At 39.6% G+C, this 274143-nt stretch overlaps 2 protein-coding genes and 1 long non-coding RNA gene across 3 annotated transcripts; 1 reads left to right on the top strand and 2 right to left on the bottom strand.

Moving 5' to 3' along the window:
* Positions 1-11278: 11278 nt before the first annotated feature.
* On the top strand, positions 11279-24225 carry LOC127529406 (uncharacterized). The gene is made up of 3 exons (XR_007936088.1): positions 11279-11373; positions 21738-22702; positions 22879-24225. It is a non-coding gene; the product is annotated as an uncharacterized LOC127529406 (long non-coding RNA).
* Positions 24226-39435: 15210 nt separating this feature from the next.
* mmp24 (matrix metallopeptidase 24) lies at positions 39436-189375 on the bottom strand. The gene is made up of 9 exons (XM_028810610.2): positions 188951-189375; positions 100302-100450; positions 89768-89884; positions 86908-87212; positions 84238-84399; positions 75167-75381; positions 64751-64889; positions 47152-47418; positions 39436-40075 (listed from the first exon to the last, which is right to left on the bottom strand). Exons 1-9 carry the CDS (start codon positions 189074-189076, stop codon positions 39738-39740), a joined length of 1818 nt encoding a protein of 605 aa, XP_028666443.1. The 5' UTR covers positions 189077-189375; the 3' UTR covers positions 39436-39737.
* Positions 189376-262489: 73114 nt separating this feature from the next.
* LOC127529329 (tigger transposable element-derived protein 4-like) lies at positions 262490-268895 on the bottom strand. Its single transcript, XM_051932460.1, has 2 exons — positions 267665-268895; positions 262490-262611 (listed from the first exon to the last, which is right to left on the bottom strand). The coding sequence occupies exons 1-2, from the start codon at positions 268893-268895 to the stop codon at positions 262490-262492; spliced, it is 1353 nt and encodes a 450-aa protein (XP_051788420.1).
* Between the last annotated feature and the right edge of the window lie 5248 nt (positions 268896-274143).

Raw genomic sequence — 274143 nt, 5'->3', positions numbered from 1 at the left:
CAAGGGTTTTTTGGGAATTTTTCCTCGTCTTCTTAGAGAGTCAAGGCTGGGTGGCTATCAAAAGGCAGGGCCTGTTAAAGCCGATTGTGGCACCTCTTGTGTGATTTTGGGCTATGTAAAAATAAATTGTGTCGTATTGTATGATGCTTAGGTTTTCTTTTTTTTTTGTTCCCACAATTTTTTTTTGTGTTTACATAGTATGTACTATATTTGTTTTGTGTAGAATTTATTATGTTTTCATTTGCAGTGCAGAATGCACATTATGGATGTTTTGACTGATGCCTGATTTTGGAGAGAAACAAACATTCCTCAGTATGCACTATGGCCTTGCTTGCTGTCATCAATATATTCATATATTTAGCCCTAACAATGTACCTAAAAAAAATCAAGTCCAAACTATATCATTAGAAAAGTAGAAGTGTTAAAAATGTTTTATATTGCTAATTGCAGTGTGTTACTGGTTCAAACAAATTGAGTTTTAATGAACAGTGTATGTGCCATACAATGACAAAACAGAGTTTTTATGAATTAGTGTATGGTTTTGAATGTTTTCAAAATTGTGCTTAAACAATTGTAAAAAACTATTTATAATGTTCATGTTCTGTTATCTAAGTGAAAAAATTAGCTGTAAATGCTTTTGCACTTGAGAATTAGGTGTAGGCCTATGAGTGTGCAATTTTGAATGGAAGTGTTTTCCAAATTTAAACAAAACAGATTTCATTTTTCATAATTGTGTCTAATGTGGAAGTCCTTTTTGCCAATTGAGCATTTTGAAATTGCAAAATGATTGTTAAGCTGAAAATGTGCTTGCAATTCTACAGAATTGATTGAAAGAATATTGTGCATAAGTACATGGTTTCCCTGATTGTGCCTCGGGTACCAGTTTTTGTGCGTTCAGAATCAGAAACAAGTTAAACAATGTACGTGTGGTATAACACTGAGTTGTGTTCAATGACTGAATTAACTGGTACAAAAGGTGGAGCATTTGACATTTTTTTTACTTAATCCAAGAGTCAGTTATTACATTTTGTTCATTAAATAGTTTTATAACAATAAATCATATTAAAAAGTAATTGTGATAATAGAATACAATTCCATTTGTTAGTAGACTACATTAAATATGTGCTTTTAACAGCACTTCACAATGGAGTTAAAAATGGAGCACAAATAGGCTTGTTGTAGCTCAGTGGCTTTCATACACGGCAGACAGCAATTCAAGTGATGTGAAAATGGCATTCACTGATATCTGTTAGTGGTAGAGGGTCTGTGACTACCTGTTGTTCAGTTTTCTTAAACATGACATTATTAAAGTTACATCCAATAGAGTACTGCAGTAATTAGCAATTGAAAAATACGTATTAATAAAAATTACCAATACTGGGGTAAAATCAGTACATGTATAAATATTTTATCATGTTCTTGATGAACTCTTTTTAAAATAACAGTCTTGATCCACTGTACTAATTCTTTTCATAATTTTAAACACTTCAATCATGTCACCTCTTACTTTTCTTTTGCTTAAATTGTATAGGTTCAGCTTTTTTAATCTTTCCTCATAATTCAACCCCTGTAGCCCTAGAATCAGCCTAGTCGCTCTTCTTTGGACCTTTTCTAGTGCTGCTATGTCCTTTGTATAGCCTGGAGATGAAAACTGCACACAGTACTCCAGATGAGGCCTCACCAGTACATTACAAAGCTTGAGCATAACCTCCTTGGACTTGTACTCCACACATCACTATATAACCTAAAATTGTTTGCCTTCTTAATGGCTTCTGAACACTGTTGGGAAGTCGATAGCTTAGAGTCCACTAGGACTCCTAAATCCTTCTCATAAGGCATACTCTCGATTTTCCGACCGCCCATTGTGTATTCAAACCTAACATTTTTACTTCCTATTTGTAATACTTTACATTTACTGAGATTAAATTTCATCTGCCACAAATCTGCACAAGCCTGTATGCTATCCAAGTCCTTCTGTAATGATATAACGGATTCCAAATTGTCTGCTAATCCACCTATCTTGGTATCATCTGCAAATTTAACCAGCTTGTTACTTATATTCCTATCATTTATATATATTAAAAATAGCAGCGGCCCTAGCACTGACCCCTGTAGAACACCACTCTTAACATCAGCCAATTCTGATGAGGTTCCTCACACCATCACCCTCTGCTTCTTGTGTCTGAGCCAATTCTGCACCCATCTAAAAACACCACCCTGAACTCCCACTTCTTTTAGTTTGATGCCCAACCTCTCATACTTTACAATATAACCTGCAGAAAATATTGTTCAATCAATGCAGTCTTATTTATACTTACATAATTGGTTTCCTTCTATTTTTTTTTTCCAAAGAAGTGACTTTTTTGTACTTTACTAGTTAACTTAGCTTGGCAAAAGCAGCAGGAGACAGGCGCTGCTGTGTGAGCTATTTGTGCATCCGCTCTGCCCGATGCTTGACTCACTTACATTGGGCATCCACCGGCTGTCAGACGAGTAAAAGAGGACAATATACAAAGTATGCAAGTTCAAGCAACCAATCTTAAGGTAAAACTGAAACAGTAAACTCATTCCTAGTTGAAGTCCCACAGAACGTTTAACCATTTCAAGAAGGCCAAGTTTGCAAATTTTCCAATGCTTTTCAATAGGAGTTTTTGAAATTTTAAAACTTCGTACAACATGATCCGTTTGACATATCTGAATGGAAATTAAACTGTCTTGACAAATGTCTTTGAAGAATTAGTGTGTCACATCTCAAGAAATTTGGTCCATGGGGGTCTGAGTTGTTTCATGCGGACATACAGACACGGACTTTTGCAGCAGGTGCTTCACACATTACATGCGAATGCACCTAAAAGAGTAACTGCTACTGAAAGAAATATATTGAATAACTTACCAAGTAATGACGAGAGGTACTTGATGTATACAAAAAAATACTCGTTAGACACTGTTTCGGCCCCAAAACGTTCATCCTTTCTTTTTCTTCTTCTTTTTTTTACACAACCCGCAGTTCGCCCCCAGTTAACCACACCCCTTTATTCCAATCCTGCCACCTTGTTTTTACACCATCAACTATGTACCCAACTCTTAAAAAAAAACCACAGGATTTAATTCTGGACATACCAGTACTATCTATAGAAATCTCAATTCAGTGTTAAAATAAAATATTATAATCAATGGATGTCCACCAGGAGGATGAACTGATTTAGGGGCCCTTAGGCTGAGATCTGCAGCTATTTTGTTCTACTGCATCTCATCAGCTGTGGTCTGCTGCTCTGCAGATGTTGCTGAGATGACCGCTTACTATGTGCTGAGTCAGCTGCATATTGCCTGCTTATAAATTTGCAAATCGCAAGTTCTCTTGTATATTTTTGCCCCAAGTTGGAGAGGTTTACAATTTTTCACTTATTTTTTCAGTTCATCCATGCACATTTCAGATTTGTTTGAAAATTGTTGTCCTTTCATCTAGGTTTCACACCTCCCTCTTCTTCTCTTTGGTTAGAGGCGTGTGGAATGGAACAGGCATTAGTACGATTGTGTACTCTGATACACTGAGGATGCGCTATGGACTTCTCAAGTCACTCCTCTCACACTTTCTAGCTCATTTTCTCACTTGCTCACAGCTTGTGGTCCAACAGCACTGGCCAAGACACAATGACACACCAGGATTTGTCCAGTGAGCAATAACCAGTCCATTCGGACAATTAATATAAAGGTATATCCGTAAACGTATATCCACAATACAAAAATACAATTTTTCTTATAAGCTCATGAACTGCCTTAACACAAATTTTGTCCTTTTTATTTTTTTTTTTGTATATATAGAAACCACAAATTATTGACACTGAGATCCAAACCTCAGACACAATGTCACACAACACAACTCAGGGTCAAATAAAACAATTTTTATCGTCTCTGACAGCTCCTTAAGTGAAACACAGCCAACAATAATACACATGGTAAATGCTCTTTCTCTCCTTCCCCTCCTCCAGAATAGGAGTGGTGGACTCTGACTCCCTGAGGTGAATCTATGAGTTTCTTTTAAATCGGACCTGGGCCTGCTTCCATTGTTACAGCATTGGTCGTCCGGAGCACTTCCGGGTCATGTGGTAACCAGGGCAGTTCCCACCCAGCAGCGCCCTCTGGCAGCACCCAAGGACTTCTGGGTGTCCTAACTGGGTTCAGCCCAGAGGAACACTGCCACCTGCCATGCAAAAAAATGAAATGCTCCATGCATCACGTTTGCCCTGGTAATCCATTATTCTTCTGTACCAACCAGAATGGAGATTGTAAGGTGTTCTGGACAGGTTAAGTATCCACTCCTCCTGTCCTTCCACTATGGCCTCCTGATCGGGCAAAATATCATACTCCATTCTGGCAAGGATGCCTGTCCTTCCTCCATGGCACTTACAATATACATATATGGGAATAGTCTGCAAACACATGAGAGGGATTAATGTGGAAACAGGACAAGTTAAACACAAAATATGAAAAAATAACTCATGTGTGGGCAGACCCTATCGGAGCAGACCCAGGAGCTACTGAGGATGTGCTGAATGGGTCAAATAGTGTAATTAGAGATATTAGACAACTAGCAGAAAGCCATCTGGATTCCTCCAGGCTGACAGATGGTAGGCATTGCACACATGAAGTTACCAAAGGCAGGTAGCCCAAAAGTATTGCAGATTTCTCAGCTTCTGCATTAAAGATGAGTGATATGGTCTGATTTCACAAGGATATCCCAGACTGTGTAAAGGTCCCAAGAATGGCTCTAGAAATAGGGTTATTTAGTCATTATTGTCACATTCACATGAGACAGTGAAATGTTTACTTGCAAAGTAAACCGTGAAAGTAAAGGGGTTAAATGGCTTCTCTCTGCTTGATGCTAAAGGTGCTGCTGGAACAAGTCATAAGTGCTTTATTGACAGGAAAGTAGTTAACCAGAGAAGTTGTACACACCTGAAAGATGAATGCACAAGAAGTAAAGCCATCTTACCAGACTGTAAGGGAACAGCCATAGTGTTTAGTCATGGTTAGTGTGGTGTCAATATTTCTGTTTTAACACTTGCCTTGTTTGTTTACTGTCTTTGGTCATGTCCTCCTTTCGGTCTGTTAAAAAATATTGAACCTCTGGTTATTTCTGTACCCAGGATAGGGTCATGAATAACATGAAATAAGACTCCACAAATACATTAAAATGCTGGTGTTAATTCAAGGAAGTAAAGTGAATAAGGATAACAAAAACTGGTGTCTCATCTAGATGGGCATCTGCATTGTAGCTAATCCTGAGACTGCATCCTGAATTGGAAAATGTTGGCACAGAAAATGCATAAAGGACTAATGATATTAGGAAAAAATACAAGTAGAAAAAATATTAAAAAATACAGCTTGTCTACCCAACTCTTTCTGGATTTACAACTTGCCTGAAGTGGTAACCTCTCTACTTGCCCAACTTTAAAAATTCACCCTTTGCTTATATGCCATATGCTCCCTCCGACCTGTTGCTTCTCTCTAAATCTCTTGTCTCCCTACTTCTAAACTTTGCTCAAACTCCCCTCCTAATTTCAGACTCATGAATAGTCAGTGGGTTTTTAACCAGCACCATACTTACCTGTTGTAACGTCTATGGCTGTGCATGAAATCAATTCCAGGTCAAGAAAATATGTAAAAAATCCCGTGGCCATCAGTATATGTTAAATGGCAAATCATGGAATGCCTTCAACTCTGAGCCAATATTTTATCTTAGAAGGACAAAAGCCCTTAATTTATCTGGGCCACCTATCCCTGTAATGCACATTAAGACTTCTCCAGTGCCACCTGGCTGGACAGATATTTTGCCAGTCTCTTGTGGTCTATCTGGTGCCCAGGCCCAATGAGAGCTCAGATGAGTCCTAGGCCATATTACATTATAAGGCACATATTTTAATTAAAAAATAACATGCAGAATGATTCAGTTGTAGAATGCATGAGTGTATCATTTTATTCAGCTTTAGGCTAAAGCAATTTGTGTAATGTATATAAATAATGCAACACACAATTAAAAATTCATTATACAAAAGTAATTACACAATTATATGTGTATGACACTATTTCAAAGAGGCCTTTCATGGTTGTTTTTTTCCTTCCACAAAGCTTTCAATTAAGACATATGAACCCAACTTTCATTCTATGTTGCAATTAATATTGAGCATGGCTAGACCATTAAGATGTTCTCCTGATGCTGTGGAAGCGGCATCACTTTTGGAAACACCTGCACTAATCCAAACTTTAAAATTTCTTCCATGATTTTCTTAGGACTAGAGGCACAATTTCTGAAACTCGTGTCACAGATTAATTTAAGAAATGTTATCTCATCCATGACCTCCTCAGATGTTCTGAATGCTTTTTTGGACATTCCTAATTGATTATTTTATGTCATTAGGTCTTAGGAGTATTGGAAATGGAACATACTGTACTGTAGATTCTTCAAAGATTCAAAATGGTCTATTCAGACCACTTTAAATAGCAATCATGAGCACAACATATGCTACTGGAAATGCACTAATGTGTATTTTCAATATATATCATGAAAAATGTTGCAGAAATGCCAACCTTTTCTGTAACATGTTTGTACCTGAGCAGGACTGCATATAGCTAGTCTTGAAAATGCAGAAAATCTCTGTGTGTGAACTATTTTTAAGTTTCATATCCATTCAAGTTAAGAAACTCATTCAAAAGGTTAAAGTGTGGAACCATGCACTCTTGGCTGGGGTGAGGCCCTCCTGTGAGGTGAGATCCAGGCCCTGCTATTCCCCTTCTCATAAGGCCTGCTGGTGGCTCCAGGCACACCTTCTTCAAGTAGGTGGCATATAAAGAACCCTTGTGACCCTCCCATCTATTTCCACTAGAATTCGGCAGGGTTCATCAGGTGCCAGTGTGGTTTCTTTAGGTGCACCTCTGTCTTTATTCTGTCTGTCTTTTTCATACAGGCCATTTGTCACAATATACAAATAACTCAAAGGCATATACAGGAATTAGCCAAACTTTGCATAATATACAGTAGGTTGTTTACCAAATGGCCCTTCCCTATCTCTCAGTAAAACACACAATGTCAGTGTCATTTAGAAGATTTTCAGTGTTTGAAAGTGAATTGTGGCAGCCAATATGAGAAATACAGTTGGCATCAATGTTGATCATGGATCACACACTGGGCACAGCAGATAACATTATATTTTATGTACAACTTGATTAAACATTTTACTGAGACCTGTAATAGGCTTCAAGAAGCATAACTAGAAACTGGCAAGCAAGTCTGACTGGATGCCTGTTGTCTAGGAAAACATGAAGTATGGCCACAGTAACTTTAATCTTGTCTAGTTTTTTGTTTTACTATAAAGAAAAACAGACATTTAGGATAATTATTTTTCTTTAATTAATCATTAGTGACAGTAACTTCTTTCAATTCTAGTGGCATGGTGTACTATGAATTAAATTATTTCATCAACTTCCAGTTTTATTTGCCAGACTGCATTTCCAGAGATGAAACACAATCAAATGCTTTCCCAACTTAGTGGGGGAATGGAGGGATGAGATAGAGAGCTAGCCATATATAGCAAAATGGAGTATTGAGGTTCTACTGGTCTAAGATCAAATACTGAACACTTCATCTTCTATTTGAGGTTCTACTGGTCTAAGATCAAATACTGAACACTTCATCTTCTGTCTTTCTCTTGTGAATCTTTTTTCCTTTGTATAACTACATAGAGCCCTTTGTACATTTTACAGTGGATGTGCTTTATGCCTTACTGACAGGTGAGAAGATCTCAGCAAGGTGAATGAGGCACTTGCTCGGGACTGAAATTGACTGTGATCTAGAGACACTGAGTGTATGTGTTATTGAAGGCAAAAATCACATTTTTTTTCATTTGCCTCATTAATGCATGATTTTTATGTAAAACTGCCAGTGCATTCACTGCTTTTCTCATCTATCTCCCTGTCGTTGTCCTTTGTGTTTGGTAACAAACCAAACTCTTCACAGAACAAACAATAAGAAAGGCAATTTAAATAAAGTAAGTAAAACAAGAAACTAGAAATTTTCACAGAAAAATCTGTCCACTAAAGGCAGAAATGTACTTGAGCAGTAATTTGAAATAGACACCCCCAAAGACAAAAAGCACACCGTGTTGAGGTTCTCTTCTGCCTGTGCTTGAAATTCAAAACTCTGCAGGCTGCTTTAATTTTCTGGCAAGTTTCAAGGCAGCAGCATCTAGTGACTTGACACAATTATTGTATGTTTTAGGCATAGCAGAAAAGGGTAAAAACAGTAAAGTGTCTGAAGTGCACGGTTGTATGTATGGAACCAAGTGTACATGTGGCCTGAGCTCTTTAAAATAGATAAACATGCAGCTATATGAAAGGAAAACAAGCTCAGTCCACCATATGAAGACAGCCAGCAAGATATTAGGCAAATATTTTATCATGCTTAATGCAAAATATAATGTTTATCCACTGCTTGCAATGAGTGATTTTCATCATGCCCATTACCATTATTCAGTCTTTCTTATCTAATATCTGTTTTTCCAAGACCTGTCCATCTTCTTCTAGATTATGTTTTTCATATTATTCAAACAGGCCACCTAACTGCAATTAGGTAAATCCCTTTCTCTCAATCTGTTGTGCCATATTTGCTATGAAAATGTAACAATTTAGTTGTACCTAATATACTGATAATGCAGTATCTTACCATCCATCCTTCTTCTTAACCACTTACCCATGGCACAGTTGCAGGGTAATTGGAGCCCCTCTTACCAGCCCAGCACACCACAGCTTAAAAAAATCAAGTTGTCCATCACAAACGTTATAGAATTTGTGAAGGATGTCACTTCATACATTAAAGGAATGCAGTCTACTAAAGTAAAAGAACCTGCTCTGCCCTTTCTTATATACTGGATCTCCTCTGTGTTCCGTGACCCAGACCAACCTGTCATTGATGTGGACCCCCAAGTACTTGTAGGAGTGCACCACCTCTACATCCACTCCCTGAATAATGACCAGACACAGGGCTTTTTAGTGCAGTGAAATTCAATAACCAGTTTCTTGGTTTTGCTGATGTTATGTTGCAGACAATTCTTTCAGCACCAAGAAATAAAGACTAGACTTTTTTTAATGCTAGAGTTACAGAAGTAACTTTCAAAATAGCTGGCATAAAGCCAATGTCAAGGGATGCATTTATTATTGCTGTAATAGTTGGGATCATTACATGAAGACAGGATTTGATAAATTTGGTGAGGATGGAATGCTGTGCACAAGTACTAGGGCTCATTTTACAGAGTATTAATAAATGGAGATGAAACTGGTGAAAATTTTGAAAAGGACCTGGATTGAGAGGGAAGATGGGGAAAAATACAAATAGAAGATTAGCTTTTTAATTTTATCATGGAAAAAGTGAAGGGATTTTTTACAGTCTTTTGTGGAAAAAGTGCCCAGGCCAGATGTAAGCCAAAGTAGGCCACAGAGAACTAACTACATAGATAGATAGATACTTTATTAATCCCCAAGTGGAAATTCACATACTCCAGCAGCAGCATACTGATAAAAACAATATTAATTAAAGAGTGACAAAAATGCAGTGCAAGTTAAAAAATGCAAGGTGGAGAGTGAGAGGCAGGTATAACAGTCAATAACATTGTATAATGTTAACGTTTACCCCCCGTGGAATTGAAGAGTCGCATAGTGTGGGGTTATCATGGCCACTCTCTATTATTCTGCTACAGTGTGCATTCTTGGCTGTAGTTATTTCATCTGTATAATCTCTGTAAGCCTTTTGATGGTCAGAGAAAGCCTAGGCATGCACAGTGAGACCAGTCTTGCATGACATTTTCTCAAGGGGTCAGGCAGGTGCTTTCATAGACCATAATGTTAAATTATATCATGGAGCTGAAGGCTTAAAGAAGAGCTCCTTGTGTTTTAAAGGAGCTATTTTATCTAGCACTGACTAGGGGATGAGTTATAGTGTTCATAAAGACTATCTCATGTGGATGGAAAAGGGCAACACAGAAAAATAAGAAATAGATCCAGAGAGGAAAGAAGCACATATATTTTTAAGGTTTCTTAAAGAAATGTAATGTTTACAGTTAACAACAGGAAGAGGATACAGTGAAAAACACTGCTTTAAGGTCAGAGAGTCCCAGATCAGTGCTGTAAGTGTTCTCAACAGATAAGTCAAATTGTGCCAACCAGGTCTAATATGTGGCCACCTGAGTAAGAAAATGAACAAGCTGCACCAAGTCAAGCCAGTTCAATAGGAATAGAAATTCACTTGTCAGCTTTAATCAGTCAGCCTAACCTGCATGTCGTTTGTACTGTGGGAGTAAACCGGAGTACCAGCAGGACACTCTTGTGGAGAACATGCAAACTCCATGCAGGGAGTACCAGGGACACAAACCCTGGTCTTTTTGCCATTGTCCAAAATTCAATCGCAATAAGACCAACCGACTAGATTGTGTGATGCATCTTTTCGGATGCGGAGGTCTTTGTGTGAAAAAAGACTTTTACATTTTAACTAAGGCAAAACTTTTAAAGAAAAACAGCTAAAATACTTCAACACATGATTTTCACACTGTTCATGCAATGCTGTAAAAGGTTTAAAATATTTAACCCTACAACAGCACTTCCACCGAGTGGAAAATAAGTGACTTACCTGGGCAATGGTTATTACACAACTGCTATTCTATTTTTGTCACTTACCTATGTTAAATTATTCAGTTATATTATCACTGATTTAATTTCATTTATTAATTGTTATTTTTTTAGGGGGTCAACTATAAACTCATCTCTTAGTCCTGTTAATCTCCCACCTGGAGTAAGTTCTTCAGTTTCTTGCTGGGCCTTCTTCCACAGACGTGGTGATAATTCTTCTGGTCTACTCAACTAAACTTGTGTGTGTAGTTTAGTTGTGTGGATGAACGAGGGCGGAGCCCAGTTCAAGTCTGATCAGTCACAGGTGCCTTACATTAAATCACTAACTGTTCAAACCAGTGTTTGAAAATGCGACACTAATAATGGAAGAATTGATGGTTTTGTGGTATTTTTACTTATTTTATTGGGCTAACAATAGAATAATTGTCCATTAAAAAAGCCTCGACGACATTAAATTAAGTTAGGTTTTTCTATATGAACACCGCCTTCTACACAAACTGTTCCCCCGCCTAGCAGCCACCTTCCCTGTATCAGAAACAGCCTAGCAACTCAGCTATTAAAGAGGTATTCATCGGGTGCACACAATATCCAATCAAAACGTGAGGTTATTTTACGACATAGTGACGTCATCAGACGGGCAGGGTTGATGCTGCTGAGAGCGAGGCTGCACGAGTGGGATTCTGCCCAGAAACAGAGGAGGTAAACGAGAGGTCATTCGTCGACAGATAAGCGTGTTACCAGTGAGAGGCACTTTCTTGCACTTTTCGGTCTTTTTTTTTCTGCTTATGTGAAGTTTACAGATGCGGATATACAGAAAGGGTAATTTTATTGCATAACTTAGTCGTTGCAAGTACCTTCCTCTCTGCCAGAACTTTGCTTCCAATGTTTATACTACTGCTAGATACAGAGGCACGTGTTGGGGCGTGGACGCGACGCCCAAAGTGACTGACAAATGGTGTTGTTTGGTTTAAGTATTGTTTAAAAATAGATACATTCATAAAGGGATTGCCAATCAGTAAACTGCTTATTCTTCCCCTAACAACACATACTACTTTTTCGGATTTCTTTTGAACAGTAAATAGTGGCGGTGTTGCGAATGCATGCTTCCTAGAAATTAGTAAATCGAGCCTTCGTCGTTATGTTTTCTCTAAAATTTTAGTTGCCGCAATCCGTAAAGGACTTTGTGCTTCATGAGAAGACGCCCCACATCCATAATGCTACGTAGATTTTTTTCCCGACGTTCATGATGGATGTCTAGGGAGGTAAATAAAATCGCTTTGTCTCCTCTAAACGGAAATGCTTTCCATCAAAATGTCATCGGTAGTTTCATATAAAATACACAACATAAATAAGATTCTTCCATTTCGCACATTACATATTGTAAACAAATACGTTGTTTATTGCCATTCCTGCTCTTACACGTATGTCGGCACTGGAAATAATCCAGAGAGAAGGTCCCAGTCGAGCTGTATTGGTGCTCTTTATTGTTATTTATGTCTAGTTGTATTTCGGGCAGTTTGTTTATAGATCGTGCATTCCCACAGCAATAAAAGGAAGAATACAGAGAAATGATATAATAAAGTGCATCCCTATTTTTCATTGTACATTTTGGCGTCTAAGCAAAACCAGACTATTGCCTATTCATCTCTCTTCGGTCTTTGTTTCTCCCCCTTTGGTGCTGTGTATGCACTTCTGTTAAAACGCAAGGGTGCAGACAGGATACGGTTTATGATAAATGCCCTCAGCAGAAGATGCAGTCACTATCATTCATTTCCTATCCCAGCTTTCCCAATATTTTGTAAATCTTTTAATTTTATTACAGAGTTGAAGTGAGCAGGAGGTTATCTCCGTAGCATCAGAAACAAAGCAGGAATCCTCTCCATACTCGCATACTCCTACATCAAGCTCCTTTTGAGGTGTCAATTAATCTAACACACATCTTTGCAATATGGCATAATATTGGAACACACATATCGAGGAACATACATAAAAGTTAAGTTAGTTTATAATTGGGTTAGCTGCTGCCTCAGAGCACCACAGTTAAGACTAAGGAGCTAGCAGTGTGGAGTCATCCTGCAATTAGGATGTTTAATGATAACACATAATACCACAAAATGACTGTTAAGGATTAACCAGATCCCAACGAATGAAATGCTTTTTTTCTGGTGACTTACCAGTAATATCTTTTCTTTCTGTGTAATATATTTGTGGCAATGGATGAAATGATTTCTTGTGAGATAATAAAGTTTACTTTGGCCTTGCTTTCTATGTGTGCTGCGTTTCCTTTCACATCACATAGATGTGCAGGTTAGGTTAAGTTGTCAGGCAACTCTGCCAATTGCACTTTTGTGGCTGTTTCCTGCATTGTATCCAATCCATGATCTTCACAATCCACTATCAGCATCAAAAGTGGAGACTGGCTAAGAATTTGGTGTCATTTGTTCTTTACATTTGATTTAAATGAATAGGCAACTGGAATTCTTGTATATGATGCATTCTGCTGCCCCATTCTTCTGCCCAGTGACTGTTTAATTAGACCTTGTGATAATTAACTTTTTTTTTCCCTTTGAAGATTTATTTGGACCCTTTTTTGTTCATGTAGATAATGCCAGCCATTCTAGTTAATTATACACTATTATGATTCCTATTAATTTTATCTGTAACCTGAATTTAGTTTCTTTAGACTGACTAGTGTTTGCCTTTCTAATAATTGTTTATCATTTCTGTACTATACTTTTTTCTTATGGCTTTAGCATTTTACTTTGTATAATATTACACGGTGGCGCAGTGGGTAGCGCTGCTGCCTCGCAGTTGGGTGATCTGGGGACCTGGATTCACTTCCCGGGTCCTCCCTGCGTGGAGTTTGCATGTTCTCCCCGTGTCTGCGTGGGTTTCCTCCGGGCACTCCGGTTTCCTCCCACAGTCCAAAGACATGCAGGTTAGGTGGATTGGTGATTCTAAATTGGCCTTAGTGTGTGCTTGGTGTGTGGGTGTGTTTGTGTGTGCCCTGCGGTGGGTTGGCACCCTGCCCGGGATTGTTTCCTGCCTTGTGCCCTGTGTTGGCTGGGATTGGCTCCAGCAGACCCCCGTGACCCTGTGTTCGGATTCAGCGGGTTGGAAAATGGATGGATGGATGGATAATATTACTTCTGATTCTAGCTGTGGTCTACCTGCCAGTCAGCATTGCTAATTTGCCTGTCAGTTTACAAAGCTGTTAGCTGTCCAGTTATATATTTTTAGCATTTTTTGGTAAAAAATAGCCTGTATCTTTCCATCTTTCAATCTGTGGTATTTTTTGAACAAATAAACCAGTTGTGGAATAACTTGTGGAGAAGTTGTGGAGAAAGCCACTGCCTCGCAGTTCTGTTGGAATTTTCACGTTCTACCTGTGTCTGCATGTTGGTTTTTCTTAGAGCATTGTGGGCTTTCTTCCACATCCCCAAAGTTGTGCATGTTTAATGTTTAATTGGTTATTCTTGTCTGACTCAATGCAAACTGGATTAAGCATAGAAAACAGATTCATGAATTTTTGCTTAGAAGGAAGAATCTTAAGTGTTTTTTTTTTTTTGGGGGGGGGGGGAATTCAGAAGAAACGGTGTGTAGTCTGTCTCTGACAAAAAACTCCAACTCTAGCTGGGTTGTTATACATAACAGAAGCTGATAATGAGACTTATTTTGAACCTGCCTTATTAAATAGGCAACAGAAAATATTGTGATTCGGGTCAAATTAATACAATTGTTTGGCACGCATTGTTCCTAATTAACCTACCACCCTGCTTCATATGCAATACTCGTTTAATAGTAGTTTTATCATGTATATAGAGGAGCATGGCAAAAGTCTTACATGAAAGTTTAACCAACATGCATCACATCTGTAAACTCCAGTGCAATGATTAACAGCATGTTAAAACATAGAACCTCATTTTATATACAGTAAAAGAAAACAAGCAGGCTTAGCTGATTATTCCTTTTTCTATGCTTTTATGATATCCACTAAATATGTATTGAAACAGTGTAGTCCTGATGACACAACAGCATGAATAGGTACATCTCATTACCAGGCACAAAATTGTGGTGTTTCCCTCTTGTAGGATTTCATGCTTTAATCTCTAAACAGGCGCTCCCATCACCTCCTTGTCCAATACTGATGGGTTGATTTGACTTTAGATGTGCCAGCTCCACAAGAAACGTAATAATAAAGATTAAACAGTTCTTCATAAACCCTTTGTGTAAAGAAGTGCTTTCTGGCTTCAGTGTTAAACGCACATCACATTCATTTCCACTGATTTCCTCAAGTATGTGATTCACCCCAAAAGAATATGCATTTACTTTATTAATGGCTTTGAGGCTTTTGAAGACCTGGATTAGGTCCCCATGTAGTCTCCTCTGCTTAAGACTAAACAGGTTCAATAGTCTGTCACAGTATGATGTGTCATTAAGTCCTGGGATGCACTTGGTTGCTTTCCTCTGCACAGCTTTAAACTTACCAAGTCTTTCTCGTACTGTGTTGACCAGGACTGCACACAATGCTCTAGATGTGGTTTTACTATATGTGTAGTTTGAGCATAATGTCCCTTGACTTAAATTCAATTTTTATCATAGAACCTAACCTTTTTCTTTGATTTTTTTAATTGCTTTTGTGCACTGCTTAGTTGATGAAAATATTGCATCAACATAAACCCCTAAATTCTTTTTAGTGGTTGCTTCCAGTTTGACAATGTCTCCCAACTTGTATTTATAACTGGTGTTCCTTTTGCCCACATGTAGCACTTTGTGCTTTTCTACATTAACCTGTATTTTCCAGGTGTTTGCCCAGTTCTGAAGGTTGTTCAAGTCATTTTGAATTATTTTTGACATCTGAAAATTTCACAAGTTTACTATCAATGTCATTTATGTAAATCAGCAAAAGCTTATAGTTTGAGAATTACTCATAATCTTTGGTGTTAGACTGTATCAAAGGCTTTTTGAAAGTCTAGGTAATTTTTGTGTTATGCTTTGTTTTTGTCAACTATTCTGGTTGCTTCTTCAAAAATGTGTAAAAGATTGTTTTGGCAGGACCTTCCTCTGATAAAGCCATGCTGGCTGTTACTTAGAATATTATTTTCATTTAGGTGATTTTCTAATTTATTTTCTTATTATAGTTTCTGTAATTTTGCATGGCATTGAAGTAAGACTAATTGGTCTGTAATTTCTAGGATCGATTTTTGCCTCCCTTCTTGAAGATTGGAGTCACATTTGCAGCTTTTCAGTCTGAAGTAACTTCAGAAATATGCCTATTAAGGGTTTAGAGATGATATATTTAATTTCTTCCAGTACAATTGGTAAGATCCCAACAGGTCCAGAGGATTGAAGCACATCTGACATTTCTATTTTAAAATCTATGTACTCTGTTTGTTTTTACTTCTGCCTGAGGTATCCCACTTGTTTCTTCCTTTATAAATACTTGGGTGAAATATTTGTTCAGTTCATTTGCTGTTTTGTTCTCCTTTTCAATGATTTCTTCATTTGTGTCCTGAAGGTTTCTTAAATTTTGTTTTGCCATCTTTTTACTGGAGTAATACTGGAAAAATGGTTTGCTGTTCATTTTGGCCTCACTAGCAATTTTTATTTCAGGTTCTCCTTTTTCTCTTCATTCTAGATTAATGTATAGCTGCCTGTTTAGTTGTGCTCATGTGTGTTTTTATTGTATAAATAATACACTAATTAGTGTTTGGTCTGAAAACACTAGTTTATTTGCAGATATGCATGATGCATCTTACAATAATATTAGAACGTTTACTTTAAAATGTAATATTTTTGAGGGCAGTCCCTACTGATAAAGATCAATATACCAGAGTGTTTGTGTTGAAACTGAATCTTTGAGAGGCCCCTCTAGGTTAGCAGCCAGTCAGTCGTCAGATTACCAGTGATGTAATCCCAAGAAAAGAAAATGCATCCTTTCCAGTAAGTAGCATATTCTGTTTCTGATAATGCAGCTTACTATGGGGAATTCTGTGCTCCAGACAAGAGGGGTGGCAATGATAAAGTCAGTTCAAATGAGCTTTATTTTGTGTCCTCCATCAATATGGCCGACAACACCAGGCAGCCGAGGAAAGAACCCTTTTATCATGTTGAGGAAAAAGTACACTTTTATTATCTTTTGTTCTCAGTTTGTTGTGGTTGCTCTTTACTGTGAAGCCATCTAGTTCCTTATGTCTTACTGCCCAATGGTTTGGGTATTATTATTATTATTATAATAGCTTTGCCAGCTAATATTTAGAGTTTTTATTCAGTGCCGCAATTAAAGGTAGACGGGTAATTTAACATATTGATTAGTGCTATAGTGGACCATGGTCTTTAAGTTTTACAAACTTGCAGAATCCATTCAGTCCATTAGGCCTGTCAAAGACAGCAAATATTTCAAATTATTCTATTACCTATCTCTTGCCACATTTGTATTTTCAGGGCCTTTCCTCTGTATTTCTGTGTATCTAAATCTCTCCTGACTGCTGCTTCCTCTCTCGGGCATGTTCTTGTAAAGACTGCTTCTCTGACTTGGCCATTATTTTCAAGGCACCTTTCTCACCTCTTGTCTGGTTTTATGCTTTCTGTTTTTGAAGGCGACTCTTTCAGCATGTGCCCTTACTCTTCCTCGTGCATTTCACACTCATACTTCCTCTTTCATTCTCTTCACCAAAGCCAAGCTGACCAGTCAGATTTCTCTGAGGGGCTGAACACACCAACCTTAGTGTTTTTTTATACAGTAGATACTTTTATGTTCATAAGATAATGCTTTGAAATTACTTTGGTTGTTTTTTTCCAGCACCTCCAGACTCGCTGGTATGAAAAAAACCCCATTTGACATGTCTTAATGTGTAGTTGTGCAAAATGTAAAGCTTTCTGGGGTTTCCTCCTATTTTTGACCACTTCATTCTTAGGATCATATTTTGTGCAGTAAACTGTACTCTTGTGGTAAAGAGTAAACTAATAGCAAAAATGATCAGAAGCACTTGAAGCTGTGCATGCCATCAACTCCAAAGCGTTCACCCCCTAATCAATATGAGGAGGCAAAACTACTCCTTTTCACAAAGTGTTAAAAAAATCTGGATCAATAATATAGTTATTTGGAGTGGCATTTTATGCTATTTTGAGGTTGATAACATATTTTTGATATTTGATTCTTTACATGTGGTTCTATCCCTCTAAGAGGCACTTCTAGAAGGTTAAAAATGATGGATGTCAAACATAAGCATGTAGGGTATCATTTTAGACTATTTCAAGGTCCGTGATTGTGAATATGGTGTTATGTTTGATCCTTTACTAGGGATGAAGCCCTCTATGGACCTCTAGCAGAAGGTAAAGATGAAAAACCTCTATTACAATCAGGAATGTATAAACTTTAAACATATAAATGGAAGCTCAAGTCAAGTTGGGGAGCATGCACTGGTACAGTGCATTGCCGCACCCACTACACAACGAAACAACTCTGGATCCCGGTTTGCAACCGCCCCGGCAGACACGCAGTCCAGTCCCACCCTCCAGAAATAACCCTCTATCAGCCGCAGCCAGGTGTTACGTGGGCGACCCCTTGGTCTGGTCCAGCCACTTGGGTCCCTAACAATGAGGATCTTACGAGCTTGGTCACCCTCAGGGAAATGCGCCACATGGCCGTAGTGCCGTAACTGACGCTCCCTCACAATGTAGGTAATGTGCCTCATTCGGGACTCCATGAGCAATTGCTCATTCGACACAAAGTCAAACCAATGGTACCCAACGATTTTCCGGAGAGACACAGTACCAAAGGAGTCCAGTCTTCGTCTCATGTCACTGGATAGCGTCCATGTCTCGTAACCATATAGCAAGACAGGAAGCACCAGGACTCTAAAGACTTGGACCTTCGTCGTTTTGCATAGCTATCGGGAGTGCCACACAGCCCTTTCCAGCGACCTCATGACCCCCCCAATCCCCCATGCTCTCCCCCCCCCATGCTCTCCCAATTCGTCTACTGACTTCATAGGAAGAGTCACCAGAGACATGAATGTCACTGCCAAGGTAAGTAAACCTCTCAGCAAGGTCAACACTCTCTCCGCAAACAGACACACTGCTGATGGCTGTGCCCAAGAGGTCATTAAAGGCCTGGATCTTGGTTTTTATCCAGGACACTCGTAAGCTCAGACTCCTCACTCATTCTCTCGAGCGCCGCGATCAGAGCCTCCATTGACTCCATGAAGATCACAGCATTGTCAGCAAAGTCAAGATCTGTGAACCTTTCTTCACCAACAGATGCCCCACAGCCGCTGGACCCCACGACCTTGCCCAACACCCAGTCCAAACAAGTATTGAACAGAGTAGGAGCAAGAACACACCCCTGACGAACCTCAGATTCAACTGGGAAAAATGCAGAGGTCCTGCCTCCACTCTGCACAGCACTCACAGTACCAGTGTACAGGTCGGCCATGATATCCAGCAACTTTGAGGGGATCCCGCGAATCCTCAGGATGTCCCACAGGGCAGCTTGATCAACCGAGTTGAATGCTTTGCGAAAATCGACAAAGGCTGCAAAGAAACTCTGCTGATATTCGTGTTTGCACTACATGAGAACCCTCAGTGCCAGGATATGGTCGATGGTAGACTTCTTGGGCGTAAAACCAGACTGTTCCGGTCGCTGGTAGGTGAGCAAGCAATCATGAATCCTATTGAGGACGACCCTAGCAAGGACCTTACCCGGCACCGAGAGCAGTGGTACCCCCCTGTAGTTGCTGCAATCCAGGCGATCACCCTTCCCTTTCCAGATAGGGACGACAAGTCCCATTTTCCTGTCAGTTGGGATGATGCCAGTCTCGCAAATGACAGCAAAGATTGCTTGCAATGCCAGGAGGACAGCCTTACCACCAGCTTAGAGAAGTTATCCCCGGATAAAACAGATCCCCGCAGCCTTTCCCACCCTCAGCTGGTTCTCCACCTGTGCAATCTCAGTGAGATTGGGTGGTTCACAGCTAATTGGAGGATCAGCCTTAAGAACCGTGGACCCAGAGATCTCCAACATCCTAGCCGAAGGATCATCTTTGAACAACTGCTCAAAATAGCCAGACCAGTGGGTCACAACTGCAGTGTCATCCGTAAGGACTGTTCCATCAGCTGCCCTGACAGTGGCTCTCCAAGGAACAGATTCAGATGTGCGTAATGCTTCGATTCCTCTGTAAGCAGGACGTGGGTCGCTAGACCACAGATGGTGTGTCACTTGCTCACAGATTCCTCTAACAAACGCCTCTTTATCTGCCCTCAGAGCCCTCACAGCCGTCCCTCTCAGTTCCCGGTACAGACCAGAGTTGCCATTGAGCCGTGTGCTGCGACTCCTGTCGATGATATCCAGGGTGCCCTGTGAGATGAAACACCTCCTTCTGGGAACATCGGTAACACCAACACAGCCCTCAGCAACCTTCAGGGTTTTGTCACAGAAAGTCTGGCCAAGTCCAGGCTCATTTCCTAGTAGGTGGTAACCTACTGGACCTAAGCTGGATCCTAAGAGTAGCAACAAGAAGTCTGTGGTTAGAATTCACAAACTGGGCACTTCTGTAGATCCTGCAGTTTTGCAAGAGCCTCCAGCGTCTGCCCACGAGGATGTGATCGATCTCCTTCACCCACCACCAGTATTGGAATACCAAGTCCAACGATGCGGTACAGGGTGCTGGAACCATGGATCCAGCGGTTTGCAGCCCCTGACCTTTTGCAAAGTCAAGAAAAATGGAGCCACTTTCCCCACTGTCACCAGACCCATGGGGACCGAGACAATCCTTATAGCCAGCCCTGTCAGTGCCAGTGGCTGCATTGAAGTCACCTATGACCAGAGGAGTGTCATCACGTGGGCACCCATCAACCACCGAGTAAAGCTGCGAATAAAATGTCTCCCTCACCGAGACATCACTCACCGCGGTCGGAACATACACTGAGACAACAGACAAGGCACCCAGAGAGTGCTGTAATCTGAGTCTCATAATACGCTCATTGAAAGGAGTGACATTGGACACCATCGGAAGAAGCCAATCCGCTACAGCAACAGCTGCTCCCCGAGTATGACAGCCATCAGACCGACCAGACCAATAAAAGGTGTATCCACCTACAGAGATCTGGCCAGTCCCTGGTCTGCGCACCTCAGAGTGTGCCGCCACTGAAATGCGGAGTTTACGCAGCTCCTCCGACAGCAGAGGAAGATGATCATCTTCTTTTTGTTCTTTATTTTGCCTTGTACAATTTCTTGTTTTAGGAATTTGTTAGTTTTCGCATATCCCTTGGGGTCAGAGCGCAGGGTCAGCCATTGTACAGCGCCCCTGGAGCAATTGAAGGTTAAGGGCCTTGCAGAGTAGGATGTCTTTTGGCAGTGACGGGTATTCGAACCGGCAACCTTCGGGATACCAGCGCAGATCCTTAGCCTCAGAGCCACCACTCTGCCCTTAATTTTGCCGGAGAGACGAGACGTTTCATGTGCCCACCCGTATGGGCCGCCTTAAATTGGGACCCGAGTGCTGCCGTCCAGCGGATGACGCCTCTGCACCACACCAGTTCCGATCCCCAACAGACCTGGAAGCACATATTTTATTATTTTAAATTTCTAATGTAACTCTTGTTTATTATGCACTTCCACCTTTGTGTTGATTACATTCCTAGCTTGCAGTAATTCAGATTTTGTTTACTTTTAAAAAGCTCTCTGTTTTTGTTTTAGATTATCACTCAGAAGTTTCATTCAGACTCTCATGGCCCATTATGTGAAGAAGTGTTGGCTCTTTTCCTCCTTGTTTTTGCTTCACCTTATTTTTTTCAAATGTTGTCAAGTGATAAGATTGTGCTGTGTTGACTTTATGAATGCCTTTGAGAAGTCTTAAGACTTGCATTAAGTCCTCTTTTATCCTTCCCTAATTGAGACTACAGAAGTTTAATTTCTATGTCTTTACTAGACATTGTAAGGGCATACATTATCATGAAATTTTGTTTAAAGGTCACCCTTTCCTTATAAATTAGTAACATACAATAATTGTTTTTAAATAAAAACTAAATTACAAAGATAACTTTTTCTCCATTCTTTACAGAACATGGGAAGTGGTCAGAGCCAGCACCGCCCAGATAAAACATCTCTGCCTGGAGTTGTTCCAACAGAAGAGGCTGCTGTAGTGGTGCACACCACTAATCCCTCCACACAAAATGAAGGTGGAGGCCAGTTGGATGATCTCCCCCAGCGCAAAATGGGAAAAAAGGAAGTGGATGATATGTGCTTCATGATTGTCTGTACAAACTGGTATTAAAGTCATGAAGATACTTGCATTAAGTACTTCGGAGTACTTAATATTGCTAATTTATTATTAGTCTTGTATCTGGCTGTCAGAAGATCACATTAGACAGCAGGATGGCCTCATTACAGAGTGCAGATTTAATGTATCTGCTCCAAGAGTTATATATTGATGTCTGTCTGTAATTTTACTGTTAAAGTGGAGAGGGCTAGAAGAGAGATTTTAGAGTAGGAGCGAACAGGAGCTATCAAATGTTCTTTTACTTATGCATTAGTTCTGACTTTTGAACTCATTGTGTATAATTATGGCAACCCACTGAGATCTATGAGTTGGAGGAAACCTGAAGATCTTAATTTGGTGTAATAATTGGGAGATGTAGGTAGGTGGACTGGCCTCTGTGACAATTTGTCTTCATGTAGACACTTGAGCCTGGTGGGTATGAAGCATTTTGAGGTGGCAGGAGTTGGGCAGGCAGAGTTTAATATATGACCACATAAGCAGTATTGTTCATTCCTTGCAGCACTATAAAATAAATGAATTGCTACTCAGTGCATTTTGATGTGTTCTGACTGATGATTCTAATTTCTAGTGACTAAGATGTCCAGGATTGCAGGCGTGTACTGCTGATCAGCAGTTTCTCTCAGTCAGGGTCTGTGCCTGTCTAAACAAATCAATTTTGTTTTTCAGTACATAAAAAAAAAAATGAAAATTAAAAATAGTACTCTTCAATGTAAAATGAAAGTATTACAGAATTATGTTGTACTAGGGTGTTGTACCGTGTTAGCCATTTTGAATGTAGAGAAAAGCCAAGCAAAATATCATGATTACATCTTGCCTAAGAAGGGGCCTGTTGCCTCGAAAGCTTGCATATTGTAATCTTTTTAGTTGGCCAATAAAAGGTGTCATTTTGCTTGGCATTTCTCTAGAATCATGTTGTAAACAGTTGTTCCCTAAACTGTGAACAGCAAAGGAATATGCTTTTGCTTATAGAAAAACAAGTTGGGAGCAGAAAAGAAATTAATAAGCAGGGTCACCAGAGTATTTAATAATTTTTTTAACATCACAAACCCCAGTTATATAGAACATTTGCATTTCATGACACTATTAACTGTGTTGCTTTAAGTTTTGTGCCTCTTTGGCTCTCACTTTTTCAAGAATACATTGCCATAGTGTTATGCAGCAATGGATTTCATTTTGTTTTCTTGATACTAATCAATAGAAAAAGACTCTTAATGCCAAAGTGAAAATCTGTGTCTGCATCTAAATTAATTATAAATATAAAACACAAAATTAGCTGATTGCGTAAGTATTCACTCCCTTTAATATGACACCGCTAAATCATCACTGGAGCAGTCAGTTGGTTTTAATAATCTCAGAATTAGTCTGGGTGGCAGTAGATTGCAGTCTAAATGCTCTTTATCTGGAAGGTCCAGTCAGTGTGGTGGCCTAACCTACACAATGAAGACAAAAGAGTCAAAGCAACTCCATAAAAAGGTAATCGAAAAGCATAAGTCAGGGGACAGAGAAGACAAGAAAATATCCACATCAGTTATTATCCCTTGTAGCCCAGTTAAATCAATCATTAAGAAATGGAAAGAATATGACACAGCTGAAAATCTGCCTACAGCAGACTGTCTACAAAAACTAATTTTAAAGAAGAAGAAGAAGACTAGTGTGGGAAGCTACCACGAGACTTATGAGAGCCCTGAGTGAGTAACGCTCTGCCGTGGCTTAGACTGGAGAGACTGTGCAGATGACAATTGTTGATGGTTGCTTCACTAGTCTCAGCTTTATGGGAGAAAGGCAAAGAAATTTTTTTTTTTTTTTTTTTTTAAAAGGCTAATGGAAGACTCTGAAGTCAGCTGGAAGAAGGTTTTGGGCATCAGACTAAACTCCTTGTTTTATTACTGTGCATTATCATAAACACATCATTCTTACCATGAGGCATGGTGGTTGTAGCATCATTCTGTGGAGGTGCTTCTCTGCTGCAGGGCATGAAAGGCTTGTGAGGATAGAGGGTCAAATGAATGCAGCAAAAATAAGTCGACATTTTGGAGGAGAACCTGATGCAGTTTGCAAGAAACCTATGCCATGGAAAAAGATTTCTTTTCTAGCAAGACAATGACCACAAGCAGTAACAATGTGAATGTCCTGGAGTGGCTGAGTTAGAGTTGAGATCTCAATCCAACTGAGAATCTGTGGCCAGATGTAAATAAAGCTGTTCATTTACAAACTCCATGCAACCTGACATAGTCAATGCTGTATAACAATAAAATATGAAACCTTTCAAGGGGTGAATACTTGTTATGGGTACTGTATATAGAAGTACTTTTACATCAGTTTTCAGGAATGTTATTTAGATTTTGTGTATGTAAGCAACTGATCTTTTTTTGAGCAGAGTTCTGTGATGGACTATCCTGTCCAGGTCTGCTTTCAGAATTGGATGTAATGAGGGATAGCTGTTTGTCATAGGCAGTGAAAATATGGTCATAAGAAATCGTTGCTGACAAATACCAACAGAGCAGTGTCGAAGTGCAGATATGGTTTCAGCTTTAAAGTAGTATAAGTGCTATATTTATCAATATTGTGAAATGAAGAGGATGGAAATAAAAAATAAGTATTAATATGCACACTTTCTAAAGAAAAATAATTTCTTGTTACAAGTTAGAACAATATGCCACTGAGAGATAATTTACTTAGGGGAAAGTGCCCTCCAGATAACTATAGCTTTAATTTCTGTATAATATACTTACTATAGCAGGTGATGTGCATCTTGCATACCAATATTGCGTTTTATTTTTATCGAAACGTCAAAAGAAATTGTCTAAAGCTCGGCACAATTTAAAAAAAAAAATGTGTTTATTTGTGTATGTGTTACAGCAAATTTACTACCCAATGGTATATTGTTGTGTATTTTTAATCACTCATTTCTGTACCTGCGTGGCAGCTGGATTTTTTAAATTCATCCAAAAAACATGCAGATTATGCTGAGTGTGATCTGTAATTTTGCATGAGGGTGCTATGTAATGTACAATCATTCTATCCAGTGTCCATTATTGCCTTGTGCTGCTGGGAAATCTTGTGATTCTGTATTGGGACAGTCAAATTCAGAAAGTAGATGGGTATCTCTTGTGCTTAAGTGGTGAAAGAATTGGTGTTTAAAACACAGCATATCATTGTAAGATTTAGTGCACTTGGTAGCATGGTAGGTTTCCCAGATTGTTAAAATGTATGTGAGCATCTAGATTAATGTCTTCATGAAGGTGGTAGCTTGCTGACTTTCGGTGATACGTGTGAATCAGTGGGCAGTGTGAAAACAAAAAGTAAATCAATACATAAATTTGATCTAAAAGCACATGCCAAGAAGATGAGCCTTCCTGAAACTATATGGTAATGAGAGAGATTTCTTTTTTGAATAAAAGAAGAGTCATTTTAACATTGTTTATGCAAAATACAAATTGTGTTTTCAACTAAATTCTTTCAAACTAAATGTGTCAACAGCTAAAGTTTTCTTAAAGGTTTTCACAATTTTTTCACATTAAAGAGTTTGAGAGCCTGTGATGTTTATTTATTAGACTGGGGGATCCAGTACCCTGGTTCAGTACTCTGTTCAAACACCTTTTGAACTTTGTAATCTTTGGAGAGGTGTTTGTTAATGTGTCATTCCTCCCTACACATTTTCTCTAGCTCTATCATGCCTAATTTTCCGATGGCACTTCAACAGAGGGATGTATTTGGAATGAGCAGAAGAATGTGTGTAGGTAATTAGTGGAGGACATTGTTGAATGGTGCAAACTGATCCACCTGCACCTCAACATCAGTAAGACAAGTAGACAATCATAGAATTCAGAAGAATTAAGCCCTACGGTTTTCATTGATGATGAAGATGTGAATACCTTGGGGTGCGTTTGAATGACAGGCATCAGTAGTGTAACACGGAGGCTGTATACAAGAAGAGTAGGAGTCGCTACTATTTCCTGAGGAGGTTGAGGTAACTTGGTGCATACAGGTCACTCGTATGTTTTGTACAAGTCTTTTGTGGCCAATGTATTCTTCTTGTGGTATTTCTGGGGAAATTGCATAAGTACAAGTGGGGCCATGCCAGCAGTCTAAATAAACTGATTAAAAGGCCATTCTTGGGAATCACTGGAGGAAGTGGTAGAACAAGGGTCACTTGGGAGGCTGCTGACTATCCTGGACTCTCACACCACACACCGTGCATCCGGAAAGTATTCACAGCACATCACTTTTTCCACATTTTGTTATGTTACAGCCTTATTCCAAAATGGATTAAATTCATTTTTTTCCTCAGAATTCTACACACAACACCCCATAATGACAATGTGAATAAAATTTACTTGAGATTTTTGCAAATTTATTAAAAATAAAAAAACTGAGAAATCCCATGTACATAAGTATTCACAGCCTTTGCTCAATACTTTGTTGATGCACCTTTGGCAGCAATTACAGCCTCAAGTCTTGTTGAATATGATTCCACAAGCTTGGCACACCTATCCTTGGCCAGTTTCGCCCATTCCTCTTTGCAGCACCTCTCAAGCTCCATCAGGTTGGATGGGAAGCATGGTGCACAGCCATTTTAAGATCTCTCCAGAGATGTTCAATCAGATTCAAGTCTGTGCTCTGGCTGGGCCACTCAAGGACATTCACAGAGTTGTCCTGAAGCCACTCCTTTGATATCTTGGCTGTGTGCTTAGGGTCGTTGTCCTGCTGAAAGATGAACCGTCACCCCAGTCTGAGGTCAAGAGCGCTCTGGAGCAGATTTTCATCCAGGATGTCTCTGTACATTGCTGCAGTCATCTTTCCCTTTATCCTGACTAGTCTCCCAGTCCCTGCCGCTGAAAAACATCCCCACAGCATGATGCTGCCACCACCACGCTTCACTGTAGGATGGTATTGGCCTGGTGATGAGCAGAGCCTGGTTTCCTCCATACGTGACGTGTGGTATTCACACCAAAGAGTTAAATCTTTGTCTCATCAGACCAGAGAATTTTCTTTCTCATGGTCTGAGAGTCCTTCAGGTGCCTTTTGGCAAACTCCAGGCGGGCTGCCATGTGCCTTTTACTAAGGAGTGGCTTCCGTCTGGCCACTCTACCATACAGGCCTAATTGGTGGATTGCTGCAGAGATGGTTGTCCTTCTGGAAGGTTCTCCTCTCTCCACAGAGAACCTCTGGAGCTCTGACAGAGTGACCATCGGGTTCTTGGTCACCTCCCTGACTAGGGCCCTTCTCCCCCGATCACTCAGTTTAGATGGTCGGCCAGCTCTAGGAAGAGTCCTGGTGGTTTCGAACTTCTTCCAGTTATGGATGATGGAGGCCACTGTGCTCATTGGGACCTTCAAAACAGCAAAAAATTTTCTGTAACCTTCCCCAGATTTGTGCCTCAAGACAATCTTGTCTCGGAGGTCTACAGACAATTCCTTTGACTTCATGCTTGGTTTGTGCTCTGACATGAACTGTCATCTGTGGGACCTTATATAGACAGGTGTGTGCCTTTCCAAATCATGCCCAATCATCTGAATTTACCACAGGTGGACCCCAATTAAGCTGCAGAAACATCTCAAGGATGATCAGGAGAAATAGGATGCACCTGAGCTCAATTTTGAGCTTCATGGCAAAGGCTGTGAATACTTATGTACATGTGCTTTCTCAATTTGTTTATTTTTAATAAATTTGCAAAAATCTCAAACTTTTTTCACGTTGTCATTATGGGGTGTTGTGTGTAGAATTCTGAGGAAAAAAATGAATTTAATCCATTTTGGAATAAGGCTGTAACATAACAAAATGTGGAAAAAGTGATGCGCTGTGAATTCTTTTCAGATGCACTGTATGTGTGAGATTTGGGCTAAAAAAAAAGCACCTTTAGTAGCAGACTGGGAAAACCGCATTTCTCCTGTGTAAGGTCGATTCAGCCATCAGGCACTATAATGAGTCACCCCTTGACCAAGGTGGTCTTGTTCCCTCTGTGCTGAATGATACTGTGCTGGTCTAGCAGACATTTTAATAGACAGTGATGCTACATGCAGTATACTGTGCCAATGACTGACATCCTGTACTTTGAATCTGTATCTCCTAAGTATGTGCTATTCTAGTCACTGTCACTGTAAATACCTACATTTTCTTAAGCTTCTTACAGATAATTCTTGTTATGTGTGCATTTGTACCTGGTTAACACACATCATAATTATTATAATCATTATATGCATTTTTTGTGCATTCTATTGACTAATGCTAGAACCTTGATTTTCTTTAGGGATTATCTATCTATCTATCTATCTATCTATCTATCTATCTATCTATCATATAGCAGCTTCAGTATGGTGATAGCCAACCATTTTAGGGCTCTGCACAGATCTCTGATGGGATAAAGGCCAGTACTCTAACTGGGCTATTCAAAGTCGTCTCTTTTTTGCCTTTAAGTTACTGGCAGTTTGTTTTGTATCACAGTTCAGTTGACAGTCAAACTTTTTCCCCAGCTTACATTTTCTGCCAGAGAGACACTAGGTACATACTGTGAGGGTATTGATAAATATTATGTTGCTGAATGCTGGATGCTTTTGTGTTGCTTTTTTCAAAGCGATGAAGCCATAGTTATGTAGTAATATTGCATGGAAAAGCCCATCAAACAAACATGTGATGACAACTGAATGCATGCTTAGATAAACACATTGCATTGCTCTTGACCTTTATTTTCAGTATGGGTCATGCTTATTGAAAAGGAAAAAAAATGAAAATCATTATGAGTTGTCTGTGTGATGCATTCAAAGATCACTTTAATAGTTAATTAAAAGGAAAAGAAAACCCAGGCAATAGCAATCATCCACAAGCAATTTGTTTCAGGTAGCACAGTTAACTCAGATATTATTACTATTACTGTTTTTTTTTAATTCCTCTTCAGCCAGACTGTTAATTCAGACACTTGCAGAACCACCACAGCAGCAGATTAAACACTAGACAAGATGGACACTGGGACTTCTTTCATAACTGCAGTTTTTTTTCTCCTTTTATTGACAAATTGATCTGAAATACACAGTGTGAAGTTACTCAAAGAAAAAAAAACAATAAAAGAAAAAGCAACCCAACCTTCAATCTGATTCAACGCTAACCATGTTTGTTTAAATTAATAAAATGAATAGAATGAGTGTAAAAGCTTAGTGTCTTTTAATCTGACATAAAATGAGGTAAGACATTTGTGTAACAAAGGCAATATAAAAAATGCAGTGCTGAATTTAATAAATGCATTGCCACAATTTAGAGATTAAAAAGATGAGGAAAAGAAAATTGAAAAGGGCAGCCACTTACTGTATAGCCCAAGGGTCTCAAACTCCAGTCTTTGTGGGCCACAGGGGGTCCAGTTTTAATAGTGACAGACGTTCTGTGCTGACTTAATTCGATCTAATTACTTATCTAGTTGGACTTATTTAAATATATTCACTGTGTTTTAAATGCAATCATCCAACTGCATTTAATAAAAGGAGGCTTAAATATTTATATTTGTACAGCTCCATTGACTAAATACTAGAAGAAGAAAGCATAAAGTGTGTCACCGAACCTTTCCAGAACTGAATTTGAGACCCTGTGCACAACCCGTCTCCGTCAGCACAATCACTTACGCTGTATCTTTAAAGATAGTATAGTTTGACAGGTGCTTGTCTGCCTGGACAGCAGGGAACACATACTTAACATCATTAAGTTTGGCATTTATTTTTAAAAAATAAATAAAAATTCTGAAGTTCTATCTAAATCGGCACTTTGGCTGTACATGGTGGTGATATGTTGCCGTAATATTTATAGCAGTGTATCATCAAATATGGTTATGTGTTTCCTCTATGATGCATGGAGTGGAAGCCTAGAAGGATGATAGAGTAGAGTACTATTGTAGTAAAAAACAACAGCTACCAGCTGAAATGACCTTCCCAGCAAGAAAGGGTGTGATATCCTCCATAATCTGGAAATGCCCCACTTTTTTTGGGCAGATACACCAGATAAGTGTTTATACTCTTGGCCCACAGTACTCTAAACTGGCCAATTCAGCACAGTTTCCAGATATTAAGCTTTTCACTGTTAACATATCTCCCATTAGCCCTCTCTACCACCACCATATTCATAAATTGGTCCGCAGAGCTCAAGCAATGTTTTTTGCACCAGGGGGGGCTGCTAGTGATACTAGTAATATTACACAGCAGAGTCTTTGGCTCTCATCTGCATGTGCAGCACAAGCTAAGAATGAAATTTGTGACAGCAGTTGAAAGAGGCTTTGTCTTTGATTTGAATAAAACAGTTTTGCCAAACTAATTTAAGCTGATTTTCTTAACACAATCAAAATCATCACATGATGACCCGCTGAGGAGCTCCCTCAGCGTCTGGGCCCCACACAGTGAAGCATGACATGCATCACTTGATCCAGCCCTGATTCTTACTGTTTTTTACACTCTTTCTGTTCCATCGTCAAATAAATATAAATACACAAAAGTTCAATGACAGCAAATCAGTCCATTAAAATAATTAGCATTGTTGTAACTGCTTTAAAGCAAACATTTGTGCATGTCAGGAACATTTATGTACTATTAGAAAACCCTTCACAAATCCAAAGCTGAGTGTTTAAAAATGACTCAACAGAATTATGTTTTTACTTGTATATTTCAATCTTCATTTTTTTTAGCTACATTTTAAATTATTAAAAGTAGTAATAATGGTCAGTATTTCAACGAGTATGACAAAATGGCAAAGAAGTATTGCAAGTTTATTCTTAATAGATTCAGTTTATAATTTACATTTGTTTACTTGTAAATTACACTAGAATTGTCAACCAGTATGCTTTAAACACATGTTAAGAATGAAAACAAGCATTTTTACCTTTTCCATAAAAACAGTATGGCCTCTGGAAGCCTAATTAGCTTACAATAAGAAATCCCATAATTTGGTTTTGTCTCATACTACATGGTGTCTTTTCCCAAGAGGCTTTAAATTTCTCATTTAATTGATAATAGATGAATGCTACGTTTTTAGCTTTAAAGCATCAGAAGAAACTAACAGATAAAAGAAAAAGGCAACAACAGGTTGAATTGAAAGGCGGTTTTCATTTAACCACAGCTAAATCTAAAATCCAGTATCACATACAAGATTCAAACCCACCTCCCTCAGTGTTACCCCAAACCCCACATGGGAATTCAGTAAATCAAGTTAAACACATGGAAATTCAATTATAAAACTGTGCCTTAAAAACTCTTCAAGTTCCTAATGGCTTCTAAATGTCTAAACATACTTCACAAGAAGAAGATGGTGTTTGCCTGGTCTGGAGGTACAAGATGACATAACTGATTATACAGGGGGCTTGTGTGGCATGTTGTGCATTTTGCGTCTTGATGAAAACAATGGCATTGATTGGGTAACGAAATTAAAACAAAAATGCAGTGCTGCGTTTTTAGGTAGCAATGCCTCTCAAAAATAATGGAATTCTTAGATTGGTTAACCCCACCTCTTCCAGTGAAGTTTCCAACTTTTCCTTCAGAGAAGAATCTGAAATTGTGTTTAAATATCTGGAAATTCATTCATTCTTTCATTTATTTTTCAGTACGGGTTTATGGAGGTCACTGCAGGGCACACTTAGACACACACCTGCCTAACCAGTATGTCTTTGTGCAAAAAAAACAAAACAAACAAAACACCAAACCTATAGATATGGTGGTATGTTTACGTACCCAGACTAGGATTTGAAAGCAGTCTTATTTTAGGTTTTTGTACCCAGGTCTTAAGTAAGGATTCTTTCTGAGACCAGCATGTTTAGTAAAGGTGAAGAATCTCTTGACACTTTGGGCAACTCAGTCTTCTTGCTCTCATTTTCAGCCTGGTATATTGTTAAGTAATTGCTGCCAACTTCCACCATTTGATAGAGGACAATGACATTTTTAAAGGTTGCACACTGTAAGTTTAATGACTTTTTAAAAAAAATTACTGTAAAATATCTAAAATGCCCTGTCAAGACAACAGTGTGATCAGTGGTGCAAATTGAGAAGATCTAGAGGCTCATCCTGAGCAATGAAAACTTCGCTACCATTCAATGATGTGGTCCATATCAAACTACAGGGCTCTGACAAATGGCACTACCAAATGTTTTTAAAACAGTGGACATCTCCTGAATGTTTGCTTATTTAAACAGTCTGTAACTCCATTTTTAATGGAAAAGGTGGAAAATAAAAGCCTGAAAACAAAGAGACATAGAAAAGTAAACCTGGGCAATTCAGAAAGTGTACAGCCTCATGCTTACAGCTACCTAGTTATTCAGGCCTTTCTGAAACCATTTTATCAATAATACTGCATAGTTATGTGGTCTGCCAGTAAAGGAGCCTTGTCAGAGAGCACAAAGCTCAGTGATACTACATTTTAAAAGACATTTTGATCTTCCTGCAGAAATACAAATGCCCCACAATGACAGACCTATGGATGTTTTAACTCAAAATGCAATTCTAAACCAAACAGTCTTATGGAGGGACACTGCTTCATAGAGAAGTAACCACATGGAGTTAGATGTGTATAGGGATTAAAAGCTTGACTGTGGTAAATGGCATCCAGGATGAATCCAGCAGCATCTCTGTGGGCCATTATATTCAAGATAAAATTTGGACTATCTCAGAAAGTAGTGTAGGTAAAGATAGCTTCAAACCAGGAATATCGCTGTACACAATTATATACTAAGCAACATGTTCTGATTGGGGCACACTACATGAGAAATGACTCTTTTACTTGTGACGTTTTGGTAAAAAAGCAAACTCTCCTTCCCACTCTTCACACACAAGGCACAAATGGAAACCCAAGTATTAGAGAGGAAAATTATACTTCTAGTGAAACTTGTAATGATGGTTTAAATTCTCAGAAGTACAGAAAACCCCAGATTGGTGTACTGGCTCATGATATTAACAGTTGCTGTTTAATACTTGCGCATCTTCAACCTGAGCCTGGAACAGGGGAGAGTCCCGAGGCTTTGGAAAACATCTTGCATCACCCCCAGTCCCAAAGGTATCACGTCCTAGTGAGCTGAATGACTTCCGGCCTGTCGCTCTGACGTCACATGTGATGAAGACTATGGAGCGGCTGCTGCTTTACCACCTGAGGCCACAGGTCCGCCACGCCCTCGACCCTCTGCAGTTCGCATACCAGGAGAATATGGGAGCAGAGGATGCCATCATCTTCATGCTACACCGATCCCTCTCCCACTTGGACAGAGGCAGTGGTGCTGTAAGAATTATGCTTCTGGACTTCTCTAGTGCCTTCAACACCATCCAACCTCTGCGCCTTAGGGACAAGCTGACAGAGATGGGAGTAGATTCATACCTGGTGGCATGGATCGTGGACTATCTTACAGACAGACCTCAGTATGTGCGTCTCAGGAACTGCAGGTCTGACATTGTGGTCAGCAACACAGGAGCGCTGTAGGGGACTGTACTTTCTCCGGTCCTGTTCAGCCTATATACATCGGACTTGCAATACAACTCGGGGTCCTGCCACATGCAAAGTTCGCTGATGACACTGCTATCGTGGGCTGCGTCAGGAGTGGGCAGGAGGAGGAGTATTGGAACCTAATCAAGGACTTGTTAAATGGTGTGACTCAAACCACCTATACCTGATCATCAGCAAAACCAAGGAGCTGGTGGTGGATTTTAGGAGACCCAGGCCCCTCATGGACCCCGTGATCATCAGAGGTGACTGTGTGCAGAGGGTGCAGACCTATAAATACCTGGGAGTGCAGCTGGATGATAAACTGGACTGGACTGCCAATACTGATGCTCTGTGCAAGAGAGGACAAAGCCGACTATATTTCCTTAGAAGGCTGGTGTCCTTCAACATCTGCAATAGATGCTGCAGATGTTCTATCAGACGATTGTGGCGAGCGCCCTCTTCTATGCAGTGGTGTGCTGGGGAGGCAGCATTAAGAGGAAAGACGCCTCACGCCTGGACAAACTGGTGAGGAAGGCAGGCTCTATTGTAGGCATGGAGCTAGACAGTTTGACATCTGTAGCAGAGCGACGGGCGCTAAGCAGGCTTCTGTGAATTATGGAGAATCCACTGCATCCACTAAACAGTGTCATCTCTAGACAGAAGAGCAGCTTCAGCGACAGACTGCTGTCACTGTCCTGCTCCACAGACAGATTGAGGAGATCGTTCCTCCCCCAAACTATGCGACTCTTTAATTCCACCAGGGGGGGTAAACGTTAATATTTAACATTATACATAGTTATTGTCTGTTTTTTTTCACCTGTATTATTATCATTCTTTAATTTAATATTATTTATTGTATCAGTATGCTGCTGCTGAAGAATGTGAATTTCCCATTGGGATTAATAAAGTATCTATCTATCTATCTATCTATCTATCTATCTATCTATCTATCTATCTATCTATCTATCTATCTATCTATCTATCTATCTATCTATCTATCTATCTATCTATCTATCTATCTATCTATCTATCTATCTATCTATCTATCTATCTATCTATCTATCTAACAACTTCCTGCAAATTCAGACAGGAATTACAAAAGGTGTATTGCCATTGGAGTAGAGGTGCTCCAGCAGTGTTTCTTGACACACTTATACTGAATAAAATTCATTGGCAGAAAGTCCTCAGTGCTTGTTTTCATTCTCTCCTCTGCTACTACCTTCTTTGGGTCAAAAGTGCATGCCATAACTGAGCTTCTCATCTTAATCACCCTGTTGATATGGTGGGACTCTCTTGAAGTGATGGTTCCAGCCAAGCCCTGGCTCTCACAGAGTTGTACACCATGTAATGGATGTGTCTACCCACATTAAAATGCAGTCTCCTAGGAAAAAAGAATCTGCTCTGTCCTTTCTTATATAGTTTCTCTGTCCTAAGAGTCCAGTCCAGCCTGTCACTGATGTAGACATTCAGGTATCTGTAGAACTGCACAACATGTACATCCACTCCCTGAACAGGGAATCACAGACACTCCTTCAGATTTAGTGCTACTGCAATGGAGATATTGTATATATTACAGCATTCACTTACAGAATACTTGTGCAATGAGTCTTATTATTTAGATTTATCAGCTTTTATTTTGGTTGCCCCTTTGTATTTTTATATAGTACTACTAACAAAAAGAGAAAATTGGTACAGTAATTGGATGCACACACCCAGACACTTTGGGCACCATAAGTGATGATTGCTAACAGAGAGTGCTATTAAAAATTAATCTGGCAAAGAGTTTAGAAGTTGGGTTTAAGTTTGAAGTTTGTTGAATATTGGAAAGATGCATTAGCTTAAGTCATATTTGCTGATGTACAGTACATAAAATATTGCATTCTTTTTGGTTTTACAAATGCAACATGAGGTTGTAGTATATTACTGAGTGGCAGCAAAAGGCAAAGGGGCAATATTAGGAGACCCTTGAGAACATTTGCCACAAAATATACTAACCCAAGTTAACAATGGGTTTGGAAAGCTGCAAAGTCTTCAATTACTGGGGTCTTGAATACTGTTTTACTATCTTAAATTTACAAGAATACTTTGACAGACTGAAATTGCATTTTCTTCATATTTTTTCCCTTACTAGAGCCAACTAATACACAATTACCTTTATTTTATATCACTGTTGCGTACAAGTGCTTTGTCAGCATGTAACTGGCTCAAACAAGGGTGGACAATCACAGGACAGGGGTGAAAATTACCACTAGCCACATCTTCTGTCTTCCCCACAGACCAGAGGATGAGTTCTGGGAGGGACTGTACTGGATGTCCTGTTGCTATCCTGGGAGCTATTTGAACCATGAAGGCACTGGAAGTCAGTGCCCGTTTGGACCACGCTCACAGAACATAGCAAATGGAGAAGGCATTTGAGACTGACATTCACTGACATGAGATGTTTCGTTTTCATTTGATCACCTTTATTAAAAGGGATACCTAGTTGGTTCCCAACCTTTATAATATTCTGTTTTATTTGTTTGCTCAGAAGTACAATCACTTACCTTATTTTTTTTTTTATTTGTACAATATATTTGTTAGATATTATACACATAGTGTCAATGTGGTAAGCTTTAGTGTGGGCTGGAATAAAACTGATATTGTATTAAACAGCAGACTCTGGGGTCATTGCTTGTTACCCTTATTTAGAATAATTTATCCCTTTTCTTGTAGAGACCAGCTTCTTGGACCCCTGCTTATATGTTAGAAGCTAAACCATCATTAAAAGTAAGCTACTCTAAGTGAAGTTTTCTCCTCTAGCCCCGTGTTCTACTTTCATTACCATATAGTTGATAGTACAAAGTTTACCAATAAAAGAAACATTTTTCTAGGAACATGTGCCCCATTGCAGAATACAATCAGAGTTTGGAATATTTTGTTGAGCTAAGTCCTGACCATAGCCATGTTCACTCACATTCCAGTAAAACGTATATAATCTTTAAGAGTGTTAAAGCAAATTTCAGCTCAACCACTGTGGTGCCCCCATGGATAAGTGTCCCATATACAGTAACTCTGCTTCAATGAATGCCAGCCAACACGAAGTAGCTCAAGAGCATCTGGGATGTGGGAGCACAGCTCACCAGATGTTACTTTTCTAACATTATAGATCCTCATTGCATTACCCACATATCAGTTCAAAATTCCAATAGAGACAGAAGGAAGAGAACACCTCACCTGCATTGTTGTGGTTTGGTTTCTGCTTCCCCCATGCACAGTTCAAGAAAAAGCCAGTGTGTGCTGAATGAATATGTAAACATTTTCTGAAAAGGCTATATCTGACATGGAGGAAATAGTGCAAATTCATTCTTTGCTATTTTTTACAGAATGATTTACCCCAACCACCCTCACAACACCTGCCCACCCCCCAACCAGTTAAAGATCTACATGTCTCCCATTCACAGAGACTTCTGGTCAGAAATCAGCAGCCATGCAGATCACTCTTTCTCTCATCAGCAACTTGTAAGTTGCTTTTCGAGATCCATAATGATGTAAATTTCAAGCATCAACAAATCAACTCTTAAAAACGCCAGCCAGCTGGAACAGATTCAGGAGCTGTGATCCTGGAGTTAAGGTACAGAAAGCAGTGAAAAGCATGATATTTTAAGGAATCAGAAATTGCAAGAATGTTTTCCTCAAGAGTAAACTTTCCATGTCATGTGGGGAATTTTAAAGTAAACTTGCTACAAGAGTTTTCCATAAATTATTAAATCTTGTTTTCACCCTTTGGACACCTTGTTTGCTTTCCCAACTCAAAATAAATGGCAGTTCCTAAAACGATTTCCTGTCTTGGCCTTTTCTAAAGTGTAGCTTGTCAGCGCACTTCACAAGATTCAGCATTTTGCAATTATTCACCACATGCCCTTCAAGTTCAAGTGTTAAAGCTAGAATATTTTGTGGAAACTTTTCTGGCCAATGTGAAATCTCAAATTGGCTTGTACGAAATGGTGCAATGTGGAAGGTCAATAGGAGTTGAGCAGGAAGCATTTCAAAAAGTTGGCAAATGAAAAACTGGTCACAGCCATTCAAGCCAGACCATTTCAATGATGTGAGCCAATATTCCAGTATTAAGATGGCTTTGCAGACAAATCCTTCATTTGAGATTCAGAATGTCTCTCCACATCAGTGCAAGGCATATCCAGCTGACCATTTATTTATGTTTGAAAACATGCAATGCAATGAATCACCTACTGCAGAAGCATGTCAGGAAAATCAGTTCAAGCATACTTTGAAATGGGGTCTGCCAGTCAAGAGTAGCAACCTAAGTTAAACAAAACAAAAATCCATAAAGGGCTCACATTAGATTTTCAAGCTCAGGGCTGAAAAAATCACCCCCCTGCCATGAGTGTATTTTCGTTAATGGCCCTAAGCTTGTAGATGAGTCACTTGGCACGCCTGCCAACAGACGGACACAGGAATGAGGAGTTCCACCTAAATTCTGCACTACTACACTACAGGGAAACCCCTTCTCATTCTGATATGAAGACAATCCACAAACAGATGGGAAAGAGAATAGCAGGAGATAAAGTGACCAGCATTTGTCCTCTGGAGCCTAATATTGTTCTGCTACTACAATATATGCAAGGCTTTGCACTAAAACATTAAGCTGCCACCGTCACACAAAATAAACGTGTGCAAAAATACTGCAAGAAAGGGCAGTATATCATACCCTCTGCTCTACTGGCACCCTCCTTTCATGTGTTCCCACCTGTCAACCTCACATGTAGTCCCACTACGTAAAGTCAGTAGGTGTGTGAACAGCTTGGCATTTCTTAAAACTCCAGCATGACCTTTTAAGTTAAGCAGCTTGGCATTTTTAAATGAGTTTTGATCCATAAGGCTCTACAAAAACTTTGCAAATGACTGTATTTTTCTGAACGTCTTACACCATCTCAGACCTTTCAACCTGCACTTGGCTATTCTGTCAACTGTCAAAATCGTTTTTTAGAATGGTGTTGTTGAGGTTCTTAAACACCTTGATGTTAAAACAACTATAACGGAAAGCTTTAGACAAGACAGGTTTTTTGTTTTCTATACGTGTGTTTTTCCTAAATTAAGGCTGCTGTAACAAAGCAGGTTTTCTTTAGCTCTCTGCTCATTCCTTATACTTAAATGTGAGAGAGCAGTACCCCAAAAGAGTCTGAAACTCAAGTACTGAATGATACTCCTTGTAAGAAAAGTCATTACCCACAGGTTCATTAAAAAAAATAATAAAATAAACTCTTCTTGACGCCCACCGTTCTCCCCATCAATACACTGTTTTATATCATCATTAAAGACATTTGACAGTTTTACCACCAGCTACTGGTTGATCACCAGTTAGTTGAGTTCAGTTCAACATTTTGAGATGTCCGGAATGGAACATCGGGTAAGACCTGTCCAGCTGATCCACATAGGAGTGAACACCCAGTATTCACTTTTCAGTTTGCTCACACAAGATCAGTGGTCTCAACATCAGTCTGGCAAATTTAGCTTTTCCATACACATCCTTTAAGATTTAAAAAAAATTAAATCCACTTGAGTTTAGCTGTTCTGGAGCTCATAGTTCTGGTCTGTTGACCCACGGATTGAACTCACAAGTCCACCTTACTGCTATTAAGAAAATAAAAAAGTGATCCCAGTTCAGTTGACATGTATGCAGATCCTGGGTTGAACAAAGCGCTCTTAATGCGAAAAGTTACGCTCCTCAACAAACTGCAGGCCTCATCTGTAAGGAGTTTTCAACTTCCAAAATGTGATTTCCCTTTATAATCCAAACTATGAAAAGAAGGTCCACTGATCCATGGCATAATCCTCTACTACAGATTTGTTTCTGAACTACAATGATCCATTTTACAAGTTGGCTTTACAGAAAATGAAGGAGTTCAATAGAAGAATGCTGGTATCTAGCATGTGAACACTCTCTTGAGATGCTCCTTGGTTTCTTTAATAGTGAAGATCCACTGGGAGTCATCAAAAATGAACCCTCTAAGCCAACAGAAAATGACATGTTACCTTCCCAGCACCCTACCCCCCCCCCCCCCCCCCCCCAAAAAAAATAGTAAAAAAACAACAGTGACAAGGCAGTAAAAGAAGGAAAAAAGGGGCTTTCACTGCTTTTCAGATTCTGTGAGTGCCCCCCACCCTTAGCAGGCATTTCATCTTGAGTTCTGCAGCTGAAACTATTTTCATAAGGATCCCCTGCAGGCTTCAAAGTCCTTAACCCAATGCTGCACAGCAAAAGCAGCATATTCATGAAACTGTGACACCTTTTGCGTATTAGCCCTCATTATAAACTATTTAAAAAAGGAAAGGAGTCAAGATCCAAGTGTGTCATACCCATTCCTGGACTGGCCTTTTGTAGTAAGTGATGTTCTGCTGCACTCCTTTGTTTTTGAATTGGAAGATGGTGTAAACAAGGACAAGAATGCAGAGTGACAGAATGCAGGGGATGACAACAGCAATGGCATTGACTGTGCTGGGAACGTCATTGATGGTTACCATGATGTCCACATCATCGTGGGGCAGGTGCCTGTCTTTGTTTTTCTCCACCTCAGATTGGTCACATCCCATCCAGTCTTTTAGGATTGATCGTGGGTATCCAGATTCCACACTCAGTTTCTGGTTATCAAACTTCCAATATTCCTTTCCTTTGTAGAAATAGGTGTAAACTGGAAAAAGAAATCAAGTAAATGTATGATTAAATGTCTCTAAGTATTACTTTCTTTTAACAGTTACCTGTGCATTCTAGTGTATTGAATTCTTTTTTGCAGTGCTGCTTTCTTTCAAATTGTGCCTGATAAATTTAGGTTATTAGATTACGGTAGGCTTTACTATTGGGGAGCAAAACTTGGAGGGGCAGCCTTTTTTAGAAACCATAAAGACAATGAATGTCTCACAAACACTAAGTCTCAATACATCTGTCCCAGTCCTGTTAACCTAATAATCCTGATTATATTGTTTTTCTGTCATTTTTGTATATTGAAAGTCTGAACTATTGGGGATTCTGTAGTGATAAGGAATTATGGGTATTGGGGAGCTGTTAGGAAGTAGATAATAATAATAATAATAATAATAATAATAATAATAATAATAATAATAATAATAATAATAATAATAATAATAATAATAATAATAATAATAATAATAATAATATGGTGTAATGTGTACTCAGAAACAATCTTAGTAAAAGGACCTGTTAAAGTTTATCACTTTGAACCTGTCTGCGTTTTCTTCCTTTTAATGAGTACAATATTATTGAATACAGATATAACACCTATTATAGGTGGTCTGCCAAATCCCAGGATGCATTATTCTCATCTTCTCAGAGGCCCTGTTTATGTGGAATATAATTTTCCCTTCATTTTCTTCAAGAGCAGGTTTTATAGTTTTGGAGGTGAGGGTGGGGCAAAAGTCATAGGCTACAACATAATAATCCAACAATAACAAGAACAACAATAATGATAATAATAATCATCAAATTGCTGTAGCATAGTACACACAGACATGGCAAAGTAAAATTAAATTATCAAAATGTGAACAGAACTGCAGCTCTTGACTGCATTGCTAAAGGCTGATTTAATTCTAACTATAATCATATCACAAATGGGCTTATTTGAGCTTTGTATTGAAACTTGTCAAAAATTGTTCTCCGTTGTTCACCCACATTTGCTCTTGGCACGCTAACAAAGTCTCTCACTTGAACCACTCCCTGAGGTTGTGCATTGATTGGATAGTTATATCACATTATTTTCATACTAGGTGTCTCCTGCAGCTCCGTCCATGTAGTAGTGAAACTGGAGAAACTTTAAAAATCCAAAAAAAAAAAAGAAATTCTGACCAAGCGACAGGTAGGCACGCTCCATGTCAAACGTTGGCACTGTATCTGGTCATGTTCAGCTCTGACAGGAGAATGTCCCCCGCATGGGGAAAAGAGCACATGCCCATGATATCTCTGGCAATCAGCAGCTACCATCTAAAACACACATGGCTCTGATCTCTCTGTCAAAAACGTCAAACGTTACTCCTTAAAATGTGTTGATGATAATGTCTGTTGAACAAACGTGTATCACTAGCTAAGTGAGGCAAGGTACGCTCTAACTCGTGGTGTGAGGTAGACCGACTCAAATGGAGGCTGGTGTGTGAGTGAGGAGGGCCCTGTCCTCCTCCCCTCGGCCCATAGCCTCTCTCTCGGATTTGCATAAAAAAATCGTTAATGCAAGCGAGCTGTGATACTTAGTGCGATGAGAGAAGTCGTAAAATCAACTGGAATGTTCAAGCAAATTATAGAAAAACAAAGACCTAAATCCGTTAAGTAGTTCTCTGATGAAAAGTGGATAGACATACAGACAGACAGACGTTGGATTATATACAGTATATATATATATATATATATATATATATATATATATATATATATATAACAACAACATTTATTTATACAGCACATTTTCATATAAAAAAGTAGCTCAAAGTGCTTTACATAATGAATAAAAGAAAAATAAAAGACAAAATAAGAAATTAAAATAAGACAACATTAGTTAACATAGAAAAAGAGTAAGGTCCGATGGCCAGGGGGGACAGAAAAAACAAAAAAAAACTCCAGACAGCTGGAGAAAAAAATAAAATCTGTAGGGGTTCCAGGCCACGAGACCGCCCAGTCCCCTCTGGGCATTCTGTATTTAGGGTTCTCACGGAAGGACTTGATGATGATGGTCATGCAGACTTCTGGCTTTTAATCCATCACTGTTGGAACATCACGGTGCTTTGAGTAGATGGTGGTGGTGCAAGCCACCACCAAAAGGACATCGGAAAAGGAAACAGAAGAGAGAGTAGGGGTTATATATACAGTGCATCCAGAAAGTATTCACAGCGCATCACTTTTTCCACATTTTGTTATGTTACAGCCTTATTCCAAAATGGATTAAATTCATTTTTTCCTCAGAATTCTACCAACAAAACCCCATAATGACAACATGAAAAAAGTTTACTTGAGATTTTTGCGAATTTATTAAAAATAAACAAATTGAGAAAGCACATGTACATAAGTATTCACAGCCTTTGCCATGAAGCTCAAAATTGAGCTCAGGTGCATCCTGTTTCCCCTGATCATCCTTGTGATGTTTCTGCAGCTTAATTGGAGTCCACCTGTGGTAAATTCAGTTGACTGGACATGATTTGGAAAGACACACACCTGTCTATATAAGGTTCCACAGTTGACAGTTCATTTCAGAGCACAAACCAAGCATGAAGTCAAAGGCACAAATCTGGGGAAGGTTACAGAAAAATTTCTGCTGCTTTGAAGGTCCCAATGAGCACAATGGCCTCCATCATCCGTAAGTGGAAGAAGTTTGAAACCACCAGGACTCTTCCTAGAGCTGGCCGGCCATCTAAACTGAGCGATTGGGGGAGAAGGGCCTTAGTCAGGGAGGTGACCAAGAACCCGATGGTCACTCTGTCAGAGCTCCAGAGGTCCTCTGTGGAGAGAGGAGAACCTTCCAGAAGGACAACCATCTCTGCAGCAATCCACCAATCAGGCCTGTATGGTAGAGTGGCCAGACGGAAGCCACACCTTAGAAAAGGCACATGGCAGCCCGCCTGGAGTTTGCCAAAAGGCACCTGAAGGACTCTCAGACCATGAGAAAGAAAATTCTCTAGTCTGATGAGACAAAGATTGAACTCTTTGGTGTGAATGCCAGGCGTCACGTTTTGAGGAAACCAGGCACCGCTCATCACCAGGCCAATACCATCCCTACAGTGAAGCATGGTGGTGGCAGCATCATGCTGTGGGGATGTTTTTCAGCGGCAGGAACTGGGAGACTAGTCAGGATAAAGGGAAAGATGACAGCAGCAATGTACAGAGACATCCTGGATGAAAACCTGCTCCAGAGCGCTCTTGACCTCAGACTGAGGCAACGGTTCATCTTTCAGCAGGACAACGACACTAAGCACACAGCCAAGATATCAAAGGAGTGGCTTCAGGACAACTCTGTGAATGTCCTTGAATGGCCCAGCCAGAGCCCAGACTTGAATCCGATTGAACATCTCTGGAGAGATCTTAAAATGACTGTGTACCGACGCTTCCCATCCAACCTGATGGAGTTTGAGAGGTGCTGAAAAGAGGAATGGGCGAAACTGGCCAAGGATAGGTGTGCCAAGCTTGTGGCATCATATTCAAAAAGACTTGAGTCTGTAATTGCTGCCAAAGGTGCATCGACAAAGTATTGAGCAAAGGCTGTGAATACTTATGTACATGTGATTTCTCAGTTTTTTTATTTTTAATAAATTTTCAAAAACCTAAAATAAACATTTTTCAGGTCATTATGGGGTGTTGTACGTAGAATTCAGAGGAAAAAAATGAATTTAATCCATTTTGGAATAAGGCTGTAACATAACAAAATGTGGAAAAAGTGATGCGCTGTGAATACTTTCCAGATGCACTGTATACGTATATATATATATAGATGATAGTGAGGATAATAAATAGTAATTAATCATGGGTAAATGTTTAAAGATAATCATTATGCTTCATCCATCCAGCCATCCATTTTCCAACCCGCTGAATCCGAACACAGGGTCACGGAGGTCTGCTGGAGCCAATCCCAGCCAACACAGGGCACAAGGCAGGAACCAATCCCGGGCAGGGTGCCAACCCACCGCAGATTATGCTTCATTTTTTTAAAATATTTTGATTATATTAAACTTGTAAATTTATTTCATTACCATAAATGAAATATAAATACTTATAGAGCTGCCTTTGTAAGATTATAACTAGATTGTCACTACCATCATAAGCTACTGGCTAGGTGTAAATAGAGATCTATATTGTTTAATTACAGTAAAGTGGTGACAATTATGTGTTGTTACCAAATTTATATAACGTTTTTTCTGAAATGGCATCCCATGAAGTGCATATTTTTACTGAAACAGTTTTGTAAATGGACATTACTAGAAGTAATCAAACACCTCCCTTGACATTCTGAGATTGTAAATTCTCTGTTTTATATCCTAACCCAATATACAGTATTTCACTGTCTTCAGTCCTTGCTTCTCTCTCGTCTTTCCAGGTTCCTATGTGATGGCAGTGATGATTCCACTCAAAGCAAAGGGGGTGATGGGGCACCATTTATAGCTTTGTTTAGGGCAGTAAAAATGTTAGAGCCGGCCCTGTACCAGATGGTCACCACTGTAATAAGATAGATGACTTTTAGGCATGCAGTAGGACTGAAAGAGAGAGGAATGGAGGACAGCACTTGGAGGTAATGTGGTGACTCAGACCAAGGCTAAGCTAGAGGCAAATAAGATAACAAAGAAAGCATTTTGTTATGTTTTGTCCTAGATCACACTCATTGCAATGACCCCTGGTTGGATTCATCTGACAATAACAAATACTACTTCATCAACAAAGGCTCACTTGCAGTAAGTTCAATAAATGAAGTTTTGCCACTTTCTTTATATTTGTGAACCTCTTTTCTTACATCCAGGATTTGTGAGACTAAGTTTGTTTGCCCTTGTTATGTGGTTCCAGGTAATTGCTCTCCCTGCCTTGGGGTCCCCTTTGCTTATGTTTTTCTTACTGATCTGTTTTTAGAATTTTTGTTTGCCTTGTTGACTTTGTTTTTGCCTGTACCCTTCTTGTAGTGTTATTAATCAATCAGTATTGTGACCTTTATCAGTCCAACCATGTTTTGTGTCCTTCAGTCACATTGTTTACTTGTCTTTTACATAATGTCTCTAGCAGCTCTTGTCTCTATTCACTGGCATTAGTGAACCACAGCTATTTAACTCCATGACCTGAACCAGTGGAACAGAAGAAGTCTGTTTAAGGTGGGGGCCAGGCAGAGAATGATAATGTGTGCTTGTGGTGACCAGATTAGAGCTGTTGGCTAGTGAATGTTTCTTATTCAGCAGTGAAAATCTCTAACATTTAACTCAATCAACCCATGAAGGTAGAAATACAGTTCAGGTAGTACTCATGCCAATAAGACCAGAAGATCAGTTTTGTCTGATGGAGTTGAAAATAACAAAAAGATGCAAAGTTGAAGGCAAAGTTGATGAACTGTTGTTGAAATACATCAGTGCTGCTGAAGTAAAAATAACATTTTTTGAAAGCAACAATGAAATTTTAGAAAGCACAAAAAACAAGTTGAGTCTGAGAAATTAAATTCTGATTTCACATAATGAGGATTCAGGATTTTATAAAATATAGCTTTTTAACATATTTCTGTGTGAGATCACATCTCTATGACAGTTTTTTAAAGTTTCTGTAAATGAAATCATAATATTCTTGTCTGTCGTTTTGAACTTTTTGGTTTCATTTGTTGTTATTCATTTGTTTTGCACACTAAGGGCCTCATTTGAACCCTCAGGTTGCCTCTTGTCCATTTTATTTGTTCAAAAACAACTGAATTGATTTTCATTAAATTTTGCATGAAGGTTGTCTTTGGTCCTACTTAAAATATAGGCTATATGGTATTTCAGAAATGTCATCAAGGAGGGCATTAATAATGGGGGACTGTGTAAAATTTTGAAATGTCTCAGTTGATCTTTTTGAAAGTTTGCATATATAATAAAACTGAACCAACTTAAAATTCAGGCTATACAGTGTTTTGAAAATTTCATTGGGAGGAGTGGTTGTAATGGTGGGTCAAAACGTGTAAGTCTAAAACTGAGATGATGTTCTTAAAATTCTGCATGCATATTACTGTTGATGCAACTTAAAATTCACCCCTCAAGGCCTTTTCAAAGTTCCATTGAGAAATTGGGTTGTAATGGGAAGCAACTGCAAAACAAAAACCATGTTATCATGTCAAACCGGTTCAGCCAGTAGTAACTGACTTTCTGTTTAAATTTGTCCCCACTACTGGTGAAGATTACATTGCACATCAGTGATTCATTAAAAACCACAGTGGCGGGGCGGGTGTGGTGTGATGGGGACCAATACAAAAATCACATCACTAAAAAAACGGCTAAGTTGAAGCTCATGAAATTTTGTATTTACGTTATAACTTATGCAATTTAAAATATTGGCTTCATGGAGTTTCAAGAATTTCACTAGGGAGTCTTAATGGGAGGGCTAACACATAAAAACCCCACATTACTCCAAAACAGCTGAGTGGATGTTCATGCAATTTTGCATGCATCTATATAATAGTAAAGCCAACTTAACATACAGTTTATGGAGTTTCCAGAGTTTCATCATGAATGAGAGGTTCAATAGGGGAAACAACACAAAAATGATAGTTTTACCCAGCTTACATGCTGCTTTAACAATTCATTCACTCAACAAGCCATCTTGTGTATTAATACGGGATTAAACATCTATTCGTGAAACCCTAGTCAACTTGGAAATACAAAAAAAGCAATGTTCATGGCTCCAGCTCAGCAAAGAGTTACCATAATTATGGAATCCAATCATACACAAAAGGAGCAAGAGTGGAGACATTGATAGTTATCAGAGAGATAGTATGGATGATGATCGCATTTCATCCAGCAATAAAAACAAAAAAAATACATTATATATATTCCCTTTCTTACCTTACCCCATTATGCAAATAGATCCAGACAATGCCCAGTACTTTGGATGGTAATCTATAAAAATTGCTGAAAATATTTGATAGTTGATTTGCTACTGTGTATGGATGTTTAATCTGATGTTTATGATGAATATAAGTAAGAATTTTATGTAGTGGATAGTTTTGTAGCCAGTCCGATGATGCCAAAATGAAATTTAAGACATAGTACTTACATCCTTCTTTGCTGACAAATGCTCCCTGGGGAGAGTCTGGGATCCCTTTCCAGATGGTGATGGGTTTTGGGTATCCTGGGTCAGCAGCTCTTTTTTCTTCATTGTATCTCCAGTACCTGTCACCCTTGAAGAAGTAGGTTTTTCCAACAGGTTCCCAGCGCAGGGCTGTATCGATACCCTCACGGGGCAGACAGCTGCCAAGTTCCACTAGGCTATGGGGGTATCCAGGCTCTGCTGTAACCTCTTTGAACACCCAGTACTTATCACCTGCATCCACAAAAAGACAGAGATGACTTTAGGAAAGTGTTTTCTGTGATTTGGAATGGTACTGACAGGGATTGTCACTTGCCATCTATTTTAATTAATCACTTTGTACCTTATTTTACATTTTTCAGTGCAGGGTACTTTACAAATGACAAATTACAAAAAAAAAAAAAGCAAAATGTATCATTCAGTTGCAAATTATTCAAAGGAATAAGAATAATAAAGGTGCATTTTAAATAACAGAACAAAATACAGTAGAAAAAGGTTGGCCTTCAGTCCTATTTGTGAGAGTCACACTGAATGTCAAATCAGCTGGGGTAAGTCATCCATAGATGAGCCTTTTTATTGTATGCTTCAATGTAAATTTCACAAGGAATTGTCTTTAAGGACACCACTTTGATGCAATTAAAATGATATTGCTTCTGAGAGACATGAGCAGCTGGCCTGTGAATGACCAAACTGGTTAACTGTAACTGGACAGTAGGCCTGAGAAAACTAATAGAGACCAACTAATGGAGACCAAGGATTACGTGAAGGTCAAAATTTTATAGGGCAATTACACATTTCTTTCATAGATGACCTATAAGTCTTTTCTTGTGCCATCTTTGTTTGTATAACCAGGGAATTTCTTCTTGAACCCAGAAGAGTAATAAGTAATCTAATCTGTTTCATCCTATATGATGAGAAAATGCATGGCGCAAAGATGAATGACTGTACAGTGATTATGACATTCTTGTAAGAAGTTTATACATTCATGGGGTCAGTATTATTACATGTATAAAGTACAGTGAAACTTTTTCCTGAACGGATATTGGTTTAAAAACAAACAACAAAAGCTTCTTTATTAGTTCAACCTTTGAAAGGAATCTGGACCCATATTTATCAAGCATCTGTCATGCATGTTTATCAGGGAACTCTGACAAAGTAAGCAATACCACCCCGAGACAAAAGGGAGTGCTGATGCAACCTTATCTTCTCCTTCCTCCTCTCAAGCCAAGAAAAAACACACAAGAGGTACAACTGACCCCACCCACTGCCCAAGAAACTTCACCCCTTCTGGTCTTCAGAATATAATGTAGTTTGATTCTCAGGTGATATCAGATGCCAAACTGACAATTTCAGAGGACAGAGATCTTACTATGAATCTCTGCCAGAAAAAAATAACCCTTACATGTTTTTTGTTGGAGCCATTTGTGGCTGTCTTTTGTGTTATTATTAAATAGGGCTACCAGGGTGGTACCCTAAGCTTTCTTGACTTTTCAGAGTCATGTGCCTTTCTGGTCATTGCTTACACATCTCGGAATAACTCAAAGGAATTGCAATAAAAGTCTGACTAAGATACAGTTGTGTCCTACCACAGAGTAGGACATGAGAAGTACTTATGTAGCATCCCTCTCCCACTACTAGATCTGAGAATCGAAGAAGTCATGATTGTAATGCACTCCTTGCCGCAAATTGACACTCATGATGATGTTTTGTAGTTTTTTGATACTAACTAAGTTTTCACCACAAAGATGGTAAAAATAATAATAATAATAATAATAATAATAATAATAATATGCAAAGCATAAGGAGAAGAAGAAGAAAAATATAAAAAGGTAGGATATTGCTGCATAAAATGCGTGTCATTGTTGCTAATTCACAACATCAAAAATAATACTGTAACAATCACTAAGATGGAAAGACTGAGACACACACACACGTATACCATATGAGTCACAGAGTTGTATACTGTATGGTGTCCTTCTCTGTGGTCCCCCTTGCAAAGTGTAATTTGAAAGGTTCAGGGTTTCTTGGAATGTAGAGCTCAGTGTAAGTGTATGACATTTCATTGTCAATCATCGATCATGCCCAACCTATTATCTGGGTAATATGCTGGCTACTACCATACAGTTTCCATCCATGACCACCTGTATACTGATACTGTGATTTTTATGCAATTCACATTGCTTTCTCTTCCACACTTGAGTCAATGATCTTGATGTGTGTGCCGATTTGCATGAATGCAGCTTGCTTTAACATTACCTCATGTGGAGTCTTGGGGAAGTGTACAAATCTGTGTATTACCTTCTGCTTTTAAGGGGTTTCAATGTTTGGTGTACAGTTGGAGAAATGATTGGTTGTGACATACCCAAATCATTGCTATTGCAAAGCTGCATTTTACATGAAGTGATACTGACACTTTTGTTTTGGCTGACAGCGCATGTCTTCTCCGCATAGATGTAAAAATTACATTATGTACAAGATCTATTATGAATATTATTATTTGTCTGTCAAATCAATATCTTCTTACAAGTTCATTGTTGTCTAGCGTTTCCAAAACATTCTGTCTTTCCTGAGATGTGTGTGCTGATCTCTGGTCGAACACCATCTTCGTGCAGCTCCTAGCAAGTTAAGATAGCTCACCAGCTCTCCTAAATAATGGTGAAGTTAGGAGTAGTTTCCTAAGTTAGGACATTTGATGAAATACTTTTACTCCTACTCCTAAGACCAACTTTGCATCACTCTGAGATTTTTAAGCCAGTTAGGACAGTTTTCCTACTCTGAGACATTTGATAAATACAGGCTCTGGGGTGCCATTGCTTGGTTTCAAAGGATCTCCATGAAAGACACAGAAAGCAGGGCAGACATGCACTTGGTTGCACCAAGCCCACTGAGCACAGCAGTACTCCCTTATCTTCTCTATCAGTTTATGCAGCTTGTTCTAAGTGTTCAGGATATGTGAACATATTGACAAATATGGAAAAGGGTACAATATATTGGAATATAGCAAGCATTTGTATTTGTTATATGCAGATAATTTAGCAATTTTCTATTTGTCTTTTAAGAGTTGCGTCATCATTATAATGATCGCTACTTTTCTGGGTGTTCTTGTTATTTAAGCCTTCATTTACTTGTGAAAAAGCTAGTGGGTCTGACACTGACATAGCTACAGTCTTTCAGCTTTCTCTGTCATTTGACTGCTACTCTTGTCATTATTAAGATAAAATTAAGGGAACACATTCTACGGAAGAAGCTGAATTGATAGTAAAATGACAAAAGAGTTTTTCTAAATTTAGAAATATATAAATGTAAGACTACTAAGCTTTTTCTGAATGCAGAATAAGAGAAGGAAAAAAGACTAGATCAGTTTGAGATAAAGTGACTCTCTGATAAGGGAAGTAGTTGAAACAAAAAGCTGCAGGTAAAGGGGTACCCCAGGATTGAATCTGGATTCCTCTGTGATACAGAGATATGCATGAGCTGATAAGGAAGTCAGCTTAGAAGAACTAAAGAGGTTCCTTGGGTCATGATAGCCTAGTTAGACTTGCACCTCCGATTAGTGATGTGCATGCCTCAAGTATTCATTCATACCAGCGTAGTTTTGTCAGCCAAAAAAATCAGTCCTTGATTCCATTCCATATACCAAGGTTAATTTCAGAACAACAAACAGAATTTTCTTTTTTTTTAAATGAATTATGTAAAGGGGCCTGGGAAACTGAAGAATAATGTCCTACAAGAGCCAGTTGTGCTGCTGTTACTGGAGGAGGGTGGCACTGCTTATCCACATATTGACAGCACACATGGCCTGAATATAAAACAGTGATCAATATCCCTAAGAGGCCTGCCAAATAAAGACTTATGGTAAAGGGGAAATGTTTAAAGATTGTCTCCAAGGTGACATTTTCTCTGTTTTCCTTACAAAGTCTAATTCATTCATGATGAATAGCACCCTGCAACACTTCCAAACTTATTAGCTTCTGCCTTTCTGGCAGAATGTATCTTTTTACACATAGTCTTGAATAGTGGCATTGTTCTTTCATGAGGTTTCAGCAAACATGTTCTGAATCTTATATGAAATTTGGATGCTTGGATTTAAAATAGTTGTGTCTATAAGAGCTTAAGGTTATAACTAAACTGTGTTGCTCCAATCTACTCCTCATTTTCCAAAAATATCTTCAACTGTGCATTTCACTCTTAAGCTGAAGCAAGTTTGTTAGGTTGATTTTGTTAGGCCATTGAATATTTTAAAGATGTTAAGTTTTTGTGGTAGCCTTTAAGTCCAGGAATACACCAGCCTGCTGTTCTTTTGACCACTTCTAGTGTATGTCATGATGACAACAACTGGTCACACAGTAGTTCAGATGCATTAAAGCGTACCCTTTCTTAGTGAGAGTGCCACCTGTTTTTTTCCTGAATGCAAATGAAGCCCCCTCGCCTAAGGCTCATCGGCTAGCACAGGGGTGGGCAATGTTGGTCCTGGAGAGCCGCAGTGGCTGCAGGTTTTTGTTCCAAACCAGTTTCTTAATGAGAAGTTAATTACTGCTGATGAAGCACTTATTGCTTACGTGACATTTTGATGCCTCATTTTAGTGGTCTTGCTTGTTAAGGTTCCCCACCCTTAATTGCTTATTTCAATCTTAAACAGCTGCATTCACTGTGTTTAGTCAGTCAGTCATTATCCAACCCGGTATATCCTAACACTGGGTCACGGGGTCTGCTGGAGCCAATCCCAGCCAACATAGGGCACAAGGCAGGAACAAATCCCCAGGCAGGGTGCCAGCCCACCACAGGCCACACACACACACACACACACACACACACACACACACACACACACACACACACACACACACACACACACGCACACACACGCACACCCACACACCAAGCACACACTACGGACAATTTAGGATCACCAATGCACCTAACCTGCATGTCTTTGGACTGTAGGAGTAAGCTGGAGCACCCAGAGGATCACTGTGTTTAATGGCTCCTTATTAGCAATAAAATGTAAATGACAAAGCAGTCAGCAGTTCACCATCTAGCTTGTTTCGATTTACATCTCTGTGTGTTCATCGTGCACTGTTTGATTTATTAAAACACTTAATAGAAAATGTGACAGACTGAAAATTATGCGTTTTAGGCTTCAAATCATTTTGATGATATCCTTGGAAAGGAATGAAAAGTCAAGCAAAATGACACCTTTTATTGGCTAACTAAAAAGATTACAATATGCAAGCTTTCGAGGCAACTCAGACCCCTTCTTCAGGCAAGATGAAATACTTGGAAAGGAAAAAATCTACAATATAAGAACCTTACATTGCAGACTAACAGGCCATACAATTTAATAAGGTCTGAGATTGGAAATGATTGGTTTATAATTAAGGAATTGGGTTGGAATGAAAACCTGTGGCCACTGCGGCTCTCCAGGAACGACATTGCCCACCCCTGGGCTAGCATGTTTAACTTCAACTTAGAGATTTTGTGGTGTCCTGGCTTTCTTCATTTCTTACACGACACATGTCATTTATGTCCCTCTGACTCCATTTTTGCCTTACTATTTTACCCATGTACTTTCCAACTAATTGATTCCAGTTTGACACAAGTGGTCTTGACAACAGTTTGTATATAATGCTTGCCTATTTCACTGACTCTTTACATGCACATCCATCCATTATTTAACCCACTCTATCCTAACTACAGGGTCACGGGGGTCTATTGGAGCCAATCCCAGCCAACACAGGGCGCAAGGCAGGAAACAAACTCCAGGGAGGGCGCCAGCCCACCGCAGGGCGCGCGCACACACACACACACACACCCATGCACCAAGCACACACTAGGGACAATTTAGAATCGCCAGTGCACCTAACCTGCATGTCTTTGGACTTTGGGAGGAAACCGGAGTCATTGATGGAGAAGTATAGAGAAGGTCAGAAGGAGTTGCATTGTGTCTTTGTGGACCCGGAGAAAGCATATGACAGGGTGCCTCAAGAGGAGCTGTGGTATTGTAAGAGGAAGTCGGGAGTGGCAGAGAAGTATGTAAGAGTTGTACAGGATATGTACGAGGGAAGTGTGACCGTGGTGAGGTCTGCGATAGGTTACACATTACTTTAAAGAGTAATCGAACTACATAATGCTTGCTACTTTTAATGTGTGACCATACTGCTTTCAAGATTGTGCTTCTAAGCTTAGCACTGTACATTCAACTCATCGGCATACATTTAGTGATTTCTGAAATATTGAGATCTTTTCAGCCAGGAGATCGAATAGTGTGATCATCTCTGGAAATGCACTTTGTGGACATGTCTATCCAGGGTTGTGAAAACTGTGCGAAGCAAATACATATGCAGGCTACAGAGTGCAACGGAAATGCACAGACTAGAAAATCCTTTACAGTAAACCAGCTGAGGGTTTACATGGCCACATAATTGGATTATTTGTGGTGAAATCTACCTCTGTTAATCAGGTTTCTCAGAGTCCAATAACCCAGTTTGTCTAATTGAGATAGGGGTATAGGTGGCATTTTAGAAACCAGGTTTCTGTGAATAATTAGGTTATTGAAACACATGTAAATGGGCTATGTGTGTCTTTAAGTTAGCTGAATCCCATTTCTCATCCTTATTATCTGGATCCTCAGGTCTCTACTGCTGTCCTGTTCTAGGGACAAACACAAAGAGTGGCCCTTTTCATTTCATTGGCCCCAGGGTTATTTCTTTCATTACGACCCAAGTGTGTACCTTCTGTTTGTTGTAAGAAACTGAGAATAATCAGAGTTAAGCAACATGTCTTGTTAAAGGCAGGTAAGCTACTGTTTATTATCCCATATTAATATACTGTATAGTAAAGTATGGTCTATGATAATTATTGATATTAATTCCACAAAAATCTATAGTAAGTTTCTGTTTGCTGATCGTGCTGATTTGTATTTCATTATGATGTCTAGGGTAGCTGTGCAGTCTTTGTACAAGCCGCACATATTCACGTTGCTTAAAATGTCTGCTTTCTAGTAAGGTTGTTATGGTTATCAGGCACTACCCACTTTGAAATTTTTTTTAGAGATTTATAAAATAGTTATTTTTCACAGTGCACCACATTTTATGCCTATCAGCTCAAATGCACTGCGACCAAACAAAGCCAAGACCACAGACATCTCTGGCAATGCATCTCCATGTCTGCATGTGTGTCTGTGTTCTGAGAGGAAATGAGAGGCACCATTTTTGTCAAGAACCATTAAAGCTCTGTCAGGTTGGGTCCACTGACAGAACTGAGAGGATCTTGTTCTACATACACCTGCCCAAAGCGTTGGGCCCAAGCAATGCTAGTTATGTTCAAAGGGTTTGAAGCTAATGTAGCATTTCCACTGCGGATTAATTTGCTGAAAATATTTGCTACACTGCCTGCATCAACAGAAACTGCTCAGCAGTTTTCCAGGCTCACTCTGGATAAATCTGTATTCAGAAATCTATGTGGACGAAAATGGCTCTCTGATCTTCTGATTTTGTCGATGGAGGAGGATCATTGCAGTGTATCTTAAAGGAAGATTTTACTTTAGTACCGCAGGAAGCAAAATAGTACTGTATTATTATTTTTGTAATGTTTTTATTACACAGAGATCTTAATACTTATAGTATCCATCCATTTTCCAACCCGCTGAATCCGAACACAGGGTCACGGGGGTCTGCTGGAGCCAATCCCAGCCAACACAGGGCACAAGGCAGGAACCAATCCCGGGCAGGGTGCCAACCCACCGCAGACTTATAGTATATAAAAATCAATTCACATTTTTTGCAGGGTTCCGAAGCAAACCCTGTTCCATAAAGTACCCCTTCTCCCCACCAAAAGGTACATCACTGCACATATCACTGAACTGTTCAGTCCGGGCCAAGTAATTAAAGACTTGACTGTGAAATGCAAGCATACATACTTTTTAATTGCTTCTGAATATTTCATAATGGATGAGAATAAAATGTTATCTGAGATATATAATTATTTCTAACTGTGTTTGCTTTAGCTCACTGTCTTCCATCTTATGTTTAATGTCATACTTCTGGTTAACTGTACATCTATACATAGCTGCCTTAATATACATTCAGAAAACTGCTCAAGCTTTTCCTAAATTCTCTACAGCCTATGTGGTATTTGATGTCCCTCCTGTTTTTGGGTTGTAACATAATATGTTTAAACTTGCTTATTTCAATTTAGGATTGCATGGACTATCCTAGGACACGGCACCAGTCTGTTGCAGGCACTGCTTATGTACTTGTGGTCAATTTGAAAATAGAAATTAATCTGTCTATCTATAATTAATCTAATTAATCTATTACTCAAAAAAAACAACCTACACAAACATGGAGAGAGTTTGTCAGCTCCATACAGACAACAAACAGGTGTAGGATTTAAACTTAAGGCACTGGACAAGCTAACTACTAGGCCTTATTTTGGGATCAAGAATAAATATAATAACGTAACATTTTCAAACTTGCTTATACCAATTTAGTGTTCCAGGAACCCTGTGGGTTAACAAGGCAGCAGTCTATCACAGTTCCTACTCACACACACACATACACACACACTCTCTCTCTTTTTCTCTCTCACACACACACACACACACACACAAAAATGGTCAATTTAGAATCATTTCTGGTTTGTGGGAAATGTAGAAATAGGGAGAATGTGCAAACTCTACTCAAATAGGAACCAGGCATAGGATTCAGTCTAATCTGAAACACAGTCCTTGAATCTTACGAACTGCAGTTTGGCTGACAGATAGTCCATTATCCAGGGCACCATCTACCTGCATATTTCTGATCTGACCTCTTCACAGAGGTGGCTGGGTAGTATTAAAGGCGCTGGAGAAATCAAAAAATGCCATTCTCACAGTGCTGCCAGCTTTGTCCAAGTGAGAATAAGCCGTGTGGAGCAGATAGATAAGTGCATTCTCCACTGCAATCTTTGTCTCGTAGGAAAACTGCAGTGAGTCCAGGAGGTCTACTGCAAGAGGACTCATATTGTCCAGGACCAGCTTCTCAGAAGCCTTCATGATGTGAGATGTAAGTGGCACTTATCTGTAGTCATTAGATGAAGAGGTCTCCTTCTTTGGAACAGGAACAATGCAGGATGTTTTTGACAGCAGTGGCATTTTCTGAACAGGTGACAGAGGACACCACAAAGTTGGTCAGGAAAGGCCTCAAGACTCAAGGACTGACTCCACCTGGTCCTGCAGCTTGTCCTGTGTCTAGCTTCCTCAGTTGTCTTTTTACTTGGTCTTCAGTTACGGACAGTCCACACTAATGACCAGAAACGGACTCGTCACTGGCCATTCCATTTGATGTGGTAGGAGTTGTTGATGTAGTAGTAATACTTTGGGGAGATTAGTCATTGGAAGAAGGTGGCAGTGGAAGGGAATATTTATTAAAAATTGGTTCAGGGCATTAACTTTGTCTGCACCCCCTTCTAGTACCTAAGACCTGGATTGCTTGAGTCCAGTAATTATACCAAGTCTGTTCCAGACATCCTTCATATTATTCTGAGTATTTTTGTTTTCTAATTTAGCTTTATAAGCTTCCTTTCTTTCAGTTAACTTTTTCTTTAGTACATTCTGTATGAGCCTCTTTGTCACTTAATTTGAATGCTCTCTTTTTCTCATTCAGGAGATCTTTTAGTTTTTTAGTAATCCACGGCTTGTTGTTTGGAAAGCAACATACCGTCTTTGTGGGCACCACTGTGTTGACACAGAAGTTAATATAGTCTGTGATGCAGTGTCAGAGTCCCTCAAAATTGTCCTCATTTGACTTATACATCTTTTCCCAGTCTGTAATTTGTAAGCAGTCATTCAGAGTCATTTTATCCTCCAAGCTCCACTTTCTCGCTATTCTGGTAACTGGTTGCTGTCTAATAGAAGGCTTGTAGCTGGGAATAAGATGAATCAAGTTGTGGTCAGATTTGCCTAACGAAACCATTAGATTACACTTAAAGGAATTTTTAACATTTGAGTACAGAAGGTCCAGTTTGATATTTCCTCTAGTGGAACTGGTCACAAACTGATAGAAATTTGTCATCATTCCTTACAAATTCACATGATTGAAGTCACCACATATTATAACTGCAGGATTGGAAGGAGTCCTCATTAAAGTGTCAGTGACAGAATGAATTATTTGCATTGCTGAGTCCCCGTTTGCAGAGAGAGGAATATAAATGTTAAGGATCATGTAATTTATCTCCCTGGGCAAATAAAGTGGATGAATTCCAACTGCCAGAATTGCAATGTCTGAATTACAAACTTTTTTTTTTTTTTTACTGCCACTCCACATGGAACTGTCCTGTCTCCTTCCCCCTTTACTCTGTACACCTCAAACTATAAACATAACACCAGGTCAAATTCTCAGATGATTCTGCACTTACAAGGTGTATTGATAAAGGGGATATAGCAGTCAGATGGAGAACTTTGTTTCTTGGTGCAAAGAGAATTATCTGCATCTTAACATCAACAAAACCAAGGAACTGGTTATTGTCTTTCGCTGCACCAAAGAGTCTCTATGTCTGATTACTATTGAGTGGATGTAGAGCTGGTCCACTCCTACAAATAGTAGACCTGGGGGTCCACAATAGTAACAGGTTGAGCTTGCCTCAGAACACAGAGGAACTATATAAGAAAGGACAGAGCAAGCTCTTTTTCTTTAGGAAACTGTGATCCTTTAATGTGGGAAGTGCCATCTTTTACATCATCTACAACTCTGTGATGGCCAGTAAGATTTTCTACTCCATGGAGTGCTGGGCTGGTTACATCTTTTCAAGAGAGGCCCACCGAATCAACAAGCTAATTGAAAGGGCAACCTCAGTTATTGGACATACTCTGGACCCCCTGGTGTAGTAGCAAAGAAGAGAATTAAAACAAACTGAGTGCCATTATGAATAATGCTGCCAATGGATTATTCAGCAGAAGTGTGTCAAGAAACACTACTGGGGCTCCTTTATACCAACAGCAATATATCTGCAAATTGCTTCACTGACACTGTGACAGCCAAGTCAGAACTTTTCTTTCTTTTTTCTTATCTTGCTTTATACTCATTCCGCGTGTGTACAGAGCAAAGAGTATGTATATTTATTTATTTACTTGTCTATCTATTTATGTATTAATTTTTTTGTAGTTAAAGAGCTTCTGTAAAAAGCAAAATTTCCCCCTGGTAACAAATGAATATCTATCTATCTATCTATCTATCTATCTATCTATCTATCTATCTATCTATCTATCTATCTATCTATCTATCTATCTATCTATCTATCTATCTATCTATCTATCTATCTATCTATCTATCTATCTATCTATCTATCTATCTATCTATCTATCTGGAACACCTGTTCACCTTCCTATCCATGTAATTATCTAATCAGCCAATCATGTGGCAGCAGCACAATGCATCAGGAGCTTCAGTTAATGTTCACACTAAACACAAAAATGGGAAAAAATGTTATCTCAATGATTTAGACCGTGACGTGATTGTTGGTGCCTGACAGGCCTGTTTAAGTATTTCTGTAACTGATGATTCTCTGGGATTTTCACACACAACAGTCTCTAGAGTTTACTCAGAATGGTTTAAAAAACAGAAAACATCCAGTGAGCAGCAATTCTGTGGACAGAAATACCTTGTTAATATGATAGGTCAGAGGAGAATGGCCAGACTGGTTAAAGCTGATAGAAAGGCTACAGTAACTCAGATAACTGCTCTGTTCAGGTGTGATTTGCAGAAAAACACCTCAGAATGCACAACACATCAAACATTGACTCAGATGGGCTACAACAGCAGAAGACCATATCAGGTTCCACTCCTGACGAATCAAGAACAGAGAGGTGAAGCTACAATGTGCATAGGCCCACCAAAAATGGACAGTTGAGAACTGGAAATATGTAGCCTGGTCTGATTAACCTCAATTTTTGATGAGGGACACAGATGGTAGGGTCAGAATTTGCTGCCAACAACATGAATCCATGCACATCACCTCCTTTGTGTCAACAGACTAACCCGGTGGTAGTGGTGTAATGTTGTGTGGAATGTTTTCTTGGCACACCTTGGTCCTGTTAATACCAATCAATTATTGCTTTAATGCCACAGCCTATTTGAGTATTGTTGCTGACCATGTGCATCACTTCATGGCCACAATGTACCCATCTTCTAATGGTTACTTCCAGCATGCCAGTGCACCCTGTCACAAAGCAAACATGGTCTTAAACTGGTTTGATGAACACAGCAATGAGTTCAGTATTTTTCATTGGCCTTCCCTCTCATCATATCTGAATCCAACTGAACATCTTTGGGATGTGATTGAACAGGGGGTTCACAGCTTGAACTTAAAGCTGACAAATATACAGAAACTGCAAGGTGCAATCATATCAACATGGACCAGAATCTTAAAGGAATGTTTCCAGCATCTTGAGGTATCCATACCACAAAGAACTCGGGCTGTTTTGAGAACAAAAGCAGGCCCTACCCAGAATTAGTATTGTATTCCTATTGTATATTCGAGTTTTAATTTTTTACTAAAAAGAATAGTGCTAATACAGATCTCTTAGAAACATCAATAAAAACAACCCAGTTTGAGCTTTCACTTTTTGTATGCTGTTTCCTTTCACATTAATCCACTTGTAATGCAACCATAGACAGGCTGCCTATAACACCTGCCTTCTTGATTAACCTTTTGCGTGGATGTCTATGTGAACTGTTGTAGACTTTTGCTTTGAACAGTTGCATTTAATATGAAACATGACAGTATTTGCTCATCAGAATCTGCCTCTATTAAATACATTTGGCTGTCCTATAAAATATTGCATTCCTCATACTCTTGTGACTTATTTCTAAATGTAGTTTTCATTAGACATGAAAAGGTGGTAAGCTTTGTGGTATATAAATACAGGCAGCCCATCCCACCTGAATGGGCTTAAATTTCTAAATGTCCTGTCTACAGGTACAATGCACCTCTATACAGGTTTTGCTTAGCAGCTTGGTTTTCTTTCAGAACATGGTAAAATTCTATTGTACATGAGGCTTTATTTTTAAGGTACATTGCATCCCTTCTTTGAATTTAAATTCTTTAACATATGCCTTATTGCTGGTGCTGCCTGGAATGTTCCACTTGTTTATTTCATCATAGAATATACTGTTTTCTAACTTTTGTCAAACTTTTGGATTATTCACTACCATAATTAATTACTTAAGGCAAAAATAATTGAATTACTGTATTTTTATACCAAGCTGGCAAGCTCTGCCATCAAATTCTTAACATTCTGCCGTCTGGGTTTGCCTCAAAATAGTATCACTTTCTACAAACCAGAAAACCACTCCGTAGCTCATTGTGGGTCTTTGTCCTAGTTTTGCTAAACTAGAAGCATCCCATCCCACCTAAAAGTGGGGCTGTGGTTACCTTCTCAGTTCAATGTTTCTATCCAAGTTACGGTTCACCACTGTGCCCATTAATGTAGGAAAATTGACAAAGTTACTTAGATTATTCTAGGTCAGTGGGAAATAAATGAGATAGTATGACTACACGATGTTTTGGCTCCCTGTCTTATATACCGTGACCACCTGAAACAGTTAACAAGGTTAAACAGCAAGCACACACAAACACTAACTGTAAAATACACACACACACTCCTGGAATGAAAACAAGATTCGACAGCAAGGTGATATGTAAGAGAGAAAATGAGACCTATGCATTAGGGAGGAATATAAGCGTTTAACTGGAAAATTTAAATCTGACATTAAGATATGTGTACATTCCTTAGTCACATGGGTCCAACTCAGTCCTAGAAAAAGAAAATTGAGTTTAATATAGAGATCATGACTTGCCAAGCTTTTTTAACCTCACAATATTCCTATTGAGGAAAAAAATAATTATTCTGCTCCTCTGTTCTCATGCTGACAAAGCATTCCTGCTTGTTACATAGCCTTTATTAATATCTCAGCCGTGCATTTGCTGACACTGAGAGATGTCACTGAACTGAATTACACTGGTAAGAAAGGAAGCAATCAAGTCAGTAATAATATTAAACAAGTCATGCGAGGGGGCATCGGCAGGAAGGATAAACAAGGTTAAGGAGCTGGTAAAACAATGTCAGTGCTGCGATCCATCACTGCCCCCACACAAGAGAGTCAAAGACAACACAGCAAACCCCTTCAGCTTTTTTACAAGTTGCTTCACTTAGATAAAAACAAACAGTAGTAGCATATTCTATTGAAAAACTCTTACAAGGCTCATGTTATAATGTAATAATATAATATAATAATATAATGTCTGTATATGTCTATCTATCTATCTATCTATCTATCTATCTATCTATCTATCTATCTATCTATCTATCTATCTATCTATCTATCTATCTATCTATCTATCTATCTATCTATCTATCTATCTATCTATCTATCTATCTATCATATAGTGCATTTCTATTAGTCAGTGATGTAAAGCTTTTTGATATCAAATGTCTAAGCTCCTACACCTGGTCAATGCATGTGTGTCTGTTTAGCTCTCGGTACTCCAGTTCCTCTACCCATAAGCCTTACGAAATAGATGAGTTTGTGACTCTTAATTGTTACGGACTAGAGTTGTGTAATTTGATTTGAACTAGTATTTTTTTCCATTCTTCACCCTGTGATGCTAGGATAAACACTAGCTTCCTGCAAGAGGGTTTTTGAATGTATATTTGCAGAACCCTTCAACTTGGTAAGAAGAGTTGTCTGCCATATCCAAGATAATGCAACTATACTAAAATAAACTATTCCTTTGAAATAACAGAATAACATTGGAAGAGAATTGTAAATATGTTTTTGTTGGGTTCTTAAAATAAACTTGAAAAGCACAGGTTTTGAGTGAATAAAGACCTTTACTAAGAACAGCACAGTGGCAGTGTGGTTAGCACTATTTTCTCATCTAGCATATTGATGTTGGTGTCTAGCAGGTGTTCCTTTTATTCACCTCTACTACTAACTATTTTTTTTGTTTTGTATTGTATTTAGATCATCTATAGACTCTTCAGAGCATCTTAAAATTTTACTGTAATTTTCTCTGTGTTTACATTGATTGTATCATTTACATTTTCAAATTGAGGTCCTTTCTGGCAATATAAATAACATTTTAGGTCTAGCAAATAAAATTTGGTGTTATATTGTAAAAACTGTTCAATATAAACCGAGGAAGAAAAATGCACTTTTTGGAGTACTTTGTACAGTTTTGGTAACAACACTAAAAGAAAGATATAGCAGCACTTGAAGCTGTGCAGAGGAGAGCAGCCAGGTGCATCACAGGACTTAAGGATGTGGCCTACACTGGCAGTATCTCAGAATTAAATCTGTTTAGTTTCTAGCATAGGAAACTGCATGGTACCTAATCCAGGTTTTCAAAATTATCATTGGTAAAGCAGATCTTGGGAAAAAGAACAAAGACACGTGGTTGAAGCAGGAAACTTGACAACTTTTAAGAATTATCTAGATGAGATACTGGGGCAGCTTAGCTATTAGCTAAACAAATGAAGTAGATGGACTGAAATGTCTCCTCTCACTTGTCAAATTTCTTAACATTTCAGGTATTGTTGTTTGTTTTATAAGGTACCTTGCAATTGTATTTGCTTTGAAATGCACTCAGTTAAGTAAGCTACTCTATACTGATCTCCCAGGTTCTCCCAGGTAAACTGATGATTCTAAACTGGCCCAGTGTAAGAGATTGTGGGTGAATGCATGCATCTGCTTTTGTAGAATTGCTTTTGCCCCACATAGGCTGAGCTCCTATCTTGTATCCGATATTGCCAAAATTGGCTCTGGCCCCCACTGACCCTATGCTTGGATTAACTGAATTTAGAAAATGGATAAATAGATGGCTGATTCGTTCCCTTTTGAGGACAAACTGCACATAATTTAACAAAAATCATGCTTGGAACAAGAAAGAGCTTAGGAGATTCTGCTGTGGGTCACTAGTGTTACTCTTTTGAGGGTGTACCTTTATTTACTTCACTTTAAGCTCATGTATCATGTCTATTAGAGACTTGGTGAGACTGACTGCAAGGTGTATTTTTTCACACTGCTCAAGATCTTTACTGAAAAGGCTAAAATAAAACAGAGCCTTTAATCTAAGTGCCATCTTTGAAACCTGTCTTGGTTACAATATTTCATTATTAGCTTAAGGCATTGTCAAGAAAACAATCCACACTGGCTCAACAGAATAGGCTTCTCCTAAAAAACAATCTTGAATGAAATGTATTGACAATATTCAAGGCCTAGAAAACAGACAAAGCATGTGAACTCATAGGAGTTGAGTGGTAAAAAAGTTTAGAAATCAAGCAGAAAAATCCTCAGCCAGATCACTGAGGAAATTTCTGACAGCTGGCCTTGACAAAGAAGGCAAAACCATAAGGATAAGGTTGTTCTTTTGTGGCCTGCAGTTTAAGTAACTTCTCTACCTCAGACGTATAGCACTCACCTCAGTGCTCTGTTATGTCTTAACATATTTAATCAATACATTTTACTATAATAAGCTTTTGATATACTTTAGTTATGCTTTTTCAAAGCAACTGAATAGTAAACCTGAGACATTCCGCTAATTGTAACCAAAATAAGATAATCAAGAAAATGTAATCATCTCAAATAATAAAATATACTATAAAATATATAGACCTTTGAAAACATGGATTCTAATCATGGTTTGTGCTTATTATGTAGCCTCTCCGATTTGATCCCGGTCAACTGTCTCATTTCCTGACCGGTCACCCTTCATGAAGGAAAATCATATTTTAACACAGCAGACACAGAGAAGTTGCTTTCCATGGTGCTTGATGTGACCCGTATGCATCTAAATTCTGTTTGGCACCATTTGTATGCTGCATAAATGCACAAAAGTAAAATCATTTATTGGTCTTTGCAGTTCTGCAATTGAATTTCTTAAACATCTCTTCACGGAGAACACTTCCTCTTCTTGTTTCATCCAATGCAAGCATGCCCAGCTTAGGCAAACAGCTACATCACATGCCTTGCCAATCGTTTTAATTTGGGTAGAGATACTTTTGTAAATTATGTGAAAACACTAGTGTGTAGAACATTTTCATTTTAAAGCACAAAGTGTGGATGCAGCTTTAGAAGTTTAAGTGGAGAGTATCAGCCTAGGGTTTTAATTGAAGGATAGATAAGGGTTGGATGAAAGAAATACATAACAACAGGCATTTAAAGGCCTACAAAGTTAACTAGATATGTTAAAGCCCTTTCATATTCACAAGGTTCTAGGTCCAGAAGGCTGGAAATGCGGAGTAACACTTAAGGGCTCTAAATTCACCTTCACCTCTCACAGCTATACCTGTGGAGGAGAGGCACATAACCTGTGTGCCTAAGGCCTATCTCGAAACCTGTGCATTCAAATCCCTAAGCTTCATTACTGTATTTTTGTATGGGGAAGCTGGACACCTGAACAAAACCTCTAATGGACCTCTCACATATATTTCAAAGTTAAGATAATGATTGGTGCCTCTCATGTGTTGAGTTTGTTTATTGTGGAGATTAACATCTAATATAAAAAAATATATATTTTAAAAATTTACCTTTGAAGAAAACAAATTTTCCATCTGATCTTTCATAGGCAGCATCAATCCTAGCAGGTAGGCCTTTCCAAAATTGCTCGATCTGCATGGGGTATCCTTCTTGCACTTTATTGTTGCGCAAGCGCCAGAACCAGCGGTCCTAAAGATGAAAATAACCAAAAAAGCCAATATATGAAAAAGCCAATAAAAGAAATAAAATGTTAACTTTTTCTGTAATGTCTGATATGCAGTGGATCGTTTTTAGCTGTGAACATCTTGAATTTCCTTAATACATACTACCTAATGGAACTGCTCCATCTTTATCTTTTGTGATTGTTGTGTGTACACTTCATGTTTGTCTACAAAGTCTTTGAAAAATCTTGTGTGCTTGTGCTGCTGTTCATGACCGCTGACCTCTGATGAACTTATTTAAATCTGCATAAGGTAAACCTGGAGGATTAGCCCAGGTTTGTGCATACAGCACTTTGTTTCATTCTAAATTCTCCTTTCAAGCAAAACTTAAGTGTGTATGTGTTTAACTATAACATAGAATACAGAACAAAAAATGTAAAGCCAAAGCTAACAATAGATAACAACTTACACTACCAAATGAAGGCCTATAATGAGAACTTACAAAATTAACATTTTGTTGTGTTTGTTAAACAGAGACAATTATACAAATCTTTACAAATACAAAATTAACAAAGGTAAACCTTCTATACAACTTTACAGACATTTTTAATGTCATTCATATTTCACATGGTCCAGTAACTTTCATTTTACCTTTGTCCTCCTATGTTTTCCATTAATGTGAGACATTGAGAGACAAAGTGTTATGTTTTATCAAGAGTTATTTTCCCTGCCTTGGGATTGCATTCTTTTCTTGCTATTTAAGTGTATGATAAAGGATTTTTCAGGTGTTTATATACTTTTTCTTATTTTTTGTTCTACTTTTAAATTTAATGTCTATATGTAATATAATGCTCTCTCTTGTGCTTTTTGGTTGTTACCCCAAGAGATGGGGCTACCCTGATGTCACTGCTGCTGAGCCTACCGCATGGCTAATTACTCATCCAGGAAAGAGAGCTCAGTAGCTCTTCACTAAGTGAGTTTGAATTTGTAGGAATTCTGTAAGTATTTCTTTTTTCTTTTAGATTTTCAAGTTTAATGATGGGGCGGCACGGTGGCGCATTGGGTAGCGCTGCTGCCTCGCAGTTAGGAGACCCGGGTTCGCTTCCCGGTTCCACCCTGCGTGGAGTTTGCATGTTCTCCCTGTGTCTGCGTGGGTTTCCTACGGGTGCTCTGGTTTCCTCCCACAGTCCATAGACATGCAGGTTAGGTGCATTGGCGATCCTAAATTGTCCCTAGTGTGTGCTTGGTGTGTGGGTGTGTGTGTGCGCACCCTGCGGTGGGCTGGCGCCCTGCCCAGGGTTTGTTTCCTGCCTTGCACCTTGTGTTGGCTGGGATTGGCTCCAGCAGACCCCCGTGACCCTGTAGTTAGGATATAGCGGGTTGGATAATGGATGGATGGATGGATGGATGGAAGTTTAATGATTATTTCTATTGTACTTCAGTTTTTGAGAATCGTTGTTTACCTTGAATTGCCTTTTACGCAAATCCTTTCTGTTCTTCTGAGCATTTTTGCTATAGCTTCTATTTTTTGAATAAATATGTACATTTATAAAGTTTTTTCTCTCCAGAATGTCTCTACAAGTTGGAAGTTTCAAAGTTTTTCTCCCTTGAGAGACATCTTAGGATATTTTGAGACTTTGAAAAATGTTTTTAACTTTAACAGGAAGATTCTACATTTTGGGCCTATTTAGTCCCAAACTTGCCTGTGGAGTTGGCCGTTTTTGGGGCTTATTTTGGAGACAAAAAGCTTTTTGTTTCTGGCATATGGAAGGAATCAGCTCTGACTGAGAGGATCACATTCAAAGATTCTGGGCCAGTTTACAGCTGCTAGTTAACCAGAGCAGCCAAAGAAAACTCTTATGTGGTAATCAGTCCCATGAGACCCCTAGCCATGGTAATCTCAAAATTAAATGCTACAGGGTATCCCTAGAAACCTGCCTCTTTCCTCAGTTTGTTGTATCACTTATCAATTTTCAATCACCCTTCTTCTATATGTGGATGTGTATGTATCCACTTGTGATATTTGGGTCTGTAGAGGGTGTTTGTTACCCCTGCAATGTAACTGCTGTTACAAAAATTATTTGAACCTCTCTTTTAGCTGCAGTTGGATTGAAATAAGTTTGAAAGGTCAATAGACAGAAGTAGGCAATTGACATACAAAGCATAACTGGAGCCTTTAGATGGAAAGGTCCAGGGAGTCTAATGTTTCTTCAGTTTAGAATATAAACACTTTGCTTAACATCCATGCAGCAGCAAATCATATTAATTTACCTAGAAACCTGATTTCACCTTCTATCAGTTAAAGGCAGTTCTCAACATATACTTATACTGATATAGTCATACATGCCTTCCCTTAACTTTCACTGAATATTTTTGAGGAGGTTATCCATTTTGCATTAGATGAGTAAGGACTTTGGCCAGGTAGTACTGCTACCCATTTATGCTTGAACCTCAAATCTCAGTTGTGGTGCTTTATGATTGGAATTTGCTTTTTTCTCCTTGTTTGCGTAGTGATTCTAGTATCGTCCCATATTCCAAAGATCAGCTGTCAAGTCAACTGGCCCAATGTGATGGAGTGTGCGTATGTGCCAGTGTGGTCTCAGCTAGACTGACATTTTTCTCAGGGCTGACTCATTCCTTGCTAGATTTTTAACTCCTCATAAATCCTGATCAAGGAAAAACATGTTTAGAAAATAAATGCACACAAAGAACTAACTACTTCTCCAAATATCAGAGAAGACTAATTATAGTAGTTCCTTTACTCTTGCTGTTAAAGTTTTTCAGAATGATTCAAATGAAACATTCCATTTATTAGGCACACATGGGTGCTGCTAAGAACAAACACCTGCAGTTGGCAACCAAACCCCTCCATCCTCACTACCAAAGAGGTCCTTTCACTGGAAGTGTTCTCTGCCTCTCCAAGTAAAATGAAAAAGAAAGGGCCCTGTGTTCAAAGCAAATAAGTATTCATTTTACAGACTGACGGCTTTCTGAAAAGAAAACCAACAACTGTCAGATGTCTCCATGCACCATGATATGAAGTCTGCAGACTGTAATCATCATTACGTAAAGATGTTAAATGAATTCAGGTACTGCTACAAAGTGGATCTTGCATCTATGTGTATGTGCAAAGATAAATGTATCTACCATTAACGCGGAAAAAGCCACAAGAGAAAACGCCTCTTGCAACTGAGTTTAATTAAAACAATAACTTTTTTATTTTACAGTGTTTATATATTATGTGTGTCAAGTTTACAAAATGAGATGTCTGTCATGTAATTCAAGTATTCAATTGGGCAGTAATGGTCATATTGATATTCAGCATTAAATTAACTTTAAGGGTTGGAAATAAGTAGATGCTATGTAATGCATCTGAGGTAATTAATTAAGGTAAAATAAATAGCACCTCACCTGAGGCAAAGCCTCTTCCATAACACTTAGTTGCTTGTGTTATTCACAATGTTGCTTTCACTTCATTCACCAAAATTCTGTTTGTGACACTAAGCAAGTCTCCACCTCCCAGTATCTTCTCTAACTCCCAATGGGACTCTGAGCATGTGTCCTTACCACTCATCTTACCCACTAGCTCCATCTCATTTCTATACTTAGTCAACAACTCCAAGTGTGATTCTGAACAGGACTCCTCAATTCACAATTCTGCTGCTGACCCCTACTAGGACTCTGAACAGATTTCACTTGCCATGAAGTCACTGTCTACGAAAGTGATTCTACACACTGGTTCTGTCTCAAGCTCAACCTGACAAAGACGGACATCCTTGTCATCCCAGTTCATATGTATATTCAGCACTCCATCTCTGTTCATCTTGGCTCATTAATGCTAACACCTGCCAAGTTAGTATGCATTATGGAGGTGGTAATTGATGACTATTGATGATCCATCAATGGCAATACTATTGACTATTGATGATCACTATTGACTACTGATGATGACTATTGATGATCCATCAATGGCAATACTGTCTCAGTCCATACAACATCCACAAGATCACACCTGTCAGACAGAATATGTAGCTCAACTCATGGTCTAGGCTTTGGTCTTGGTCATGTCTGGACAGCTGCGACTCTCTGCTGGTAGGAGGAGTACCGTCATGTGTTACCAAGCTACTGCAGATGAGTTAAAATGCAGCAGCACATTTTGTGTTTAACCAGCCAAGGTGAACACATGCCATTCCTCTTTTCAAATAACTACATTTTTTCCCAGTCTCTCTTGTCTTAGGCCCTTCACCCCTCATGGAGAATAGAATCATCAATGATCATTCACCAGTGACTTCTGTGCTGAGCAGCTGCCTCTAGATACCCCCATAACAAGTCCAGCTCTTTGATATTTCTGTCAAGGTCTCTGCACCAAGTGTTTCTCAGCCATCCTTGTTTATGTTTTCCTTGAGGGTTCTAAGTTAAGTCCTGCTTTGTGATGTTAGTGCTTGACTTTGTTAGGGTGTGACCAAGCCCCCCAGTATCCTCAAGATCTCATCCGGTATAGGGTGCTGCTGAGATTTTTGTCACAACTCCACATTGCTGATGGTCTTTGGGCAGTGAATCTACAGAATACTGCATAGGCAGTAATTGATGAAGGTCTGGTTTTCTTCAGATTGGCCTTTGCTATTCTCCATGTCTCTGCTCCAAGACAGACTTGATGTTTGCATTGAATAACCAAAGCTTGCTGGCTCAATCAAACTCCTTGGAGTTACAGATGTTTATAAGTTGGAAAAATGTGTGACTCCCTGCAACAGTATGCATTCATTTCAAATCCATGATGTATGCCTACAGAGCGGTTAGTGGGCTAACACACATATATATAGAGAGAGACATAGTGTGGTCCTATGGTCCTTCTCACCCACTTAGGTCTACTATTGAATGATGTCTGGTGACATCTCCTCTGCATGGCATTAAATCTCAATCCAGACTCTTTTCATGTGTAGCTCCTAGCTGGTGGAACAAGCTGCACACCTCCATTCAAACTCCTGACTCCCTTACTGTGTTTTAGAAGCATTTTTTGGTGAATTTCTGTCTAATTAATAATGGCTTTATTAGACATTTGTACCCAAGGAAGTATAACCAGCTTGCATTTGTTCTGAGCTCTTCACTTGTAGTCATCCAATTTGTGTAACCTTGTCCTGTGACTCTTTTTCCCAAATTTTCTCAAAGACTGAACTTTACTCAGTTAGGTTGACCTGTTTTGTACATCATTTTGTACAAACATTTGTAAATGTGAGCAGATTATGTCGTGTCTTCATTCAGCCACTGACTCTTTCTGAGAAGGTCTTCATTAAGATTTCATTCAACCTCTGACTCTTATAGTTAGTTTGAGAGTCTTTTCTCTTCCCAGTTCATTCACTATTTCCCAGTGTGTAGGCCTCATTGCCATCCAGCTGAACCACTGAGTTCTGTTGAAACTATTTCCTTACCACTAAGTTCAGCCACTGACTCCTACGGATACTCTGAGTAAAACTGCCCATTTCAGACAGTGACTTCCATTGTGATTCCCGGCGGGTTTCTTCAAAAGCTAAATAAGACATGTTACCCTCAGTTCTCACCTCTATAAAGAGCTTTGTGGCTTCATTTGGTGCATAAACAGTGTGCTACAAGCAGAAGTGAACACTGAAAACCAGTTCACCAGTTATGATGGTTTATTTTTTTTTTATTAATATGTACCCTGAGTATACGCAACCTGCCAGCCATTTGTGACAAGCCAAACAGGCCTTCTAGAGTGAATGTCGTGACAAATGTGTTTTTCTTTATAAGTGCTAATTGTTCTGTCCAGGAATGTCCATGACACAAGTCTAAAGAAGATCCTATTTTCGTATTAGAGAGGTGCTGCCTGAAGTAGCAAAGCAGTGATTTTATTGCTGTTAGCATTTCAGAGGTCTAATCAATCCCATTGTAAGCCAATGCTAAAACCTAATGAAGAGGAGGAAACCAAATCTAAAATTTTGGATCTGGGTTCTTCCAAGAGGTTAACATTATTGATGCAAATTTCGCCGGTTAAAAATGAACATAAAAACAAAACTAAACTAAAATGTCCACCACTAAAAATAATGGAAGTTAAATACACTAAAAATGAAGGACCAATGAAGCCTGATTAGTCTGAACCTTTTCACAGTGACAGATTGGAATCAATATGGAGTCAGATATACGGTGCGCAGGAGTGTTAGTGCTGGGCCTCGAATGACGCACATAGAGGTGATGACAGACACCCGATAACCGCTCCTGCAAGCAAATATCCTCAGCAACTGCTTTCTCTTTAGTCTGTTTGTGTGATATCCCAGGAATTTCAATTTGATGGTAATAAGAAGAGTGTGATATTGACAACAGTGACATTGTGAGAGCATTAATGGCTTTTCCTCAGACATAATAATTCAAATAACCATTTCTTACCCAAGGCAGAGGAAAAAAAAATTCTGTCAAGTTTGGATATATTTTATAAAGAACATGTACAAAAGTGATAGAAAAAGTGGAGCTGATTGAATCTCAAGAAAACATCTTGGACCCGAACAGTTTTTAGAATTATACAATATTCAGTACAGCCCATGGCAAAAATCGCCCATAGCAACACTTACAGTATACATAAGGCTGGAGGTTAGCAGCATTCTAATTGGCTGCTTGACAATACTTCCATTTATTATAGTCACACAAATAGCTGCGGTATCTGCAGAAACACTGAGTAACTTTACTATGTTTAGAAAAAAAGAGGAGGAGGAAGAGGTGCATTCGAGGAAACAGATCAAGTAACTGGTGGGTGAGAAGTGGGATTAAATAACATAGCACCAAAAAAGAGTCATCTCGTATAAGACGAGCAAGCTAACGTGGTGTAGTGGTTAAGAAGGTATACCTGAAAACACAAGGTGACAAATTCAAATCCCCCCACAGAATCCTCAAGCTTCTTGACTATGCTCTAAAAGAAAGAAACATGTAGTGTACGCTCTGTTAAAGAGGCTTGACAAGGTGCTGTGTGCCAGTATATAGATCTAATAAGTGATTCATATTGTATTCCACTGAGACACTGCTGTCCTTGTTATTGATTATGTGACTGGAAATAACTATTAGATTTTAAACAAGCACAGCAAACACACATGAACCAAGATTCAATAGGTCTAATAGCGTTGTCTTTTATGCCCATATTTTGAGTAAAGTGTCAACAAATGTCCCTAGAACAGTCAATGATGTCTTGACCAGTCACCTTTAAAGCATAACGGTGCTGTTACATATTGCCCAGGCCTCAGTTTGAATGATCTGGATTTTGCCCCCACCCATTTGACTGTGTTAGAAAGTATTACTAGCTATCTCACAGTGGGAGCAAATCAGAAACCCTGGATGATATCAGAGGTATGCATGTTCCTCAAAATCCAGGATGCTACCTTTAAAGTGAGTGACAAAGCAGCCTTCAAGCAGCCCTCAGCTGAGCTAGGACTAACCTGTCACATGCCATCAAACAGGCAAAGTGTGTACATGCGTGAAAAGTCCACATCCACTTTGAAGACACTAAAGGCACTAGATACTTGTGGTTTTGATGATGATGCTGCCCTCAAGAATATGTTGAACAACTTTTATGGTTGATTTGATATGCAAAACCATGAACATGCAAGGAAACTTCTGCTTTCCTTCAATGACCAGGTGATATTTCTGACTATTGCCGCTGTGAGGATTAGCTTCTCCAAAATCAACCCTCACAAGGCGCCTGGTCTAGACAATATACTGTACCTAGTTATGCGTTCTGAGAGTATGCTAGTCAATTTGCTGATGTCTTCACAGATATCTGTAGCACATCACTCTACCAGGCTTCTGTATCCAAGTGTTTTAAGACCACCTATTGTTCTTGTGCCCAAAAAGCCTTCAGTAACATGTCTAAATAACTATCATCTGATTGCACTCACTTCTGTCATTATGAAGGCTAAACTTCTGAGGCACCTTGACCCACTGATAATGCTTTTTCTATTGCTCTTCATCTTAGCCTTTCTCAATTGGACGAAAAGAAATACTTTTCGGCTGCCAGACTCTTTAATTCCTTCATTGTCTCCTGTTGAGCAGTGAACTTCATATTTTTTTCTTCCTTTTAATCCTTATCTTTGCTTATATTCTAATTTTTACAACTAGATCAGTGCAATAACTTTGTTTAATAGCCTAACAAAAAAGGAAATAACTTAAGCATTTTTTATACATGTTATTGTGTGGCACCCTGTTTTGTCTTGTCTCCTGTACATTGATGTAAAATATGTTACAGTCAGGGCCGGATTTATATGAAAAGAGGCCCTAGGCTATTCCACTTATGAGGCCCTTTCACCTTCCATTTTTAAGTTTGTAAATTACATGAGAGATAATAAAATTTTGCTAACAATTTGAATGTAGGCCCCTCTTGATCTTGAGGCCCTAGGCTGAAGCCTAGTTAGCCTATAGGAAAATCCGGCCCTGGTTACAGTATATCCTATCTTGTGTTGTTTCACATTACACCCTGGGCATGAAGGTATGCAATTTTGTCTCAACCTTGTACTTGTCTAAGGTTGCGATTACAAAAAAGAGTACTTGACTGTCAGTTAACTAAAAGGAAGGTCAGTGGATGGAGCCATGGCAAGTCTTGACAGGTATAATCTTGGAGATAGGCCTCCAATCTGGGGCAAAAGTGTCTATGAAATGGATGGCTGTCCTCATCCATCATGCCTAACACAATTGTTTTAACTTTAATATCCACTCATTTTATAGTTGCTGTTTTGCACTCTAGAGTTAAAGAAGCCAAACGCAATCAAGAAGTAATGGACTCAAGACAAGGCCCATTTTTAAACAGCGCACAAATCTATCAAAGCAGCTAGTCAACGAAACATGGACTGATTAATGTGATATAACACTTTCGAGATGAAGAAGGAAGCTGGAGTCCCTACAGGAAAACCATATGCACATGGGGAGAACATGAAAATTCAACAGAAAGTACACCAATTGGAAAACAAACCAGAGTACTGGCACCAAAATACGCTGCCCATGTAAAAGGGTAGTCCAGCTGTCTGGTTTCTCCTGTGGAATATTGGTAAATATAAAAAAGAAAACATTTAGTCGTAGCCTAGAGAGTTGGCAGGCCTACTCTACACCACTCAGGATTGGTAGTTAAAGGCTGACTTGGGCAAGCAGATCAAGGGTCTGCCTCACATCACAGTAACATCTTTGTGAATGTATATAGTAATTTTTTCAGAGGCCTCAAAAAAGCTTGCCTTGATCGAATTGACATTGGATGGATGAAAGAGGCATTTGAGAGGAAGCATGCTAAGTACTGGGTCTTTTGGAGGAACACTGGAAACAAGTGGTGGCAAGCTCACTGCCATCCAATTGAGATGAGCTACAGAGGCATCACGTGATGGCTGAACTCTCTGTGAATGTTACACACTAGTATCAAGGGGACTTTGAAATGATCAGCAATCAGATCAGCAACTAGATGGTTGTACTGTACATAAAGAGGGGTGATCCATGGATGAATGCTTTTGTCAACCCCACCAAGGTCACCTGGGTGAAGGTATCTGATGTTGTAAGATCTGAAATGCCCAATTATCCCACGAGACATCACTGGTGATGTGACCCAGAGCGTCCTTATAGTTGTATCTAGTAACAAGGAGTGTTCTAGAATCTTTATTCACCTGCATTGTAGTATGATTAGGATTTGTATTTGTATTAATAGTAGAATTGGAACGTGTACAGAGAACAGTGAAATTCTTACTTGCATGTCCAATGAAGATGCAATATATTTCCACTTTCTAGCTTTATGTTGTTGAAACACATTTTAAAGAAGAGATCAAGCACTGGTCTGTAGTGCATATGCTATTTTTTTTTAAATTCAAGTAAAAATGTATGTACTAGCAAAAAAATGAATTATGAGTTGACTGGCACCAGGCCCCAAATTTTTATCTACCTTACTCTTGATTATGTCAAGAGAAGCTTTGGCCTGGACAACCCCGAACTGGATTAGGAAACTTGGAGAATGTTATGTTATTTAATCATTAAATTTTAATTTTAATATTAGGCTTTAATTTTTTGATTTTGTGCTAGTGACTCACTACCTTACAACAAACCCAACAGTCACAATAGAATGAGAAAATGTAGTAAATATATATGCTTTTAGCAATGATTAGCATTATTTAAATTAGAAACTGGAATATTGAAAGTGAAATTTACTCCTAATCCTGCTGCCAGTTACTTGGACAGATTTTGTCTTTTTACCACATTCATAGCTCTTTGAGCTCCTGTATTATAGAACATGGAAGAAGAGAAAAATGTCAGCCAAGATGCAAAATGGTCCCATTCTCTTACCTTGAATACAAACATCTCTCCTCTGAACAAGGCGACTGTGTTGAAGTTTCCATCGCAGATATTGGGTTTAATGCCAGGTGAAGAGGGTCTGTCACCAGATGGAGGTCGAGGAGGCCTAGACTGTCGATCATGCTTCCTTTCTGAGGTTGAGTGCGGACGCCGCGCTGGAATTGTAGGCAGTGGCCTGGTTGGTTCTGACATCTCAGCCGGGGGTCCTAAAACCAAGTATTTTTAAAATAAATAAATTTATGCCCAATGACTCACAAATATGTTATAAAAGATATGTGCTACACTTATCAAGAATTTGATACATTTTAAACAAACTTAAACAGAAAACGAAAGCAATCAGACAGTTTGTTGGGGCATACTTGTATGTTTTTCTTATTTGTTTCTCTTGATTTTTCTTCAGGAAAGTTCTTTAGGACATTTTTCCATAAGCAGGCCCTCATTCTCACCAATTCAAAGGTAACTGCATATGGCTCTTTTCTCTTTTGCCTTTTCTGGTTCTAGATTTTTTAAAAAGTTCAGACCTTATTTAGTATTAATCATTTTTATGTCTCGACCTTTAACCCAGCCTCCATTTTTGAGATGGTTCTAAGCTCAGATAAATGGGAAGAGTTGGCATTAGGGAATGCATCTGGCTGTAAAAATCAAAACCTCTATTGGAGAAATCAAGTAAAAAAAAAAAGTAGCAATTAAAAAATTGAAATAGCTACAGAAGAAATTTGAAGCTGAAAAAGTAGTTTTAATGTCTCAACCTTTGGTTAATTAACTGGCTAATTTGGCACTTTTAATATTTAATATGCAGAACCCACATTTTTTTGGAATGCACTTCATTCCTCCACAAGTAAAAGCTAATTTGTCTAAACCCAGCTGAGTTTATGTCAGAGCTACTTGTAGTATGGGATCATCGTCTTATATATAAATGTCTACGCATGGAAGTGTGTCTGTCTGTCTGTCTGGTTCTGTTATCTTTGATTAGATTTAAATGCTCCACCAAGTTAACGAATTGTCACACACGTGTGAATAGGAGGCAGCTGAAGGGCTCAAAGAATAAGGGTAACACATCTGCCCAGGGAGCGGCGGGGTACACTAACTCTCTTTCTAAGTCCCCTGCAGACCTTTCCTGGGAAATCCCACCAGGAACCACTGCCTCAACTCGGGACACGTCACTTCCGGTCCTGGCCCGAGGATGACATCACTTCCCGCAGACTTCATATAAAACCTCACTCCCTTCCTCTGGAATTCAATTCTGTTCTGGACTCAGTCTTGTAAACTACTCTGGTCTTACAATTCTTTACTTTTGCAGCCAGGAACATAATATATGGGTGGCTGCCCCAAACCTTTTCCATGTCTAAAGTCTCGTCTTGTTACAATGGCGTAGCCTGGCAGGATGGTGTCCCAGAAGATACTTTGGACAGAATACAAAGTTAACCCAGATGAGAAAGTACCGGGGCTGAGTTTCTGGGCAGGGAGTGCGTCCGAGGGTCAGGAGAGACACGGGGCAGGCTCTGCTCCAAAAAGGCAGATCCAGGCTTGGGTCTTACCTATGGGAAAATGTAAATGGGACCCACAGACGTGGGCTGGTTTCTGGGAAAGAAATGAAAAGGGCTTATTACGCTCTCTCGGATGAGAGAGCTGAGCTGCCCATTGGGACCAAGGTCCTCGTTAATGGTGGATTATCCCCAGGCCAGCGGGCAAAGGCGTTAAGTCGCTGGGTATTCGATCCAGAGTGGTCGATCCCGGAGCAGGCTATGGCCCTCTGGCAGCAGGTGGAGTGGTGACTACAGCTGTGGTAACTCACCACCTACCAATTGGTGGAGCAGGTAGCCTGCTTCCTATTTTTCCAGCATCTACCCAACAGTTTTGCCCAGCCGGCCTGGGGAGTCCTTCACTCAATAAGCGAGCTCCTACAGCTCGTGAAAAAAAAACCTATGCCGGCCTCGCAATCTGGGAGGGCAGAATGATCCTCTAGTGGACTCCCTAGAGACTATGTCCCACAAAAGTTTCGTACACATAAACTGGAGCCTGTTCTGAAGTCCCTGGACCACTTGGTGTGCAACCTGTCCAGGAGCGAGGAAGAATGCAGGTGGATGTGGGAATGTGCTTTGTGTGCCCTGGCCAACCCCCTGACGTCTTCACATACCGGAGACATACTTGTTAACGGACATGAAGTCACTGCTTTGTTTGACTCTGGCAGTAATGTCACTATTGTTGCTCACCGATATGTCTTGCCGCGACAGCTGACTAAACAAATGACCAGTCTTAAGTGTATACACGAAGAACTCCGTACATATACTGTAAATGCGCCTTGTGTTACATCTGTCACAGAGGGACGCTAAAAAGATACCCTGTAGCAGTCCTTCCCAACCCACCTTTTCCTGTGATACTAGGACAGGACTGGTTTGATAGAAAATGCAGTAGACTATTGAGTACTAAACGGTCGAGCTTTGGGCCTAGCGGTGGGTGAGAAAGATTCATCTCAAGCTGCCTCCACGCCGTGTAACCAGCTGGCACAGAGTGAGACAGAGGGCCAAGAGGGTGATGCAGAAACTCCTGGTCCGTTGAGGGCTGTTATGTCATCTATCAGCTCCCCGGCAGCCCGGGAGGAATCTCCGCCCTTTGAGGTCAGACCAGACCCCCTCTCTGAGTTGCATTTTCAGTTTATAGCGACACAGGTTCCTTTCAAGAGAGAACAATGGAATGACAACTCTCTGAAACACACAAAGAATGCAGTGGTTCTCGTCAATGGCCAGTGTACGCATTAGCCCATGCCACAGGGACCTCGCTTTGTTATGGAAAATGACTTATTATATCGGGAGCATGAGGGGGAGGACCGGAAGTTGCTGCTAATCCTGTGAACCTACCGGCACGCCCACCTCCTTGGAGGCCATCTCAGCTCCGAAAAAACATTGGAGCGAATCAAGCTCCGGTTTTTCTGGCCGGGAATTAATAAGGAGGTTTGCTGTTTTTGCATTTCCTGTCCGGAGTGTCAACTGCGGAAAATTCCCTGGAGGGACCACACTCCTCTTGTTCCCCTTCCCCTGATTGATGTTCCTTTTGACCGAATTGGGGTCAATATAGTAAGACCCTTAGAACCCTCAGCCTAAGGACATAAATATATACAGTATTAGTCCTCATAGATTATGCGACCTGATGCCCAGAGGCCGCTCCCTTGCGTTCGGCTACTTCTAAAGCATTCGTAAGGGAACTAGTAGGGGTCTTTGCACGAGACGGTATCCCTAGAGAAGTTCTAATGAACCAAGGGACGCCTTTTACCTCGGAAACGTTCAAGGAAGCTGCCAAGTTACTGAAGATAAAGCACTTAAGAACCACGGTGTATCATCCTCAAACTAATGGTTTAGTTGAGAGGTTCAATCAGACTCTCAAACAGATGCTTCGTAAGGTGGTCAACAAGGATGGGAGGAATTGGGATCAGCTCCTCCCCCTCATTCTCTTTGCCTATCGGGAAGTCCCCCAAGCCTCTACGGCAGCGTTTCTCAACCTTTAAGTATTTGTGACCCGAGTTTTCATAACAGTTTTAATCTCGTCCCCCTAAGGTTTTTTTGAAAGGAGCCCACTAATACCAATTTGTTCTTTTTTAATTAATGATATATCATAGATGGATATTTTATTATACCTAATTAACTTTTATCGACATTTATGTAACTCTATATTTATTTTTCTAGTATCAGAATGTAGCTTAAGTTAATTTGTTTTGGTTTCAATAGATGTATTTTTCATATTTTCGATTCTTGTTTTCTTTTTTTCATATCTTCGCGCCCCCCTTTTTGTTACTTTGCGCTCCCCTAGGGGGGCCCACCCCACAGATTGAGAATCACTGCTCTACAGGCTTCTCACCTTTTGAATTGTTATATGGACGACAGTCCCGGGGTATATTGGATATCTTAAAGGAAGGTTGGGAAGGAGAGGCTTTCCCTTGACAAATATACTAGAATATATCGCACAGTTACGCTATAGATTTGATAAAATTAGACTGAGTCTAAAGAGTCATATGGAGGAGGCGCAAGCAGCACAGGCCCGCCTTTACGACTGTGGCACGACTCTTCGGGAGTTCTATCTGGGGGATTGAGTCATGGTATTGGTTCCCACCTCTAACTCTAAATTGCTGGCCCATTGGCAAGGCCCTTATGAAATTAAGGAGAGGAAAGGACTGGTGGACTATTTGGTGAGAACAACCTAATCATCAGCCAAGCGAGTGGGTGTATCATGTGAACTTGCTGAAACCGTGGAAGGAGAGGGACCCCAATTCCTCCTCTGGTCAGCCCTGCTCACTCTTTGCTCAAATGGATCCCCTTAATTTCGGTGAGGAATTATCTTCCAGACAGAGGCAGGAGCTGGAAACAGCTATCCGCACCGTCCCAGAGGTGGTGAGTGAACATCCTGGCCGGACCTCTCTGGTGACATATTGACTGAGCCGGGGGTTATCGTCCAAGAGTGGCCCTATAGACTTCCGGAGGCAAAGAAAGCTGAGGTGGAACTGGAAATCAAGCAAATGCTGTAACTAGGAGTGATTGAGGAAAGTTTTAGTCCCTGGTCCAGTCCCATCATCCTTGTCGCTAAGCCCGATGGCAGTTGGAGGTTTTGCAATGACTTCCATCGGCTTAACCAGGTTTCCCAGTTCAATGTTTATCCCATGCCACTCATGGACTACCTCCTCTAGAGCTTGGGACCAGCTAGGTTCCTGACCACACTTGACATGACGAAGGGGTACTGGCAGGTTCCTTTAATGGAGTCCACAAAGGCTAAGACCACGTTTAGCATCCCTAGCGGGCATTGGCAGTATCGTATCCTTCCATTCAGGTTACACGGGGCACCTGCAACTTTCCAGCATCTGGTGGACAAAGTGCTCCAACCCCATAACACGTATAGTGCTGCCTACCTAGATGACATCATCATCTATTCCAGCACATGGAAGACACATGTACAGCAGGTCACAGCGGTATTGCGGGCACTAGGAGAGGCCGGGCTTCGGATCAATCCCAAGAAATGTTTCTTTGGACTGAGAGAAGCTAAATATTTGGGCTACCTGGTGGGCTGGGGTACTGTGAAGCCACAATGTTCAAAATTAAATGCCATTCTGACATGGCCCTGTCCGCGAAACAAGCGGCAGGTCCAATCATTTCTCGGTTTGGCTAGGTACTACTGCCGGTTCATGCCTCGCTTCTCCGAGAGAGCGGCGCCCTTGACCGACTCCCAACCAAGTGGTATGGTCTGACTAGATGGAAGCTGCATTTAGTGACTTGAAACAGGCTCTGACTTGCAGCTATATTAATAGCCCCTAACTTTTCTCTTCGATTTGCCCTCCAGATGGATGCTTCAGACTCAGGCTTGGGAGCTGTGTTGAGCCAAAGCGTCGACGGTGTTGAACACCCTGTCATGTACCTGAACCTTAAACTGTTGGAACGGTACACCAGGTACGCAGTGGTGGAGAAGGAAGCTCTGGTGATTAAGTGGGTGATTACGCAGTTGCGGTACTACCTCTTGGGACAGGTGTTCACTCTAGTGATGGACCATGCACCCTTAAAGTGGATGGCCCTTCACAAGGAGTCAAATCCGTGGGTCACTAGGTGATTTCTTGACCTGCAGCAATACAAGTTTTCGCTCGTTCATCGAAAGGGGTCTCTTCATGCCAACGCTGACGCCCTCTCTTGGGCTCACGACCTCTCGGTGCAGGCTGCCCGACCAGACGGGTCTGGTCTGAGGGGGGAGTCTAGTTACACATGTGCGAATACGAGGCAGCTGAAAGGCTTAAAGAATAAGGGTAACACATCTGCCCAGGGGGCGGCGGGGTACACTAACTCTCTTTCTAAGTCCCCTGCAGACATTTCCTGGGAAATCCCACCAGGAACCTCTGCCTCAACTCAGGACTTGTCACTTACAGCCCCAAGGACAACATCAGTTCCGGCCCCGACCCCGATGACAATATCACTTCTGGTCCCGGGCCTGAAGACAACATCACTTCTGGTCCCAGCCCCAAGGATGACATCACTTCCCCCAGACCTCCTATAAAGCCTCACTCCCTTCCTCTGAAATTTAGTTCTGTTTTGGACTCAGTCTTGTAAACTACTCTGGTCTTACAATTTTTTACTTTTGCAGCCACTAACATGTTATATGGATGGCTGTCCCAAACCTTTCCCATGTCTGAAGTCTCATCTTGTTACAGAGTCTGAAGAAGAAAGTAGTGTGATGCTACAGCATGAAGCTGAAAGAAAGTGACTCCATTGCCAAAGTGAAACTGCCGAGGAAAGAGAAACTCACTTAGCCACTGATAGACAAAGGAAGTGAGCATGTTGGGAAAACGAAACCACCAAGGAAAGAGAAACTCACTTAGCCACTAATGCACAAGCAATGCGATTGATTGATTGATTGAAGTGCCAGAATCCATGATGTGCCATGGTTCCATTGTTAATGAAATATTTGGATACAGAGTCTCTAAGGACATGGCACAGTCCTTTGCCAAGCGAGCCATTCTATGCCCAAACAATTATGTTGTTGAATGACTTAACAAGCAAGTAATTGACATCATTGATGGTGAGTATGTTATTTATCTAAGTGATGACTCTGTTGTAACGGATGACAAGCAGAATAGACACAACTTTCCTGTGGACTTTTTGAACAGCATTATACCGTCTAGAATGCCAAATCATAGTCTTACATTGAAAGCAGGATGTATTATCATGCTCCTTTGAAACCTAAATACGATGCGTGGACTGTGTAACAGAACTTGCTTGGTTGTTACAGCTTTGAAACAAAAGGTAAATCAAGCGAAAGTTCTTACTCAATTAGGTGATACAGTGTTGATTTCTTGAATCAATTTATGTCCATCTGAGACTGGATTGCCTTTCACATTGAAACGGAGACAGTTTCCTGTAAACCCAGCCTTTGCAATGACTTATAACAAGTTGCAAGTTCAAACATTGGATTGCGTTGGAATTTTTTTGCCGGGACCAGTTTTTGGGCATGGACAGTTATATATGGCATTTTCCAGAGTGAGACAAATGCAAAGTGTCAAAGTAAAAGTAGAAGAATCCTAGATTCAGGGCAAGTTGATTGAAGATTGCGACAAGCTTTTTGTATGGAATGTTGTTTACCGTGAAGTTTTTTAAGGTGTATGACATTGAATATAATGCCTGCGGGGACAATGGAAATAATATTATGAGTTCCTACTTAACTGGGCCAGTGGGACAACATCAGAGATAGATCCTCATCCCTTGTCCAGAGTAGTTCCTTACAGTTACCTGACATCACTGTATTTCAATTTTTTTTGCGACGAATTCAATAGTTTCTAGGAGCCCGGGCCTTTTACAACATGGGCTTACACAGCCAGTTATAAAATAAATGGCTTAAGTCCACAAACAAGCAGCAGACAATATTATAGACCCTTTGTAATATACACCCATGATTCATAGTTCTTTCAATACAAATACAATAAAAATGCATATATAATATTGTGAGGATCGGCCCAGCCAGGATGCCTTATGCCTTACACAGAGCTTTGTCTCCCCCAGGATGCTAGATGGCAGTGAGCCCACACTTGGATCTCCACATGGGCGCCCACAAGGCATGCCGGGTATTGTAGACCCGGGGTACAACTTTGTTGGGTCCCGTGGGGACTGCCAGGGGGAGCTGTGGGATTTGGTAATCCCTACTCCATAGGGATCCATCTCACTTGGAAGTGCTTTGCAACTGCAGAGTCATGTCACTGGAAGCACTCCCCGGGAAGAGCCAGAGTTGGGAGGAAGTTGGACAATTCTTGCTAGGAGGACTGGAGGAGGCAGTGACTGAGAGAGAGAGAGAGAGAAAGGAAGTAAAGGGTAGCTTTATTGTGCTTATTGCATATACTTGTGATGGTGGTGGGAAACGCTTGATTCAAAGAGTTTCCCACAATAAAAGACTCTTTGTGCTTTTACCTTGTGTCCGTGCCTGTTTGTGTTGGGTGTTTGGGGAGCTGGTGCAACCCCTGGTGTCCACAATATGTATCCTGTGTATCTTTATATATTCATTTTAGGATAATACACTCACAAATATTTTCATTATTTCTTTAATTTTGATTTAATGCAATTAAGCAAAATGTGGTAGAAAAGTCTGGTGAAGCTGACTTGATTTTAAAACTGCTCTACTGTTGATAGCATTCATTTGTGAAAGAAAAAAGTATTTCTAATCGCCCATTTTGAACTAATCATATCCTTAGTTACACCATAAACAAAATTATTCACCATTATTGATCTCCTTCCCATTACAATTTTTGATGCTGAGGTTAATTAACTTCTTTATTAAATTTGAAATGTCTTCTGCCTGTGGCTTACATCTGCAGTGCATGTTGAGTAACATTGATGCAGTGTTTTAGATGACATACTATTGAAATTCTTACTATAACTTTCATTACTTATGTTTAGAAAGATTAGCAAAAAAGTGATTACTTCACCATATAGGTCTTATAGGAATAAATAGGAATTAATATTGAATTGTGTAATTAATCATGTGTCTGATTTCATGTTCAGATAATTACTGAACATGAAACGCCTGTGGGGACACTAAAGTACAAAATGATGTAAGTCAGGCTGACAGTATGATGATTCCACAAAAAAAAAACAAAAAACAAATCATCCACTGATTATTGCAGATTTTCCACCACTCGAGCAATAACTTCATACATAGAATACAAACATAATGTATACAAATACATGGATTTGTGCTACTGAGCTTTCCCAGTTAGTTATTACTCCTGAAAAACAATTTTCACATGTCGATTTGAAAGTTTTAGCTGTCTATTAATGAATAACAGAAAATAAAAGATAATCCTTACTTATAGTTTTTCAATACTAACAAAGCGTAACAGTGAAACCCAGATATCCCCAATTTTATAATTATAAAATACTAACTTGCTTTACTGTAAACCTAGTACTTCTGCTTTATAAATTAAACTAAGTGTTTAAAACAAGAGGCCAATTACATTGAGATGGAAGGCGTTCATTCAGTTCTAGGTAAAAACAGAATGTTTACATACAGTCGTTTATGGAAGAGTGAATATTTGTCCAGTAACATACCATATATCTTTTGGATACCCTGTAGATCATCTTGGGGAAGTTTGAAGTTATGAGTGTCCATGTACTGATAGAAGGGGGCCATGATAGCGCTGGGGTCATTGGAGTGCTCCAGCCCAAGTGCATGGCCTAGTTCATGCACTGCCACCAGAAACAGGTCATTACCTTAAAACGAAAAAGAAGAACAGTTGCATTTTTAAATATTCACTTGTAATACTTTTGCATAAAATGTGCAACAGTGTTTGACTTGTGAGCCTGCAGGGTTAAATCACAACACTATGAGAGGCCCCACTGTTGATACTAATTTCGCTTTATATCCTTTTTAGCATGTAATGGTCATCAAAATGAGGTGTCCTTTGAGATGGTAAATGCAGATGTGCAGATATGCAGACATGAAGCATTCAGACTGTGCAAATTGCCATTTATTGCACAGTACATGCATACTGGTGCTCAAAAGAACAATTGCCCTAGAAAGCAACTCTTCTGTATCTGCTGTGTTGGAATACAGTAATCCCTCACTATATCGCGCTTTGACTTTCGCGGCTTCACTCTATCGCGGATTTTATATGTAAGCATATTTAAATATTTATCGCGGATTTTTTGCTGGTTCATTGGTTTCAGTGGACAATGGGACTTTTAATTTCTGGTACATGCTTCCTTAGTTGGTTTGCCCAATTGATTTCATACAAGGGACCCTATTGGTAGATGGCTGAGAAGCTACCCAATCAGAGCACACATTACATATTAAATAAAACTCCTCAAATATATTGTGAGCAGGGGGACTGTTCGCACCCCTAGAGGATACGGACGCTCCTCAAAAAATGCTGAAAGACTACCTTCGCATTGCTCCCTTCCTTGCTGGGCTTACTTGTTACGCGATATGCTTCCCGCATGGTGCTTCGTATACTTAAAAGCCCAAACAGCACCTATTGGTTTTTGATTGTTTGAATTTCTCTCTCTCTCTCTCTTGCTCTGACATTCTCTGCTCCTGACGGAGGGGGTGTGAGCAGGGGGGCTGTTTGCACCCCTAGAGGATACGGACGCTCGTCTAAAAAATACAGGAAGACTACCTTCACATTGCTCCCTTCCTTGCTGGGCTTACTTGCGGCTGCTTTGTCAAGCGATATGCTTCCCGCATGGTGCTTCGCATACTTAAAAGCTCAAACAGCACCTATTGATTTTTGATTGTTTGCTTTTCTCTCTCTCTCTCTCTCTGACATTCTCTGCTCCTGACGCGCACTCCTTTGAAGAGGAAGATATGTTTGCATTCTTTTAATTGTGAGATGGAACTCTCATCTCTGTCTTGTCACAGAGTACATTTAAAGGTTTGAAAAAGAGACAAATGTTTGTTTGCAGTGTTTGAATAAAGTTCCTGTCTCTCTACAACCTCCTGTAGAGGTTTCTGTGCAAATCTGTGACCCAAGCGTGACAATATAAAAATAAACATATAAACATATGGTTTTTACTTCGCGGATTTTCACCTTTCGCGGGGGGTTCTGGAACGCAACCCCCGCGATGGAGGAGGGACCACTGTATTGTTTTCTTTGGTAATGGTGACCAATCAGGGAATTTGATGCCATAATAAGCAGGATCCAATCAAGGAAGGGCTAAGTAATAAGCACAAGCAAATTAGAATTGAGATTTGAGTCTGAGTTTTCAAATTGCTGTGTTCCATTTACCTCGGATGTTGGAGCTAGAAAATACATCACACCTAAATTGACTGTGTTCCAGTAAAGCATTTGGAAAACCAATATGGATGCCTCCAGGAAAACTTTTGTTGTGTTTAGTTTTTTGGAAAATATACCAGTTGATAAAAAGGCATGTTTCTTTATTTTGCATTTCCAAAAAATCGTAGCAACATGTCAACTGGTAGAAGCTGGGCAGTACTGTGCATACAACTGATTTAATAAGCACAATAGACAGAAGTGCTAATCAAAAGTATGATACTATAGCTTTCACTAAAGTTTGCGGTGTCATTTTAAATTGAGGTCATGATCAGAAGTTGGACAAACTCGGATCTGACAGACTAGGTCTGAGTTTCCAAATAGGAAATCCAACTTGTATGGACGTTCCAGTTGAAAAGTCTGTCTAGAAATTCGAAAATTGCGACTTCCAAGTTCAATTGGATGAAAGTCAAATCAGAGATTAATGTTTGTTTTTAAAATAAAATGTAGCTGTGGGGATGTAGCTGAAGCCACTGGTTCAAAATACAAGTACTTGAGTCCTCATATATACCACATCCCATGACCAAATAACTCATCACTTGTTTGTATTACATTAGCTCCAAAATACTAAGGTCAGACAAAAGGAATTTTGAATCTATATATTATTACACATCTTACAATGTATAGCATCAAATCCATTACAAAAAAAATAATAATTTGAAAAGTAAATGAGCCAATGGAAAGAGCAGTGTGGAGTGGTGGCTCTGAGGCTAGGGATCTACACTGGAAATTGGAAGGTTACGGGTTTGAATCCCGTAAATGCCAATAACTCTGCTCTGTTGGGCCCTTGAGCAAGGCCCTTAACTTGCAATTGCTGAGCGCTTTGAGTAGTGAGAAAAGCACTATATAAATGCAAAGAATTATTATTATTAGCAGTCCTGGGTCTAATCCCAATGATATATTCATTCAAGATCCACAATAGCACATTCTAACCAAGAGTTATTCTTACCATCATGGTTTGTATTTCCCAGCGTCCATGGCTCATCAGAATCAAAATGTGTGTCTCCACCAATTCCTGGGCCTGGAAAATAGGCATGAGCCAGAAACCCCCCTTCACCATCAAATGGAGAGCTGTCTCCATGAAATCCTGATGCAAAGAAGATCATGATGTCAGCTTCCTTCCTCTCACTTTTAATTTCATGGTAGGGTATCTCTTCAAATGTCAGCGGTGTCACTTTTTGCCACACATCAAATGCCTGTCGGATTGCTTTCCTTGTGTCCAGTTCCCCCACTTTGGGTGTGTAGTTGTGTATGCTGAGGAAAATAAAAAATATTTAAGTTGTTGTTGTATATCCGATTCTAATGAAGTAAAATGTAATTCATAAAAGAGCATGTAGTCCTTGTTTTTGTAAATAAAATGCACTTGAAGATAATGTACTTTAAACCAGCATCTTTGAGCAATAATAAAGTAACAGTCATGCACTGGACAAATGGATTACTGTAAGATTTAAATGTGTAAAAATACTAAAATAAATACCTTTTCCTGGCATTTCCCCAAATTACTACGAGTTAAGCTATCACTTGAGGCCCCATGGATAATAGGAGCCTACAAACCACACAGATAAGTAGGGAAGAGGAAGGATGAAGATTCCAAGATGGCTCTTACTTGCATAAGAACTGCACATTGAGCCAGTGAGCGTACTGAACCAACAACCTTGGACTTTGTCATCCATAACATTAGCCATTCAATCACATTGCCAACAGCTAAGCCATACATACTGGGTGCATCTTGTGACCTGAAGGCATAGAATTTATTTATTTATTTGTGCAGAGCTGAAAAACATATTTTAATGTAGTATGTATACATACTTGGCCCATAACTTGTATGTCAAAAAAAAAACATAGAAACCTTTTATTGGAGCATTCTCAAGATACAATGAATGGACAAACATTGATTAGTTAAAAAATTTGTTATTATGTTCTAGATTTTGTAATGCCACTTCTGTTCATTTTATGAACAAGCTTTGTCATTGGTGCTTATGGGGAGTCTTGGTCTATTAGGTTGATGGCAAGAATCAACCCAGGGTGGGATACTAATCAATAGCACAACACTTGCTTATACTGGACCTCTCTGGAGGTACCAATTCATTTAACATGCACATCTTTGAGATGTGAGAGAAAAGAGAACCAGGAGACAATCCACTCAAATACAGAAGGAACATGGCAACTTCGCAGAGACAATGACCAAACTGGAAATTAAGTCCATATTTTAAGCTAATCACTGCTCTACCATTCCACCTAGTCATAATACACTCATCCATCTGTACATTTTGTACAGCTGCTTTCTAAACTCAAGAATTGTGAGGTGCCAGAGCATATCTAGACCTCATCAGGTCTGAGGTTTCAAATAGCCAAACTCCACTGTAAGGCCAACTGTAAGTTATAGCAGAATAACTTAATGTCTTTGATGAAGAGAAGAAAAACTTTACGGAAGCTGAGAGAGTCCATGAAATATAATACATTTCTTTTGCATTCTTGAGATAACAGAATAATTTCTTGATATCTTGAGAAAACAAAATGTTTCCCCAAACTTTAAAATTTAGCTCATACAACTGGATTGTGTGTCACTAGAGATCTTCTGTATGAAGTACAATCATGTTTAGACTAAGTGGGCATTCTGCAAATAAGGAGCAAGAGACACATTTACATTTGTCACATGGACGGCTAATGTTGAACTCACATCCTTTGGCATCAGAATGGTGCCCTGATGAATTGCCATGCTACATCTGGATGCAAGTGAATGTCGCAAACAGTAAACTTGATGTTTTTGCAGATTGCTTCAATAGTGGTGTTAGTGAGCAGATGGTGGAGATTGGGGTTTTGGGGGCCACTGACCACTGGGCCTCCATGCCATCAATAGATTAACATTTCTTAATAGAGAAGGAAGAAAAAGCCTTGTAAAAATAATAACAAGCCCAGAGTTTGATAATGTGATAGCACTGCTTTATACAGCAATAACGAATCTTTTCAAGCATCTTGTGATTTATACACTCAGGTGATTGATACCATGCACATCTGACATTAGCACACAATTGAAATAAATTCCGACATAGCAGTGCAGCGACGTATCAAAAATGTCATTGAAAATTATACCAGAAGACAGAAAAAGGTCAAGCAATCCCAGAGTATATTAATAGCAGAGCTCACTGTTTACTGTCCCTGAATCACTCACCATTGCAAGAAAAATACAATATTAAGAAAAAGCAACATCAATGAGCAAATATTCAAAGCTACACTGGAGTTCATGTTGGAGATATTGTTTTTTTTTCCTTTTGTTTCCCTCTATCTCTTTGATTTCTTTTTTTACAGCTGCACGTCAAGATCTCAAATCTGAACTATGAGGTCAGTTTTTGAAAATGATGCAGTCTGACAGGTTGCAGTGATTAGACTAGGCTCAGTTACTACTGCTCCTCTTAATCTTACTCTTGGTTTAAAGGATTTCAAGCAAAAGCAGCACTTTACCAAGGCTCCTTTCATACCACTACTATCATTGATCCCACCAGGTCTAGACTTCACCAGGGACGTGAAAGAAATTTGCCAATATGACATCTGGGCTGTCCAAAACTATCAAAAGGACTGAAGGCAGCAGTATACTCACTTTCAAAAGCACAGAAGAGATTTTTTTACTTTAATTTGAGATTGCATTTTATATTTTAGCTTTTAGCTCAAACAGGGCTAATATAATCAAACTCACTTATGACATAGAAAAATGATGGAAGGGTGTGGGTGCACACAAATTAAATCAAAGATGGATTTCAATATACAAGTTGTCTTCCATTGGCAGCACTGATATTCACAGCATTGCCTACCTGTACGTGATGTGTTTCTGTTTCCATTTCTGACCCGTCAGAGCATAACGTTTATTTCTTCGTCTTCGGCTTATCCGAGGAAGGTCAGGCACTCCACATCGAGGTTTTCTCATCCATCTAGAGAAGAGACATTGACATAATTCTTGTGATTAGAGCCCAGATGAACATAACTATTGGACAAGGTTCCATCTTTATGATTATAACGGCAATAAAAAGGAGAGAAAAAATAGCAAAACAACTGTCAAAAAGAAGAAAATGCCCTGATGATCCCCCAAAAGCAGCCTGAGGCAATGGGACTCAGACAGTGAGAGAAACATCTGCACTGAAATGCTTACAAATGCATAGATATCACACTGGGTACTGTGACTGATGAGACATGATGGACTTATCAGGCTTCTCTTCAACAACAAACTCTATGATTATGTGTTGTGAAATCAGTCAGTCAGAACAAAGACTCACTGGAAATCAGGCAAAACTTGCAAGAGTACAGCTAAAAAGAATAATAATCTCAAAAAGGAAACATTTATTAAAAAAAAAGCTGACTGCCTGTTTTGTTGGCACTGGCTTGAAAGATGGATCCTTAAGCTAGCATTCTGCTCAGAAATAAAATTAAAACCAGATCCTATCACAGCTGTTCTAATATCTGCCAAAGACTGCATTATTTTTCTACAAATCCAATCACCGTATCAGTAAAACATCTCAGAAGATCTACATGACATACAATAAATTGTGTACATGGTACAGTTCCATTTTGAAACAGTATAACAAAAGGAGACAAACACACTTGGAGAATGATTCAAAGTAGGTTGAACTAGGTGAATATGTTTAATGTACAGAATTTATTATTATTATTATTATTATTATTATTATTAATAATAATAATAATAAGAATACATTTTATTTATATAGCACCTTTCCCATGCTCAAGGTACTTCACAGAGTCTCAGAAAGAAAAAAGAGCAGGCATATGTAACATTGGATGTTTCCTGAATGGAACATTTAAACAGATACAGGATATACAAAGCATTAAATAGAATAAAAGATAATGAACCATAGTTAAATACTAAATACAATACTAAAAGAAAACCGTAACAAATAACATCATTTGTGATATAACACGCACACACACAAATTATACTGAGCATCTTGACAGAAAGGAAGACTGAAGGAAGAGGCAGAAGGTCAGGTTAAGTTAAACTCCTTCCTGAACAGATGAGTTTTAAGTTGTCTTCTGAAGGAATGAACTGAGTCAGCTGATCTAATTAATTTCGGGAGGTCATTCCAAAGTCTGGGTCCTATGCAGCTGAAAGCCCTGTCACCCACAGAGTGCAGGCTTGTGTGGGGCACGACAAAATTGCCAGAATCAGAGGACCTTAGTGAGCAAATAGGATCATAGTGATGGAGCAGGACACTGATGTAGTCTGGTGCAAGGCCATTTAAAGCTTTATAGGTTAATAATAGAATTTTATGTTCAATTCTGTAAGACACAGGGAGCCAGTGGAGGCAAAGCAGGATGGGTGTTATGTGCTCACTGTTGCCAGTTCGTGTTAGGACTCTTGCAGCACAGTTTTGAATTTAGAAGATAGTTCAGGTATATCTAAGTAAAGCTAACACGGAAAGTACTTACATCATTTATTTATTGGTTCTTTTTTATTAAGTATTCTCTTTTAGGGTTACTAGGGGCCAGAATGTATTGCCAACATCAGTGCTGCAAGGCAGTAAACATCTTTAGCCTGGCTGCCAGTTCATCTAAGTTATAGCTGAAAAACAGTGTAAGTATTAAAGACTACAGCTCGCTACATTCACACCATTATATTATCTTTTAAAGATGGATTTTTTAAATGAAAGCAATCTCTCTCCAGTCTAGCATTTTCATATCATTTAAGAAAGCATCTCTGTCCACACTAAAATGACTGAATACATATATGATGTAGATGTTCGCCTACACCTGCCCAGAAAAATCCTTGAAGGAACAATAATGTCATCAGCCACAGAATTTAACTCAAGACTATAGCAACTGATAAATTCTTTAACTTTGTGTATGTATGCAGCGTTCAAATTGTACAAAACGTAATTTACATGCATACAGGTAAGCAAGAGCCATAGAAAGCAACTTTTCTACTACTGTGATGGTGTAGGTCGGCTACACACCCCTATTTGATCTAGGGAGCCTCTTGAACCCGCTACTGCCAATAAGATACACGAGGGATGAGCCAGCAGAAGATGACACTCTCACAGTGCTTTTATTAAAATGTGCAAAAAAACAAACAGTGTCCAAAAAGCGCAGTGCTCTCTTCAATAAATAATTAAGCCTTAAAAACAGGTGAAAATCCATGAGATTAAAATTAGAATTAAAAAGGAGAGTAAACCAGCAGTCATCGGGTCCTTCATGCTCTGTCAGACAAGCCCAGTGCAATTCCCTCTTCATCTCCCCAGCTCACCCATTGTTCACTTAGTTGGCAGAGACATTGGCAGCCACAGTCCTCACCTCCTGTCTTAGCTGCCTTGATCAACGTCAGCCAGACCACTTGGAGACGGTTGTCCTCCCATCTTTCTTCTCACTCCCCTGGCATACCTTGGATCCCTGGGGTAGGACTCCCTCTCGATCACACCCACTCGTCATCAATATTCAGTGGGGACAATCTGCCCATAGAGCAGTGATCCTTCGATCCTTCATGGGGCTCATGCCTACTCTGCCCTTCACTACACAGGCTAACTGGTTGTCCTGCCTCTTCAACTCGACACTGTTCTCACAGTTCTGTTCTTTCTTGTTCTTCTTTCTCCTCTTTCCCTTTAATTGTTTCGGCTCTCCCTTATATACCTCAGTGGGTACAGAGCCTCAATCGCACACTGCAGAAGCCCGATGGAGCAATCAAGACAGGCCACACACCCACGTGCAGGTGCGTCTCGCCTCAACTACCTCACCAACTTCCTGGAGCAGCGTGTGGATGCACACCCACAGAGATTGAGTCAGACAATTAATTATTTATTTATAAACAGGCCACTAAAATGTTAAGCTGCAGACCCGCTATACCACAACTATATGTCCATTATGTTGGGATATACGTTTCTTCCATGAAAGGTGGCCAATTAAAGACAGAGAAGTTGTAATAAGCAGGATCCAATCTGGAAAGACTACATATTAAGCACAGACAAATCAGATCATGATTACAGTCTGACCTTTGTAAAGTCTATGTTTTCACCCATCCACATTGCAATGCCAAGCTGGCATTTTTAAAAGTGTAAGGCTCAGGAAAGCATTTTCAAAAGTCTTAATTTTTGAGGGTTAACAATGCTAGGGTAGTATGGGTGAAAGGCAAAAACAGAGACTAAAGTGTGCATTTTTAAAAGGAAATGTAGTAGTGTGGACATAGCCTTATATCAGATATTCCTTATCTCTTAGTCTACCAATGTAGGTTTGTTTAGGTGTTTTACAAATTACTTAGATGTAGACTTAATCCCTCCCATGCTGTTCAGCACATTAAGCAAGAAGGTCCCTCCACCAATGTCGGTCCCCTGCAAGCACTTCAGCTTCTTTTCAAGTCATGTCGACTGGTTTGAGTAATTGATGAAAGTTTTACCACTAGGTATTTTTAGCCCCTGGGGGGGACCCAGTGCATGGCTACTCGGGGATGTATTGTCAAAGAATATGGCTACCTATTTGGAGTCAGCGCTATGCAACTGTGACGTGGAGATTAGTTGATCCAATCCACTATAGAACTTCCTCATTCGCCACATGATCGGTGCAGGCATCAATGATGGGATATGTTGATCTGCTTGATAATGCTGGTCGACATCTTTGAAGTGTCACTCACAAAGATTATTGTCAGTACAACAATACAGGCATACAATTGTAGCTTGATCTTGATGGATTGGAGGCCATGGAACAAGGCTGAGGCCTCAGCATTGCCATCATGCTAGATAGGTCAATTTGTTAACTGCTTCCAATTGTTAATGAATATTAGCTTGAGAAGACAAAATCCATTTGTCGGTCAATGTACTGAAACTGCTTAACCAAAGTCAGGATTGTGGAGGACACATAATCGGCTCAGCACTGGACGTGGTGCCAGGGCTGCCATACATAAATTTCCACACCAGAACAGTTTACAGTCATCAGTTAGCTTAGCTTTCATGCTAACCCAGTCATCCTAAAGTCAGAGAATGAATTAAGGAAGACTGATTGATGGTCAATTTGGGTGAGTTCTCCATTGAATTTTGAAAAAATATATATGTTGAAGTTAAGGTTCTTAGTTCAAATGCCATCTGTTACTGATTTGTATAGACACACATGGTGTAAGTTCACAGAAACTATTAAACATCTCATCAATTTTTAACTCAAACTTGTATATTTTAGGAATTATGCCAACATTAGGTGGCAAAATTTGAATTTGATTGGCTTGTATGACTTCCCCATGGATCTAACTTCCATAACTACCTTGGCTGTGATGTCATCACGGGTTGGTAAGGTGTAGTGCAAGTGTTTGATAGCGTGGCTTGAGAGTATTAGGTTTAGGGCACTGTGTTTGTATGTTCATGGTGTCCACAACAACTAGTAAGTGCGCTGATTGGGATAACCTTGAAATGATGATGAATCACTGCTTTACACTGCAGCTTTTCCATTGCACATCTGCTCAGTGTATGGTATATAGCAGGCATGTCAAACTCACTACCATTGATGGGCCGCTTCGACTGCCATACGTGTGTCAGCGGGCCGCACTGTAACATACTGAAAACTTTAAAAAATGTAACACTTAAAGTTTAAAGAAAAGCAATTTATTTCCATACAATCTCCGTACAACTGCATACAATTAGAGTCTTACCCTCGTAGCTAGGTCCTTATATTATTATAATTTATTCATTACATTATATTCATTGCTTATACACTGTAGGAGTCTTACAGTGTGAGATCTATTTCTTTTGTCCCGACACTTGGCATCTCTTGTTAGTAACCAGTTCGTCAATATCAGGCTTGAAATCTTGTGCAGCTGCAACTTTTATGAGGGATGAAAGGTGCTCGACGGTAAGTCTTGAGCGATGTGGGGTTTTGGTAGCTTTCATTAACGAAAACAATTGCTCATAAAGGTAAGTGCTTCCGAACATAGACAGTACTCTCAATGCCAACTTACGGATCTACACATATGAGGGTGGCAGGTAAGCATACAAGCCTGGCACACCATCTTCATTGTATTTTGCCTTCAGAATAGAATCTGACTGCAGTTCAGTCAATTCAATTTGGATATTCTCAGGCGCATTCTCAACATTGTAAGAGTATGGTGACGTAAACAGCGCAAAGTCCTGTTCGTGTGAACTGAAATTATGAAAACGCTCACTGAATTCATTGCTCAGTAATTCAAGTTGGAAAACAAATCCTCCAAAAATCAAATTTTAATTTACTAAGTTTACTTCAAAGTTTATTTTGTAAAATAAGCCGATATGCAAAAAGCCCCCTGACCTACACTAATTTTACAAACTCAAAATCACAAACATTTGTTAATAAACAACTCACCAACTTCTCGCGTCCACTTCAGATTTTCAGCTGTAGTTTGCACTAACTGTTTGTTACAATACTAGCGCAAAATTACATAAAACTAGAGGAAAAAAACGTGAAAATATACAAGCTATTACTACTTGTGATGGTCAGTTCTGCCCAGTGGTCAGTCTCAGCAGCCCAGCCAATAGTGTAGCCTGCCAGGGGCGGCTCTAGGCTCGTGGCGGCCCTGGGAAGAGAAAGAATCGATGGCCCCTTCGCCCGCCAATGCCATTATGGTATCTTATGCACGGCGGATGGCCACGTCCATTGCGTACACTGCATAGCCGCCTTGTGCTCATGTCACGCATCTATATGCGCGTGTCTGTAACTTGAAAACTAAGTGGCGGCCCATGATATTCTCATCACGGCAGAACGTTATAATACTACATACTGTATAGCTTACTGCTCAGACTCGAGCGACATTAGTAAATACGGTGTACTAATTAACAAGAAACACAATATTTTTCGGCCACATTGCCGTCAGCTGTGCCGTTATTTTCTCTTTCTGTTTTATATTCAATATATATTGGCGTGGCGGCCCTGTGCAGGTGCACAGTTTGCACATGCCTAAGGCCGCCCCTGCTGCCAGGCTGTTGCAGCCTAGCACTTCAGTTGTGATGTCGCGGCTCATTAACTTTGGACAAGGCTCGTGGCTATAGTAGCGGATGACGTTTCTGTTACCGTAATGCCATGGGAAACGCGCTTTAGTCAGATGGCAGAAGTAAGAAAAGTCAATAAGTAACGCCGAAGATGCAGAATGATTCAATCTCAAATGATAATAATCATTTTGTGCAAGTTTAGTGCTAACTAGGATCTGTCATGCGGGCCGCACAGATTTCTGTTGCGGGCCGCATGTGGCCCGGGAGCCACGTGTTTGACATGCCTGGTATATACAGTCTATCTTTATATTAGAATCAAAGCACATGAGATTCCTGTGAAATGTTTTACAAATCATTCCATAATTGGCTTTGCTTATTTGAGTGGAGTGGACTTACATAACACTAAAATAAAGAGGCACACATCTATACATGTATCTTAAAACCATCCATGCAGGTGTAATAATATCTGTAGTGTAAATGTCAATGAAATATCTTCCTCTCTTAATAGATTTTTATAGTGTATATGCAACTTTAACATTTAGAATTTCTCCTACATGACATGAAAATTTGAGATGTTTGAGTTATACTGCTGTTCTGCGGATTAGGCCAAAGATCATTATTGAGAGATCACACTAACCAATCATCTTAACAAAAACATGAAGCAATAATGCAGTCAAAAAGCAAGGTTTCTAAAACCAGTCATTCTAAATTTCAAAATATCACACCACAATTTTTTTATTCACATCAACAATCTTGAACAGCCAGGAAGTTCAAGGTGCAGGCCTTTAAAGTGTTGTGTCAGTGATGATACACACTGTATACGTCTGGTTGTATGTTCGTAGCAACATAGTCCATTGTACAATGTCCATTGCTATAATAGTGTTAACTAGCCAGGAAAATTGTGTGGAGGACTGAGAGATAAGCAATAATCAAGAAGCAGATAAGGGGTCAAACCTGAGACATCAAGAACTGAGTGTCAAACCAAATCAAGAGTCAAAAATCAGGTCAAATGTAGGAAAGGAAAGAGTCAAGACTTTTAAGAGGGAATATTTTGAGAATTAATACATTTGACAAAAGGGTTTTGAATCTGCAAATTTGGATGAGGAAATGCTCTGAAGGGCAACTTTTTAACCTGTCATATTGTTACCAGGGGGACATGGCCTTAGAGGAACACCCCTGGCAACACAGGTCACTGTTCTAATGACAGGAGAAACAAAATGAAAGTGTTGCAAATGGTGCAAAATAATTCACAAAAGCAAAAGTGAGCTTTATTTCAAGAATCAAACATCAGAAACAGATTCCTTGGTTTGAAAATTCCTTAAAAGGAGGGGATATTTGATACACAAACACCTGAGAAAAATAGATTAGAGTAAATAATCCAGTTCATAACACCCATAGTAATAGTATACAAACATTGTAAGATAATGCCTAACATGAAATATTTCCACCAACATTAAAACAGAAATAAGAAAAAAATAACTAAAGAAATGAATTCTACATAAAAAAAAAAAAAAAAAAACTTATAAGGAGGAAAGTATATCTTTCAGAGAATGGGAAACAAAAACCTAAGAAAATATGAATTATGAAAATACACATATAATAATTTCAACCTTACACTTCAAGTTGCTACATACAAGAAAATTATACTGACATGAATTGAGTCACCTACTCTACCTGCCAGTATTGATATCTGCAAAAATCTGAATCAGGGATCTTTATAACATAACATAACATAACATAACATAACATAACATAACATAACATAACATAACATAACATAACATAACATAAGCCGCTAAGTCCAGTTAAGTGTGTTTGAGGCAGGCTGTTATCCTGGCAGCAGTAGACTCAAAGCAGCAACCAGTCCTGAACTGCCAGTTAATCGAAGGGCCCACTCTTTCTCACACCTACACATGACCAATTTGAAATCCCAAATTAACCTAAAACACACTACTTTGGGAATGTTGGAGGAAACCTGGAGCACCAGGAGGAAACCCCACATAGCAATGGAAAGAATGAGCAAACTCCACATTATTTGTCTGATACAGTATTTCACACCCAGCATTTGCTCCTCCTTCTTGTCTATCTTAACACTGCCTTGCACTCACAGTGACATCTTCTCCCTGGACCCATTGACACTGGTGCATTGTTGCATTTTTGTCTCAGTTTTTACCTCTCATCCACACTACATTTGGCATTTTCAACTGAATACTTTTGAAGAGGCTCCCCAGAGCCGGAGATTTTTGAAATCTCAGCATTACAGTATGGACAGGTGAAAACAAAGGATTCTGAAAAAGAAAGACTCCATCATGCTCTGGTTGGTTCATGCTTATTACGTAGATCTTCTTTGATTGAATCTAGCACATTACAACTCTTTATTCCATGATCAGTCAACCATCATAGAAGAAACATGTATTCCAACATATAATTTGCTTTTTATGCTGATTGTGTGTTATTTACCTGAATGCATCTAAATTGCATTTTGTGTGATTTTTAGAAATCATGATTAAGTGACTACTCACCCTGGATGATAGGGTCACCATATTTGCACAACTGCATATGTTTGATTTTACTGACACTCCACAGCATGGGTGCTCAGGCTATACATGTACAATGCACACTCTGCTAGTGAAATTGCTCACACTTTAAGACAGACGACTGAAATTTCTGACATAACAGAAATTATTCTGATCATGCAACATCCCAGTTGTGAGTGGTTCTCTCCCTCATATTCTCATACTGCACGTGAAATGACAGTCGATGAAGCTAAAATGTGGGCAGACTCAGAAAATCAATTGACGACTGCAAATCAGGGTTACAAATATGCCAGAAACTTACAGTGTATGCTCAGCTCCAGATGTCTTTTCAACGTGCAGGCCCTGTGTCAGCAGACAAGTATGTCTTACGTGTTTTCAATTGTTTTAGTATGCATAAAATACTTTTATAAACACTGTGAAAATGCTAGTGTGGACGGAGATTGTTTTGTCAAAAAATGTTGCTTTTAAAAGTGAACATAGTAGATGTAGTGTACCTTAGCTGGGACAACACACTCCTCTAAATGGTATCACTGCTTACCTTTGGCTGTTTAATAAATGTTTGCGTTTGCTTTGCATCTTATTTTCACAGTATCCATATTCCAAAATATCTTATCAATTTTATATTTCTTTGTGGTACATGAGTGTTGTTTATCTCATTATTACAGGCTACCTGGCCTGCATTACTTGCTGTATAGTGAAAAACTATGTGTATTATTTGTAAATGTTGGCTGCTCAAGTTGCCACATACTTTTTTAAGCTGTCCTAGTGGTTTATCTGTTGTTTGTCCAGTGTTAACTTTGATCCGGCATTAACTAGCTTCACTCAAGAATAGATTTTATTAACAATATGGCCCTTCACCACCTCCTCATAATAAGCATAATTATAGTCTTTTATCAGTAAACACAGGACAATCACAAAATGGTCAGACAGTTTGCTATCTCCGGGCACATTCTAATAATAATAATAATAATACATTTTATTTATATAACACCTTTCCCATGCTCAAGGCATTGAATTGATAAGCAAACATTTAGCATGTTTACCACAGTACTATTTTCAGTAAATTTTATTCATCATTGCCAGGCATTCATACATAATTTTAGACACTTCCCTTCCTTCTGTTATCCTTAAGAGGAGTCGGCTATATTACTTGGTTAGTCTTCTGTCCAGATTGAGCAGAAAATTGACCAGAAAATTACATACAATGGTGCAGGAACATCAGTTGCACCTGTCTTTTCTAAAGCCATTTTTCCATCCATCCATCCATTTGCCAACCCGCTGAATCCGAACACAGGGTCACAGGGGTCAGCTGGAGCCAATCCCAGCCAACACAGGGCACAAGGCAGGAACCAATCCCGGGCAGGGTGCCAACCCACCGCAGAAAGCCCTTTTTATTCAGTGTTTTTTACTTTTGTAACCCTTTTTCCATTCTTTAACTTTTACTATGTGGCTTGTTTTGCAAAAGGCATTATTTTTTGGATATAGTTATGGCAGAAGAAGAAAATCCTCTGCGTATGAGGTACTGCTGCTCATAGGCAGCACTGCATAATGTGCCCTTCACTGTCCTCATATCACTTTGTATGACTTTAGTATATTACAATTTTCTTCAGTGATACTGTATATACAAATAAATTTAAGAAAGAAAGAAAGAAAGATAGATAGAAAGAAAGAGGTGTTAACATTTAAGTCCTTCACTGTGAAATGTCAGCATTTTATTACAGTAAACATTAAATCCAAGTAGTTTTCCACATCAATACCCAGACATTAATTTCTCCTGCAAAGATATGGTTGATGTCTGCATTTCCCACTGTGCAGGTATCTGACAAGCCACCCACTTCAAATTTATGGGACATGTTAACGTTTCTTACTCTATCGTTGTCTGGTCAAGCACCCCTGTGACAGGTATCCCATAGAAGCGCTGCATAGCAGCAACAGCAGACTGCATGGCTTTCTCTGAGCGCAGATCCGATGTCCGGATGTCATGTGGAAGAAGGTAACCGTAGTTTTTCAGCCATGTCTGGAAAGAAGAAAAAAGAACATTGGGAATTTGTAGATGATCATTGGATAGTTCACCTGACTCATTGGCTAACATATCCACCATAATCTCAGTACTCAATATGAACTGCTTCATCGGTGGCTCACTGGAGACAAGGCCCCATAATGACTATCCCTGCCAGTTTATCCCAAGCACTTATATGAAGCATTGGCATTGACACTATAAAAGACACATTCAGTTGTACTCAGGGTTAATTTTTTGCCGAATTTCAAAAAATAAATATAACATGTTCAAGTTAACTAACTGGAAGCAGTTATAATGTTTTCTCTTGAGATTTAGAAGATGTAGTGGGGTCAACCTAGAACTGAAGAAATAAAAATAGTGCCTTTATGTATAAAAACTTTCAATCTACTTTTTGTGCCAGTTTACACAATCGGTATGCACTTAATCAATTTAAACAAATAAAACATAACTTAATGCAATCCTACTAGGGGCATCCCAAAAGTGGATAACAAAGGCCTCCTTGATCAGAAGATGAGGTCTACACATGCTGAAAGAACATCTCTATTAGCCAGAATGAGAAGACAAGGGGTTCTTTGGGGTGGTGAGCCTAGTCAGTGGCTTATGCCTGGAGTGCCACATCATGAGAGAAATAGTGGTGCCCTTGGAGGAACTATAAGAGATTCCTCCATAATATTTGAGAAGAACCAAGTCAGTGGATATAAGGTTTGAAGAAGCTCTAATATTGTGTCCCTATGACCAAGAAGGCCAAAAGTGAACCCATTGTGGGGGTTTAAAAACACTTCAAGCAAGAGGTATATTGCAATTAGTGTTAGGAGCAGAAGGCTAACTGACAAGTTGACAAGAAGAGGTTGTTGCAGCAGCATTGTATGCAAAGACAGAGAAAGTGCTTTAGACTGTATTTGGATGACATTAAAAAAACAGACCGGGGAAAAGCAATGTGTTAAGGAAGGCTCATTAATTAAGACACAGATATTTAGTTTTATATAGATCTTTTGTACTTTGAGTTCTCTCTTAGGCCCTGTTCAGACTTGCACATTTCCATTACATATCGGAGAACTCAGCATTTTCAAGTAACAAAAATGACTGTTTTTGAAAATGCACTTTTAAAACACTTTTTGGCATTTCAGTGTGGATGAATTTTTTTAAAATGCTGACCCCATTGTGCTCTGGTTGGTTTGCACTTATTAGATGGCATTTCCATGATTGGATCCTGCCCATTACAACCTTTCACTCCCTGACTGGCCATCATTTATGGAAGAAAACCATGCACTTACTTTTCATGACGCTTACTGTGCTGCTTTCCTGTATGCATCTAAACTGTAATTTGCACACTTTGAAAGCAGCATACATGCACAAAGGGCAAATACATTTACTGGTCGCTACCCTTTTGCAATAAATCCCATTGCCATTCAGTAAGTTATTAATTCTACTTCAGAATTAATAACAAGGCACTTAATACAGTGGATGGGTGTTGAATGCACCCGAGCACACAGGAATAAAACACAGAGACACGAATGCACAATGTAGTGAAGAGCAGGTACATATTTATTATTAATTTTTTCTGTTGAGTTAGTTTTACGATGCAGTGTGATCTGCTTTTAATCAGTCCTCAATGAACATAGAGCTAATCAATTTTTTAATGTAGCTTTAACATTTGCAGCATTTTTATTTAATGACAATACTATCATCACTAGTTCTGTAGACCATTACTTTCATCTATGGTCAGCACATTCCAGCTCGGAATCCTAGTTGGAAACCCCCCCCCACCCCCCACCCCCCCCAGGCAGACACGTGGTCCAGCCCCATCCTCCGGAAATGACCCTCTATCTGCCACAGCTAAGTGTTACATGAGCATCCCCTTGGCCTGGTCCAGCCACTTGGGTCCTCAACAATGGGGATCCTGCGAGCTGGATCACCCTCGGGGAATTGCGCCACATGGCCGTAATGCTGTAACTGAAGCTCCCTCACAATGCAGGTAATGTGCCTCATTTGGGACTCCACGAGCAACCCCTCATTCGACACAAAGTCAAACCAGTGGGACCCAATGATTTTCCGGAGAGACACAGTACCAAAGGAGTCCAGTCTTTGTCTCAGGTCACTGGATAGCATCCATGTCTCACAACCATATAGCAAGACAGGAAGCATAAGGACTCTAAAGACTTGAACCTTCTTCCTTCTGCATAGATATTGGGAGCACCACACACCCCTTTCCAGTGACCTCATGACCCCACATACTCTCCCAGTCCATCTACTGACTTCATAGGAAGAGTCACCAGAGACATAAATTTCACCTCCAAGGTAAGTAAACCTCTCAACAAGGTCAACATTCTCTCTGCAGAGAGACACACTGCTGATGGCTGTGCTTAAGAGGTCATTAAAGGCCTGGATCTTGGTTTTTATCCGGGACACTCGCAAGCCCAGACACTCAGATTCCTTGCTCAGTCTCTTGAAAGCCCTGATAAGAGCCTCCATTGACTCTGCGAAGATCACAGTATCATTGGCAAAATCAGGATCAGTGAATCTTTCTTCACTAACAGATGCTCCACAGCCGCTGGACCTCACAACCTTGCCCAACACCCAGTCCATGCAAGTATTGAACAGAGTATGAGCAAGAACACACCCCTGATGAACCCAGAGGGAAAAACACAGAGGTTCTGCCTCCACTCTGCACGGCACTCACAGTACCAGTGTACAGACAGCCATGATATCCAGCAACCTCTAGGGGATCCCGTGAAGTCTCAGAAAGTCTCACATGGCAGCCCGATCAACTGAGTTGAACACCTTATGAAAATCGACAAAGGTGACAACAAAACTCTGCCGATATTTGCGTTTGAGCTCCATGAGAACCCTCAGTGCCAGGATGCGCTCAATGATAGACTTCTTAGGTGTAAAACCAGACTGCTCCAGTCACTGATAGGTGAGCAAGTGATCACAGATCCTATTGAGGATAACCCTAGCAAGGACCTTACCCTGCACCGAGAGCAGTGTTATCCCCCTGTAGTTGTTGCAATCCAGGCGATCACCCTTCCCTTTCCAGATAGGGACGATAAGTCCCGTACTCCAGTCAGTTGGGATGACACCAGTCTCCCAAATGGAAGCAAAGATTGCTTGCAATGTCAGGAGGACAGTCTTACCACCAGCCTGGATAAATTCATCTCGGATACCACTGATCCCTTCCTTCCCTACCCTCAGCTGGTTCACCACCTGTGCAATCTCAGTAATATTGGGTGGTTCACAGCTAATTGGAGGATCAACCTCAAGAATTGTGGACCCAGAGATATCCAACATCCTAGCTGGAGGATCAACTTTAAACAGCTTATGGAATGGTTTTTAATGATAAGTATCTTTTACAATATGGGAGTAAATTCTTTGAACATTACTCTGATCAGGAAGAGAAATGGAAGAATACAAATCAGAAGACAGAAGCACTGAATGCTCTGCAAATAGCTTGGAGATATAAAGCATCTTTTCATAATTGGCTCACTGCAAGATCTAGTATTCAAAAATTGTGGGGGATTCTTTACTTTCTGGCTATAAAATACAAACATCTTTATTTGTGCTACCAGGCTTAAAAAAAGGAGACAAATCATGACAGTGCATAACTCATGTCATACATTAACATGCCTTAATGTGAAAACCCAGCTCTTTTCCTCTAGTCTGTACACAATTACATTACATATACCTTTCCAAGGAAAACAGATACAAATTTAAAGTCAGGTATCCCCTTTTTATCCCTGTTCATTAATACATCATTTCTTAATTACATAAAAGAGTTCAAAGAAGGCCACATTTGGCTGTACATGCTGCATAAACAAGGCAAAGCAGGAGGCAATCGTTAAAAACACGTCTGATAAAAATAGAAGCAAAATGTAATGCAGGCCCCTGGGAGCAGCCGTCTAGCTTTCCCAGATTATCACAGGCGATACTCTGTAAAAAGTAAATATGGGGAAACTGTAAGGATCAATTTCCTTGGCCCTCTAGGCATTTTAGCCATGCAGTACGTCTACAAGGTCAGACAGACAGAGTGACAGTGGCTCATGGGTGCTCAGCCACATAGGAATCGTTCGTTTCTAGTAGGAATCTCACTGCAGTTCCGTATCAATACCCTCACGCTACTCTTCAGATTTTTCTTCTAGGCTCAATTTGTCATGAACTGTATGAAGCGCTGATAATTGGTGTCAGGATACCATGGTATAGGTGAGCAGCAATGCTGAGAATGAGCAAGATGGCAACTGAAACCCAGTTGACCCAAACTTTTAGCACTAACTAACTATCATATACAGACAATATCATAGGTCACCTTCTTGGTTAGGTGATTTCACCTAATTTATGACAGACTGGTGCATAGTTATTTCCTGCCTTGTTCCCTATGCTTCTAGAATAAACCCATTGAAATGCTGAATTTGTTTAATCTGAAAAAACACTTTATTTTCTTTTGTGCACAGAGCCATGAAGCAAATGTCTCTTTAATTTTCTAGAGAACAGGTCAAAGAGAATGATTTGGATTAACTGCTTCATATCTGACCTCCACCTCAGGTCAATACACTGGAGACTTGCAGCATTCTTAGCTATTGAGGTGTCCTATGAAGAACAACACTGATGGCCTAATGATAACCATCATCAATTGCTTTTCCATTCCTGAGCTCAGGAACAATGATATCATTATAATGAGATCACTGGACTAGAGGGAGTTCCTGAAGCACGATACCAATGACTCACCATTTTCAAGAGTCTCACCCTTGGGCTTAGGGGCTAAAAATGAGCGGTTTTGCCTTGAAGAGGCCGAGTCATTAATACATATCTGCTCTAGCTTCCCAAAAGAAAAACAAGGGAGAAGCAAAAGAAAAACCTTCTGAATCCAACTGAACTACCTGAAATTCACATTCAGTCTGATAGCTTCCTATACAATTCTTCTGTTCTTGTAGAGAACCTGATCCAACAGAATAAATGAAATTCATAAATGCTTTGCACGATGAGAAAAGACAATGAATGACAAATGTGCTGTTCAGCATCACACAGGAAACCAGCAGCTGAGCTGGAAAATAAGAATGTTGACTCAGAGAATACAGTAAAAGTGAACTGCTAAGCTGGGATAAACAACATTAGTATGTACAAGACTCCCTGGGTCTTGAATTTGGAGTCCATGGTAGGGTGGCGGTGTCAGGAAATCCCCTCAAAGTCACACTCAGAACCAATGACTTGACTAGGATGTAAAGAGGCAATTGCTGGGTATCTGAGACCAGGATCCTCTGATTTTAGAAATAAGGCCAGAAGTAAAGAATCTGAGCAGCATTATAGATTCAGAACTAAACTTCAAATCACACCTTAAACATTTTATTAAGATTGTTTATTCCACATAATGTCAATAACAAGACTTAATGCACTCTTTGATCTTTAATCATGTAGGACAAAGTATACATTGCCTATTTTATTAGGTTTTTACTGGCACACAAGGCCTGTTAAAACAGCAGATTAAATTGGGATGCAGAAATCCACCTGCACCCAAACCTGTAATTCTGAGTGAATGGCTGAACTGCCACTCTACCAACACTTTTATCAGCTCTGTAATTCATCTGATAACAAAGGTATAAACCAAAGTTGAGCTGACACTTCTGCAGAAACTCCTTCTGAAAGAAAGGCTTACAGTATAACCATAAACTGAACTCCGGCTGGATGTGATGGACAAAATAAGGCACCTATAAGCACACACTGGATCTGTAACTGGAAGTGACTTTGATCCAATCACCAGAGCTAGCTGTATTCATCTCTTCTCTGTCTTTCTATGTCCTGACAGCTGACAAGCCACTCTGTTTTGGGTGAGACGTCACCCACTGTCTTGAGCAGAAAGCTCACAGACTTACATTGGCCAGGAAGATATTCTCCATAAAGTTTTGGAGTTGGACACCCTGAACTAGCTCTAAGATCCACTCTGCTATGTTCTGTGCCAGTGACTGATCCCTGTGCCAGACAGAGTTAATGCTTTTCCCTATGAATTGCAGAGTGAACAGCAAAGAGCCTAAGAGTGGGCTAAAGATGGCAGCATCATACCACACCACAGGCAAAGGACCATGTAGCAAACATTGTCAGAAGTGAAACTGATAATTAATTAACTGATTGATTAACATCAATCAATCAATTCTTCTTCTCACATCGTTACTCATTTTCCTACAGCCATCTGGATTTTTGCAATAAGTCCTATCAGGATTACCTAATAAAGTGTGTTCATCCTGAAAGAATCTTAACTAAAACTAAGAAAATCTGAGCATGTTATTCCAGTATCTTTATATGGCCTGCCTGTGTCCTTTAGGACTGATTTTAAACTACTTCTACTTGCATACACAATCTAGCAACTTCTTATAGTTTGGAGTACCTTACTGTAACCTTAGATCCTCTAGCAGTGGCTTGTTTATTATTCTGAGAATGAAGCGTAAAAGAACTGGTGAGAAGGCATTTTGTTTTTATGCACCAAAAACCTGGAATTCTTTATTGTAAGAGTTTAGAAACACACCAGGACAGTATGGCTGAACACTTGGTAGAGCTATAGGATTTTTCTTAATTTCTTTTTTCCCCTTACAGTGGTGGGAGGTGGAAATGGGCTTTTATCATAAAATGCACTTTTTGTTCCTATTTTGTTCTGTAGTCACTAATCACTACTTTTGTGTGTTTTCTTCTGGTATGTGCCAAATTAAAGGCTGAGGATGCAAAAAAAAAAAAGTATCCTTATAATGGTAATACATACTAGAATGCCTAGCAGCGGCTGGGCGGTCTTTTGATCTTAGATGCCTTGAAGTTTATTTTGTCCAGCAACAAGTTACTTGGAATTTTTGTTTTTCTCATCTCCCAGGTCATCTGGCCACAGCCTTTGTTTATTAAGCTGGCCATTTTCTATCTCATTACTACTTTTAAAATAATGATTTATAAAATTTTGTACTTTCTTTTTGTAACTCTCTTTGGCTATCATGTTTGAAAATGTGCTATACAAATGCATATTGTTGTTGGCACTGAGTTTAGAGAAGATCTGTTCAGGAAGATATTGTAATCAGTGACTGAACTGGAAGACCATGAGACTTTTTTTTTTTTTTTTTAATTTTATTGATTTTATTAAGCTAGAAGAAGTGGCCGGGGAGAGGGAAGTCTGGGTATCTCTGCTCAAGCTACTGCCCCCGCGACCCGACCTCGGATAAGCGGAAGAGGATGGATGGATGGATGGATGATTTTATTAAAATCAAATAACATTCCATACACATAACTTGAGTTTTACAAAAAAAAAAAAAAGGTTTGAAACAAATCAACCCCCACTTCTGAGAAAAAGAGCTAGGCCCAACCAAGTAAAACTTTATGCTAGTAAAAATAAGTAAATAGATAAATTAATAAATGAATAAATATAAATGGAGTATAAGAGGGGAGAGAACCTGCTTCCTCAATTTAAATGCTTATTCTAAAATGTTATTGATTAGATCCTGCCAAGTTTTGAAAATGTTTTGTATGGATCCTCTAAGTGCAAATTTGATTTTTTCCAGTTTCAAGTAATATATAACATCAGTTACCCACTGACTTTGAACAGGAGAGTTAGGATTCTTCCAATTGAGCAAGATAAATCTACGTGCCAATAGTGTAGTTAAGGCAATCACAGTTTGTTTGTCCTTCTCCACTTTAAGCACATCCTGGAGTACACCAAACATAGCTATTAGTGGATTAGGAGAGATTGTGACACCCAGGCTGTCTGAAAGGCATTTAAAGATTTTGGTCCAAAATGATGTTAATTTGGTACACGACCAAAATATGTGGCCCAGTGAGGCCAGAACTTGATTGCAGCGTTCGCAGGTTAGATCTTGCCCAGGAAACGTTTTGGACAATTTTAAACGAGAGAGATGTGCTCGATATATAATTTTGAGTTGAATAATTCTATAGCGCTGCTGCCTCACAGTTATGAGACCCGGGTTCACTTCCCGGGTCCTCCCTGCGTGAAGTTTGCATGTTCTCTTCGTGTCTGCGTGGGTTTCCTCCGGGTACTCTGGCTTCCTCCTACAATCCAAAGACATGCAGGTTAGTTGCATTGGCGATTTTAAATTGTCCTTAGTGTGTGGGTGTGTATTTGTGTGTGCGCGTCCTGCCGAGGGTTTGTTTCCTGCCTTGCACCTTGTGTTGGCTGGGATTGGCTCCAGCAGACCCCCGTGACCCTGTAGTTAGGATATAGCGGGTTGGATAATGGATGGATGGATAATTCTATGCTTTGCACATATGGAGCTCGAGTGAATTCTCTGCATTGCTACCTTCCACTCCTTTTCTGAAATGTTGAGTGAGAGATCCTTTTCCCATTGTCCTCTTGAATCTTTGAAAGGGAGGGATTGTAAAATAGTTTTAAATATTGCAGAAATGCTGTCTGAGTCCTTGAGACTAAGTAATAGGTAGGTGGGAGGTGAGGAAAACTGGCCAGGTTCTGTTTAGACCATGAGACTTTTCACAGCTAGGCACTGTCGTTGAATTGACTGTTTAATGAGAATCACCTTGGTGACATACTGGGAAACAGTGACTAATATAGATGTTTGATGGGATTCACCCCAATGTCACTATGTGCATTAGAGGCTAATTTGGATATTTGACTAGACTCACTCCATTTTCACTATGTGTGTTAGTGGCTGATATGGGCATCTGATTAGATCTACCCCAATGTCACTATGTGTTTCAGTGATTTGGGTATTTGATGAGACTCACATCAATGTCGCTATGCACATAATTGGTTAATTTCTGCATTCAGTTAGACTCACTTGAACGTCACTATGTGTATCAGTGGCTAATTTGGGTATTTAATGAGACTTACCTCAATGTCACTATACCCGTACACATTAATGGCCAATTTGAGTGTTTCATGAGACTTGCCTTGACGTCACACTAGGACAGTGGCTAATTGCCTACTAAAGAGAGTGGTGACAGGACTCACTGAGAATTACACTGAGAGTCGTTGATTGAAATGTTAGGTTAGGAAACTGGCTTAGAGAGACATTATGAGTTAAACACTGAGCTGGAGAAGAAAACTTGAAATTAATGGCTTCACTGAAAGGTGCTTAGCCATGAAACTGGGTCATGAAGCTGCTTTGATATCTGATTACCTGGTGTTATTTATTGACTTGTACAAGGATTCATTGACTAACCTGGAGAGTGAGGTAATTTGCTCAGAGTGATGCTGGGAGCTGATGCATCAGATGAACAAGGATGTGAGGAGACCCGTTCAAACAAGCACATAGATCAATGCACCGATTCATACACGTTTAACAGACATAAATTTTATTTTTAAGGTTCAAATTTAGGATTCCTACCAATTCTGGTTTACACTATACATTTATATCTAATTAAAGAAGTCTGATGTTTTTTAAGTCTGAAGTACGGCTGGTGGTAGTAGGTTGTGGTGGATGTTCCCTCTCAATACATTAATTTCACTATAAATATTTCAGCATGCATGTAAATCTCTTAATGACTGCTACCACATTTTCATGTGTAAGACTCTAGATAATTTGATGTTTTTTTTTCCTTTCCTATTTCAGTTTCTCATAAAATTTTACAGCCCTCTTGTTTTTTTAAAAAGCTTGTGGGCCGCACTCCATTAGTTCTTCCACAGAGAGAAAAAAATGAAATATAAATGCATTTAGAGAACTATTACGTTAATGCGATAAATGTGTTGCAATTTCTTTTGATTAGAAAAGGCTGCCTCCCAGCTGTGTTCCAAATAGACAGCAGTTCTTCGTCTTAATTATTTAAATTTTGCACATAAATGCAGTATGAATTGTAACATGCAAGGGACCTCAAAATTGTTTGTAAGTGATCCAAGTGCCAGTGAGAAACCTGCAGATGTTACGTCTGATTGTCGGCATCCAAATGCGATTGTCTGGTTTTCATCATAGTCAAATGAATTAACAGGACATGTCAGACTGTGTTTTGAGTAGCTTGAATTGATATGTCAGAGTTTTGGTGTTGTGAATGTTTTACTGTTCATTCATTGTTAGGAAGGAACCAGCGTTCCAGCCAAGATGGACTCTGCTCCCTTGCCTGGGTAGAAGGCTAGCCTATAGGAGGTCTGTGAAGGTGCTATGATAGTCCCCATCTGTTCTAGGATGTGGGCCCAAAAGGACATTGCTGTAACTGCTGCACTGGAGGTGTAGTCCCAGCAGGTATGGAGGAACAGTGGGTGAGTGCCTGACATGGGCAAAGCTTCCCCTGTACACTAGGCATCAACATCTCATCTGGCAAGCCCCAGTATGGATACCCACAGGGAAACATGGGAGTTGTGGCCCCATGGCACTGCTGTGCCAAGTTCTGTGAGTGCTGCCAGGGGGACCCATCAGATATTAACTGCACCATGACTGGTGTGGCCCCACCTGATACTGCCTGGAAGAAACAGTTGGAGCACCGGAAGCACTCCTTGGCTGGGAGTTAAAAAAGAGCCCTCCACTCTTCGGGAGAGGATGATGAACAACACTCACCTAGGTGGAATGGAGGGATCAGAGAGTAAGATGGTAAATTCCCCCCTAGTGGGCATTTTTGAGAATTGTGGGACTCTGTGCTTTAGAATACCAAGTTCATAACCCCAATTTGCTGTAGTAGCTCCATTGGATAGTAGCATTTTTAAATGAGAAATGTCAAAGTCAAAACAACAAGCCAAGGCTGACACTGTGAAGTTATGAAATAAGTAAACATGAATCAAAGACTGAAGTCAGGATACAGTGTGTGCCAAAAGGAGACAGGCTATCAGATCCAAATTGAGCAGATGTTAAAGAAATTCATAGAAAAGATAAATAATTCTTAAGAATGATCACTAAAGGTTTTTTTCTATTTTAAGAGAAATATGAAATCTCAGGCGATCGGGAGAATGCGTACACTATACTGTCACATTTATGATGTCATGTGTTGCACACTCCTGATTGTTTCTGCCTGATAGGTGTACAGTAGCTTTCAATATAAATGGGGGCACCCATAAGAAAACAATACGGCACCAGAAGAGAATATAATTAATTTTCAACATTGTTAACAACACTTTGAAATAAAAAAGAGACACAACTAGTGGATTCCTTGGTCTTTGCAATGCTGGAAATGATGTTTGCAAAAATGTAAAAGACCAAGGAACTGTCAGAGAAAATGAAAGCTGCCAGGTATCTCTCCTAAATGTTCCAGAATTAAGTGCTAAAACTAATGTTTCCAGAACTCAAGGCCTGAATTTTATTAGACTGAATGCTGCAAAATGCACCACCAGTGCCAGAACCTCTAAACCCTACCAATCCAGAACTCAAACCGGTAACACTTTACATTAAGTGTCCAATAATTACACTGTAACTACTATGTAATTACCTGTATAAGTACAGTGTAACTACGAGTTATTACTCCGTACTTACTGACATTTACTTATAATACAAAGATAACACTATAGTTAATTACTCAGTTGTCATTGTTATTCCACAGTTTATATAATTACAATGTACCGATTTATCACTGATCCAAAAACAAGTGTACTTACATAGTTACATTGTATCTATACTTTCAAAATGTAATAAAAATATCAGGGTATGTAACTACAACTATGTAACAGATATTCCATGGTCTGGGCAGTTGTAATGGAGAATTGAATTGAATTGTTATACCCATCCCTAACATAATACTTGCCAAACTTGCATCATTCAATCAAGGTACACAGGGTCGCAGAGCCATTCCAAGCATCACAGCAAGGCAGGAAACAGCCCAGGATGGGGTGCCATTCCATTGCAGGTCCCACTGACAAACATAACAGCACTCACGCTCTCACACATATGGCCACATAACCCAACCTACATGTCCATGGGATGTGGCAGTAAAACCCAAGAAGAAGACATAGGGAGACATGGGTAGAATGTACAAATTTTACACACATATCTCCAGACAGAATTCCATCTCAGGATAATGGATCCGTGAGGCAAAAGCGTTAACCATTTTGCAAAGTGTTTTAACCATTTAAAAAAGATCAGTCATCAAAAACCTATGCAGTTATCACTGCAATTCTCCATTACAATTGCCCAGACTATGGAACATCTGTTACATAGTTGTAGTTACATACCCTGATGTTGTTATTACATTTTGAAAGTATAGATACAATGTAACTATGTATTTTAGAAGTAGTCTGTCCTAAACATTGCAGAAATCAGCATTAAAACCTCAAGTCCCTGAAACATTCACAAAGCACACACTATTAGATTACAGCTGAGCCCATCTGGGTTGAATCTTTCAAATGTATCATTAGAGTTATAAACTGATACTAGTGATACAGGGGATACCAAAGATAAATAGGGATTCAGTATGAGGCCCTGCTGTCCCATTAAGGTAAAAAAATGTTCAGTTTGAAAGCAACGGAAATTACTGCATGGGCAAAACTGATCTACACTGCTTTTGTTTTAATTTGAAAAAAGGTAATTATACAAGCACCCCTGGTGGAAGATCTTATTCTAAGTTTAGGTCTTATTGAGCTCTCTTGTTTTGGCTGTTATGGCAACATGGGTACGGAGTGCATCAGGTACGATGAAATGTGTTTTTCTATTAAATAAAATGAAGTATTTTTAATTAATTCTTGGGAAATCGTGACACGCTGCATGTGCGTTGAACATGCAAGTAAGAATTTCACCTTACTCTCGCTGCATAACAGTACTCCTCCTCCTACTACTACTATTGTATCTATCTATCTATCTATTACTATTATATATGTCTCAGATTTCTGGATGACAGGACATTTATATTGTTGTTTTTGGTTCTCCTGCGTGTCATATTTTAATGGTCCTTATCTTTTATACACATTATAGCTTCAGCGTACACATCGTGCAAGATAAAATGCAATTTCAATAGACTACAATGAAAACCAGACTGCTCAACTAAATAAGAGCAGCAGCCTTTTCTACAACTATCCATTTATCATTGCAGACTTTTAACAAAATAATTTTTTCTAACAGAATTTTAGTAGCTTTGGGCACAAGGTCAGAAACAACCCTGAAAGTATCTCCAAATAATAAGCTCCTGGGCTTCGGGAAAAAGTAATGGTCCAAATTACAAGACAGAATATCATTAGGCATAACACTGCATAGATATTGTTTCTCTAATTCTGTAATATTCAGATTCTATCTTTATTAAACTTTGAATTTCGGCTTTATTAAGATGCAGTGAGCAATATGGTGTGATGCTGTGACACTGCCTACTCATACAGCTCTGGGGGATTGGGGTGGAGATATCTCACCATGCTCTCCAGCTGGCCGGCCATACTAAACCAGTGCATATGGGCTGCAAGAACATTTTCTTTCTTACATACGTGCAGCAGCCACTAGACCTTAAATTAAATGCACAGACACTAAATGGACAGTGTATTAGACATTGGTTTATCAACAAGAAAGACCTAGGGATATTAATCATGTTCAGAATATAGCAGAAGACATGAATTCACAGTACAATTTGGTGAAGTTAAATCAGAATTATTTCTTAGGGTAGCCATATCAGGTTTTGAATTTCTGCAGCATGATAACACATGCAATGAAAAACAACATAAAACAGCCATTGAAAGGAGTCGAGTGCTGTCTCCTTCCAAAAGCTATATTTTATACCTAAAGAAATCAAATCAAGCTGGTGTTTGCATTTTCCACTTTTAAGATGAACCATTTGAAGCACTGTGAGAATTTCACAAGCAATAGAAACACAACTGCCAAAACACCCAATGCAGGGAAAACTTCATCTGGTATTCACACTGGACATGGGGATAACAACAGCACAGCACAACACCTACAGTAGATGAGGCTATTGTTTTATTTAATGTATGGGGTTAAATACAGTTGGTTCAGAAAGAATTCAGATCCCTTTACTTTCTGTACTTTATCGTGTTGAAGATATTTTAAAGGGATAAATTTTCCATTTTTACCCATCAAGCTGCACTCAATAACCTATAATGACTAAGTGAAAACATGTTTTCAGGAAGGTTTAACAATAATATTTAAATTTAAAAACTGAAATCTCTTATTCATATAAGTGTTCAGACCCTTAATTCAGTACTTTATAGAAGCACCGTTGGCAGCAGTTAAAGTTTCAAACGTTCTTGGGTTAATCTCTAGAAGCTATACACACCTGGAATTTGCTTAGTTTGTCCCATTCTTCCTGGTAGATCCTCTCCAACTCCATTAAACTGGATAATATTATATCTGTGAGCTGCCATCTTCAGGTGTCTCTATAATACATGTTCTGTGAGGTTTATATTTGCACTTTGGCTGAGCTACTCAAGGACATACAGAAACTTGACCTAAAGTCACTCGAGCATTGTCTTGGCTGTATTGCCAAAGATGAACCATTGCCTCAGTCTGATATTGCATACACTCTGGAGCAGGTTTTCTTCAAAGACCTATTTGTATTTGGCTGCAACATTCTCTCCCTCAATTCTGACCAGTCTTCTGGTCCTTGCACTTGAGAAGCAACTCCATATCATGATGCTGGCACCACCATGCTTCACCATATGGGAAGTATTAAGCAGGCGATGAGCACTGCCCAAACTGTGCCAGACATAGTGCTTGGAGTTTTGCCCAAAGAGTTGAATTTTTGTCTGATCAAACGAGAGAATCTTTTAAGTCATGTTCCCAGAGTCCTACAAATGAAGTCTGGCAAACTCCAAGTGGGCTGTCATAAGCCTTAACCTCAACAGTGGTTTCCGTCTAGCTACTGTACCATAAATGTCTAATTGATGGAGTGCTGCTGAGATGGCTGTCCTTCCAACTGGTTCTCCCATCTCAGCAGAGGACTTCTGAAGCTTGGTTACAGTAAACCATTTGCTTCTTGCTCTCCTCCTCCCTAACCAAGGCCCTTCTTGCCCAGTTACTCAGTTTGGCCAGCTCTAGGAATAGTGCTGGTGGTTCCAACTTTCTTTTGTTTCACAGTTATTTAGGCAACTGTGCTCCTGGAAACACTCAAAGTTTTAGATATAGTTTTATAGCCTTTCCCTGATGTGTGCCTCACCACCGTTTCTACCGTGGGGGACAACAAAGAGTTTCTTGGACTTCATGGCTTGGTTTATGACCTTACATGCAGCATGAGTTGTATCCTTATAGACACAGGTGTGCTCTTTTCTAAACGATGTTCAATCAAATCAGTTTGCCACAGGTGGCCTCCAGTGCAGTTCTGGTCACATCTTAAGGAGAATTAAAACAAACAGGATGCACTTGACCACCAGTTGGAGTACCGCAACAAAAGGTCTGAATACTTATAAGAATAAGAAATTTCAGTTTTTGATTGTTAATAAGTTTGCAAAAACAAATTTTCACTTTGTCATTATGGGTTATGAATGTAGATTGATTGACAAAAATGGAAAATGTATTCATTTAAAATTAAACCTGCAACAGTGTGCAGAAAGGGGTCTGAATACTTTCTTAATCTATCGTATATTGGCCAAGCACATCATTTATGTATCTAAAATATCAAGGGGATTCATCAAATCCCTGAATGGTTTAATACAAAGAACAGAATAAAGTGTTTAAGAAGCTCCATTTCATTATCAACTAGTAAAGCTTGTATGGTGTTGAAACTAAGAGACTCTTGAGATACTTCAACACTAGGAAAAAATCTTTATCTGCCCAACTGCAGTTTACATCCAAGGCTCTTTGGAGCTGAGGTCATGGACTTTCAGAAGAGAGACTGAAACCTGCTTTACTAGGCCTACAGTAATAATACAAATGAAAGTAAGCACCGCGGTGCACCAATTAGGCAGTGTGCCTAAAAAACATAACATCCACTGAGGCAAAAACAAGTGGAAAGAAACTGCTCATGTATCACATTTCAGGATTTTTTTTTTTGTTTTATACATGTTCTGCTAATAGGACTTGCATTTACCTTTTGCATGTTAATTACTGTTTAACTGCTCTCATTTACGTAATTTCCCTTGATAACTGGTGTTTTCCGCTTTCAGAAAGCCTAGTGTATTAGTGATTTTATGTGAATCTCAGCTTAGAACTGCAGTTACCTACTGTACAGTATATCTCATTGTGGGCAGCTTGGTCAATAAGGAGCAAATTTCTGCATTTGTAAACGCGATTGATGCCAGAATGGGATGCCTGCCTTGTGACTTATTTTTTTGCATTGTAAAGGTCTTGTATAGGTATGAGCATTTATACAAAAGTGGTAATATTTATGATGAGTCGTCTATTTAAATGAAAAAGCACAATTTTTTTGCTATATGTATAACAAAATGCAGTCCAACAGATGGCACACTTTAAATGCAAGAGATTCTTTACCAAATGTTCTGTTCTCATTTAACTTTGAACACTTGGGTTCATTTTGATTGGCACAAAGTTATATTAGAACATTAAAAGAAAATGTTTAAACTACATGTGCAGTTTTACAAACACTGTCATAATAAACTCAAGCATTTCAGTAACCTTGTAGCATCTCTGAGATCCCAGGTTTTAGTAGTACAATACTTGAATATGATTTTACACTTAATTCAGAATACAAAAAAACAAGATAAAACACAGAAGCAAGAAATCTCGAATGAACCTACACAACATTCTGTTTATTTTCTCCCATCATGACTGGCCAAAGTAAATCTCTGCCTGAGCTGTTGTGAAATTCTACAAGCAAAAGCAAAAAACAATGTCCTTAGAATAGAGTGGATGTGAAACATCAAATGATTTTTCCCTCTGGTTTATTACCATGGAACTTTTATTAGTATTTTACAACTGATTACTGTCCAACTGTACTTACTTTGAGGAGACTGTCAATTAATTGAACGAAAAAGATGAGGGGCCTCATGCATAACGCAGTGTGTAGAATTCGCACTATAACATGATGTAAACGCAAAAGCCGAAATGTGCTTACGCACAGAAAAATCCAGATGCAGGAATCTGTGTGTACACAAACTTCCACATTCTTCCGCTACATAAATCCCGATCAGTGTGAAAAGTAACGCTCGTGCAAGCGCCTGCTGTCCCGCCCCAACTCCTCCCAGAATTACGCCTCTTTGAATATGCAAAGCAATATAAATAGCCCTTAAGCTCAATTCTTAAGCTCAGTGTTCTGTGAAAAGACAATGGGAAAAGCAAGAGGGAAAATGGAAGAATTTCAGCGAATACGAAGTAGAGGCAAGGAAAAACGTACTATTTGTTGGTTTAAACAGCGGTATAAACAACAAAAGGAAGCTAATCGACTGACATAGCGTGTCAGAGAAACTCAAAAGCTCAAGTTCACAAAGTCGCACAGTGCCCGAAATAAAAAAGAAGTTGTCAGATATCAATGTCGCCATGAAAAGGCGAGACGTAGCCCACCATCTGAGTGTCATATGAAAGCTTATTAGGGTACAGAGAAAAAAAAAGGCACAGAGTGGGGAAAAAGCACGAAATGTCAACTTGAATCTTGAAATTTCCACTTTAATTACGCAGTTTATTTTGTCATTAAAGTAGAACATCATAAACTTAATCTTAAAATCGTTTAATTAACCAGTTTTTCAAATCACACCGTAATTAAAGTAGCACGTTAAATGCTTTGTTTTGTATGTGTTCTTCTATGTGCTCTATGTGTGTGAATCATTACGTGTTTCTTAAACCGGCTTTCTCTTCCTCCGAAAGGACACGGAATCTATGACATTTGTGATATTACAGCTCTCTGAATAACTAAAATACTGAGATGTATACGTGATATCATTTTCATGATGATAGGAATTAAAGCACGTTATTAAACATGGGAACACAGTGGTGCAGTGATTGTGCGCGACCTTTGATGAAATAATTTATTGCAGCAGTACTCAGGTGCGGCTCTAGGCTCATGGCGGCCCTGGGCAGAGAAAGAATCGGTGGCCCCTTCACCTGCCAATGTCAATATGGTATCTTATGCATGGCGGATGGCCACGTCCGTTGCAGACACTGCATAGCTGCCTAGTGCTCATGACACACGCATTTAACTTTTGCCGAAATTTGCCGCTGCGTTTTTAGCTGTGTCGTTATTTTCTCTTTCTGTTTTATATTCAATATATATTGCTGTGGCGGCCCCTGGGATTTGGCGTCCCTGTGCAGGTGCACAGTTTGCACATGCCTAAGGCCGCACCTGCAGTACTGTCTCTTTCAAACGTACTAACCTCCAATTTCTGTCCTTCCTTTTCTTTCTTCAAGTAACCGATCGCCACACAATCAGCTCTGTAATAGACGTTAAGCCATCTGTAAGCTTATAACGCCGAGTGTTCAAAACTTTAAAGGAACATTGAAATATCTTTGTAGTACATGTTTAATTATTCTATCGTTCACGCCTGTCCCAGTGAAGCATACAGTGCTTTTATCTGTATAATATAATAAACATATTTTGCTGCATTTCATCTTAAAAATGATATCGTCATCATATGTAAATACGCGCTTTACAAAGTGGCTCAGGTTGTGCAATATTATAACTGTAGTGCAAGTTTACAGTGAGGTGACATGTACTTATAAGTCCAAATAGTTCTACAAGGAGCAGTTGATGGACTGATTGAGTGCGTTTAGAGCTCTTGAGATGAAACTCTTTCTGAACCGCAAGGTCCGTACAGGAAAGGTTTGAAGCCTTTGCTGTTTGATGCTGTATACCGATAATTCTCTTTCCGATCAGCTGTTCCGAGTGGTGCAGTGAGAGTAATATGGTTAAAGATGATCTGCTGTGGCAACCCCTAACGGGAGCAGCTGAAAGAAGAAGAAGGTGCAGTGAAAGTAACAACGTTAAAGCAGTTATGGTATTTGGAATAGTTTGACCATTCCATGGACCATTATATTGTTACTGGTTAATTACAATCAGATGCATTAAACTAATAAACAATATGCGGTTAATTTCAGTGTATTTATAAAGCCGCGTCAGGGACATGGATCTGAAAAAGAATGATAAACCACACAGGAACAATAGCACTGCTTTGACACTGGGTGCCGCCAGTCTGCAAAACCGAGCAGAGAACTTGCGTACGACAGGGTATGAGGTACCGTGGAAATGTGCGTGGCTTTACGCCAAGTTTAGGTTTTATACATTGCGATTTGAACGTGGAAACGTTCTTACATAACATTTCTGTGCGTACACACGGTTTATACATGAGGCCCCAGGACATGACATGAGGCAAGGTCAAAAAAATCAAAAGTCAAGCCGATCTATGGCCAAGTTTAATTTGCTAATCAAAAATCAAAGTCACTAAACACAAAATCAAAATTCTTAAGTCAGGAAGTCTGTTTCAAAAAGGATTCACACAGAATTTCCATTAAATTGAATAGAGATGTGATGTCAGTGCTGACATTTTATCGCTTCACTCTAGTGATGTCATGAGCCATGATTCTCCTGGACATTTCCTACGTAACAATATAACAAATATTCCAGAAATAGCAGAGACCATGAAAAACAAAGATGGCATCAGAAACAATGCAAAATTACTCTAACAACATTATATACATTTTAAAAACCAAAACGGTTGCAGAAATTAAATTCTCCATGCATCAAAACCCAATCTAGATGAAATAAAAATAAATACAAACATAATAGTAAGGTTATAAAATATGAAAAAGAATACAAGTTGATAACATTAGCCAGTTTGGGTTGTGTGAAAGTTTAATAATATCCCTGGTCACTTCTATCCCTAGTGTGTGTGTGAATATGCCTGATAAAGGATTAGGATGCCATTAGGGTGTGCTAAATGCACTAAATGACAGCAATCTGAAATGAGAATGGAATCAGGAGACAGCACTTGGTAATATAAACTTGCCAAGCTCAAAACCATTAGAGAGAGAATAAAAGAAACAAGCTCAGAATGAAAAACCAAAATTGAACTTCAGGGGCAAATACCAGTAAAGCACTTTTTAAACTGTGCCAAGATGTAAAGCAAAAGACAGAATCGTTCATAACCAGAAATCAATATAAAAACTCAAAGAAAACCAGGAGAGAGTATTAGGTTGTGTTCGAAAACTTGGACAACCCAGAAGTTCATAATGCTGACCTTTACACCTTTGACCTGATGATGTCACATACCTCACAATTCAAGGTTATCTTACCTTGCAATGACATAGTTACTGTCAATGGCAAGGTCTAAAAATGGTGATGCCCTTATGAAAAACAAAATGGCACTACAGGATAGCACATTTCATTTTTAGCACTGTTAAAAACATGTTGAAAAAGGAAATAAATCTTAACCACTGGGTTCATTGGCCCCTAAAATCCCCAAAATGATGTTTCAGACCAATAAAGCATTTAGAAAAATAAAAAAAACAAAAGGCAGATTATGACTTTGGGATTGGTGACTGTGATGCATTACTCCTGCTGGAACTGACTTGGATTTTGTATACTCCTCACTGTATGTGGGGAAAAAACAAATTCATTAAATGAATGAATGAATGAATGGATGACTAGTCTGCTTGAAGACAACTTGTACAATCTGCATTTATCTGCCTGTACTCAGCCTTCACTGAATGCATTATGAGTTCATGCAGAATTTTTTTTATACAATATGTATCTTGATTTTCATTGCAAAGAATGTTTTTGTTAGAGTCTAGTTGTTTTACATGGAGCCTCAGTGGCCTGTGTCTATGCAGATCTTTCGTAACGTGATGACTTAATGAGTCTGATATTCTTCTGGAAATATTATTTACATAAATTTTGTTTCCACACGTACACTGTTATTGACTTTTGCTTTCCTCATTTAAACTATTATTATCTTCATTTGGTTTACACATGTAAACAGATGTCGTCTACATTTAGTTTCGGCATGTAAAATGACTAAACCCTCATTTATCTCCCATCTGGAGACCCTCTTAATTGGCATTTGTTTCCCACAAGTATTAACCTAATCTGCATTTGGCATCTAATATGATTTCCCTTTTTACATGTTTTCTGCTTTACTTTCACCATCTAAAGACACAATGTCAGGTCCAAATTGTATAGCTGTGCCATGATAAACAAGTATCCTATCCAGACATTGTTTCTGGCTTATTCTTGTTAACATGTTAGTTTTGGTATGTTATCTGACACATTCTGCTTTTCTGATTGAATCTGTATTTGGTTTCAATCTGCAAAGTGAAATAACAGAATTTGTTTTCTACATGTTGTGACTAGTAGGGGGCGCCACACAGTTCCCCACCAGACACAAGTACTTCAGACACAGTTCCAAGGTAAGATAAGGTTATTTTATTTTATAACAGTACCTGTTGCACAGAACAATGTAATGAACATTTTCTGTCTCCCTCTCCACACCTCCTGAGTGAAGTGAGGCTGCCCCGTTTTATGTACTTCTCGTGTCACAAAATGGAAGCTGCACCAAATAAGTGCAACGGAGCTGCCCTTTTGAGCTACAAGTCCCCGGTAACACAAGCTTGGGGAGTACTGCCACCTCTTGTGCTGGGGGATAAATCACTCTTGACAGAATGTCTGCCCCGGTCCACCCCTTATCTTGTCACCCCACCTGGGTTAACAATTGCAAACCATGAAAGTCCCTCCTCCTTGGCCCTCACAAAGCATACTGACTTAATTTGGATTTGGCTACTGTTTGTAATGTTGATTCATCTGCTTTTTGATCTTCACTTGAATTTTCTTCTCATGTTTAAACTGAAGGAGTCTGCCTTTGGTTTATGTATGTCAACTGTTAACTGAGTGAAAAATGACATAATTCACATTTGAATTCTGCAAGTAAACTTATTCTTCATTTCGTGTGGGTATATAAACTGACCTTGTAACAGCGCTACTTGAATTTCCTACAACACCCAGCAGTCCCGGTACTATTAAACCACTGGGCATCTTCAGGGTGTCTGGGGAAGCTGGGAATCAGGTGCTCTCTTTAAAAAGGAGGCAAAAAGAAAACAACCACCGTGGATTATGGTTTCTTTCTGGATTTATGAGCTTGACCTGTGCCTGTTTGTTCCTAGATTTTGTTTTGGCTGGATGCATCTGTGTGTGGGGAATGTCCCCAGTCATGCAAAACTGGAACCTTTTAGGACAAAACTTTATATTTTATTCAGAGGGCTGTTCACAGGGAGTTTTCATTCCACACACCATCTTCACCTGCATCTGCTGTACTGGACTTTGTTTGGACTTTATCATAAGTGTTAATTGTTTATTGTATAGTGCCTAATGTTTTGTTCGGGTTCATTTATGTAGTGTTTTTAAATAATTATTGCCGCTGGGGAACTGGGGAAGGCTTTTGCATACATGCGGTTTCATAATTAATTTTTTTGCTTTCTTTATTTGCTTAATATATACTTTATTATCTTTTCTATCTTTATTATCCATTCGTTCAGCCTTTTTATTATGTGTGTGTGTGTAAAAATAAACAAATCACCTTCACACGGTGTGAATCTTAGCATCCTTGCCACCATTACAACCTAATCTACTGTACATTTGGTTTCCTTGTACACAGCAAATTTATTTGATGTTGGATTCTACATGCAAAGTAACTAAATTTGCCTTTCGTTTTATTTTCTAAATTGACTTTATCAATATTTCTTTTTCTTGTGGAAACTACTCTTAGTTGCATATTATTTCCTAGTGTAAGGTAAATTATCTGCATTAGTCATTTATTCTACAAATTTCACTTGCCCTCTTTTGTTTAAGTAAATATACTGGCATCATCTTCTTTGGATTAATACACTCACCGGCCACTTAGGTACACCTTGCTAGTACTGTGTTGGACCCCCTTTGGACTTCAGAACTTTCATAATTCTTTGAGGCATAGATTCAGCAAGGCGCTGGAAACATTCCTCATGGATTTTGGTCCATATTGACATGATAGGACCATGTAGTTGCTGTAGATTTGTCAGCTGAACATCCATGATGCGAATCACCTGTTCCACCACATCCAAAGGTGTTCTATTGGGTTGAGAACTGGAGACTGTAGAGGCCATTTGAGTACAACTAACTCATTGTCATGTTCAAGAAACCAGTCTGAGATGATTTGAGCTTTGTGACATGGCACATACCCTGCTGGAAGTAGACATCAGAAGATGGGTAAACAGCAGTCGTAAAGGGATGAACATAGTCAGCAACAATACTCAAGTAGGCTGTGGCATTTAAATGATGCTTAGTTGGTATAAAGAGGCCAAACATGTGCCAAGAAAATATCCCCCACACTATTAAACCACCAGCACCAGCCTGAACTGTTGATACAATGCAGGATGGATTCATGCTTTCATGTCGTTGACACCAAATTCTACCCTACCATCTGAATGTAGCAGCAGAAATCGAGACTCATTAGACCAGGCAACGTTTTTCTAATCTTCAGTTATCCAATTTTGGTAAGCCAGTGCAAATTGTAGCCTCAGTTGCCTGTTCTCGGGCTGACAGGAGTGGCACCCGGTGTGGTCTCCTGCTGCTGTAGCCCATCTGCTTGAAGGTCCAATGTGTTGTGCTTTCAGAGATGCTCTTCTGCATAACTCAGTTGTAATGAGTGGTTATTTGAGTTCCTGCTGCCTTTCTATCAGCTCAAATCAGTCTGGCCATTCTTCTTCTGACCTCTAGCATCAATAAGGCATTTTCACCCAGCCAATTGTCCGTCACTGCATATTTTCCCTTTTTTGGACCATTCTCTGTAAACCCAAGAGATGGTTATTCATGAAAATCCTAGATCAGCAGTTTCTGAAATATTCGGACCAGCTTGTCTGTCACCAACAACCATGCCACGTTCAAAGTCGCTTAAATCACCTTTCTTCCCTATTCTGATGCTCAGTTTGAACTTCAGCAGGTTGTCTTGACAATGTTGAAACTCAGTGACTTGCTGCCAGGTGATTGGTTGACTAGAAATTTGAATAAACAAGCAGTTGAACAGGTGTACCTAATAAAGTGGCCGATGACAGTATACACTCTCCACTGTTTTTAATCTTGCACGGCCACTGCCTGCACCGTACAGAAGAGGTGTTTTTCTTGAACTGGTAATAACTGTATGTTACAAGAAGCCCAAATGCAAGTATACATTGTCTCCTCAATAATAACATTAAAATTTAAAATAAAAAACAAATTATTAGTTCAATTTTTATACATAAGCAACAGTAATAAAGTTGTTGTACTCAAGAAAACTACACCTATAACCATCTTAGCAGATGCATATAATAAATCTTTTATTTGTGCTTTTAACAAGGAGTAATTCGATTCAGAGAGTTCTGGGGACATCCCCTTTAATAAAGTAGTGTCCTCCCTGATTTCTAGCAGAATTATTATTATTAAATTCAAGATTAATTTAGATCCTCAGTAGTAATATTACTAGTCACTTTTACTGATAAAATATTTCTTTCAACATTTCTGAAATGTGGATGAATGGACTAGAACATGGGAGCACTGACATTTACTAAATCGCTGTAACGAGTTTCTTCAAACTTCATACATGTCTTGTATATTAGTAGTGAAGCTGATGAGTCAAAGTGTGGCTAAGGCCCAGATTTCCTGGATTGTTATATAAGAAATGTAGTTGAAATAAAAGGATCCTCAGCGTTTATGTGAGTGAATGTGTGATGGAGGAAGGAAAATGACAGACTGAGGGAAAGTCAGAGTAAATGGTTGAGTCGAATAATGGCCCTGAAAAAATGAAAGAACAGAGGCCATAAGTAAATGAATGAGCTGGTGTATAATGTTACTTTCATTTGGATTAAGTGTGTTTGAGGATGCTAAGTTTTAAAATGCAATTAAAAGAGCCACCACAAAACAATCTTGTACTAAAATGTAATTACATTGGCACTGCAATGCAGCAGGTGGCATTGGTGCTATATGCTTGCCAACTGGGGTGTCCTCAGTGTGTTCTTTGCATCTTCTCTCTTTGCTCAGATGAATGTCTACAGTCTCCCTCCCAGCTAAGCTGTCACCTCTATTAGCAAATCTAAATTGCATGAGTGTACCCTGTAATGCACTGGTGCTCTGCTGCCTTGGTCTTGCTACAACAGGAATAGCTTTTTGCTCCCCAAATATCCATATTGAACAACTAATTAAAAACAAATACAGTATGTGCATGAAACTTTAATTTGCAGCATGTGCAAAATAGTAAACTGCAGTGAATTAATAAATGTGTTCAGAATTTATAGACATGGCTAAGCTTTAGTGTTCTTTCAGTAAAGTGAGGTCAATACAAGAAGATGTGAATGAAACCAGAAGAGCAATGAGGATTCCATACTTATTTGAAGGACTGATAAAAAGAGGCTATAAAAAACAAAATGACAGAAACCGAAAAGGAGGCAAAAGTCCATAAGAAATCCATATGTTTTCTTTCAAAATTAAAGTTGTACCCCCATTAACATGTCAAAACACCTTGTAAAGCACCGCATCTTACATGGCACTATGTAAAATAACACTTGAAAGAATTATCTTTCACAAGAAGTCCAGCATTTTTCTAATATGATAAGATCTGTAATGCTGTATTATCTTAACTGCCAAGTTCTTTTGATCTTGCACTATTCTTTGCAAGGAGTTGTGTGATATTGCTCACAATTGAAGATGTTATCTACAATATACTGTATTAAAACACTGAAGTCTGTGTGTCCAGTCCCTCTGAGCAATCTGATTGGTCAGTTTGGCTTTGGTGTGATTGGATAGTTTGGCTTTGGTGACGCGATTAAAGAGGAAGTGTGATTGTCAAACACACGAGGAGGAGTAAAAGTGTATGAGGCACGCTAAGAGAGTAGCCTTCAAAGACAGCATGTGTAAACCGAACAGGAGATGAGAAAGGTGCCTCAAAAATAATGAATCTGACTTTATGAGAATGTGCTCGAGAGAAGGGAGAGCCAGTGAAGAGCTGTTCACATATAACCAACTACAGAGGATAGTCGCTGAAAGTACATGTAGAGCAAGAGATAGCAAATATTTTTAATTATTCTATTATGTCTTTAACAGGTAACATGGCTAGCATAACATAAAGATTATCTGATTGTTCTTAGCTTCCACAACCTTTCATTTAATAAGGCAGAAATGCATAGTCATGTCATGGAATTTTCTAATCCATTTAATCAAGACCAGGGTTGCAGGGTGGGGAGCTGGAGCCTATCCCAGCTAGGACAGGGTGCAAGGCAGGAACAAACCATGGACATGGTACCAGTCCATCCATACACTCACCCACAAGAAACAATTAATTGTCATCAGTTCACCTAACTTGCTTGACTTTGGACAGTGGGGAAAAAAAAAGAGCACCCAGAGGAACCCCATGCAGACAAGTGGAGAAAATGCAAACTACACGCAAGGAAGACCGGGGATGCAACCCCTGGTTTGCTTACTGTGAGGCAGCAGCAACACTACCACTATGCTACCATGCCCTTCTGGAAATGCATAGTACAATTTCACAACAGAACATAGAAAATGTACCATTTTAAGAAAAGAATAAGGTCATTTTGAATTTGATGGCAGCTACACATGACAAAAATGTTGGGCCATGTTTACCATTGTGTAGCATCCCTTCTTCTTTTTAACAATAGTCTGTAGATGTCTGGGAAGTGAGGAGATCAGTTGCTGGACTTTTGTTAGAGCAATGTTGTGCCATTCTTGTCTGATATAGGATTCTAACAGCTCAATAGTCCTCAGTCTTCTTTGTTGTATTTTTCATTTCATGATGTGCTAAATGTTTTCAATTGGTAAAAGATCTGGACTGGAGGCAGGCTAGTTCAATACCTGAAGCCATGCTGTTGGAATAGATGCATTATGCGGTTTTGCATTGTCTTGCTAAAGTATGCAAGGCCTTCCCCATAAAAGACATCATCTGGATGGGAGCATATGTTGCTCTAAAACCTGTGTATACCTTTCAGCATTGGCAGTGCCTTTCCAGATGTGCAAGGTGCCAATTCCATAGGCGCTAATGCATCTGCATACCATCAGAGATGCAGGGTTTTGAAATGAGTGCTGACAAGAAGCCAGATGTTCCTTCTTCTCTTTAGTCTGGATGATTCGGCCTCCATGTTTTCCAGAAAGAATTTTTAATTTTGATTCGTCTGACCACAGAACAGTTTTCGACTTTGTCACAATCCATTTTAAATGAGCTTTGGCCTAGAGAAGAAGGCAGCATTTCTGGATCACATTCACATATTGCTTCTTCTTTGCATGGTAGAACTTTAACCTGCATTTGCGGATATCACTGCACACTGTGTTCACAGTCAATGATTTCCAGAAGTGTTCCTGAGTGCATGCAATAACTTCCATGACAAAATCATGCCTGTTTCTCATGCAGTGCCATGTGAGGGCTCGAAGATCAATGTCATCCACTGCTGATTTTTCAGCCTTGCCTCTTGCTCACAGAGATTTCTCCAGAATCTCAGAATCTTTTCATGACGCAATGTACTGTAGATGATGAAATATTCAAAGTCTTCACAATTTTACATTGAGGAACATTATACTGAAATTGTTCCACAATTTGCAGATGCAGTTTTTTTGCAGATTGGTGAATCTCTGCCCATCTTTACTTCTGAGAAACTCTGACAAGATGATCTTTTTATACCTAATTGCCAAGTAAACTAATTAGTTATGAAATGTTCCTCCAGCAGTTTCTTTTTAGTACCACTTACTTTTCAAGCCCCCATCCCAACTTTTTTGAGACATGTTGCTGCATTCAAATTAAAAAATGAGCTAATATTTTTCATGAAATAGTAAATTGTCTTACTTTCAACATTTGATGTGTTTTCTATGTTCTATGTGAATAACGTATGGGTTTAAGAGATTTGCAGATCATTGCATTTTGTTTTAATTTACAAGTTACCCAGTGTCCCAGCTTTTTTGGAATGGGGTTGTATGTAAGAAAATAAACATGGAGAAATAGGATATAAATGGTCAAAAACATATGTCAACTTTTTCCTCTAAAATATGAGAGAAGAAACATGTCACATATTAATTTGTGACAAGAAAGCATACTTAATGTAAACTGAGTGAATACTTACAATGATGAAAGAAAGAATGAGTATGAGTGTGTATGTTCTCTGTGAATGTCAGTGTAGTGGCATGCAGGTGCTCATCGAGTGTCTATCCATATCTAACCATATCCTCTTTATAGTCCTAAATAATTACAAATACAGATGTTCATACCTGTTTTCTGGAAACCTATTCTGCACCACCTGCATGTTTTTTTCTTCCTAAGTGATGAGGGACATGATGTGTATTCACAAGCTCACCATGTCTTTGCTCCCTCAGCCCGTGCTGTGACAGACGTTGGCTGATCTTGTGCAGAATGCAAGGAGGTGCAACATTTCTCTACCCCCGCAGTGATGATGAGGAGTAGATCTGGTCACAATTCTATTTTTGCGCTGACTTTTTCATTTTTGACTCTGTTGCCTAGAGAGTCTTTGCACACGTCATATCAAAGTGTGTACAAATGTCAATCCTGTACTCCCTTTATTTGTCTTCTTGTTAACTGTTTCACCTCCAAATTCCAGCTGCTGTGTAAAAACTGCATTTTTGTGACGTATATGCTATCCATCAATTGATTTTTATTGAAACATAATGCCATTAATGTTGAGGTTGTAACAACTTACTCGACAAAACACCTTTATGTTACAGTAGAAGAGTAAACAATGTGTTGACAGACAATGAAATATGACTAATGCTACTAGAAAAAAGAAAGGATAAGACAGGAGAAGATTAAGAATCATAGCCTGGGAAAGGTAGCTTCAGAATGCAAAGCACAGGATACTGTGTGATGTTGCTATTGATAAAATAGCCACATACATGATTGATACAGTAAGAAGCAAATAGGTGCAGCTGGTCCTAGGGGTGTACATCAAATGCCTAACAATCCTGTTACCAAAAAGCCATCTTAGCCTGCTTACCAGACTGCTATTTAAGTGAATGGCTTCTTCCAAGTGATGCACGACTGTCATGCTGTTACGATACTCCTGTCCAACCAACACCTCACCACTAGTTCAGGCTGTGTGGTAATGCCAAAAGGTCATTCACCCATATATTGTACTTGACTCTCATCAGGAGGCAGCTGAAGACTAACCACTACCCTTGGAATCCACTTTTACACTGCCTTCAAAACAAATCCTAAAATCACAGTTAACATTTGTGTATTTCAAAACCACTAAGTGTAAGCCAGCAGTTTGGCAAGGGGGATTCAAACCAGTGTCAGAATCAGATCCTACAGACCAAATCACTGTGTCTGTGATATGGATGTCCAAATCTGTAAGCTACATTCCACTTTTGATATTAGGTAGTAAAAGATGGTGTTGACTTTGAAAGTGTATATGTGACATAAGGGCTGAACTATTGAGCAGCTTAATAACCTCCCCAGGCAGAATATAACATGTGCAGCCTTAAACCCTGAGGTGTTCATTTTAAAACAGCATTCATTTTTAACATGGTTCTTGTGACATTGTGCTCTGTCTCCCCCTTTTCATCGTTTTCTAGAGCACACTAATACAACTAACACACCCTCAAAGTGGCTATTTATCTCGCCATTAACAAGGCAGTGGCTTCTATTAGGGCTAAATCTCCTAAATCAACGTTCCCTGAAAAATCCTCACTCGGCAGCCCTTGACTGTTCATGCTGAGCATCTCTGGGGATATGGACGCTGTTAAGGAAGCCATCTAATCTCGCTCGCTCAACCCAAATCATTTGCTTCTATTCTGGCGGGGGAGCCAGTCTTTCACAGCTGGCAGAAACAAAACCATGAATAAATCACTGCAAGCGGCATTTGGCTGAGCAAGGCGTCACAAACTGTAAACGAATTGCTAAAAAATTCCCGCAGCTCTTTGTCATTTCGCATTTCGGTGGCAGGGTGAAGAAAGCTGAAGCTCTCCCTGCTGTCTGAGATGGCCCTTGTGGAGCACAGCTGTAGGAAAAGGAGCACAAATAATTGCAAATAACCTCTGCAAATCTTACAAACAAAAAGTTAAACAGAAAAAGGTTTAAAACTCTGGTTTGCTATGTGGAATATATAACAGAATCCACTGCTGACGGTGGCATAGTTCAGGGCAGACCTGTCTCTACTGGAGCTACAATGGCAGGCAAATTGTGCTTGAACCCAGACACAAAAAGTGTACATATTGTACAGGCAGAATTTATGGTGCTTTTTCTGGTGTCACATATCTTGAAGGAAGGAAGCACCTGTAATTCACCAATGGGATTGAAGGTAAGGGTCTCAAATGCACCCATCTCGACCATTGGTCTGTGCTTCCTAAAGTCTGAGGTCACAACCCATATGGCATTCATTTTATATAACATACAATTATTATCTCTACTTTGAACTACCATCCATTATTCATCAATTACAATGTCATTTATCAGTTTGTTAATTACTTTTTGGAACTTTACCTTGTAAATATTCATTATCATCTTAGCATTGGTTAGTAGAGATTTGAATGCACAGGGTGTGCTTAAGCAGTCATGTTGCAACCAAAGATTGTATGGCCAGGTGTTGGACAATCCTTTATAGAGATGCTGAATGGATTTAAAGAAGATACCATTCGATACCAAGTTAAAATGAAATGAATCATTGATTTTAAAGACCATATTATCACCTCACCAATGAACATCCTCCTGCTATGTCCCATTTTGCCTATAATGTATCTCCACAACTAGTCAAAGATATGTCATGTTTCACAATAGCACATCCGAGGCGGAAGCACAAACGTAGCAGCGAGCGGAAGCACAGAGCAGTGGCGTCTCCCACAGGAATGTAGCTCGTCGCAAACACCCAAGCAAGTTCATCTGAAGTAAAGCCGGCAGCTGACCAGTAGAAATAACCGGCAGTGAGAAACTAAAGTCGATTGCTCAGCAGGTGGTGGAAACTTAAAGCCAACGGTCTTTGAAGCAGAAAGCACTTAACTACAGAAAACGGAGAAGATGACATCAACACTAAACGTAAGTTCTATCTACTCTCTGCCCGTTGACGGCACGTTTATATGTTGTGTGTCCTGCAGCATGTACAGTTCAGGTTTTCCGGCTGACAGTGTAGACAGGTTCACCTGCCAAAAGTGTTTAGTTAATTTAGAGTTGGTCGGGAAAATACGCGAATTGGAGGACCGCGTTAGGAATCTGATAGCGATTAGGCAAACTGAAAATTGGATCGACTCGGTTTGTTTAGACAATTCGGCTACTTCTGATTCGGCTTCAGTCTCTCCTGGTCCCACTGTAGTCAGTGCGCGGCCGAAGTCAGCAGCACCAATTCAGCCACTGGGCGAGTGGGTAACAGTAAGACGGGGTCTAAGAATCCAAAATGTAGTCACCCGGCACCCAGGTCACCAATTCGGATCCAGAATACATTCTCAGCACTCCGCAGTGTGCCTGTGGAAACTGAGAATAAGAAAGTGCTCATAACTGGCGATTCCATAGTGCAAAATGTTAGAATTCCAAACTGTGTTAAACCAGCAGTTAATGTTAAGTGCCTCGCAGAGGCCAAGATTTCTGGCATAGAGGCCGCATTGGACCGTGTCGCTGACGATGAAGTATCTACCTTATTGCTGCATGTCGGCACTAATGATATTTATTCACAGCAATCTGAGGTACTAAAGAGGAACTTCATCTCTCTGTGCATCAAAGCCAAAAGAAAATGTAGGAATTTAGTTGTATCTGGCCCCTTACCAAGATTACATAGAGGGGATGTGATTTATAGCAGATTGCATTCCCTTCACTGCTGGCTAGAAACCTGGTGTGCAAACAAAAGCATAGCGTTTGTGAACAATTGGGATGATTTTTGGGAAAGGCCTGGATTTTTCAGAAGAGATGGCCTTCATCCTAACTCGAGGGGATCTTATGTATTATCCCAAAATATGGCAGCAAAACTGCCTGGTTGACTGATTAGAGCACCATCCAGGCCGCAGTCATGTGATCTTAAATCACAGGCTGTTGTTTATCCCACCTGTTACTTTCTTGAAGCTGTTACCCATAATCCTTGTCATGGGGCATCCAGTAAATTTAGTCTTGATACAAAGCTTAAATTAATTGATAACCAAAAAATAAGGTGTATAATTAGACCAAGGGATAAAACCAGACACTCCACCAGGGGCATCTGGAATAGAAATTTACTTCAAATTAAAACAAAAAATATATCAGCAGTTCAGGAAGAACCATACAGTTTTAAATGCTGCTTATTGAACATTCACTCTCTTGGCACTACAGCTGTTTTGGTAAATGATATTATATTAAGTACAAAATCTGATCTGTGTCTTCTCACTGAAACCCGGCTTAGTAAATGTGACACTGTCCCCCTAGCTGAGGCGTCACCAGATGGCTACTCGTTCCTTCATAAGTCTAGAGATTTTGGTCGAGGAGGAGGCCTTGGAATAATTCATTGTAACAAAATGCAGATCACTTCTAAAAATTTAGGCAACTTTACATCCATTGAGGCATTCATTTTAAATATTAAAACAGATTCCAACACAATTATAGTGCTAGTCTACAGACCACCAGGGCCGTATTCATTGTTCATGACTGAATTTAGCAACCTTCTATCTGATTTGGCTATAAATTATGATCACGTAGTACTGATGGGGGATTTTAATGTACACATTGATGTGGAAACTGACACTTTTAGCAAATGTTTTACTTATTTGTTAAATTCAGTAGGATTTTGTCAGATTGTCAAAGGCCCAACACATAATCATAACCACACATTAGATTTAATTATAACTTACAAAGTTGAAATTCAAACTTTAAATATCACTCCATTAAATGAAGTTATTTCCAATCACTACTTAATTACATTTGATTTAGTCCTGCCCTTGTCAACACACTCCCAGATTAAAACAAAGACAGTGTGACATCTAGATTGTAATTCTGCTTCAAAATTTATAGATACTTTGAGTAAGTCAAGTGTAATTGTGGAAAACAATTTAGATCAGCTAACATCACATTATAATGTGACCTTGAGAGATGCTCTGGACACAGTGGCTCTCCTTAAAACAAAAGTGATCAAAGCACATAGAAACTCTCCCTGGTTTAATGAAAACACTCGAGCTCTTAAATTAGAGTGTCGAAAACTGGAGCGCAGATGGAGAACAACAAAGCTACATGTCTTTCAAATTGCATGGAAAGAGAGTGTTAATAAATATAAAAAAGCCCTCTTTAAAGCTCGCTCAGAATACTATTCTACATTAATAGATAACAATAATAAAAATCTTCAGGTACTGTTTAGAACAGTGGCTAAATTAACAAATGGAAATTCAGATCAACAGTGCAAAATACCAACAGATATTAGCAGTACAGCCTTTATGAACTTCTTCAATGAGAAAATTGAAAATATAAGATCCCAGATCTCTGCATCACACTACAAACCAAATATTAGCTTAGCAGACCCTGTCTCACATTGCATTCAGCACTTTAGTAATTTTAATCCTGTAACTGAGCAGGAAGTCTTAACTTTAATTTCTAAAATGAAGCTCACTACTTGTTCCCTAGATCCAGTGCCAACATAACTAGTAAAAAGTGCAATGAATGTTCTTGCAGCGCCTATTCTAAACATTATCAGTAGTTCATTATTGTATGGCACAGTACCTGATACACTAAAAGTGTCAGTCATTAAACCATTACTTAAAAAGTCAGACCTTGACCCACACATACTAAATAATTATAGGCCTATTTCAAATCTACCGTTTCTCTCTAAAATACTAGAAAAAGTAGTCGCCAATCAGCTTCAGTCACACCTTACGTATTACAATTTATTTGAGAAATTCCAGTCTGGTTTTCGCACTGGTCATAGTACAGAAACGGCACTAACGCGGGTTGTAAACAACATTCTGATATCCTCTGATGAAGGAAACTCCACTGTAATTATGTTGTTGGACTTAAGTGCAGCATTTGACACCATCAACCACTCTATTTTACTACATAGGCTAGAAAATGATGTTGGGCTTACAGGCACTGTGCTCGCTTGGTTTAGTTCTTATTTATCAAATCGATTTCAATATGTACAGAAATGTGCTGACAGTACTCCATCATTATACACAGAAGTTCAATATGGTGTCCCGCAGGGCTCAGTACTGGGACCTTTACTGTTTTCACTTTACATGCTTCCACTGGGATCTATCATTAGGAAACATAATATTAATTTTCACTCGTATGCAGATGACACCCAGTTATACCTTTCATTTAAATCAGATGAAGTTTCTCCGATATTGTCTTTAATTAGTTGTGTTAGCGAATTAAAAGAGCAGATGAATGAGAACTACTTGTCTTTAAATACAGATAAAACAGAGATGTTAATTGTTGGAGGGAATGACGCTGATCATAACAATATTTTGTCATCATTTAACTCAGTTGGAATCCCAATTAATTTTACTGAATCAGCATGCAATCTAGGAGTTATCTTTGACTCTAGCATGTCATTTAAAGCGCATATTACAAAGTTGTCCAAAACATTCTTCTTCCATCTTATAAATGTTAGGAAATTAAGGCGCTTTCTAAATAAACAGGATACTGAGAAATTAATTCATGCATTTATCTCTAGTAGGATTGACTACTGCAATGTGGTGTTCACTGGATGTTCAAACTGTTCTTTTTACAGCCTCCAGTTAATACAAAATGCAAGTGCAAGAATTATTACAAGAACAAGAAAATATGAACACATAACTCCAGTTCTTAAATCCTTACACTGGCTCCCGGTTAAGTTTAGGGCAGATTTTAAAATCCTTCTTTTAACATATAAAGCATTAAATGGCCGAGATCCGGCTTACTTGTCTAAACTTATCATGACTTACAAACCAGAGCACACATTAAGATCTCCAGATGTTGGTCTGCTTATGGTTCCAAGGATTAATAATAATAATAAATAATAATTCATTACAAAATAACAATGGGAGGTTGAGCTTTTAGTTACAGGGCCCCTAAACTGTGGAATGGTCTGCCTGCTACTATAAGAGATGCCCCTTCGGTCTCAGCTTTTAAATCCCGGCTGAAGACTCACTATTTCAGTTTAGCATATCCTGACTAGAGCTGCTGATTAACTGTACATACTAAATCTCTGTTGTTAGTCATTAGCACTAAAACATAAGTAACATGATAGTTAGAATTGGACACTAACCCTCACCTATTCTGTTTCTCTTCTCGGTACTCAAATGTAGCACTTGGTGCCACGGCCCACCTGCCAAGTTGTTTTGCCTGCCTAAGGTAAAGTCATCCCTGATGGAGGATCTCAGGAATCGTGAGAAAGATGGGTCCTTTCATCGGATTGGCTGGCCCAACACTGTTTCAGCCGTGGAATGGCCAAATGGGGGAGGCAGCTTGATGGATGAGGTCTCCAGGAGTCTAAAATTATCCAAATCTTATTATGTGATATCATCTACTGTTAAATTCTGCTCCGAACTTCTAAAAAATTTTTATTTTTTATTTAGGATTTGTTCTGTTCTGTGTATTGTATTGTATTGACCCCCTTCTTTTGACACCCACTTCACACCCAACCTACCTGGAAAGGGGTCTCTCTTTGAACTGCCTTTCCCAAGGTTTCTTCCATTTTTACCTACAAGGTTTTTTTGGGAGTTTTTCCTTGTCTTCTTAGAGAATGAAGGCTGGGGGGCTGTCAAGAGGCAGGGCCTGTTAAAGCCCATTGAGGCACTTCTTGTGTGATTTTGGGCTATGCAAAAATAAACTGTATTGTATTTTATTGTATTCACTATAACTTCTGCCCATCACTGATGGTGATTGCTTGACCATCACATCAGTCTGCTTACAACTTTGTGGAATTTCTTATCTAAAGAGGCTTGGGGTTTTTAGTCATTTCTCAATCAATGGGTCTTGCTAGCTACTTTCTTGAGTACTTCCTTTCTCAAACTTTTCTTCTATTTGAGTTTTACTCTCATCTGCTAATGTTTTGGAATATACACCTATTGACCCTTTCCTTTATGACCCCAGCTGCTTTATTCCTTCCACACATTTTATTCAAGACTCCTTTACTCACTAATAGTCTTCAATTGCAACGCAAGGTCAAATTTATGTAAAGAAAGGGGTGAATATGTGACGTGAGCCTTGCTGAACCATCAACATCATGATATCATGCACTGTGTCTCCTTCTAAATCAGTATCAATTACAACTTATTTTTTGTGTAGGTTGTTGTGAACTTATACTGTAAGTGTTACAGCTTGAATGATACAAAACAATGGTGGGAGAAATTCTTTGTATTATGTTGAAAAGCTATCACCCACTTCAAGCTGTCTAACCACAATTCACCTTCCTCTTTGAGTGAATGGAAACTGGAAGTAAAGCAAAGAAAAAATGCAAAACAACAAAAATTGTATGTTGCTGGAGCATTTGAACTATGATGCATGGCCTCTCAAGAGAATTTGTAGCTGTTAGAGATCTTTGAAAACCACCATTATCAATCATAAAGTGAATAGACTCTGAGTGGACATGGCTACTTTACAAGAAATACATCCTACAGGTTTGTGTGCTCTAAGGGAGTAGGTCCATACCTTCTTCTGGCCAGAAAAGAGACCAAATGAAAGTAATAAGCTTGGTGTTGGATTTTGTTGGATAAAAGGAAATGCTTGATCTGATAGACTACTGACACATTGTGTAGATAACTGTGATATTCCACCATTCTTTTTACTGTGTATGAGTGCTTGAGTGCTTCTCCCAATGTCAAAACTGAATTTTACATGAATATGGAGACAAGTAACACAAAGATTGTCAATCAGCAACAGGTGCCATCAATGTCAGGTTGGTTGCCAATTATTGCTCTTTGCCAGCATGTTTTATATTGCCAAAATGAATATACTAGAACAGTGACCCTTGAAGTTCTTCTCTTACCACAAGCTTTGTAGGACAAATTTTTCTGCTTCCAGACTACATCTCTTCAAAAGTCACATTTAAATATGACTGTGAAAGCACTGACATCAGCTGGATCTAATAATCACCAGCTGCAAATATCTTGAGTTGCTCAGTTGCACATACCACGGTGTTGACTTTGACACTAATCACTCCTTAATATCCTGTGAAATGAAGTTCCAGCCAAAGAGCATTCATCACTTTAAACAAACAAAGCTACCATGTACTGATGTTAGCAAGTTTTCTTAGCCAGGAAAAAGTAGAGCATTTTGCCAAAACCCTTGAGAATATACTCCAGAATAGCAAACAGCTATTCTGCCATAAAGAATTTAGATGATTATAACACCATCCATAGCACTGATCTTACAATGCTTGGATAGAACTAACATAAGTTAGAGGACTGATTTATAGCCAAGTTCAAAGAGAAGTGAAACACAACATACAAGTAGAATATTCAGAAAGTGGTCATTTACTGAAAAGATCCTCCAGTTACTCAAAACAACCAGGGGCAAAATGCAGCAAACTGTCAGAAACTGTGCTTGAACTCACTGAAGAGACTGAGATTGCAGTTGACACTATTAATATCAAAATTTACAATGGATCTAAAAGATAATGACCCAGTCATAAGCATTTGGATCTAAAAGTTGGGAGATGACAACTGATAAAGCAAAATAGCAGGAGCCCTACTCACATGCTGTTCAGTGCTTTACTCCAGTTGCAACACTTTTGTCAGACAAACTACATAAAGAGCTAACTCTTGAGAGGCTTAGCAAAGCTATAGACTGTCTAACCTCAGGAAAGGCAAATGGAAGGGATGGAATTGGACCAGAAGGCACTTCCTGCATTAACTCCTTTCTCAATGTTGGAAGGAAAGCCCTATACCCCAGAAACGATGGGGACACAAATAATTACAACTTTTTTTAATATGTGCAGTAAATTCAAGAAGGATTATGCACTCACAACCTTCCTTTTTTGACATCTAGTTGTCTGTGCTTCTCAAACAACTGTTTTTATCATTAACTGAAAGCTGATGGATGGCTACTCAGTCTTTCACATCTGAAAGTTATGACCAGAAAGCTTACAGACTCTTATCAGTTTCATGCTCTGCGATGATGATGCATCCATTAATGTATACAATAAAGACATATGAACCTGCTCCTTACCTACAGAGACTTTGGGCTGATCATCAGCTTGAAGAAAAATAAACATTGTGTCAAGGACAGGATGTTAATGTATTTCTAATTATTACTATCAGCTGTTACCACCCCTGGTCCTCTGATGTACTGCCATTCTAAGCACATACAGCTTGACAAAAAAATGAAGCCTTTAATGGTTTGACATGTTCAGCATATTCTTGATTGAGACATTGTCACTAAGCAGAGACTTTAACGATATTTAAAAATTTTATTTTAAGACAACAGGCATGAGCATTAAAAATGCTGGGATAAAGTTACCCACAACCAACTCAGGCAAAATTGTCATCTTTATAACAACCTCAAGAAAATGTCTACAGAAAACTAGTGTGCGTTCCAGCACTCCTATCTAGAGGTGCAGCCATTTAATAGGGACTGACACTGTAAACCACAATAAGCATTACATCAACCAAGATTGTGATGGCACAAACCACTATGATATGATATGAAGCTCTCAAATCTCAAAAGGCAGTTATCAATCTCACAATTAGGTCTTGAAATTGGCTTAAAAATACAAGCAGGCCACATTAGTATAAAATGTCTTGGTCAAAAGGCCCAAGAACTAGGCTTTGTTGCCTGCACTTCAAAATGAGCCAAAGGTTATAAAACTCACATTTCAGAGGAGACTCATAAAACCCCTGGCTCAAATAACAAAGTTTCTTGATAATAACCATAATTAAACAAGGAACAGGAAAAGGCAAATAAGAATACATTTCAAAAATAAAGAAAATGATGCCTCAAAGACACTACCCCAAACCAAACAAAATCCAAAACCATAATCACAAAATCAAAGGTAATGAGATGTGCAGGGATTCCAAAACCAAAAACTAAAATTCCAAGAAACAAAGTCAAACCAGGTGTGTTATAATCAGCTTCTCTATTTAATTGCTTTCTAGATTTTTCTTAGGCTTTAAGTAGAACGTATACATTTTAAACTAGGGTTTTGAAACTTAAGGATTTCATAGGTAATGTTTATATTTCATTCTGAATTATTTTTAATGATATTTAAAATTAATTCTCCTTCAATGTCATTTTGTTTTTGAGTAGTGCTGCCATTTTGTAATCATATTTTTGTTGTTCCAATGGTGTTGGTAGGTAGGGTCAACTGGAAGCATGGAGCATGTGACATTGCTGGGTCAAAGGTATTAATGTCAGCATCATGTGCTTCCTGCTTGTCCAGGATTGTAAATATCATAAACATTTCATTATTGTCTGACTTCCGAGGTTTAGACTTTTATTCATACTCGTCTTTACTATGAATTAGGATTCTGTTTTGGGTTCGATTGACTTTCCGTCCATTTCTTAGTACAGTTCATCTTTGGGTTCCTTACTTTACCACTGAGAAAAGCGCTATATAAATGTAATGAATTATTATTATTATTTCTACCATTATAAGCAGTTCAATATGAACTGGTAATTTGATTTGGCAGCCAAACTGAGGCCAACAGTTGGTTTATGTGGGTATCACCTGAAGATCTTGATTGGGAAACATTACAATAAATGTAAAGTGAACACAAAAGGAAAGAGCGGGAATTTTAAAACATTACAAAAAAAACATAACAAAATAAAGTCAAAATCCTAACCAATTAAAGGTAGTGGATAAAACCTTTCCCTTGTATGTGCTAATGGACGGTATCAAGCTGTATTTTAAGTAACCAATGGAAAAAGGAAGCACACTTTTAAATGATATATTAGTGGATGTGTCTATATGAAGGTTTTATCATTTTGATCATAACACTTACATATTTATAGTAAATCTTTTGCTTTTCTAGGCTAATTGACAATTTATAGCCACATATGAAAGTGCCATTAATTTATCCTTCATTATAGTATCATCTACATTATTAATGCCACCTCCTTCATCATTGCATTTTCAGGATTCTGTTGGGGGATATACAGTATGGATTTGATATTTCTGACTTACTCCCACACATACACATTTTTTTCAATGTATATAAAAACCAATGTCTTCTCTTCCACTGTACAAAATAAATAAATCTGCTCAACCTGAATTTTCAGAAGTTGGACACAAAGTAGGGCAGTAAGCTCCTGCCATTGGGATACAGAGATCATAATATCTTATCACGCCACTGCTGTATCCAGGTAAGAGTGGTATCATTAGCATCCTTAAGATCTTCATCGGTACATGTAGTGCCTCAGGAACATTCATGAAGAATGTGGTCCATTGTTTGGGTGGGATCACCACAGGGACATTCAGCGCTTGTTGTGAGGCCTCATCTAAATAGGTTGTACCTTGTTTTGCCCACAATTGACCTAGCTCAGTTAACCTACTTGGTTAAGTATACTGTATAACCGTTTAACTGGGATACAGAGAAACATCTTGGAAATTTGACCAGCAGCTTACTTGGGCATTTCCCCTTCACCAAGAAACTGCACCTATCATTTTAACAATCACACATTCTTTAAGCCAGCGTTTCTCAACCTTTTAAGTATTTGCAACCCGAGTTTTCATAACAATTTTAATCGTGCCCCCCTAATGTTTTTTTGAAAGGAGCCCACTAATACCAATTTGTTCTTTTTTAATTAATGATATATCATAGATGCATCTTTTATTATACCTACTTAACTTTTATCAACATTTATCTAACTCTATATTTATTTTTCTAGTATCAGAATGTAGTTTAAGTTAATTTGTTTTGGTTTCAATAGATGTATTTTTCATATTTTCGATTCTTGTTTTCTTTTTTTCACATCTGCACGCCCCCCTTTTTGTTACAGTTTGAGAACCACTGCTTTAAGCCATCACGTCACTGGTTCAGAGTATGGAAAGAGCAGGCCATTTAGAATACATTGAACTGCAGTATTGAGATGACCCAGGGTGCAGTAGTATTTTGGAAACTTTATATATAATTATGTAATTTTTCTATTTTGAATTTTCTGTTTTTTATTTTTTTTTTTCTATCCACAGTGAGGGTGCTTTGGGACGTTTTAGGAATGGTCACCCCAGTTCTGAAGACAATTTAGTGTTATCAAACTGTTACTGCCACTACTTACAGTCAATGCATTTACATGCGCTTCAATTACCTGGTTATTCAAAGAAACCTGCTTTCAAAATGCCATGCAAACTATTATTTTGGTTAGATAAAGAAGATTATTGGTCTCTAAGGAGCCACATTAATGTGTATAGATTTCTCTGTGAGTAACCCAGTTATGTGGCCATGTAAATCCTTAACCGGGTTACACTTAAAGATGCTGTGGCCATATCTATTGCACTCTGTTTGCCTACTTGGCTTTGCATATGCTTTTAGCAACTAAACATTGAAAGATCAATTTCCTAAGGCAAGTGCTCGAGCAATTACATTATTCATTCATAACCTGTCTTAATTTTTGAAAAATTATTAAATTTATGTTTATGAGCTGTATGTATGGTGTAGTGGAGTTCAGAAGCACAAACTTCGAGAAGAATAGGGTAATGCATTAAAAGTAACATGCGTTACATAAATCAATTACTTTTTAAAATAACAAGCAACCTAATACAATACTTTTTTTATCAAAATAAAAATAACCTGTGTTATTATTTCAGCAGCAATTCGTGCAATGCAAGAAGCACACGAACCAGTATGCAAGTCCTTTCCAGAAGAATGTGTTGTGTGCAATCCGGTAACAGAAAACTATGAATAAAGTGTAAGTTTAGTTTTCTTCTAGCTGTTCATTATAGATATGATGAAACAGTGTAATCAGGCGATGCATCACCCACTTTCATACCACAAATCATTGGGGGCTCAGGTCAAGGATATAAAAAGGGAATAGAAGTTATTTATTTCACAGTACATGAAAGACTAAATTTATTTATAAAACACAATTATCACAGGCTTCATGCTTGTTTTGGCATTCATGGTGGAAGATGATGATGTTTAACTCTTTTTTGTGAAGTTTAATGACTTTTGACAAAGGAAACCTCCAGAAGATTACTTGTGCATGTAAACATGGATTTTTATCCTAATCCTAATTCTGGACTCTTGGTATTGTGTCTCTTTGGAGAATCCTTGGGTACTGCTGGTTTGACTTTAAACTAGCAGTTGCTCATGGAGTTTCAAATGATGCACATTACCTTCATTATGAGGGAGCATCAGTTACAGCACTACGGCCATGTGGCGTGATTCCCTGGGGATGATCCGGCTCACAGGTTCCTCATTGCTGGGGACCCAAGTGGCTGTACCAGGCCAAGGGGATGCCCACGTAACACCTGGCTGTGGCAGACAGATGGTCATTTCTGAAGGATGGGACTGGACCACATGTTTGCCTGAGGGGTTGCCAACTGGGATCCTGAGCTGTTTCGTTATGTGGTTGGTGCGGCAACACACTGTACTGGTATTTACTCCACCAACTGACCTGATCTGACCTAATTCTGACTTAACTGGGTTACTTGCCTTATTCCAGTTATGTGTGTGCATGTAAATGTTTTCCTTCAAAACAAAGTCACAACAGCTTTGATACCACCAGATACCACTAAGTAATGACCCAACATGGGATTTGGTTTTACCACATCATTATATGTATTATTGCTGAATGCTAAAATGTTTGTGTAAACAAGTCATAAGTTCTGCGACATACAGCTATAAGCACCTCATTGACAGTGTAGACCCTCATGCATTTTTCCTCCTCTTTGTTCTTTAATGCGACATAAAACCACCTTTCACAAAACCAGAGGAGCTCAAAAGATACCAGTAATGATCATCAGACAATTTCTGATTAAAAACACAACACAAGTACCTTTTTTTGTAATAACAGTCTGTCACAGCAAGCTTCTGAGGTCCCTGCTCCAAACAGGTGGATCTAGTTCTACCGAACGTGCTGCTTTGGAAGATATATAGTAGTTCTGAGTGTGCTTTTTAATTACTGCTTTCTTCATCATATTGCCAAGGCACTACAGAGGTAATGGAATTGTTCCCACACTCCTCACATTTTCTGGATAATACTTTGTTTTCCTCTGCAATGTCAAGTTAAATAAAATTTTACTTATCATTTGATTTTCTGATATCAATCTAGGGTTTTTTTCAAATCACAACACTCACACTTGCTTTTTATTCAGTTCCAAATGTACTCTGGTAACATGGAGAATCCCCAGAGACACAAGTTGGTGACCGGCTACATCATGTGCCAAGAATTTCTTTCCACCTGGTAGTCACATTTTCTAAAGTGATATGCTCTAAAAAAGATTTACCACCAATAACCCTGACTACTCACTAATTACATCTACGTGGCCCTGCAGTCTTGTTGGTCTTGTGGGTATCCTGGGTGAAGTCCTTGCAGTAAGATACACAATCCTACAAAGTATCTGCATAACTACATTAAGCAAGTAGATCCTCATGCACAAACTGTCATGATTTGAAGATTTCTGCATGGTAATTTTCATTTTTATACCTTCTAAGTATTTGGTATTACATATTACACAGTGAATTTTTAACATTTATCAGAAATGTGTGCTTGAAGCTCGCCTTCTGGGATCATCAGAGGTAGGCATTATCACTCTGGGACACGAGGGGGCACTGTCACAGACAGTATTATCTGTTCTTTCTCTCACAGCCCTGAGAAACCAGCCAATGAGAGCAACTGACTCCGTCCCCTCTGGTCCAGCTGCTATCAAGCTGAGGCGCTGCCGGTCATCTCATTCTGGAGAGAGCAGTTCGCAGGACAGCGCTCCTATATGAATATCGACTGGTCTAGGGAGCCTTGAACTTCTGATAGCCTTGCTTAGCTGTTTTGCTTTTGATTTTTTGTAATTATTCATGCCATCGAGCACCTGATTATTTTTGGAACTCTGCAGTTCCAACTTTTATTTACATTCTCTCACTAGTAATTTGTTCCATGCCTGAGGGTGTTTGCCTGCATGTAACCCCACAAAGTCTAGTTTGTTTTGCTAGTGTGTTCGCTCAGTGCTGGGCCATCCATATCATGCCCTGGCCTGCTTGGAAGAGGTGGACTTGGGCATGGTGCAGTAGGATTCAGGAACAGTAAGATCACTAAATGTGCCAGAGCATGAAACACAGACCTGATGTCAATGATTCAACATGTCAGATAGTGCAATTCTCATTTCATTCAGTACCATTTCAGTTTAAAAAGGATTTTATTCTCACCTTACAAATGAACGTAAATTGTAGTTGGTAAGAAAAGCTGCAGAATTCCTCCCTTAGCATCATTTGTCTCTGTAAAAATCTTCTCATACGTGCAGCATGATTAACAGCAAAATGCTGTGCTGCACACTCGATCTGTAAGAGCATAGAATGTTATCCTGCCCCACATGACATCAAAAAAAATACAAATAAGAAAAATCGTTTTAACACGTATGCTGTCACTCCAGATCTTGTTTTGGCTTTACACAGAGTTGCAAGGTCATGATGAAAGCGTGCCCGGGCTCAGAACGTTAAGTAGTGCAGTGTGAGTACACCCTAAGATGTAGTGTACTGCATCTAGTGTCCAAGATGCTAGATTCAGCAAACAAACAATCTTTCTTGGTGTTAGTTAGTAAAAGGATTTGAGGAAGTCAGGCTTGTACATGTTCTTTTTTTCACATTGGTTTTTGGCATACTTATTGGGCTTGATGTTTTGGTACATTTGATCTCCTGGTTTTGACTTCAGCACATTTATTCAACTATATTTACACTCTCTCTTTGTCTCCTTGTTTGTTTTAATATTTTGTTCTGCCTTTTGTCAGCTGTGTTAGAACATAATCACAGACCATATAAAATTAGCAACCAAGTTACTAACAACAAAAGGGCAAAATATAAATAAACATAATATTAATTATTTAAAATATGTAATGAAAACTACTACATAGAAACCTTCCAATTGTTCTGTCATTGATGTTAATGGTAGGCTACATGGACAATAGAAATGAAGAGCCAGGAGATGAAATCTTCAACTGGAAAACTAACAGAATTCATAACAAAACCCAATATATAAATCAAAATCAAAGTCTTCAAAGCCTAACCAAAGTTTGTTACACCCATAAAGATCTAAAGAGTAGTGCTCATGAAAGGGTTTAGAATGTATCCACACTCTTGAACAATGTTTAGCACATTGTGGTGGTCTGGCGTGCGACATCACTTGATGTGACTTAAGAAATGCATAACATGGCATCAGATGGCCATGTCCTGGTAACCACAGCAAAAATGTTAAAAACAAGTTGTTGTCTCGAAAAAAATGTAACTAAGGTATAAAACAAAAGCACAAAATAAAAATAAAAACTAGAAAATTCATAATTCAAAACCTAAGCAAATAATACAAGGTTTTGAAGAAAATGTATTCAGCCCACTAAAAAATTAACACATTTAACACTGATAGTCCAGACAGTTTACTATATCACCTCATCTATGTGCAGATACTCTGTGGCATGTATCTACTGAGCACCTGGTGACACTGGTGTCCTGTAGAACGTATTCTGTTTTTAAAGTGATTCACTTTTTAATAGAAACCTTGAAAAAGCTGACCCAGAAGCTCAACACCATACATGTTGGCAGGACCAGAGAAAAGAATCAGACCTGCACACACAGAACCCATAAAGACAGCCCTATCATCCAAGAGATAGTGTTTATTCTTCCCAAGCTCTTGGCAGCTTCTTTATTATACTTGATGTATGATGTAAAAGGGCCCCCATAGTCCGTGCCAAGCCCAGAAAAGATGGGATGGTCAATGGCAAGAAGCTCAGGTAAGTGGGTTTGGCCCTCAAAGTCCAGTTTGTAAAAGCTTTCTGTACTGACTGCCTTCTCAAAAGAAAAATCTGCACAGGGAACAGAACACTCTAAAGTGGCATGATAATTGCAATATCAAGCTGCTTTAGTTTAGAGAGATGGACAAAGTACAAATGAATACAAATTCCTTGCCCCTTGGCAAGGATCTAACACAATTTAAGAAAGCAGAGGATTTTATGATCTTTAAGAAAAGCTGAGTATTTCACAGACATCTCACAGACTGATAAGAGGATTTTCACAGATCTCACTAGAAGAGTCAAAGCATTGGAAAACTCCTTCATCTGTCTTTTGAGTTTAGTAAGTTTCCATTTGGGTTTCACATCACCTATGGAATGTTTCAACATATGATAGAGAAGATCTTAATAAACAATTTCAAATACTCTACTGTATATCTGAACAATATTGGGATATCGTTTTTCCTACAGCCAAACTGCACACATATTGAGTATCAAAACAATTTATCAACACTGACATGTGGTTCATTTTGCTGAGCCTCCAACTGGACATAGTGCCCACTTAAACTTGTTTAGTAAAAATGTAAAATAATTATCTAGATGCCTTCCCTATAATTCTGTTTAATACAATAAGGCACATTTCAGGCACAGCTAGCAGTACACAGTCCTGTAAATGTCCATCACATAAAAGCAGGTTTATAACCTGTTCAGAAATACACACTCTGGATGGACAACCAGTTAGTTGAAGTCTCCAGGACAGTGACAGAGTTTAACTTTGTCTGTTTTACTTGACAGTGGAACCCCTAGGGGTTTGTTTTCTCCACAGATGCAGCTGACTGGAGTTTTTTGTTTTTTTCCTCTCCCCCATTGTCTACTGGCTATAACTAAACAAAAATTAATGGACAGATATAGTCACGTTCCATATTATGTTAATCAGTTTCGAACCACTAGGTTTTCCTGTCTGTTTATACAAATCTCTGTATTTATGTGTACTCATTATGTAACTTGTAGTTTGTAATAGGCTATATGCACACTCTCTTCCAGATTCCACATCAGCCAGCTTGCTGCACTTCCAATGCTGATATCAAAATAGACTAGCTATGGCACTTTTCACCTGATCACTTCAAGATGTGCCCAGACTTATAGTAAACAATGTAAGTCACATTATTCAAACATTGTGCCAAACGTCAAGAGCTAAAAAAGAGAAGGGCTTCAAACTATACGTTTCAAGCTACATCGACAATTATGAAAGTAAGATCCAAAAGTATTAAAAACTTGTGCCTGCTTTGAATTTACATGGGACAAATATGTGATTACATTAGGATTCTTTAAAAAAACAGAATTTCAATAATTAGTCATTAAACTTTGTTCAGGGACGGGTGAATATGTATTTAAGCTTATTGTGACACATCTAAATCATCAGTGGTGTAGCCAATTGGTTTTATAAATCCCATGATTAGTTCAATGGAGATCACCACTCTGGTATTTCAGCTGATTGTAGTCTAAATGCACTTTATCTGGAAAGTCCAACATTTGGTGAGTAAGTATGGCAGCGTGACCTACGCAATGGTGACAAAAGCACTCGCCAAGCAACTTCATGAAAAAGGTAATTGAAAAGCACAAGTCAAGGGATGGAGACAAGAAAATATCTAAGTCATGGAATATCCCTTGGCATCCAGTTAAATTGATCACTAAGAAATGGAAAGAGCATGGCACAGCTGGAAATCTGCTTAGAACAGGCTGTCTACAAAAAGTGTATGAAGAATGAAGACTAATGAGGGGGGCCACCAGAAGATCGATGAGACCTCTGAAATCTTTACAAACTACAATGGTTGAGATCAGACAGATTGTGCAGACAACTACTGTTGATGGATGCTTCACAAGTTGCAGGTTTATGGGAGAGGGGTAAAGAGAAAAAAAAACACACATGACATCTCAGTTAGAGTCTGCCAGAACGTACAGTCTGCCGAAAGAAAGTTCTATGGTCTGATGAGTCTTTTTGGCCATTAGACTTGGCATAAGCCAAACACTACACATTGTCAGAAACACACCATCTCCACCATGAAGCATATTGATGGTAGCATTGCGCTGTGGGCATGGTTCTTTGAAGAAGGCTCTGGAAGGCTTGTGAGAATAGAGGGTCAAATGAATGCAACAAAATACTGGGAAATTCTGGTGGAAAACCTGATGCAGTCTGTAAGAAATCTGAGTATTGGAAAATGATTTGTTTTCCACCACAACAACCTCAAAGAAAGCCAAAGCTACACAGGACTGGCTCAACAATAACAGTGTTAATTTCCTGGCATGACTGACTCTGTAGATCTCGGTTCAATTGAGAATTTGTGGCCGGAGTTGCAAAATACTGTTCACTTACAATCCCCATACAACCTGGCAGAGCCTGGGCAGTTTTGCAAAGAAGAATTGGGAAAAATAACAGTCTAAATTTGCAAAATTAATGGAGACACATAGTGCACACAGACTCTAGGGTGTAATGGCTCCCAAGGGTGCATTTCCTAAATATTGAGTTTGTGTTTTATATTTGTAATTAATTTAGACCACTTTGCAGATGTCTGTTTTTAGACTTTGGTATTAAAAAGTGTTTTTTTCAGCTGATCAGTGTCAATAACCTACATTAATTCCACTATAATTCAATGTTGTATGAAAATCAAATGGGAAAAATTCCAAGGGGGTGAATACTTTTCATCTGCACTGTATATCATCACTTCAGCAGACTTTTAACCAGTTCAGTGCTATAGTACAATTGTTCACATATGTCCACCTTAGTGAAAGGATAGGCAGCTGGGTGTCTATTGGTGTATCAGTTTGGATGCTATACCTCTGTCATTCCAACAGACAGTGTATCACAAACATTTTTTAGTAATAAAATGCATTGCATTTGTCATTACAACAGATGGCACATCACAAACACTTCTTTTACAAATTCCATACTAAACAGCATATAACAGAAACGTATGTATTGCATGGTGCACTGCAAACGATAATGCTGAGGTCTACATTGATTTCACCCTGTCTTAGGATGGTAGCACCACACACGCGCAGGTTAAGTAACAACTGTACTTGAACCAACAAATATCTGGTTCTCCATTCTATTCTTCCGAAAATCTTTTTAAATAATATTTCAGAGTAAGTGCCGTCCACTTGCTAATCAGTAAATCATGGTCTCTCCAACTAATACCAGCTCCTAGGCCAGCTTGGGAGACTCAGATCAGCACAGTAGATATAAGCACTGGAGATGACAGAGACCTACCTTAGCAAAGCGTCCCATCCTGCTTAGGTAAGCTAGACAGAAGTGAATCTAAGGCACATGACATTTCTAAACATCATAATATTAACTTCCTATGCATTTTTTCCTTTTTATATTATGATTAACTAAGAGAATTCACCAAGAATGAGTGACATCAAAATATGTACAGTATATTACTAAGCAATAGGGCTTTATATGTAACTAATAAATTTATCATAAAAAAAAATAAATCATGAAACATTTCGTGGATACAAGAGTTATCTGAGGGTTGTAAAACTCTCACTTTGTTCAGAACGATGTAAATTCCTTAAAGACACAATAGCACCATTTCAGTCTGGTCTATAACCCTCTACTGTCAGTCTAAGCATTGCACCTCAATAACACAGTATATACCACAAAAACGTGTGTTGAGCCCAATCCAACAGTGGTAAAAAACGGTGTTACTCAACCTTTATAAACACTTAGCCATTCTTCTGTTATAAATAAAATGTATATTTCATTTTTGTTCTTAGTAGGTAAATTTATGATATTTTCATAAATGTTTTAATGGAACAGAACCTCATATAAACAGCCAAATGAGTCCTTTAATGAATGATGCTTTGGATTAAAAAACTCATCTTAATGCTACTTTGCTAACTGTCCATATCTCTGGAAAGAGAATATTGAAGCAACAAGTGTTTCCTGTTGCTGTTTTCTAAAAGTAAAAAATTAAACAAAATGCTCACCGGACACCTACTGAAAATCATTATTTAGTATTCCCTTACCCATTCACTTTAGACTATCACGTCATTAAAACCTCCATCCCTTTTTCTAAACTGCTTTTCCAGCATGAGGGTGTGAATGCCTCATGCACACTCGTTCAAGCAGCCACACTCATCCACACCAACACCTTTACTTAAAAGTCGGTGGTCACTGCATTAGTATAAGCCAAGTGCTGTTGATTGTGCCAACTGATACAAGCGTAAAACATTAAGGCTAAGCTGTATACTTTAAAAAAAGAGCTTGTGCTGGCATAAACTTGTTGCTTTTTCACATGTGTTGCATATCCCTACAGTCATCTTACTAAAGTAGGCAAAAAAAGATAGTGACACCACCACCAGGCTGTGCTTAATGTCACCTACCCAGTGTAACCCACATCCACATATCAGGCTGTGCCAAGCTAAATTAACCCTCCTCCATCCCTGCCGACTGTTTTCACATAACACTGTGGTGTAAGTTATTTACTATCTGTAAGAGAAATGTTAAAGTGGAAGGTACTTAAGAAAGAACAGTCTAAAACAATCTTCAAAATAGCATTCTCTTTCTCTTAGCATGTTGCAGTTTTATATAGTGTGTATATACAGTGCATCCAGAAAGTATTCACAGCGCATCACTTTTTCCACATTTTGTTATGTTACAGCCTTATTCCAAAATGGATTAAATTCATTTTTTTCCTCAGAATTCTGCACACAACATCCCACAATGACAATGTGAAAAAAGTTTACTTGAGGTTTTTGCAAATTTATTAAAAATAAAAAAACTGAGAAATCACATGTACATACTGTAAGTATTCACAGCCTTTGCTCAATACTTTGTCGATGCACCTTTGGCAGCAATTACAGCATCACGTCTTTTTGAATATGATGCCACAAGCTTGGCACACCTATCCTTGGCCAGTTTCGCCCATTCCTCTTTGCAGCACCTCTCAAGCTCCATCAGGTTGGATGGAAAGCGTCAGTGTACAGCCATTTTAAGATCTCTCCAGAGATGTTCAATCGGATTCAAGTCTGTGCTCTGGCTGGGCCACTCAAGGACATTCACAGAGTTGTCCTGAGGCCACTCCTTTGATATCTTGGCTGTGTGCTTAGGGTCGTTGTCCTGCTGAAAGATGAACCGTCGCCCCAGTCTGAGGTCAAGAGCGCTCTGGAGCAGGTTTTCATCCAGGATGTCTCTGTACATTGCTGCAGTCATCTTTCCCTTTATCCTGACTAGTCTCCCAGTCCCTGCCGCTGAAAAACATCCCCACAGCATGATGCTGCCACTACCATGCTTCACTGTAGGGATGGTGCCAGGTTTCCTCCAAACGTGACGCCTGGCATTCACACCAAAGAGTTCAATCTTTGTCTCATCAGACCAGAGAATTTTCTTTCTCATGGTCTGAGAGTCCTTCAGGTGCCTTTTGGCAAACTCCTGGCGGGCTGCCATGTGCCTTTTACTAAGGAGTGGCTTCCGTCTGGCCACTCTACCATACAGGCCTGATTGGTGGATTGCTGCAGAGATGGTTGTCATTCTGGAAGGTTCTCCTCTCTCCACAGAGCACCTCTGGAGCTCTGACAGAGTGACCATTGGGTTCTTGGTCACCTCCCTGACTAAGGCCCTTCTCCCCCGATCGCTCAGTGTAGATGGCCGGCCAGCTCTAGGAAGAATCCTGGTGGTTTCGAACTTCTTCCACTTACGGATGATGGAGGCCACTGTGCTCATTGGGACCTTCAAAGCAGCAGAAATTTTTCTGTAACCTTCCCCAGATATGTGCCTCGAGACAATCCTGTCTCGGAGGTCTACAGACAATTCCTTTGACTTCATGCTTGGTTTGTGCTCTGACATGAACTGTCAACTGTGGGACCTTATATAGACAGGTGTGTACCTTTCCAAATCATGTCCAGTCAACTGAATTTACCACAGGTGGACTCCAATTAAGCTGCAGAAACATCTCAAGGATGATCAGGGGAAACAGGATGCACCTGAGCTCAATTTTGAGCTTCACGGCAAAGGCTGTGAATACTTATGTACATGTGCTTTCTCAATTTTTTTATTTTTAATAAATTTGCAAAAACCTCAAGTAAACTTTTTTCACGTTGTCATTATGGGGTGTTGTGTGTAGAATTCTGAGGAAAAAAATGAATTTAATCCATTTTGGAATAAGGCTGTAACATACCAAAATGTGGAAAAAGTGATGCGCTGTGAAAACTTTCCAGATGCACTGTATGTGTGTGTGCATGTGTGTGTGTGTACTCACCCTGCGATGGACTGACACCATCTCCAAGGATTGTTTCTGCCTTCTGCCCTGCGTTTACTGGGATGAGATTGAACTGCCCTGTGACCCTGGTCAGTATAAGCGGGTTTAGAAAATGGATGAATGGATGGATGAATAGTGATATAATTTTTTTCAAATTTAGACTGTGGAAGATCATTCAGTGAAGTTTGCTTCTTACAACTGCAGAATAGAATTTATCAGAAAGTAAGTGTGTAATTATTTACATAAAGTTAACTTTTCAAAATCAGAAGCATAATGGCCACAGGTAGAAAGAACCACACAGACTGCTTTGATCTTATTTGTATCGCTTTACCTCTCATTTAGTCTTGCTAACAAATAACAGACTTCTCTTGCTCTAATTTGTAAAACATTTTCTCACAGTCTAACTTGTAGATGAGTTAGTTTTACATTTTTAGTAATCATATCATCTGATCTCACTTGCCTGGGACATTTTTTCTAATTTCCATAGGTCAATATGGAATGTTTATTATAATTGGAAACTAATTTATTGCTCTTGGGTAATTCATTTTTCTGACCAATATTGTGACACATGGACTTGGTTCTAATGCTGCAAAGCTGTGTAGCTGTGGGTTCAAATCTTTTGCCCTGGAACTGTTTGTGGGTGTTTTTCTGGGCTTTTCACTTATTCTGGTTCCCACTTCCCACAGACATGAAGGTTTTGTTGACTGAAGCCTCTGGAGTGGCCCAGAATGAGTAAAGGCTGATTTAGACCTCTGTGTTGAGTCTATGCTGTAGCCTGCCTAGCCTATGGTATTGCTTGACATGCACCTCCTCAAAAATGTGACAATGTGTCGACATGGACTCTATACAGAACATCCTGCAACTCTGATTGGTCAGTCTGGTAACTACATATTTCTTGAAATGTATTTCCGTTCATCTTAAACTATTCTGAACTAAACAGGAAGCAGATCAAGAAAAGACTTGTTGAAGAAATTAGAAAATATATACATGTACTGTATATGATACCTAATCACAGCATTACAAAAACAATGCTATAGCAGCCAATTCATGGTGCAAAATATCTCCTAACATCTGTTTGAAAAAATATCAGTGGCAAATATATTCACCTATGAAAGAATATTTTTAGCAAGATTAAGGGATCTGGACAGCATACAGTCTTGGGCCGTTTTCTGGCAGATGAAATTCAATGCAAGCAAATATAAAGTATTACATATGGGAAGTAAAAATATTAAGTTGGAATACACAGCAGGAGGTCTGAAAATAGAAAATACACTCTTATGTGAAGGATTTAGGAGTTGTAGTGGACTCGACACTATCAACTGCCAGACAGTATTCAGAAGGCATTATGAAGGCTAACAGAATGTTAGGTTATATAGCACAATGTGCAGAGTACAAGTCCAAGGAGGTCATGCTCAAGCTATGTAATTAATTAGTGAGGCCTCCCCTGAAGTACTGTGTACAGTCTTGATCTCCAGGCTACAAAAAGGACATAGGAGTGATGGAAAAGTATGAGAGAAGAGTGACCAGGCTGATTCCAAGGCTACAAGGGATGAATTATGAACAAAGATTAAAAGAGCTGAGCCCTTTCCATTTACCGGTAAGTAAACAAAATTAAGAGGAGACACAATTCAAGTGTTTAAAATTATGAAGGGAATTAGTACAGTGAATTGAGACTGTTACTTTAAAATTAATTCATCAAGAACACAGGGATACAGTTGGAAACTTTTTAAGGGTAAATTTTGCGCAAACATTAGCAATTTTTTCTTTACACAGAGAAACATAGACACATGGAATAAGTTACCAAGTAGTGTGGCAGACATTAGGACTTTAGGGACTTTTAAAACTAGATTTAATGTTATTTTAGAAGAATTAAGTGGATTGGACTGTTATGCTTTGTTGGGTCGAGTGGTCTGTTCTCATCCAGATTGTTCTAATGTTCTAAAAAGAAGAGCAAAGATCCTGGGCATCAAAAACAGCCTGCACTTTAATGGACCATTTGCTTTTCTTCCATGCTATAACTCAGATACCTTAAATTCAGGCATCTGCTTGCAGCATGGTGCAACACAGAAGTATAAACTGCTTTTGATGGCATAACCTATGGTACAGCCTATGTGCATAGCTATGGGATAGACTCAATGCTGAAGTATATATCAGCCTTTATTGAGACTGTAGAAGTTGTTCCCTGTCGTGGACTGCTGCTTTGTTTTTGGTGATGTCAGCGTAGGCTTCAGTTCCCTATAATCCTTTAGTGTAACCAGTAGGGGATGCCACTGAGCTCCAAACCACAGACACAATCAAACCCATCACAATTGGATGTTCCAATATTGTCTCTTTTATTATTCACTTTACCTTGTTGAGCACATAGGAACAATCAAAGTACCAAATGCACAGGCACATGCAACTTATCCTTCCTCTTTCCACTCCTCCAAGAGCTTTGTCCTATGCCTCCTATACTTATTTATACTGGGTATTTATTTAGACCCAGGAGCACTTCTAGTACTACGGCATGGTCTGTCAGAAGCACTTTTGGGTCAGATGTGAGTCCTGTGAAATAGGAACCAAACAGGGGAGCACCCTTAAACTGAAATTCCCAGCATGACCTGTGGGTATCCTACAGACTACCAACGCCCAAGGATGCTGCCACCTAGTGTATTAGGGATAAAGAATCCATATGTTGTTGTCTCCTCTGGTCTTTCTATTGTATTGACCTCGCAGCCAGGTAAGACTTGCTCTTCTAGACCAGCCAGAAAGCCCATCCATCTGTTTTCCTTCATTATGGTGTCCTGGCCAGGCAAGGAATCATCCCTCATCCCCTTCAGGATGTCCATCCACTGTGGTACACACAGTAGGGTTTGAAAATGAATGACTAAAGATTATTTTGGTTTGCTTTTGATATGTAATTTTGAAAACTAATCAATGCAGTTACATTTAAGTGTGTAATTTTCTTTTCTTGGCAGTATGGTGGTTAACACATAAATGGTAAATTACTGCCTTTGGTTTTAAATTATCACAGCTTTTTTATTAGTTATTACTACACATCCCTGTTCCCCTAGACAGTATGTATTTGTGTGTGCACACATTATTTTAGGTTTTGTGCATGTACTTTCAGCTGGTTTAAATGTAAGAAGCACCTAGTCGAGATGACTACCATATCTGAGGCTGATAAAAGAGGAGGCGTAGGCACGGCTCAGACAAATCTCCAGCTGGCAGGTACTCCTTATACACCCTCCTGACTGCTGCCACAGTAACCATTTCTTTTTTACCCCCTAAGGATCGATCTTTCTCTGCTTACTTACCATGAGCACATTAGTCACATTAAAAAGTGACTGAATGTTGGCATGCATGTAAAATGGATTTGCGAATGGCTAAAACTCATTAAGCAAATGGCTCATATTGGAAGAAATGTAATGTGAAACATGGACTAAGTTACATATCTTCCCGTACATCTTATTAATGTATATTTCACATCTGATCAAATCTGATAGCATATTACACTCAGATACTATACCACTGGCTTAGCAGCTTAAGCTGATAATGTAAAGTTTCAGTAACTGATTTCATTCATTAAAACTTCTGTATAAAATTTCTTATTATGGTTTTATGGATTTTCTAAGCAGATACAATATTGATCAAATTAAATATTGTAAATGTAAGACAATTGTTGCTGCAGTTCCCTATATGAGGATATGCTTCTGGACTTCAAACCCTGAGGCTGTGTTCAAATCCCACTACTGACACCATAACCATCAGCTGCCTGTACTCCAATTGGAAGAACAAACAAAAGAATTATAACCAAGCATATCTCAAATGTTGTAAGTCACCTTGAACAAAGGTGTCAACCAAATACTAAATAGTGATGATAATAGTAAGGATAGATTCATTCACAGTTGTCTTCGCTCTTCAACTTTCTTCATTACAAGCAGAGATCTGGGCTTTTTCCAAAGACAACAACACCTGTATCTGCATTTTTATCTCATTAGCTATTTGTGTAATTTAGTTTTTACCTTGCTAAGTGATTGTCTACAAATTTCACGTTTTCATCTTGGCTATCTTGTATACAGTAAATCTAGAATGTGACAGCCAGCAGTGAATTTCTTTTTTAGTCCTATGTATACACTTCCTGTCTTTTACTATTAATTGTTGAGTTGCAACCCCACAACTGTAACAAAAATACGTTTATTTTTACGTAATACATTTTGTTGAAAGTAATTTGATAAAAACAGAACAATGTAGGAAAACAAGTATGAGACATTTTTGTATATTGTTGTGCTGATAAACCTTTATTTAAAGAAACTTTAACATAGTATAAGGGTGACAGAGTGGGTAGTGATGCAGAATCATAGTTCTAGCATTTTGGGTTCAGGCCAGGGTTGTTTGGTTTTTCTTCTAAATGTCTAAATAGAAACGTGATAAATTAACTGATTACACTAACTTGGCAATGAGTGTGCCCAATGATAGACTGGTGAGTGCCCTGTCCATATCTGGTTTCTGCCTTGTGCCTGAGGCTGCCAGAATAGGAGCTATATAAATGTAATTAATTATTATTATTATTATTATTATTATTATTATTATTATTATTATTATTATTATTATTATTATTATTATTATCTGAATTGGATTAAGTGGTCTTGAGAATGTCAAACTATGTTAAAATATAAAATTAATATCTTCTTATTGTTAAACCTTACTACTAAATCTAGAGGCCTGTTATTGCTGTGAGGTAAACTTCTAACAAGACATTATTGATTTCACAGAGAACAATGTCTCCTTCACAATATGCTTTGCCGTCATTTAGCTCATTAGAACATTAGAACACTCTAGATGAGAACAGGCCATTCAGCCCAACAAAGCTCACTAGTCCTATCTACTTATTTCTTCCAAAAAAACATCAAGTCGAGTTTTGAAAGACCCTAACGTCTTACTGTCTACCACACTACTTGGTAGCTTATTCCAAGTGTCAATCGTTCTTTGTTTAAAGAAAACCTTCCTAATGTTTTGCAAATTTTACCCTTAACAAGTTTCCAACTGTGTCCCTGTGTTCTTGATTAACTCATTTTAAAATGACAGTCTTGATCCACTGTACTGATTCCCTTCATAATTTTAAACACTTCAATCATGTCACCTCTTAATCTTCTTTTGCTTAAACTGTAAAGGCTCAGCTCTTTTAATCTTTCCTCATAATTCAACCCCTGTAGCCCTGGAATCAGCCTAGTCACTCTTCTCTGGACCTTTTCTAGTGCTGCTATGTCCTTTTTGTAGCCTGGAGACAAAAACTGCACACAGTACTCCAGATGAGGCATCACCAGTGTGTTATAAAGCTTGAACATAACCTCCTTGAACTTGTACTCCACACATTGTGCTATATAACTTAACATTCTGTTAGCCTTCTTAATGGCTTCTGAACACTGTCGGGAAGTCGATAGCTTAGAGTCAACTAGGACTCCTAAATCCTTCTCATAAGGTGAACTCTTGATTTTCCGATCGCCTATTGTGTATTCAAATCTAACATTTTTACTTCTTATGTGAAATGCTTTACATTTACTGACATTAAATTTCATCTGCCACAAATCTGCCCAAGCCTGTATGCTATCCAAGTCCTTCTGTAATGATTTAACGGATTCCAAATTATCTGCTAATCCACTTATCTTGGTATCATCTGCAAACTTAACCAGCTTGTTACTTATATTCCTATCTAAATAATTTAAATACAGTATATTAAAAATAGCAGCGGCCCTAGCACTGCCCACTGTGGAACACCAGTCTTAACATCAGCCAATTCTGATGAGGTTCCTCACACCATCACCCTCTGCTTCCTGTGTCTGAGCCAATTCTGCACCCATCTAAAAACACCACCCTGAACTCCCACTTCTTTTAATTTGATGTCCAACCTCTCATGTGGCACCTTATCAAATGCTTTCTGAAGGTCCAGATAAATAATATCATATGCTCCACTTTGATTGTATCCTTTTGTTGCCTCCTCATAGAATTGCAGCATGTTAGTAAAACATGACCTCTCTCTTCTGAACCCATGCTGACTGTTCAGAATAACTCCTGTTATTGCCAAGTGTCGCTCAATCTTACCCTTAATAATTCCTCCCATTAATTTTCCTGTGATGCATGTTAAGCTTACTGGCCTATAGTTGCTTGGATCTGCCCTGTCACCCTTATAATATATAATGGGATGATATTTGCCATTTTCCAGTCCTTCGGAATCTCTCCAGTGTGCAGTGACTACTTAAAAATAACTTATCCCTGACTGCTCTTACAGGATAAGCCAAAAGTTGGTGTTTTTCTAATGAAGATTAATAAGGAAGGAAATGTAACCTTGTGGTTGTATAAAGTTAAGAAAAGACTCTTCTTCAGTCTTTACTTGCCCTTTGAGGCCTAAAATCTTGTCACTTCCAGCATGGAGTTTTTCTAAGGTTCTGTGCCTTACCTTTCTATAAGACTTATTACTTGGTGAATTTTTAAAAATATTTTAGACTGTAAAAGTTGCAGTTGCACTGGTGATTTTGATACTTTATTTATTGTATTTGAATGTTTTCCGTCAGTTATTGACATACATAATTATCTGCATATAGAAACTAATTTAGGCACTGTAGCTAAAGTTGTTAGAGGATTATTGTCTTGACCTTCTGCTGTGAATGCTGCCTTGGATAAATCAGCTTTATTGTTGCTAAATAAGTAAATGTCAGCATTTCACTATTTCTCCCTGTCTTTTATTTGAGTAATTTGTTTTTTTCATGTTGCTTCCTGCTATATTCTTGTGAATTTTATAAAGCATCATTTAATAAGAAATCAGTAAAATCCGAATTCCCTCTGTCTGACTTTTGAATAATTTGCCTTCTTTTCATATTATTTATGTTTTGCACATAAGGACCTCATTTCAACCCTCAGATCCTGTCTTCTCGTTTGGATTATTTGCCAATAACACAAAAATGTCTAAACTTGATTTTCACAAAATCTTGCAGTAGGTTGCTGTTTTTTCAACTTAAAATATAGGATATATTGCATTTCAAACATTTTATTATGGAAGGGGTTTGTAATGGGGGAAGCCCAAAAACTGTACATTATTCCAAATCAGCAATCTTTATGAAAATTTCCAAGTATAATAAAGCTGAAGCAAGTTAAAATCCAGGCTATACAGTGTTCTTGAAATTTCTCTGTTAAAGGTGGCTATAATGGGATTTAGGGCAAAAAATGCATCACTCCAAAATGGCTGATGTAAAGTTGATGAAATTGTGCATTTATGCTACTGTTGATAAAACTTTAAATCTAGACTTTACGGATTTTCAAAAGTTCAATTGAGAAACAGTGGCGTAATGGGGTGGCTTAAAAGCAAAACTGCATAATCAAGCCAAAACGTCTCAGTGAGTGGAAATGAATTTGGCATGTTGGTTAGGTTTGGCTCTACTTACTGTGAAGGCTACTTTCCACATCGGTGAATTAATAGAAAAGAAGGTGGAAGTGTACAGGTGTGTTGTGATGGGGAATCAACACAAAAATTGTACATCAATCAAAAACAGCAATGTCTGCTTTTATAAAATTTTGTTTTTATAGTCCATTATTGTTCATGCAATTTAAAATATAAGCTCAACTGAATTTCAAGAATTTCACTGGGGAGTCGTAATGGGAGGGCCAACACCATTAACACCACACATTACTCCAAAACAGCTGAGTGGATGCTCATGAAATTTTAAACGTATATTACAGTGAAGATAACTTAATGCACAGAGATTATAGAGTTTCAAAGTTTCATCATGAATTGGAGGCCAATAGAGGAAACAATACAAACATAGGTAGTTTTGCCAGCTTATAGGCGGCACCTATGATTAATTTATTCAACAAGCCATTGAGTTTATTAATATTGGATTAAACATCAATTAATAAAACCACAGTAACCTGGGAAACACAAAGAAGTAGTGTTTAATGGTTTCATCCCAGCAAGGAGTTATTGAAATTTATAAGAAGACAGTGTGGCTGCCAGATTTAGCTTTTCAGCTTGCAATTACAAAAGAATCAACATTTGAAAACCACTTTAGCAAGTATGAAATAAGGACTAGTTTTGAAGGTACCACATCCAGGACTGGGTTCTGCTTTGCACTTGGTACTACCAAAATAGGCTCTAAGTTCTCCATGGTCCCTGATTGGACAAAGCAGGCAAGAAAATGGATTATTCTCCTGAATATGCAACACACCCCCATCACTGTTTTCAAAGATCACATGCTTTCTCAGTAAAGGTGTCTTGACTGGATGCTGTACACACCTCTTTAAGAGAATTCCTAAGTTGCATGTAAATGTTAAGTTTATAAAAGGGTAAGTCAATAATTATCTGCACTTTGGTGATAAGTTTGTTTGGGTTGGCTGTACTGGTTTCCCTGTGCACATGTGGAAATGTTTTGTGTCACTCAGTTTCTCTTAATGTTTTGTAGGAGTAAACGTGGCCTCTCCACTTTCCATTTACACCAAAGATGAGCAGCAAGCAGTTATTAGTGTTTTATGAACTGAAGGTGTATCAGAGGCTGAAATCCTTGTTGGTTCTTCAGAATCATGGTATGAACTTGCTTAATGTTCTCCTCGTTCTTCATGCTTAAGACTTGTTTGACCATTTTTGAACTTCTGAATTCATTTGCAAACACTTCCATGGTAAAAGACCTTCTCCATCTTTTACAGAAATTATTCTATGGTGGTACACTTTCAGCCCATAAAAAGAGACTCACTGTACACTGCACCTCTTTAGTGCAAATGGAGATTGGATTAGCCATGTTTACTCCTAGAAAACAACAAGATGAAGTGACTGATTAGGTTTATGGATGATATGCCAAGCAGGATGGATTGGCAGATAATCTAGAATTTGTTGAATCATTACTGAGGAACTGGGACAGCATACAGGCTTGGAAAGATTTGTGGCAAATGAAATGTAATATAAGTAAGTGTAAAGTATTACATGTAGAAAGTAAAAATGCTAGGTTTGACAATGAAAGGTATGAAAAAATGAAAGTTCACCTTGTGAGAAGGATATTCAAAAACCATTAAAATGGCTAGCAGAATGTTAGGTTATATATTACGATGTGTAGAGTACAAATCAAAGGGGGTAGGGTTTGGGGTATGATTAAGCTTTATAATGCACAAGTGAGGCCTCAACTGGAGTGCAATATGCAGTTTAGTCTCCATGTTAGAAAAAATACGCAACAGTGCAAGAAAAAGTCCTTAGAACAGCAACTAGGCTGATTCCACGGCTACAATGGGATGAGGAAAGATTAAAAGAGCTGAGCCTTTTTAGTTTAAGCAAAATGAGATTAAGAAGAGACATGATTGAAGTGCTTAAAATTATGAAGGAAACTATTCCAATGGATCTTGACTGTTTCTTTGAAATGACTTCAAGAAGAACATGGGGACATAGCTGGAAACTTGTTAAGGGTAAATTTCACACTAACATTAGGAAGTGTTTCTTCACACAGAGAGCCATAGATACATGAGATAAGTTAAAAAGTAATGTGATAGATATAAGAATTTTAGGACCTTAAAGACTTGACATGCTATTTTGGAGGAATTATATAGATAGGATTGGCGAGCTTTGTTGGACTGAATAGACTGTTCTCATCAAAAGTTTCTAATGTTCTAATGACCTAATGTATTCCAGTCTAAATATCTCATTCCCCCTTATCAAAGACAAAGAACTACCAAGAGTATTTCAAAAAAACTGCATGGCTTTGTCACGGTTTTCATTCCCTATGCTATGATTTGTAAATCAGTCTCCTGTTCTCCTGATACCATCTGAATTGAAAAGACTTTCACATTTCTTTTTGTGAGAAACAAATGAAACAAACAAGAATGGCTGCTAATGGTCCATTAAATTAAATTATACTGAGAAAGAAAAGCATTTATCAGCAATGTGGCTGTTAAGTGCAGCTTTCAAAGTGGGCAGATTATTAACTTTTGACCTCGTCACACTCTTAAGGATGATATTTTACTTTCTGAAGCTTGTGAAACTCATTTCTAGATCTGTCAGTTTTGCCTCCAACACTCTCCAAACTCGGGAGATGAACTCTATGCTTGCCACCATGTGGGATCCTCGCTGAGCTACTAGACCTTCTCCTCCTTTACACCCCTTAATCTTTTCAGGTACATCTGTGTTACTGTGAGTGAAAATAAAAGAAAAAAAATCCCCGCTGGAAAATTTCAGCCCTGAGCTCATTAATATTTCAGCACACAGCATTACCTAAAAATAGATGCACTAACGGTTGATGTTGCTCCCTGCTAGTGGAGAGCAGAGCAGAAAATAACTGAGAAAAGATGAAATAGTGGAAAGGACACACAGGCCCAGCACTAGAGAGGCCTACATTTAAAAGTGAATATGTGTGTATTTGTGTGATATACTAACTCATGTGCCAACTTGACACCATAAAGGGTTCACCCAGTAAATTATCCTTGTTTTACTTCGTGACATTTCCCATTGCTAAGGAAATGAGCCTTGCCTTTGAATAAATAACAGGAAATAACAGGAACTATAGTCAGTAACACACAAGAACATTGGGTATAATGTATGAAAAACAAAGCTCTAAATTATACCCATTATATACTTAGCAAGGAATCGTCAAACAGACCTTTTTCAAAAGAGGTCTAGACTAGAGCAAAAGACAGACGCAAAGCTTACAATATAGTTTAAGGAAAGCTTCAAAAAGACTCTACTATAGTTCAACACAGAAGGTTAGTCCTGAAGCCACTGGGCATTAGTGGCAATTTATGAAACACTCTCTGAATAGGGTTAATGGGCAGAAAGCAAAGAGTGAAGGGTCCATTTAGGGCTAAAGAACTTGTGCTAGGACTGTAAACTTTTTGAAGTTACATTAACGTTACTATGAGCAAATTTGTGAAATCTGTGAATGACTCCAAAAACAGAGCAAGAATAATTCAGGAACATCTGGCTAATCTTAAAAACTGGGCAGACTGCAAGCTAATGTAAACCTGTGCAAAATGCTAAATGCAGGTGAAGGTAACACTTTTTAGAGATATAAAATTGGAATTAATAACCTGTGGGTTGTCAAGTCCAGTCAATCTGGGGAGCATGCACTGGTACAGTGCGTTGCCACACCCACTACACAAAGAAACAACTCAGGATCCCGGTTTGCAACTCCCCAGGCAGACATGCGGTCCAGTCCCACCCTCCAGAAATGACCCTCTATTTGCCGCAGCCAGGTGTTACGTGGGCGACCCCTTGGTCTGGTCCAGCTACTCGGGTCCTCAACAATGAGGATCTTATGAGCTGGATCACCCTCAGGGTAATGCGTCACATGGCCGTAGTGCCGTAACTGACGCTCCCTCACAATGCAGGTAATGTGCCTCATTTGGGACTCCATGAGCAACCACTCATTCGACACAAAGTCAAACCAACGGTACCCAAGGATTTTCCGGAGAGACACTGTACCAAAGGAGTCCAGTCTTCATCTCAGGTCACTGGATAGCATCCATGTCTCACAACCATATAGCAAGACAGGAAGCACCAGGACTCTAAAGACTTGGACCTTCGTCCTTTTGCATAGATATCGGGAGTGCCACACACCCCTTTTCAGCAATCTCATGACCCCCATGCTCTTCCAATCCATCTACTGACTTCATAGGAAGAGTCACCAGAGACATGAATGTCACTGCCAAGGTAAGTAAACCTCTCAACAAGGTCAACACTCTCTCTGCAAACAGACACACTGCTGATGGCTGTGCCCAAGAGGTCATTAAAGGCCTGGATCTTGGTTTTTATCCAGGACACTCGCAAGCCCAGACACTCAGACTCCTCACTCAGTCTGTCAAGCTCCCCGATCAGAGCCTCCATTGACTCCATGAAGATCACAGCATTGTCAGCAAAGTCAAGATCCGTGAACCTTTCTTCACCAACAGATGCCCCACAGCCGCTGGACCCCATGACCTTGCCCAACACCCAGTCCATACAAGCATTGAACAGAGTAGGAGCAAAATACACCCCTGATGAACCCCAGAATCAACTAGGAAAAACTCAGAGGTCCTGCCTCCACTCTGCACAGCACTCACAGTACCACTGTACAGGCCGTCCCTGATATCCAGCAACCTCGAGGGGATCCCGCAAATCCTCAGGATGTTCCACAGGGCAGCTCGATCAACTGAGTCGGACGCTTTGTGAAAATCAACAAAGGCTGAAAAGAAACTCTGTCGATATTCGTGTTTGCGCTCCATGAGAACCCTCAGTGCCAGGATGCGGTCGATGGTAGACTTCTTAGGCGTAAAACCAGAGTGTACCGATCACTGGTAGGTGAGCAAGTGATCACAGATCCTATTGAGGACGACCCTAGCAAGGACCATACCCGGCAGAGCAGTGTTATCCCCCTGTAGTTGCTGCAATCCAGGCGATCACCCTTCCCTTTCCAGATAGGGACGACAAGTCCCGTTTTCCAGTCAGTTGGGATGATGCCAGTCTTCCAAATGGAAGCAAAGATTGCTTGTAATGCCAGGAGGACAGCCTTATCACCAGCTTGGAGACGTTCACCCCGGATACCACAGATCCCTGCAGCCTTTCCTCCCCTCAGCTGGTTCGCCACCTGTGCAAAGTGAGTGTCTCAGTGAGATTGGGTGGTTCACAGCTAATTGGAGGATCAGCCTCAAGAACCGTGGACCCAGAGATATCCAACATCCTAGCTGGAGGATCAACTTTGAGCAGTTGTTCTGTGGGATGCAAACACTGAAATTAATTTAGGGTTTTAGGTTGGCTCATTAATCTTATCTTTTGGTAAATATCCAGAAACAATACACATGTGAAATAAATATTAGGGTAGTATACTGACCAGTGGTCTCATCAGGTGCTTTTGCTTCAAGAAAGCATTATTTGCTTTTGTCAGTTTTTGCCTTTATTTCTGGACTGCATTGGCCATCACTGCTTATCCAGTTCCCTAAATATTTTTATTTATCAACTTGCTTCAGCTTTTCTCAGTCTAGTATGATATTTCACTTCTTTGCCTCCTTACGTGATACTACCATTAGTTTTGTTATTTTAGGTTTACCTCTATATTATACTGCTTTCCTGTACTCAATACAGCCGGTAGCAGTCGCTCTATATCACTTTTGCTTTCTGCCAACAGTGTGCTGTCATCTCCATATCTTAAATTTTTAATAATTTCTCCTCCCATCTTTATTCCTTCCAAGCCTTTGAGCACTTCCATCATAAGACATTCACTGTATAGCGACATGATACATCCTTGGCACACTCCCGTACTTATACTGAATTTCTGTGAAGCTCCTTCCTTGGTTCTTACACATGCCTTTTCTCTCCAGTAGATGTTCTTTATTATCCTTCTTTCTATCTCTGGTATTTCAACCTTTGTTAGTAGTTCTATAAACTTGTCATGTTGTACTCTATCTAAAGCCTTCTTGAAGTCCATGTAGCATACAGTGCATCTGGAAATTATTCACAGCACATCACTTTTTCCACATTTTGTTATGTTACAGCCTTATTTCAAAATGGATTAAATTCATTTTTTCCCTCAGAATTCTACACACAACACCCCCTAATGACAACGTGAAAAAAGTTTACTTGAGGTTTTTGCAAATTTATTAAAAATAAAAAAACTGAGAAATCAATAATTGCTCAATACTTTGTCGATGCAGCAATTACAGCCTCAAGTCTTTTTGAATATGATGCCACAAGCTTGGCACACCTATCCTTGGCCAGTTTTGCCCATTCCTCTTTGCAGCACCTCTCAAGCTCCATCAGGTTGGATGGAAAGCGTCAGTGCACAGTCATTTTAAGATCTCTCCAGAGATGTTCAATCGGATTCAAGTCTGGGCTCTGGCTGGGCCACTCAAGGACATTCACAGAGTTGTCCTGAAGCCACTCCTTTGATATCTTGGCTGTGTGCTTAGGGTTGTTGTCCTGCTGAAAGATGAACTGTCGCCCCAGTCTGAGGTCAAGAGCGCTCTGGAGCAGGTTTTCATCCAGGATCTCTTTGTACATTGCTGCAATCATCTTTCCTTTTATCCTGACTAGTCTCCCAGTCCCTGCCGCTGAAAAACATCCCCACAGCATGATGCTGCCACCACCATGCTTCACTGTAGGGATGGTATTGGCCTGGTGATGAGTGGCCTGGTTTCCTCCAAACATGACGCCTGGCATTCACACCAAAGAGTTCAATCTTTGTCTCATCAGACCAGAGAATTTTCTTTCTCATGGTCTGAGAGTCCTTCAGGTGCCTTTTGGCAAACTCCAGGCGGGCTGCCATGTGCCTTTTACTAAGGATTGGCTTCCATCTGGCCAATCTACCATACAGGCCTGATTCGTGGATTGCTGCAAAGATGGTTGTCCTTCTGGAAGGTTCTCCTCTCTCCGGAGAGGACCTCTGGTGCTCTGACAGAGTGACCATTGGGTTCTTGGTCACCTCGCTGACTAAGGTCCTTCTTCCCCAATTGCTCAGTTTAAATGGCTGGCCAGCTCTAGGAAGAGTTCTGGTGGTTTCAAACTTCTTCCACTTACGGATGATGGAGGCCACTGTGCTCATTGGGACCTTCAAAGCAGCAGAAATTTTTCTGTAACCTTCCCCAGATATGTGCCTCGAGACAATCTTGTCTCGGAGGTCTACAGACAATTCCTTTGACTTCATGCTTGGTTTTTGCTCTGACATGAACTGTCAACTGTGGGACCTTATATAGACAGGTGTGTGCCTTTCCAAATCATGTCCAATCAACTAAATTTACCACAGGTGGACTCCAATGAAGCTGCAGAAACATCTCAAGGATGATCAGGGGAAACAGGATGCACCTGAGCTCAATTTTGAACTTCATGACAAAGGCTGTGAATACTTATGTACATGTGCTTTCTCAATTTTTTCATTTTTAATAAATTTGCAAAAATCTCAAGCAAACTTTTTTCACGTTGTCACACAACGGGTGTTGTGTGTAGAATTCTGAGGAAAAAAATGAATTTAATCCATTTTGGAATAAGGCTGTAGCATAACAAAATGTGGAAAAAGTGATGCGCTGTGAATACTTTCCGGATGCACTGTATGCGTATGCCTTTGTTCTGCTCTAGTGTTCTTTCACAAATGGTTCACATAGCAAAAATGGCACCTCTGGTACATTTTCTCTTACAAAATCCCATTTGGCTGTCAGATAAGTTTCTCTCTATGATTGGTTTAATTATATTTTTGACCAATTTAAGATTCTGAAATGTTGTTTTTCAGACTAATCATAAGACAATCGTCATGAGATGTACATCAAATTCACATCATTGATTTGTGCTTTATATTAATGTGACATTGCAGTTGGCATAGCTGTCACCCAGCTCCAGTGTCTTAGATTAGAATCCCAGATTGGGCGCTGTCATTGTAAAGTTTGTATGTTCTTACTGTCTCTCCATAGGGATTTTCTTTGTAATTCATAGTTCTGCTGTTATCCCAAAGACTTGTATCTTAGTTAATTGATGACTAAAATCACCTTCACATGAGTAAGCATCGGTTTCATGTGAATGTGCCCCAGGATGTTTATTGTCCTGCCCACAATGCTGGAAAAATCGATCTCTAGTTTTGGATAGTTTGTAGCAGTTCATTCCATAGATTTATAAATGGATTCATAAATGGATTCAGAACTAGTAACTTATATAAGTCACTGCATTAAGTGAAATTCACTGCCATGTGTCTGATCATATTTTTGGGTTTTGGGGGTTTCTTTATTCATTTCCAGTATTACTTTTTTGATTCATGGTGATTTTTCATCAAATTATTTGTGTATTGTTTCGGTTTCATCTTGATGATTTACATGAACACCACCATTTTGCAGTGTGGTTGCCATCACACTTCTGTGGAATTGACACAACGTGGACTTCATGTGATATTGCTGTTAAATGCCATTTGGGTCATATGAGATTAGGATAGCTTTTCTTTCTTCTTGTAGATAAAGACAAATAGGAGTGAACTTTGACTATGATTTAGAGGTTTGTTCCATGATTTGGTGAAAGATAAGTTACAATTCTCTGTTACAAACTCAGCTGGATTTTGACGCATGCTTACTTTTGAGGTCCTTTTTTCAATCTACCTTCTCTGCAGAACATGGGTGAGCATGAACAACATGCTTAATTACAAGAGATGCAATTCATGTGCATAAATAGCAAGCAGGTGAAGATGCATGGGATGCATAGCGACAAAGATTTTGCCTGTAGGAATGCATCTAGTCAGAATTCCTGTTGTGTAACTCATGTAGAAGTTTTTGTTTTCCATTCCTCTGGTGATCCTTAACTTTCTTGCTTGTCTTATCTTAATAGTTGTTACCTTAGTGTGCAAATTTTAGAAAAGTCTAAACAGAATGAAAAAGAATCTTGTAATGTACTCATATAGCCATGATGTGCCTCTAAAATTCTCTCTTATTCTTGTTCACTGTCAGCTCATTGTCTTCTCCATGGGAAAGTTAATGAAACACAACATGGTGTCAGAAAGCAGTTGCTGAGTTAAAAGGAAAACACACTGGTGAACAGAGACATAGTGAGGAAGCATTTTGGGTAAGACAGCTGACACATCAAATTAAAGTTTGCCACTGTTTTGCACCTTCAATATGCCATGAGGGCACCATAATTATAGACAACTTCCATTTGGCAAAATGACTGCTGGTGAGGTTTTGCTGCAGTAGAACAGTCAGATGTTCTGAGACATTCAAGGTGTGCATATGGACATTGCTGCTACTGATAAAAAAGACATGTAGTGATTAGACACAGTCTGATGAAAAGAAAGTAATGTGAAGTTTAATCCACACAAAGTGCAGTACAAGATTGTGAAGGTAAAATGGCATGTGGTAGCACAAGAAGGAGTCAAGCCTGACAAAGGCAAAGTGAAAGGAATTAGGAGCGGTCCTGCGCCTGAAGGTAGGAAGAGCCTGTAGAGGAATACTCCACCCAAAAAGGATATATTATTTATGCCATGTTGTTTTTATCAATGAATGAGAAAAATTTTTAATCTCACATTTTCATGCAGAACAGAGATATCAGACTTTCTGGTAGAATGGACATCGATAGAGACTAATATGGGATCGTAGCAGAGAATATAAAAACATCTCATATCGCTCATGTAACATAACCCATATGTCAATTCGCAAAGTTATATGCTTACAATGTCTACATGCATGCATTCTATTTGATAAAGTATTATGAAATAAATATTTCTGGTAAAACCAGAGCAGCACCTAAAGAGGAAACCCACCTCTCTACCTCAGTCATTGGTCAAGAATCACGAGAAGAGATGGGATAACTATCCCAAGAAGGAGGCCAGGAACCCATTGAAGTCTCATGAGCTGTCAGAGTTACAAGGCAGAAGTGGACATTTTAGAGCTACAAAGCAGGACCTTTCGAATCCCAGTGGATTACCTCTCTAAATATCCAGAGGAACAGAAAATTCAAGACAAGACAGCACAAACAATTACTAGAAAACCGATAGCTGATTTCACTAGACATCGAATACCAAAAGAAGTGATGAGTGATCATATAATAATAATTCTTTACATTTATATAGCGCTTTTCTCACTACTCAAAGCACTCTACACACAGCGAGGACCTGGGAAGCGAACTCACAATCTCCTCACGGCAAAGCAGCAGCACTACCAATGTGCCACCTGTGAGGTATACTATTTGGCAGTGCTGAAGTTCATAAGTTTGCAAGAGAGTGGGTAATAACATGGACATTTTCAAGCCCTGGCTATCCAAACAGAAACTGAGCAGCAAAAAGGATGACTGAAATGATTAAAACTATGTTGAAACAATCCCAACACATCAACACAGATCAGCATCTACTGTAGCTCTGCTTACACTAAGAAACCAACCAGTGACTGGATTAGGATGCAGAAGCTGTCATGGGTCGAGTTCTGACAAGCATTCTGTCTGCATCCAGTGCACTGCTGAAACAAAACCACCACATTAAAGTTAAACAAACATTTGTCATGATGCAGCAGAAGCACAGGGAACTTCTCTATCCTCAAACGAAGAAAGAAAGTTAATGTAACTATAACACAGGGCTGGATACAAGAGCAAAAAAGAAAGGGACCAAGTCATAAAATAGTGTGTCATCTGCAGGACAGAGACATATGAGAAACAGATGGCATCTGAGACCAGCCACTAATGGCATCATTTCAGTTATTGAGGAAAAAAATGGCTGTGAGGAACTTGAGCCGACACTACTGAGCAAAGTTGCAAGCATAACAGAGAAGGAAATGCATGGGTCAGAGGAGCAGAAGACGGTGTGCATGTGTGGAATAACCTGTTAAAGTTATATATATAAGTCATTTATCTAATCATTTTGAACTACTGCAAAAATTACATTCTTACTTACATATCTCTGAAAGCCACAGATGCCCAGCAACCCTATTTAAAGACTTATTAGAAGACTTAAAAAGTTTATATTACCCTCGGGGAGCAGTGTAATGCTAAACCTAAGAGGAAACAACGTAGGTGAGGTCTGTGCAGCAGCTGAGCAGTGGGCAGAGTGGTAATATCACTATCCAACATAATCGGCTGCTAGCAGAGCAGGTTAGTTACATATTCCATGTTACACAGCAAAGTAATTTTGTAAATTTCCCATTGGGATTAATAAAGTATCTATCTATCTATCTATCTATCTATCTATCTATCTATCTATCTATCTATCTATCTATCTATCTATCTATCTATCTATCTATCTATCTATCTATCTATCTATCTATCTATCTATCTATCTATCTATCTATCTATCTATCTATCTATCTAAGTAAGGGGTAACAGGCTGTGAAAACGAATCCAAAATTCTGACAACATTTGTACCTCAGATTTTTAAACAATGTGCAATGATGCAATTCTCTTCAGCAGTGTCTTTTTAAGCAAGAAAATAGAAAATGTGGCCACCAGGGGGGTGTTCCAACTCCCCAAACACCCAACACAAAGTCTTGGACACAAATATAAAAGCATAGAGTTTTTATTGTGGGAAACACTTCTCCATAATTATTTCCAATGCCACAGCCACAAGTACAAGTACACAGCAACATATAGCACTCTGTACTACTCTTGTCTTTCTCTTCTCTCCCCTGGTTACTGCCTCCTCCACTCTTTCCAGCAAGCTTTGTCCTCCTTCCTCCTGACTCGGGCTCTCAGAGTTGAGGCAGTTGACTCTATTTATGTACACACCTGGGAGTACTTCCGGTGTCTCGTAAGTGTGGAGCAAAAGCACTTCTAGGTGCGGCAGAAGCCCCATGAAGTAGGACTCCTCAGTCCCTGCAGCACCCCCAGGTGGTACCCACAAAACCCAACATGGCTGAGTCTGCAAACTCCAAGTCCCATGGTGCCCTGTGTGAATCTGGGGCAGTGCTGCAACCCGGGGGGCTGCCATCTAGGGATGTGTTTAGCAGTAAAGAAAAAGTGAAATATCCTACATTGTGCAGATGTTGAATCATTTGGATCTTTGGCAATTCAAGCCTGGATTTGTTCACTTTTGTAGCCATCCTCATGAAATGTGCACCCATAATTCTTTTTGGTCATTTCTTCTGTGTTTTTGATACTCAGTTGCATTTGTTACCAATGCCGGTTAAAAGCCCATTTGGAGCCCTAGGCAAGGTTGACTTGTGCCAACCCTCATTGTGGCAGGTAGGCAGAATTATTAGACTTCAACGATCTATTTTCCCCATTGGTGCCTGAAGCCTACACCCCTTCAATAGCACAAACAATACCCCTTTGTGTATATAGAGCAGACTTTAAGGAGAGCATGTCCCTTGGTGTACAGAGCGTGCACACTTATACTTTCATAACCAGTGCCCAGTGGGTAACGCTGCCCACTCACTACCACCAAAGTTCGATGACCCTCTTGGTCTCCATCGGGTTTAGTTTCATTAACGGCATGCCCTCGTAGTTTGATGGGGTAGCGGGTTGCCTTCGGTAAATGGTGCCCTTCAGATGGTGGCACCCTAGGCGGCCGCATGGGCCACCTAATGGATTGACCAGCTTTGTTTGTTATGATTGACTTATTCATTAAGAATTGCTAAACTAATGAATGCTATAGTTAAGAAATTGGTTCCTAAATGACACAATTGGTCAAAAATAGCCAGTGGGAGAGAAGAAAGTGGAGTGTGACAAAGTGGACATTATAAAACATAACAGAATTCTTTAGCAGGTTTTTTATGGCCAATTTCAGGAGAAAGTTTGTCTTTGTGAAACCCCCATAGCTGCTAACCTTATGTGTTACTATTCTAGTCTTTTGAAGCCTTCTCTCTTCCGTATTTCTGTTCAATTACCTCTGGGATCTTGAACTTGACTACTGAATCGGCGGCCAACCCTGCACACTGCCACAGTCCAGATGGCCACTTCAGAAAATGTAGATTACAAAGCAGACATGAAAAACTGAAAACTCTGCCTTATCTACAAAAGCAGTTTCCTACTCTTAGCAATTTACCTCACAATCAACATGAGATGGTAACCCAGTTACTGAAATGTGACATAAAATAATAAAGAACTTTCTTTTTTTACCTAACAGAAAGAAAATAACTCTGCCCTAAATCTTACCTTGTGAAATATTGTATATAGTTTACATTTCTCTGCACCCCATGGTAACTAGAAGACTCAAGCCATCAGTTTAAAACCTCTGATTTGGAGACACAGATATCATACCTTGCTAGAGAGTTTCCAGATAATTTTTCTTTTTTAAATTTTCATTTTCATATAAAATGTGAAATATATCATTTAAATAGCAATAATGGTCATTGTGTTGCTAGCCAAAGCCAATCCCCTGCAATAAATCATATTCTAAGATCATGCCATCATCTTCTCTACATGACCCTCACTTTGTAGCTCTTTATTTGTGCTTCTGCCACGATGTGATGCATGTCATTTCTCATCTCCTTCATATGCAGAATACTGTGATCTTATTGATGCTTTAAATTAAAGCACTCAAATCCAGGAAAAGACGCCACAGTGTCAAATTAAATCGAGGAGGCTCCATCGACTTCCCCTATGCATGACAAGCTGCTGGAATGTCATATTTGTCTCCAGACTAAATGTCTTCTTCCATTCTTGTGTATGCATCATAAAAAACAAGGGCTAAAATGGTGTCCAGTGCCAGGTTTTATTTTATATAGCACTTTCTTTGAGACAACTCACCACAAAATTCTTCCTTAATTTTTCTGACTTGCACATAGTTTTCTGTAAGTGTCAGGTAGGTCATGATTCACCGTTAGCTGAAAATCTAGAACCTCACACACAAAAGAAAGTTTCAAGCAGCAGTAGCAGTCAGTGCATGTGAATATGTGTCCAGCAAGAATGAAGGTGCAATCTGTTTATCAGAGCAGGCCCAGAAACAGCCACAAAGTGCATTGTAGTAGCTGCTAGTATGTGTCTAGCAGCCGTCTCCAAGTGTCCTGAAACTGTCAACTAGCATCAAGATGTAGACAGTAAGTACCACACAAGAAATGGCATGGAAATGTCCAAAACGAAACATAACATAAGTGCTGAGAAGAAGACTGAAACTGTCCAGCAGTAACCACCAAATGTCCAGCAGTGAGATGTACAGTTGACAGCCAGTAAGTGCTCAGTGCCAATCAAAGATCCATCAAAGGAAAGTAAGCATTGTTAGCTACTAAATGACCAGCATCAGACAACATGAGACCAACAACAGGATATTTAGTATCAGACAACAAGAGGTCTATGCCATTTAGAGGTGGGCCACAAAATCCAGCAAGCATTCACCACTATCTAATGATATGTCACATTTAATAAATGAAAAATGTCGCTTCGTCAGTTGTGCCCACCAATCACAGTACTGGCCATCAGAAGTAATCCCACAGGCCACCAGCTTATGTCACTTTCATGTGCTCCAGTCAACACAAATGGCCTGCTGCCTCCTCCCTGTCTAGCCCTCCAAAACAACACTCTAACCACACAACGCCTTCAACTTGATTTTTCCATTAAGGAAACACATGTCGTTATTGGTTCATATGCAAGACACCACCACCTCCTTAACATTAATATTTTAGTATACGACTCCTGCCTTGCCATTATTCAATAACTGAAAGGCATTTTTAATATTTAATCAGGCAACGTTAGCCTAAGTTCGCTTTTATTTAGGAAATCCCTTCATTGCTGTTGCACAGCTGCATTTCCACACCCCAGAAATGCAGCATCTTAACATTGGTAACAAAGCCTAGCAAGTCAAGTCTGCTTCAATATACCTTGCACTCTGCCCAGAGCCTCACAAAATACCAGGAAGATGGGAAAAGCTACCAAAGTGGGGTTGCTGAGGTGGTGCTTGTAGTCCATTTGATCAGTTCACCAACACATCTTCTGCTCAAACTGTGCACCACACAGCTTGTGAATTTTGTAAGTAAGTCTTTCAGCTAAAAATATTCAAGAGTGCTTCCTTCTGTCTGTATTGTGAAAGCTTTCTATAGCGAAGTCTTAGATGGAAAGTTTTTCTGTAAATAAACTAGTACGATGTAAAAGAGTGAAACTTCAATAAAGGCACAGCAGAAGCAGCAGCAGAGAGCAAACTGGTAGAATCATGTAAAAATAGCACATTCAAGGAGCACATGATCTGTCACGTCCAATAAGATAAAGAGGCTGCTGTGATAACATTGGCTCAGCACCTTGTCACACCACCCAAGAGTCAAGCTGCATTGCACACACTTCACTTTTGAATACTGGTGACAGACTTCTGTGAAGCATTAAACAATATATCTGAATTAATTGGCACCTGGAACTGGGAGGTCATTGATATTGATTTCCAGCATGACACGTGTGTGTAGCAGGGTGTGCTAGCTCCTCAAAGGACTAAGTTCAATGATAGGAGTCACACTGTGGGAAGTTTATACTGCTTTACATGTCATCTCACCACCACCACAACAGGGACAAAATAACAACTACAACCACAACAGTCACAACCCAAATAAATATTTTATACTTTGCTCAAACTAAAAGATTTTTTTCAGCATATAATCTAGGTCAGGCAGTGCCACGAGAACTCCATTTGAATATTGTCAGGGAGAACATTCATATAGCGGTCAGGATGCTTTCTCTCCCCCTGACTGTTAGTTGAGATGCACTCAATGAACAGCCTGTTGTCTTGCTTGGGTGTGGTGAGAGCATGAAGAAAAGACTGATTGATAGAATTCCCCAGCACTGCAGCATGTCCATGGTCTAGCAGTGAGGAGCTTCTTAAAATGCCAGTGTTTGCTAGCACTTTTGGTTACTGTAGGAAATAGGAAATATTGTTTTGGTATGATATACCAGTCACTGTCAAAGAGCGAGCTTAACCAACCTATTTCTAGAAGACTTGGGGAGACAAACAGTGTTGTGTAGTAGTTAAGGCTTTGAATGTCAAATGGTGAGTTTGTGGGTTTGAATCCCACTACTGAGACTGTGCGACGATGAGCAAGTCACTTGATCTGCCTGTGCTCCAATTGGAAAACTAAAAGAAATGTAACCAATTGGACCATAAATGTTGCAAGTTGCCTTGGATAAAGGTGTCAACCAAATATGTAAATGCAAAACACTTTCTTGACTTTTTTCCTGGCAAAGTCCAAGAAATGCTTCCTTGCAGATTTATTAAATACAAGAATGAAAACAAAGGAAACTAAGAAAGAGGGAAAAAAGTGAGCACTGTAACATAATAATGATAAGCAGGAAAAAGCATGTAAATGAATATTTCGGAAGCAGGCTATTTGCAAAATTCCAATGCTTAATAAGTACAGAGACCACTTTGATGTACTGAATATTATTAATCTTCACTACTTCTTTGCTTTACCTCATCTGACCGTTAACTTCAAATCCTTGGGTCACCCCCAATTTCATACAGAGCAGGTCGACTCAGATCTCACACAAACCAAGCCTCCTCATTCGCAGTTCAGCCTGATCTTAATCTTCTCACTCCTAGTTCAGTCACAGGCACTCAGTGTGTAATATAGAGTAGGTTTTCATGTCTTCTAAATTCGTCTCAATCTGAAACAGGTCTGTTGCTCAATCCAGTAACAACTGACTTACACAAGGATCTGGACCAGATCTGTTCACCTTCTAATTCATGCTAGTGTCACTCTAAATAGATTTGGTCATCTCTTCCCTCAGCCACCAACTACTGTTTTGAGACTGATCAAATCTCCTCACATTACAGGCTAAACAGTTATGTTCCAGTTCATCCATTGTATCATTGTGTGACACTGAGCAGACCCATTGAATTTTTTGACTGTTTATTCACTGCCAGTGTTACAGCATGTCTGCTCATGTCCCAGTTCATCCCTATGTTGATTTGAACACTTCCACTCATCTATCCATTTAGCTGCTGACTCACAGTTTGACTCTGAGCACAGCTGATGACACTGCCATCATAGACCTGATCACCAATAATGATGGCTTATACAGAAAAGGTATCAATGGTGTCAGCACACCAATCTCACCCGGCATGTCAACAAAACCAAGGAGCTGGTCATAGGTGTCAGAATGCAGAAGGCAAACCACACTAAAGTCTACACCGGAGGGGACACTGTTGAGAGAGTGAGAAGACTTAAATTTCTTGGAGGCTGGCACACAACACATTTTGTTTCTAGTCCAAAAGGCTCATTAGCACCTTTAAATCTTCAGGCGCCTGAGGACAGCTCATATTTCCCCCTCTGTTTCCACAAACTTCTACAGGTGTACAGTAGAGTCCAACCTCAATGGATGCATCACACCCTGGTACACCACCTGCTTGGCTCAAGATAGTAAAGCACTTCAGAGGGTGGTGAAGACAGTGCCCTCTGTTCAGGATATAAACAATATTTTCTGCCTTAGAAAGGCAAACAGTATTATTACATCCTGACCAGCCGCTTTCTCATTCCTCCCTTCTGGTACAGGACCATTGACACTCGCACTAGTAGATTCAGTTTCCACCCACAAGTCATAAGTATATTGTATATTTGCTTCATACTGTGAACATTTTTTATCTATTTATTTATTTTTTGTATTGTATTTTAGTCAACTGTTTCAAAGAAACATGCAAGTAAGAATTTCATTGTACTCATGACAATAAACTTGACCTCCACACTTTCTCATTCCTCCATGTGTCATGAGGTCAGTTGATTGCTGTGTAATTATTTTCACCTCCCTTTTCAATCACTGAACTCCTGCTGTGACTTGAAATGCATCCCTGCACTTTCTGGTGCCACCCTTGGCTAGTCTGCTCAACTCCTGATCAACTCAAATCCTGATTTGCACTGTGACTGTAAGCAGGTCTCCTGACCTTCTTATTCAGGTTTCTGACTCACCTACATGTATCTCCAGTGACATGATGTATGCTTCTGAGTTGATCTGGTCAGGTTTCTGCTCAGTCTCTCACTCTCCATACCAGTTCATCCCAGTGTCACTCTGAACTCACTTGCTCACTCCCCAGCTAAGCTATGTGCCTCAGCCCCTTATCACAGAAATGTTAGTTATTTGGGTATAAAAACTACCATGAATGCAGCCTCCATAAGGCTGGAAGTCAATATCCTTTTTTCTGCTGGGATGTTTGTATTATGAACCTGATTAAGACATTTCATCTAACCAGTGCTATAATTGTATAAATATGCATTCTGAATGATTGCATTTTTTTGCTTTGGGATAGTAGTGTTCAAGACGAAAAGCATCAATTGATAAATTAGAGTTAGCTGTCTGCCTAAAATAAAGGGGTCAACGGGAAACATCTTTGTCTACACAGAACTGCAGCTAACTGCAACTGTGGAACTTTGTGTGGGAGTAAATGCAGACTGGTCACATCATGGAGAACAGATCACAGCATGGTTCACTGCCAGCTAAACTCAGGCAGGAGGCTCGACTGTCTCAATATTTGTACCACAAGGGGATCAGTAATTGGCAATAATTGATCACAAACAGATCACAATCCTCTCCAAAACCCATCTTGGTCCATTGTAGCTCTCCATATGCACATTCTTCAACTCTGACCCTCAGTGGGTGGGAACTGCTATGTGTGAAGTACAGGTGGCATCTTGTTATACAGTGTATAAATCAGTACCTCTTCTCTAGAGGCTTTTTCATTAAATCCAAGGGTATTCAGAAGCTTTATTATATAGTAATGAAATGCTGCTTTATTGAGAATAAACCTCCAGGCCAAACTAGTGCTGCACTAAATTACTGGCTGCTAAGTCATTTGCTTGCCTGCCCCTATTCCACACAGTATACACTCACTAGTAAGGATAGTTTTTTTTTTGTTATCCTTTTAAAATAATTACTTTTTCATGATATTAGGTTCCCAAACAGAGTTTTTCATTTAATTTTATAATATAACGAATCACGTCACACATTGTGTAGGTATCCTTGTGTTATTTGCTGTGTAGCCATAACAGAGAGCCACACCCTGGGAGTTGATGGCTGCTCCAGGCGCTTAGGAGAGCCTCATTGCTCAAAAGTGACTCCTACATCTGTCACAATGTTCCCCAGATATTATCTGTCGTTGTTGCAGCCTAGCTACCTGAGTGTTGAAGTCTGACTGTTGTGGCTTAGAGATGGCCTGTGTCAGGCCTATTACTAGTAGGTTAAGGGGATTGCAGATAACACAGTGGTCAGACATGTTTCTGTCTGTCCATCCCTCACAGACTTCTTCCAATTATAATGTCAAGATGGACCAGAACTCATCCCTACCATATTGGGCACAAAGTATTAAAGTTTGCCTTTGGTTAGTTATGCTATCTTTCTTCTGTACTGATAACAAGCCCTTGGCAATGGTTAACTTCTTTCAGATTTGGTAATTTCCTCATTTGATTTGTCTGACTATTTCTTTTTGACCTGAGGAATTCTTTATGGTGGTCTCTAAGCCCTGTAAAGATTGCTTTATAAAATTAAAACTGATGCACTGGAGAAGAAGATTAGTGAGACAGAGATGGACTAACTGGTAACATCTCCACTGGCTGAGCTCTCACCAGTGAACTGTCTTACCGATTAGGTAACTCTGAGAGATGTGGTCACTGGACACTTGCTTGAGACTCAGGTAAGCCGCTGGTGAAGGCATGCAGGTCAAGTTTCATCTCCACTCCTTGACCAAACTGGAGCGCTAGCTTTCCTGTTCCAATCATTGATCTCTGTTTTGAATGATCTTTATCTCTTACAGGGAGAGAGAGAACTGTCGAATCCCCCAATGGCATTAAACTTTAGGTAGGAGTCAGTGATGGACAGGATGTCCTGAAAACACTAACAGAGTGTCCAAACTACACAGAGGCAGTGAGTGAGTAGGGGATCAAGCCGTAGTCCATGGATATGTGAGTGCCACATATGTGTGTCTGATGATGAATTTGCCAGCTCTGCTCAGGTATGCAGTACCACCCCAGGGTAAGAGGGGGCGCTATTGATAAATGTCTTTTCTCTTCCCTCCCCTTCATAGCTCAGAGAAGATGGCCCAGGAAACAGACTGACCATGCCCCCACAAGTCCTGCTCCTTCTAGGCCTGTTTTGTATCATACCGTCCCTGTGTTTATTCCTCTGTCTTTTTACTTTGCATTTTGCCAAAGCAACTATTTTTGGGACTCTGCAAGTCACTCTGTTTCACAGAGAGTCAGTAGTACTAATCGCTGGGCCTCCATGATATTTACCTTTACTTTATTTAGAAATTTTTACATGACTTAATGCCTTTTAAAGTCATTACAAGATGCTCTACAAAAATGACACAAATTAATTTCAATGAAAAAATTGACACAAATGAATTACAATGAAAAAACAGATTACACAATAATTCAGAGTCAGATAGTACTAAGTGAGTGCAACTGTCCCAGCATGAAATCAGTGTGTGAAATGATGAAGAGATAATCAGGAGTAAGAATTGGTAGACTATACAGCAAAATTAGTTTGAGCTCAGGGTAAAGCAAGAATGGAACTACTTGGATTATCTGTTATTTAGTTTCTGCTAGGTAACAAGACTTTGAATAATGCTATTTTGTTCGTAAGATGTACATTAGAATGTGGCTATCTATAGTGCTTGTACGCTCTTTAAAATGAAGATACCAGAGTGGCTCTTCAGAGCAATGCTCAATCAGATTTAATTCCCAAAAGAACCATCCAGCAGAAAGAACCTTTATTTATTTTGATTCACAACAGGCTTCATACAGTAAATTACCATGAATAAATGGTAACAGTTTTATGAAATGCCAATTGAGTTCCTGTTTTGAAAATAGCTAAGTTCAGGTTTTCTTGATCTGGTGTATCCTGCTAGGTAGTCTACTGTCCATTAAAGATTTCTGTTATACCCACATATTGAACATTTATCAAAGCCCAAAGAACCCATCCAAATTCCATGAAGACCTTACAGAATGAAATGGTACTTTATCAAGTAATGGTTCCACACAAGCCAATAAAGTGCCCTTTTTGAACCACGTAATTCACTGGTATAAAACAAGACTTAACAAAGGCTCTGTTTGTTTTACAGATGCAGAATAGTAAGCTTAAACCCTGTTCAGTGGTGTTACAGAGTGTTATAGTATACAAATAAATCAAATATGGAAAAAAAAGAAATGAAAATGCACAAATTTACACATTCTCCATGATATCAGTTTTCACTGCAAGTTGCAAAATGAGGCACTGGACCAAAAAGTGGACAAATGTCAGAGGAAGACCTCATTGTCTATTAGGTCTAAACAGGGTAGGCAGTAACACAGCTTTTTAACCCTTTAAACTCAGCCTCATTTACATCCATTTTCTGCTACTTTGATTTAACTGGCTATAACTTCAACATGCTTCATTCAATATTCATGATCTACCCCTCAAAATAAAGGTCACATGCTTCTCTTTCAGAACTACCTCATACTTCTGGAGAATTGAGTTATGTTGCATGCATATGTTGCAGCAGAATAAGCTGCAAAATTTAGTAAGGTTTATACCAAAACATGCACTTTGAATGATAATCTTATTTCCATAGGTGTTGAAATAATCTTACAAACACTATAAAAGCATCAGCAAATTGGTCAGGAACACCCAGAAAACAATGGTTATGAAATATTTGCAAGAAATATGTCTAGTGTTACTGTTCTGAAGCAGTACAAAAAACAGGATTCTATTTCTGTGCTTTTACTGTTTTCAAATAAACATCCATAGCATAAATATCCATTATTGAAGACCCATGACCTATGTATGATTCAGAAGGGCTGATCCTACTCTGTCAGAATATATATATACTTGGCAAAGAAATTATACTGTTTATCCAAATTCCAACACCAGCACTTACAAGGTTCAAAAACATCTTTACAAAAAAAAATTCTGAAATAAAGAAAGTGGAATCTGCCGTCATTTGTAAGTTGAAACACCCCTCTCATGTAGTAGATAATGTTCTGTCCATATGTTCTACAGTATATACGTTCTGTTCTGTGTTACAGCAATTTACTGTCGTTGAGGAAAGAAAAAAATATCGCAATGGGATATCAGGGTATGCAACACCTCATTTTAACAGGAAAGCACTGTACATGCATTATAGAAGAGAGGAAATTAATAATTTTATGCAGTTTTTAAAAAAAATTTGCATTATTATTTCTGGTAAAGCTACCAGGTCTAAAACAATGGGGCTGAGTTTAAAGTGTTAAATTGCCAACAGAGTTATGATGATAGGTTTATATCTGGAATAGTTGAGACAGTGGAGATGTGTCAGCTGACCGTTGCATTTAGTCAGGAGTCTGGCGGCAACATTTTGGATCTGTTGTACATTTTCAGTACTTTATCCGGAAAGCTCTCCAGGAAAAGAACAGCAATAATGTTAGTAAAATGTTACAAAGTTGTGACAGTGCATGCACCCATAAGGGATGAACTCTTTTTTGCTCATGCATGGAAGTCTTGAGTGCAGGTAAGATATGGTTTGGGTGTACTTGTCAATGTAGCTCCAATGTTGTGGACAGAAGGATGGGCTGCCAGGATTTGAGTTGCACTAGGAAGTGGCAGTTGAAGGTAGTTGAATCACCACTCATTGAGCACTGGACACAAATGCTTGCTGCTGTCACACAGATGGACCATTGGAGTGCATGAGTAGCGTTGATCTGTTTTTGCTGATCCTTGTGCAGAATCTCCACTCTATATTGAGTATTCTTATTTTGAATTTTACAGAGTTGATATGAAGGGTGTCAGTGAAGGCAGGTTCATCTTCTTCCTGACTTCTCTGCTCTGCTGTATTATCATCCTAAGGGAAGGGTACTAGAGAGCATTGCTATACTGACCACTAAGCAAAGACCACTGTAAATACAGAGGTGTGGTTTGAGTGCATCTGTTGAGGAAGCTTTACTCTTATGTCTGTTAGAAGATGGAAAGGCTACAAAGCATCAGTGTGTCACAGAAAGAGAATTGTCTGAATGACAGTGAAAGAAGGCTTCAGTTTTTCAGAATAGTTTCTGACAAGCCATTCACATGGCACCCTTGCTAAGACATGTACAGTACTGATAGAGTAGAGCGGAACGATAACCTTTGGAGTGGCCTGCTAGTCAGTCAGAGAATACAAGCTTCATTATGGAAGAGCTACTTCAATGCCTTACCCCTTCACCCTCTTTTGCCGACAAAATCTCAAACTTTTATAGCAGACTAACATAAAAATGTTATTAGCCCTTCGGAGCCACAGTACAATCTGCATGGAGCAGTGTCCCAGCTACCGTCTGTTAGAAGACAAGCAGATCAACCTGCAACCCTGACTAAACCATAACATGTTAAACAAGTGGGTTATGTGAAGTTAAAAAAAAAATGTAGGAACTGTGAACATTTCAAAGGCAGTTTTTTTTTTTGTTAACAAGTTGCTCTTAAGTCTTGAAGTCGATAGATGGGAATTCTTACCCCTGCAAGGGGGCTTTCATGATTCAAGCAGATTAAAATCTGTCAATTTATGGTCAAATGAAAGGTAGACAAGGTTAGAATTAGAAGGTGACTGTTGTCAGGAATTCGATCATTCTTACTCTAATGAGGGTGGGAAATTAGAGAACGTGCTTCTGTGCTCCAGAAAGCATCATTGCTTCTAAATTGTGTACAGTGTTGGTCCAAAGCCAAAACTTTATGATTCTCTAGCAAGCACAGAAGGAAACTATGCATTAAAAAAACAGTGGGCCATTGTGCGGGGTGCTTTTTTATAAGAGAAGACAGATAGACAGTATGTCACTACTTTCCATACTGCACGGGATGCCTTATGAGCTTTTTAACTTCCCATTACTCACATGTCACAAGTATCTAATACACTCTAAAAAAAACCCCAACATTTTATATAAATGTAGAGTGTAATGAAGTCATCAAATCAGGGATTAGTCAATTGGTGCCCACTTAAATGCTGCCCGTTATATTCTCTGAGAGAGCAAGGCAGAATTTAGTTCTAATCATAGCCACTGACTTTGAGAAGTGCTGAGATTCAAAGATCAGCTCAGGGTTCAGCAACTCAGAGATCTGCCTGTGTTACAGTGCTAAGAGTGTGCCCTACAGCAGGAGCAGATTTAAATAATAAAAAAAGACAGTGAATATTAGTGGGAAATTATCAGACAAGTGAGCCATCAGGGCACTGTGTGTGTGTGTGCCTGCTACAGGTCCTTAAATCCTCACAGGTCGAGAGTCAGAACATGTTGCTTATTCAGATTTATTTACCAATGCTTTTTACGGATATTATTCATATAGTGTTATTAATGCTTTGACAACTGGAACTTTGTCATGCTGACAAAGCTGTCTTTTAAGTTGAGTTTGAGAGAAAGAGAGAGAGAGTCAAACATGATATCTGCACAGGTTTTAAAATAAGAGATAGTAGGAGTTTAGGGAATTATGAATGGTTAACATTAACGAAAGGGTCAAGAGGAAGGACTATCACATTTCAGCTTATTCCAATTAGATTAAATATAGTATATCTTCACATTATTAATTCACATTTACTTCATTACTCATCTAGCTCCAGGACAAATGCTACCTCCTTTATCACGTGTGGAAAAGTAGTGGGGTGAGAAACTCCCTCACATAAACACCCTGCCCATCCATCTAATATGATTTAAGCATTTAAAAGAGTTGTTTCCTCAGACAGTCAAGGTTATTGAAAGAAAGAAAGAAAGAAAGAAAGAAAGAAAGAAAGAAAGAAAGAAAGAAAGAAAGAAAGAAAGAAAGAAAGAAAGAAAGAAAGAAAGAAAGATCTGTAACAAATTCCATAAATTGTAATCATGAATAGATGATAACAGATTTGTAAAATACCAGTGGGATCCTGATTTTGAAAGGACTCTTACTGCATATAGTAACACAGGCACAGTGCAGGTTTTTAATCTGTTGTATCCTGTTAGGTAGTTTACTATACATTAAAGATATCTATCTATCTATCTATCTATCTATCTATCTATCTATCTATCTATCTATCTATCTATCTATCTATCTATCTATCTATCTATCTATCTATCTATCTATCTATCTATCTATCTATCTATCTATCTATCTATCTATCTATCTATCTATCTATCTATCTATCTATCTATCTATCTATCTATCTGTCTATCTATCTATCTATCAGGAGGTCCATAGACTATCATTAGAAAAGTGAGGTAAAATTGATGAGCATAGATGTTTTATAGTTCACTTGCTACCTGCTACATTATTGCAAACATGAGGGAGCATGTAGTCCGCACAACTGATTAATGGTTAATCCTGTCACCACCCTTCACAATTGATTCCATTTTTCCATGTATTGCATCCCTGCCTATGCTTGTTTTGATGTTGTTTTTGGCTACTTCTGACCTAGTCTTCTTAATTTATGACTATGTCCTGTCAGCCCAGTCTACAACCTTCTTGTTCATCCTCGTATGCACTTATAGTTATCTCTCTATCAGATGAAGACTGAATCATGAGCATGGAGGTTCTGGTCAAATGTGCATGGATTAAAGTATCTAATGACATTATCAAAGGATGTGAGACTGAAGGATGGTGATAATGAAAAAGTGTCAGTAGCAAATTGGTAAAATACATGTATTAAGACACATCTGAGGACTTGTGCACCAAATGCTATACTATAGTCAGATAAATAGAAAGTCAGAAATCAAAAAATGCCTATAAGCACAGTATATCTAACACAAGTTAAGGCATGAAGCAAAGGATACAAAAAGCCTGCATGAATGAGCCCAGGAGTGTTTGTAGAAGAATGTTTAAAATGACTCAGATCTGAGCTTGCATGGTTAACAGCAAGAGGTGGGCATGAAAAAGAGCATCAGGGTAGACAATTGTGAAAGGACACTGTTAATAACTTTGTGAAGTGTCTCAGCAGCTAGAGATGAACAGTTAAGTATGGGTTTGCTCTTATTTTTTGTACATTTAGGTTTGATTACACATGGACAAAATGACTATCATAACACAATCTTGCCATAATTGTGGATCTGACACTGCTGATTTTCCATTACGTTCTGGCCTCATATTACTGTTAATATTCATACGGTATTTAACAAAATGCATATTCCTTGAACATGGCTATATGAGGCTACAGCATCCATTAAAAATCAATTTAGAATAAACCACCACTCTTCTCCTAGCAGGCAAACAGTTGCATTGACAACTCAGATGAGTGGTTTTGTAAAGCTCTTTCGAAAGATAGTAATACCAGAATGAGAAGGTGTTACTCACCACTTCATTGTGCTTTACACATTATTATACTTTAAATTATTTTTGAAAAATAAAAGGCACCCTCAATATGTACACACAAACACATTAACCATGTAGCAAAACAAAGGAAGGCCTGCTTTATTGTATTGCATTAGTTTTGGTTATACTACTATATAGCATACCTCTGCTGGGGTTTTGATATATTCTTCAATTTACAGAATTGCAGGCACTCACTCTTATGATGAGAATCACAATACATTGGGGGGCTAATGAAAAACAGAATCACTATAATATATTGCTTTAACTTCCTTTGCAATGCTTACTCCTTTTAAAGTCAGTTGAAGATTCATGAATCTTTACTCATATGTGAATTTTTAGTTTTATTATTATTATAATGTTGGGATTACTAAATAATTGTAACTGCTTCTGTTTAAAAATCATAATTGAGATAATATTATGATGTAAACAATTTTCTAAATAATGTTTAGGTAAAATATGAGTAAATACATACAAGCATAGGCATATATCCTTCTGACTTGTCATATATATCTCTCTGATTTTTTCCAGACAAATTAATGAATTGCAGCGATAGAAATACATTAAATCAAACACATTGAAAAGCTTGAGGTGCTGTAATGCAGAGGCTGTGTATTCTCCAGTTTGCCTGCAAGTCCTAAAAAGTGACTTAAGATGTGCTATATTGGTACTCTGGGAATCACTACATTGTGAACTTTAGCCCTACTAGACAACAAGTGACCCAAGCCTGACCCTTGGTGCCAGCTGATCTAGGTAAAGCACTTGGAGGTCTTCAAGGTTTTTTGAAATCAGTTCTCCTAGTATGGATTCACATTCAAAAGAAACCAACCTTGGATGGGGTCACAGTGGTCATTGACACATACACATTCACAACATAAGTTCATTTTTCTATACTATTTAAAAGCATGCATGAGAATTCCACAGACACACTGGGAATACATGAAGTCTCCACACAGGCGCTGCCCTAATTTGGAACTGAACTGAAGTTCAAGCTCCTTAAAGTGGCAGTTCTACTCACTGCACCACCCTGCTGTACAATAATAAAACACTAAACATGTATTAATTAAAAGCAGGGTCAGTCAACTGTGTAATAACAGTAATAACCACAATATTAATACATTAATCAGTAATTAAATCCAAAACATTAGAATAGCAATAATATCAGAGTAATGTTTTATTAGTAACGTCAAACTAGTTAAAATCAATGCCTGCAATAATACAATTATGAAAATTTAAAGCCATTACTGACTGGGCCAGGATTATCATCAAACAGATAGAAACAGAACATAACATGACATGCTTAAACCTCCATAATCCAACAGGAGCATTATTTGCAAGGCAGGCATCAGCCCTGGACAGGATGTCAGTTCATTGCAGGGCTCAATCAGGCACAGACTCACACTCTCACATAGCCCATTCAGAATAGCACGACAGCCTAACCTAACCAGTATGTCTTTGGAGATGCAGGGGATGGTCAGAGTACCAGGAAAACACACTCCTCCATTAAAATAAGAATCATAGCAGGCAATAACTATATATCTATAAACACAGCAACAATAATATACTGAAGCAAAAAAGAAACAGAAACAGAATTGTTACTGATATATATATATATATATATATATATATATATATATATATATATATATATATATATATATATATATATATAGTGATTAATATAATGCATGGAATGAACATATTATGGCAAGAGCATAATTAAAGCAATTAAATATATACTGTATAATCACAGTATGAACTAAACTGCAGATAGATAGATAGATAGATAGATAGATAGATAGATAGATAGATAGATAGATAGATAGATAGATAGATAGGGTCAAGGTATAAAAGCATCACTATAAAAAATTAATTTTCTAGTAATATTATAAACTATGCAACATTTATTTACATTTGAACACCAACAAACAAGGTGGCCCCGATGATAGTATCAATGCTCTTTCATTACGAATTAAATCAAAACACACTGTGAAAACTAATTTGCCTACAACAATAAAGATTTTTATGATTGACAACCAAGATATATAATAAAAACCTTTCCTATGTAACCATTTATGTCATCAGATCATAATAGAAGACATTGCGTTACAAGGATTATATTTAGGTAGTATTGTAAGGGTCTATTCTTAGATTTGCAAAATCTCTTGCACCTGTGAGAAAGTCGATTTCTACTATTGGGGGATGGACTCGTATTAACACAAAGACATAACATAATCTGAGCAGAAGCATACACTGAATAAGCATTCATAGATTCATATAGAGAAAAAAAAACATGTTTTGCTAAAAGCATGTCCACACTACATACAGTAGGATTATTCATTCATTTTCTGGTGAATTTGTTAGTCATCAAAATGTGGCCCTAAATCGGCAGGTAAACCGTCTGCGTAGTAAACGTGCAAGTATCTATCCATTCCTTCCTCCATTCTTCAGCGGGCGCTATCCATGGTGCTGACTGCCAGGCAGCTTCCTCTCGGATCTCCGACATTGCGTGCTTGCAAACACATCACCTTTGGGTTGTCATGCTGAGCGCGGTTTGGCCCTTTTCTAATATATTCAGAATAAACCCCGAGTGCATGGGTTGTATTTAATGAAAGTGCCTAACGTGCGCGGCTACGTGTGGTACAGCAGATCCCTGGGTGTAAGCGAGCTGGTGTCTTCGTTTTTTCGCACGTCAGATGCCAGTTCCTGTTCGCACCCAGGGCTCCGCTGAGAGCGTGGTGAAGGATGGTGGTGGCCGGGGGGATAAATAGCCTTTGGGAGGCGCGCATTTTTTTTTCATCGCTATTCCTTCTCCGCCATCTACAAACGCGAAGTATGGGAATTGTGCATTAGAATTGATTCCAAAGTAGCATTATTAGCCCGATATATAGTGTCACTGTTTGCCTCATCAAACAACCACAGACTGCATCCTTTTCGTAATACGTATTATTTTGGATAAAAATGAAAAGAGAGAGAGAAAAAAAAAATATGCTCATGCATCATGCACATGTCTTGGTAGCATTTACTAAAAATGAATTCCCAACTAATAAAGCCATTTGTTTATTTCGTCTGACATTACTGCTATAGAATAACAGGTGCAGCCCTCTCATCTATGCGTGCACCGCTGCATCCCCTGACCTACCTCTACTATGAAGGTCCTCTCCTCTCCACAGACGGAGACTACCCAGAAGAGAATGTGAAAATAACACGTCTTCCAACAGAAGCCTGGCAGCCCCGCTCTCCTCCGCTTCGCCCCTGTCCCTGCCATGCTCCCGCCACGACAGCGTTCGCTGTCAGCTTCCTCCACGCTGAGATTCCGTCTTTATCCCCGACACAAAGATGTTCCAGTACTCCCTGCTTTTCTTCTTTTTTCCTCTCCTTTATTTCCACTGCAGATCAACCACTAAACTCCGAGTCTCAGTGCGCAGAATCCGTCCTTAAAGCAACACAGCAGAATCTGAAGCGCCGGTGTGGGGACGTTGATCCGCTGCCGCTGCAGTTCAGTGTGACAGGCGCTATATTGAAAGCACGTTCAGCTAATGTATAGATTAGCTCATTCACAAAGAAAGAAGGGAGAAAACCTTACCGAATCGTGGAGGGTGTGGAAGTGTTGTTGATGGCGACTTGTTTCTTGTTTTAAATAGTCTAATATTTAATCAGTCCTTTGAAATCTCAACTTTTCCTTACAGCAAGCCCTTTGAGTTTCTTGGGTTCTATAATTGCATATTACACACGTTTTGTAGTAGAAATTAATAATAACCAAAATGAAGAACTTGTTCAAAATAAAATTTGGTTACGTTAAATCTATCTAACTTTGTCCTGTTAAACTCAATCTATATCTATGAAAATTATTTCTAAACCAGTGTTGCATTCGACGTTTTACATTTTGTAGTACATTATGAATCTGACTGTCCTTTCCGCGCAGCTGTATACCCCTCTTTTCCTTTTACTTCTGTTTTATTTGATGTGATGTGTTTATAACGTTGTGCAAATCTGGTTGGCTATGCGGAGACCACGCGCACTGCAACGTGTCGCCTTGTTAAGGTTCATTGTGTCCACTGAACACGATGAGCAAAGCTTCGGTGCTATCTATGGAAATTCCTGGAACTCTCAGAAATATTGCTCATCTCATGTACTGTAATACATTTAAAGCTGTAAGTAACTGATACCAATGAACTTAAAAGTGCACATTTTATGGTTTTCTGGTTCATCATAACTCTCGTAATTTAGAATTAGTACTTTTTTATTTTCTGTCATGAAGCTAGCATGAAAGACAATACAAACACAAATAAGGATAAATAAAAGTAGAAGATATGGAAACAAATACTGTATGAAAGACATACCCAAGAGATAAGCATGTCTTTATGAGTGTGAATGTTTGTGGCATGTGAAACACATAGTTAACTGATTAATTAGGCTTATTCTTTTTTTCCCCTGTCTTTCTTTTGTCCATATCTGTTATCTATTCCTGTTCTATATCTGCTTTTCCTGGAGTCCAATTTGGCAGCAGCGGGTGCTGGGCATGATGCCAGTCCATCTCACAGCACACTTTACACACATAATGAGCTAAGAGCCTTTGGATTGTATTTGGAAACAAGAGTTCCCATACAGAGAAAATCATGAGGACCCCGGGGGAATACATAAAGGCCTCTCACACGTCGCCCTACCAGGGAGCTGAACCATCGCCCGAGTGCCTCCTTAAAAAAAAAACAAAAAAACTTCAGTCTTTACTTGCATCAGAATTGAAATATATTGCAACAAATATAGCATTATTTATAGCAACTGTTTTTAGTGCCAGAATTTGTACTGAATGTTCTTATCTGGGTGGCTTGGTGGAGAAATTGTAGAGCTGTGGTGTTATTGGTTTCAGAAACCTGTTTCATTGCCTGTATAGAGCCTGGACATCCTCTTTATTGTCTGTTTTGGTTTTCTCCATGTACTCTGGTTTCCTTTCATATCTAAAACATATGAGGTTTAGTCTACTTGGCTTGAAATGAGTGGGAATGTGTGTGTGAGTGGTGTGCATGAATATGCTGTGATAGTAAAGTGACCCATCCAAGGCTGGGTGCTACTGTTTTAGTGATAGCTTTAATTCTGCAATGGAATGTTAGCTTCAGAAAATAGATAGATAGATAGACGGACGGACAGACAGACAGACAGACTGACTGACTACACAGGGCACCAGATACAGTAACTCACCAGACACTGAATAAATAAAATAAAGGATTTTTATTACACCAAAATGTGTTCCACAATCACCTCTCCAATAATCAGCAACAAATAAACAGTAAATCACAATTATTCTTCTACCTCCTCTCCTCTGCTGAATGTCGTCCACTGCCTCCCAACTCTGACTCCATGTGTGGCACTGGGCTTCCTTTTATGCCAGACCTAGGAATGCCTCAGGTGCCATTCCTTGTCTTTCGGGGAGCACGTCCAGGTCATAAGGAAAGTAGGGAGTCCTCCTCCAGCAGCGCCCTCTATCAATTCCCAGGGACCCTGACAGGACTGCCCTTCTGTTCTCCATGTCCCAAGCCCCCCTGCAAGGTGTCCCGACTGGGTTCCCATATGAGGACCACTGCCACCTGGCATATGGGGGATGGAACCACTTCCAACTCTCAGTTTCTGCTGGTCCATCCAACATATTGGTCAGGCCGGGTGTATAGTTATGTCCTTGTCCAGCCAGCCATCCCATTAGTCCTTCCGTTTTGGCCTCCCATCCGGGTAATAACACATCCTCCTTCCTGGCCAGGATGCCCATTCTCCTCTTACAATAGATAGATATATACACATTTAACACAACGTGAGAATTTCATGCTCCTTTAGGTGTTTGATTAAAAGGACCATCAGTTTCAGCATTGGAACCCTGCTATCTGTTACAGCACTTGACAAACACACAACTGGCTCACAGTTCAAAGTATAGCTTGCTTTAATTGTATTTCTGTTTTATTAGTTAAAGGTGACGTTGAGATGATGTTGAGTTTTAGGGACCTTAAAAACATAATGCTATGCCCTGTTACAAGTTCATGATTTAAATATTTGGGGCTTGCTCGACTACTTCATAATAACAGTACACTGTAAAAAATGTTTTGTTGGATCAACCTAAATAAATTACTTCACAAGGTAACAAGAAATTTAATTGATTTCTTTCAAATTTTAAAAAGTATTTGAGTAAACTTAATTCATTTGAGTTTGTTTTAACCTTTTCAAAAACTTGAATAAAAGCAAAAAAATGTATTTAGCTCAAACCAAATTTCTTTAAAACTCAAATTAACTGCAGTGGGCTGGCGCCCCGCCCGGGGTTTGTTTTCTGCCTTGTGCCCTGTGTTGGCTGGGATTGGCTCCAGCAGACCCCCGTCACCCTGTAGTTAGGATATAGCGGGTTGGATAATGGATGGATGAACTCAAATTAAAATTTTGTCCATTATTGTATTCACTGTAATGCCAACTTAAATTCTTAATTGGACTCAACTAAATATGTTCTTTATATGGTGTTGAATTCACTGTTTGTTAGGGTGAAATTGTTTTTAATAAAACAAACCACAACAATGTTTTGCTTTAAACAATGGAAGCAAATTTATTTTAAAATTAGTCCTGCATTTTGTACAGTGCCTTCAAACATGAAACATGTTTTTAAACTGATCTAATGGTGGTGAATGTTACTGAACCTGCTATAGCAAAACTCTTTTAGATTTATTACTGAATATTTGCAACACAAAAATCAATTTTTTGGTCATTCCTTGAACATGTTTTTTCTGTAAATATTCAGAACAAACATTTCACAAACAATACATATATATACATATTAAATACACAATATATTTTATAAGCTTTTCACAAAAAATGTTTATAAATTATATATAAAATATCCATTTAAAATAATTATATATACATATACTGTGGTGGGTTGGCACCCTGCCCAGGATTGGTTCCCTGCCTTGTGCCCTGTGTTGGCTGGGATTGGCTCCAGCAGACCCCCGTGACCCTGTGTTCGGATTCAGCGGGTTGGAAAATGGATGGACGGATATATACATATATTAAATACACCTTATATTTTGAACATTAAATAACATTATATAGTATACATAAAATGTATATATATATATATATATATATATATATATATATATATATATATATATATATATATATATATATATATATATATAGTCACAAACTCCAGACAGAGTCATATAAAGGTTTGGGGCAGCCACCCGTATAATTTGGTTTCCTGGCTGCAAAGTTGCTTTTCAAAATAATACAGCACTGATGTGCACAAAACCGAGTCCAAACAGAACTGAGGGAATAGGGAAAAGGTGGAGGCTTTTAAAGGGGGAGACAGGAAATGAAGTCAAAGGGGTCGGGCTCATGTAGGTCTTCTGCCATTGGTGCGAGCCCGGACGTGACATCACAGGGGTCGGAGCCGGCAAGGTCTCCAAAGCGATTTTTTGCTTTAGACTAAATAGAAGAAGTTACATTAAGCGACAGCAAGGTTTTTCAATTTGAAGTAAGGCAAAAAATTACGTTAGGTGAACAAACATATTAATATAGTTCATTACAACTACTAAAATTACCTTAAATCAAAAAGAGCCCTTTTTCTCTTTTTAGAATGTAGTGTTTTGATTTTTTTTTCTTTTTATTTAGTGAAGTGTTAATTAAATTTCATATAATACTCAGATGTTTATGTTCCCATTGGAATGAAGCAAATTTTAAGTGTATATTGGTTTGCTAATTTTTTATCATGTTTATAGGGGGCATCAAGATGTCATACACCTTCTCATGACAATAACATTTGTACTGTTCTTGACAAAACTGTAGCTAGCAAATTCATAAAGGACATTGCTGTCTTAGGCCTTTCTTGCATATTATGTAGGATTTTGCATCCTGCTTTTGTGTGTTTTAGTCTAGAAGATGAGTAGGATGGAATTGAATCATGTAACTCAAAGAAAAGGGTGAATAGGATAGGGGTGACAAGAAAAACAGAAACAGCAGGTGACTGCAGGCTTTACTATTCTGTGTGTTTTGTAGAGAGTAAACAGCCCAGCGATCTCTTGTGAAGCAGGTGTTCACTGCATTTGGTAACATCTCAGTGGAGATCAAGCTCTATTTTTCAGTAAGCATTTTGTGCTGTTTCCATTTTTTTTCTGCTCTCCCTTAAGGCATATATGATGAATAAACAGTATCCTTTTTGGTGTGCCACTTTCAATGTGCTTATATTTTCCATTTTTTTTGATGTATATCTGTCGTTATGAGTTTGTTTTTAGTGTGTGTCTATGTGAATATGCAACTTAAATAATTAAAGATTTATTTGATATAATAATGAAAATAGTAACACTGAAGGAAAATGCCACAGCATGCCACTACAAAAATAAAATCAATAATTCATGTCAATTTATGAAATGCTAATCTGTAAATGCCAAACTGCCTGAATTCCTGCATACCTCACAGATGTGTGCACTCCTTCAACATCGTCTTTCTTATTATCTCAATCACTTCAGATTTTGGTCAGCCTTCATTCAGCCTTGTGACTCCTACTCTGTGGCAATCGCTACCTCAATCTGTCCATAAGGCTCCATTAATTTTATAACATTCCAGTCACTCTTGAGAAAGCATTCTCTCTCCTTTATTTTTTAGATCTCTGCCTTTCATTTATTTCTGTGTGTGTTCTGGTCACTGTTTTAGAATCTGACTAGAAGACAGTCTTTTACAATTATGCTGATGTATCAAAACTCATTAATCAGTGATATTTTATATTATATTTTAGTGCACTTTCTTAAATTCCTTGCAATCGTTATTTCTGTGATAGAAAATAAATCTTCATTGAGTGCCTTTCTTATCAAAAATCATGAACTAATTAATAAAAAGCACTATTGTAAAAGAGAAGCAAATACATTTCAAAGTGTTTATCTCTCTCTCTCTATGGCTAATTAACTTTTCATTGTTATCATTATTAATAATGTAAATCATCACATCTGTTGTAATAGCTGACTACCACAAGTATAGTATCTATCTATCTATCTATCTATCTATCTATCTATCTATCTATCTATCTATCTATCTATCTATCTATCTATCTATCTATCTATCTATCTATCTATCTATCTATCTATCTATCTATCTATCTATCTATCTATCTATCTATCTATCTATCCGTCCTTCCATCTGTCCTTATGTCTATCTGTAAAAAGCCTGAACTGTCCAATGCATTACTGTTATCTACTATCATACTTTAAGAAGTTGTCAAAAACACTGAACTGTAACTATATTATATACAAATACTCTGCATATGTTCATATACACTATATGGACAGTATGTGAACATGTCTCCATATGATTACGTTCAGCCACAGGAGCATAAAATCAGCGTGCAGACAAACATTGGCAGTTAACGGGTTATACTGAAGAGATCAATGACTTTAAATGTGGCACTGTCATAGAATGCCATCTTCGCCACAAGTCCGTATGTAAAATTTATGCTCTGCTACATCTGCCCCAGTCAATTGTAAGTGATATTATTATGACAAGAAAGTGTTAGCCATGAAGTGGTAGATCATGCAAACGCACAGACTGGGGCCACTGAGTGCTGAAGAGGATAGCAAGTAAAAATCACCTATCCTCTTTTGCATCACTCACTTCCATGGTGGAGATGCACAAAAAAATAGGATCACTATGTGCAATGCCAAGTATCAACTAGAGTAGTGTAAAACATGCCACCATTGGACTCTGGAGAAGTAGAAACTTGTTCTCTGCAGTGGTGAATCACACATCACTGTCTGTCAGTCTAAGAGATGATTTTTGGTTTAGCAGATGCCAGGTGAATACTACAGTACATTTAGTGCTGCAAAGTGCTTACTGTATAGACTGCTGGGGGAGAAATAATGGTCTGAGGCTGTTTTTCAGGTTTTGGATAAGGCACTTGGTTCAAGTGAGTAGTGCTCTTCATGCTTCAGCATACAATGACATTTTAGAGAATAGTTTTCTTCCAGTTTTGTGGCAACAGTTTGGGGAAGGCCAGGCCCATGAAGACATTGGCCTGTACAGAGCCCTGACCTCAACCCTATTGAACACCTTTTGGTTAAATCAGAATACCGGGTTCCAATGAACCAGGTCTTCTCATTCAACGACAGTACCTGACCTTACAAATACTCTTTTGGCTGAATGGGCGCATATTAACCCAGGCACACATCAAAATCTTGTGGACAGACGTCCTAGAAAAGTGGAGCCTATGAAAGCCATAAAGGGTGGACAAATTCCATATTAATGCCAATGGTTTTGGAATGGGATGTCTATCATCCATCAAGCTCATATAGGTGTGATGGTCAGTTAACTTTTGAAATCATTTTGTGCTTTTTTCAAACAAAAAAAGAAACATTATGCATAATAAATAAAGCAAATAAATTACTACAGTATATATTTGTAGTCAGAAATATGCATTAAAGACCCAAAATAATCTTTGTTTGAGGTCTTTGCTATTATAACACCCAAAACATAATATTTTGCACTACATGCTGGCTCCAAATTGATGCTGAGCGAGCTGTGTCAGTGTAAAGGGTTTTTACTGCCTCCTTCTGTGCAAATTTGATACTGCAGATGGAATGCAACATTCTTTAATGACTGCAGAAGCTGTTTAGGCTCAGTGTCTGAACAGACCAGGGAGCAGCTTTGGTATAATAAATCCAGTAAACCTGTTATTTTTTTCTTCATAATACCACATATGGAAGGTTAAAGAAGAGAATGTTTTAATGACAAAGTATGCAGGTTTTTTTATTCCTTGAGAAACAGATAATAATAATAATAATAATAATAATAATAATAATAATAATAATAATAATATATATATATATATATATATATCATTTAACACAAGTAGACATGCTAGGACACATTTTAGAAAAGAATGGCCTCAATTTTCATGGCTAGGTGAGAAGTACGTTTTGGCCTTCCATTGGTTTTTCCATATCTTCACATTTTTTTAGTGGTTTTTACTTTATTTCCTTGCAGACAACAAGCTGTAAAAATTTGGATGAGCTTGCCTCCTTGGCCTTTATCTTCTGACGGATTTTATGTAGAAGTGTGCAGCTGCTTAGTCCTCATCCCCTCGAGTGCCTGACTTAATTGCAGCTGCTCACCTGTTTCGTTAGCTTCTGGCTTGCATCATGAGAGAAGCCTGGGCACAGCAGAGCAGATGCATGTCTCCCAGCAAGGAAAAGTAAAATGCTAGAAGCTGTGGTGGGCTGGGCAGACGTATTGCAAAAAAAATGTAGAATTAGTCTAAGATTTACACTCACATGAGATATGCATGTGACCTTTAAGACAAAGCATCTCATCAGATGTGGTCATATTGGGGTGAAGGATTGGCCAGAAATACTGTCAAAAGTAGTAAAAGCTCATGTATCATAAAGTAGAAAGATCTTAAAGTAAATGAAGAATTTGTGCTTCATTCTCAAATTATGAAGAGTAATAGAGAAAAACATGCTCCAGGTTAAGTGACTTTCTATCAATCTGATGATCTTTTGATTTCTGAGAATGGGCCATTTTTCCTTCAGAATCTTTTGCTATTCCTAATATTCTTGGCCTCTCTTAGCAGAGTTCTTTCAACTTAATATTGAATCACATACTTGAAATTAAGGGGAAGTGCATTCACAAATGAAGCCAAGGAGCACTTCTTTACACAAAAAGTTATGGGAATCTGGAGCAAACTACGGTGGCTTGTATTGGAAGTAGAAACCTTCACAACCTTTAAGAAGTGTCTGGATGAGATTGGCACAAATTAGCTATTAGCTATAGAAGTGGACTTGATAGACTGAATGCTGTCCTCTTGATTTTAAATTTCTTATATTCTTATTTTTGTCCCCATGAACACTAATATGTCTTTGACAGTCTTTCAATACATCTCTAAGTGTGATGTCTCTGTCTTTCATTAAAACCTCTCTCTGTTCTTCTGACTTTTTTATAATGTATGGAGTGCATTTTCATCATTATCTTCATTAATTTATCATTACCTATCAGCAGTTCTTTCTTGTCATGAGATACACCTTCCATGATGACAATGACTTTGACCTTTGGTAAAGTTGGCAATCAGTCTCACATATGCATTTTAAGCCACCACTTCTGAACTCTATTCACTTCTGTCACTTCTGTCTATTTCAGATCAACAGTGCAAAACACCAACAGATATTAGCAGTACAGACTTTATGAACTTCTTCAATGAGAAAATTAAAAATATAAGATCCCAGATCTCCGCATCACAGTACAAACCAAATACTAGCTTAGCAGACTCTGTCTCCTTTTGCATTCAGCACTTTACTAATTTTAATCCTGTGACTGAGCAGGAAGTCGTAACTTTAATTTCTAAAATGAAGTCTACTAGTTGTTCCCTAGATCCAGTGCCAACAAAACTAGTAAAATGTGCAATGGATGTTCTTGCAGCGACTATTCTAAACATTATTAATAGTTCATTATTGCATGGCACAGTACCTGATACATTAAAAGTGTCAGTCATTAAACCATTACTTAAAAAGTCAGACCTTGACCCACACATACTAAATAATTATAGGCCTATTTCAAATCTACCATTTCTCTCTATAATACTAGAAAAAGTAGTCACCAATCAACTTCAGTCACACCTTACGCATTGCAATTTATTTGATAAATTCCAGTCTGGTTCCCGCACTGGTCATAGTACAGAAACGGCACTAACGCGGGTTGTAAATGACATTCTGATATCCTCTGATGAAGGAAACTCCACTGTAATTATGTTGTTGGACTTAAGTGCAGCATTTGACACCATCGACCATTCTATTTTACTGCACAGGCTAGAAAATGATGTTGGGCTTACAGGCACCGTGCTTGCTTGGTTTAGTTCTTATTTATCAAATTGATTCCAATATGTACAGAAATGTGCTGACAGTACTCCATCATTATACACAGAAGTTCAATATGGTGTCCCGCAGGGCTCAGTACTGGGACCTTTACTGTTTTAACTTTACATGCTCAAACTGGGATCTCTCATTAGGAAACATAATGTTAATTTTCACTTGTATGCAGATGCCAACCAGTTATACCTTTCATTTAAATCAAATTAAGTTTCTCCGATGTTGTCTTTAATTAGTTGTGTTAGTGAATTAAAGGAGTGGATGAATGAGAACTACTTGTCTTTAAATACAGATAAAACAGAGATGTTAATTGTTGGAGGGAATGACGCTGATCACAACAATATTTTGTCATCATTTAACTCAGTTGGAATCCCCATTAATTTTACTGAATCAGCCCGCAATCTAGGAGTTATCTTTGACTCTAGCATGTCATTTAAAGTGCATATTACAAAGTTGTCCAAAACATGTTTCTTCCATCTTAAAAATGTTAGGAAATTAAGGCACTTTCTAAATAAACAGGATTCTGAGAAATTAATTCATGCATTTATTTCTAGTAGGATTGACTACTGCAATGCGGTGTTCACTGGATGTTCAAACTATTCTTTATACAGCCTCCAGTTAATCCAAAATGCAGCTGCAAGAATTATTACAAGAACAAGATAATATGAACACATAACTCCAGTTCTTAAATCCTTACACTGGCTTCCGGTTAAGTTTAGGGCAGATTTCAAAATCCTCCTTTTAACATAAAAAGCCTTCAATGGCCAAGATCTGGCTTACTTGTCTGAACTTATCATGACTTACAAACCAGAGCACACATTAAGATCTTAAGATGCCGGTCTGCTTATGATTCCAAGGATTAATAAAATAACAGTGGGAGGTCAAGCTTTTAGTTACAGGGCCCCTAAACTGTGGAATGGTCTGCCTGCTATTATAAGAGATGCCCCTTCGGTCTCAGCTTTTAAATCCCGGCTGAAGACTCTCTACTTCAGTTTAACATTTCCTGACTAGAACTGCTTATTAACTGTACAGACTGCATCTCTGTTGTTAGTCATTAGCACTAAAACATAAGTAACATGACAGTTAGAATTGTATACTAACCCTCACCTATTCTGTTTTTCTTCTCGGTACTCAAATGTGGCACTTGGTGCCACGGCCCACCTGCCAAGTTGTTTTGCCTGCCTAAGGTAAAGTCATCCCTGATGGAGGATCGCAGGAATCGTGGGAAAGAGGGGTCCTTTTTTTTTTCTTCTTAGAGAGTCAAGGCTGGGGGGTTGTCAAGAGGCAGGGCCTGTTAAAGCCCATTGCGGCACTTCTTGTGTGATTTTGGGCTATACAAAAAATAAATTGTATTGAACATGTATGGAAGATACTGGAGATTCCCAGATGTCAGGTGTCCCACCTAAATCAACAAGAGATAGTCATGTACTTGTTCGGACCTCATTCCTGGCACCACCCTTTTTTCACTTACCTATAAATATTAAATATTTCAAAATTAATCTGAAGCCTAATAGGAAGGAGACTCCCTATGTCCCTAGGAGACAAAGGGTCTATGTATTATGATCTCCAACTTTTATAACTGTTTGTGTAAATACCTGTGCATTTCTCAATTATCTGTTGTAAGAAACAAGACAGGAACAGCATAAAATGTTGGGGCATCCAAAGGAAAACCCTGTATAATTAGTAGAAAAAAAAGAAACATGTATAACAACAAGTATTTAGAACTTTATTTCAGGCGTGAGTCTAATTATGACTGCTTTAGGCATTTCCAGCAGGAAGAGGTGGATCCAGGTAGACAGACACCAGGAGTGACATCGGTGGTGTTGAGGCCATCAGTCCTTCAGTCTATAGCAAGAGGAAAAAAATGTGTCAGAAAAGGTGTTTGCATACATCGCCAACCATCGGAGCAGTGGGATATTGCTATACCTTAACAGCACACGTGTGGCACTGCATTTGAAGTAAAAGAGGAGACACAACAAAGTTAAAGATTTGGGGAACACCATCCTGAGTGAACCCCATATAATAGGTTTCAGCACACAAATCAATGTGGAGATGTCTTTGCAGATATTAGTTCAAAATAGAACTGAAGTAGGATAGTGGCCCTCTTGTTTATATAGGACTTTGGCAGGAAGGGAAGGATCCAGGAGGGCATTCAGTATAAGTGACATCAGTCCTGAGTGGCGATTAGGCTTCCGTTCTGAAGAGAGAAGGCATTAAACCACAGCGCCAGCCCGTGGTTCAGTGGGTTATTACCATCACCTGAGCCCTTAAGCTGTCCCCCATGTGCACATGAGTGGCAATGGATTATAAGTTTTGGAGACTGAACGAACTCAAATCATGGAATTTAATTTTGTTTAATCAATTTTATTACTACACCATTTTGCTTTCTGTTGTCACACATGTGCGCATGGGAGGCAGCTAAAGGGCTTGAGTGAAGGCAGTTCTGAGGCATGCTGGGATGTGGCAGAGTGCACTGACTCTTTTTTTTCCTTACCTGTAGACCAGTCCTGGGAGATTTCACCTGGCTGTCTTGACGTCACTTCCGGGACCGAGCCAATGGAAGAAGACCTTACTGGCTCTGGCCTCTGTGATGTCACCTCCGGGCTTGAACCAATGGCTGAAGAACATGAGCCAGATCCCTATGACCTCACTTCCTGTCTTCCCCCTTTAAAAGTCTACACCTTTTCCCTATTCCCTCAGTCTTGTTCTGGACTCCGTTGTATGCACATCAGTGCTCTTTATTGATAAAAAACGACTTTGCAGGCAGGATAACAGATTATACGGGTGGCTGCCCCAAACCTTTATCTGTGTATGTCTCATTTTTGTGACACTGTTTAAGTGCCCTCATGGTAGGTAACTGTTTCTGCCTTCCTTCTCAGAATTTCCTGGGCTGTGCTCATTCATAATGTCATTTTAGTGATGATTTAAAGGTCACCCCAGGTGTTTATGGGGAATCCAAGCTTGACAGATAAACTTTTAGACCTTATTTATCAATATTAAAAATTAATTATTTAGTCCTTCCTGTTTTTTGGAATCCCTGCAATTGCTTTTTGCCTCTGAACTCCCCGAATGCCCGTTTTGCCAGTTCTTTGATCTTTAGTTCTCCCGGCCATCTTTTTTTTTACATTCCCTTCGGAATCTACACACCAAGGGCCTCAGGTACTGCAGTTAGTTGGCATTGCAGTCACCTGTATCAGAAATCCAAGTTTTTTGTTTGGAATTTACCATCCAATTTGTATACACACAGCTTTTCTTTTTCCATTTGTTTATTATTTTTATTTTTATTACAATGATGTCTCAATATCACCATTTTGTTCACTAGTTTGTTTCTTGGGTGCTGTCATTTTGTGTATAGGAATTGCACCTATTGCCGGGCATGTGACTTGCTGCATTACATATGACGCTATCACATCATATGTGTACCACAGAATGTGTGTTGACGATGGTGGTGGACGTGATGTCCTAGGTTTGGAATTAAAATTTCACAAAAAAACCTTTATTTATAGAGATTTCATAAGAAACTCACTATTCTTTTGGTTTTGAATTCCTGGCATTGGTTTCAAACTACCATGTTTTGTTTTTTGATGGCTGGTATTTTGACTTCTTCTCTGTATTTTGACCTTTAGCCTGTCCTCTGACAAAATCTTTTCTAGCTCTCAAAAACAAAATAAGTTTTCTCATCTCCTGGTCTTACTTATCTGCCTTTTTGTTTTATGTATGTTGTTTTTTCTTTAAATATTTTTTACAGTTTGAGAGAAATAAAAAGGACCTTTTGATGTCTCAGCTGTATACTGTGTCATTGGTTCCTCTACATTCTTAGTATGTTTCAGCATACTTATAAAATGTCTTTTTTCAGGTTTAATATTTGCTTGGTTTTTGGTTAATGTTGGTTAATGTTAACATTGCTTCCATGGTTTTGGCTGTATTGTTAATATTCAAATGTGAACAAATAATTTCTGGCTTTGAAGTCTATTTTCTGTCCTTCGGTGCATGTTGTTAGGATTTGGATTTGACTTTGTTACTAAGAGTTCTCTTATGTTAATTTGTAAATCTTGTTTAGTCCCATTGTTTGTTTTCTTCTTTTTGTTCAATTGTTTATCTGCCAGGGTTGTTCTTAGTTAATTATTATTTTCTTATGCCGTCGGTTTGCTCTTTTCATGTTATTTATTCCTGCACCTTTGTTTGTAATTGTTTGATTCTCTTGTTCAAGTTATTTTGCTATTTAAATATTACCCAATCATTTTTTGAGAGGAATTTTATGATATTGACTTTTCTGTTTAGGTTAATTTGTAACAAGTGTGAACTGAAAGAAGGATGGAAGGGTACAAGGATGGTACTACATGCAGAGCTGCAGAAGCTAATCACACCAGTAGACCACTCTGCACTCAGGCTGTTCATATATGTTATAAAAAATAGCCTTCACACAGGCTGATCAAATTACAGTGGACCTTGTTTTGCAATTTCAAAGCCACTTCATAAGGTTTCACTTACTTCTAATGCAGTTACAATTTCCTACATAATGAACTCATAAGGACATTTACCTGCATATCGAACAATGTCAGTGGTTGAGGTAATGAGTGATGAAGAAGAGGAAATGGAACATCAGAAATCAGTTCTCACCATTCGGATTTCATCATGAAGTTATTCAAATAGAATTGATGACAATCAAAGGGTATGGGCTCTAATAATATGATCCATAGACATGAAAAGACTGGCAGGATGGCCTCAAAGAATATGAAAATGAGCCATGCGTCTAACTTTAAACATCCTTCTACTAAAAATGTGAAAGTAAGCAAACATAAAGAAGAGATTTGGATGTTTTTTTCTTTTAAATGTTTGACATAATTACACATTTTCTAGTGTGTTAAGGTCACAGAAGGTAAGGAGGTCTCCTCTTCAGGCTTTGAGCTACCAGTTTTTCCCTTTCAAATGGAGGACCTTTCATGCCAGCCTAAAAGAAGAGGCATGCACCAAATGGGAACCTATTCTGAATGTTACCCAGGTTAGAGTAGTTGATAATGTTGCCATGGGGCAACAAACAATATATAAAAATGGTGTTAGGCCATTTCACAAAAATAGGCCAGGGCCTTCCCTAGCCTGCCTAAAATAGGCCTAAGCCTAAACAGGCTAACCTCACAACTCGTCAGGCAGGTTTTGGGCCTGCCCATGCCCAAAAAATGGGGAACCTGCTTTTCAGTTCAAACTGTTTCAAATATCCCAAACATATCAATATGCCTCTTAAGGAAAAGGAATACCAAAATCTTTTGGCTTGAGAAACAAGTCCACAAAGAATCTTTATAAAAGTATATTTATATAAATAAAAAAATGAACAAAAATGTCAAAAGACAAAATAGGGCAAAAGGACTTGATGAGTATACTGACATAAAATGGTTGCTGTCACATAATCTAGGTGGATCTGTATCCAGAACGTTTCCGGTTCGAATCCCCGTCACTGCAAAAAGAGATCCTACTCTGCTGGGCCCTTGAGCAGGACCCTTAACCTGTAGTTGCTCCAGGGCTGCTGTACAATGGCTGACCCTGCGCTCTGACCCCAAGGGGTATGCGAAAACTAACAAATTCCTAATACAAGAAATTGTATAAGGCGAAATAAAAAACAAAAAAAAAAATTAGTGGGGGCTGAAGTGCCTCCCCACTCACAATGAAAAGCACTTTGAGTAGTGGGAAAGTGCTATATAAATGAAAACAAGTATTATTATCAAAAAGCAATCCAAGGCAAACAAGTCCAAATCCATAAAACCAGAGCAAGATTCATAAACAGAGGAATACTCACAGGGAAATTGGTACTCACAAGAAACACATCCCACTCCAAACGTCAGTGAAGCACTGAAGGGTCTGGGGTGAGGGTGGTAATGTCATCAGACTAGCTCTGCCTCTTGGAGTTCCACCCTCAAAGTATAAGTGACAAAAGGGGTCACAGAAGCACATTACACAGATACTAAATAATAAAGATTAGGTTAGAGTTGATTAGATAAGCTTTATTAGTCCTCAGATCAAATTTAATTTTAATTAAATTTAAACAAAACAATATTAACAAAATATACACCTGAAAAATAATAATTTAAAATAAACAAAGAAGCCACAAAAAAGTAAACTAAACAAAAACTAGGAGACTGCCTGGCTGTAACGTAACAGCTAAGGTTGTTGGTTCAGTTCCTGCCTTAGCAAGCTACTTACAGTGTGTGGGCTCCAACTGTAAAAATACAAATGTCAACAACTCTAACAAAGACTAAAGTTGAAAATCACCTTGGATAAAGGTGTCAACAAAATATACAACAATATAAGCATCTCCTTGAAGTGCATGGAAAGGAATTCCTTCTGTAAAGTTATACGAGTCCAACAGGCACTACTGGCTGTCTCATTGAATTAGAAAAGAGCACAACTTCCATGAAACAAGAGTGAACTCTTTTTGAAGATTACAAGTTCAGCAGACATTCAAGCGGGTTATATAAGGCAATAACTGATGCATATTTCATGACATGTTGCTTTCGGTGAGGGCTGCGACGCATCAAGGAACATAAGGTAGGAAAAAATTTCTCAAGCTGAATGCAGCACTTATTCTTAGGGAGTGGGTGTCTGCTCACTAGAGATCATTAGAGGACATCGGATATTTTCTTGGGTGGTCTTTAATGGCACTGAAATAAAATACCTTGAGCACTGAACGTATTTGCTGGTGTGACATGTTGCAAGTGAAAGAATTAGGAATTCACTTAGCAATTGGATGAGACAGGATGGAAGCTCTGCTCTGCTGTGTTTTTCTCAGTGCTCCGTCTCACAATTAACAGGTATGAGCTGAGTGTTTCTACAAGGTAACAATTCCATTCCCCATCTAAAACACTATGAAAGAAGCCTTAGACATGGTGGGTCCCATTTCAGACCAGCACTAAGGCAGAGTAGAATCTTTGAACCCTTCTGTAGTCCCATGGGAATGCTTGGTGAGAAACGCCTTTCCAATGCAGAAGAAACCACAATTTGATCATTCTGCAGACAGGAGACCAATAGCCTACCCTGCTGTACATGTTCACTGTCCCTCGCTCTATCAGAAGGTGAAATATGCTTAGTGCACAATTCACACTAAGCATACTGAGGGGCCATGATTGTGCTGCTGCCTAAAAGAAACTCCTCCAACCCTGTATTTAAGATTAGTAGCATATCTGTCATGGACATGTGACTCAGCAGATGTATGATGATGTTTGTGCACACTCCTACCTGTAACATCAAAGACACAGCTCTGGAATGACAGCCTATAGAGTGGAATCATAACAGGAAGACCCCAGTGCAAAATGGTAACCCAACACCTTGAATGCACTTCAGGAACCTCAGTTGGAATGAGCTAGTCTCTCCACCAAGTCTTCATGCAGCCTCGGACTGAACTATATTGCTTTAATGACAGTCATCAGTAAAAGAAAGAAATTCAAACATTATATATGAGAATGAAATGTTGATACAATGGATTTGTAATTCTTAGTAGTTCAAGGAACATTAAGGGACAAGGGACATCCTTACTGAAACAGCATTGTCTACTTATTATGGAGCTGAACTGTAAACCATAGAATTTCTGATTTCATCTCCAAACTGAATAACTGTGTGATCAGGAACAACTCATGTAATTCCACTGCATCAACTGTAAAGTTTATAAAACAACTTTACTTTGTTCTTGCGATTTGAGACAGCATGGTGGTGCAGTGGTTGGATCTGCTGACTCCTCACAAATCCAGTGAGCTGGGTTCAGTTTTCTGACTGGACACTGTCTGTGAAGTCTGTAGATTCTCCCATATCCCTGTGGTTGTTCTGTCTACTGATTTAAATGATCATTCAATGTGCCATCCCTCTTAACATTTTGCTTGGTGTGAGTTATATCTCAATCTCCCCTCTACACACCATTGCTCTTTGATGATTCCCCAAGGTTGGAATCATTACTAAGTAGGTAATCTTTTTTAGACTGCCCCACTATATTATTCTGTAATCATCCATTCCGAGCAATATAACTGAGGCACCACCCTATATTACCTGTGCCATGGGGTGGCATTGGGCTATTTGGTGAACCTCTAAGAATTTTGTTTTTTAAGGTGCTTAACAGTAGGGGAAGAGGGATGCAAGCTTTAAATTTTAGAAAATAAAGTAGAAAACAAAGAAAAATGTTCAAACTAGCATACAAATGAGCAACAGTATCACTGCTTTTCCTTGAGCTGCTTTGTCAGATACTGGATAGACAATTTTCTTTCTAATTATTTCATTTTTTTAGTGGTAATTGATATAGATATTAGATGGTTTCTTCATGTTTTCAAAATTTGATCAAACTAGATAAAGCCTCTGTATTTTATTATCTTTATATGGACACCCAGTTTGAATGCAATAAGTGCTTAGATTCAGGGTTATCCTAACCTTTCAGCTACCATGATCTGTGATGGATCAATGAATATTTTACTTTTCATCATAGTGCATTTTCTTTCTTCCTCTGTATTTTCTTAACCTTAAGTGAAACAGAATCCTGGTAACAGATGGAACAGACAAACGATAATATAATTCCAATAATACTGATGGCATCGGCAGAATTTTGATAAGAGATATTTTGCTTACAGTGCTAATGAATGCACATATTTTTATTTTTAAATAGGATGCATGAGCTAATACATTTAAATGGTATTATGATTGAGGATAACATCATCTAAGTACATTTCTGCTGTGTGGTTTCTTGTTCAGTTTGACTGTATTGATTCTTTGACTCCTGACAGATACTGTGGAAACTCAATATTGTCTGCCATTTAGAAATGGGCTCCTCTGTTTTACATTGTTTTTGGTATCTGAGGCCTTTAGGATTGCCTTCTCTTTAGGACCATATTTAAGAAAAACAGTGTATTGATATTTTCTTCTCTTTAGTCTTTTCTTTCAGATTGGGACCATTGGTATTGAGCTCTCTTCAAGGCTGGGGTCCATTGGTATACTCTACTCATTAAGGCCATGTCCTTCTGGAATTGTTTCTCTATAGAGATTTGTTGCATTGGTATTTTGTTCTTTTTAACATTGTAACCCATTAGCTCTTTGACAACGCCTTTACTGTAGGAATGTAATCAGTTGATATGTCCCATATATCCTATGTTGATATGCCCACTGATATTGTGTCCTATTTTGGAATATAGTCCTTTAGCATTACCTTTGTTATGGAGATAAGAATTGCCCTTTCCTTAAGATTATATGATCTTTCAGATTAGGATGCATTAGGACTGAGTTCTCTTTATTATTTAGGCCCACTGGTATAGTCTTCTCATTATGATTGTGGCTTACTGGAAATATTTTCTCTTTGATGTGAGATACATTGGTATTGTCTACTCATTAGGGTTGTGCTCATTTGGCATTGTCTTCTTTTTAGGGCCGAAGCCCATTGCTATTGTCCTGTCTTTATGTTATGAGTAGACATGTTATCCAGCTTCTCCCAGGACATTTCATAAAGCAATGGGCCTCGATTAGAGTGCTATTGGTTTATCGGGTGTATCACAAGTACTGTGTAACTAAGTCCTTTCTGTACACAATACTTGTAGTTTTGTTTTGCTACAGGCTAATTCTTAGTTCACTGGAGCTCCTTACTTTTGAATATCCTACATACAATTACACATGAGTAAAACATTCCTGCCATTCCTGCTTTACCTAGTGAGTGACTTTGGCTTATGTCTATGATCAGTTCGAAACATAATTTTCGAATTTTCAGGAAACTCTTCTTATTTTGAAGTCAAACAAGTAATAAGTTGATTAATGGGAAGTTTAAGTATTTGGAGTATTAATATTCACCTGCCTTGCTTGCCATGCCTGCTGGGACAGGTTTCAGCTTCCCTGCAGCCCTGTTCAGGAGAAAGCCAGTTTAAAAAATGGATGAATTAATTATTATTATTATTACATGTATATTAACAATATTCATTAGTTTACATTGTTCACTCATGAGTTACTTTTCGTTTTTTCATCAGTTGTAAGTACTGTATGTTCAAGCTTCAGTTTTTCTGTGTTATGAGAAGAATAATCGGTGTCGTGAAATTTTCAGTACAACATCAGTGTGTAGAAACCAAAATCTTAATTAAAGAAAGAAACATCCTCAACCGGGACAAGTCTGATAAAACCTTTTTTGAGTCAGTAATCAGACAGGTGAAAACCTTTTCATTTCATCATTTAATTACTCCTTGGCAAATGCCATAGAGGGAGCATGCATCACAGGCGTCTATTACAGCATGGTCAGAATGATCAAAACACAGAGTTTAGGTTCATTTAATAAACTATTGAATTTACATACAGTGTCAGTCAATGCATACATTTACTCTGGTTGGTTTGTTGGTTTATACCCAAGTGAACTATATAAAATAAATGTCTATTTTAATACATTCTGTTTCTTTTTATATCCTTTGGTTTGAGCCACCACCCTTGAAATTTCTGTATGTGTAACAACTGTCCTTTCTGGTTGTTTACAGGACATCTGCTGATTTCTTAGTCATGTTTCAGTACATTTTATATATTACATCTTTGTCTTTGTTATTCACTTGACCTTTATATGGTTTCCTGATATGCCTGAACAGGTTTCTGACATTTATTAACCCTTCACTCTATTTCTGTATGATGAATGCTATATTACACTAAAATTCTTCTCTCACATATTATACCATTATGTGAGTCAGAGTAATGCTGACACCTACTTGTAGATGCGGTTTGTCAGAAAATTTACAGTATAAAACACAACATTTGCAACCTTGTTGATGGTGTTAGCTGTTACAGGTCTGTTATAGTCACAAATGTTTGTATATAGTGTTGAAACCAAATAATAACATACGTTGTACAGTATGTATTGCCACAATCTGAGGAAGAAAACACAGGCAAAGTGAATAACGTTTGCCGACTATTTATTAACACACATACTCATTTTAATACACAGTGTAAGTAGTTCAGTATTTGGTATATGTACTGTGAAGAATGAATTAAGTCGCAAATGGCACCTTATAGAAAATAAATAATATTGTGAACTACATATGCAGTCAACATAGATGGTAGCATTTTTCATACACTCTGTGAAGGTGTTAATATTGTGTCCTTACATAGGAGTTTTGAGGGCGATGGAAGGATATTCTGTGTGTGCAGTTTAGGATATACGCAGGGAGTTTGCTGGATCTCCCTTGGTGTTACATGCATGCACTGTTTAAAGTGTCTATCCTCTTTTCTGGGCTCCACTGCCACTGTCGGTTACAGCTTATTGTCACTGTGCACAGAATGCCATAACGGGAGGACAATGGTTGTGAAGACTTAACCCAGCCGGCACGCCTTACAATGTTCATTCAATGGGAAGAGTGTTCCTCTGGACTGGCCACAGTTAGGACACCAGCAGGGTGGCATGGGAATTGAAGTATGGAAGTGCAGGTCCTTAAGTAGCGCTAGAGAGAGCTGTCAAGGGTGGAGGAAGCAAGCAAAACTCACCTGGAGAAGTGGAAGAAGAGAAAAAGCATTCACTGTGTGTATTATTGAATCATTGTTGTCTGTGTTTAACTTGGGGAAGTGTCAAAGATAATAAAATTCCTTTTATTTAAATATAGAGATTTGTCAGGTGACATTGCATCTGTGGTTCAGGCTCAGTTGCCCTTGTAGTTACACAACAAATTAAAAAAAACATGTGTTAGCTGATTTTCTTTTTTCTATAACATCATCAAATTTCAAACAAATTAGTTAAGGTGTTTTTCAGATTTTGGGGTATTCAGTTTTTCTACAATGTTTATTTACCCCTAAATGTTAAAATATCCAAATACCCTTCCCTAGTGGATACCTACTGCCCTTGATTTTCCATTCTGCCAAATTTCAGCCTTTTAACTAAATGAGAGGTAGTGTTTTGTTTAATTTTTTACTAATTATTTTATGCCAATTGAAAATGTATGCTTATTTGGGTAACAGAATCTACTTTTGACATTATTTTCTTTCTAAAATGTTACCTTCAAGGGCGGCACGGTGGCGCAGTGGGTAGCGCTGCTGCCTCGCAGTTGGGAGATCTGGGGACCTGGGTTCGATTCCTGGGTCCTCCCTGCGTGGAGTTTGCATGTTCTCCCCGTGTCTGCGTGGGTTTCCTCCGGGCACTCCGGTTTCCTCCCACAGTCCAAAGACATGCAGGTTAGGTGGATTGGTGATTCTAAATTGGCCCTAGTGTGTGCTTGGTGTGTGGGTGTGTTTGTGTGTGTCCTGCGGTGGGTTGGCACCCTGCCCAGGATTGTTTCCTGCCTTGTGCCCTGGGATTGGCTCCAGCAGACCCCCGTGACCCTGTGTTCGGATTCAGCGGGTTGGAAAATGGATGGATGGATGGAATGTTACCTTCAAATGAATGTTTTTATCTTTTTTGAATCTTACACACTCTTGGTTGCCAGGAGCATCACCTCAAAGGTCATTCAGTGACGTGATGAGTTAAAAGATTGCCAGTGACGACCTGCTCTTTATCAGGTTTGAGGATAACAACATGTTCATTGCTGTGCTCCTTGTTAGTGTTATTAGGCAGTTTTTTGGCTTTGACTTTAATATATTGGTTTGTAGATTGATTTTAACAAATGATAGGATGGATTCTTGGTAACAATCATTTGGCCAGTTTTCTTGACATTTCTTCATCTGGTCACCTCTATTAATCCCTGTTTTTTCTTTTAATGGGAAACTATAAAATTTTAAGATTGTGGCCCATTTGTGTTGCCTTCACTGTATGCCTGTAATCAGTACACTTTCGGTCATATTCTATAGAAATGTGCTCTACTTGTGGTTACAGGCAACTGGTGTTGAGTTCTCCTAAGAATGAATCCCTTTGGTGTTATTTGCCTTTTGTTTAGGTTTGCTGTTATATTTTCTTAAAGGTTATATCTCATTCACATTGTTTCTTGTTTAGCACTAGAACACATTGGTATTCTCTTCTTTTTTGAATAATGAATCAGATGTAATGTGTATCATTTTGTTTTTTGGCCCTTTGGCATTGGCACTTCATTGGCACTGTGGCCAGCTGATATCTATTTATTCCTTAGAACTGTAAGAATTCATTAGCTGAATTAGGAGTGTATTGAATAGGGTTACATTGGCAGTCAGCTGCTGAGCTGTAGATAAGAAGGTCCACTCAATCAGATTGGCAGTGGATGATATTTCAGATCAGGATCTTGCTCAAAGTCTCCCTGGTTGTTACTGTCTGAGATGTAAGGTGTAGAGTCACTGTACGCATCAATGAATGAAACACACACAGATCTGCTCAGATTCCCACTGAGCTGGGAAGGGCAGAGTTCAGATTATAGCCACGCCTGCAGTCACTGGCTAATCTTCCAGTAAATTAATTGGAAGGTGAAGAAACCTGCTCTGAGTGATGACACAAAACGGTGGCTGAGCTGGAAAGTGAGAAGGCTTGTCTCAGTGCTATAGACAAGGTCAGCAAGAGTAGTATGGCATTTTCGTAGAAGCTTTTGCAGCCACATTAGGGATGTGCTTGTTTATATGTATAAAAAATGTATACATATGGAGTTGGTCTCGTCCGTTGTGAGAGATGAAAGTCTGAAGCGGAGCTCCGTTAGCAGCGGTGTTATTTTTTATATTATTTCCTTATTATCCTGAGATATCCTGTATTTATCCAACCCGATGGTTCTACTACAGCATATATAAACATGGTCGGCAAGAAAGGGGCTCAGAAAGAAATGGAAAAGAAAACTAAAGCTGCATCTAAGCCCAGACCGACAAGTCCAAGTTCAAGCTCAAGGTACGGCCTTTCAGAGACTGACCTGGAACAGATGGGTGAAAGCCCAGACTCTTCGGGACCACGGTCCACAGCATCGTCTCCAGTTGAGAGCGAAATGGGGAGCGAATGTGCGAGTGATGCAGGTCACGATAGCTCGCCGATTGGAGAAGATCATTTGAAACTGGAAAAGGCCTTACAGTCCGCGCTTTCACCTACTCCACGCGAGCCTGGAACATCGGCTGTAATAGAGCCTGCCACTTCACGTATGGTGCTTGAAAGCAGAAATGATCTGTCCGAACTGAAGGTGATGATCGCTAAGCTCAAGCAAGAGATAAAGAATGATATAAAGAAAAGAGAGAAGGCAAGTGAGAAGCTGCAGTAGGAGCTGCAAGAGCTGCGGCAGGATAACAAAGACTCAGAGAAATGCGTATATATCTGCTTTGAGGCGGCCTTTAATGGTATGCTGGATAAAATTGAGGAGCACATTTAGGAAAACGCGTCTAAACTGAGCACATTTGCCAATCAGCTGGAGGATATTAAGCAGGCATTCACGACTCGAATTGAAATAGCCGAAAATCTAGCATTCACCGCTGATGGAAAAGCAACAGCTGCCAGTTCTGAATGCAAAAAACTTGGAGACAGACTTGCTGCTCTGGAAGATGGAAGCAGAAGGAATAATATTAGAATCAAAGGTCTACCTGAGAATAGTGAAAGTCCAAACCCAGTGAAATTCGCAGCTGAACTATTCTCTAAAATAATTGGAGAGGACTTTAAATCAGATACCGAGATAGCAGCAGCTTATCGCATACGCAGATCAAATACCTTTAGACCTAGGTCTTTTATTATCTGCTTCGAGAGATTATTATGTAAGCTAGATGTGATGGCACTCCTCAGACGCAAGCAAGAGATTATATTTGAAAATAACCACATTCGTATTTTCCCTGATTTCTCTCCCGCAACAGCTGCTAAACGTGCAGCCTTCTACAACATTAAACAGCGGTTACGGCAAGCCAATATCAAATACAGCCTCTTGTACCCTGCCAAACTGAAAGTGGATGTGCAAGGCCAATACTACTTTTCTTCCAGCAAGGAGGAAGCAGAAAAGGAATTAAGAAAGCTGATCCCGACACTATTCTGAAGCACAATAGTGAGTCGCATCCTGTCATGGCATGGCAAGGAGATATCACCTGCTGTCTGATCCACTTGTATTATAATTATGCATCATTTTCATTACTCGGACGCTTCCTCTTTATGTTTTAATTACAGTTATAGACGTGTGTGGAAGAAATTAACTTTTTTTTTTTCTTACTACCCTAAAGGAGACTGTTTAACATCTTTCCCCGTGGTTTATTGTTATTATTGCATTAAGACTTACTATGCTTATCCTAGACCACTTTCTAACAGTGGTCAATCTCCTGGGTTTAATATCTTATTACTTTAAGATTGCTGAAGATTATATTATATATTTTATGCTTATAGTTTGTTAATGATTATACTTTTTAATCCTAAAACGCTGCTGTGTGAGGGCTTGTTTTGCTTATAATAATATCTATTATAAGATCTTATAATATCTAATATCTTTGCATCCTACGAACAATTACATTCCAAATTTAACTTTCCAGCTACACATTTCTTTCACGATCTTCAAATTAGGAACTTTGTTAAACAGAACCTGCCTGATTTTGCTCATCTTGCACCCTCGTCCATGCTGGAAAAAATATTGCTCAATTTCAAGGACTTAGACATCATCTCTGCAATATATAAAATTATTTTACAGTCCCTCCCTTTCAAAGATCCAAGAGGACAATGGGAAAAAGATCTCTTAATCAATATATCAGAAAGGGAGTGGAAAGTAGGAATGCAGAGAATTCACTCGAGCTCCATATGCGCAAAGCATGCAATTATTCAACTCTAAGCTATATACCGAGCACATCTGTCTCGCCTAAAACTGTCCAAAATGTTTCCAGGGCAAGATCCAATCTGCGAACGCTGCAATCAAGTCCCAGCCTCACTGGGTCACATGTTTTGGGCCTGCGCCAAATTAACATAATTTTGGACCAAAATTTTTAAGTGCCTTTCAGACACCCTTGGTGTCACAATCCCTCCTAACCCATTAACAGGCGTGTTTTGTGTACTTCCAGATAGGTTTAAAATGGAGAAGGACAAACAAACTGTGATTGCATTCACTACACTTTTGGCACGCAGACTTATTTTGCTAAACTGGAAGAATCCTAACTCTCCTCTTTTAAGTCAGTGGGTAACCGATGTTGTATACTATTTGAAATTGGAAAAAATCAAATATTCAGTTAGAGAATCTGTACAGAATTTTTTTAAAACCTGGCAGGATATAATCAATAAAATTTTAGAATAAGCTCTTAAAGCATCGAGGCAATTATCTCTGCATTTCTTTTTCTTCTCCATTCATCTCTGCTGGCTTATTAAACTCATCAATTTAGGTATGTTTACAAGCCTTAAGTTTTATCCCGTTGGCCATGCTCTCTCTCTCAGGGGTGGGGGTCGACTTGTTTTTCAATCCTATTTTTTGTAAAAATTGATCGATTTGTATGAATGATTACAATAAAATTAATAAAAATATAATATATATATATATATATATATTGTGAAAGGGTACAGCCCGGACACAGACAGGAGGACACGTTCTTAGGCATCACCACACGTTTATTCACACAACTATTATATACAAGTCCTATGTGCACCGCCACCAAACACCCCCACAGTCTCCCAAGGTCCAATATTCCTTCTCTGTTTCTTCTTCTCTCACACTCAGGCCTCTCTTCGCCCACCTCCTTCTCCGACCTCGTCCACCTCCTCACCTGACTCCAGCCTTGATTGTCGGGAGGCGGACCCTTTTATAGGCAGCCGAATGCCGACCACACCCAGCCACCTGTGACAATACTCCCCCGCTAGTTGAGACCTCCAGGGGCCTATCGGACCGATACGCGAGGACTGGTCTTCCTCGGCGGCAAGCCGACACTCCGTAGCCTAGGGCCCGATCCTGTAAACTCAAAAGAAAAACAAGAGCGGAGGCGTTGCCCTGACACAGCCCCTCGGCTCGTCCTCTGATGGGCCAACGCTCTCGGCCCCGATGCTCCCTTTTTCGGCTTCCTAGCCCGACAAGTCCGCGGTCCTACCACGGGACCACCAGCGGGAGCACACGTGCTCGTCTCCTCCCAGCCAACGGGTAATTCCTCTGCCTCCGCAGAGGACGGCCCTTCGAGGGATGCGCGCACCCAGCTGCACGTCCTCCCGTGTCGGAGGAACTGGCTTTCTCAATCTGCTTCCTCCTTTCATTTTGGGACGCCGTGACGGTTCGAATCTGCCCATTGCAAGAGGGCAGACCCAGCCCCGCTGGCGTCTGGAGCTTCACGGGGTCGGTCTCTCTTACCTTCCCCGCTGTGCCTCTCCGGTCAGAAGCTCCTGCAGCGCGCCGATCCTCCTTCGCCTGCGGCTCCTGATCGCATGTCACTGCCATCCCTCCTGACTCCTGTGTCTCTGCCCGGAGGGCACATCGCTCGGCTGGCAGCGATAGCACAAGCTGCAGCTCTTCTTGCAGCTGCTGCAAAACCGCTGCCAAGGAGAGAGAAACAGCCGGCGTTGAGCTTACCTTTTGAGCAGCGCCACTCGCCGACTATTCTCCATGGGCCCTTCCCTGCGGCCCACTCGGGTTTCTTCGAAGCACGAGACGGACATTCCCTGCTCCCGCCTCAGACCAATCATTGGCGAGAAAACAGGACACGCTGTCCAATCCCGTGCCTGTCACGAGGAGGGACTTCTGGTTGGCGGCCATCTCGTCTTCCTCTCTCACAGGGAGACGAGATTCCGTGCAGCTCTGCGGCTGCTGCGGCTATCAAAGCTGCAGCCCTTCCTTCTCGGCAACTCCTTCTGCTGCCGCCGCGTCTTTGAGCCGCCCCTGAAACATAAAGTCCAGCGGCGGACCGCAAATGGTCCGCGACTCTACATTTCCCTGCGGGGTTGGGTGCACGCTGCCCCTGCGGCACGTGGGTGAGCTTCCCTGCTGTGCCGGGCCTTCCACAGACTTTTTGCGGTATGCAGGTCCGCACCTTGAGCCAGGTGCAGCATCCTGCCGACTACGCCACTGTGAAAGGGTACAACCCGGACACAGACAGGAGGACATGTTCTTAGGCATCACCACAGGTTTATTCACACAACTATTATATACAAGTCCTATGTGCACTGCCACCAAACACCCCCACAGTCTCCCAAAGTCCAATATTCCTTCTCTGTCTCTTCTTCTCTCACACTCAGGCCTCTCTTCGCCCACCTCCTTCTCTGACCTCGTCCACCTTCTCACCCGACTCCAGCCTTGATTGTCGGGAGGCGGACCCTTTTATAGGCAGCCGAATGCCGACCACACCCAGCCACCTGTGACAATATATACATATGAACAGAGGCCCATATGTCTGTGTTCATTAGATATTTCTCTCTGCAGTAGTCAGAGCAATAACCATTTTGTTCTTTCCAGATGGAGAGGGTACAATTTAATTTATTCCCTGCTGCTATCCTGGAACTGATCAAATTGTCCCATTGCTGTCACAGTGCGTGAAGGATTTATTAGCAACCCAAAGAATGGCAATGCACAGATTGTGACCCACTTTTAAACAGCTCTGGCCCTTTTGACTGAAGTGCTGTCCTCTCTCAACTTTTTTGTCTTTTTCTATTTGCAATATTTACATCTTGGCATTGCCAAATAAGTATGTTCTTTTCAGGTCCAGTGAGGTAGAAATATTTTAGCTCAGTTCAGAGCACAGCTTCATTAGACATCTGCTCCACATAGGTTTATTTAGAAAAGGAAGGCAGTTTGGATCTTCTGTTAGCCTCCATGTTCCTTCTTCTTATTCTTTCATCTGCTCCCATTAGGGGTTTCCATAGTGGATCATCTTTTTCCATATCTTCCTGTTATCTGCATCTTGCTCTGTTACACCCACCACATGCATGGCCTCTCTCATGACCTTTCCTTAGGCCTTCCTCTTTTCCTTGTGCCTGGCAGCTCTATCGTTAGCATTATTTTCCCAATATACTCAGCATCTCTCCTCTGCACATGTCCAAACCAATGCAATCACACCTCTCTGACTTTGTGTCCAAACTGTCCAACCTCAGCTTGACCTTCTAATATGTTCATTTCTAATCCTGTCCATCCTCGTCACACCCAATGAAAATCTTAACATCTTTAACTCTGCCACCTCAAACTTTGTCTCTTGTTTTGTGGTCAGTGCCATCATCTCCAAACCATATAACATAGCTGGTCTCACTACCATCCTGTACACCTTCCCTTTCACTCTTGCTGGTACCCATCTGTCACAAATCACTCATGACTCTCTTCTCCACCCATTCCACCCTGCCTGCACTCTCTTTTTCACCTTTCATCCACAATCCCATTTACTCTGTACTGTTGATCCCAAGTATTTAAACTCATCCACCTTCGCCAACTCTACTCGCTGCATCCTCACCATTCAACAGACTTCCCTCTGATTTACACACATGTATTCTATCTTGTTCCTACTAACCTTCATTCCTCTTTTCCTTAGAGCATAGCTCCTCCTCTTCAGGGTCTCCTCAGCCTGCACCCTACTGTCGCTACAGATCACAATGTCATCAGCAAACATCATAATCCAAGGGACTCCTGTCTAATCTTGACAACCTGTCCATCACCATTGCATATAAGAAAAGGCTCAGAGATGATCCCTGGTGTAATCCCACCTCCACGTTGAATGCATCCATCACTCCCACCAGAGACCTCACCATTGTCACACTCCTCTCATACATATCCTGTACAACTCTTACATACTCTCTGCCTCTCCTCATACAATACCACAAATCCTCTCGAAGGCACCCTTGTCATATGCTTTCTCCAGGTCCACAACGACGCAATGCAAGTCCTTCTAGCCTTCTCTATACTTCTCCATCAACACCCTCAGAGCAAACATTGCATCTGTGGTGCTCTTTCCTGGCATGAAACCACACTGCTGCTTGCTTATCATCAACTCCCTTCTTAACGTAGCTTACACTACTCTTTTCCATAACTTCATGCTGTGGCACATCAAATTTATCCCCCTGTAGTTACTACAGCTCTGCACAAGCCCCTTATTCTTAAAAATCGGTACCAGTACACTTCTTCTCCACTCCTCAGGCATCCTGTCGCTTTCTAAGATTACATTAAACAATGTGGTTAAAAACTCCACTGCCATCTCTCCTAAACACTTTCATGCTTCCACAGTTATGTCATCTGGACTGACAGCCTTTCCATTCTTCTCTCTCTCTCTCTCTCTCTCTCATTCTCTTCATTCTCTTCATTCATCAGCCTCTCAAAGTAAACACTCCTTGCTTGTGAGTACGGTTCTATCTTTATCCATTATCACGCTAACCTGCTACACATCTTTCTCAGATTGGTCCCTCTGTCTAGCCAATCAGTATAGATCATTTTCTCCTTACTTAGTGTCCAAAATCTCATACAACTCATCATATGCCTTTTCTTTAGCTTTCGCCACCTCTGTCTTCACCTTGTGCCTTATCTCCCTGTACTCTTGTCTACTTTCTGCATCTCTCTGACAATCCCACTTCTTCTTTGCTAACCTCTTCCTCTGTATATTCTCCTGTACTTCTCCATTTCTCCACCATGTTTCCTTTTCGTCTTTCCTTTGTCTAGATGGCACACCAAGCACCCTTCTTGATGTCACCCTTACTACTTCTGCTGTAACAAAGTCCAAAATCACAATACTAACTATTTTTCGTAAGTACACAAGTCTGAAAGTATTACATTACAGCATTCCTGTGTGCAAGAAAATCTGATGCCTTTAAGAGAGTACAGTAATAATAGGACCAATTATATTTACTCTTTATATGTTTCCATTAATTGTCTTTCACAAACATAACATAAACATTCAATCTTATGCTAATGACACCACATTTAATAAAAGCAAATGATAACTTTGTCAGTTATATCATTAACTAGCAAAATACCCGCGCTTCGCAGCAGAGAAGTAGTGTGTTAAACAGGTTATGAAAAAGTAAAGGAAACATTTTTAAAATAAATTAACATGATTGTCAATGTAATTGTGTTGTCATTGTTATGAGTGTTGCTGTCATATATATATATATATATATATATATATATATATACACATATATTATATATATACACATATATTATATATATATATATATATATATATATATATATATATATATATATATATATATATACACACATATATTTTATATATATATATATATATATATATATACACACATATATTATATATATATATATATACACATATCCATCCATCCATTTTCCAACCCACTGAATCCGAACACAGGGTCACGGGGGTCTGCTGGAGCCAATCCCAGCCAACACAGGGCACAAGGCAGGGAACCAATCCTGGGCAGGGTGCCAACCCACCGCAGGACACACACAAACACACCCACACACCAAGCACACACTAGGGCCAATTTAGAAACGCCAATCCACCTAACCTGCATGTCTTTGGACTGTGGGAGGAAACCGGAGCGCCCGGAGGAAACCCATGCAGACACGGGGAGAACATGCAAACTCCACGCAGGGAGGACCCGGGAAGCGAACCCAGGTCCCCAGGTCTCTCAACTGCGAGGCAGCAGCGCTACCCACTGCGCCACCGTGCCGCCCTATATACACATATATTTTATATATATATATATATATATATACACACATATATACTTCCCATGGGCTCACCACCTATGGGAGGGGCCAAGGAGGTCGGGTGCAGTGTGAGTTGGGTGGTGGCCGAAGGTGGGGACCTTGGCGGTCCGATCCTCGGCTACAGAAACTGGCTCTTGGGACGTGGAATGTCACCTCTCTGAAGGGGAAGGAGCCTGAGCTAGTGCGCGAAGTTGAGAGGTTCCGGCTAGATATAGTCGGACTCACCTCGACGCACAGCTTGGACTCTGGAACCAATCTCCTTGAGAGAAGCTGGACTTTGTACCACTCTGGAGTTGCCCCCGGTGAGAGGCGCCGAGCAGGTGTGGGTATACTTATTGCCCCCCAACTTGGAGCCTGTACATTGGGGTTTACCCCGGTGGACGAGAGGGTAGCCTCCCTTCGCCTTCGGGTGGGGGGACGGGTCCTAACTGTTGTTTGTGCGTATGCACCGAACAGCAGTTCAGAGTACCCACCCTTTTTGGAGTCCCTGGAGGGGGTGCTAGAGGGCATACCTTCTGGGGACTCCCTCGTTCTGCTGGGAGACTTCAATGCTCACGTGGGCAATGACAGTGAGACCTGGAAGGGCGTGATTGGGAGGAATGGCCCCCCCGATCAGAACCCGAGTGGTGTTTTGTTATTGGACTTCTGTGCTCGTCACGGATTGTCCATAACGAACACCATGTTCAAGCATAGGGGTGTTCATATGTGCACTTGGCACCAGGACACCCTAGGCCTCAGTTCGATGATCGACTTTGTGCTCGTGTCGTCGGACTTGCGGCCACATGTCTTGGACACTCGGGTGAAGAGAGGGGCGGAGCTGTCAACTGATCACCACCTGGTGGTGAGTTGGCTTCGATGGTGGGGGAGGATGCCGGTCAGGCGTGGTAGGCCCAAACGTGTTGTGAGGGTCTGCTGGGAACGTCTGGCAGAGCCCCCTGTCAGAAGTAGCTTCAACTCCCACCTCCGGCAGAACTTCGACCACATCCCGAGGGAGGTGGGGGACATTGAGTCCGAATGGGCCATGTTCCGTGCCTCTATTGTTGAGGCAGCTGACCGGAGCTGTGGCCGTAAGGTGGTCGGTGCCTGTCGTGGCGGCAATCCCCGAACCCGTTGGTGGACACCGGCGGTGAAGGATGCCGTCAAGCTGAAGAAGGAGTCCTACAGGACCCTTTTGTCCTGTGGGACCCCGGAGGCAGCTGATAGGTACCGGCAGGCCAAGCGGAATGCGGCTTTGGTGGTTGCTGAGGCAAAAACTCGGGCGTGGGAGGAGTTTGGGGAGGCCATGGAGAACGACTTTCGGACGGCTTCGAGGAGATTCTGGTCCACCATCCGGCGTCTCAGGAAGGGGAAGCAGTGCAGTGTCAACACTGTATATGGTGGGGATGGTGCGCTGCTGACCTCGACTCGGGACGTTGTGGGTCGGTGGGGGGAATACTTCGAAGACCTCCTCAATCCCATTAACATGCCTTCCAATGAGGAAGCAGAGCCTGGGGACTCAGAGGTGGGCTCCCCCATCTCTGGGACTGAGGTCACCGAGGTGGTCAAAAAACTCCTTGGTGGCAGGGCCCCAGGGGTGGATGAGATACGCCCGGAGTTCCTCAAGGCTCTGGATGTTGTAGGACTGTCTTGGCTGACACGCCTCTGCAACATCGCATGGACATCAGGGACAGTGCCTCTGGATTGGCAGACCGGGATGGTGGTCCCCCTCTTTAAGAAGAGGGATCGGAGGGTGTGTTCCAACTACAGAGGGATCACACTCCTCAGCCTCCCTGGAAAAGTCTATTCAGGGGTCCTGGAGAGGAGAGTCCGTCGGATAGTCGAGCCTCGGATTCAGGAGGAACAGTGTGGTTTTCGTCCTGGTCGCGGAACAGTGGACCAGCTCTATACCCTTAGCAGGGTCCTGGAGGGTGCATGGGAGTTTGCCCAACCAGTCTACATGTGTTTTGTGGACTTGGAAAAGGCATTCGACCGTGTCCCTCGGGGAATCCTGTGGGGGGTACTCCGAGAGTATGGGGTACCGGCCCCCCTGATAAGGGCTGTTCGGTCCCTGTACGATCGGTGCCAGAGCTTGGTCCGCATTGCCGGCAGTAAGTCGAACCCATTTCCAGTGAGAGTTGGACTCCGCCAGGGCTGCCCTTTGTCACCGATTCTGTTCATAACTTTTATGGACAGAATTTCTAGGCGCAGCCAGGGCGTTGAGAGGGTCCGGTTTGGTGGGCTCAGGATTGGGTCACTGCTTTTTGCAGATGATGTTGTCCTGTTTGCTTCATCAGGCCGTGATCTTCAGCTCTCTCTGGATCGGTTCGCAGCCGAGTGTGAAGCGGCTGGGATGAGAATCAGCACCTCCAAATCCGAGACCATGGTCCTCAGCCGGAAAAGGGTGGAGTGCCCTCTCAGGGTTGGTAGCGAGATCCTGCCCCAAGTGGAGGAGTTCAAGTATCTCGGGGTCTTGTTCACGAGTGAGGGAAGAATGGAGCGTGAGATCGACAGGCGGATCGATGCGGCATCCGCAGTAATGCGGGCGCTGCATCGGTCTGTCGTGGTGAAAAAGGAGCTGAGCCGAAAGGCGAAGCTCTCAATTTACCAGTCGATCTATGTTTCTACCCTCACCTATGGTCATGAGCTATGGGTAGTGACCGAAAGAACGAGATCGCGAATACAAGCGGCTGAAATGAGTTTCCTCCGCAGGGTGTCTGGGCTTTCCCTTAAAGATAGGGTGAAAAGCTCAGTCATCCGGGAGGGGCTCAGAGTAGAGCCGCTGCTCCTCCGCATCGAGAGGAGTCAGATGAGGTGGCTCGGGCATCTGATCAGGATGCCTCCTGGACGCCTCCCTGGTGAGGTGTTCCGGGCACGTCTAACTGGGAGGAGGCCCCGGGGAAGACCCAGGACACGCTGGAGGGACTATGTCTCTTGACTGGCCTGGAAACGCCTTGGGATTCTCCCGGAAGAGCTAGAAGAAGTGTCCGGGGAGAGGGAAGTCTGGGCATCTCTGCTCAAGCTGCTGCCCCCGCGACCCGACCTCGGATAAGCGGGAGACAATGGATGGATGGATGGATATACACATATATTATATATATATATATATATATATATACACACATATATTATATATATATATATATATATATATATATATATATATATATATATATATATATATATATATATATATATATAATATATGTGTGTATATATATATATATATATATATATATATATATATATATGACAGCAACACTCATAACAATGACAACACAATTACATTGACAATCATGTTACATTATTTTAAAAATGTTTCCTTTACTTTTTCATAACCTCTTTAACACACTACTTCTCTGCTGCGAAGCGCGGGTATTTTGCTAGTATACCAATAACAGTTTGTTAAGGATTTGTTTTTTTTGTGAAGCTGCCTTCCCTCGAGTGATCACTTCGAGCTGATTTGCTGGCTAACCATAAGCGTTACCTGGTAGGTAACCACCCATACAATCAGATTGTGAATCAGACTACGAATGCCGTGAATGTAATTACCCCGATCTACATGCTGTCAAATAAACGAACCACACGCCTTGGCGCAATTTTAGGGGCTTCACCTCTAGCGCTGACGTCCGAGGTTTGATTCCCGTAAGGGAGTGAAGTGAGTGGGTGGTTACCTACCAGGTAACGCTTATGGTTGGCCAGCAAGTCAGGTAACATCAGCCACGGTGCCTTCAGTTGTGAGAAGCAGATCATAGAATGGATGAAAATAGTTTACTGTCAAATAATGCAAAGAGTACGCGACACGTCTTTCCCCCTTATTCTTGGCTCATCAGGCGTACACACTCACTGCACTCGCTTACGGTAATCAAACCTCGGATGTCAGCGCTAGAGGGGCTTCGCAGCGGTGAAGTATTGCTTTTAAATTTTAATTAAGAAGAAAAGAAAACCTTTTTAAATTAAGTCTTAAAAAGAGGTGTAAAGATATTGACAATAAGCTACGCAAACCCACCAAGACATGCAATCGTTTAAATCAAGGCACGAGTCGAAAACACCATCCCATAATATTAGTTAACGATTAACACATTTCTATATGTATTGTAAGCATACAATACAACTGATAATATGTTGCGCTTATTTATCTGGTGTACTGACATTTTTGCGCGTTTAACGGCTGAAATCTAACGTGGTTTGTGCCTTTCAGAATGAAAAGAGTTTGCATTTACCTTTTTAATAAAAGGCGAGCTTTTAAGCATGAGAAATCACCCCGTAAATGCACACGTTTAATTGCACATGTTAATATGTATGCTTACACAGTATTAAAAGACACTCAACAATTACACAGTATTAAAAGACAGTCAACAATTAACGTCATTTACCTTCGTTCCCGCGTTTGACTTGTGCTGTAAATCTCTTCCTCGTTTTCAGTTCACGTGATTATGTAGGAGGCGTAATACGTGATGACGCAATACGTGACTCCGCCTCCTCCATTAGAGTATATGGACAAAAAACAGGTTCCAGTTATGACCATTACGCGTAGAATTTCGAAATGAAACCTGCCTAACTTTTGTAAGTAAGCTGTAAGGAATGAGCCTGCCAAATTTCAGCCTTCTACCTACACGGGAAGTTGGAGAATTAGTGATGAGTCAGTCAGTCAGTCAGTCAGTCAGTGAGTCAGTGAGGGCTTTGCCTTTTATTAGTATAGATTAACTGCTTTAGTGAAGTGAAACTGTGGAAAAATGAAAATGTTCAGATTCAGAAAGGAACAAAAAGTCGCTTAGTGGGTGGGAATGATGCAAATAGGAAGATAATACTATCATTTTACATTTTAACAGACTGAAATTAAGTTTTGTTGGTGAATACATACAAAATATAGGTGGTATTTTTGACACTGATTTATCATTTAGTTATCACACCCTTTACCATCCTATATAGACCTTCTTTTGCCACCTTAGAAATATTGTTTTATTTAGACAACTTCATAACATGCAGGATACATTTAATAACAAGGTGTGAACAAAGTAACACAAACTCCCAACAATATATTATTATTAAAGGAATACTCAAAGCAAAAAGTATATTTCTTACATGTGAATTACCCCATTAAGTTTGTAGTGGTGGCTGAGAAAAAAACATATTGTCATGATTTCATGCAAAATAAAGGAAAAAGTTTATAATGTAATGAAACGTAATGGAAGTAAAAATGTTAGGTTTGAATACACAATGGGAGTTCTGAAAATCAAAAGTACACCTTATGAAAAGGCTTTAGGAGTTTTAGTGGACTCTGTGCTATCAACTTACAGACAGTGTTCAGAAGCTATTAACAAGGCTAACAGAATGTTAGATTATATAGCATGGTGTGTAGAGTACAAGTCCAAAGAGGTTCTGCTCAACCTTTATAATGCACTGGTGAGGCTTCATCTTGAGTACTGCGTGCAGTTTTGATCTCCAAGCTACAAAAAGACATAGCAGCACTAGAAAAGGTCCAGACAGACAGGGATGTGTTTAGGGTTGCAGCCACTGTAGAGCAGGGGTTCTCAAGATCGGTCCTGGGGGCCCACTGTGGCTTCAGGTTTTTGGTTCAACCAGATTCATAATTAGAGACAACTAATAACACTGATCTCAATTAATTAGCTGGTATTTTTTCTCTTATCTTATTCTACAGTACATTAAGAAACCACAGCAGCATGATTTTTATATTTATAAGACATTTAGAAATTTTTCTGCTTTTGCTATAGATTTAAATGCTTAATTCCCTTTTGTTGTTTTCATTATATTTTGCCCTTTCTCTGTGCAGTTTGCTCCCTTCATTGTATCTTGATAATGACATTTAAAAACGAGCAGAGCAGACACCCAGGCAAACAACACTGAATCGTGAAAGGCTGCAACTACTTTAGCGTTAGACCCACTAATTAGAAAACAATGGATTAATTAAACAATTAGAACACCCGGAAAAAAACAATGAACATCAGATGAAAATATTGTTAAAAAGAAAAAAATACACCATTCCCATATAACTGCTTAGTATATTTTAATTTTTTTTTTCATTTTAGCAAGCTTAGTTTTCTAATTTCTATATTGTTCCCAAAACACAGAATCTGGGAAATAACCATTCACTTAATTAGCCCAGGATTCCAATTAAAAACAGAAGCTGGTTGGAAAAAAAACCTGCAGCCACAGTGGGCCCTCAGGACCGACCTTGAGAACCCCTGCTCTAGAGGACTCATCTATCAGCATACAGGACTATGCTGAGTATGTGACTGGGTACATTAGCACCTGTATTGACAACATCGTGCCCACAATACCAGTCAGGAAGTTCCCCAACCAGAAGCCCTGAATAAACAGTCAGGTAAGCCACATGCTGCGTGCCCACTCTCTTGCATTTAGATCAGGCATTGAGACAGAGTACAAAGCTGCAAAGTACGGACTAAGAAAAGCCATCACAGCAGCCAAGAGGCAGTACAGAGAGAAGCAGGAGGGCTTCTATTCTATTGCTGACTCTGAAAGTATGTGGCTGGGCCTACAGCACATCACAGACTATTGGACCACCACCAGCACAATCCTCCCCCAGTGGTCTCTTCAGGTCAGGTACACAAATCACTAAGGAAGATCAACCCTCCTGTAAGGCAGCAGGACCAGACAACATCCCTGGGCGGGCTCTCAGAGCATGTGCCAACGAGCTGGCTGATGTTCTCTGCTCCATCTTCAACCTTTCCCTCAGTCAGAGCATCATTCCGTCCTGCTTTAAGACTACAATCATCGTCCCCCTTGCTAAAAAAAGCCCACCCACCTGCCTGAATGACTACAGGCTAGTAGCACTCACTCCAATCATCATGAAGTGTTTTGAGAGAGTGGTGCTGGCCTACATTCAGAGCAGCATGCTGGATACTCTGGACCTCCTGCAGTATGCCTACCGGCCCAACAGGTCCACCTCAGATGCCATTGCGGCTGCACTACATTATTCCCTCTCCCATCTGGAGAACAAAGACTCCTACATCAGGATGCTCTTTGTTGACTACAGCTCTGGCCTTAACACGGTTATCCCCCATAACTCACCCATTAACTGTCTGGACTTGGCCTGCACCCCATCCTCTCTGACTGGCTCCTAGACTTTCTGACTGGCAGGCGCCAGTCTGTCAGTATTGGTAATAGGATTTCAGCCACCATTATCACAAAAACAGGCACCCTACAGGGATGAGTCCTCAGCCCCATCCTCTCCACCCTGTTTACCCATGACTGCGTCACCTCCCACAAAGATAATATCATCCTAAAGTTCACAGACGACACCGCAGTGATTGGACGCATTACTGGTGGGGATGAGGTGGCCTACAGGATGGAGGTGGACAGTCTGGCGGTGTGAGGACAACAACCTCACCCTCAACACAGACAAGATGAAGGAGATGATAGCGGACATGAGGAAGGAGAAGAGACCTCACCGGCCACTGTTAATAATAATAAATTTTATTTATATAGCGCCTTTTCCATGCTCAAGGCACTTCACAGAGTTTAAGATAGAACGGCAGTGTATACAGTATATAGCGTTATACAAACCAGATAAATAAATAAAGAAGATTAAGACAGTAAATTCAGAGAAAAAAGCTTAACAGACAACATAATTGATGGTCTAGCACACACACATAGGTTACATGAGCATCTTGACAGAGAAGTAAAGTGAGAGCAGGGTAATAAAGTCAAGTGGAGCTAAATGCCTTCCTGAACAGATGAGTTGTGTGTTGTTTTTTAAAAGAATTCATGAAGTCAGCTGACCTGATTAATTTTGGTAGGTCATTCCAGAGTCTGGGCGCTATACAGCTGAAGGCCCTGTCACCCATGGAGCGTAGATTAGTGTGGGGTACAACAAGATTGCCAGAATCAGAGGACAGGCACATAGTGATGGAGAAGGTCACTGATGTAGTTTGGCGCAAGGTCATTTAAGGCTTTGTAGGTTATTAGTAGGATTTTATATTCGATTCTGTAAGACACAGGGAGCCAGTGAAGACAGAGCAGGATGGGTGTTATGTGCTCGCTGCTGCTGGTCCGTGTAAGGACTCTTGCATCCGAGTTTTGAATAAGCTGAAGCTGAGATATAAGATTAGAAAGGGCACCTGCCAGCAGCGAGTTACAATAATCGATGCGGAATGTGATAAAAGCATGGACAAGTTTCTCAGCATTAGAAAAGGAGAGGAAGGAGCGAACACGGGATATGTTACGGAGGTGAAAGTAAGAAAGTTTCTTAATGTGGTTTATGTGGGTGGAATAAGAAAGGAAGGAATCAAAGTGACACCAAGATTCTTTTCAGTAGAGGCAGGTCTGATGAGATCACCACCAAGATGGACTGGGAAGGAGCTAATTTTATTAAGTTTCACTTTAGTCCCAATTTGCAGGAGGTCAGTTTTGTTGCAATTTAATTTTAAAGAGTTCTGCTCCATCCAGGTATTAATTTCACTGAGGCATGTTGTAAGCTGAGAAAGCTCTGATGAAGTTCCACTTTTAACATTGAAATAAAGTTGAATATCATCTGCATAAAAATGATAAACCAGTCCATATCTATGTATTATATGGCCAAGGGGAAGCATATAAATACAGAAGAGAAGAGGGCCGAGGACAGAGCCCTGAGGAACTCCTTGTGTGACTGGCGCTGAGCTGGATCTGCTGTTGCCAAGACTAACAAACTCTTGCCTATCAGTCAGATAGGACTTGAACCACTGGAGGGCAGTGCCAGAGATACCCAGGACAGTAGAATGTCATGTCTGACAGTGTCAAATGCTGCACTGAGGTCTAATAGAATTAATATGCTGGTTTGTCTGCTGCCATAAGCAAATCATTGGTTACCTGTAGCAGAACAGTTTCACAGCTGTGCTGCGCCTTGAAACCAGACTGAAAGGGTTCCATCAAATTATTAGAGGTTAGGTAATTGGTGAGTTGGGAAGCTACAACACGCTCAAGAGCTTTTGACAGAAAAGGTAAGTGGGAAATAGGCCGGAAGTTGTTAAGATCGTCAGCATCAAGACCAGACTTTTTTAACATTGGGGTTACAGAAGCAATTTTAAAAGTGATTGGCACAGAGCCCGTGTCAAGGGATGAGTTTATTATTGTTGTAACAGTTGGGATTATGGCATGAAAGCAGGATTTAAGTAGTGTGCTGGGGATGGGGTTCAGTACACAAGTAGTCGGCCTCATCTTACAAAGCAGGTTATTAACAAACGCAGATGTGACTGGTGAGTGGAGTGGGAAAACAGGAAGAGATATAAACAGATGATGTATTTATGTTAGCTGAATCCGAGGGCTTGAAGTGGAGAGGGTAAGCAACATTAAATACCTGGGCGTCTACATCATTTAGGACCTCATTTGGACACTTAACACCACACAGCTGGTCAAGAGGGTTCAACAGCGGCTATACTTTCTGAGTAGGCTGAGGAAGTTTGGTATGTCGACTAAGATCCTCTGCACATTCCACAGCTGCATTGTTGAGAGCATCTTGACCAGCTGCATTACCGTGTGGTACGGCAACACTACTGCTATGGACTGCAAATGCCTGCAGAGAGTGGTAAAGACAGCTGAGAAGATCACCAGGACCCCACTGCCCTCTCTGCAGAGCATCTACAACTGCAGAATCCGCAGGAGAACTGCCTTGATCCTCAGGGACCCCACTCACCTCCAACACGAACTGTTCACACTTCTACCCTTAGGCAGGAGGTATAGAAGTATGACATTCAGGACTTCCAGGTAAAGAACTCTTTCTTTCCCAAGGACATTAGACTCCTATACAACTGACTGGAGTTTATAACCGTGGTTCACCTCATTCTATGTACCTCACACAACTGTATTTGACTTGTCCATCACACACCTACCTGTACATTACACTTTATACTTTTCTGTTCTGTTTTTATACTTTATGCTACCTCTGTTACTTATTATCTATCAGCTACTTATTATTTATGTTTATCTTTATACGTTGGTTTTGTCATTTGGTGTGGACAGCAAAAAAAGAATTTGCTGTTTATTGTCATATGCATGTGTTTCCTTACTGTGCATATGACAATAAACTTCCAGGGCTACAGGGGATGAATTATAAGGAAAGATTAAAAGAGCCGAGCCTATACAGTTTAAGCAAAAGAATATTAAGCGGTGACACAATTGAAGTGTTTCAAATTATGAAGGGAATTAGTACAGTGGATCAAAACTGTTATTTTAAAATGAGTTAATCAAGAACACTGGGACACAGTTGGAAATTTGTTAAGGGTAAATTTCACACAAATATTAGTACTAGTGTGTTGTACCGTGTTAGCCATTATGAATGTAGAGAAAAGCCAAGCAAAATGACACCTTTTATTGGTAATCTGTCTTCTGCCTGAAGAAGGGGCCTGAGTTGCCTCGAAAGCTTGCATATTGTAATCTTTTTAGTTAGCCAGTAAAAGGTGTCATTTTGCTTGGCTTTTCTCTACACAAATATTAGAAAGTTTTTCTTTACACATGGAATAAGTCATCAAGTACTGTAGTAGACAGTAGTACTTTTGGGACTTTCAAAACCAGACTTGGTGTTATTTTAGAATCATGAAGTGGATAGTAGTGGTGAGCTTTATTGGGCTGAAAGGACGGCTCTTGTCTAGATTATTCTAATGTTTTAATACAAAATATGCACATTTATCACTAAAATATTATTTTTACCTACTTCTGGAAAATTTAGTGTAGAATAACAACAGGAAAGGGTAATTCCCATATTACTGTACATTTGAATTGAGGATCCACTACGCTCCACATTCATTAGTCAAGTGTACTGTTTTCAATTGCAACACAGCATTATGGGAATGACGTCTTTTCTGTTCATCAGTTTTCATTGGATAGACCTTGATACAATTACATTGTATTACATCATAAAATGTTTTCTGTCGTTCTGCATGAAAACATGGGATTACATTTCTTTTTTGAGTACCACTACAAACTATGTGGATTTAGTAACATACTGCATTTATTATGGGTGGCACGGTGGCGCAGTGGTAGCGCTGCTGCCTCGCAGTTAGGAGACCCAGGTTTGCTTCCTGGCTCCACCCTGCGTGGAGTTTGCATGTTCTCCCCGTGTCTGCGTGGGTTTCCTCCGGGTGCTCCGGTTTCCTCCCACAGTCCAAAGACATGCCGGTTAGGTGGCTTGGCGATTCTAAATTGGCCTTAGTGTGTGGTTTGTGTGTGTCCTGCGATGGGTTGGCACCCTTCCCGGGATTGGTTCCTGCCGTGTTGGCTTGGATTGGCTCTAGTAGACCCCCGTGACCCTGTGTTCGGATTCAGCAGGTTGGAAAATGGATGGATGGATGTATTTATTATTAATTGTTTCGGGTTTTGTCCCTTTAACTATAACTATAAGTTCAAGAAGAACATGGGGGCACAGCACCAAACTTATTAAGGTTAAATTGTGCACAGACATTTGAAAGATTTTCTTTACACAGAGAACGAAAGACACATAGAATACATTTCCAAGTAGTGTGGTAGACAGTTAGGACTTTAGGGACCTTCAAATCTCAACTTGATGTTTTCTTGGGAGAATTAAATGAATAGGACAGGAGAGCTTTGTTAGACTGAATGGCCCGTCTTCATCTAAATTTTTTTAATGTTCTAAAATTTCTGACATCATCTCTCCTGCGTCCTCCCTCTGGCTATATAAGTAAGCTGAGAAGGCCAAGGAGTGAGGAGTCATTTGTCAATGGTGGTGTTTGTAAGAATTGTGTGTCTTGTTGTTGGATTTATCTGGATTTCTAATTATTCTTGCTGTTTTAATAATTCTGCGTTTTGTAATTTGCATTGGAATTTTGTTTACTTGTGCTTCTTTTTTTCCTTTTCTTCTTTCCTTTGTATTTTCCTATTTTTGTGAATAAATCCTTTATGTATAAAGTTTCTTTATTTGCCTCATCTATACAAGCCTAAGATTTGTGGCTATCCTTTCTCTTGTGGGGCTTTCACTTTATTTTGGGTACATTATAGTTGTTTATGCCAGCTCCCCATTTTGAGGCCTGCTCCAACTGAAGCCAGTAGATAGCCTCAGGTGCCTGGCTGAAGTCAAGTTTGGATCTGCTGGGAAGACCAGGTATATTTCTGGACTACCCCATACCCTGTTTTTGGAGGCCTCATCTTATTTTTATTTTGATGAAACTCCATAAAATGATACAAAGTAATCAACGGGCCTAATGACTACCACAACATATCTGTTTATACCACTACTAGCTGTGTAAGCCCATGCTATAAAAAACCCAGGGTCCTAGAAACTATTGAAATCGTCAGAAAAAAATTGAAATGTAGAGATGTCAGGTAATTGAAAGGAACTACTCTGGGAATCTCTTTCCTAGGTTTCATTTTGCCGACGTACTTGCCTTGCTTGTGTATTAGCAGCAGGAAAAAAGTAAAAGGGATACCGTTTTGCCGATGTGCTTATCTTGCATGTGTAAGAGTTTAGCTCTTTACTCGGCGGTTTTACTTTGGCAACAGAATCGTTTTCTTCTTTCGACTCATTAACTTGAGGCCACCTTGCCGGCTCTCTGATCTTCATGCTGTAGTAGCCTTGCACTTCCAGGCCAGACAGACAGACAGACACACACACCTCCACGCGTAGACGTTTAGTTTTCTATATCCTCAGAGGTGCAGCCCTTACCCCGACTCCACTCTCCGTTCTGGAGGGAACACTACACACTTCCAAGTTTTTATATGAGATGGGTCCCTCTTGGCATTTAGTAATTTCCAATAGGACTAAAATCAGACCAAAAATATAAAAAAAACACATGCAAGAAGTGCTTTTTCAGGCCAAATGATTTCAACGATGCATAAAAGATGGATCAGAAGAAAGTAAGTTGGTCTGTTGTTGTTTCATGTTGTATAACTCCAGCTGGAAGAGTTCTCCAGGTGCTATTATTTGTAAAGAATAAAAGAACCCTCCTCAACTCTCTCCCACCAAACACAAACAGTGGGTAGCCATTTACAGTTAGGTCCATAAATATTTGGACAGAGACAACTTTTGGTTCTGTACATTACCACAATGAATTTTAAATGAAACAACTCAGATGCAGTTGAAGTGCAGACTTTCAGCTTTAATTCAGTGGGGTGAACAAAACGATTGCATAAAAATGTGAGGCAACTAAAGCATTTTTTAACACAATCTCTTCATTTCAAAAGTAATTGGACAATTGACTCAAAGGCTATTTCATGGGCAGGTGTGGACAAGTCCGTCGTTATGTCATTATCATTTAAGCAGATAAAAGGCCTGGAGATTGATTTGAGGTGTGGTGCTTGCATGTGGAAGTCAAAGGAGCTCTCCATGCAGGTGAAAGAAGCCATCCTTAAGCTGTGAAAACAGAAAAAACCCATCCGAGAAATTAACAGACAACCTCTACAACATAAGGATAAAATGAACCAAGTTACTGATAAAGAAAATAAATGAAAAAGAAGAAAAAGTATAACATATATCTAGATGTAATTTACACTATTCAAAGTCTCACTTCTTGGCTTACCAAGCATTTACTGGCCATACTTTGACCCAATATATTCAGAAATTAGATAGATAGACACACACACTTTGGTATAAACTCACACTGGAATGACTGTAAAGCAAGAAAGTTCAAAAGTGAGGTATTATGTAGACATATTGCTGTTGGTATTGTCAAGCTTGGGTCACAATGTTGCACAGGAGACTGGAAAAGGGAACAGGTTTCCAAGGAACAACATCTTTATTGCTGAACTAGCAGGTACAAACACAAGACCTTATCCAGAAGGGGTTTGTCAACAGAAGAAAAGCACACAGTTTGCAGCTGTCAAATGTGGCGCTCAAGCTCCCTTCTACAGGTCAGAAGAACACAAAGTTCTCCTCATCAAGTGGGTTCAACGGCTCTGAAGCAGTGACTGGAGCAGATGCAGTCTGAGGGAGAGAGGACAGGAGAGTGAGCCGTTAGGTTGGCTGGGGCTCAGTCTTTTAAATGTTCTAAGCCTTGTGTGAGAAGCATGTTGTGTGGTAAGCCTACAAGCCTGCAGCTGATCCCGCAAAGGGGACGGGCCAGAGTGTGCTTGTTTCTCATTGATATACTGTTTAAGAGTGTATTTCTGAAGGGCAGCTGTGTTTCTTTGCCATAGATTTATTATTTAACAAAGAGACAACTCGCAGTTAAAAGCGTATGAGCATGCAGCTGGCGGCGCTATGCAGGAGCAAAAACAGAGCAGGGGAACTACTGAACTCCACATGAGCAAAGGTTGCTACTGTTATGGGCAACTAATCAGTGGAGACAGCAGTCACAGTATAAAGGAGCCCCAGTAGCATTTCTTGACACACTTCTGCTGAATTATTCATTGGCTGAAAGTACTCAGTTTAAGTGTATCAAAGAGAGGATATGCATCATTCAAAATTGCACTCAGTTTTGTTTAAATTCTTTCCTTCGCTACTCCAGGGGGTCCAGAGTACATCCTATAACTGAGTTTGCCCTTTTAATTAGCCTGTTGATTTGGTGGGCCTCTCTTGAAGTGATGTAACCAGTCCAACACACCAAAGTCTAGAAAATCACACTGACCATCACAGAGTTATACAAGATGTGATGGATGTCACTTCACACATTAAAGGAACACAGTCTGTTAAGGAAGAAGAGCCTGCTCTGTTCTTTCTTGTTTAGTTCCTCTGTGTTCTGATACCAGTCCAACCTGTCATTAGTGTGGACCACCAAGTACTTGTAGGAATGGACCACCTCTACATCCACTCTTTGAATAGTAATGAGACATAGAGGGTCTTTGGTATAGCAAAAGTCAATGATCAGTTGCTTGGCTTTGCCGATGTTAATATGCAGACAATTCTCTTTGCCCCAAGAAACAAAGTTCTCCACTTGACTCCTATTCTCTCTGTCATTGTCTTTATCAATATGCCCATAAATGCAGGATCATCTGAAAATTTCTGCAAGTGACATGATCTGGTGTTATATTTAAAGTCAGATGTGTACAGAGTGAAGAGAAATACAGACAGGACTGTTTCTTGTGATGTTCCAGTGTTGCTCACATCCATACCAGATACACAGTCCTTGAGTCTCACAAACTGCAGTCTGCTCGTTAGATAGTCCATTACTCAGGACACCATAGGCTCATCCACCAGCATCTCTGAGTTTATCCCTTGACAGGGATGGTTGGATGCTATTGAAGGTGCTGGAGAAATCAAGAAACCTAATCCTCACAGTGCCAGTAGCTTTATCCAGGTGAGAATAAGCCTTGCAGAGCAGACAGATAAGTGCATCCTCCACTCCAATCTTTGTCCAATAGGCAAACTGCAGTGAGTTCAGGAGGCCTACCACAAGACGACTTATATAATCCAGGACCAGAAGTCTTCATGATGTGAGATGTAAATTCCACTTATCTGTAGTCATTAAGTGAAGAGCCGCCTGCCTTCTTTGGAACATCAGCAATGCAGGATGTTTTCCACAGAAGTGGCATTTTCTGAAGCTTTCAGGACAGACAGAACAGGTGACAGAGAACACCATAAAGTTGGCCAGCACATAACTTGAGAACTCAAGGACTGACTCCATCTGGTCCTGCAGTTTTTCCTGTGTGTAGCTTTCTTAATTGTATTCTTACTTCTTTTGTAACATGGGAGAAAAACTAGCGAACCCAGAAAAAAACATGAATGGGGAGAATGTGCAAAATCCTGACAGTTCTGTCAAAGGGAGGAGAGTGTTTCCTCAGAGGGCAGATAGTAAGGCAGAAGGTTGGAGCTTTTTGATAAGGTTGAGGATGTCCTAAATTTGATGCTGTCAGAGGGTCACCATCCAGGCTTGTCTAAGGTAAGTGCTACCACCCCCGGACACCAGAAGGTTGCAATTGCTAACCACCTTAGCTCCTTTTCCACACACAGCTCTTCAAAGTCACCCAGTGAGGACAACTGACCCTGCCCATTCTGGTCAACAAGCTATAAAGACAGAGTCCTTCCGGAAGGAGGTGCCTCATTTAGGAAATTAGCAACCCACAAAATGGAGCTCCAACCTTAAAGCCTGACCGCTGGCCACAGCATCCTTACCTTAGTCAACTGATACTTATATTTTTGATTGTTGGCCCCCCAGAGGTTTGTTTTCTTCAGGGATGCTGAGTGGAGCTCCCCTCTCCATTGTTGTCAACTGGCCATAGTTCAATAGTTAATTAATGAACTAGTGTTGTTCTACTTTGTTTTCTATGTGTTTTAACAAATCAGTGTCTTTATGTCTACTAATTCCATATTTAGACATTTCTAAAATTTGTCATAAAGATCTGTGCCAGAATCAATGACGATCATTATACAATAAATAAACTGAACTATATAAACAAACCACCTAGGACACTGGATATGTGAAGAAACCCACTGCACCACTCCTGTAAAATCTAAATTACCTTCATTATTTGCTACAATTCTAAAAGAAAGTAGCCATCAGTTTACATTGGATATGCTTCCTGTGAAAAAACTTCAGAGAGCTTGAAGTCAGTGGCCTCTCCAAATTTAAAATTTCACCTTCCCTGAATATGTTCATGTTAATCTGTTTGTGTTCTTTCACCAAGGTTCAAAAATACTTGTGAATGACAAACAGGCTAGGATAAGGTCACTTTCAGACTGGTTTCACACATCCTTCAGGCTAAGTTTTTGATTTCTGCGTTTTATTTCTTTCAGACAGGAGACAGCCACTTTGTTCACATTCTCCAACCATTAATCTTTTTAATCTCTGTTCTTTTGTTTTGTTTGCTTCAACCTTCCACAACTCTCTTTCACCTCTAAATCCTCTGTAGGTTCTCTTCTGGGGAACATACCCGATGAATGCAATCCTGTAGCCTATGTTCTGAAAAAAGGTGTAATATAGAAATTGTTTACAGTGAAGTGAATGAAGTCAATAGCAGCACGGTGTGCATTTTCTAGCAAAATGGCTGTAACCTTAACTCTGATGGCAGTGCTGTACCTGTATATGTTTATTTTGCGTTGAGTGCAGCTTCCTGTACTGCTATATATATAGTAGCAAAACAGGTTTGTGGAAATTAACACAAATCTGCATTACCAATGTTCATTCAGGCTGAAAGTTGTGAACAACGCTATCTATGATGATGCATACGCATTTGGCAAGGAGGAGGAAACAAAAGACTTTTGCTGTACAGCCTTTGATTATCTTTAGTTTGCATTCAGAGCAAGGTGTTATATTGATTTGTTTATTGATAGGATTTAAATTATCAACATATATATATATATATATATATATATATATATATATATATATATATATATATATATATATATATATATATATATATATATATATAGTATATAGTATGCAAAGTACACATTTATATATATAAATGTATTTATATATATATATGTATATATATATATATATATATATATATATATATATATATATATATATATATATATATATATAGTTCTACAGATACTCACACACATACACAGTATTTGTACTTTCTGCAGGAGGCCTCTTTGCTATTCCAGGCTCTTCAAGGTTATCTCTTACAATCTGATACAAAGCTTTTTGCACACTGTGTTGATCATCAGGGACGAGAAGACACTGCGTTTGATTAGCAGTAGTAAAGAGCCTTTGACGGTGCCCTCTGACACCTCACTCTTGAAAATCCTGATGGGATCTGTGTTGTCTTCCTCCAAGCATGTGTGGGATGAGGAGAGCTTCAGAGCCTGCAGTACAGCGCGGGCTCGCTCAGAGATTGCTTTTCCATTGTTGGCAAAGAGTGTGGGTGGGGCAGTCATCTGCGAAACGGGCAGATCTTTGGTTCTTTTGAAGCACTTCAAGTGGATTTCCATCCATGCCCAAAGGGTAAGTGTGATGGGCAGTGCCCAGTGCTTTTGTTGCTGTCCCTGTATGAGCAGTCTTAAGTAAAATTGATAATAAACACTTCATATGTTCAATCTTTCTAGTTTACTAAGGACAACTAAAAAGAAAACATGACCTGTAATTGAGTATCCTGATTCTTCTTGGCAGAAGTAAAGTGAAGTAAATTGAAATCTCAAATTAATTCTTCTGGAATCTGAGTCATTATCAAGGGATTGGGGGTTTCCACTCAGAGTCTCTCATAGTGCTTAAGTTCTCTTGGATGAGATTTACAATTTTTGTTACATTCAATGATTGATGTCCCCTTCTTGCTCAAGTGCAGTGACATTGGTGCTCAAATGCCTGGTATTTCACCATTTGTTTGCTGAGGGCCCCATGCTTGTTCTCTCCCTGCAGGACATTAATTATATTACATTAAAAAAACACTAGGCAAACAGAGACATGTGTGAAGACATAATGTTACAGTTTCTTTGTGAGTGGTAGAATGCTTTAATGGAAATCCCGGCTCTGTCAGATTTTTGCCATGTGCTGATTCACCTATCACACTCTGTACCATTTCTCTGGCAGAAAACGTTATAAGAAAAGGAACAATAAATTAAAAAAAAAAACCCACACAACAGACACCCCATCTGTAAACTCATTAGAGCTGAGCTCTAAAGAGAACTCCAAGTTCAGCTCTGTATATGCAAAACACATTTACTGAACATCTTCTAATGTGGGCGTCACTGGGAGTTTTGTTATATTTTTTGAAACAAGGATTTTGATTGTATTTCATTGAATGGATCACAGCTGTGAAGAAGGATGTGAGGCTGAATGATCAATTTTCTATTACCATCATTTGTTACACTGTTTCTAAATGTTATGGATCTCTAAAGTACTGATCATTAGAAAGGTAAGTGCACGCTTATGTATCTAAAGATGGTGTGATTATCAATGTTTCTGTTAGCTTTGTATTCATATATTTGAGTATTTCACCCTGTCTTCATTGAAGAGCACTATTTAAGAATAAGCTGAACTGAATATAGTTAATGTTTGTAGAGTAATGGAAACTTCTATGTTCTTTTTTCACTTTTCACCACACTTACTCTTGCACTGCTGATGTACCTACTCTGTGTTCTTTTGTAAAGCCATCCATATCCATTTAAACAAATTAAGCCTTGCAGATAAAAACAACAGATGCTCTCACAAGATGGATCCAGGTTGGTTCTCTCTCTCTGCCTGTTTCTCTCTCTTACTCCGCATGAGAAATCATGGACATGGAGGAGAACGTGGGGGCGTGTGGTATGGTGGCACCCTAGGGAGCAAGGATAGTTCTCTCCACACCTCGACTCTGCTGCTTAAATAGCAGTCTCTCTCTCTCAGTCAGCATGTCAAGCATTGCAAAAAATGAAGGAAGCATAGAGTACAGTATACTCACACACATGAAATATACATGTTAAGTAATAACTATATCAGGTCACAGACTAAGGAAGACTTCTATTTATTGATGAGAAACTTCTGGGCAGAGACCCATGTTTGAGATTTAAGGACATTCATAATTGAAAATGGCTTTGAGGCATTTAAAGCGCAGCAGTCCAAGACTGGAAATTTGATGCCATAGAGTTGATTTTTTTGGGATGCCCAGGAAACACTCAAGTGTTTGCCCAGAACTCCAGTCCTGGAGGGCTACATTGGCTACAGCTTTTCATTGTAATCCTTTACTTAATTAATGACCAGTTTTTGCTGCTATTTAACTTCCTTGGCTTTAATTTTAATTGACTTGATATTTAAGACTCGGATCTCTTAAATGTTTGTTTTTTTCCATAATTATCACTTAAACAATAATGAGATACAAAATAAGCCAACCTGTGTCCATGATACAATATCTGAAAATAAAGACAGGTGAAAGTCTCAGTAATGTTGATCTGCTCATGTCCCCTACATATTGTTACAGTGCTATTAGAAAATAATAGTTTTGGAAATGTCTGCTGTGGCAGAATGAGTGCAACAACAGGGCATAGAATTAAATAACGGGTTTAAATCGACTTCTAATTCGGAAGCTGGTTGGAGTGAAATTGGTTGTAGTCTGAGGTCCCGGCTTAGCTGGTCATCTGTTGGCTCAACTCACAACTCATTTCAGTTTAGGTGCCATTTACAAGTCAAGTTAAATAAAGGGAAAAAGTCAAGTAAAAGCAAAAAACGGTCACTAATTAAGAAAAGGGTTAGAATGCAAATCTGGATCCACAGTAGCACTCCAGGACTGGAGTTGGAGACCCCTGGTGTAGAGGATACACCTGCAACTCACTCCCCAAACAAACCTATATCTTCAAAAAGTCGCCAAAAAGAAGTACTAAGAATTGGTGAATTCTGTGAATTCTGTTTCATCAGCTTTCTTATCCAGAGTAGTGGGGCTTGATGAGACTGTTGCATATCTTGATGACCTTTGCCATCAAAACAGGGATAAGTTATTGTACTGACCCTTTTAATCTTATATGTGCATGTTATTCTGCTTCTGACCTCTAAACTCCTTGTGGCATAGAGACTGAATACTGGTTTGATGGGGAGCTCTTCAGTGTACACTGCGTTAAGGTAAAGCCAACAGTCATTGAATTCATGTCTGTGTGACTCTACCTAACCTGTGTAGTATTGTGATGTCATGATTTGGCTGCCTATTCTTTGGTCTTTTACAGCTTTTTGAATATAATTTTCGTGTTGGTTGCTATGAAGTTACCACTCAAGACAATCAGAAGTGTATGCTGTATAACGTCATCAACATGAGTGTATAAAAGTCAGCATGGTTGTCTAGGATTTCAGACTCCTTTTATGACAAACCATTACTAATTTTAGTTACAGGTTTATATTGTGTTCCTTGACTTCATTTAACATGTGCTCATAACATCTGGTTACATGTCCCCGTTTTGGTTATGAAATCCCTCACTATATCCTGACATCTGTCTTTGATTCACATCCCAGTTTATTTATTTATATCAGATCATCATGGTTTTAACCTTTGGCTGGTTATTTTGATTTTGTGACTTCTCCTGATTGTCTTTCATTCAATGTTGCTATTACCCAGGGCAAGCACTACATTTGAGAATACTTTGAATCTCTTTGAGAAGGCCTACAAATTGCTTAGGGCTCTCCCTCAATATCAGAAAAGCAAAGGCTCTCAAACAATTTGTCCCTGGCTTGATAACTGTGTGTCCAGAAATCACTGTCTCAGAAGTACACTGAAGGTTGTCAGCCGTTACTGATATCTCAGAAGTCAATTATTCTAAAGGCAAGCCTTGGGGAGGAAGTTCAACACTACATTATCTGTACTATGGCCTTCTGCAGGAAATTGTGTCACTGTGACTTGAAACTGTCAGGTTTTAATTAAAGAATACTTTGTTTCTTTTACAACCCTAAACCAGAAAAAGTTGGGATTGCATGGAAAATGCCAAAAAAATAATTTAAAAAATGCAGTGCTTCTTAAATTAACTTTGACTTTAATTTCATAGCAGATAGTATGAACCCAAGATATTTTATGTTTTGTCTGGTCAACTTCATTTCATTTGTAATTATACATCCATTCTTGCATTTCAGGCCTGCAATGCATTCCAGAAAAATTTGGACGGTAAAGCATTCACCATTTTGTTATTTCACCATTCCTTCTCATAACACTTAGACATTTTGGCACTGAGGATACGAAGTGATGAGATGCTTCAGGTGTTATTTTTGTCTCTTAATTTGTGACAGACGGGTATCAGCAAGAGTTAAAAGGATGGTCTACAGGACAGTAGTGAGACCAGCTTTGTTATATGGGTTGGAGAAAGTTGCACTGACCAGAAAACAGGAGACAGAGCTGGAGGTGGCAGAGTTAAAGATGCTAAAATTTCCATTGGGTGTGACGAGGATGGACACGATTAGAAATGACTACATTAGGAGGTTGGCTCAAGTTGGACAATTGGGAGACAAAGTCAGAGAGGCGAGATTGCATTGGTTTGGACATGTCCAGAGGAGAGATGCTGGGTATATTGGGAGAAGAATGCTAAGGATAGAGCTGCCAAGGAAGAGGAAAAGAGGAAGGCCTAAGAGAAGGTTTATGGATGTGCTGAGAGAGAACATGCAGATGATGGGTGTAACAGAACAAGATGCAGAGGACAGGAAGATATGGAACAAGATGATCCACTGTGGTGACCCCTAATGCAGCGTTTCTCAACCTTTAAGTATTTGCGACCCGAGTTTTCATAACAGTTTTAATCTCGCCCCCCTTACGTTTTTTTGAGAGGAGCCCACTAATACCAATTTGTTATTTTTTAATTAATGATATATCATAGATGCATATTTTATTATACCTACTTAACTTTTATCGACATTTATCTAACGCTATATTTATTTTTCTAGTATCAGAATGTAGTTTAAGTTAATTTGTTTTTGTTTCAATAGATGTATTTTTCATATCTTCGATTCGTGTTTTCTTTTTTTCACATCTTCGCTCCCCCCTTTTTATTACTTCGCGGCCCCGTAGGGGGGCCCACCCCACAGTTTGAGAACCACTGCCCTAATGGGAGCAGCTAAAAGAAAAATAAGAAGAAGATGTACTGTAGAGAGAGAAATAAGCAAATTCATTCCAATGTTTCTTTGAGGAACACTGTTTTTAAACATTTCAATTATTTTCTCATGCATTATTTTCTCATGCATTCTCTGCCCATCTTTACTCCTCAAAGACTCAGCCCTTTGTGAATACTGCCTTTGCACCAAATCACAATTATAATCACCTGTTTGAAATCACATCATTATTGATATTTTTACCTCATTACTGACACTAATTTACCCCCATCCCAAATGTTTCTGATTTGGGGGTTTACTTTTATTTGTTGTAACAAAATGCATATTGCTGTTTATAATGCTGCATATAAGTTCACCCGTGGATAAGTCAGGAGTTGATTTTAACATATAATTTGTGGTATTTTATAATGTTGGTCATATAAGTCGAATGCGGAAAACTCATGCTATTGGTCCAAGAGATTATGATATGCTAATGTCCATCTAAGAGAGTAACCATGGAGTACACTGCCTTTTTTTCTTTGTGGGTGTGGCAATGCGCTGTATCAGCGTGTGCTCCTAACCTCTCTCTCTCTATTGTGCCAACATGACCACACGGTAATACCTGAACTATTCTGAAGCAACGTTTGCACTGATTTGTGTTTTTTGTATCTCACTCCCTCGTACACCTTTATTGTAAGAGCATCCCTTACGTACGATGGAGCGTTCGATCAGAAGAAAATATGAAGCTGGTTTTAAATTAAACGTCGTTGAAGTAGCGAAAGAAATTGGTAACTGCGCTGCAGCAATAAATTCGATGCACCTGAGAAACTGATGGAAGATTGGAGGAGGCAAGAGGATGTAAAAAAAAATTTAAGTGTCGCATTTTTGAACTGGCGCATAAGTCGGGGTCTGTTTTTATGATCGATTTTTTTGGTTTCAAGACCCGACTTATATGTGAGTATATAAAGTAGACAGTTGACTCAGTGAAACAGTAAGAAATATGACCAAGAAAGAGACAAGGCTGTTTGATAACACGGAGGGGTATATATGTTGGAAAGACAAGAAATAGGCCTGAATGAGCCAATCAAAAACAATGTCCAAAAATGAAAGTTAAAAAAGCAACGCATGGGTCCTAAAACCAAGGTCTACTGGTTAGCGCTTTTTAGCTACCTCTAACATCAGAAGAAAATTGACAGAGCCAACTGTGTTACTAGGTTGCCATCTTAAATATGTAATTCGGGGAGAAAGTCACTACTCAATGCCGGGATCATGTGCTTAGTAATAGTAGAATGATGCCAACCAAAATAATGCTGCAGCCAAGGAACAGATGATAAAAATAGTGATAACAGCATATCTAGCCTGCAGAAGCATCAAAACGACATCACTGTCAAAATGAAAAAAAATTGTGATGTTTCAAAAACACGGAAATGCATATTAAGACTGGAAAGCTAAAATCACAACAAATAATTTAGAATTCCATTTATTTCACTGCTCTTTTATATGTTCTGGAGACCTGGGTTACCTATACTTGTCATCTTAGAACTTTGAAGAGTGTCCATCAAGTTTACCTCAGAATGATTATTTATATGGGGCGGAGTGGTGGCTCTGAGGCTAAGGATCTGCGCTGGTATCCCGAAGGTTGCCGGTTCGAATCCCCGTCACTACCAAAAGAGATCCTACTCTGCTGGGCCCTTGAGCAAGGCCCTTAACCTGTAATTGCTCCAGGGGGTGCTGTACAATGGCTGACCCTGCGCTCTGACCCCAAGGGGTATGCGAAAAAACTAACAAACACTGTTGTAAGTCGCTCTGGATAAGAGCGTCTGCTAAATGATGTAAATGTATATCAACTCAGTCTAGCTCGGCTATTGAGGCAAATAAATTTTTACCACCTAGATTTTATTTTTAATGTTTTCTGCTTATTCTCTTTAATTAAAGCATATTTTGATAGCTTCCCATTTTTATTTATTTTTGCAGCGCAATTTCTTCATTATTTGACAACTGCCACACACATGTGAATAAGAGACAGCTGAAGGGCTTGGAGAATAATGGTAACACATCTGTCCAGGGGGTGGACGCTCTTTCTAAGTTCCCTGCAGACCTTTCCCGTTAAATCCCGCCAGAAACCACTGCCTCAACTACAGACACGCCACTTCTGGTCCCGGCCCTGAGGAGCCAGACCTCCTATAAAACCTCACTCCCTTCCTCTGGAGGGTAGTTCTGTTTTGGACTCAGCCTTGTAAGCTGCTTTGCCCTTACAAATGCTTTACTTTTTGCAGGCAGGAACATATTACACGGGTGGCTGCCCCAAATCTTTCTATGTCTGAAGTCTCATCCTGATACACAACGCTTACCGCACCAATTAAGTCACAGGATATAATGATCTAAATACAACAGTGTTTTCTTTTTTCTTTATTCATCAGTGGATACTCTTTACTTCAAGCATCTCTACATTAATGCTAGTTAACTTTACTTCAAGTAGACCTTAGCATAGGTTTTACTTCTTGTTTTTATTTTTTTTGGCAAGTCATGCCTTTCATTTTGCACTCCTAATGCTTTGATGTGCTTGTTCTGAACTTTTTCATGTTGCTCATCTCTTGGTCATTGTTGCACTCACAATAATCCTCGAAGACCACATGACCAGCAGTAATGTATTAATCCCACAGAAATACCATACCACAATCCTAACTTCTGTCTACTCAGACAATTAATGTTGTAAGTACTGGAGAGAATGGTCTGGCATCCCAATGGTGATTGAGGAAGAATATTTACCCGGCCAGGTCGATGTAATGGAAGGATCACTTGTGTGACAATGCAGCCTGGCTCAGCAGAGCCCCAGTTGGTATCAGGGACGAGTAATGGAAGGACCCAGGGAAATTACATTCTTTTTTTTTCCAAACAGTTTATGATTTTATTTATATTGATTTATAAACAATATCAACAACATGGCACAAGAAATTATCTAATTTGTAAAAACATGGAAAAAATTAATATTGCACAGTTGCAATGTTTATATTATCAATAATCAAACAATTATTTGTCATTCTCTAAACATTTGTGACATTTAATAAAAGTATTTTTAAAAAGTATACAGTAATTGTATTCAGTTCTTATTATAAGCCACTAAATTCCAAAACATAACTATATTAATGCATTAAAAAAAAATAAAATTAAACAACTTTGAGCTTGTTGCAGTAATGTATTGCCTTTGCATCCACTGTCATAATCCACACATCCCTCTTCAGGGTAATAGCAGTCTTCTGGAGATGCCCCCCAGCAAATGAAGTTTATTAGGATTTGAGCCTGAATAGCTATCAGAAATGGTCCCACAGTCAATGAATGAATCCCAAAACATGACCATTAAACATCCTTCTCATGAAAACCACTCTTCACCAAATATTCCAACTTTGCATATACAGTATGCCTCTTAAATATCTCAAGAGAACACTGGCTCAATTGGTAGTGTCATTTTCCCTGCATGTGCACATTGGCAACATCACTTCCTCCACATTCATCTTCAACACAGTGACAACCTCGTCCCCTTGACCCTCTCTTACCGAGTAGTGTACTGTATCCTCACTGTACCACTGGTCTATGACTGGGTGGCCAGACACAGCTTTAACTCACCATTAATTTACTGATGGCTCCATCATCATAGTTCTGTTCCCCATCAATGAAGAGATGGCTTAAAGAGAAGAGGTTCTCTTTGTGCCACTGTGGTGTCAGGTCAGCTCTTCTTCATATTAACAAAACCAGTCAGCTGGTAATAGACCTCAAGCAGAGGAGGACAGTTTTCCCTTTTAGAATCTTTAAATTTCTTGGCATCACCATCAGTGAGGTTATGAAGTGGGCACGACATATCATGGCTATCATCAAGAAGACTCACCAAAGTATTTGCTTATTGATACCTGAGGAAAGGCCAGACAATTTCAGCCATCCTTAACACTTCTGAAGCTGTATGTGGAGCCCATACTCATTGGCAATAGTACATCTTTGTATGGTGACTTCTCAGCGCAGGATCACAAAATGCTTTACTGCAGGAAGTGGAAGTTTCCAGAGTGAATAAGCTGCTCAGGTCACTAGTTGGTAAGCAATTCTGCAGATGTTGTGGTGCCTCACTCTCTTTTCCATAATAGGGGAAAACCCTACACTTCTTCACAGATTCCACTATTCTCCATAGTCTACCTTTACTTCCATCTCCTTGTGTACCACACGGTTTCCTTTTCTAGTTTTATAATGGTTAACTATATTCACCGACCTGGGCTTCTTTCATCCGCAGTTGCTCTTGGAGTAGGCATCTTTTCTCTTTCAGCTCTGCATTTTCCCATTTTCTTGGATCTGAGCAATTCTCTTCTGCTCCAGCAGTTTAAACCTTTCAATCTCAGTAGTGTCTCTCTGGAGCTGATCTTCAAGGACACACAGAGCCTACTTCAGCTCATACAACTCTCCATCTTTTGTACTGAGCTAACTCTTCAGTATATGAATCCTGTCATTGGTTGATGAGAAGTGAGCCATGAGCTCTCTGTTCCTTTGAGTTAGTCTCCACACACGTTCTGCTGTGTAGATTCCTGATGCCAACAGCAGCAGCTTCAATGCAGATGTACCAGAGAATGAAAACTCACCAAAAACAGGATTTCCGGGAAACACAGTCTCTCTAAATACAATGGCAAGGAAATACAAATACTACCACTGGTCCAGAAGAAGAGAGCATACTAGGAATGGCATATGGTGAATCGGCCTTGGTGGGCAAGATAAGATGGTGGCCTCACGCAAGAACCCGCATAAGTCTTAATAAGTCTGCATCAAGAAATTTACATTTTCTGGACAATTTATCCCCTGCACAAGAGATGGCAGTGTTCATCTGATTGGCTCCCAAGTTGGACACCTGCAGGGCTGCCTGGGAATTGGAGTCCGGAAGGGCTATCCTATAGGGGTGTTTGGGTGCAGACAGATAGCACTCAAAAAGGAGCTTGCGGCTACTGTGTGACCTGGAAGTGCTTCTGAGGGTTAACATCTCAACCCTGGAAGCCCTCCCAGCTTCAAAATAAAAGGAAGTCATCTCACTGCATCAGTGAGCAAGAGCTAGAAGTCAGATGACATTCAAGGAGGAGGATGACAGAAAGGAGGCGGGAGATATTGGTATGTTATTTGATCAGTGTTTGCCGGACGAAAGCCTGAAAGGGTAATCTACTCTTGATATATAAAACACTATTTGATTGAACTCGAAACTGCCAGTAGTTGAGTTGTGTTAGGTGTTGGGGTACTGAGGCAACCCCTGGTGGTCAGAATGGGAAAATGATATAAAGTAATTTGCATTAGGCCTAGGCTGTCTTTGTTTTTGTTTCCGCAAGTATATATGGTAGTTAATAATGATCTTAGTGGCAAATGGGCAACTTACAGAGACTCCATGAGATGGACTGGTTCAGTTTTGACCATAAACCAACTTGTATGTTAGAATTACTAACACCATTCACACTTAAAATGCTTTGGAAGTGAATTCCGGTGACTAGGCCAGCACAGTTGTGCTAAAGAGTCCTGCCACAGATTCTCTGAGTTCAAATCCCAGTCCAGGATCCCCTGAATATGCATTAAACATTATAATTGTTCTTCTGTGATTGTGTGTGTTTGAATGAGTGTGCTCTGTGATGGTGGTAGCTATATTCCATTGATGCTTGGTAAACGCAAGTTCAGAAAATGTCCCAATGTCTCTTGGAGTGAAGATGTATTCATGTGACTTTGTACACATTGGGTGATCCCTATGTATATATACACTTCATTGTTGGGTCCTCTGAATTAATACCTGAATTTGTGCGTGCTTGGTATTTTCCAGTGTTTGTCTTCAGCATTCAAAAGTTTTGCATTCTGCTGTATGTTAATATTCTGCTTAAGGAACATGGCGCCCACCGTGGCAGACGTATTTGCTCGCTCTACTTCATGCCGTTTTTTGTTTTGTTTTGTGTTTTTGCTTTTCGCCTTCTCTACAGCGCACAAATGCCTTGCACTACTATTGTACAGCAGACAGGCATTGCTGGACATTGCTAACTCACAGAGTCCCCTGGAATTTACCAGTTTTATACCATCTGAGCTACAGTTCATTGTTCGCTCCTGCATCCAACACCACAACCACACCCAGGAAGACCCCATAGCACCGAGCTCGAGTGACCAAGCTGACCCGAGGAGAGTGCCCCGGAGACGACGACGCAAGCGAGGCAAGAGGGGAGGGCTCCACGCTAGGCTGAAAGCCCACGCTAGCCAACCACCGCTACCCAGTCTCTTGCTAGCCAATGTGCAGTCTCTGGAAAACAAACTGGATGAGCTAAGAGCCAGGATTACAGCGCAGCGGGAAATAAGAGAGTGCTGTGCTCTAATTTTCACCGAGACCTGGCTTTCGGACAAAGTCCCAGAATGTGCCATTCAGCTACAGATTCACTCCATGCACCAAGTAGATCGCACCGCAGCCTCCGGTAAGGCCAAAGGGGGTGTGTGTGTGTGTGTGTGTGTTTATTAACATCTCATGGTGTGGAGATGTACGGACTGTTTATAAGCACTCCTCACAAGATGGGAAGTTTTTACTGCTGAAATGCCGACCCCATTATCTACAGAGGGAATTCACTGCTGTGTTTTTGGCCGCTGTTTATGTCCCACCGTGAACTAACTCCAAGGCAGCACTCAGCAAACTCCATGAGGTCATCAGCGCCTTAGAGACGCCTCATCCCAATGCTGTTTTTATTGCAGCTGCACTTTAATCAGTTCAATTTATGGACTGTACTTCGTAAATACCACCAACACGTGAACATTTCCACCCATGAGAAGAACACACTGGATCATGTTTACAACAACATACGCGGCGCATACAGGGCTGGACCCCGCCCCCACTTCGGACCATGTCACTCACTTCTTGTACCCAGCCTACAGACAAAGGCTGAAACAAACAAACTCTATCATTAAGCAAGTTAAACTTTTGGACCCCAGAGACTGAGAGCACCCTGCAGGACTGTTTTGCTCAGACAGACTGGGATGTGTTTAGGGTTGCAGCCACTCTGGAGGACTCTTCTATCAGCATACAAGACTATGCTGAGTACGTGACTGGGTACATTAGCACCTGTATTGACAACATCATGCCCACAATACCAGTCAGGAAGTTCCCCAACCAGAAGCCCTGGATAAACAGTCAGGTACGCCACATGCTACGTGCCCGCTCTCTTGCATTTAGATAGATAGATAGATAGATAGATAGATAGATAGATAGATAGATACCTATCTAAACGCAAGAGAGCGGGCACGTAGCATGTGGCGTACCTGACTGTTTATCCAGGGCTTCTGGTTGGGGAACTTCCTGACTGGTATTGTGGGCATGATGTTGTCAATACAGGTGCTAATGTACCCAGTCACGTACTCAGCATTTAGATCAGGCACTGAGATGGAGTACAAAGTTGTGAAGTACAGACTAAGAAAAGCCATCACAGCAGCCAAGAGGCAGTACAGAGAGAAGCTGGAGGGCTTCTATTCTACTGCTGACTCCGGATGTATGAGGCAGGGCCTACAGCACATCACAGACTACAGGACCACCACCAGCACAATCAGCTCCACTGACAGTCTGTCAGATGATCTCAACACTATCTACACCTGCTTTGAGACATACAGCAACAGCACAGAGTGGAGGCACACACACACCTGAACCACTCAACCCCCCTCCCCTCCCCCAACGGTCTCTTCAGGTCAGGTACACAAAGCACTAAGGAAGAGCAACCCCCGTAAAGCAGTAGAACCAGACAACATTCCTGGGCGGGCTCTCAAAGCATGTGCCAACAAGCTGGCTGATGTTCTCTGCTCCATGTTCAACCTTTCCCTCAGTCAGTGCATCGTTCCATTCTGCTGTAAGACTATGATCATCGTCCCCCTTGCTAAAAAAGCCCGCCCACCTGCCTGAATGATTACAGGCTGGTAGTACTCACTCCAATCATCATGAAGTGTTTTGAGAGAGTGGTACTGGCCCACATTCAGAACAGCATACTGGACACTCTGGACCCCCTGCAGTATGCCTACCGGCCCAACAGGTCCACCTCAGATGCCATCGTGGCCATACTACATCATTCCCTCTCCCATCTGGAGAACAAAGACTCCTACATCAGGATGCTCTTTGTTGACTACAGCTCTGGCTTTAACACGGTTATCCCCCATAAACTCACTCGTAAACTGTCTGCACTTGGCCTGCACCCCACCCTCAATGACTGGCTCCTAGACTTTCTGACTGGCAGGCCCCAGTCTGTTAGGATTAGTAATAGGATTTCAGCCACCATTATCACAAACACAGATACCCCTCAGGGATGCGTCCTCAGACCCATCCCCTACACCCTGTTCACCCAGGACTTGCCTCCCACAAAGATAACATCATCCTAAAGTTCGCAGATGACACCGCAGTGATTGGATGCATCACTGGCGGGGATGAGGCGGCCTAGGGGAGGGAGGTGGACAGTCTGGCATCATGGTGTGAGGACAACAACCTCATCCTCAACACAGACAAGATGAAGGAGATGATAGTGGACATGAGGAAGGAGAAGAGACCTCACCGGCCACTGTTTATCTGAGGGCTTGAAGTGGAGAGGGTGAGCAGCATTAAATACCTGGGCATCTACATCAGTGAGGAACTCACTTGGACACCACACAGCTGGTCAAGAGGGCTCAACAGCGGATGTACTTTCTGAGGAGGCTGAGGAAATTTGGAATGTCGACTAAGATCCTCGGAGAACTTTTACAGCTGCATTGTTGAGAGCATCTTGACCAGCTGCATCACCGTGTGGTACGGCAACACTACTGCTATGGACCACAAACGCCTGCAGAGAGTGGTAAAGACTGCTGAGAAGATCACCAGGACCCCACTGCCCTCTTTGCAGAGCATCTACACCTGCAGAGTCCGCAGGAGAACTGCCTTGATCCTCAGAGGGACCCCACCCACCCCACCCACCCCCAACACGAACTGTTCACACTTCTACCTTCAGGCAGGAGGTATAGAAGTATGAAATGCAGGACTTCCAGGCTAAAGAACTCTTTCTTTCCCAAGGACATTAGACTCCTAAATAACTGACTGGAGTTTATAACCGTGGTTCACCTCATTCTATGTACCTCACACAACTGTATTTGACTTGTCCATCACACACCTACCTGCACATAACACTTTATATTTCTATTCTGTTTTTATACTTTATGCTGCCTCTGTTACTTATTATCTTTCTGCTTCTTATTATTTATGTTTATCTTTATACGTTGGTTTTGTCATTTGGTGTGGACAGCAAAGAAAGAATTTCATTGTACAGGGAAACGTTTCCTTACTGTGTACATGACAATAAACTTTGAACTTGAACTTGCTTTCTGTTGTATTGATGGAAATTGTGAAAGGTCTTTTGAAGTATAATCATTGCATTAATTGATTATAGAAGAAAACAAATTCCTCAGGAATTCAAAAACCATTTCAAGATTTTTTTCAGAACGTCACAATTGTCATTTAGGCCTTTAAGTCCACATAATGACTATTTCCACCTTTCAGAGTCTTTAAACACAAAGAAATGACCCAGAATGAGATCTCTAATATGGTTTGCCATTTCAGATTCAGCTCCTCTGAAGTGGGCTCTTGACTGACAGCATCAAATGCTGTCTAAAGAAATTAAGACATTGCCAAAAGTGCAGTGAGATTCTTATGTTGTCAACCGTTTTTGCGGTCTCCTATAAACAATTTACTTGCATGGCTGACTGGTAGTCTTTGTAAAAATAAATAATTTTATTTGTAAAATTAATTAAATAATCCTTAATACATGCTTTGAGATCATTCTCACCATCAATGGCCATTTTACTCAGGTTAGCTGGCTTCCCTCCAGACCCTTTTCCTCCACGTTCAATTGTTCTGGGCATCTTTTGGGGTTAGACATATCCTTTTCATATTATCTGACATGAACCTCAATCATGCCTTCTTCTTCAACCTTCCATCACCTCCACTACTACTTCGGTGCACCTCTTCACTCAATCATCCACTGCCTCTAGCTTCACATACCAAAACACTTTAGACAGTTTCTACACACACCACCTATCACCTTAACACCAAGCCTTTCCTTTGACTCAGGATTCATCTTCTTCTCACTCTGTGACACTCTACATATCCATCGGATCATTCTCACCACCTCCATCTCCAACATGAAAAGCAGCAAACTCAGAACTCAGCACCACCGTTACCTTCAAACTATCACAATACCTTTCTGCTGCCCTGAAAACCATTCATGCTTCCTCACACATTGACATTACTGCAGACATTAACCATTGTACCACACATAATTTTCTCAATGACCTCTGCATAATGTCACCATGTATCTTGCAATTTGTAAAAGATAACAAGAAGAGGTTTGGGGTTTTAAAGATTGGGTGGCATAGTGCGCTGACTCTTTTTCTCACTTTCCTGCAGACCGTTCACGGAAAATTCTGCCTGGCCCCAATGACATCACTTCCAGTTTTGGCCCTTTTGATAATGTCACGTCCGGGTCCGAGCCTATGGAGGAGGATCCTTCCGGTTCCACCCTAGGTGACAGTTTCCTTTGCTGGCCTTTAAAGCCTCCATCTTTCATCTATAGGATCAGTTCTGCCTTGAACTCTGATCTGTGCACTTCTGTGCCATAATTCATAACCTTTTTGCAGCCAGGGAACAATATATGGGTGGCTGCCCCAAACCTTATTATGACTCTTTGGTCTCCTTTGTGTGACATTGGCATAGTTGGCAGGATGGAGGATCTCCTGAAGTACCAGGACCCGGACCTAAAGCATATCCAGGTGGGAAAGTACCATGGCTGAGTTTCTGAGTGGGGGGTGGGCTCCCAAAACATTTGACCAGACAAAATAAACAAAACAGGGAGTGCAAGGGAGAGGGTCACAGGATTGGGCTGATCCAGCTGGGGGAGGCAAAAGGGGCTTATTATGCTCTCTCGGAGGAGATTTCCCTCCTCCCCACTAAGGCAGAGCCCTTAGTGAAATGTGGGGATGACCCAGACTGGAAGGCAGAGAATGTGAAAGTGTGGTGATTTGACCCTGAGTGGCCAACCCACCAACAGAGTTTCACCCTGTTGGAAAAAAGTAGGGCAAAGGCTAAGACCATGGAACAACCATGCCCTACAAATAGCAGAACAGGTGGCTTGTGCCCACTCAGTGTGGCACTTCCCAGGCCATCGCAGGCCAAAACATCATCATCCCATGCAGCGGCGGAGAAGGAGGAAACAATGCCCATTGAAGTCAGTCCTGACCCTCTCTCCAAATTACACTATCAATTTAGAGAAACACCAGCTTCCTTTAAAAGGGAACAATGGAATGACAATTCCCTTAAATTCGTGAAAAATTCAGTTGCTTTTGTCAATGCCTAATGCAATCATCAGCCCTTGCCACAGGTTCCTCACTTTGTTTTAGAAAATGATCTGTTGTATCAGGTAGCGGAGCATGAGGGGGAGATGTGGAAGCTGCTGCTAGTTCCATGAACCTTCCTGCGGCAGGTTTGTGAATTAGCACACACCCATCTCCTAGAAGGCCATTTGGGCACCGAGAAAACTTTGGAGAGGATTAAACTGGTTTTATTGACTGGGAATTAATGAGGCTGTTCGTCGTATTTGTACTTCATGCCTGGAGTGCCAATTGCGACAAATTCCAAGGAGGGACAGTGCTCCTCTCATTCCCATTCCCCTGATTGACATCCTGTTTGAAAGAATTGGGGTTGACTTAGTAGGTCCCCTAGAGGAGTGTTTCCCAACCTCGGTCCTGGGGGCACACTATGACTGCAGGTTTTTGTTACAACCAGCTTCTGTTTTTAAATTGGACTCCTGGGCTAATTAAGTGATGTGTTATTTCCCAAGTTCTGTGTTTTGGGAACAATATGAAAATTAGAAAGCTATATATATATATACAGTATATTAAAATGTACCAAACAGTTATATGGGAATAATGTATTTTTTTCTTTTTAACAATATTTTCATCTTGATTTTCATTCTACTTTTCTAGGTGTTCTAATTGTGTAATTAACCCATTATTTACTGATTAGTGGGTCTGTTGCTAAAGTAGTCACAGCCTTTGATTATTCAGTGTTGCTTGCCAGCGTGTCTGCTCTGCTCATTTTTAATTGTCATTAATAAGATACAATGAAGGAAAAACTGCACAGAGAAAGGACAAAATATCATGAAATCAACAAAAGAGAGTTAAGCATTTAAATCTATAGCAAAAGCAGAATATTTCAAATATATGTCTTATAAATGTAAAAATCATGCTGCTGAGTTTTTCTGAACGTAGAATAAAAGAAAAATAATACCCGCTAATTAAATGAGATCAGTGTTATTAGGTGTTGTCACTGATTAGGGATCTGGTTGGAACAAAAACCTGCAGCCACAGTGTGCCCCCAGGACCAAGGTTGAGAAGCACTGCCCTAGAACTCTAAGTCTGAGGACACAAATATATTCTGGTCTTCGTAGATTATGCTATCCGGTATCCAGAAGTTGTTCCCTTGCGCTCATCGCACGGGAATTGGTAGGGGTCTTTGCGTGAGTCAGCATCTTTAAAGAAGTCCTGATGGACCAAGGGATGCCCTTCACCTCAGAGACATTCAGGGAAACGGCCAAATTACTCAAAATCAAGCATCTAAAAATGCGGTGTATCACCCTCAAACCGACAGTTTCGTAGAGAGGTTTAATCAGACTCTCAAACAAATGCTTCACAAGGTGATCAGTGAGGATCGAAGGAACTGGGATCAGCTCCTCCCCCTCATTCTTTTTGCATATGGAGAATTCCCACAAGCCTCTACGGGGTTCTCACCTTTTGAGTTATTGTACGAACGAGAACCCCGGGGCATATTAGATATTTTAAAAGAAGGGTGGAAAGAAGAGGCCCTTCCCTCCACAAACGTATTAAAATATATTGTGCAATTGCGTGATATATTTGGAAAAATTCGTCCCATCCTAAAATGTCACATGGAAGAGGTGCAAGCAGCACAGGCCCAATACTATGACTGAGGCACGTCTCTCCAAGAATTCCACCTGGGAGATCAAGTCATGGTCCTAGTTCCTACCTCCCATTCTAAATTACTTGCCCATCAGCAAGGTCCATATGAAGTTAAGGAGAGGAAAGGAGTCGTCCATTATTTGGTGAAACAACCCAGTCATCAATCGAGCAAATGGGCCTATCATGTAAATCTGTTGAAGTCATGGAAGAACTGGGATTCCGATCCATCCTCCGGCCAGCTGTGCTCACTCTTTGTTCTTAACTTCGGTACCGATTTAAGTCCCAGACTGCAGCGGGAGCTAGAATCAGTTATCCTGTTCATCTCGGAGGTAGTGAATGAAAAGCCTAGAACGACCTTTCTGATTGCGCACAATATTGTGACAGAACCCGGGATTATAGTTCGAAAACGCCCCTGTCGTCTTCCCAAGGCAAAAAGAGTTGAAGTAGAACTTGAAATAAAGCGTATGTTGGAACTAGGAGTAATTGGGGAAAGTTATAGTTCCTGGTCCAGCCCTATAGTCTTGGTCAATAAGCAGGATGGAAGTTGGAGGTTTTGCAATGACTTCTGTTGACTTAATCAAGTCTCCCAGTTTGATGCCTATCCGATGCCACAAGCGGACGACCTCATCGAGAGGCTAGGTCAGGCTAGATATTTGACCACACTTGACATAACAAAAGGGTACTGGTGGGCACTGGCAGTATTGTATCCTTCCATTTGGGTTACAAGGGGTTCCTGTAACTTTCCAATGTCTGGTGGATAAAGTGCTACGACTTCATAACTCATATAGTGCTACCTACCTGGATGACATCATCATCTATTCCAGGAAGGAACACCTACAGCAGGTCCGAGTGGTATTGCGGATTGAATGAAGCCAAATGTTTAGACTATCTGGTGGGCCGGGGCACCGTGAAGCCACAGTGTTCTAAAATAGAAGCCATTTTGAAATGGCCCTGTCCGCAAATCAAGCTGCAGGTCCAAGCCTTTCTTGGGTTAGTGGGATACTACTGCTGGTTTCTGTCCTGATTCTCTGAGAGAGCAGCACCCTTGATGGATTTAACAAAGTAGAGGGCCCCGAACAATGTGGTATGGTCTGATAATACAGAAGCTGCATTTAGTAACTTAAATCAGGCCCTTACATCAACAACAGTTTTAAGGGCACCTAACTTTTCCCTGCCTTTTATTCTCCAGACAGACGTTTCAGACACAGGCCTGGGAGCCATCTGGAACCAGAAAGTCGATTGTGTTGAATACCGCATTATGTTCCTCAATGAGAAATTATTGAAGCGAGAGACTAGGTATGGAGTGGGAGGTTTTAGCGATCAAACGGGCAGTTACACAGCTGAGATAATACCTCTTGGGTTGGGAGTTCACCCTTGTCACAGATCATGCACTGTTACAGTGGAAGGCCTTGCACAAGGAGTCAAATCCACGCATCACCAGGTGGTTTCTTGACCTACAGCCTTACAGGTTTTCACTCGTTCATTGTTGAGGTTCTTTTCACGACAACGGCAATGCTCTTTCTTGGGTTCACGACCTCTCGGTCAGGAACGCCCAACCCGATATGTCTGGGCTCTGGCTTGTCACACATGTGCGCATGGGAGGCAGCTGAAGAGCCTGAACAAGAGTAATTCCATGCCAGACCATTCACGGAAAATTCCGCCAAGCCCCGATGATGTCACTTCCGGTCCTGGGCCCTTTGATGACGTCACTTCCGATCCTGAACTTATGGAGAAAGACCCTTCCGGTTCAGGCCCATTTGATGACATCATGTCCGGGTCCGAGCCTATGAAGGAGGACCCTACTGGTTCTGCCCTAGATGACATAATTTCCTTTGCTGGCCTTTAAAGCCACTATCTTTCATCTATATCATCAGTTCTGTCTTGTAATCTGATCTGTGAACATCTGTGCCATAATTCATAACGTTTTCCACCTGGGAGACAACATATGGGTGGCTGCCCCAAACCTCTTTAAGACTCTTTGGTCTACTTTTTGTGACAGTATGTATTAACAGAATTGAGTTGCCTCTATGGACAAATGGTTCTTGATGGAGCAAATTTCTTTACCCTGGTGACCCCTATAATGAACACCATGGTGAGAGCTCCCTAATCTAAAATTAATTAAACAAACAGAAAGTTTGTTAAAGAAGACCAGTATCAATGAACCTAATGACAAATTGACCTCTTAGCAACCACATAAGCTTAGCAAAAAAAAAATAAAATAAAATTAATTTTACGTCATGTTCAAAATGACCATCATTACAAAGTGGTATACAGCATAGTCATATACTACAATATAGTAACATAAAATGTCAAGGTAGGTAACAAAATAATTTAACACCTGGAAAAAAGTAAAGGGAGATATTGAAATTCTGTGTGCAACCTACAAACATCCGGGTATCAAAGCAGAATGAAACAATGACTTGAATTAACATGCACAGATATGACAGGCAGCATGGTGAGAGTCAGTATCAAAACATCAAGTAAAAATCAGGAGTAGTCTCCCCTAGACTTTCTCACATACTCAGATATTGGGATGGATATTTAAGGAGTAAACCACAAGACAATGATTATATTTTTATATTATGTACATTAAAGAACTATCAACAACAAATCAAATCAAATTAATAATATATTTAACAATTATTAAAAAACTAGTCATTTAGCCTGTTACAATAACGGGCGCTAGAACAGTAGTGCATAAACATTAGTAGGAACAGTCTGTATTAAATGGCAAGGGACTTTGACCTTATTGTTTTTGTTGGTCGTATTTTTCTTTGTCTTTCAGTCTTTCTTTTGTTGATGTTTACTTGCTGAGCTGACCGTTCTTCATGGGCTGCTGCTGTGTATTGTGTGTCTTTAATTTTCTTTGACAGTAATACTGTCTTGTACGTCCGCTGGCTTGTACGTCTGTAATATACCTTTAATTTTCTCTGGCGGTAATACAGGCGTGCGCGTAGGTAATATGCATCTAATCTCCTCTGACAGTAATACTGGCTTGCATGTGGCTGTAATGCATCACTGTATTGTGTACCTTTAATTTCCGTAATACTGGTTTGTATTTCCGTAAATGCTTGTAACTTTCTCTCACAGTAATATCGTGCATCGCACCGTGCCCCGCGCATGCGCACTTCACCAGAAGACACACACACACGGACACCTGGACGCACACAGGGATTTTATTAAAGAGGATTAAAGTTGAATAAATTGGACTCTGCAGCTGCATGAAGAAAAGGTAAAGTAGCACTTCTGGCTAATGGAAATAGCCCAAAAGTTGATAGAAATCTATGTTTTGTACCTAATAGTTGTATGCAAAATTTGGTTGACCTAAGTGAAAATGTACTCAGTTATCGCGTTTACATACACATACACAGACAGACATAATTCCAAAAAGGTATTTTCAAACTAAGGGAGGTCTAAAATGTCGAGATTCATCAAAATCTCGACATAGAATTTTTGGTCGATTCCAATACTTTCCCTATACTTCGTATATGAAAAAGTTAAAAACAGTCAGTTATAAAAGATGTGAAATGAAGGAACAGCAGAGGAAATTTCCACCAGAGAGTTTTACATTGAAGTAAACTAAAACAAGAAGGCAACTGACAGAAATCTTAGGCATTTTGGGTAAACAGCATCAAGTGGGAAATTGGGATGCAAAATTTGACAGTTTTTTAAGTCAGCTGCCTAATCATGATCATGATTTAATTTTCCATGGGAAACCAGTGCAACTGATACAGTTAAGGGGTGATGTCTGATCCAGTTCTTTGGCAGCAGCATTTTAAACTGTCCTGATACAGTATGTCAGTCAGTCAGTCAGTCATTTTCCAACCCGCTATATCCTAATACAGGGTGAAAGGGGGTCTTCACAGGGCGCAAGGTAGGAACAAATCCTGGGCAGGGCGCCAGCCCACCGCAGGTCCTGATATGATAAAATTATATCACAGTAAGATTTCAAAAATAAAACACTGTAGTATTAATTGTCACAGTACTGGCAGAACGAAATGCACAGAATAGTACAATGATAAATCCCTCTTGCTCAATCGTGCTTTTAGGAACCTCTGTTCATCATACTAGCCTTTAAGTCCCTCTTTCTTTGTGAGTCTTGTTGACTTTGTTCATCAGACAATGTAGTTGTTTCATCCCTCTTTTTTTGTACTTCTTGTTGTTATTGTTCATTGGACATTCTAGCATCCTTGGGGACACTGGTCAACATTATGCTTGGAAATGAATGCCAATGTGCCATTTGTTAGAATGACGGATATATAGCAATTGGATGAACATACAGATATACAGACACCTGTCCTTTTATTAAGGTGAAAGGTATGACCAAATGTTTGTAGAAACCTCACCATCACACCTATATGAGCTTGTTGGACATCCCATTCCAAAAACAATGAGCATTAATGTGGAAATTAACTAACCCCTTCATGCAGCTTTGCATATATATGAGCCTTCACTCTTCTGGGAAGTCTTCCACAAGATTTTTGAATGTGCTAATTAAGCCAAAACAGCATTTGTGAGGTTAGAAAGTGACTTTGGTCAAGCAGACCCAGCTCATAGCTAGTTGTCTAATTTATCCCAAAGTTGTTCTATAGGGCTGTAGTCAGGGCTCTGTGTAGGTCACTTCAGTTCCACCATACCAAAGTCTTTGGTGGACCTGGGTTTGTACACAGGGGCACAGTCATTCTGTATACGAAAAGAGCCTTCCTCAAACTGTTGACTCAAAGTCAGAAGTGCATAATTGTCTAAAATGTAATTTTATGTTGTAACATTAACAGTACCCCTAATTGGAATCAAGAGGCCTAACCCTCTGACAAACAGCCCCTGATCATTGTACTTCTTCCGCCAAACTTTGCAGTCTGGAAGGTTCTTGGGGCACCCACCAAACCCAGATTAATCCATCAGACTGACAGATAGTGACTTGTGATTCATTATTCCAGAAAGTACATTTCTACTGCTCCATAGTCCAATAGCCATGTGATTTAAGCCACTCCAGCCAATGCTTACCATTGTACATAGTGATCTTAGGCTTGTGTGCAGCTGCTCAGTCATGGAAACCCATTTCATGAAGCTTCCAATGCATAGCTCTTGTGCTGATGTTGCTTCTAGAGGCAGTTTGGAACTCTGTTGTGTATAATGCAAAAGAGGATGGGTGATTGTTATGAGCTGTGCACTTCAGCACCTGAAGCCCTGCTTTGTGATTTTACATGGTCTTCCAATTCGTGTCTCAACTGATGCAGCCCCTCGATGCCTCCATTTCACAATAATAGCACTTACAGTTGATCTATCGGAGCATTTCACCTGCAGACTTGTGTCAAAGGTGGCATCCTATGAAAGTGCCACATGTAGTTATAGTCGCTGAGCTCTTCAGTACGACCCAGTGTTTGTCAATGGAGATTGTATGGCTGTGTGCCTGATTGTATCCACTTGTAACAATGGGTGCAGCTGAAATATCTAAATTCAGTAATCTGAAGGGGTATCCACATACCTTTCACCATACTGTGTATAACTTTCAAAATTCATACTGGTTTTGAGTAGGACTCTGGTGACCAAGTACGATGCCACCAGTTGACAAGATTCACGATTCAATGAGAACAAATTCAGCTTGTCAAGTAGAGCAGAAGGCCCCAGAAGAATTCATTGTTTTGCTTTCATCTTTAGGAGGTTTTTGGTAACATTAATTTATGGAAAGTTATCAGACATACATGTACTGATGTCACTGAGGAAGGATATGAGCTTATGTTAATGCCAATGAGCATTCATTCAGTGCTGAGTGTTATTAGAATGCCAATGTAAAATGAGGTCATGCTAATATATCTGTTTTTCCAGTGGCAGAATGCTGAATCTGAGAAGAAGATGAACAAATGGACAACACTGAAGGATAACCCAGGAAAGAGGATGAAGGAAACTGACAGCAAGCAGGTGGAGAAGTAGAAGTCCTTCCAGGAGCATCATCTTCCCATAATTCCAGCATAGTCTTTCAGGGACCTTTCAAAGGGTGTTATGATCAACTCAGTAAGAGCCACAGAACCTAAAGCTCCAGCTAACCCTCCTATTGTGATTATCTTCTAAGCTTAAGCAATGCACGTCCAATATTTTTGAAAAGGGCAAAAACAATATTGGAGGAGCAGAAAACCAGAAAACTAGATATTATTGTTACATGTGTGAATATCAGCTTCTGAGAATAGTCAAGAATATGAGGATCTTCAGCTTTTTTGGTTTGAAAAAGGGATAAACAAATGGGCCACCTAGTAAGGAGGATTAACAGGGCACTTTTTATGTAATAAAATATAGAGAAGCTCCTGATCTTGATTGACCATTTGGGAAATTCATTTTAGCAGAGCTGTTCCTTCATTTATGAACTCTTTACAAGCTGGAGAAATATTGACAGGATGTGAGAGGTAATGCAGCAATTCTAAAAGACCTCTAAAAATGCAAGAGCAGTTCCCGACTGATTAATGGCTTGTTTGTCAGAGGCAAAAGGACTGCGCAGGTCTTAAAACAAATTCCTGTGTGGGTCGCAGCTGAGGTAGGAAAGGAATGCTGGGGAAGGAGGGGGGGGGTGATTCAAGTGTGTGTGTGTGGGGCGGGGGGGGGGGGGGGGGGGGTTGCTGGGCTGAACAAGCTCTCTGGTTCATTAAACGTCTATCTCAACAAATAGGGTGACTCATGCTGTGTTTAAAGGCAAAGGGATGCTTTCCATTCCTTCTGGCTTGAAAAGCTGGCTTATATCTCGGCAGAATTTCATTTGATGAAAGGTCACCGGCCTCAAGTAATCATGAAAGTAAATGTCTTGCCGCATTAACAGCCACAAGTTTGGAGGTTGAATTCTCCCTGATTTGACAGGCTGACTCACAAACATGGATGTCTGTGTTCTTTGCAACATTTTTTCCCTTTATTTCTATATTATCAAAAAGTGACTCTCATACTTTATTATTTGAGTATCTCTTCAGTCTTAACTCAACATCACGCTGACAGGGCCTCAATGCTTTAAGGCTCATTATGAAAAGGCACCTCTCATTATTCATGCCCTAAAGAAGAAAGCTTATGCACCAAGTTGGTATGACTTTTTTCTGACAGACACAAATGGAGCCACTGGTTCAAATGTTAGAAGCCTCAGTTGCTGCAGTTTCATCATGGGCAGCACTCCTTCCAAGATGATATTGCCTGCTAAAAGAACAGCTCTTTCAAGAGGCAAGCATTATGCTCTGTGTGAACTGAAACACTGTCAATTTATTTTTTTAAGTGTTTTGAGATAGTGCTCACTCTGAAAGAAAATTGATTTATTTACTTTAAATCAATCTTATATACTGAATTGCTTTTCTATAGCAGGATCACCTTGCCAGGGGCCAACTTAACTTGATTTGGTCTGAAATCCTTAAATAAGGAAAAACGCTTCAGAGAAGAAGCTGTGAAAAATATAAAAATGATGACTCCTATATCATTAGGCCCAGCACTGAGAAATTATTTGTTACTGTGTTTTGTATTTGCACCTTTGTCTGTATACCCTAGTTTTCAAAATTGGATGACTCATATATTTAAATAATAAACAGAACACTTTTGCATTAATAATGTAACAGGTTTGTCTCATAGCCGACATAAGGCTGATCATTTATGAAGTGGATCCTACAGTGTAACAGTGTTCTGACTTGCTCAGCTAGAGGCAGGAAACATAATGGCCTAGTCAGCACATTGTCATGCATGAGCATCAATTGATTACTCTCCAGGCTCAAATGTAATATGTACTCCCACCCTTGGTTGAGTGGGGGCACTGGCACTAACTATGTCTTCTTCTATTCCATCTGCAGTACTGACAATGTGGGCAATCAACCCTTCGGGTCCCCCACCTATAAATTCCACAGGGTTGGCGCCCTAACATTTCTTGGTAGGACTTGCTGTTCTTCCCTCAACCACAACACATACAGGAATAGATGTTATAGTTCAAAAAGCTGCAACCATGCTTTATCAGTGCAAGATGGTTATATCACTACACTATCTAAAACATAAAGTTCACTTCTCATCCCTGTGACACTCTTCTCCATTTAAATTCTCTTTGGTCAAGTGTTTCTCACCACTAAAACCAACGTGAGAAATTTAAAACCAACGTGTCTGCCACATGGCTATCTCTTTCTTAGACTTGAACCAAAACTGCACAGTGATAGAATCAATATGGGCTTTGGTGTGCCACGATAAATCATGTCTCATTTTTGGATTATAGATGAGTATTGGGTTACAAATAAGTTCAGACCCTGATTTTGTATGTAAGTTGGGGCTTGCACTTAAAAATGCATATTAATGGAAAATTGACAGAAATGCATACTTCTCCATTACTTATTTTACAGAAAAACATTTTAAACTCACTAATAAAATGACAGTGAAACATGGTCGGTCACTCCCCATCCACTCGCAACATCTTTTGTTATAAAAATACATTTATATTTGTTATTTGCAAGAAATGTAAAATGTTACTATTCCCTGGAAAGCAATTCACTGATATTTTGGTACAGAGATGCAGCTCCCATACTCGACTAACTCAACTCTTCTAATGGTGAGCTCACTGGTTTAACATCTTCCTTTCTACAAGTGTGTTTTAAGTTATCAACAGTATGCATCAGTCTTGGATCAGCTTTACTTTGCCAATGTTTTGATAGTTTAATATTAAACTGACAGTATATTTACAACATTTTTTGCATATTAAGCTAAAGAAGAAGAAGTGTTTATATCTACATGTATTTTCTTAATGTTCATTTAGTTTTAGTTAATAATTTTCTGTGGCATTGAATAGTATTTAGTGCTTCATGTTAAGTTGATGTATGCTTAGTGTGTTTCATATGTACCCTTAAGCATCGTAAGCTGAAAATACTGTGGGTGTTATTTGTTGTAAGCACCCCCCCCCCCCTCAAAAATTTCCCACCTCCTGATAAATTTGTTCTGGCTCAGACTCTGCAGTAAAAAAAGTACTCTGCTTTAAATCACAAAACACATACTGATGACATGGTTATTTATTATAAACTGATTCATGAGAGGTACGTATATACTGTACTGAACTGATTATGGCTCAGTGTTAATGATAGCTGCCACTCTAGTTTGCTTTTTTGACAAGTAAAAATGGAAGTTGTTTAATTTATTTATTTAGCAGTTGCCTTTATCCAAGATGACTTTCAAAACAAATTAAATGCGTAGAGGAATGAAGGTGCAAGCATCAAAAGCAACAGAGAGAAAGACAAAAAATGAGCACAAGGAAGTTAGAATAACTAAAGTACGTAACCATACCTGAAACTAGAATGCTACAAAAATCAGTATCCTAAACTCTTTGTTATTTCACCAGCAGCTGCTTTATAAGAGAGAAACTAAGCAGTTCCAAAATATTTAATAAAAATATGTGTTTTCAAAAGACATCTAAACAAGAAATAAGAAACAAAAGTAAATTGTGTACCATTGGAATAAATAAAGGAAGATCATTCCACAGTTTTGGAGCAAAAATTGAAAAGTATTGACCAGTCCTGGGGCCTCATGTATAACGCCGTGTGTAGAACTCACATTATAACATGGCGTAAGCACAAAAGCGGAAATGTGCGTACGCACAGAAAAATCCAGATGCAGGAATCTGTACATACGCAAACTTTCACGTTCTTCCACTATATAAATCCCGATCAGCGTGAAAAGTAACGCACGTGCACGCGCCTTCTGTCCCGCCCCAACTCCTCCCAGAATTATGCCTCTTTGAATACGCAAATCGATATAAATAGCCTTCTGAGAAAAGACAATGGGAAAAGCACGGGGGAAAATAAGAATTTCAGCGAATACCAAGTGGAGGCAAAGGAAAAACGTACTATTTGTTGGTTTAAACAGTGGTATAATCAACAAAAGAAAGTTGATCGAGTGACAGAGTGTCGGAGAAACTTGAAAGCTCAAGTTCACAAAGTCGCACAGTGCCCGAAATAAAAAAGAAATCACATATCAAAGTCGCAGTGAAAAGGCAAGTCGTAGCCCACCGTCAGAGTGTCATATGAAAGCTTATTAGGGTACAGACAAAAAAATAGGCACACATTGGGAAAAAAGCACGAAATGTCAACTTTAATCTCGAAATTTCCACTTTAATCACGTAGTTTATTTTGCCATTACAGTAGAAAATCATAAACTTCATCTTAAAATCGTTTAATTTACTAGTTTCTCAAATCCCATTGTAACTAAAGTAGGACGTTAAATGCTTTGTTCTGTATTTGATCTTCTTTGTGCTCTATGTGTGTGAATCACTACCTGCTTCTTAAACGGGATTTCTCTTTCTCCGACAGGACACATAATCCATTACATTCGTGATATTACAGCTCTCTGAATAATTAAAGTACTGAGATGTATACGTGATATCTTTTTCATGATGATAGGAATGAAAGCATGTTATTAAACATGGGAACATGGTGGCGCAGTGCTTGTTCATATATCACGCAAGAGGCTTGCTGCGCCATGCGTGACCTTCAATGACATAATTTATCACAGCAGTACTGTCTCTTTCAAACGTACTAACCTCCAATTCCTGTCCTTACTTTTCTTTCCCCAAATACCCAATCGCCACACAATCAGCTATGTAATAGACGTGAAGCCATTTGTAAGCTTAGAATGCCGATTCTTCAAAACTTTTAAGGAACATTGAAATATCTTCGTAGTATGTGTTTAATTATTCTATCCGTTTATCTTTCCAGTGTCGCGTCAGCGCAAGAATACAACGCAATATAGGAACAATCCCTGAACTAGCTAGCGCTGCGGCACTGTGTCCTCACATGTTTAATTATTAACAATACAGATTATTTAAATGAAGTTAAAGTTTTATCTGTATAATATAATCAACATATTTTGCTGCATTTCATCTTAAAAATGAATACCGTCATCATATGTAAATACACGCTTTATAAAGTGGCGCAGGTTGTGCAATATTAGATAGATAGATAGATAGATAGATAGATAGATAGATAGATAGATAGATAGATAGATAGATAGATAGATAGATAGATAGATAGATACTTTATTAATCCCAATGGGAAATTCACAAATATTATAACTATAGTGCAAGTTTACAGTGAGGTAATTGTACTTATAAGTGAACAGTTCTACAAGGAGCACTTGATGGACTGATTGAGTGCGTTTAGAGTTCTTGGTATGAATCTTTTTCTAAATCGCGAAGTCCGTACTGGGAAGTCTCTAAAGCATTTTGCCGTGGCTGAGTCAGTGTCTGCTTCATGCTGTATACCGATAATTCTCTTTCCGATCAGCTGCTGCTGTGATTCCCCACTCAGATACAGTGATATAAATACTCCGAGTGGTGCAGTGAGAGTAATATGGAAAAAGATGATCTGCTGTGGCAACCCTTAACGGGAGCAGCTGAAAGAAGAAGAAGATGCAGTGAGAGTTACAGCGCTAAAGCAGTTATGGTATTTGGAATACTATGGCTATTCCCTGGACCATTATATTGCTGCAGGTTAATTACAATCAGATGCATTACACTAATAAACAATATGCAGTTAGTTTCAGTGTATTTATAAAGCCGCGTCAGGAATGTGGGTCTAAGAAAGAAAGGGTGACCACACAGGAACAGTAGCACTGCTTTGACGCTGGGTGCCGCCAGTCTGCAAAACCGAGCGGAGAAATTGTGTACGCCAAGGTGGAAATGTGCGTGGCTTTACGCCAAGTTTAGGATTTATACATCGTGATTTGAGCGTGGAAACATTCGTACGCAACATTTTTGTGCGTACGCACCGTTTATACATGAGGCCCCTGGAGAGGCAGATCAATGACTTCTTGAAGGGACATAAAGAGAGACTGATGATTGTAGATACAGTGAAAATCGTTTAACACGAAACTGAGGGGACTGAAATATTTTTTCATGTTAAAAGAATTTCGTGTTAAAGGATATTACAAAAAAAAAATACAGTATATTCAACAAAATTAAGTTTATTAGAGTACATTTTATTTACATAGATATGTATATATGCATGTATTTAATAAAAATCAATGAAACAAAAACATTCACAAGAACTTAATGAAATTTAATACAAAATTTTCAACTTTTTTGAAAAACAAAACATTTATTGAGTTTTTGGAAAATAATCTGATATTTTTCTTTGCATTGTCTTTTTTAGCATCAAATTGTCAACAAATTGTTCGATGTCATTCATTTTGTTATTCATTTCACCATTGGAATGTGCGTCTAAATAACTGCGCATACTTTTCATGATGTTCCTCATTTCGGATGACGTGGGAACAGGAGCTGCATTATTCATTTCATTTTCGTTGTCGGAATCTGCATCAATGATATTTTTTGAGCTTTGAACAAACTCCAAAATGTCTTTGTCTGTCATAATTGGGGCTGTACACACATTATCATCATCTACTGCAACGAATTCTTCCGATGATACAGTAGGACAGTCCAATAATACAGAAACTTTCTCAAACATTTCATTAAGTGTCGGCTCAGTTTCAATATCCTCCTTCTCCATTTCTTTTGGCACCAAAGAATCTGATACTTTTGAGAATCCTGCATGACGAAAACAATTTTCAATCGTCCTTGGAGTCACTGAATTCCATGCAGAGTGCAACATATGAAGAGCATCTAATAAATTGATTGAGAAATCTTCATTTGCTTCGATTGCGAGTAAATATTTTCGAAGCAATTGCTTCCGGTAGAAAAATTTCATGTTTTGTATAATCCCTTGATCACAAGGCTGCAAGACACTTGTTGTATTCGGAGGCAAAAAGATAAGCTTTATAGCTTTCAATATAACGTTGGGGTGAGCCGGACAATTATCAATTATCATTGCAACCTTGCGCTTTTCTCGTAAGAATCGCTCATCTAACTTTACGATCCAATCGGTGAACATCGTAGCTACCATCCATGCCTTTTTGTTTGCTGTATATTCGACCGGTAATGTTCTTACATTCTTAAAACACTGCGCTTTCAAACTTTTGCCAATAACAAATAGGGGTAGTTTTTCAGAACCATCCGAATTGCAATCTACCAATACCGTAATCCGTTCTTTAGACAGTTTCCCCCCTGAACACGATTGTCCCTTAAACGATAAAGTTTTATTGGGTAAGCAGCGGTAAAATAACCCAGTTTCGTCCGCGTTGAAGACATCTTTCGCTTCATATTCTTCAAGAATCGAAGGCAACGTAGACTGAAACCAATTTGCTGTCATGGTCGGTAAAACTTGATTAGCTTCACCGCAAACATTTTTTAGTACTATGCCATTTCTTTTCTTGTAACGTTCCAACCATCCTGGATTTGCAGAAAATGTAATACCCATTTGTTTAGCAAGTTCATTGCTTCTTTCTAGCATTAAAGGTCCTGATATGGGAGCATTCTGAGATCTCGCTTGTTTGAACCAAACAAGTAAAGCCGTCTCTAAATCCTCGTGCTTGGCCGTTCGCTCTGGCTCAAACTTACTCCGTTCAAACATTTCCGTAATTTGCTCTCTTTTTTTAATTATTGTTGATAATGTAGAGTTAGCAATATCAAAATCTTTACAGATTTCCGTTTTCGTCTTCTGTTTTTGATCAACAGCCTTAAGAAGCTCCATCTTCATTTTAAGCGAAATAGCAGTTTGCTTTCCCCCTGAGCTCTTTGCCATTGTGCTCGTAAAAAAATTCTTCTAAAATAGAAAAAAAAACGCGAACCAAACTCACTGATTTTTACTCACACTGCGATGTACTCGTCACCGAATTCCAAAGCCAACTGATGAGAGATGAGATGTTTTTGTGTGGCGTTTGTAGGGGTGGAGGGTGAAAGTAGCTTAGATAAACAAAATTGGCTCGTGTCACAGGCTATTCCGAGGGTATTTCAAAGCCAAGTTAGCCTCCTTTCTACGAAACATGTGAAACCACTTCTCTTTCATTTTACACCCCTCTTAAATCTCGCCTGTGCGGCTGGTGTTTTCCGTATTAAGTTCATTCCCAGAAGGGAAATCTTTTCGTGTTAAGCGATTTTCGTTTCGTGTTAAGAGAAAAAAATGCATGAAAATACATAGTAGTTTGTCGGGACCGTTGTATTATTTCATGTTAACCGATATTTCGTCTTAAGCGTTTTCGCGTTAAACGTATTTCACTGTATTGAGCACCAGAACCATTCAGAGAACTGCAGATCAACACAAGAGTTTTGAACTGGATACATGCAGCAACAGGAAGCCAATGGATAGATCATAGGAAAGAAGTATTAGAAGTGAATATCAGGAGAAAAGAAAAATCATTAGATTTTATGTGCTCGTTATTATCTGTTGATTGTCGATCACTGTGACCGCCATAACCTTTAACCCATCTGTATATACATTTGTTTGTATGTTTTTAATTATTTTTAATCATCATTCAGAATGCATCACTTGTGTTTTTTGTTTTTTTTGATGGTCGTCACCATTTTCTGCAAGGCCAAAGCCTTATAGTTCACAGTTGCTATATCCACAGCTGAATAACTAACTTTGACCTATTGTGTAATTATGCCCTACTGATTATGCACACAGTTTCTTGTAATCAAACTTTCAGATTTCTTCTAAAAAAAATCTTTGATGGGGTAAAAAAAGTTAGTTTGAGAGCCTTTGCTTTTGTATGTGTTGTTTTGACTTGTGGTTTTAGTGTTTTGGCTTTAATGTTTGGTTCTGATAGCTTCTTTTGGTATTTGGACTGTTACACAATTAAAGATGACTTTTTTCAGAGTCCTTTTGACACTTCCAGCTCTTGGCCAATTCCTCTCTATTTGACCTGAAGACCTCCTCCTCCTCATTGTCCTTTTCTTCTTTCTCCAATTCCTTCCCATTGCTTTGTTCTTTTTGAGGTCTTTGTTTCCAAAAATCTCTTCATATAGCATAGCAAGATCTCAATAAGTGCAAGTCTTAGGTACTGTGGCATTTTATGCATTACTGAGAGCTGGTTTAAACCTGATCATCCTGATGATATATTAATGTTAGACAGATTTCATCTTGTATGAACAGAAACTAGGCACAGTGTAGAAAAAAGGCAGAAAGAGACTTGTCATCTATTGTATGTGAATGAGAAATGGGGTAAATGGGAGCATATTACAATTTCAACTAAATTTTGTAATCTAGACATTAATATATTGGATGTAGGAATTTGTCCATTGTATGTGCCTAGGGATATTAGATCATCCTGATTAATGTTTATATTTCTCCCTTTGCAAAGGGGATTCTGCAGCAGAAATGATTAACTCTGTTACCAGCACTCTAATGATGAATCATTCTGGGGAAATGTGCGGTCCTTGGCTGGTTGGCAAGTTTTAAATAAATAAATAAATAGAAGCAACACTCCCATCTTCTTGCGGCCGTGGTGGCGTGGCAGTGTGATCTGAGAGGCTTCACCATGAGATGCAGGAGTGCACAGTCCTGCACTTTGTGCACATGTGCAGGATCGCACTGGTCCCTTATTAGCGCTGGAGCTATGATTGCCACAGCTGTGTCTCACCCTACTTTAATAAAGGAAGCACAAGTGTAAAGAGAGGGAGAAAAAAAGATGAGAAAACAGAAGAAAAGAACATAGGTTAAAGAAAGGAAAAAGAGAGAAAGGCAGGAGTTAGAGAAATCCAGTGCAAGATGAGAGGAAGCAGACGGACGGGAATGGAGCCCCAGGAAGAAGTGTATGGCCAACGTTTAGGAGGGGGTTGAGGGATCGCTCCTGTTAAGCAACTAGGGAACAGGATTGACCATTATGCTCAGAGTGTGCTCTTGCCAGGAGGAGCCAGACACTGGTATCGACAGGGCTCGGCAGTTCCCTGTGGAACGCTGTGGGATAGGTGACAGGGACATGGGCCGGAATAAATGGAAGTCTGGGCTTACTGATGAACTTCTCCTCGGACTGCAAGTTCTGAAAAGGGCAAATCGAGGAGATGTCAGTTTAAAGGGGCACCAGGGCTCAGATTTTGAGAGAACAGTTTTCTGCCTGTATTTTTAACCTTGTTTTAATAGTTTCTTATTTCTTGAAGTTTAATCTAATCAGACACTTCTTTTTATTGGATTATTTATTTATTTTGGAAGGAGCACTGCACTTTTTGAATGCTTATTATAATTTTTTTTACATTTTATTGAATTTATTAAAAACAAATCATACAAGAAAGTCAAATTTTACAGAACTAAGTTCAAGTCAAATCAACCCCCACCCATGAGAAAGAGAGCAAGGCCAACAGAGTAAAACTTTAACAGTAGGAAAATAAATAAATAAATAAAATAAGATAAAAAAGGGCAGAGAATATGCTTCTTCAATTTAAATGCTTATTCTACCATGTTATTAATTAGATCCTGCCAGGTTTTAAAAAAGTTTTGCACAGTTCCTCTAAGTGAGAATTTAATTTTTTCCAATGTCAAATAATATACTGTATAACATCAGTTGCCCACTGACTTAAAAGAGGTGAGTTAGGATTCTTCCAGTTAAACACAATAAGTCTACATGCCAATAGCGAAGTAAAGGCAATTACAGTTTGTTTGTCCTTCTCCACTTTAAGTCCATCTGGAAGTACACGAAACACAGCTGCTAATGGATTATGAGAGATTGTGACACTAAGGCTGTCTGAAAGGCATTTAAAGATTTTTGTCAAAAATGATGTTAATTTGCTGCATGCCCAAAACATATGGCCCAATGAGGCCGAAACTTGATTGCAACGTTCACAGGTTGGATCTTGCCCTGGAAACATTTCGGACAATTTTAAACAAGACAGATGTGCTCGATAGATGATTTTAAGTTGAATAACTGTATGCTTTGCGCATATGGAGCTAGACTGAATTTTATGCATTGCTGCCTTTCACTTCTTTTCTGAAATGTTGAGAGAGGGATCTTTGAAAGGGAGGGACTTAATATCACTATTTTTTCCAGAATAGAAGTAGGTGGGAGGTGAGGAAAATTGGGCAAGTTTTGTTTAGCAAAGTTTCTAATTTGGAGGTAGTGAAAGAATTGTGCTGATGGGAAGCTAAGTTTGGAATGTAATTATTTGTAGGATGCAGAGATGTTATCTATATACACATCTCTAAGTGATTTAATCCTGAATGTTTTCCAAACATTAAATACTGCATACTTTTGAGAGGGTGGAAAACGATGGTTATCATGCAAAGGTGTCACATAAAAGCTTCTCTAACTTAAAGTACTTCCTACATTGGCTCCATATTTTGAGTGAATGAAGCACAATTGGGTTGTTAGTATATTGGCGATAACTTGTATTTACTGGGGTACAAATACAATACAATACAATTTATTTTTGTATAGCCCAAAAATCACACAAGAAGTGCCGCAATGGGCTTTAACAGGCCCTGCCTCTTGACAGCCCCCCAGCCTTGACTCTCTAAGAAGATAAGGAAAAACTCCCCAAAAAAAACCTTGTAGGGAAAAATGGAAGAAACCTTGGGAAAGGCAGTTCAAAGAGAGACCCCTTTCCAGGTAGGGTGGGCATGCAGTGGGTGTCAAAAGAAGGGGGTTAATACAATACAATACAATACAATACAATACAATACAATACAATACACAGAACAGAACAAATCCTCAATAGAGTATAAAATTAAAAATTTTACAAGTACGGAGCAGAATTTAATAATGGATATATTTAGAGTCCTGGAGACCTCATCCATCAAGCTGCCTCCCCCATTTGTCCATTCCATGGCTGAAACAGCGCTGGGCCAGCCAATCCGATGAAAGGACCCCTCTTTCCCACGATTCCTGCGGTCCTCCATCAGGGATGACTTTACCTTAGGCAGGCAAAACAACTTGACAGGTGGGCCGTGGCACCAAGTGCCACATTTAAGAACCGAGAAGAGAAACAGAATAGGTGAGGGTTAGTATCCAATTATAACTATCATGTTACTTATGTTTTAGTGCTAATGACTAACAACAAAGATGCAGTCTGTACAGTTAATCAGTAGCTCTAGTCAGGATATGCTAAACTGAAGTAGTGAGTCTTCAGCCGGGTTTTTAAAGCTGAGACCAAAGGGGCATCTCTTATAGTAGCAGGCAGACCATTTCACAGTTTAGGGGCCCTGTAACTAAAAGCTTGACCTCCCACTGTTATTTTATTAATCCTTGGAATCATAAGCAGACCGGCATCTTGAGATCTTAATGTGCGCTCTGGTTTGTAAGTCATGATAAGTTCAGACAAGTAAGCCAGACGTTGGCCATTTAATGCTTTATATGTTAAAAGGAGGATTTTGAAATCTGCACTAAACTTAACCGGGAGCCAGTGTAAGGATTTAAGAACTGGAATTATGTGTTCGTATTTTCTTGTTCTTGTAATTATTCTTGCAGCCGCATTTTGGATTAACTGGAGGCTGTATAGAGAACAGTTTGAACATCCAATGAACACCGCATTGCAGTAGTCAATCCTACTAGAGACAAATGCATGAATTGTTTTCTCAGAATCCTGTTTATTTAGAAAGCGCCTTAATTTCCTAACATTTTTAAGATGGAAGAAACATGATTTGGACAACTTTGTAATATGCGCTTTAAATGACATGCTGGAGTCAAAGATAATTCCTAGATTTTGGGCTGATTCAGTATAATTAATGGGGATTCCAACTGAGTTAAATGATGACAAAGGAGTACAAAGGATATACAAAGCAAGGAATTTAAAGAAGTACTGCAGAATTTTATTTCTACAGCGGACCAAGCCTGTGTATGTTCATCTATTTGTGTCAATGTCCAGGTTTTTATAGCTTGTATATTTGCTTC

The sequence above is a fragment of the Erpetoichthys calabaricus genome, chromosome 10, assembly GCF_900747795.2.
Source record: "Erpetoichthys calabaricus chromosome 10, fErpCal1.3, whole genome shotgun sequence".
Lineage (NCBI taxonomy): Eukaryota > Metazoa > Chordata > Cladistia > Polypteriformes > Polypteridae > Erpetoichthys > Erpetoichthys calabaricus.
The sequence above is the reverse complement of the archived record's forward strand: the minus strand, read 5'-3'. Positions and strand labels throughout refer to the sequence as shown.

Coding starts and splice junctions, on each gene's coding strand:
- LOC127529329 (XM_051932460.1), bottom strand. CDS start 268,895: ATGTTTGAACGGAGTAAGTTTGAGCCAGAGCGAACGGCCAAGCACGAG. Junction 262,612..267,664: donor AATGAGGAACATCATGAAAA/GTATGCGCAGTT, acceptor TTCTTTTAGCAG/GCAATATCATCTTGGAAGGA.
- mmp24 (XM_028810610.2), bottom strand. CDS start 189,076: ATGGCAGGGACAGGGGCGAAGCGGAGGAGAGCGGGGCTGCCAGGCTTC. Junction 84,400..86,907: donor GGGAAATACAAACCATGATG/GTAAGAATAACT, acceptor TTTCGTTTTAAG/GTAATGACCTGTTTCTGGTG. Junction 64,890..75,166: donor GAGAGATGTTTGTATTCAAG/GTAAGAGAATGG, acceptor TTTCATCTTTAG/GACCGCTGGTTCTGGCGCTT.